We start from the raw sequence: 288,358 nt of genomic DNA on the forward strand, positions 1-288,358 counted from the left end.
ACAGGAACGGGAGCCGCGCCATCGGTCTCGGACTGGATCCTCTCTTCCTCTTTTGACCATGCGGTCGGAGAAAAGCAAGGATGTGTCTTGTCTCAGTCTCTGAGAACAAAAAGAGGAAGTTTCGTCAATGACGTCACGACGCGCTTCGGCTGACGTAGCAGGAATCCCTCCCGCGCGCGCTGCCATATGGGGAAGCCCAGCCGAATACAGCAGAAGCGCCTGTTGCTAAATGACACGACAGTTTTCCATTACGGCGTCCATTTACTTCGTGCCATAAACCGGATCACGAGCTTAATTACTTTTAAAATAAACTTTTTAGGCACTGATGAAAGGCAAACGAGCATCGAGGGATAGTTACAGTTCAATTATCTTACAGCTGCTGAGCTGTTGGCATATAGGTTGAGCTGAACTTGTCACGAGGGGCGGAATAGGAAAAAGACGACGAGGAAGTGGTCACAAGACCATGAGAAAAACATTGTGCTGACACGCAGAAAGCGATCAGATCGGAACAGGTGTTACGAGAAAAAAAGAGAGATAAAAGACAAAAAAACAAATAATAATACACCTTTCAAACAAGTAAGACAAAACTATCTCAGAACCCAACAGGACACGAAATAAACAACAATTTTGAAAACCACTCTTGGTCGTGACACGTTAGTCACCTTGACCTGTCTTACGTAAAATTAAACAGGGTTTTCTTGGAGGAAAAAGAGGCAATGCAAGTGGAGATTTTGGGTGCTGTACTTGTCTAGCATTTTATTTCAAAACTATGGGCATTATTAGGGGATCTGTCTGCCTAACCACTTCCACAGTCTGGCAAGACTTTCCATTATAGTTGTTGGAATACTGCTGTGGGGATTTGCACGCATTGAGATAGAAGGACATCAGTGAAGTCAGGCGCTGATGTTGGGTAATGTGTCTGGCTTGCTATCTGCATTCCCATTCATCCCAAAGGTGTTCAGTGGGGTTCAGGTTTGGCCTTTGTGGAAGTCAAGCCCTTCTGCATCAGCTCTTCCATTCTACTGAAAATGATTGTCTAAGATTATTTATTCAACTGTTATCATTGGGTGTAGAGGAAAAACCCAAAGCTTTTAATTAAGGGGTGTGCACATACCTTTAGCCATGTTGTGTATGTATCAAAAGAACTAATCGTTTCTTTCAGTTTAAATCTTTTTTTAACGGACAAAATATGTGAACTTTTTTTTTCTTTTTTTCTATACACTGTGCATATTTTTTTTCTTTTTTTTGTGTGTGAAAAGATTTCAAACAACGAAATGTCATCATTCTGTTGGATGTTTCAGATGTTGTGTCTTTACCATTTCACTTAGTAAATAAAAGTAATAAAATAAAACTTAAAAGAAACTGTTAAAATCACCTATTCCGTAGTGGCATTGCTTGGTCCTTTCAACAGAATGAGCATTTGCATTATCTGGAAATTATATATATATATTATTCAGCAGGGATTATATTGATCACACACATAATTTCACACTGTTACAAAAAAGAAAAAAGAAAAAACTATTTCAAATAAACTGTCCTTTTTAATTAAAAACAAAAATGTATTATGGTTTCCACAAAAAAAAAAAAAATAAATAAATAAATAAATGCAGCACAACACAGTAATTCACATAGTGACAAAAGTATTTTTTAACACTGAAAATATGAAAATTTTCTTGAGCAAATTAGCATAATAGAATGATTTCTGAAGAATCATATGACTCATGAGCATTTCCATGAAATTGATTATATAAGGAAAAGGAAAACAACTAGTTCTTTTTTTAGCTTGTGTCTATATCGTGGCAGTGTGCTGTTCTTTCAATCTTTTGATCATGAACCAGCTCTAAAGTGTTTTTGGACGTGCACATACCAATTCGTTATGCTCTACTGAACATCATGCACTGGTCATTTTCCCATATAGCATGTATACCTTACATTCCCTGTTGCTGGGTTCAGAGTCAGGCACCTGTTGTTAAACCAAAGTGATTTACGTACAGCTGTTCACTTTCAAGACAGAGCTAGCTCCCCCTGTCTGTATGTCAGTAACTGCATCATGTGGCTCTCCACGCTGCAGCCTGGCTTTTGAAACAGATCAAGTGCATATCATCCTTTGCTGTCTTGATTTATTTGTAGCTTAGCACACTATTTATGTAATGATATGCAAATGTGCCAAGATAAGGTCCCTTGACTTTGCCTGGATCTTGAACTTGACCTTGAGAGGATATTGCCCGCCAGCACAAGTCCCAAAAGGCTTAGGCCGAAGCCAGACAGCTGCCTTGTGCCTTCGAACTGAAGCTATCAAATGTAAACCACCAACTTGATCACTGTAGTTTCATTTCAACTTTTTAATGAGGACAAGTGATGCTGTTAAAGGGAAAGCTCACTGAAACATTCAGGCATAACCTGAATAACTGGACATGCTTTTCAATATATAGTGCTGCAATGATGCATATTTTATAGGCCAACCTGGAAGTTAACATAATCCTGGTTTTCTCAACACAAACCCAACAGGATTTTTCCATTTGCTTTTGCATTATTGCAGAAAAAAGGCCAACGTGACCAAAAGCTAACTGAACAATGTCACTGTCACATGACTCGAAACGTCATCACCATTAAGCCTACGACAACTCTTCCAGTCTTTATTTAAAAGCATTTTTGCTTAAAGTTTAAATTAGAATTATTTTTAAGAGCATGATTATAAAGATAATGAGGCTGTGAAAGCAGACTAGTGAGTTGAATTTACCTGTTTAGCATGATTATGTTTAAATATTCATAACACCTGTTGTCCCGTTTAGCCACTTGTTAGCAACCGCCTTTTTGGAGGCAAGTAAAAGCTGTAAAGAAATCACAAGTATGTATTTTTATTGTCAAATAAAGCATGAAAATATCTTGTTTTAACCACAAAACTTATTTCAGCCATTTAACCTAAAGCCAACTGACTTCAGGACGATGGAAATATAAGTGATAAGATGCTAACTCATTTCTGGGTTTTGGGACAACAAAAATGTAAAACCTGCATTCATTTTCTCTATCGAGAATGAGGACTGGGGACTGTCAAGCTAAAAAAAACCCCTATAAAAGTAGTCCATTTGACATTGTAAATCCAAGTCTACATTTTTTGAACAACATTCAGTATGTCTTTATTCACACAAGTCTTGACATCTGCACTAGCTCTGATTAGCATATTCATGAGAGAAATGACAGTGTCCAATTTGTAAAGGATTTTTTTTTTCATGACTCATTTGATCAAAATTGGTCTGGATGATTCTAATCTGGTTCTTGTGTTGAACTCACTCAAAGATCCATCAGCAACGTTTAACAACCCAATGAAGGGGACGATTACAAAGTAAAACTAGAAATTTGGTTTGTTCCTTACAGTTTTTTTTACCTTGTCTTTTAAAGTAATTTATAACACACAGGTCTTCTACACCACTTAGCTTTTTTGTGTATGTCTGCTCTCTAGTCTTAAAAGGTTAGTTCACCCAAAAATGAAAATTCTGTCTTTAATTACTCACCCTCATGTCGTTCCAATACCGTAAGACCTCCGTTCATCTGCAGAACACAAATTAAGATATTTTTGAGGAAATCTGAGAGCTCTCTGACCCTGCATAGAACTCAAATCAACTGAAATGTTCAAGGCCCATAAGGCATAATAATTACTCACCCCTTATAGGCCTATAAGATAAGGGTGAGTAATTAATGACAGAGTTTTCATTTCGGGGCGAACTATCCCTTTAATTAACTTCCATTCTATACAAAAGTATTCAGGATATTCTTCGAAAATGCACTATGAACTAGACCAGCATTATTGTGTTGGAATCCCAGTGCTTCCTAGAGTTCAGGCATTCCTCCAGCGGGCTTAAGTCACCATTCACCTTATCCAGTTCCACTTCTGGCGCACCAGTAAATAGATAGGAGGCCATATTTAAATATAGACTACATAAATTACAGCAGTGAGTTCGTTAGGGGACCACAAGATACTGAGTCTCAGCTGTGTAGTCCGCTGTGAATCCTACTGTGAATTCCTGTATTGCCTGAAGACACTATCATTGCCCATGAGGTACACAGATGATATAAGAAAAGCGGAGATGTTTGGGCGAAGGTGGCAGAGCAGAATGTTCCTTTAAAACATTCCCAAGTTTGTGATAGCTCACATCAAAATAAAAACATTTTATAAAATATTTAATGAAATATCCAGGATTGTATCTAGAAACATCAGTTTCTATTGGATCTATTGGAAGGTTTTACATAAACAAGGTTCTTTTGTACTTTTTAGGACATTTCTTAATAGTTTCACATTTAACTACTTTTATAGGACTCATAACAGAGGCATTATAGATCTCAGACGCCCTCTGCTGGTGACTTAAATGCAATAAGTTCATTAAAAGACAGTTTGGATCATCATCGATGTATTGTAGTGCTGTGACATTTGGTCTGTCATCAAGTGAAACAGTTCATAGATGCACAAACTCAATACTCACTCACTCAGATCTCAAATGAGAAGGATGTCTTTCCAAAGCATTTGACACTTGATTCGTGTGGACATTTAGCACATGGTTTAGTAGCGTTGGTGTGAATTCATAACCATATTAGACCCACTGCTGTGCCCTTGACGAAATCCTAGCACACAGAAAAACTTACTGGCAAAAAATAAATCAATAAAAACAGTCACAGATTAAATAAAAATGTTAAGCAGCACAACGGTTTTCAACATTTTTAATAATCAGAAATATTTATTGAGCAGCAAATCAGCATATTAGAAGGATTTCTGAAGGATCACGTGACATTGAAGACGAGTATTTTAAATTCCGAATATAATTTATAATATTACTGTTTTTACAGTTCTTAATCAAATAAAGTTAGCCTTGGCAAACACAGATATTAACGCTCTTTCTCTGTATTACTCCTACGTTAATTGATTATCCATTTATATGAGAATGATTGCTTAAAATAGCTTTGAGATAGTGATAACAGTCGAGAGCTTGGCTCTTAGTTAGGTAGTGTACAACTGGCTAAATTTGCCATAAACACCGGTTTATTTCGCTGTGTTGAATTTCTGCTCGGGACAGCAGAAGGTCAGGTGTCTGGGCTGTGTGAAGCTGTGGAAGACGAACCAGTCCTCAAGGTGCTAATACTCGCCTAGCAGCGCTTCTGGAAGCATCTGAGTGGAAAGATAAGGGCTGGAAACTGTACAAACACTAGAAACTGAACCATATTCAGCACACCGTCACATGATTTCACAGCGTGAATGCATAAACAAACAGCCAATATAGAGAAGCATTTTAGTTATGAGGAACTTTCCTTATCCATTCCGTGTGTTTTGAATCATTACTGTATATGCCTATGTTCTGAAATCAGACTTCACTTTTCTTCCTACCTATTTACATTCACGTTCGTTTACCAGCAAGAAACCATCCTTTAAAGGTAAAGTTCACTCAGAAATCAAAAAGTATATCCATTACTAATGCTGATCTCTCTGTAAACTTGTATGAACTTCTACTTTTTTGTCTGTGGAACACAAAAATAATGAGCTAGATCTGTCAGCCGCTTTGAAAATGTTGAAACTGGATGATTGATTTGATCCACTAGAGGGCAGTATCTGAACATGCGAATGAAATTCCCTCCTCAATTCTCTTAGTGCATGTTAAAATATGTATTGTAGGCCCTATTGATTCATGTGTATCATATCCATGACCTTATATCCTCTTTCTATCTTTGTTTACTTCTTTTAAAGTTCCTCATAGGCTAGTCTAACATGCAACATGCTTTACATTATGATTGCTGGCCAATGATGAATGAGTCCTAGAGAACATAGATCAACAGTTTCCCCTGTTGAAATGTGGAAATAAGCAAAGCCTCTCAACAAAATTGCTCATTGTTGAAGAGAAGGCCTGTGTGCCAGACTGCATTTCCCAAATACGTCACAAATTTAAAGACATCTTTAAGTTGAACATTTTAATAATACTTGGCCTTTTGTGTGTGATTTCAGTCTAAGATTTCATGATTCTCTCTGTGCCTGTTTTCCGTCTCTCACACAAACAGCATTGTCTCTCTGTGCCTATGGCCTCAGAAAGACCTCTTTTGATTGTGCCCACACTAACATTCTCTGGGCTGGTGAACCTCCCACTCTCTCAAACATGTGTGTAATGCTTGTCCAACTGTGTGAGATTTCATTCTGATCCCTAACTCTACCATATGAATTGAGTGGTGTCTCAGTGACAAAACAACGACTTCCATCTATAAAACCAAGCAAAACAAGTATCACTACATCACCATTACATCAAAACTGACATTTCTTATGTTTTCATGGAATATTGCAGTGCTTATTATAAAAGATGTATCAGAGCACCTAGTTTTTTATGCTAATACTTTATTTTAAGGTGTCCTTGTTACACATTATATATACTTATTAAAATGACAATAAATTATGCATTATACAGTACAAGTAGCTCAAACCCTAATCCTAACCCTGACCATATAGTAAGTACATGCAGTTAATGAATTAATAAATTACTCATGTACAGTACTTAAATGTATAATTACACTGTAAAAAGGGCACCTTAAAATAAAGTGTAATCTTTTTTATTACTGTGCCATTAAAATCTTCAATAAAAAACATTTGCAACATCATCTCTCCCCTCCATCAACCTTCCACTCACTTGAGAGAAGAATTCAATAAATTCCCGATGGATGAAATTAAGTAACATACATTCGTTCACTTCAGAGAAGCCCTTTGACATACAGTCACAATAGCGAAGAATAGACCATTACAATTTTCGTGTCATGTTCAAATTAACACTGGTGTATGATGCATTACTTTTTCAGTTTCTTTGCACTGCATAACCTGTGTTTTTTCTTATTAGTTTTAAAAATGTCTAATATTAATGCAATATTACTTTACAAAGTGATCAGCTTCATGATGTCAAGGACAAAAGAAAAAATAACAAAATTAAAACAGTCTTGTACTTAAGGGGCATGAGTCATTTATATCGGCCAGGAAAATACCAATGCACTAAAAATGACTCACAACACCTTATTAAGTGCATAGCAATGACCTGGTAACCAACCACATTACTCTACCAATGTGGAGGCTACTTACATCATACACATTTTCTTTATATTTAAATTTGACATGAGATTTTACTTAAACTTAGTTTAACCTTGTAAAGACCTCCCTCAGGAGGAAAAAACTCCACATCAGTTTCATTCAGAGGTCCAAACTTAGCAAGAATATGCCACAGCATATTCATAGGCCTATACAAAGTATAGATTTGTATAGAAGAGTTTTCATCAAAGTTTTGATTAAGGTGATAATTCTTATTTGTTTATCAAATGTGATACAGGAGGCTTTATAGGGTTGACTTTTAATATAGACACTGGGTGTCACTATGGACTTCTAAATGAGGGGAGGCAGTAAAGGGTGGGGGTGCATGTTGTTTGCATTCCCAGAGTTGAACAGGAAAACAGTCAGGAAGCTGTGCTGAGGCTCAAGCTAAGGGCTCAGCCAGGAAAAGGAGAGGCGGCAAGTGCTAAGAAGGACGCTGCCTCAGCCAACACCTCCACCATTGCATCTGATTCCACTCCAAAGCCAGGCCTAATGCCATATATGAATCATTCATGTAGATTCAAGCAGTCCTTTTTAATCCCTCTGTTTTTTTCTTGCATCGTCCAAAACTCATGTTGCTGTTCCAAGGTACAGCTCATAGACAGCACAACAGTAATACTGTCTCAGAGTTTCCTTGATTCACTCAGGATTGCTGTCGCCAAGATGATTTTAAAGGGATCTTATAATGTTGCTAAAAGGAACATTATTTTGTGTATTTGGTGTAATGAAATCTGTTTATGCCATAGACAGTAAAAGAAATGGACACAGCGACCCCATTGGAATCAACGTAGAAAAATGAAGTCAATTAGAAGCACGCACTTCCTGGGGGTCGGGCGTACTGCGCAGACTCAAACTGAGCTTGATGTCAGATACAAGGTAATGGAGCCTTTTATACATTTTCGTGTTTCTTTATAAATAATGAATGGACAAATGGAGTCTTCTCAGATGTAAAGTTATTCGCTGTAAAAGTGACGCCAAAATGAATGGCAGTCAATGGGATGCTAACAGCAGGTGGGGGTCCGCTAGCCAATGGCGGCGCCCAGGGGTGCTTCAAAAAAATACGACACCCTGCTCCCCTGGTTTATGCAGTTTAAAGTAAAAAAAAAAAAACATTATTGTTGCTCCTCTATGCCCCATCCTTTCTGAAACGCATCGATTTTTACAAAGTTCAACGTTCTGAAAAGCGAGGTGTATGCTGATTGGCCAGCTATCCAGTACGTTGTGATTGGCTGAATGTCTCAAGCGTGTTACAGAAATGCTACTCTCCTCACCATACTGTGATGCAGTAAACCTAAACGAAGCAGTTGTTGCATTCAGTGGGGACATAATTACTGATTACAATGACTTAAACTGTCTTTTTACACGTTTCATTGCGTATCGCGGCATGTTAACATAAAACCATGTCTGCAGTTGTGATCGGAGAAACAACAAACAACATGGGCTACTCTTACACTGCTCAAAACTCGCGTTTGAATAATCAGTGGCAAATTCTTTAAATATGTAAATGTAATTACAGGCTGTGAGTCAGAAGTGCCAGACTGTCCTTGCAAAGTTGGAATTGCCCCACTTTATAGAAACAGCCATTGTGCACTGTATTTGTAACATTGTAGGCTACTGGTTCAGGAACCCGGGTTTCCAGCATGGGAGGCAGAGGCATTAGCAAGGAATGGAATAGTTGAAAGGATCTGAATGTTTGGGTTGAACTGTTCTGGAACAGTGTTGTAAATAAAGCTTATCCACTGATTTCTAGTTGTGTCCTCTTTTGGAAAACCAAACAAAGTAGTTTAGCTTTCACAATGAAACACACAACAGTGTGGAGTGTCCACAACAATGGTGGCGGCAGCAACAAAACTACCGTGAGAATCAAAGTTACACCTTCTTTCTGTGTGTGAACATTTGGGTGGCGTTATGCAAATCTTCCCTCATCGTGACATAGATATGTGGGGGGCGTGTTTGGCAGTTTGGGAATGAGTGGTTGACTCTTAACTTTGATAAAGAATATCTCTTTGGATTTGAGCCTTTAGTTTTTGCAGCTTTACAGATCTTCTTTATGCACCAAGAGCTTGTAACACTCCAATGAAAAAGGAAAAATTTTAATTATATCATATGACCCCTTTAATAGTGAAAGAAGAAATGAGGGAGGGATGGGGAACTTATTCAATGTCTTTGTGTTTCATATGGGACTTTTATTTTCATGTATAAATTAAAGTCACACTGAATTCCAAAAAGTTTTAGCCTTATATACATTCAGAAGCACTCCCCCAGGCATCAAGACATCAGATGTCTTGAAATGAAACATCATGTACTGCTCATTCTGATGTAACTTACCAATGTAGAGGTGACAAACCACTCCATGTCTAAATCAGACTGGCTGCAGAGATCATGGAGATCATGCAAACGGAAAAACATGTGGCAGCCAATCAGAAACCACAGAACTTCCTTCTCGCTCCAGAGTACCTAACGCCCACATGGTTCCAGTGTGACGGCTGCCATTTAAATCCGTCCATCTGCCTCTTTCACTGTCGTCATTATTACTTTTTAAATTCACCATCATCTCTCATGTTTTTCATGTCTCACACTTTGACTAATAACATTGTCACTAATACATCACCAATGGCAGGAACGGGGGATTTTTTGGAGATTTTTCACTTTGTCAATTACAAAGGAACGTACTTGATGTTGTCTAATGTCTAATTTCTGATATTAGTAAACATCTTTTTTTTTTTTACCTTATATGACCTTATGCTCTTTCGATTTATACTGTATATGTATATATCCTGACTCAGAAGTCACTTATGTATATTTGTCTCTTATTAATAATGTATAACCCACATGTTTTTTTTATATATATTTTTTTTCGTGTCATATGATCATACAGGCTGCATTTATTTGATCAAAATACTGTTAAAACAATAATATTGGGAAACATTTATAATAACTGATATCTATTTTAAAGTACCCCTATTATAGGTGATGAAGTTTCATATTTTGGTTTTGGGAGTCCCCAACAGCAGTTGACATGTATGCAAGGTCAAAAAACACTTTCATTGTCTTATAATATGCATTTTTAAATTCCTTGCTCAACGACTCCAAAATAATTCGCTCAGCGATTCATTTTTCCAAACCCCTCCTTTGTGTGACGCTAATCTACGGTGATTGGTCTTATTTTCATTTCATCATGCCTGATAGAGCAGCATTTGTGAGCCAGAGCTGCTTTGTGTACAGCGTTACCGGGAAAACCGCTATTTTTACGTCCCAAAAGCTGCACCTAGTGGCAAAGAATGAATTCGCATTTTCATTCAGACCAATGCGAAAAGACCTATACAGGTCTTTTAGACTTTGATTAGGCCAAAGAAGCTTCTGTGCTAGTCTACTGCAGTCAATGCTGAAATTTTCTAAATAATAAAGTTGGAGCAAATCTTCAACTGCTTGTCAACTGCAGATAAAAAATGTGAAATGTGAAATCCCTTAACACGAACATTCAAAAAGCAGTCAACAAACATTTGACGTTTTTTGTATATTAATTTGTGATTTCTCTTATGTTACTGATTGCCTGATTGAAGCATCTCTTCATTAAGACTGGCTGACAGTGAGAGTTCAGTCAGAAAGAGAGAGAGAGCAGTGTGATTAGCAGCAGCTGGTCAGGATGACCTACTTCATCTGGAATTTACACTGGAAAACAGACAGGAACGACGTACAGTATCTCCAAGTTCCATGCTCTCTTCCTCTCGGTCTTGGAACGCAAGGATGGCTGGGTCTCTTGGAAAACCCTGATGAATCGACATCCGCACCTCATGATAAACATGCTCACCCGTCTTACAGAATGGACCTGCAGAGGCAAGCTGTTCAAACATACACACAAACACAACAACAACAGCAACATTCAGTTACTGAGACCTGGCTGGAAAATGTGTTCCACTTGTGCTCCAATGTTTTTCGTTCAATGGTAGTAGTGATACAAAGCACAAAAATCTCTCAGTGTATAGTTCAAAAATCCATTTGTGCAAGGAAAGGCCATTATTTAAATATCCTTTCTTATGTTTTACAGTGTACCTTAGTTTCGGCACACACCTGTCGTTTGAGTGTTAAGATGGAAAGTTTTCACTATACTAATGCATTTGCTTATTTCTTTTAATAAGTAAGTAGAGACACTACTATTCATTTTGCAGAAACAGACGTGCACATATACACAATATCTTCTCTCTGATCTCAGTGGGATGATATGCGTCTTTGATCTCTCTCTGATCTGATCTCAGAAAAAAAAAATGGGACACAACAGAGTCACCAAAATAAACCCTGCTCATGTGCAAAGTCTAACAGTATGTTATGACTTTTGAGGCCTTTCTATGGTATTTAATTTTGTTTTTAAAATTATGTTTGAAAATCTGATAATAACCCCAAAACTGTTCTGTTAACACTGAAAGCAACTAAATTTGCAGTTCTGAACAAGTTTTTGAACTGACCTCTTGCTTCAAAACAAAAACTTCAGCAACATGTACTTTTGTGCATTCGTTGAGGAAATGTTTAGTCATTTTATAAAAATGAACTTATCAGTGCTGGTTATGGCAAATAGCCTCACCAGCTTCCTGCAACAACCTGCTTTCCCTTCCTGCCTGTTTCTTTTGGGACTTTCTATAAAAAGCTTTAGGAATTGTAGCAAAATTCCCTTTTTCAGTCTATGCACCCAAGTGTTGATACACATATTTTCCACATAATTAGCCAGATAATTATTATACAACTACTGGTCAGAGATGGCTTTCCTGTCTCGAAGGCTTTCATGGAAATTGACCTTAAAATTACATTGGCAATCAATGTAATCTTTTAACCAGGAGCACACTGATTTACCAGCCCCAGACAAACATTTGCTATAAGATGAGAGGTAAAACGGTTGTAATGGCAGGCAGATGGTGTCCACTTGAGAACTGACGTCTTTTCTGAAAACCACTATCAAAGGTACTGTCATCATAAAACCGTTGAAAATGTGGAACTATCTCTGTGGCCGAAAAACAGGATGGAGTGTAATTAAGATAGTCTTCTGTTTAAATGCCTCACAACGGCCTCCATATCCTGGTTTCAGATATTCCACCTGCCCACACACACACACACACACACACAATCCTAATAATTGTACTGGCTCACAGCCACATGATTTAATGTGAATTGAAGAGTTTCCCATTTTGTTAGCAGGTCGCTCTTAACTCACCCCACTGAGATCAGCTGAAACACAGCTGTCTATACTACTCCAGTTCTTAATCTCTGCTATCAACAGACACGTTATAGTATGGCTGACTCTTTTGTTTAACTATTCCATAATGTTTATTAATGAACATTAATGCACCTGTTACAGTTGCACTAAAATGCATGTGTACTGTATATGTTGGGAACTGAATGCTTGCTAAGTGTATGAGAATTATTGTCAATCATTAAATAAAGAACATCACCTAAAATTTTAAAAACACAACATAATTATCTATTAATTAGTCAACAAATGGTGTATTCTTTATTGGCATAAAAAACAAAGCTACACAGATGCTTGTTTCCAGTGTGTGCACTTGATATGAGGCCATTATTTACTCACCTGCCACGGCAGGCAACGTCATATTAAACCCTGTAAACAGAAGGAATATTGTCTCAACTAGGCAATAAACTGGAAGTACTACTACCTCAGTGTGTGTGAATGGAAATAGTGAGTCGGTTCAGAACTTGGATAGTGGTTAGGAAAGCACTTTATGTTGTTTCTAAATCTGTCAAGCATGTTAGAGACCTTCAACATCATTTCCTTTAGAGATTAATAAGCTCAATGCGTTTCACAGACAAACACACGCTCACTTTTTCAGACTGATAATGCATTGTTTAGTATAATAACAATACATTTTTACATAAAATGTAACGAAAGTGACACTTGCCTTTTTCTCAAACCGGCCCCCCATATGTTTTGTTTGTATTGTAAAATCATTTATTAAACTGCATTAAATTATATTGCATTCCACTATAGATTTAAAAGCAAAAGATCCAACTAAAGGATCATCTTAGGTTAAGGTTAAAAGAAATTCCAATGGTATTGTTGGTAATTATTGTTGTAGAAAAAGAAAAAGAATTGAGTGATGCATTAACATTTATAGTTTCATTCAGGGAACTTTTCAGATGGAACAGGGATTTTACTTTGATTTCAATCTCGAAACATGTAAATAATGTCCGGTGAATCCCCTTCAAATGGGACTAAAAGATTACACAAAAACTTTTCTTTCTCTGGAAAGAGTTGTACAGTCTTTCTTTTCACCAGACAGCATTGCATTGTGATGCATTTCCTGCCCGATCTCTCTACCACATCCTGTCTACACATGTGACTTAAATCTGCACTCTCTCACAACCATGCTAACACTCTGTGATCATGCCAAGATGCCACATACCTCAATCCATTCAACTTCCTTAGCAACATGCACCGAAACTATTAATACCCCAGTGACATAAAATGTAATTTAGTTTCACCAGAATAATATAATGCATAGAGGAAGCTCGACTCATTTCAGCCTCTTCTTCTTCCTCAAGTTATTATATAACAAACTCTTATGAAAAACAAGCACAGAAACTGTTTTGTGTGAGGCTTGGAAACACAGAATTAGGGATGCAGTCAGAGCTCAGAAAACAGGAATATAGCATTGGCGCAGTCTCTCGAGTTTTGCATGTCAGTTGTAAAGTCTGGGGACAAAAGTCTTGTGCATGAACAGAGCTGATTTTCTCCAAAACACTGTCCTTGTTAAGTCAAATATATGTTGTCATTGCTGTCGGTGCAGGCCTAAGCCAAGATGACGTTTGGCACTGTATACTGACTCCGTTTTAGCAACCACAAACTCTGCAAACTGCTCTGCAGTGTAAAATAGATTTTCTGCAGACATGTGGCCTCATTTATTAATGACATATAATATGCATATGTGCACAGACTTTTGTTTTCGTGCACAATTTCCACCGGAATCACAACAGGTGCCTACGCACACACATTTGCTCATGCCCTCGATCGTCCAATGTTGATGGTGAGCTCTAAATGAGGGGGCGCGTGCCTGCAGGTATAGGATTTTGCATAGAACACGCCCAAACATCTCCTTAAAGGGGGGGTGAAATGCTCGTTTTCACTCAATATCCTGTTAATCTGGAGTACCTATAGAGTAGTACTGCATCCTTCATAACTCCAAAAAGTCTTTAGTTTTATTATATTCATAAGAGAAAGATAGTCTGTACCGATTTTTCCCGGAAAAACACGACCGTCTGGAGGCGTTACGTGTGGGCGGAGCTAAAGAATCACGAGCGCCAGTAGGCTTTTGCGTTGAGAGCATGTGGAAACTGTGATATTACCGTGAGGGAAAAACCATCGTCCAAAACAAACCATGGCTAACAGTCAGATTCAGCCGTTTATTTATGATCCAGAATCAGATCCAGAGGCTGAAACTGAACGAGAGCAGCAGCAGCAACGACTCGCTCCGAGCGGGGCTCGAACCCGGGTCTCCGATGGGAGGTGGACCCACTTACAAGGAGGCATAGATATTTTAAGCAGTTTTACTCACCGCCTGCGGTTCCAACACACGATCGTGACCCTTTTTCGTTGGGACTGCATTATCCTTAAGAAATAAACGATACGCAAATCCGTCGTCAAACTGGGCCTTGTTTGTAAAACAAGCATTTTCGAAATGCAGGGAACAAACACAAACACTTGCAGAACTACGTTGATGCTCTGTAAAATAAACTCCATCCACTGGTCCCGTAATGCTGTTTTTTCTTTGGTAATCTGTGCAGGGTTGTCTTGCCCTGGCAACCAAAACCACACTTCTTTTGTGACATTTCGCGATGCTCTCGCTCTGATCAGTGATTGTCTGTGCACGGCCTCTCTCTGCTCTGCTATACGGGAGAGCGCGCTCTTCCGGGAGAAGTGCCCTTAAGACCCATATAAGGAAATTCCGCTCCATCTAACGTCACACAGAGCCATACTCGAAAAAAACTTTCCGAAACTTGTGACAAACCGGAAGGAGTATTTTTGGAACAGAAATACTCCTTCAAACGTACAACTTAATTTTTGAAACTTTGTCCATGTTTAGCATGGGAATCCAACTCTTTAACAGTGTAAAAAACTTCACGCCCCCTTTAAGGGCTTTCCGCACAACTCCGTCGGCCACTCTCAGGCTTGTTTTCGCTCACGTTAAATTAAGTTCATTTCTAAATGTGTTTTAAACCCGAATTAGAATTCTAAAAACGTTCGCTCACAAATTTTTCGCAAATACGTGCGTACGCCCGATAGCCTACAATAACACGCAAAACCCATTTATATTTCCATCCAAAGTTACGAATTAAACTTATGCGCATAATGGCACTATTTCCATCTATAAAGTTGAAGAGAACAAAATCGTCACTTCCCAATTAACTTAAGCGAAATATTGTGAAGAAAATTATTTGCTTCAGCAGGAGAAGGCACTGTAGGCTACCGGTTTATAATAATTTTGAATGCAATAAAATACAGACGAAACGCGGCCACGCATCTTATTTTCGGAGTCTGCTGTTTGAGCGATACCGTGTGCTAATTTGCTCAAGCATTTTAGAATGACAAAACTATCATTTCAGATGGTGTGCAATGAGATCTGACCGTTAGTTGGTCCAGGTCATGGTCCAGGTAGGCCTATGCTGTCCCATCACAAAATCACGTCTTTTTTGATGAGCAAAATGCATTCGGTAAAAGTTTTTCCAGTTCATGCATGTTTCTTTTTTGGATAAGAAATTTAACCTATAGTCAGTTAAGCACATACGTTTTTTATGCGCATCTTGGTGTTTCCATTCAGCTTCTTAAAAATAGGTGGTGGATGCAGAACACCTGCGCATGCGCAGAACTGACGAGGGGACGGCTGAGGGGACGAAGGGTAATGACATAGTACTAAGTAAAAGTGTAAAAAAACAAACAAACAAACAACAACAAAAACTGAAAACCGTTTGCTGTCCATTCACGTATTTGTCCAGTGTAAAGTAGTACATGGATAGGCAACGTCGGTCCTGGAGTGCCGATGTCCTGCAGAGTGTAGCTCGAACCTTGAAAAAACAAACAAATAAACAAAAAACATTCACCTGCCTGTAGCCCTAGTAATTCTGAAGACCTGAATTGGTCTGTGTTTGATTAGGGTTGGAGCTAAACTCTTAAGGACAGCAGAACTCCAGGACCGACGTTGCCTATCCTTGCTATAGTAGCATCATATTAATGCTAGAAAACCTATGCATTTGGCAACTATATATTTTTAAATAAACCATTATATTTTATAATTAAAATCTACTTCACCCTCATCTTGGGTGAGGGGGCGACTCCCCCTGTGGCGCTGGCCCTGTGTGGATGGAAACATATCATCATGATATGCTAGATTGTGGGTGGTTGGTTCAGCATTGCAAAATAATGTGGTTGTTAAAGTGCTATAAATGGTTTTCAGCATGTCCTTTTGCTTTTGTTGAGCGGTTGCTTAGTGGGCCAAGAAAAGGAGTCAGCTCTCAAGTCTTTGACATTGATATTCTGGCTAACAGAAATGCTTAAAGTTGCTTCTTTGATGCAAATACTCCATGCATTTGAAGTATCAGTCCTTTTTAGAAATCAATCAAGTAATTGCATGCTAAGTTTAGTGTAGTGTAGCTCAAACCACAGTAAACTTACACATGAGCTCAACTGCAAAAATTTCACAGGGTAAAACAGGTCTATAACATTTTCACCTTCACACAAAACTCCCAATCACCTGTGAAATTTTGCCAAACAACAGTAAATGTGACTGAACCCAGTGTTGGGGTAACGCATTACAAGTAACGTGAGTTATGTGATCAGAGTGCTAAAGTAACTCAAAAGTAACCTAACGCATTACTTTCCATATAAAGTAACTCATTAACATAATTTGTTACTTTTATTTTTTTTGGGATTAACACAATATTGTAATACATTACTTTTAAAAGTAACTTGCCCCAACACTGACTGCACCTCAAGAGCAATAATTATACCCTTACGAAAATTAACCATGGTTTTCCTACAAATAAAACCAAGAAACCATGGCTGCCTTAGTTAAACTATGGCAACCACAAATTAACCATGTTTTTGCTACACTAACCGTAGATGAACTATGGTATTTGTGGTAAAACTGACAATACAAATGGTAATACACCAAAAAAACATGGTCACTACACTTCTATTATAATAAAACCATGGTTAATTTTGGTAAGGGTAGTAATGCTTACTTTAGCAAACATCATTAATAGAATATAAATATGCATATTAACAAACTTGAGTGCCCCATCTCTACCAAGCTCCCATCTCTCCTGCCATGCTAATTGCACTAACTCCACTGTTGGCCCATTGTTTTTCCCAAGCATTAAAAGGCCCATTCATGTTTTTTTCTTTGGGTCCTCTTGTCTCCTAACTAATTATGCATTCAGACTTCTTTCTTTTCAAACTATCGTCATGGCATGAAACGACTTCAGCCTTCGAAAACTGCTACAAAACCCAATTATGTCTTCAGCTGACAAGTTACACACACACCCGTCTCTGTAACCGAAGACAAAACAATAGCTAATCAAGACACAGGGAACTATGCAGTACTGACGCCAGCGACCATCCAAAGAGTTTCTGACGTAACGGGCACCGGCTGTGAAGGCAGACAAAAGGGAAACGACGTAGAGAGAGCAAGAGAAAATAGAGGGGGGAGTACTTAGTGACCTAGAAGGTCAGGCTGTACACTGGGGTGATGATGCGGTTCGTGTCTTGTCAAAGCACCATGGGGGAATGTGTTTGTGTGTGCAGGCAGAGGGCAAGGGTTCAGCTCTGACCTAAAGGAAGAGAATCGAAGCTTGTGGCCTGGAATCCTGGGGTCACTCTTTAAATGCACATTCCGATGCATATTCCTAACAGCAATCCGCACATTCCCTACAATGAATTGGTTTGACATCACTGAAGGTCTCTCAGAGTCCAGCATTAGAAGAATACAACCAGTCCCTTCTTACTACAATACACACAGTCTCTGCCCCATAGGACCATGTTGTTTTTGAGGTTAGGAAAGCACATTAGGGTGTAGTCTTTTGTATGAGCTGCCGGTATCATAAGTGCAAAGACAAATATTTTGGAAAGAAATCAAAAGACATCTGCACAATAAAAGCACTTGTGCTCAAATGGCAGGGAGTTTAGTCTGAAGTGGACTTTAGGGAAAATAACCCTAATGTATGAGTGTATGTATTCAGCATATAAAAAAAATAAAATAAAAAAAAGAGGAATTATGAGGGGGAAAATACCATCCTTTTATTTTCAATCGACATTTTCATCCAAAAAAAAAAAAAAAAAAAAAAGTTATTTACACATGCATGCCAAAAAGGTACTTATTAAATATCCTTCAGGACCAAAGTATTTTCAGATATGACCTTCAAATATTATCAAATAATAATAAAAATAATCCTTCATTTTGTACATCTTCAATTAACAAAATTACAAAAATGAATAGAAAAAAAAAACGATCACAGAAAATAAACATTAAATAAATAACTTAAACATTAACAAAATATGTACAAACATTTGCTTCCTGATTTAGGTGCAAAATGTGCACCAGGACATAAAGTTAGACAGAGTTTAATAAACTAGTTAAACGAGTTGACAAAGTGATTAATCCACATTTTTGGATCTGGTTAATGGTTATATTATTTTTTATGGAATTTTCAACAATATTCCAGCAACCAACAGAAATCCACATCTACTTCTCAGCATTTTAGATGAATCTGAATACTTCAAGTCTAAAACTAATATTTAAAGTCTAAAACTAATATTTAAAGTCGCCCAACCAATCTTTAGCTAATGATTTGTATTCAGATTCTTTTGGCACACTTTAATTTATTACCAACTTGACCAAACAGGCTTTTAATTTTTCTCAGAAAACAAGATGAAAACACTGTTTTATCATCACTGGATTCTTTGGTTTATCTTGGCATCCGCTTTTGGTCTTCAGTATCCTTTTTGCTCCTTTTAAACAGGGAGTCTTTGAATTCTCAGTTCGCTTTTGTTTCTCACAGTTTGCTTTCCTCCTCTTCCAGGGGTCGGTTTAGTCCGGGAATGAATTTCAACAGACTCCGCCTAAAGCTCTTCTGTTTGGGTTTGGGCTTGCGCTGCAGTGTGCTGAACCCTCCGCACTGCTGTTTCTCTCCGTTAGGCACCGAGGATGACGACGGCGGGGCCCTCATGTAACTGCGTGTGCTGGCGCTGCGGGTCAAGGTGGTCTTGGCAGTAGCGAAGAGCTCGCTGGCGGGTCGGATGAGGCGTGGACGGCTGTTTTGAGTCTTCTCTTGGTTTGAGTCGAGCTCGTCGTTGCTGGCGTTGTTGGAACACTCCCCTTGGAAGATGCAGGTTTGGTAGAGTGGGTCGTCCTCAGTTGTGGCGGCACTTAGATGGCTGACGCTGCTACTTGTGCTCCCGGTGCCACATAATGCACGCATGGCCGCGGGGCTTGGAGCTCCCAGACTCCCGTATAAACCGGCTGACTCCAGAGACTCGTACACAGCCACATCACTCATGACGATGCCTGTGGGATTGAAAACAGATCGCCAAATTAACCTCTGGAAAGGTTTTAAAGGAAAATTACTCCCCATTTTTTTACACCAAAAATCATTAGGATATTAAGTAAAGATCATTCTCCATGAAGATATTTTGTCAATTTCCTATGTTAATATAATGTAATTTTTCTCAATATTTATATTTTTTGCACTCTCAGATTTTCAACTAGTTTGGCTATATATCTTGGCCAAATAATGTCCTTTCCTAGCAAACAATACATCAATGGAAAGCTTATTTATTCAGCTTTCAGATGGCCCTTACAACTTACAGTCCCTTACAGTCCAAGGTCACATATTCTTTTCTTCATTTACCACTCTTGAATTCGTCTATCACAACTTTTTGCAAACAGGAAGTGTTTTGTGTGATAAAAATACATGCAGAAGTGTGCAACTGTCAGGCTGCCAACTTTTAAACGTTCCTGAAACAAGCTCATTCAAAGGCCTGGTGTAGTAAAGATGGCTATCATGTGCTAAAAACTCACCATGCACAAGCCGCTGCTCCTGCACCATTAGAGATCTATATTCATCCCATTTCTCATGCAAGGTTTGCTGGAGAGACAAAAAGACACAGTAAGACTCATTTCACGTGTCATTCTACTCATCTGTTCATTTACTTTTTCCCATCATCATCATCATAGAGAAGAGGGAAGTGTGTGGTCAGGGAGGTCAGACAGTTCTCAAGTTCTCTATTGCCACTTCTCCTATCAAACTCATTGCAGTGTCCTTTGTTGTGTGGGTAAATTTATTATCAACTTAAATCAACCTAGTATGATGAAAAGAACAAAAAGTTGCTTGGTCAGGATACTAATAAACAATTTTTGTATCTATTCTGGTATCTTCTGTTTTTATCCATTTTACTGAATCGCACAATAAAAAGGGATGCACCTATTTTACAATAAACCGATAGCAAAAAGCAGATTATTTTTATGTTATGGCGGACAACAGCTAAATTGACAGCATTAACATTTTATACCATTTCGTCTAAAATGAAAACTAAAACAAACTAAAATATATCGTTTTAAATTCTACAATGAAGTTTAGGCATCACAGCATTATAAGGATATTAATTTTAAGGTTTGCAAAAAATTTAATTTAGCAGTGTTGTTATTTAATTATATACAAACGATATATTTGTAGCAATAGCCAACAATGCACCGTATGGGTTAAAATGATACATTTTTCTTTTATGCCAATATATTCGTTATGTTTCACGAAGACATTTTGTAAATTTCCTACTGTAACTATATAAAAACAGAATTTTGGATAAGTAATATGCATTAAGCCTTTGTGCCAAAACGTATCTCTCAAATACCACAGAAGTGACAACCAAAACGAAACTTTTAACTTTATGGCCTAGGCATCTTCTTTCACATATGAGAATGTCACAAGGAAGGTAAAAATGTGCCTTGCTTCGTTTCGGACGGCGCTATGTCAGCTGTATGTGGTATGTGAGGATTAAGACTGGCCTGTCACTGGAACAGGTGGGTTTGTGAGAGGAAACAGTCGTGTTCGGCGCTAGTGCTCATGTTCCAGCTGGGCTAACATTACAAGGCTTGTAAACGTTTCCGTATGCTTGATTCAAGCATGTTGTGTACATGTAGTCCGAGAGATTTACCTTTAGATACTGCAGTCGGGCTTCCAATTCTGCTTTTCGTATCGAGTCACTATAGACGGTTTCTAGCCTAGACACAGGAACAAAACAAAGTCACTTCATATTGTGCGGTATTACAATTCAAAGCCTCAATCTATTAAACACAGCAATTTAACAAAGTCAAAGAGCTCTTTAAAACAGACTTAAGACCACAATGTGTCTGAATAGGAGCTTAGTGGTAATCTAAAACTCCCCTTCCCCCAAATGTATATCATTTCAGGACCGTCATTGGTGATCTGGATATGAAGTGGGAACCTCTTTTTAATGGGCTGCCGTAAACTTTCTCATTTACAGCATAACCCCACGCTTAAAAGTGGAAATTACTGGGTTAAAAGCCGTGGGGAGGGAAGGCATGAACTTCTTTGCATTCATGTGGTTCACATCACCAGTCTCAACACTTTATAAATGGAGGTTCATTTTCACTGGCCTTTTATCTTTTATTAAACAGGAAATAAAAGGGGGAAGGAGAGTGTGGTTCCAATCAAGTGATAGCAGATCTAATTTATCAAGCTAATCAAAAAAAAAGACCACATGTACACTTGGAACAATTTAGTTTTAATTTTAACTTTTAAAGCTTATATTCTACTTTGAGGAAAGAGTGACATTTTGGCTTATTTAGAAAACCAGACATGGTAGAACAGCAAGTATCTACATACCTAATGCTGTTGCCTGATGATTTAATGAGCTGGACGATTTCTTTATGACGAAAGCCTTCCACAGAAGTGTCATTCACGCTGGCAATCGTGTCTCCTACAAATCCAAGAAAAAGAGAGTGTTAAACTGAGAATAGATCTGACTGGAAATTGTATAAGCAACATTTTGTGTCATTTACTGTATTTTGAAACCGGACCCATTTTCTTCCAAGGAGCACAAAAGGAAACTTTTTCAGTGATCACATTCAATTTCATTCTGTTCGTCACAGAAACCTTTTAAACAGCTTCTGAACATTTGAAATATGATGCACTAACTGCATTGACTACTTTTATGGTGCTTTGCTTGGACCTTTTTTGAGCTTGGCATCCACTATCCACTTTCACCATACAGAAAAGAGCAGCGTGAACATTCTGCTAAACATCTCCGTTTATGTTCCACTGAAGACATGTTATACAGGTTTAACCATGAATGAACATGAAAAGTGATGGAACAACTTTTTCTCTCCATTATAAGACTCAACTTGGAGGATTTTGGGAAGACATTTCACTAAAGTGTTTTGGGACACTTCTGCTGTAGAGGGGCTGGACTGCGCACATCAATATGTAATGAAAATTCCTTTTCTCCTTGGAGAGATTTGGGTTTTCTTGTCTAAGAACGATGAGGTCATGTGTTTTTGAGAGATAGGCCAAAGACGACAATAGCGCAAAGCATGCAGGGAATGCAGGAAGCGAAACCAACTCCGAGTAGGAGTTCCTCTTTACCGCTGATCTGACATCAGTTTATCTAGGAGCTGTAGTTGTTATATTCTAGACTTTGGAGAAGATCAACTGATCTCAGAACAGAGAAACTGGTATTTTAGATGCAGGACTGTCTATTCTTTTTGAAATTGTAGAAAAGAATGCAGATTCTGCATATAAAAAAATATATGCCAAGTGGTAAGAATTCATAGAAGCCTGAATAGGGCATTATATGACAATGACAGATGCATTTTTAGGAAAGCATTTGTTCTACAAGTTTCTAAAGGACAAAAACTAGTAGAAAATGCTAATTCAAAATTTGTGGTCAGTAAGTTTTGTTTTTGAAAGAAAATAATAATAAAATTTTGAGCAAAGTATTAAAATGAACAACAATTGTCAAAATTAAAGAGAACAAACTGTTAGATTCTAAAACAGAAAATAGTTATTTTAAAATGTTATTTTACTGTATTTTGATCAAATAAATGCAGCCTTGGTGAGCATAAGCAACTTCTTTCAAAACAAATTATTATTATTACTTTTTTTTAGATATTCACAAGGGAACCCGTGGCTCAAAATTATCTTCTAGATTTTTAAATCTTAATGTAACAGCTCCTTTTCATTTATACCAAGTAAAATAATTGTCTCAAGTACAGCAAGAATTTGCTAAAACAAAAAGGAAACAATGTTCAGAAAAAACCCCCCACTGTGTATAAATATGCAGCCCACAAAAAAAAAGCCACAGTGTGACTTGGCAGTATCCGGTTTTACAGTTTGAAAGAGTAAAAATCCATGTACAGTCTACGTGGGTGCTGCTCTGTGATATTTGCTCTTGCTTAAACAGCAGGGCTGCCACTCAACTTTCATTGTGTTGACAGATTGATGAGATATCCAAGTGAGAAAGCAAGCCTTCTAAAATATTACTCCTATTCACACAGACTCATTTTAATACAAAACATGATATTCAAGAGCTAGATGAAGGAAACTGATCTTTAGGTTTTAAAATGCAGTAACACACTCCCTGTGACCCTAAGGACCACTCTGAATATTCTAGCCTCTGTGTCAAATGCCGGAATTACTGAGCAAACATAAAGGGTGGTGTTAATGTGAGCAAACTTACCGACTTTAAGGCCTGCAAGTTGTGCAGCACTGTCTTCGTGGACTTTGCAAATAAAGGTGCACATCTCCACTGAGTTCTCACTCTGGTGATGCAGCCCATATGTCTGTAGACAAACAATAAAAAAAAAAAAAAAACGGACTGTAAACAAAGATGTCTCGTCTGCAAGGGTTACATTATTTATAGATCTGTCACCAGATTATACTAAAGTAAACAAAATGAGTCATACGCTCGCAAGGTGTGCCATTTTCTTGTAAGCTGTGGCTTATTGTTCGACGCAGCATTGCTAAATTGGGTCTAAAAGTGTTTCCACAGTGGATTAACACCATAATGTGCTCAATGACTAGAATGTTGACTTCACAAAGACTGACTTACAGACTCAATGGCTTAAAGGATGCTGAACGTGAGGGATGGCTCCAGGTGGTTTACTCGCATGCAAACATCCTTGATAAACAAGCCACACCGAAACTGGGCCATTTTTGTTGTCGTTTCGACGTTTGAACTGTAAATGCAGTTCATCACCACTAAACCACACAAAGCCATCTGGATGAGGCACGCAAAAATGTGTGGCCATTAAGCAGTTTACATTTTCGCACCATTTCGGAGCGCTAGCAACAGCTACAGCCAGTTTACTTGGCGTCAAAACCAATTTGACTTCTGTAATGTGGCGGTTTTCAAATAAAAACAATATTCAGTTATTCAATTTAGCCAAAATATTATGTTTGTCAGAAGCAGATTACATTTAATGTATTATTTTATACAAGCTGGATGGATGGATGGATAATATCATACAGTATCAGTAACTCTACACGGGACAAGCGGTTTGCAAAATGGATAGATAATATAATAGATTACATTATAGGACTGAATCATGGATGATGGGTTATATAATACAGTGAAGATTAATACAAAATATCAGCTACTCTATACAAGCAGTTTGCAATATGGGTGGATAATATTACATTTAAATAGTCAATTAGGTAAATGAAAAGTAATTTTCATAGTAGCAATAAAAGCTAATCACGTCAGTAAAATCCTGTGCAGTTTCTCCACTTCACAATAAAACAACTCAAGTCAGCTGAAAGACTAGCAAATGGACTTCTGTGTAAACTGCTACGGATATAAAGAAGCTAGAACTAATCATAGTGGTTTAAGAGATTTCAGACAGTAAATTCTACAAGTTAAAAACACCGTGCACTTCTACACAGCAAGAGAAGTTTAAAACAGAACAGGAAGAGACTTCGTGAGACAGTCAAAATGCAAAACATCAGCTTCGGTTTCCATTCTAAATGTAATCAGTAGCTCATGTCGAAACGCACATGCTGATGATATACTAAAGCCATTTGCATGCTGGTGCCTTATCAGTGGTACGTTGGTTCATGGATGTGTGCAGATTCAAATGAGCATCTGACTTTGCTGTTAGTTTCCTGACGTGCGTGGAGCTTAAATGTTTGCTATGGCGCACCATGTTTTCATCAGTCACCACAGAAACATGCTGTGGCTCCAAGATGCTCTCACGATGTTCACTTTCACAATGAATGACAATTTCTTGAGTGTAACGTGTAGGAACATCTTATTTCAATAGCTTTGAGTGTGGCTGATGGTGCTGCTCACTTCCCATACAGAAACCCAAAGCCGTTGTTGAGGTTAACAGCTTCGTGAGCCGAGGATACTGTTAAACCTCATTCTGTCAAATAGAAAAGGTGAATCTGACGAAACTTTGGATGACTCTTCATAAATGTGGTCTTAATGGAATCGTTTACTCAAAAATTACTCATCATCTACCCCCTTTTGTTGTTACAAACCTCAATGACTGACATCATTCAGTAGAGCGCAAAAAGAGATGTTTCAAAGAACGATCACGCTGCTCTTTAACATTACAATGAAAGTGAATAGGGACTGGGGCTGTCAGCTGCCAAAAAAAAAGCACCAAAAAGCAGTTAATATTTCTTGTGTGCTGTATTGTAAACCTTCTAAAGCTATTCCTTCAGTCAATTTTTTTATGTGGGGAACATACAGCAATTTCAGTGGATATTTAATTAAAAATCTTGCTTGACAGCGAGTCGCCGTTCACTTTCATTGTATGGAAAATAGCAGCTCTGACATTCTCTTTAAATTCAACTAAAAAGAGAAAGTCATATGGTTTCAAGTATTATGAGGGTGAGAAAATGTTTAAACACTTTTTCGAGTTGACTGTCCTTTTAAGAAAAACCTCTATAGTGTTAAATACCCATTGCATTATTCAATGGCCTGAGCTCCCAATAAACACTCAAAGAGCAAACAAATTTACAAACATCTCTGAAACGTGAATATTTGTAAAACATAGTTTGGAATCATCTTCCTTCCTCTTCCCACACTCTAACCGCTTCTCAGACACGGAGCGCCTCAGGAGATGCAAAGTACAGACATATTTACATAGTAGATACGGCCAACCGTATCCCCGCTGCTAAGAGACTCTGAAAACAATGTTGTCTACAGCACGCCATCCTAGAAAACTATTTGTTTCTTGATATGTTGCCTCTCATGCGACAGAAACTTGATGTTATGTCCTGTACTAGAGGACAAGGCAGGAAAGGAGGGGTCTCCATCCTGCATCTGAACTATTATACATTACTAAATATAAACTAGCTATCTGGAACATGTGTCAAAACAAATGAAATACTGCTTTGAACAGGGATAAATAATTACAAATGCAGAGTTCATAATCGGTTCCACATTGAGGAACCAGACTTTGATAAAGTGTACACCGTGAACAACAAACTACAGAGAAAACGAGCAGGTTCTCATACTAAGAGGGATTTTTGATTCGGTCACAACTACAACTGGATTACACATGGATAAATCGTAGCTAATAATAGATTCTGTCAAAATTAGGTCAAATAAACACTGGTGTCATTGACTAAACATAACAGCGATTTAACCATGACTGGATCCTTCATCCAAAGTCTTACTTGGATTTAATTACGAGCGGCCCACCCACACGTACAGGCCACCTTAGAAAGATTTTACATTAGTTACCACCACTTCGAAAACCTTGAATGAACTCAGAGTTTTAAATCCCTCTTACCTGGATCTCAAAGCCAAAGGCCTCCTCCTCTTTCTTCATCAGGATCACCGTTTTCCTGAAAGGAAAAACCAAAATAGAAGGGATTCTGTTAATATGCTTCTGCACAGAGACGTCTTAGTAAAGTGTCGTTCTGAATGGTTTGGTCTCAATCTATGACCTTGACTGATGTTCAAAGCTTACAGGAACATGGATGATGAAAGACACAGAGGAAACGCATAATCAACCGCATGATACTGCTGTTTGGAGGATACGCCTGTGTGGCGTAATGGAAAAGGTTTCAAAAAAAGGACAAAAAAAAAAACAAACAAAAAAAAAAGATTCTGAGATCAGAACAGCTCATTTTCAAACTATATTTTCAGTGAACTTTCGGTTTCATACAGTTATACAGTCTGTGTTTTTACAGTTCTCAATTACATCAGCCTCAGGGCATGAATGACTATCACATAGGTGCATTTTGAACTGGAGATGACTTCTGTTGGGATTACAGTACTAGTTGTCTACAGTAGTCAATGGAGCAATCTCAGGATTCAAACATGTCCATTATGAATACCATGACATGACAAGAGTCCTGTGTTTCTGAAAGCACTCACACATCATTAAGCAATCATGAATTATGCATACGATTAAGAATAAAAAGATGCATACAGTGAAGAAAGAAAGATCGCATCTGACCATCTGGCCGATCCTAATCGAGCTCCCTTTTTATTCACAGACTCATTCAGGCCTCACTGCAATCATTCGGTCCTCCAAAAAGGCCATTCTATATAAATCTATAATTGTGGTTGTTTAAGGGTGGATATTTTTATTCCATGACACCTTGGAAAAAGCGTGAATGACTAGGGTCTGACGTTTTCATAACTGTCACAATAAATAGATGTGTTTTTTAAGGAAGTAACAATGACGCATTCAAACACCAATCAAATCAGTGTAGGCGGAGAACAAGTGGTGGCAATCTTACCTTTGTGGTTCTGGAGTGTGTGAAAGGGGCTTCCACTTTTGCAGCCCACCATTCTGTTTGATTGAGAGAGATGAAGGGAAAATAGAAAGACAACAAGAGAAGAAGAAGAAAATGAGTGTCTGAGACCTTTGGAATATCTGCTCTTGTGCACTTAGAAATCCCCTCCTGATCAACAGGTCTTTTCCCAAAGTCTGAGTTGTAAGCTGTGCAACGTTTTCATTTCATGATTTTTAACAGCTTGGACGACATTGCAGATATAACCTGAAATGCACGTCTGCCTGCCGGTTTCACTTAACATTTTCTATCACAGTTTTCTCTGGTTTGGATTCTGATCTTATTTTATCTCTAGACTAGGTATACTTATCTCTGAAATTACCAGAAGGAGATCTAAGATGCAGCCAGGATGGAGAAATACAAGTTCTGTCGTGCTACAACAGCACTGATGATCTGGCTGATTACATTGCAAATCCAACCCAAACATAAGAATTCATTCACGTTACACCCGCACTTACAGACGCCCATTCAATCGGGCTGTACCTCAACCCCAACAACTTCAGCTTCCCACAAAGTGCACTTTGTGCACGAACCCTCCAAAGCTAGTAAAACGTTGCCTTTCTTTATTTTCATACACTTTGAGAATTGTCGTAGGGTCTCCCTCAATGACTTCATTTATTTCCATGTAACTAGAGGGTCCCTCGGGGCCAGTTGGACGGGGTAGCAAAGTTCTTGGCCACACAATACCCTGTTGTGGCCTGGCATTCACGCAAAGTGTAGGAGTCCAGATACAGAGAGCTGTTCATAAACCTACCCTGCCCTACAATCCAAAAGCCTGCCGTGTAGTACTCCACTGCCAGCAAGCTTTGTTTATGACTAATTTCTGCAAATTAAAATACAACATTTAAATGCTGCAGGGTAGTTTTGCATAAACCAGCGGTCATGGAGCCATTGTGTTTGACCTTAAAATGGCAAAAATTGCAGTCATTCTGCCCCAATTCAAATAATTGTAATATTTTCCCCACCATCTAAAAGACCAATTTGTACACAGCAACATAGTCTTAAAGGGACAGTCCACCCAAAAATGAAAAGTGTCATCATTTAGCCTACTCACCCTAAGTGACAAAAAAATTGGATTTTATTGACTTTCAATGCAACATTAAACGAATACAGAAAACTGAATCTACAACAAAACAAAAAAACTAAAACTAAATACTAAAATTAAACTAAAACAAAACACACTAAAACAAAACACGGAGATAGAAGAAGAGTAAAGAGTAAATAAATTACAGTATTGTCATTTCTCGGTGAGCTATCACTTTAAGACTATCAGAGTCATAACACATCTTAGATTTTAGATGTATTGATTGCCACCAGACAGTTACCGGGAAATGGTGGGAAATGATATCATATCAGTCCTATTTGAATTTCAAAAGCCATTTCATTACGCAACTGAACTGACTGTAGTAAATTCAGTTTCGCACCACAAAAGTTATAGATAGACAATCTGGAGGGGGCTTTGCTGCCCTGGACACTTGGTCAGGATCCATAAAACAGCTAGGCTGGCCACACAGGAGGTGGACGGGAAAAGAGCAGGCCCAGGATTCAGCAGGGACACATTTGAGTGGTTTAGTTACTCCTGCGTGTGGGTGGTCCAAAGACAACAGGAAACAATTTACACCATGAGTGACCATGAAACACACTTCAGTGTGTCTAAACCCAAGGGCCAGAACTAAGCAGGCTCACATCTGTACGGTCAAAACCCAAGAGACACTGCTTTTGCCAAAGGGGAGTACATTTTAAAGTTGACCAGCATATTAATGCCTCTCTTTGGATTTGGAAAATCTTAGAAGTAACTTTAGACTACACTGTCTATACTATCCATGTCTATAAATAAATAAAAGAATTATTATTATTACTATTACTAAGAGCAAAAGAGCATTTTCAGAGGTACATAAGTTAATTAAAAAAGAAAAGTTTTTATAATTTATATGAAAATGCCTTTTCTATGTATTATTTGTTAATATAATTATAATAAATGTTTTTATAAAGTTCCTAATGTTATAATGTTAAAAATGTCTCTTCTGATAATGAATGGTTGCCAACTTGCTACTTAAAAGAAAAAAAAAAAAAAAAGTTGAGCATACAACCTTTGACCTTGTGAAAATGTAAACAATTAATATAATTAATTATTTTACCACTGAACAGTAGTAAAATTTGTAACAAATGGGTCAATCTCTACTTTTTGTGGCTTGATATTAATTATCGCCTGTGTTGCATGGAAAATAATGATTCAGAGTCATGCATACATGAACAAGTGTAGCCACTTCTAAATTTCTGCATGACTGCTCACACATATACAGTCAAATGAGCTTCTTCAGAGGAACTGTCACATGCTGATGGTCACAGATGCACACTGATGGACAGGTGTGAATAAGCGCAGGTCAAGAAATTCCTTACATGCCAAGCAAAGTGAGACAACTGCTTGAGCCATTCAATCAGGAACATCATCGTCGTCTAATTGACTACCTAACTGAGTCTAGCTACCTTAAACAAGTACCATGCAACAGTGGTTGTTAATCCTGGATTATTGCACATTTGGAATGTCTCATACCTGGTTCAGAGCATCAAACAATGAGCTGATGATATGGATCAGGTGTGTTAATAAAAGAAACATCCAAAATATCCAGTTCAAGGCTACTCCAAGACCAGGTTTGAGAAACACATAACAATAAAGTTACATCCAATAATGGTGGCATATAAAAGTTAATAAGAGAGCTCAGCTTGTGTGCCTTCAAACTAATCAAACTTGAGTGTTGCATGCAACTGCTGGTTCTAATCAAAGCAAACTCATCACAGGACTGTTATTTCTGTGCTTAATTAAGACCAGAAACACAAAACAATATATTCAAGATGTTGATGCACAGAGGGCAGATATAAAGGAGGTAAAAGTGTAATACATCTTTTAAAGCTTTGACTCCAGTAGCTGATATTAGAGTGATGAAGTGCGAGTTCAATTTTAACTCTGTAACATGCTGAGGAAATTACAGCTCAATCTTGCTGAAGAAAAAAACTAATGGTTGCTGGTCTTAAGATAGTATATGATTATTCAGGATCAGGATTTTCTAAACGAGTATGTGCATTCAACATCTTGCCATTGTGATAATTTGCCAGTATTGCTCTAAAAACAGCCTAAACCAGTCTAAGATGGTTTGTTGGTCTTATCTTTTTTTGAGATGGTCTCCCAACCTGACTATCTGAAAATTGCATTTAATACTATCCCAAACACCTTTTTGATCATGGATTGGTTGACTAAGACCAGTAAATCATCTTAGGATGGACTTAATTATTATTTTTTTTCTATAGAAGGGAATCAAAAGTAGATAAATATACTCACATGTTCTGAAAGTGTATAACTAAATATGTTTATTAATATTTCGCCATGGTATATGTAAACACAGTCATGAATCTCAGGCTTCAAATGAAATGAATCTAACCTTTTTGAAGTTCCTTGGTAGAGTCCCTCCAGAGTAAGCGAGGGTCTTATAACTATAAACCTCAGAGTTTGAGGGTCCACGATCCACAGTCCCACAGCTGTCCGATTTGGAGGACGTAAAGTAGATCTCCCCACTGTCATGACACAGGGACCCGCTGTCCGGTTCGTTTGAGTTCAGCTTCTTTACGCGTCGGAAAGTCATGTTTTTCATAGTCCGCGTGTCACTCAATATGAAAGCAACAGTATATGAAAGAAAGAAGAGCGAGAGATGAAAAGTACTGAGTGTGGGTGAAAAGTCACCCACTCGCCACCAGCCAGCACTCTGACTTAAACAATAATCCCCAGCTCTAGCTCAGTTTCAGCAGCAGCAGCATCTGCGGACAGACTCGTCGCGTTAGAAACGCACATGTGAAGGAAATACTTTAAAAGAGGGCGGGGCCACACAATTGGCGCTATGCGATTGGTCGTCATGCACAGAAGCGATGTTTTGGCAGGAACCAACGTTGAAGACAACTGAAACTGTTTTGCAGTTATAAATATACTTTTTTACGATCATACGTAGCATTATTTAGAAGTATTATCAGGGTTTAAATACAAAAGCGCTAAGCCTATAGTTGTATGTGTTCGACTGCCATGGTCAACAAAGTTTGTACCAGTGAGGGTAAGATTGACTCATTTCGGCGAATCGGTTCTTCAAAACAACAACGGCTTCGAAAATAAATTATTAACCATACGATGTATGACTTTTAAACATTTATTATTATTATTATTGTTGTTGTTGTTAGTATTAGTATTTGAGCTAATTTTAATTGCCACTAATAATAGTAAATCCTGAACTTTATTTAGTTTCTATATTGTGGATTGTTGAACATTAAATAAAATGCCAACTTATAGGTTTTGTATGTGAGCTGATAAAACCTGAATAAACATATTTCAGGTACATTCGCTATATTTCTAGTGTTTGGATATATTGTCAAACCATTTAGCGGTTCGCTGACTCAATGAATCAACATGTTGTCGTTTTGTGAACCGACTCTTTAAAAAGATTCTAAAGAACAATTCATCAACGATTCAGAATCTGACAACGTTAGCGCATGTCATGGTGAAAGTATACCGAATCTTGAGATTAAATCAGACATAATAAAGAATTAGACCACTATTCTCATATGCTGATGCAACTGTTGCAACATTTTATGTAAAACAATTGAGCTAAGTTTAATATTGATATGTATTATTAACCCTTTAACTGCCCCACCAAGAAAAAAGCATTTGAAAATTTTTTTGTTTGCATTTCTTATCTCCTTATGTCATTAGTTACCACACTCAATGTATTTTTTTTTCAACACGTCCCATAATTTTTAAAATATCGGCCTCTACCAAATGGTTGATATGTCACTTTATGGCAAAAGTACCGGAATTCATACACATACTATGGAAATCAGAAAATATGAACTATAATGAATGATCAGAAAGTTATATTTCTCAGCAAATAGTACATTCTGACAGCAGAAAGGATTATCTGAAAACATTAGCTTAGCTTTTCTACGTTTACCATAAAGTGACAAATCAGCCATTTGGTTGAGCATGCAGTTAAAGGGTTAATGACTAATATCTGGGTTATCATGAGTTATCACATACGAGTTTGGAAGAAAGTATATAAAAATTTATTATGATACACTAACTTGTAAAATAATTTCAGTAACCTAGAAATGGCATGAGAAAATGAATCTTGAACCCTACGTCTGAGCAGGCTCGTGTAAAATTAGTCAAACTGATAGCGCCCTCTAGTGCTTTTATGCTGTAAACGCCTTATGAGTTTTGATGCAAATTATAGCATTAAGAAACCTTTACGAAAAACAAAGAGATACACTGCAAATAATTTAACACTGAAATGTTTATTCAGACAAATTCACAAAATTAAGAGATCCTCCACATTCTCAGGAGCCACGTAAATTTATAAGCCTACCAGAGTGCCATAAATGCATTTCTCCAGTCTAAAACCTTTAGGATTTTACTCATCAAGTTATCTGGAAATACAATGGTTGAGTAAATGTATGAAATGTTGCAAAATCAGTTTAACACAACTGACTCGATAAATTCTTAATACAATGAAAATAACCTACGAAAAATAGTTAACATACTGTTGGTTTCATCTCGATATTTTATCTAAACATTACACCTACTATTTTAGGTGTTTACATTAACAGCAAATAAATTAGATATCTCATAAAGCTCTTCAGATTTTAATTTGCTAAAGCTAGTCATTGTTCTGGTAAAGATCACAGTGGCAACCTGTTTAGCCTGGAGTAATCTGACATTCATGATTAGGAAATTAGTGAAAGTAGCTCAGAAAAAATCTAAAGGAATAACTAAAAGCAGTGTGCAGATTTAGCGAACATCTATCTCTAATATTTAAACCACCTATACAGCAAAGTCACTGCACATCAAACCTTGATTCATAAACTGGATGCTTTGGAGTGATGCATATTTTTATGTATATCTACATAGCCTTAAAACAAATATCCAACCTATTTACTTGGAATGACCTGTGCACATGATATGTGTGTCACAGCAAAAATGCATGAGCTACTGTTTGAGAGCACTACATGTCTTTAAAGAGAGCATATTTGATGTTAAGATGGTCTAGCGAAGAGTTTGTACCTCACGTAAGGGGTAATCTCATAAAAACACACAAGGATTTATATAAGAGATAAAACCTTATTAAGCATTTGCTGCAAAATTAACATCCACTTTACACTGTCATTATCTTCAGAGTCCTTGTTAATGCACACAGAGTTTCGAAGCGAACTGAATCATCCTCGAGCGCAGGTAAACTCTATTTCAGGTTGAAAAAGCCAGATTTGACTTGAGGGCCCATCAGCATACTGGCTTGGTTTTTGTGCGTGATGTGAATCTGAGAAAGCACAATAAAAAAACAGAGAGATAAAACACCACATTAAGTTAAATCTCATTTAATGCAGACCTGTTTTCTAGTTAACACTGAAATAAAAGGAATTGTTCACTAAAAAATAAGTTTATATGAAAACTGTAGATGTGTTTGCTTCGAAACAGATTTGGAATAATTTAGAATTGTTTTTATCAGACTCTCATTCTGATGGCATCCATTCACACCAGTAATGCAAAAATTTCCCCAAATCTGTTCCGATGAACAAACTAAATCTACATCTTGGATGACATTTTATGGTTGAATTCATTTTTGAGCATATTTTTTTAACAAATCCTTATCATTCACTAAAAATTAGGCGATAAAATGTTGATGTTGACTTATGATATCTAAACACTGTTTATGGAGTTTAGAAGGAGATTTGTAAACACAAAGTGTAATAAGACTTGACTTGGTCAAATGATTCACTCACAAATGATGAACACACAAAGCTTTTGGCTTATTACTACTACAGTGTAACCAGCAGAAAGTGCAACTAAACAAATCAGTGTATAAATCTGAATCTTTTTAGTAAATAGATTCAAAAGAGTTACCTGGATGAATCAAAGTGAAATACGTTATGGTGGACACTTACAGTACAAGGTGGCTGCATCCACGGTTCTCCATCAATCTGCATGGGCAAAGGCTTCTTTGTCCTATAAATGAGTGTATGTTTTTGAATAAAACAATTAGGTACATTTTTAGGAACAAAAATAACCAGTGAATCATTTAATGGGCAATTGCTTGGGTGACTGACTAAGCACACGTTCACATTATTTGACTCAATAGTGGTTGACAGGGTGTTACAGACTAAACTGAACATCCCCATTTAATGACAAAAGAATTAATGAGATGTAATTTAAATATTTTATGTTTGAAAAAGAGAAACAGAAGAGTATGCAAATGCATGTATACTAGACCGTTGAACATGCCTGAGCATGTCATGACAGGTTTGTGCCTGTATGAGCTTGTTTAAGAACATAAGCGTCTGTCTCACCTGATGGTAATCTGAGAGGTTTTGGCCAGTCGGACTGCGCTCTTTAGCCCTGTGTATATCTGTCCCATCTCAATGGCTCCTTCCAATCCCACCAGCTCCACTCGTTTGTCGCTCATGTCTGTTTAGAGACAGTCTGTTGAGTGTTTCAGATAATCTTCATATTAAAAGTTTCTCCTTGCATTGAAGGAAACGTACCTTGTGGGCTCACTTTTAAGACTTCGGGGTCTACTATGACTTCAGGCAAGTCCTGCTCCACTCTGTCACTTTTTTTGGCTTCGCCCCACAGGTTAGAGCCGCCGTGCATGCTGGGAATGTTGAGGACGGCGATGCCTTCCAGAGAAAGATTACTGAGATCCAACTGGGTCCCGCAACACTGGATAAGGCCAGACAGAGGCTCTGGGGTCAGTTCTGTTATGTTTTTCATATTCGAAATCATTTCTAGCTGAATGCTTCTAACGTGCGTAAGCAGATTTTTAAGTAATGAATTGCATTTGCTTCATATTCTGAATGAATGCCCCTGATCTGGTAGATTGAAATGTTCCTGGCTTGAGCTCTGATACAGACGACTAATACCAGAAGCAGGTTAATAACAGGTGTTAGCACTCGAATGCCCTCACTGTGCTCATGCTTTTAAGCTGATGCCTTTTGATGGGCTTTCAACACGAGGAAAGAAGGAGCAAGGGTAGCTGGAATGATCAATAACCTCTTTGAACTTAGATGGGAGTGTGATCCTTTGTTGTAAGGTGTTTTTTCTTACCTCAATGGTTAGACACTCCTTGAGTTTTTTACAAGATGCGGAGATGGTCTCGGACGTGGCAAATTCAAAATACCACAGTTTGTTCTTCATTCTGTAAGAAAGTATGCATGCATGAAAACGAAGCCAGAAACCGGCTTGCAGATCATTTTCTTGATGGTGCGTATGATTTATGTTTTTGATAATTAAATTGAATGTTAGGCGTACAACAACAACAAAACTATTACATACATACACTATAGTTTGAAGTCAGTTAGATTTAAAAAAATAAAGTTTTTGAAAGAAGCTCACCAAGGCTGCAAATATTTGATAAAAAATACAGTGAAAACAGTAAAATTGTGAAATATCATTACAATGTTAAATAACCATTTTCAATTTGTATACGTTTTAAAATATAATGAATTCCTTTGATGCAAAGCTGAATTTTCTGCAGCCATTACTCCAGTCTTGATTGTCACATGATCCTTCACAAATCATTCTGATATGCTGATTTGATCCTCTGATAGCATTTCTTTTTATTATAATTTTTTTTTTGGCAGGATTCTTGATAAATTGAAAGATCAAAAAACAGTATTTGTCATTTGTTTGATTGAGGTATCTTTTGAAACAATGTACAATTTCCTGCTCTCACTTTCAATAAATTTTAATGGTGAATTAATTTAATAAAAAATTAATTAGATTAAAATAAATAAAAATGATAATAATAGTAATATTATGTTTGCGGTTATAATGATCTTTATTTCAGTTATAACTGAACCTTATAATTTTTTTTTTAAGAAAAGCACTCAATTTCATTTAAACAACCTACATTTATGATGGTTTTCATTTAAGTTTAAAAATAATTGTAATGAATAAATGAAAATTTATTGAATGTTTCCTACAAATAACTGACATCAAATCCACTGTTCTGCTGTGCATTGCAATGAACATTAGACATACACCCAGTTTATAAACATCACATAATTATAAAACATATATAATATTTATTTATTTAATTAATATATATTTTTTAATTGTAAATAAATACATATTGATCTTAGTTTGTAACATGCCCACCTGCTGTTAAACTTCTGAGGGTGTTTCTCTCTCATGGTGTGGAAGCGGTGAGCAATGGAGGCGTCCTGTTCCACAAACAATCAATACAGTGAGAATGATAAATATACTAGGAGTTAAATAACCAAGTTTTTCAAATAACATTATATTGGCAGAGACACTGAAAATGAGAAGATTGAAACTACATCAAAGTGAATATAATCGAGGTAATGTTTTAGATGAATGCAGTACTGAATGTGTCATACCACTCCAATGGAGAAGTAGTTGTTGATGATTTCGTAGGGCACAGGGTCACCTCTCTCCTTACTGTCCTCCAGGGTCACCTGTATGCTCCAGCGATCCATCGGAACCACGGAACTGCTCTCAATGTCCTTCAGGATCCGGCCCAGATCCATTCCATCATAACCTATAACATTATAACAGTGTAAAAGACTGGATATAAACAGAAAAACACATGTTCAAGTTTCAAGTTCAGTTTTTGTCCTCACCTCCTCCCCATCGAAGACAGCGTGCAAGATCATTTCCTGTGCCAAGAGGAAGCACGGCCACCGGGGGGCGCACTGGCAGGTTGGCTTTATCTTTATGAGGAATTGGAAAGAACGTTTGTGAAAGTGAAATAAGAGCTAACCATACATATACTCTTCGGCTTTTGCATTGAGCATAACACAATGTATGTTTGATTTAGTTTCCAACCTATAGCGTCAAGGATCCAGCCAACTGTGCCGTCACCTCCACAAACTAATATTCTATAGTCCGGCAGATCTCTGAAGAAACACAACCTGGTTTGGAAATAAAAGGCCATATGTTTTTTTTACAAGCTTCTGTTAAAGTATTAAACCCAATATATCACTACCCACATCTATGAAATGCAAAATGTGGATCATACACCATGTGTTTTTCAATCTTAATCCATTTTTAATAGAACTGTTGTCCACAAGTTCCGTCAAGTGGATCCAGGGCATGAAAAAGACATACAGATGCTGAAATGGTAGTGAAATCCTTACCCTGGTCCTGGTCCACCGTTTGAAAGGTTATAAACCTGCCGAGGATTCAACAAGTACTGGAATTTCCGAAGGATTCTGTAAGAATGTGAGTAAAAATTATGATTTATAGTCATATCTAAGACACAGGCAATTAGACAAAAGCTGATAGATGGACGGATGGATTGAAGGAAGTGTTCACACCTTTCCCCTTGTTTACCGCCACTTTTAGGATTCACAAACACCAAGAGAGGATGAGTGTCAGGGATTGGGTTTATCTGTTTGGGTACAGAAAGTTGTGTGTCAGTTTCATTCAGTATCTCTCGTCTCTGCCTGAGAAAGCTGAAACAGTCCAGGCTGTGTCTTACCTGTAGTACCTGTCCATCGGGTGTAGTGTTGTGGTCACTGTCGTCACTTGCAAATGAGCAGCCATTCTTTATGCAGTTCGTCCTCTCCTAGGTGAGGAAACAAAGAACAGAAGATATAATTCATCTGTGCTTTTGTCTTCTATATAAGCAGACCTCTAATCTTTCAACCATTTAAACCATCTAATCAAGTAGTTAATCCATGTCATAAACATCTTATATACAATTATTAAATATAAAATAATAAAAGTGTACATGTAAGCTTATATTTGAGTGTATTCTGCTGTATACTACAGATGCAAATCCTGAGACTTGAATAAATGGAATTAAGGAGGTCTTCCAAAGGGACTTTAATTTGCATTACCTTGATGACGGGATAAATGGCCCACGGTGGTAAGATATGATCTCTGAAAGGGCCACAATCACATTCAAAGGGTTCCTGGGTTGCACACTCATCATGTCTCTAAAATATGACGTAAAAAATCATGTAATGAAAATGACAAACTGACCTGCTTCATTTGTGATATTTGATAATTGCATTTCTTTTTCTTTTTTGTACTATATAAAGATTTTCAACAGCTGTAAATTGTAGCTTTTCAGAAAGTCTCAGTCTCACCATGGTGTGACACCAGACACATCGTTTCCCAGTGAGGCCATGCAAGCTCTTTATCTTCTTCTGACACCGGTCACACTTCCCAGAATCACAGTTTCCACTCACCCAGTCATGGGCTGCAATCTGCATGCAAACAAATTAGATTTCCAGTGTCCACTTAATGGCGGTACTAAAGAAAAAAGCTAATAGTAGATGCTTAAAGTGGGCTCTGTCCGCCCCGGGCCCAATAAGTCAAATATACAACAGAATATTGATATTTTTTAGTACATGTATACATTATAAAAAATATAAACATATAGAGGTAGCATTTAATAGCATTTCTTTTTACATTATTACACTTATTATGTCATGCAATTCTGGGATGGGATTTATCTGTATTGGTTTTAAATTTAATTAATAAAAAAAATAAAAAATAAAGGTTTTCTTACCCCTGTCTCTTTCTTTGACTTCACATATGTGCGGGTGCACGGAGCCGGGTTTTTATTTGCACACCGGCCGTGGACTGTGTATTTGCAGCCTGTGTATAATAGCAAATGATTGTGACACCTGAACCGAATCAGAACTAAACATACGGGTTTGCAAAGTTATGCATACCCATATAGCTAGGTAGGTAAACCACAATATATGTTAGCATTCTGGATTTCTGGAATAAATCTTGAAAAGTTTAGCTTCTTAATGGCTTAAATGAAACATTTCATTAGCATTTCTGGAAATTCTGATTACATTTGCAAAGCAATCTGTGTTCCTCTCGTGTAAATTACCCAGAATTCCACTCACAAGTGCAGCAGAGGCCCTGTTTGCGCAGCCCCAGAAGCATATTCTGACAGACGTTGCAGTACACAGGCTTGTTGAAATGTTTCATCCTCCACAGATGCTGGCCGTCTCTTTGGGTCATCTTGAGAAAGCAGTAAAAACATCATGTTAGAAAACATCTTTTTTTTCTTTAGAATCTGATTCTGTAAAATGTAACATCATTCAATATATGTTCCAATGAAGCCAATAATTACATTCCTGTAATCTGCCTCTAACCAGAGTGTTACATGAAGTAAAACAAAGTAAAAAAGGTAAAGAAACAGATATATAGCCTCATAACAAAAGAACACAAGTTCAGATTATTGTCTTAAAGTTCATAATTCACTCACTCTCATGCCAGGAACAATTTATTCCCACACGACTGGGAATTTCACATTAGGATTTAAGTAATCCAATTTTTTGCGAAGGGGTTCAGGTTATCCGTGTAAAAATGTGCATTGACAAACAAAAATCTCCTTTGTTTGTAAGTGACTTCTGTGTGTGCTGTGCTTCGTATATCACTATATGATCAACTATTTACACAATAAATTCTGCTAATGTGCTAATTCACCACAATTCATGAACGATGTGTGATTCATGAACAAATCAGTATGATTTTTCAAGTGGAACAAATTGTTCAATTAAAAGATTGGCTCATTCATTCACAGTTTTGGTTGGTAACTTCAACTCACTGACTCAGTTACAGTTTAATGGAGGGAAAGTTTAGCAGTGAATCATCACACAATGATATTGTATGACTTAAAATATATCAGCGGAATCACTTGAACCTTTGGGTGTTTTTTTTGCCATTTTTGAATCTTTAAAAAACTCTCCGGCCTCTGTTGTAATAGGGAAAAACATGCGTGAAGATTCAATGGTCCTGTGCTGCACACAACTAATAACAGCAAACGGGTTTGAAACAACATAATTTCTGACATAATTTTTCGTTTTGGACAAAGACCTTTAATATGTAAAATGAAATATACTCATCTGTTAAAGAAACAGATGACGACACCAGCGTAAATAAAATACTAATCAGTGGAAAGTGTTTTTGAACCACTCTTAGTGACTCACAAGAGTGTCGTTTTCTTGGTTATTTCACATTGCTTCTTTATCTTACACCTACTGGCCATTCTTTATGAATTCAGCGGCCGGCTGGAGGTGGTTAGGGTGGGGTGAGGACACTGACTCACGCAGTCACATCAGAGAATTAGTAATAATTCAGAATATTATTGGTTTGGATGACTCAGGCTGGAACTTCAGGGGGCCGAACAGGAGGTCAGAAACTGTAGCCCACACAGCCATGCTGTAACTGGGCCTGATGGCTCAGCATAGCCCCCTCGTGCCAGTTGGGCAGGTGGAAATAGCACACAGGGAAGTCCCTGGCTTTGATACATGGTTAAGCATAACCATGATACAAAACTCTGACTCACAAATGCAAGACATGAATGTAAGTTTAGGCTAAATTGAACTCATGTGATTAAAATAATCTACATTGACGGCACAAACTACATTTGCTGTAATAGACTGTGACCGCCGGTCGAAACAACAAACGTCTTGCAGTTGTAAATTCTGCACTAACTTTGCCTATGCGGTTTAACTGTGAACCATGCCTAATAGTGCTAAATGTACATTTCTTGTGTGAAAGTGGCACTGGCTCAGCATTTAAAGGTTGTAATTTGCTTTACATTATATGTAGCTGTAATTAGTCATGGAAAGAAGTTGCTGTTAACTCTGTGGCTTGTCTCCAGGTCATGCACTAGCACAGTTTGGACAGACACAAGAGTTTTAGGAGTTTAGATAGCTTATGTTCCCTCTCTGGAGGAGTGTGAACCCAGCTACTGCTCTAGTGTTACTTGCAGGATGCTAGCTTGAGGAAGCTGCCAAGTGGCTTGTGTGAACAGATGCATGTCAGGGATGTTCAGAACACATACCTTCTTCAGATGCATGCTTATTTTAATGAGATGTCATGTAAAGTAGATCTTATGCATGACGTGCTAATGAGATGCAAGGGATATATGGTTTGCAAAAATTCACAAGTCTATTTGCATCTTACTGCTGGTATATACATGCCTCCTGGTTGTGAACCACAACAGACACAAAATTTACAGTAATCGAATATCTATTTGGGTTTACCACTGAAAAAATTCTTAAAGTTTTGAATCTGGTTCACCCATCATGACTATACCCGCAAAAATGTGTGGACACTTGAGCACCACATCCATGTGTGCTTTTTAAAAATAAAAATGCAAAATAATACTAAAATAAAATGAAAATTAAACAAATAAAAATGTACATAAAGAATAATTATATATACATGTAATGAAATAAAATAATAATGTGAAATCATTTTTTTATGATGATAAAATAAAATTGTAAAATGCATCCAACGTAAAATTAAAATAAAACAATACGACAAAAAAATAATATATATATAAACACATAAATTCATTGATGAAACAAAATAGTACTATACTTTTGGTTGTACTTATAAGGATGTGTGTGCGTGCAAGTATGTGTTAGAAGTGTAACTGTTACTTGTGCTAGTGCAGAGTCAGCAGGCTTTTGGTATGCTATATCGAGGTTGAGCCAGAGGACAGAGCACAAAAATACATACATCTACTAAATTGTAACGTTTTCTTTTTGCTTCTGAGCAGTGTAATCTGAGGTACTGTCTTGTACGCTCCAAAAATAGCAGCTCTCTGACATTGCATCTGAAACTGAGAATCTATGCTTGTGTTTTCCTACCTTAAGTCCCAGTAAAACCAGCAGCGGGACGTTGTTCATCCCCCCTTCCACCCATTCCTGTAATGACACCGTTCCACTGCTATCTGCGTCAATCGCTGTCATCATATCCTTCAGCACCTGAGAACAAGCACATTGTGCCATGAGAAATGACATGCTTTTGTATTAATGTGTTTCTGTTGTAACCTGTATATAATGTAATTAAGTAATCACTTCATTTGAATCAGGAGGAGCAACATTATGCAAACAATCTTGTCAGATTCATTTTTTCCCTTTCTTATTTTATCCCATGGCAAGTTGATTCATGCTAAATGATGAGAAATGTCTTTTCAGAAAGGTGTGGTTAAGACGGAAAATAACTTGACAAACACATTTCGCATTTCGCGTCTTCCCTGCAAATATTACATGCACGCACGCACACACACACACGCACACACACAAACAAAACACAACTCACAGGCCTCAGTTCGGACACATCCCAACCGAGGTAATCTGCTGCATGCATCATCTGGGCAATAATGCGGTCCACTTCCTGTTTTTCAGAAACATTAATGGTTATAGATATTACCGAAAGATGTAATTTGAGTATGATGATTTAGTTGTTACATAATGAAGAATTGGAAGTAGATTATATTTCAGGCTAAGACCACCCACCGAACTGTCCAGGACACCATTGCCATCTCTGTCATAGAGCCTGAACGCAACTGTGAAGGGAAAAACATGGAGACATATTGCAAAGATGGCAACAATCATTACAGATATTTGAAGTGGCAAAAAATTTAGATTTACATTCAAGTTTGTCCCTGGGCTGCCCGTCTTCCAGAAGAGAGAAATAACAGGACACATCCTTCAGAAAGACTTCCCCTTAGAAAGAAAACAAACAAGTTTCATTGTTTGAAACATTGCTTTTTTATTTTTTTTAGTTATTTTAAAAGAATAAACCCTAACTTTGCAGGGTTTGTTGTTGTTGTTGTTGTTTTTAGTTAACTTTTATTGAACTAAAAAATTACCTTTAAAAAATAAAAATAAAATATTAATTAAAGGGTTCAAATAAATTTTGGAGTCAGTAATATGTTTAGATATTTCTAAAAGCAGTCTCTTGTCCAAAGCTACATTTATTTGGTCAAAAATACATCAAAAAAGGAAACATTATTTCAATCTAAAATAATTATTTTTAAAATGAATGTGGCGTAAGCCATAACACTTAACGACAGGATTCTTTCATGAACAGAAAGTTTAAAACAACAGCATTTATTTGCCATACAGTTAGACTTAGATCATTATAAATGTCAAAATATTGTTTTTGAATGGTAGTGCATGTATGTATGTGTATATACACATATACATATACAAGCATATACATGACCCACTGTTTTCATCTGATTTTGCTGACTCTGAGTTCTGGAAGGATCTGAACAGCCGCTTGCACAGAACCGTTGGGAAGTCCTCCACCTCCAAATATGTCTTCAGGAAGAGGCGGAAACCTTCCTCATCAATGCACTAAAGACAAACCATTTTGCTTTAAAGACTGCTACTCATTCAAGGAACACAAAATACACACACAAACAAACATATGGAATATATCATTGGGCTTTTTAATAACATCTATTTTGGTGATCATTCAGAAAGCACACATTACTGGAAACTAATAAAGTCATAAAATTATCTGGAACCTTCTCAAGGGGACGTAACAGAGATCCAATTAGATTCTGCACTATAAACCTAATCCTAGTTCTACTAACAGGGCCTGCTGTTCCTGTCCTAGTTTTTAAAAGAGTTAATAAGAGAAAAAAAGCCCAGCAAGTTGTATTCAAACTTCAAAAGCCTCAGGATACTGCCGTTCTATCTGGAGTAAAAAGAGGAAAACCGAGATATAAGAGATGTAACAGTCAAATACTCCCCCAATACTAACATCCATAAGACTTCCATGACATCATTTGTTGTTTATTTTGCTTTATGCACCCAACACAAGCAAAATATAAAGCATAGAGTGAGATAAACACAAAAATGACTGAAATACAACCCTTGAAGCGTTGATTTACAGTGTTTTAGAGCCAAGTCAGCACACAGTCAGCTGAAAAACTAGTGCACAGATCAGGTATACGGACTAAATCTTTGCAACATGAGCATGTCTGAATAGCAAATCTTTTAAGAGCTTCAATCCCACGACCTCAAAGCAATCTCTTTTCATTTTACACTGAAGTCCCTGTTGTTTGACTATTACAATAGTTTTTTTAATGGAACAGTTTATCAAAACTTACTGAAAGCTAATATATATCATTATAAATTTTAATATATATGTCAGTTGTATACGTATTTTATGTTTTGCATCATATTTAATACATCAGGCTTTTGTGATCGAATTCTGATTGTGATGTAAACCAATAAGATCTTTAAACAGTATAACAGACTACTGCATAAATATCAGTTGGGAAGAGCTTATTTATGTACAAAAAAACATTCTTCAAAAGCCTGTTGTATTATTTTTATATTTACATTTTAACATGATTTGTAAAACAATAAATAAATAGTGCTATTTTTATATTTTATTAACCTTATAAAAATCATCTCATGTGGACAGGCTTTTTACTTTTTGATAAAATATGAAATATTGTGCTGAAATATAAAATATAAACAGCATATATTCTCACTATTGACTGGTTGCTTATTATCATGCCTATTAATTACATATTGGCTTTTTATTAGTACTTAAAAAGCACATATTCTGCATTACCATTTTCTACATCCCTAATCTTCCCAACTACTTTACTAACTATTAATAGCATAAATTAGAATAAGCAGCAAATTAGGAGTGTATTGATGCAAAAGTCGTAGTTAATGATTTGTTGTAGACCTTAAAGTTTGACCAAAATATAAAATATAATACGGAAGGCATGTAGACGATTGTACACATTAGCTTTTCAGCAAAGTTTTGATAATTTTATGGGCCTTAGAAATTAATATCTCCAATTTGATAAAGTAGGCTTTATATGGTTAAATCATGCAGCTTGCTGAAGAAATGTGCTCTTAGACAATTTTTTCCTGCAAGATGATAAAAAAGGTTGAAAAAATAACTACTTGGGGACCAGCTGTTTTGGCACGGGTAACCAGAATACCCTAGTAGTAAATGTGTAGCAATGCTCTAAAAAAGCAGGAAAAAAATGTCCTGGCAACCACCCACTACAGCTTCACGTAATTGCAGTGAGTTTTTGTGTGGGACACACTGCTAAAATCGGTACATGGCACTCACTGACTAAGCAGGTACACGTTACATGAATCGTCCAGCGAATAAGCTCAGATATGCTTAACCAGACGTGAAGTGATTCACATTACAGAGATGGATGGATCTGTTCATGGGTAATTGGACTAAGATGCTGTAAAAGCAGAGTGCTGACAGTTGGCCCCTGGCAGTCTGTTCACTCACCTCTCCATGTCTGTACTTGGCTAACCTGCCATCTGCATTGAATTCCTTTAACACATCTTTTACTTTTAGACTGCAGTCTGCAAAGAAATAGACAGGGCGAGTGGGAGGAAGCAAAGAAAGAGAGAAAAAAAGACAAGATTACATTTTGGCAGAAAGAACCACAGTCATAACACCTTTTAATGAACTGTATGCATCTGCATCAACTCATAAAAACAGACTTGGCAAGAACTCCGTACACACTTAGGGCAAGCATTTACTATATCTTACTGTAAAAAACATCCAACAATCATGCATAAGACACATGGATGGAGCAACCAAGGGGTCAAGGTTTGGATGCTTAGCATGACCCTGCTGGTCAGATACTGCAATTACAGGAAGAGAAAAATATCTTTCTCCATTGATGGCCATTCAGAATAAGGGGACCATATATCCTCTTATTTGTGGACATGTCCTGGCTGGGATTTCTGAATTGCCTAAAATGTCCAGGTTTTGGCTTTGTTTTACTATTGATGTGCTCTCTCCAGTCCTCATATGTTACAAACCCGATTCCAAAAAAGTTGGGACACTGTAAAAATTTTTAAGTAAAAAAGGAATGGAATAATTTACTAATCTCATAAACGTATATTTTATTAACAATAGAATATAGATAACATAACTAATGTTGAAAGTGAGACATTTTAAAATGTCATGCCAAATATTGGCTCATTTTGGATTTCATGAGAGCTACAGATTCCCAAAAAGTTGGGACAGGTAGCAATAAGAGGCCAGAAAAGTTAAATGTACATATAAGGAACAGCTGGAGGACCAATTTGCAACTTGTTAGGTCACTTGGCAACATGATTGGGTATAAAAAGAGCCTCTCAGAGTGGCAGTGTCTTTCAGAAGTCAAGATGGGCAGAGGATCACCAATTCCCCCTATGCTGTGTCGAAAAATAGTGAAGCAATATCAGAAAGGAGTTTGATGTTATCATCATCTACAGTGCATAATATCATCCAAAGATTCAGAGAATCTGGAACAATCTCTGTGCATAAGGGTCAAGGCCGGAAAACCATACTGGATGCCCCTAATCTTCGGGCCCTTAGACGGCACTGCATCTCATACAGGAATGCTACTGTAATGGAAATCACAACATGGGCTCAGGAAATACTTCCAGAAAACACTTTTGGTGAACACAATCCTCCATGCAATTTTTAAGTTCTTTTTGTAAAACTGGTACGCCATGTCATCCGGACTAAAGAGGACGAGGTCAACCCAAGTTGTTATCAGTGCTCAGTTCAGAAGCCTGCATGAGAGCGTGTGGCATGGGCAGCTTACACATCTGGAAAAGCACCATCAATGCTGAAAGGTATATCCAAGTTCTAGAACAACATGTGCTCCTATCCAGACGTTGTCTCTTTCAGGGAAGACCTTGCATTTTCCAACATGACAATGTCAGACCACATACTGCATTAATTGCAACATCTTGGCTGCGTAGAAGGATCTGGGTACTGAAATGGCCAGCCTGCAGTCCAGATCTTTTACCCATAGAAAACATTTGCCGCATCATAAAGAGGAAGATGCGACAAAGAAGACCTAAGACAGTAGTGCAACTAGAAGAGTGTATTAGACAAGAATGGGACAACATTCCTATTCCTAAACCTGAGACACTTGTCTCCTCAGTCCCCAGACGTTTTCAGACTGTTATAAAAAGAAGAGGGGATTCCACACAGTGGTAAACATGGCCTTGTCCCAACTTTTTTGAGATGGTGTTGATGCCATGAAAATTTGAAATCAACTTATTTTTCCCTTAAAATGATACATTTTCTCAGTTTAAACTTTTTCTCAGTGTCCCAACTTTTTTGGAATTGGGTTTGTATAAGATTGCAGTTTTGCATTGCTTTGACTGTTTTCTGTAAATCCAACCTTCTTGCCATGATTGGCCAGTAATGAATAATGGCTGCATGATGTTGGTCAAACTGTTTTTCAGTTAATGTCTTCAGGAAGAATGACATTTTAAGCAATTTACAAATCCTAGCCAGGACATGGATTTATGATGGCCCTATGTATTTTGACAAACATTTTTTCAATTGCAAAAAAAAAGTGTATTTTTTTTTTTTAATACTTAATTTAAATCCTAAATATATTATAGTATACACTTTACCAGTGCACAATTCATTCTGAAGTGATTTTAAAGAATGAAATGGATCAATATCCATGAAGAAACACCTGGAATATTTTATTTACATTTACACTTAAGTATTTACCAGATAATGCTTTTATACAAATCGTTAAAGCATGTTTGCCCAAGATATATATTATATATATATATATGTATACACTGTGTACATGTTTTACTTTTGTGTGCAAAATTTGTGTTTTCTCTTGAACTGAACCCATGATCAAATGAAGCACAGAAAAACTTATTTCTAAAAAAGTGCTAGTTTTTCATTCTAAAAGCTTGTAATGTCGCTTAATATTATGCAAATATTTGTAATTTTAAAATTTGAAACATTTATATCAAACATTTAGAAAGAAATGCAACTAGTAGAAAAACAACCGGAACATTCTTGTAAGATGTTCTCCAATATTTTTTATTTATTTACATCAAATCCTTTCTTACAGTGAAGTAATAATGATCATTGTGCAATACTACTGAATAAGAGAGAATAAGAGTGATAACATGGTGTCCTTATTACACGCTACATGTACTAATATTATAGTAATAACAGTAAATTAAGCATAATTATATGCAAACAACCTTAAACCAAACCCTATTCCTACCCCTAAACCTATATTAAGTACATGTAGTTGATTAATATTAGTCAGTACTTAATTGTAAAATTACACAGTAACACCTTAAAATAAAGTGTAACCAGAAAAATACATTTTCATAATCACTTTCATAATCAGATCAATTTAGTGACATTATCAAAATCTAAATGAAATCAATCAGTCAGTCTTTCACAACACTAGCTGCCCGTGTATAAAATACTTCAGCAAATGCATGCATGTAAAACTAAGTAAACTGGGCTCACAGATGTCTTGGATGCACACGACTGGCATGTTTTTGAGACCCTGAGAATAAAGTGTCATTTTGCACTTTAAGGACTGAGAGTGAGTCATGGTTTGTAATGAGGCCGAGTGTTTAGTGAGAGTGGGAGGGATGTGTGGGCATCACAGACTTACAGTCAATGTACTGCTGAAGCTGGATGAAGTCTACCGGCCTCAGCTCTCTGTCATCCGACTCGCCCGGGCCTGACATCACGCCAGAGCCTCTGAATAACACTGAAAGAGGTTGGTGAGAGGAAAAAACACAAATGAAAGCCACATCCATCTTCACTTTTCATGCATTAAGATGTTTCCATGCACTTAAAGTGAAAGGAAAACCCCTAATATAACCAAATGCCATTAAGATACGGATGATGAGAGAAAAGCTTTAGGCCTAGACCCAATTATGCAAATACAAAGCATGTACATTGTTGTCATTCTCGTAAATGCTTTTAAATAACAGAAAAAATGAATCACTGTTGCATTTCTGTGTGAATATTCTAATACTATGTGATAATAAAACCTCCGCGGTTCTCCGCGGAGAACCATTTTATAAAAGAAACAAGTTATTTCTTTCCCTTTCTCATGTACAAAATGTTGTTTATTCTTTCAGGCTGAGCAAGGACAATGTGTCTGAATAATTTGCTATTCATGCATGAACAGAAAAATATGCCCAGTGTAGTCACACACCATACAAGAATTCTGCATATAGATAAAGAAAGAATTACAAATTCTGGATGCTGCACGGATTGAAATTACAGCATATATTTCTATACACTACTGTTGTAAAAAAAAAAAAAAAAATCACACACACACACACACACACAGTTTAGAGTCTGTAAGATTTACATTTGCGATTTACATTTGCATTACATTACAGTTGTTACATAATATTAATAATAGAATCAGTTTCAAATAAATGTTGTACTTTCTATTCACCAAAGAAATATGAAAAAGATGCATCATGGTTATTATATTGTAATAACAAGGAATGTTTCCTGAGCATCAATTCAGCATATTAGCACAATTTCTGAAGGATCAAGTGACACTAATGATGCTCGAAATTCAGCTTCGCATAACAGGAATACATTACATTCTAAAATATATTCAAATAGAAAACTGTTATTATAAATTTAAATAATATTACACAACATTACTGTTTTACCGTATTTTTTACCAAAACAAATGCAGCCTGGGTGAGCATAAGAGATTTCTTTCAAAAACGTTAAACATTTTTTATTGTTTTATTAAATATAATAATTTATTTACAATGTAAACGTTCTCAGTTCTGTATTAAAAATACAAAAACTGGTTAAGACACTATTATGTATGCCAATCTGGCTATGAAAACAGCATGTCACATCATCAATCATCCATCACAGACGTCACTGCAACTTACTGAAGAAACCAAAACTATGCTAGCATAAACCCCAACTCTGCCCATAGGTCACATGACTAAGAAAAAGGTTGGGTTTCCATTGAAAAGAATCATCTTGTGTTCTGTGTATGAGACACCGGTGGAAAGCTGATAAGAGACATATCTCATATTCACATATTTCTATTTTATTTGCTAAAAGAATACAACTATGCACAACATTAAAAAACATATTCACTGTCAGCTGACAAGATTGAGTATATGTGTGTGTGTGTGTGTTATATAGAATCTTCATGTTTCTGGGTCTCATCTGTAACGGAAAATGGATCAGCACTCTCATTAAGAAAAAGGCAGTCTAGGGAGATCAGTTTGCTTGTCCCAGGCTAAAGTTTTTGTTCCTGTGCACATTCTTTAAGGTATCTTCAAACTTTTTAACACAGCTTTGATGGAGAATAAATGGGTGACCTATTTAAAACAAGTCTAAGTCGTCTAAAGATCTATTTTTTTTAGCAACTAATAATAGTAGTAGAAGTAAAAGTTTCATAGCAGTGACCCCGTGAACATAGAAAACTAGCCACATATTTAAAACCAACAAACAAACATATGCAAATCTCTATTCTGAACAACAGGAGGAGTACAATAACCTAACCTCTTATGAAAGTTTGTTAGCATGAGAACTATGGTACAATCCACTTTAAAGGTATTTTATGTTCTTCCTCGAATGATAGAGCTCAGAAACTCTGATGCGATGGAAAAGGCAGTGAGAATGAAGTCCGTACACCCACTCCTCTCATGTGATGTGAGCTGACAAAGGGTCACACCGTTCTCAGTTAATTCCCTCAAAAGGTTAGTGTCGTTGCCTAGGAACTTTGTTTGTGTGGCCTATTATTCCGTGTATATGTGGGTGGGTGTTTGTGTGTGTGTGTGTGTGTGTGTGTGTGTGAGAAAGAGAGAGAGAAAGTTGGGAAAACCGAAGCTATACTTTTCTGTCAACACCGGAAGCTTTGACATGACTGCATGACAGACGATTTTAAACACACTGCAATCAGATCAATCAATTTGAAATGATAGAAGAAACATATGCTTTAAATGTCTCACTTATGCACTTTTAAATCAGGTCAAGGGAAAATTTGAGGTTCTCAAACAAATAATCATTTGACTAGCATGTTTGCAAATTGAACGACCATTGAGTCACATGTGAAATTAAACTACACATTTTTTAAATCAGATTTTTGCAGAATTATATTCAAATTGATTTATCTCATGGAGAAATGTCATGACTATTAATATACTGAGCTGAAAAAAATATGCATATATAATTATTAGTGTAAATTAGATTAAATAAGTACCCCCCACACACACACACACACAATTTTTTGGGACAAATATCATTCTAATTACTGTAATACAATAAAAAAAAATATTTCTGATAAGAAAACCATTAAGTAAAATCAGTATGAATTAAATTCTGTACCAATGTATTTTTGTGATGAACACTACTTATATAATTATATTTCAATATGCTATAGACAATTAGGAGATTAGTTTAATTGTCATGAAAATAATGTCACAATGCAAAATCTCTTAGTTGACCAGGCATTGTTTTCTTTATATGAAATATAATTATAATATGTAATATAATATATAACTATAAATATAATATGTATTTTTTGTAGGGCTGTAAATAGATTTTAAAAAATTAATCTGGATTAATCACACTGTTTTTGTCATGAAATTAAGCAGAACACAAGACAATTTGTCTTGTTTAACACTTCTTAATTATCTTGTTTTTTTTTTGTCTTACATGTTTGGCATCAATTCTGACAGTTTTTCATGATGTCCAACCAAGTGACCATAAGCATAAAACGAAGAGGATGGTCATATTTGATACTGCAGTCTTGCTTCACACCGGTTTTAACAGTCAGTTGCTGCTGACTGCAGGTCTTGGTCTCTCTCCCGCTTTCTGTCTCTGTCTTTGTGAAACTGAGTGTTTGGGTTGAGCACAGAAGCGTGGTAATTTGATTCTGGGCTTCCTCATCACTTATTTGCATGCACAGCTCTCTGTTTTATGGAGGGAGACAAATCTCTGCTTCACCAAACACTTAGTCCAGTAAAACACAGAGCTAAGGCTCTTTGTGGCTCAGCTCAAAGTACACCGTTTTTGAGACCATCCACAAAAACAAGATGCAAACCATAACATCACAGCTTCCTGTCATTTCTACAATAAAGATGCACATTCATTCATGCCAATGTGTCTATTAGCCCAGGTGGATCATTTGTTTTAGTTTTTTTCCATTATAGATGAGGATTCAAATGGATATCATTATTGATTACAGGTTTCTCAGGTTTTTTTTATTTTTTATAATGAATGCCCAGACAACCAATATTTAATAAATGTATATAAATAAACTCAAATGATGTCCTTTATTTAGCAGTATAACATGCTGTATAATGTACAGTCAGCTGCTCCTTATCACAAAATAAATATATGTGAAGCTGTATATTACTGTTTGCTCTACTATTCTAACATTAAACTTAACAGTCTCGACAAGTGCATGAGAGTCATGTGTATCTTTAGATGGTAATCTTTGTCATCCTAACCCATGCAGGTACAAATGTCAGCAGAATTACAGAAATGCCAGTAACATTAAGGAAGTAGTGGGTGTTTGTAGTAGTTAGTTTCATGTTGCTGAGAGATTCCACTGTTTTGTGCATTGTGGCATGCTTCTCTCTACCTGTATTTGTAACTTGTTAGCTGGCAGTGCACTTAAATAGTCCTGCAGTGTGACAGTGTTCAATTATTCCATGTACACTCCTTTTTAAAGAATTTAAAGAATGTTGTATAAATTAGCGCTGCAATCTCTGTTACAGGTAAAGTAACTACTAAAAAAACATGCAACATGACTGTTACATAAGGCCAACAAACTCAATTACCGCAGTAATCACCCAGCCGTTATCACTCTCACCTATTAAGTTGCATTTCCAACCCACTTGACTAGAAAAGCTGGACTTAGAACAACATTGAGTAGATAGAGGTGCGGTGAGTAATTTTCATCCAAGATAAAAAACTGAGGTTACAAGCCTGTTCTAGTGATCTAATATTAGCTGTTCACATATCGTTTGTCTTTACCTTTTGAAACTATTTTTAGGAACAATACTTTCTAAAGCTTTGTGTTGTTTGTACAAGCTGTCGCCTCGTGTCAAGTCAAACTGCCGCTTTTTATCTGCAAGAGTTTATATATTTAAGTGTTTTCCTCTTCCTTTTCCAGAGGAATATCTGACTGCTCAAAGTTTGCTAACTCGAGATACCTAATAAAGACCTTTCCAAAGTTTGCTAACTCGAGATACCTAATAAAGACCTTTCCTTGTAGTTTTCCATTCAAATATATATATATATATATATATATATATATATATATATATATATATATATATATATATATATATATATATATATATATATATATATATATATATATATATATATATATATATATATAGCTTATATTCATATAAATACAAATATTATATTAATAAATGAAAAAAATTAATATGAAAGAAAATATAGATTTTAGACATACTGAGAAGTTTGAAAAAGAAATTTTCAAGTCATTAGATTGCAAAAATAAGATGGTATAAAATAAATATTATTATTGTTGTATTTATAATCATTTGTATTGTTGTAGTTCAATGGTTTAGATATTATTGTCAAAATTATATATATATATATATATATATATATATATATATATATATATATATATATATATATATATATAGCTTATATTCATATAAATACAAATATTATATTAATAAATGAAAAAAATTAATATGAAAGAAAATATCGATTTTAGACATACAGAGAAGTTTGAAAAAGAAATTTTCAAGTCATTAGATTGCAAAAATAAGATGGTATAAAATAAATATTATTATTGTTGTATTTATAATCATTTGTATTGTTGTAGTTCAATGGTTTAGATATTATTGTCAAAATTATATATATATATACACACACACACACACACACACACATACACATATATATATATATATATATAAACTGACATCAGTATTGGTTGTGACCAAAAAATATAATTATATTTATTTCCATCATGGGTTCCCCTTCTGGCTCTGATGTAAAATGTTCATTTTGCTGGTTATGAGCTACCCTTAATTAGATTAAGTCAAATCAAATCAAATAATTTCAGCTTTTCTAAGGAAACACAATGTACATCTGGTCAGTAAGAAGGATTGTCAATCCTGGTGGCTCTGGAAAGAGTTTCCCCATCAGCTGTGCTGCCTCAGACCGTTGCCAGGGGTTACTGACAGGACTAGAATGAGGGAGGGAGGAGGGGAGAGACAGATGAAGTGGAGGAAACCCGGGCAGCAGTCGCGGGTCTTCCCCTGCTGGCCCGCTCCACCCACGCATGCTTCTCAGTACACACAACCTTCAAACAGACTGCTTTGCATTCCACCTGCTGATGTAAGGGTGAATCATTCACCTCAACAAAAGCAGATGATTTTTGTCTTTTTGGGGAGGAGTAGCATGCATTTATCCAACTCATACATCTCAGGCATGATATACTGTAAGCAACAACTGGAAAAGTGGAAATAATGGATTCCCGCCCCACCCGAGTGGCTCAAGGTCATTTTTGTGCACTAAATGAGAAAAAGACTCATTTAAACATTGCAAAACAAATGGCAGGCAAAGTTCAAGACATGCCATTAAAAAGGCCGCAAATTGTAAAGCAGTACGAGTCACACCTCATCTGAGAACAGCTGGGGCTTCGTGTCGCTCAGCTCCTTTCTTGTGTTGCATTTCAATGAAAATAAAAAAGCATCACTATGTAAGTTGTGGCAGGATGAGTTTTTTTTGTGAAAGCAAAGGGCCCTCAGTGGCGCGCAGGAAACCCTTTCAAAGTCACTCACTACCCGCAGGCATGCCTGTGCTTGCACAGCAGCCGTGCACGTCGTCCTCCTCCAGCCTGCTGCGCGGTCTGTGCAAAGGCACACGCTTGAGGAGACACATGTTAGAAACGTACTTACACCCACACGGAGAGAGCAGTACAGACAGCAGACTCACAGCAACTGTTGCGCTAGTCTCCTTCCTACACAGAGCAATATCAAGAGTCGAAGTCACGGACTAAGCCATTTAGATTTCATTACCGTGATCATCAGAGGGCATGAGAAATCATAGACAGTCTGCAGCTGAAATGGACATGTAATTATATCATTTATGGATATAATTGTTACATTTATGCAGCCTAAACTACACCGAAACACTTCACAAAAAACAACCACTAGAAAACTATTATCTCCACAAGAATCATTGCACATTGAACACGATCAGGGCTGAGATTTGATTGTTTTTCCCCTGATAAAAATAGCAATTTAAAATGCATTAAAAAAAATCTCCAGGTGTGGCAAGAAATGTTGTAATTATGACATCAAATATTATTACCAATTACACTTTTTTATTTAATTATTTTATTTAATGATCATAATAACAACAATAACAATTGTTATTATTATTAAATATTATATACAAATATTATTTAAAATAAGTTCACTAAAAATGGATTCCAGGGTTCACACTGCACGTGGTTGCGGACCGTCAATGCGTTCCATGAGCATTGAATAGAGGTTGCACCTTTCTTTGCATAAACATTTGAGCTGTGTTACGCAAATCTTCCACAGTGACGTAAATATGTGGGGGCGTGTTCAAATGTGGTGTTTTAGGAAGGTGTGGATGAGTCTTAACTTTTATAAATAATATCTCTGTAGGTTTGAGACTTCAGTCTTTTTTCATTTTTGAATCATTTTTAATTGTTAATTCATTAAAGAGCCAGTAAGATGAAAATTCTGAGCTTCCTATCACTGTTTATAAATCCTGTACATTAGGTTTAAATCCATCCAAGGTTAAAAAACATTGTCATTTTGTCAAAATATCATTTTAAAATTACCTCAATTCTCAGAGATCCCCAAACGGTTCGCGCGAAGCTGTTCAAAAGATTCAGTTTCCTTAAACCCCACCTTTCGGTAGCATACTGTGTTCTGATTGGTCAACTAACATTGGTAGCATACTGTGTTCTGATTGGTCAGTTTTGATTGGTTGTTCCGCACACACCTCCACTGTAAACTATGCGTTAGCATCTGTTTGGGGTGAATTATGTCTTATTCCTCTCATCGCGAAGCAAACAGTAAAATAAAATATTTGAACAGTCTCGCTGCTTTTTCTTCTGTGTGGGTGTATTCAAGCCGCACGCTTCAGTTTGAATCTGAATAGCGCGTTCAGCGCGGGGGCGTGGTCACAGATATAACGAAGGGAGACATGAAAAACAGACATCACGTTGTTTTCATATGGATTACTTTATCACAGAATATCTGTTTTCGGCAGCACTTGTTTAGTTTTAAAGTAGACATGTCAAGCTTTCTATAGATATCTCTCTCATGTCTCTTCGTTGAGTATTCACGGAGTTACACTTCATTTTACATGACGTGTTTGTACATGACGATCAGCGCAGAGAAAGGATGCAGACAGCACACATACTGATAAGACGCTCAGGAGACGCTCAGGGGGGGGCAGGTTAGAGTTCCGTTTGTCCCAACACGGTAGGCGGAGATTATTATGCAAAGTGTTCCTAGTGACATACATAGAGATGGGCAAAAGATTTGAAATCTATAACGACTCGTTTCAGCGATTCAGAGTCGACTCCTTACTTAAGAAGCCAATAACTTTATAAATCGTGCACTTTTTGGTTTAATTACTTTGCACATTGTTTACACTGATGGACAGCTACATCATACACTGTAATACAGGTAATTTTTGATTTCCCATCTGTGTGGCTCTTTAAATGACTAATTGACTGAACAATGAATCACTTTTTGTTATTGTAAAACAAAAGTGATTTTCATTAAGAAATAGGAACCAAAACTGTGATGTGCTTTTTTTATTAGTACATTTGTGAGACTTGATTTGATTTGGCTGTTTCATGTCCTCATTTTTTGTCTGCAGCCGTATTTTCTTATACATCTGTACCCTTCTGATTTACAACTATTCTGTAAAAGCCAAAGAAGACAGTGGTGTTTTACTGACCACTGAATTGAAATATGAGAATACACAAGCTGTTTGGATCAGCAATATCCAGTTTATGTTCTCTCAATCTTTTTAAAGATTAATAAGTCCTTACTATTTGCCTTGTTAAAAGTGAGGAAATCTGTGGTGAAGCGAATATTGACCCACATTCCATTCACAAAGCTATACCTTCATCTGTTTCTGTTGCATAAACATGGTTAGATCATGATCGACCTTTGGGAAATGTGGGCTTTTCTTGAGTCCAGTTTTCACTGCTTGGCTTGGAGTTATAAAAGCAGGAGATTACTGGGAAGACAGTAAACCAACCCTGTGATTTTCTAGCCAAGCCCATGAGGCTAGAGATTCCTCAGAGAATGAGTTACCATTATCAGGTAAGCTAAGCCAAGAGATCCAGAGAGAATGCGGGACTAAATTAGAACATTTAATTTCTTCAGGGACATCCACAAATTTAGTATAGGCTTTCAAATGAGTCATAGTTACAAAACCGCAAACTAAAATATAAGCATGTTGCACTGAGATGGATACGTTTTGTTCACGTCAGCAGAAACAAGAGTGGAAAAACAAGAACGACTATATAAGTAATATGGCAAAAAGGTGTAAATGCAGGGGAACTGAAAGAACACGTGAAAACCCTTTGCTTCAACTGTCTTGGCGCATGTCATGACCGGAACTATGTGACAAAATGCTTCCAGTCTGTTATAAATATGATGTCTGTCGAATTGGAAGAGTTGAAATCTCCTGGTGATGAAACATGATGAACTTAAATTACATAATCAGCTCACAGTAAACATAAGGATGCTGAAATGAATATTTACGTAAACTCTGTTTTACTAAAACAGTCTAGATCAATGCAGGCATTTAGACAGTCAGCAACCTAGAGAAGAGATAACAGTAAAATAAACAATTCAAGAGAAAGAATCCAAAGAATGCGACAAGTACTTAATCAGATGTGATAATTGTGTCAAATAGCACAATGATACATAAGAAGCAAAAAAGGTAGAAATATTCAGTATCATGGTACACTGCTGAATAAAACATCTTAAACCAGGTTTCTTTGACAGTTATGAGGTGATATGGGGAACCTTTTGAGAACCATGCCTTTGTATTATTAAACAGTGAAACACTTCCAAAAAACAACATTTATTTATTTTCTAGCATCTTTTAACTCACGATCCACAGTCTATGCAAATAGTTCAGTGAAAGAACAAAACATTTGACAACAACCCGAGTCAACAACTTCGAAATAAAGAGCAGAACCACGCTGTTAATGCAGTTAATTGCTACAATTCGGATGAGTTAACAAGCATTTATTTGTAACGGAATGCAAAAAACAACTCTACTGCACTATTCACCGCGATACTACTAGGCTACTGACTTAACAGTCTGAAACAAAAAGCAAACAGTAGTCCGATTCCCTAATAAATGAATCATGTGAGTCGGTTCCTTTTAATGAATCATAAACATACAGCGCGATTAATGCAGACTGCCTGTCAAAAGAATGAATCGTCTGAACCAATACTTTTAGTAAATCAAAAGCACTTACGAATCAGGAGCATTGTGCAGTACATTTAATGAACCGCAACTAAATGATTTCATCATCATGATGTGTTAAACATCACGATTTATTGACTGTTATGACAACTGATTTTGAGATACACATATTGAATTTATTTTATAAAAAATTAAGAACTCATTGAAATATGTTATTCATCACATTTTGTTGGTTTAGTATTTGTATTTAATATTTAGAGCCAGTTATCGGACTGTATTTTTGCTGGCTCTGGATAAGTCTGTGAAAAAAAAGCCATTAAAAGTCTACGTAACAATACCTTTCGAGATAATATTTTATTACATTTATTAAACACAGAAACCTGGGATCATCTTAGAATTTCCTAACAATTGTTGAGGGCAATAACTCTAATAAGGATCTTTAAAAAGACATTTCATCGTCAAAGTACTAAAAAAGAAAGGAATTCAAATTGGAACCGTTATGGAACCGAACTCGTGAAGATGAATCGAACTTAGAATCATTACATTTCAAACGATTCCCATCGTTAACTAGAATACATTCTGGGCATCGATACAAACGTTCGAACACGCTTTTTGGACCATCAGAGGTTTTGAGACACAACCGTATGTGTCTCTACCGTAAGAGGTCGTGCATAAAAACTAAATGCGACAGTACAAAATCACTGTTACTGTTTAAAGCGTTGACGTTAACTCACCTTAATATCTTGTGGTCTGCAGCACCCGGTTAGTGATTCTGTCTTATCTTTAAAACAGACGCCAAGAGCAAAATCGCCAGTGTCAGATGCACTTCGAAAACTGCTTCAGCACTTAGAAGATGAATAAATCGCGACGGGGCAGAACCAGCTTCGTCTGTGAGAAAGCGTTCCGCTGTGTTTGTCCGGTGGAGAACTGACAGTGAAGTGAACACGCCTAACTGTGAGTGACACTCCCATAGAGTCACAGCACCGCCCGCACTCATGTGTCTGAGCTGAGTGATGCACTTTGATCAGATGCTGTGTGCGTGTGTGTGTGTGTGAACTGCTTCTCATCGAGCACTAACTCTAGGGATAGATAGAGAGAGAGACAGACAGACAGACAGATAGATAGATAGATAGATAGTAGCCTATATGCACTTATTACATTTTAGTTACACGTGGACAATCAATAGGGTGGTGTGTCATATAAACTATTAAAAGTGTCATTGTCAGATGACATCATTTTCAGTATGATGTTTGGCATCTGAGTGATTGTATTTATATCTGTAATTTTAGATTGAGCAAAGGTTATCACATAATTAAACCGCAATATATTTGATTGCCAAATGCCTGATTAACTGATACAGGAATTTGTGGTTCGAGATTGTAAAAGGTCCAATCAAATCCTTACTTTTTTGAAAGGGATTAAGGACCATTTCCTTTATTAGGGAGACATGAATCAAAACTGTTTAACTGGTTTTTATCAGAATGAAATCCTAACTAGATGGATGGATGGATAGATAAAAAGAAGGAATGATGAGAAAACAGATACAGTATGTATAGATATACAGACAGGTCTGGAACTATTCAAGCACAGTTTTTGAGCTTTTTCTTTTATACACCACTACAATGAATTTTAAATAAAACAATCAAGATGTGGTTGAAGTGCTCAGAGGTTCCACAAAATTATGACATTTACCATTTAAGAGTTAAAGCCATTTTAAGCAAAGTTCCTCCATATTCAGGGGATCAATAGTATTTGGACAGTTGACTAAGAAGAGGTTAATTGACCAGGTGCCGTCCATTCCTCATTACTTCAAGACAAAATCAGCTGATAAAAGATATGAAGTCCAAGGAGATATCGATGAAAGTGAAGGAGGCCAAGCTTGAGAATTAATCCAAGATTAACTTGTACCAAACTGATGGGAAGTGAAAGGTATGGTGAAAGAAAAGAACAGCTCATGAACCGAAGCACACCACATCAAGTGTCAAACATGGGTATGCACGTATGGCTGCCAATGGAACGGTCTCACTGGTGTTTATAGATGATGGAACTGCTGACAGAAGTAGCAGAATGAATTCTGAGGTCTTTAAGGAGTTACTCTCTCTGCTCACATTCAGCCAAATGCTAAAAAACTGATAGGACACAGCTTCACAGTGCAGATGGATAATGACCCTACATACTGGGAAAGGAGCTCAAGACTATTTGAATAAAATTTATTTCAAATATTCTTCAATGGCCAAGTCTGTTGCTTGATCTCAATCCAATAGAGCAATGGTCTTCAAACTAATTCTACAAGTACCTCACATTTTATGTCTCCTTAATCAGACATACCCATTTCAGGTCTTGCGGTCTCTTTTAATGTGCTGATGAGTTGAAACCAAAATGTGCAGTGCTGGGGTTACTCGCTGGACCGGTTTGAAAACCACTGCGAATAGAGCTTCCCAAACCTGTCCGGGAGGCCCCTCTGCCCTGCACCTTTAGTATGTCTCCCTTATCTAACACACCTGATTCCCCTCATCAGCTCCTTAGTAGAGACTGCAAGAACTAAATTGGGTGTGTCTGATTAGGGAGATATACAAAATGTGCAGGACATGGGAACCACTGGAATAGAGCTTGCTTTTTTGTTACTGAAGACAAGACTGAAGGCAGAAAGACCCACAAACAAGCAGCAACTCAAGGTGGCTGCAGTGAAGACCGGGTAAAGCATCTCCAAGGAGGACATTTCAAATTTGGTGATGTCCATGGGCTCCAGACTACAGGCAGGCAGTCACTGACTGCAAAGGATTTTCATCCAAGTATTAGAATTGTGCTTACATTTACAATTGTCACTTTGTCCAAATACTGAGCCCCTGAAAATGGAGGTGCTTTGCCTAACATGGCTGTAAAATCCTTAATGGTAAAGGTCATCTTTGTGGAACCTCTTAAAATAAAGTTAAAAGTCTGCACTTTGATCACATCTTGATTGTTTTACTTCAAATCCATTGAAGTGGAAAACTCAAGTCAGTATCCGAATACCTCCAGACCTGCCTGTACTTACTGTATGAGCAATACACTAACCGTAATAAAATATTATTACCAACAGGGTGAGAAGTTAGTGTATTTCGTGTGGAGCAGGGGCTGGTAATGAGAGCTGCTGGAAAAACAATGTGACATTCCTATCCTCACTGGTACTATAATGGGTTGGATTAAAATGACTACATTGTCTGCATTAGTGGCTAGAGGCTTGTGAAAGAAAATACCAACAACAGGAGGATTATTCCTGCGTGCATGTGAATATGTATGCTGTTTGGCCTCAAAACATGCACGGAACAGAGATCAGCAGATAGAAGTGACTACATAGTCACCAAATAACAACAAAAACAGTTAATTCAGCTCAAAATGATGGTATATGGCAACAGAAATACTTTAAAACTCAAACGACTGCTCATTTTGACTGCAAGCTAAATTGCACTTTAGTGACATTCTGTGGTAGAAAAGAGGAAAAACAGCAAAAGCATGAGGAAGTAAGCTCTTTATTCTGGTTAGCATTGCATGCTTTTGCTGTCTAAAACAGCTGATGTAAACATGACCGACAAGATGTTCCTGCTACCATGTTAACACTAAAAACAAAGACACCAGTGTCGTATTGCAAAATCATTGATATTTATTCATATTCTGTCAGTAACCCACAGCACAAAAGCAAGAATAATAAAAAAAACAAAAAAACAAACAGAAGAATGCCACATCCACGGACAATGCTGCAGCAGGAAACACGAGCTCTTCGAACGTTTCATCCCTGTTATCAGATGATAAAACCTGAGAGTCAACAAAGTCTTGCGTGTCCAGTAAAAGATGACAAATGTGAACTTATATCTTTATGAATGATACGGAAGGTGATCAGATCCATCAGAACCAAGAAGTGAAACACACTGGGTCATGTTTCATCTCTCCAGCTTCAGGGTGTGATTGTGAGTCGATGTGCAGGGAAGCCATGTGACACATTACACAGCGATCATGCAGTGAAGCATCCAATGAAATGTGATAAGGCAAAGTTCACAGATATTTCTCCCCAATTCACACACAGACCTGGCTGAATATTGCAGAGTAAAACATTCTCGGTCCTTAGTTTTCAGCTCATTGAACAACATTTGCAAAAAAGCTACTGTAAACAACACAGTGAGCATTCAGTCTATGTAACACTGAAGCAGATGACACACAGTAGATCCGAAGGTACATTTCAGAATGGCTGAACTTACATTATTGGTGTCTGCGCAATGACAACAACAACAAAAAAAGCAAGCACGATGTGCATACAACACGATAAAAAACACTTTGGTTGCAGAGACAACTATCGTACAGCACAAATAAAACTGATTCTTAAATCAATTATATACAACGTAGGTACATAAAATACACAAAATAAATTCTTATCCACTTATCCAGGAGTCAACTGCACAATATACACAAACATTCAACCATTCCATCTCTCTTTATTATTTGAAATTCATTAAGAGGTACTGTGGAAAAATGATGGATATAAAAAAAAAAAAAAAAGGTTCTGATGTAAACCATTATGGTAAAAAGGTCCAGATAGGGTTGAGCATCTGCAGGAGATCCCACAGGCATCATGTTTTACATCAGGGGCTAGTTGGTCATTTTTCCTCAATGTTTTTATACTTCATATTGATTCATAAGCTTTTCATCCATCATTTATGGGTTGGCATATGGTTTAACTACTAGACTAAAAACCCTGATGTCATAAGCCCATCTTAAAGAAGAAAAATCTGGTTCTGATTTATAATAGTGTAATAGCCAGTAATGCCAGTAGAAAATTTAATAAAGAGTGGATTAAAAGTTATCAAATCTGCTGTTGATTTCTGTCATATATATCCTTTCATCACTCTCTCCAACAAACATCTTCACAAAACGAGATTCATGACATCTTGTTTTTCCAATCACCACACAGTGCAAACACCAAGCGGAGTTCTTCATCTAGCATACTTTAATCATACCTCTATTGAGAAAAGAAATAAAGATCGAGATCCATGGTAGTTAAAACACTCTACTCTAAATAGCAAACTGAGATGAAGACCAAAATGTCCACTACTCCATTAGAACAAAAACAGATAGCATATGTTGTCTAGATTTCTTTATCATCTGTATTTACAAGAATCTTCAATTGTCTTAAGCTGCGAGTAACACATTTGCTCTCAAGAGGGAAATAAATGTTAAAGGGGAAATTAGACATCACTTCAGATCCTTTTGATTTCATTGTTAAGGTTAAAACATACGTGTACCATCGTCCCTGATAATGTTTCAAGGTTTTTGTCATTAGGGTGCACTTTTTGAAAAATGTCTGTTTAAGGCAAAGAGAACAGGGAATGTTGGAGGTCCACATGCGGAGAGCTTTCTCTGCCTGTGTCTTTCCATAAAATTTGAGGTAACGACTGCTGAAGAGGTCTTGATATTTTAAGTGGGATGAATTTTTTTAGAGGGGGGAATCAATTCAGTCTCTGTAAACCCCTTTCTGCTTTTCATCACTGGCACCCACCTATGTACAGTCTATAAGATCTCCTCAACGCCATGAGCGAAGATCATAACCAACCCCGGCTCCAGAATCATATCTTCGCCCATGTGCTGGTTCTCACAGGCCATCACCACCACGGCCTGCTTGCCCGGAATGCGCTTGGCCACATAGTTTTCATAATATCGGCGGTTCATCTGCCGTGTCTCCAGCGTGGCCAAGCCTTGGGGCCAGTTACGCTCGTGGGCGTTCTCGATGAGGTCATTAACGATCGACAACGGGCATCCACTGTCTATGAGCGATCGTTTGATGACGGCTTGGAGGACGGCGTCGGGTGTGGAGATCATTCCTCCCCAGCGGGTCACGCGAGCGGGCTGGAGAGAGTTCACCCACCTGTGGCCAAACGAGAGTGGTTAGTTTGAGAGTCGTCACATTAGCAATTCAGCATTATTTACTTAAATGTATAAATATATACACACAAGAAGAACATTTCACTCACTCTAGGATCTCATTGTACTCTATGCTCTCCTCCAGGTTCTGTAAGTTAGGGTTAGCGCTTCGTATCGCTCGCATGTAAGCTTTCAGGAGCTGGATGTCACGTTTCTGAATAACAGAAATCATGAGAATATTAAAAGCAGTGTAGTGTGTGCTGATCAGAGAGGAGAAGCCAAGATGTGAATTTCCAATAAATTCAGGTGACATGATAAAACATCAAACACTCAGGTCAGACCTGTTCTGCAAGCTGGTGCTTGTGCTCAGCTGCGGTCTTCTCTAGATCTGCGATCTTGGTCTGCTGTTGCTGCACCACACTGCGAAGGTGCTTAATACAGTTGTGATTGGGCATCTCATCTTTGGGCATTTCTAGCCTAAAAAGAGTTTAAAAAAGCAATTGTGATTAACATGTCAAACAAACACTGGAAACAAGCTGTCGGTTCACACAGGATTTATTCTTGCATAAAAAACAAACAAAACAAAAAAAAAAACTGTGTGATGCAGAGCTAAAAAAGACACTGAGAAAGCAGTGATCCATGGAACTACAGTCAAACGCATCCATACAGCACACGAGTGGGTTAAGTGAGAACTAGATAAATAAGGTAGATACCCGCAGCCTTCTTCACACGTGACGGGTCGTTTAGGGTTGTGCTCACAGTCCTTGAGATGTGATTGCAGCTGGTCGAGCCGAAGGGTGGCCGTGCAGCCGAAGCCAGCGTTATCACAGGTGATCTGCAGCTTGGAAAGCATGTTACGCATGATTCGGGGAACGGGTCGAAGATGGGCAAGAGTCACCACGGTGCGGTCCACAGGGCAGATCTGCTGCTGTGCAAACCACTGTGTGATGCAGGCGTTACAGAAAGCATGCTCACAATGCGGGGCCTGAGAGAACAGACAGATTGATCAGGGTGGAACCTGAGCTCAGTGCCTACTGACTTTCTTGCTGAAGTGCATTTTTCAGACATTTTGCACTGTGTATTTCTTTTTTTAATTTTTTATAAAAAGACAAATACAGTAATTTATATATATATATATATATATATATATATATATATATATATATATATATATATATATATATATATATATATGTATATGTATATAAATTATAAAATAACTAACTTTTACTAGTATTAGTAACTAGTATTTCTATTGTTGTCATTTTTGACTATTAGTAATGTTATTATTAGTGCTGTCAAATGATTGATTGCAATTAAATTGCATACAAAATAAAAGTTTGCATAATATGTGCGTGTTCTCTGCATATTTATTATGTATATTTCCATACACATACAGTACAAATTTTCAAAATATTTACATGTATTTGCTTCTATATTCATATACTTAATATTCTAAATAAATATATTTAATAAGCATAACATTTTTCTGAGATGTATACATGCATGTGTCTGTATAAAATATATATACAAAGCACACACACATATATTATGTAAACAAAAACAAATTTATGCTATTAATCATTTGAAAGCACTATTTATTATTAATAACACTAATAATGTTATTAACAATTAATCAAATAACTGATTTAATATAATCATATTAATAAACAATTCTGCTATTTTTATTAATTAATAAAATAACTAATAAAGTATTGTTATTGTATTATTATTTTATTACTATTGTCATTGATTTTGATTGACTGATCATTTTGAACCCTTGTGAAACACATTCACACAATGATCTTGGAGCAATGAAATCTAATAACCACAAACTCAATGTTGTCTCTGTCCCTTTCTCAAGGTTCTCTAGGATTTTGCAGTTGAATGAAAATAAATATGGACCTGCACTGGCTCCTCCAGCACCCCGCTGCAGATGGGACATAACAGATCCTCGTCCACCTCTCCTTGGAACCTGGTGACGTCGTACCCCATGGCACATTACCAGAATCCTTTGATATCTGAAATGAAGCAGGCAGGAAGAGTGTTGTGAGAACTCAGCCGATACACTCAGCTGTAGCTAATTACCTCTGAGACAGATGCATGAGAAGAACTGGAAGTCCATCAGGATGAAACTAAAAACTTATAGCCTCTGTTGGCTTGTTTTTTTTTTTTTTTTTTTTTTACTTGAACACTAAAAGCAGCACAACAACAGAACAACTGTAAAAGCAGGCCTCATTTTAACCAATGTATCATCTGGGTTTCTTTGTGGTACTTGCTTTAAAATGTAGATTTCAGATTAAATATTAAAAAAAAAACGCACTTAGACGCACTTAAAGTAAACTGATAGAGGTTTACTGAACATGGCATTTTGTGCTGAACGTGGAGGCACTCAATGTCCTGCTATAATACAGACGTAACGTGATCGGATGTACAAAGGTGACCTTCATATTGTTCTTTGTAGAGCCACTAGGTCTACACACCTCTCTTAAGTGAAAAATGCAACATCTGTGTGTTTGTGTGTATGATGGTATGAGATTACTAATGTGCCATCAAAAAAAAACAAAAAACAGATCCACTGTAAAATGTGGCGGCCCACTTAGTAACCCAACATAATGGGAAACCATTTTGAGTGGCCTAGAAATTGCATTAATATTACCAATTTCACCACTTTACTGACTTCATTTGGAGAAACTGATAATGGAAGGCGAACATTAATCAGTTAGTGTCCAGAAGCAGGTGCAACAATTAATACGACAAGTAACAAAAAACATCACCTAAAATCATTTTTTTTTCCTATTCAGCTGTGACAATCAACAAGACACTTTGTCAGTCGATTTCTATTTTTCTATAATGAAATGCTACTGCTACAAAATCAGCTTCCATTTAGCTGTATATTTAACATTAAATACACCATGATTGCTTGTGACTATCACTTGGCACTTTGTAGCAAGTAAACAGAGAACAGAAGCAGATATTCACTATAATCACTAAATATAAAAAAAAAATCTACACACATTCTTGCCAATCATTCCATTTAATGAGACTGCTGCACCATTTTGAATATATTTGAATGTTTTCAGAAGGGCTGCAAGACAATTAATTGCATTCAAAATAAAAGTTATTGTTTACATCCTGTGTGTGTGTGTGTACTGTCTATATTTAGTATGTATATATCTAAATACACTCACATATGTTTATTATTTGTATGTATATATATTTATACTTGTATAATCTAAATTTTACACACACACACACACACACACACAGACACACATATATATATATATATATATATATATACATATATATATATATATATATATATATATATATATATATATATATATATATATATATATATATATATATATATATATATATATATATATATATAAATCCAATATATATTCCTTAACATATACATAAATAATATATATAAATATATATAAATATATATTTATATATACACATAATAAATATACACAATATACACACATATATTATGTAAACAAATACTTTTATTTTGGATGCGATTAATCGTGATTAATTGTTTGACAGCACTAAAACAAATGTTTTGCTAATTTATTATTTTGGTACCAGCTAAATATTAGCTAAATATATAGGATAAACATATTCCTAGATGACAAATAAGAACAGTTCTTAGCCAGAGTGCCAAAGTGGACCAGATTTTATGGCGGAAATCATTAAGTTATTAAAGCCCATAAAGAATTACAGAAAGCCGACCTTTTAGTACCACAGAGCACAAAAGATATAAACTGTATTAAAATGCATTTCTGATTAAATATGCATGATCCGAGAGATTATATAACACACAGTAGCATTAAAGGATTACATTTTCTTTGCAACTATATCGTGTGAAATATTTAAAAGAAATGTACATTCATACCTCACGAAAGCTTAGCCCTCATGATCCCTGTACAATGAGCGGTCCTCATGTGTCAGGTGGGCAAGGCGATCTTCCTTACGGTGAAAGACTGAACATCCCCCTTAAGAAAGAGAAAACAAGACATCCATTATGACGCAATCAATACACTGCTATTTATCTCAATGCAATTTAATTAAGATTTTAAAAGCCTGTTTGAAACATTTCCTGGACAAGTTTGGCGTATTTACGGTCAATTAGTCCATTCCTATTTCAATATGTTTTGTATACTAAGATCATTTAAGCTTATGGATGCATTTTCCTCCCTCTTTGTCTCTTAAGTGGAAATCCAAAACAATTAATGCCTTCGCAATCAAATTAAGGGCCAACTCATTCAAGAGGCTGATGGAGTATAGGTAAAAGCTACACATGCATGCAATCACAGGGCTGGATGGTATGACGTGTAATGAAATATATTCCTGTAATATATATAATGGGTAGCCATCAGTAGGAAGAGCTTCTAAAGCAATTAAGAAACCATGACTTAAATGTGGCTCATCTTATTAGAGTTTGCCTGTTAGGCCAAAAAAATTCCCATAGACTTAACACTGAGGCATATATATTAGGGACCAAATCATCATAGATGCTTATGGCTGGGCTGGAAGTAAGTAATCACCCAGAACACCCCAGCAAACACAAAGCAACACCCTAGTTACGATTTACCACACCCTAGCATTTTTCACAATAGCTTGTGTTTTTAGGTTGGTGTGTGCCAACATGATTTAGACGCCCGTCGCTTTCGCACAGCCTACTGAAACAAAACAAATGTAGTCAGCAAGGATTAGACGTGATGTAAAGCACTTATCCAGGAGCACAGCATTTTTCCTTTGGAATAAGTTATTAAACAAGAAGCAGAATGCTGGTTTTAGGACACATATCCATTCTCTTAACTTGGTAAAACAAATCCAAAGGGAATAAAGGGGCTGCATTATGTAGACACAGCATCTTTTCAGATTCATAACAGTTCTGGGAGGGGTGGTGTTGTGTCCCGGTAGGCTGGTGGTGACCTAATTTTAGCTTGTCTAAGCAGACAGTGTGGGAGAGTGTGGGTGGTTTGGCACACTCTCCCCTCAACCCCCATTTCAGCAATGGCGTTCCTCACTTTTATTCAGTAAAGATCTGGTTTAGTGGCATGGATGCAAGATAACCAAGAGCACATTTGGGAGTGCACAGCTACACTGGAACACATTTGCCATTGTTAAGTGTTTTGTTTCATCAAATAATTGTAAACTGCCTGAAATGCTGGATCGTGTATTGGATAATAGGTCTGACAAAACCCTAAATTCAAGTATGAGACGAGAGTAAATTATGATGTTTTGATGATGCAAAATGGTGGTATGTTTCTGCATCAAAAATCCATACACATGACAGTCCAGTCTCTCAGCTTATAAAAGCGGATACTGTACAGATGCAGCCATTTAAACAAGATGCATATTGATATGCATATTTACAGACAGCCATGAATATGAATGCAATGTCATGCTGGATTCAGACAGACAGGTTAACTGTACTTCTGCCAAAATACATACATATAGCAATGAACCAGACACGACAGATGCAAACATCTGTACAGCTGTTAAACCTCCTGGCGATGTAAAAAAAAAAAAAAAAAAAACTACTGCCACACGTCTGCTGATGTGTTTGAGCTAGTACGTTGATGTTAGGCGCTTAGCATTAGCCAGCTCGCTAACGGTGCTGTACAAAAACAACGAACATTATCATCACAACCACGGGGCTTCCTTGGTGTGTTAGTGTTTTTTTCCGTATAAAAGTGTATTAATGTCTTAAAAACCATTTTTCACAGTGAAATTGCATTTAAAGTGTATGCCTTGATGCTAAGGAGCTAGCTTGGCGATATAGCAAGAAATCCAACTAACGTAGGCTGACGCACGCCGAAAGAGCAGTTTTGGTCTAACATTAACTTACACCACACGACCTTAAATGACACATTACCAATAATAGCCATTACTAGAACCCCTGTAAATGTCATTTAAATACTGTTCTGATCAAATAACGTCTTGTTGTGTTCATGTTTCGTCACTGTATTGTCTCCAGTTTGAGCTATTATCCGGTAATTGTACAACTCGACATAAATAAAGCAGTGAAACTCACTCAGCAGGACTGGAATACCTGTTCCCGTAGATCGCGGTATTGCTCCCAGGCTTAATGTGGTTTCTGGATTTAGAGCCTGTGATATTTGCTCTAATCTGAGAGATGGCCGATTTCTCTTCCTGAGCCGAGCGGATGAAGTCCGACTGAATCTGCTGCTGCGCCTACAGGACAGAGTGTGTGTGGAGGAGCGATTATACCTGATTTACTCTTATATTACATGCATACTAATCTAATTTAGAGTGTGTGTGTGTGTGTGTATATATATACATGTCCTATGCTGGAATTATTTTAAAAATAATAATTATCTGTCTGCCTGTCTGCCTGTCTGTCTGTCTGTCTGACTGTCTGTCTGTCTGTCTGTCTGTCTGTCTGTCTGTCTGTCTGTCTGTCTATCTATCTATCTATCTATCTATCTATCTATCTATCTATCTATCTATCTATCTATCTATCTATCATGAAGTTACTACTTGAAAGTTACCTTGACATGTCAAAATAGGGGCTGCAGGGGGGCTATAGTTTAATGTAGTTGACAAGATGAGAGTGAGAATGTGTTGAATTTACATCACATAGTCATGAGGTAAACCAAGCTGATCAATGCCTTCCCGTTGTGTGATCTGCGATAGGCTTAAAGCTGACTCCTGGTGAAACATTAACCTCCTCTTCATAAAACAATGCGCCATGCTTCATGCTTAAACACATACTGAGAGGAGACTGGAGATCATGTAACGGGATTACGAGACTGCAAAAATAATGGGTGGACAGACAGTCTGGTAAAGAGTGAATCAGAGTTAAAGCATAAATTCTTTAAAATTGCATTTTGGAGTCTTTAAATACTTTGCTTGACTTTGGAATGTGCTTTCTGTATGCTTTCGATTTAAGAGTTTTTATTGCTATATATTGATAGAATGTTGCTCTTTTATAGCTCTGAATGTTTGTTACATGTTTTTGAAATACAGTGCAATACACTGCTAGATATGCCTCCTTTTGAATCCAGATCTTGGGAGCTTTGTTGAGATTTATTTTAAACTGCAGGAGAAACACATAAAAGTATTGTGACTATTTTCTCAAAGGAATAAGCTGAGAAGCAGGAAACTTGAGTAAAAGTCTCAATTTTGCCTCCCTTAAACCTCATGGATTTATTAATAAATGCCTATTGAATTATGCTTCTTTAATTAAAATTGTGTTATACTGAATGCTGAGGCCCACGTGCAGAAATAATTCATATTTATTGGTACTTTCCCTTAGGACGACTCTGAGCTTCAATCTTCTGCTCTACCACTGTATGATTTCTGTTATGGTACCAGACATACTTGTACAGGCAACACACCAGTTCGACAAGCTCAGAAAGTCAAATGAAAGCACACAAGTCAAATCTACACAGGAACACTTAGAGGAAGCTTTTGAAGAGCAGGTACGTTTGGATGATTATGTCAAATCATGATGTTTAAGTAAGCAATCATTGTTTTTGTAGCTTGTCTTTGAGAATTGACAGTGACTAATGAGATTTACCTTGAGGGATTTTTCAAAACATTAAGAGATCAAGTGCTTTTTGCTTGAGTGTTACACTGAGTGCAAAAAAATCTTATCAACAATGACTGATGCAATCACTCAAATTTAACTAGGTTAGAGTTGTGGTTCTAGTACGTATGTTGAAATTCATGGACTGGAGTTACGGTTGCAGACTAAGTTTATGACACCAAAGCACTATCATAAAGACATTGACATGTGTGAACCCTGAAAATGATGTCTGTTGGTATAATAGTCAGATTTAATCTTCTTCCAAGGGCTACTACTTGCAACGCCTGTTTCTTCAGTATGGGGACAATGGGACTTTGACCTATGAGGGTCTGCAGGAGTTGCTTGGCAGTTTAGGTCTTGGGGAAGTCAGTGTCCTGGACATCCGACATGGTGGAGTGAAGCATTCTTCTCAACCCCAATCCCATTCCCACTCACATGAAGACCATCACCATCCTCAAAGGACCACAAACTCACCTCCACTCAAAGAAAAGTAATATGGCTAAAGTATTATTGTAATATTCTCTACTCTTTCAATTTAGAATCTTTATATATATATATATATATATATATATATATATATATATATATATATATATATATATATACACTTACTGATGGTTATTGACTATAAAGTCATCTTTTTAAAATGTAACCTTTTATTATTCCCACAAAACCATAGTTTATTCCCTTTATTTGATCTGGTTATTGTTTATATAATTCAAATACAGTTTTGTGCTCATTCTAATGACTATTCCATTAAAATATTCTATCCTAGTCCCCACATTAAGTCAGTGCTCGGTGGATCTCCTGCAGAATGGGGTCAGTCAGATTATTTTCCACATCCTGGTCTAAGACACAAACTGGAAGAAAGTGTATCAGCGCTGTCAGACCATCCGACGGAGAAACACCTACATGGAAATGTGAGTATTTACTCCTAAACTTCCTGTTAGTGTGCTACAAATGGACAAAGTCTACCACTATCACATGACCAAAGGTCTGTTGATATCTTGAGGTGTGCAGACAGTAAAATTCAATTAATTGTTCCTGTTCTGTGTATGGTACACCAACTATTTTGGAGAGGGATAATCATGTAAGAGGTCACTGCTGAGAGGCTGGTTAAAGCTGGTTAGTGCTGGTCTAGACAGTGGGCCAGAATATGATATAATTCTGTATATCTGCAAAACTCTGGAAAAGGCTTGCAAAGATAGTTGACCATGATAAAACTTCTGGTGATGCTGGGTGATCAGATTATCCTGGTTAAACTACTCAAGAAGCCTTATAGGACTATACAAGCACACAACTGTGGATTAGCATCTACATCACAATATATGCAATATGTAAGCATGCAAGTATGGAAGTATGGAAGCCTTTTTCTTTGAAATTATGAGATACTAAATTGTAATTATGAGATAAAAGTCAAATTTATAAAACATCTAGTCATAATTCAAAAAGTTATTATTATTAGGTAATAGTCATAATTGTAACATTAAAAAGTCAAAAGTTATATAAAACATTAAAACTATGGTCTAAAATGTTATAATTACGAACTAAAGAGCCATAATTATTACATAGCACAGTTATGGGATAAAATCAAAAGTACGAGTTAAAATCCAAGTAATCGTTCTATTATTATAATCTAAAAGTCAAAATTACGTCAAAAAAGTAATGCTTTAAAACATCAAATTTATGAGTTAAAATATACATATATAATACATATAAAATATAGTCAGAAATACGACAGAAATATCTGCAATTGTGACAAAAAGTCAAAATTATGAGAAAAACTAGTTTGACAAGTTTGAAATCATGAAATAAAAATGATGACAAAGTTCTAACTTACATGATGAAAAGTCATAATTATGACCGCATGATAATTTTGCCATATAACGACTTTTTTGTAATAGTTTAGACATTTTAATCACGTAATTATGATATAGTATACCAAAATGTTAACTTTTTACCTCATGATTTCAACTTTTGTAGTAATGCAGTAAGTCAGGCCTCGTTACAGCAAAATAAATCTAAAGTATAATTTTGCTTGTATATTATTGAAAATGTTAAATAAGGAAATAAACAGTCCATTACATTGCACAAAAGTGACATGACCATTGCAATTACGACCGTTACAATAATATTAGTACTTTAAGTCCTCTGAGGTCATTTTTACTATGGCTGATAACTGATACACAACATGGCATCAGTTGTGTTTGTAGAAAACAAGAGATCGCGAGTCTGCATCTGATACGAGGGATATGGAAGTAGCACAAGCCTTGAATGACCAATCATAGTGGAGTATTTCACAGAGATGTGTAATAATGTTGAATCTGATTCTCATCTCATCTTTATTTTTTCCTTATTGCAGTGTCTAAATGTTACCCAGCTCCTGTGGAACTTCGGGTTGGGCCAAGCGTCCCATATCACTCCTGCCCATTTCACCTTCCTGTGTCCTGCCCTCTTGTACCAGATTGACAGCGGAGTGTGTCTGCAGCACACAGAGGAGCAGACCCAGGGAAGCAAAACCAGCGAGGGTTTCCTGAGAGGTGTGTGTGTGTACACGGTTTCTGTCAAGTGTGAAGTTTGAGAGATTCAGAATCAAGTTTGTTTTCATGATAGAGCTGGTTAAATAAAGTCATTGTATTTCAGCACTAGGATGGGCCTCCTTGGCACTCTTTGTTATCAGTTTGCCTTCCCTAGTTGCCCTGGGACTGGCACCCCTGCTTCAACCTTCCGTCCTTCAAATATTCCTCTGCCCGATGGCTGGCATGGCAGTGGGCACGTTATGCGGAGATGCCCTCCTGCACCTCCTGCCCCATGTAAGAAGCAAAATACACAATTAAACATAATTTCAAGAAACTATATAATTATTCTATAATACGTCATGTACTACAAATGTATATTATTTGTGATTTTAGGCAATCTTCAGTCAGCACACTGAACATCGGGATGCTGTTTTCAAGGGTCTGAGCGTGTTGGGAGGACTTTACTTTCTGTTTGTCTTTGAAAGCCTTCTGGGACTTAAACAGCATTTCAAGGTAACTTTCATCCAGTGGGATTTAAATTATTATTTATAGGAAAAGAGATCTGGAAATGTTTCCCCAATAATTGATTTTTTCCCCCTTTCTTCAAACAGAATTTAAAGAAAAGGAAACATGATGCTGAGTCTGGAAGGGAGCTGGACGCACTGCAATGTATGTTTATTTTCAGACAAGAGAAAGAGCATTAATTCATTTATAATTATGAAACATCTGAATTCATTTGAACTCTGTCGTAGGTACCTCATCAGCCAATCAGGATGAGAGTTCAGGGCATGGCCATTCTCATGTGCAGACTGGATCAGGGAAGAAGGGCATCAGAAGCATGGCATGGATGGTGGTCATGGGAGATGGGATACATAACCTCACAGATGGACTAGCCATTGGTACAGAAAAATTATTAGACATTAAAGGTGTATTAAGTAATAAGTAACCATTTTAAAATGGTTCAAAATTATGTACATGCATTCAATGAATAATTTAGCTAAATAATACTAGGAGTAGCCTATTGGTAGTAGGTTAGGCCCATAAGCAAACCCATCTGAGAAACACTTATATAGAAACCAATGAAATATAACGGTTAATTAGTGCACCTTTAAAGCAACTGTATGTAAGTTTTTCTGAGGTGCCCTTGAGCAAGGCACTGAACCCCGAGCTGCTCCCTGGGCGCCGCAGCATAAATGGCTTCCCACTGCTCAGGGTGTGTGTTCATGGTGTGTGTGTGCACTTTGGATGGGTTAAATGCAGAGCATGAATTGTGAGTATGGGTCACCAACTTGGCTGTGTCACATCAATCCCCCCCCCCCCCCCCATATATTTACAACAGTGAATTTCACTCACTTAACTGTAGGGGGCTTCAAAGTCACAAAAATACACAAAACTACGTATGGTTGCTTTCATTTGGGAATGAATAAATAAATAAATATATATATATATATATATATATATATATATATATATATATATATATATATTTTAAACAAATCTGACACTTTAATCTTAATAAATTTAACTTATGCATGTTCTTGTTCTCCTCCAGGTGTTGCATTTTCTCAGAGTCTGACAGGAGGACTCAGCACTACAATCGCTGTGTTCTGCCATGAGCTTCCTCATGAGTTAGGTATGACTGACTCATTTCTATTATGTTCATTATGAATTATGAGTATTGCATACATAGATTTCTTTGCTTGTGTCTGCAGGGGATTTGGCGGTGTTGTTGGCTGCAGGCTGGCCTGTACGCAGACTGGCTGTGTTTAGCCTTATCTCTGCTCTGCTGGGTTTTGTTGGCGTTTTCACAGGAACTGCACTGGGAAACCAGTGGGCGACACACTCACCTTGGATTCTCACCATCACTGCTGGGGTCTTCCTTTATGTTGCTCTTGCTGACATGGTAATAATCTTGATAGCCAAAATACAGTAATGTTAATTTATCTATGACTTAATTTTATTTTGAAAAGCTACTATAGCCATAATAATCACACTGAATACAGTGTCTTTATATAATTTCAAGTTTCTGTTTCTCTCTAGATGCCTGAAATGCTCCATGGAGATGCTGGATCTCTGAGCCCTTTGAAGCGTTTCCTCCTGCAGAGTCTGGGGCTGCTTATAGGGGGCGCCATCATGCTTTGCATCGCCCTTTTTGAGGACCATATTGCTGTTAGCCTGGGAGAAGTCTAAGGATATGAAAACTTTCTAAATGAAATCCTCAGGATGTCACTTCAGAATTTCCATCCAGGCAGTGGTATTATGTATTTACCTCATCCCGTAATGAACTACCGTGTCGCTAATGTGTGGATATTCTGAAGAAAGTGCACTGGATGGATTGCTATAAAGAGATACAGTGGGAGGAACTCGTATATATGGATCCTTAGGCAACTTCTTTTCAACCTAAGCTGAATTTTATTTAAGAAAATCTTCTTACTGAATGATGACATCTACAGAAAATTCTAGGGCTTTTCTATAAGAATGGTCTGATGAGAGTTTTTCAGGCCTGAATGAATTAAATGCTGTGTCGTAAGGACTTTTTTCATTTATCATATAACTGTTTCTCTGTTTCTGTTCTTGCAACTTTATACTATGCTTTAAAAAAAATTTTTTTAACCTTTATAACAACTATAATGAAATTGTTTCCAGAAAAAAAAGAGCATTTATGAAATTATAACCATAATGAAGTTATGGCTATTGGTTATAAATTTAGTTACAATTCCATAATTTTAACCTGAATGATTTCTAAAAACTATTGCAAATTAACATAGCAAAAACAACCTGCACTCAAAGAAGTTTGCTTGCCTCAAACTGGAACATAAATGCTGTTGCTTTGGCTTGAGAGTTTTTCATCAGGCTTGGAAAGCATGTCTGAGTCAATATAAAGTGCAGCTTTTGATACCAAACAATATTACCTAGTCGACTTGAACTGCTCTTTGGGATGACCGAGATTGCTCTGGATTGGTTCAAATCCTAATTTACGGATCATAGTAATTTTGTTTTTTTGGATGGTCACAGATCAGAGGCTGGTCCTGTTAGTACTGGTGTCCCTCAGGGCTCATTACTTAGTCCCCTTGCTTTTCAGCCTTTATATTTTTCCTCTTGGGCAACTGTTAAAATCTCTCAAACTTACCTACCATTTTTATGCTGACGATACGCAGATTTACATCATATATCATATTGATGAAAGGTTAATTCATTAATTTGTCTTTTCTTGTCTAGACTATTATAAAATCTTGTATTAAGAAATATGAGCATTCACAAGATTCAGCATCAAGCATTCTTTCAGGGCCAAGGTTGTTGATTATATAAGTCCTGTTTTGGAATTGTTGCACTGGCTCCTGGTTAGATTCCATATCGATTTTAAAGTTCTCATCATCTGGCTCCTCAGTACTTGGCTGAGCTTTTAATTCCCTATACACCTAGTCACAATTTGCGATCTTCTCAGAGAGGTCTTTAAATTGTTCCTAAAACATGGCTGTGTTCTGGGGATGATCAGACCTTTTCATCTTAAGCCCTTAAATTGTGGAATTCTCTCCCGGCTGACATCAGGGAAGCATAAAAAAAAAAAAAAACTACTTTATTTTCATCTTACTTTTAACTGATTGTTATTTTGTATTTTTATGTATTACTTTGGATTGTTTTGCTTGCTTGTGTTGTAAAGTGCTTTGAGAAAATACTCTTTTAAAGGTGCTATGCTAAATAATAGTTTTGTAAATTATTAAAACAACACATATAATTGCAAGAAAGTTAGGTTTGTCAGTGACAATTACCTTTTCCATTTTTTTTATTCTAGAAATAAACTAAAGGGAAAAGAAAAACACCAATTAAAATATTAGCAGGGCACGTATCAATCTGAACTACTGGCCAAATTTAGTCCTAAATTTAGTCTGTTTCAACATGGTAAACTTTTGTAGTGTTCAGAGCTACAAAAGAGAGACACACCACAACAACTTATATGTAGCAATAGCATTTTATTTCAACATTACCAATTCTAAGCCACGATACTGAATGACAAGATCTACTGGCTGCAGCAGTTCATGAACCTGACTAACAAAAACATATGGGATTTTTTTTTGTCTTTAAAGTCAGAGACCAATTCATTTTTAATAAGCTTAAATTAAAAATGATTATGTTCTTTCTTACTTAAATACATGTACAGAGTTTAACATCTGTTAGTAACAAGTCACCATTCACAAGCTCATAGTATGAATTAACAAGGCAAAGTGCTTTCAGGATTGCATTGTCACATAAGGAAATGAATGGCTTGAGGTCTTTTTATGGGGTTGAAAGGGTGAGGGTTCGCCTTCCTCAGGTCAAGGAGGGGGTCACGTGACCGTCCTGACAGATTCAGGCAGAATCCACCGAATTCGCCCCGCTCCCCCAGGTCCAAAATGGATATGTACAGAGGTACAAAGTTGGCAGGGTGGCATATAGCTAATGCGGATTAGTCAGTGACCGGAGTAGTGTTTTTGGAAGGGCGTAAGGCTAGGGAACTCTACATACCCCATATTTTAGTACAGAATGAATGTGCATAACTCAAACCAACCAACCCCCTTTCAAACCCCCAACACCAGTAGAAAATTGAGTTGTTGCTTCAGTACCAAAGTCATACAACCATCCACGCATTCTACTGAACTCGACCATATACACGTACATACCATGAAGAGCTGTAAACTTGAGTTCAGAGCGCTCACAGTGAACATTTAGAAGTGAGAGAAAGTTAAAGAGACAAAAAAACGGAAGGAAAAATGAGCACTAATGTAAATGCCAGCTAGTATAGGCTGATATTTTTCCCTGTTTTGTCAAAATAAAGCAAAGAAGGAGCGGCAGAGGCAAGACACATATGACATCATTTGAAATATAATCGGGAAAAAGCTGGATTCAAAGAAAAAAAATCATAATACAGTCTGGCTTCACATTCCAGTGGTACTCTGTTGTGTATACACTTATGTGTATCACACAAATATCATGTTACACATAGACAGACACACAGTCAAGTACGCTAACTGTCATCTTATATCACCTATTGTTGGTTATAAGTTATATATCTGTTCATATACATATAGATTTCCATTTGTCATCAACAATTGGTGGAGTTTTCAATGCATCAAGCTGTAACACAGAGGTAGGATAATGCTACTTAAAAATGCCTCACGTTTCGCTAATTCTAAACCATTGTATCGGCGATGGGTCAGGCTTGAAGCAGAGCGGCAGGTGTTTTACGCAAGCAAGTGGTGATCTTATTGGTTGATACGGAATCAGTGTGATGTCATAGACCCTGCAATGGTCCCAGGCTTCTGCTGGTGATGGTATCTCCTACACGTTCAACTTAAAGACAGGATAAGAATATTTGCAGATATGTCGATGAGGTATACAGGGTTGATATGACCCCTGTTTGTCGCACTCACACACACACACACACACAACACATACACACTGGGTGCTGCCCTACACGATTGCCTGCTATGTTTCCATTGTCGAAACAGTTAGCGGAGAACGGCTTGGATTTCAATACTCAAGTATATAATGCAGTTTTGTGTTTTGATTTTTTTTTTAAGTCAGGGTCAGATTTTCTTCATGTCGTAATGCTTTTCAAAAACTTGGCATGTTCAAGCAGTGCTTGGAAGCATTGACAGTAACCCTTTTTTAGCAGGAATCCATCTCGACAGATTGATTCTGCATTTCGGCAATGGAAACACAGCCACAGTGTAGTACTTTAGATTTTTTTTTTTTTTCATAACAGCAATCTTTTGGAAAGTCTTAAAGACGGCGGGTCCTAGTGAAACTGGATTCAAACACGGGATGCAGGAGATCCGCTCGATTAAAGCCAGTCGCTTCAAAATGGCCAAATCCTGCAAGCATCCAATTCACATTCAGTTTGAGTGAAATAAGGCTCTCTCAGCACTGAAATCTCTTATGTTGGATTCAGTTACAAGAAGAGGGTGTTAACCTAAGGTGCCACAGATTACATGGCCAGGCCAAAAGCAGCCAGAGCCAACAAATCTTTAGAAATATACAATTGTCTCTTGATACTTGTATTGCTTGTTCTTGAATGAAATCAAGTGGCCATCTCTACAGAGACATACATTGGTCCTATGTTGTGTGAAATACTAGATTACTTTATTCAGTGTGCTCCCTGTGATATGAAATACGAAAGCATTGATTGTTTGAAGCCAAAATGAAGGACCTTGTTGGTCATTCGGGTTTTCTGAAGATAATTATTTGACTTCTGGTATTGGTTGTCAACAGTACTTCTGTTTTATACAATGAAATTCAAAAAGGAATGTTTTTTTTTATGACACAGGATTATTTTTTTAAAACTTCCGAAGACATTTAATGACAAATATTGGGATCTTGATGTCAGACAAAAAAAAAAAAAAAAAAAAAGATCCGAAGATAAGCAACGAAACGTTCTTTGGTACCGCAAAACATATGGCCCAAAGTTCAAATGTTGTGTGGGGAGAAATAAAACCCTGCATACTTCACTGCTGACAACAACGACATTCAAGGTACCATTTCCAAATAGAACCTTCAAATCTCTAATCCAAAAAAAGAACTGTAATTCTAGGCAATGCGCTTTGATTTTGGTATCAAATCAATTGATTAGTGGTAAATGAACAAGTCTAAACACCCACCAACACACACACACAAATGCTTAACATGCCACGAAAGCAGACACTGACTTTAAGTGGCACTGGAGAAGGTACATGGAAAACTGCACTCTTTGACCTATCAACCAATGAGCAAACAGAAATGCCATCTTTCCAGTAAGCAAGAAGTATTGATAAGGCTTTGACACCCATCACAGTTTCCACCAAGTCCATTGTACATTCCACAAGAAAGTGCCACTTATGGAGGCAAAGCAGGAAGGAGTTCAAATTTGTACATTCCAAAAAAATAAATAAGTGAAATAAAATACCCTGCTTAAAAAAATAAAAATAAAATTGATGTAAGAGGGCATTTTCCTCCATTAAGGATACTATGGCGCACAAAAAAAGTTATTGCACTTCAGTCCATTTCAGGTGGATACTTTGACGTCGATACAACATAGAGAAAAGGAGTCATGCCAACATTCTACAATACACTGGGTTACAATAAATCTCCAATGCATTACCACACAAAACGACACAGCACATCTACTTCACTAGAGTTCACACATTGTTAAACTAAACACGATTTTTCCATACAGAGTTTGAACAGGTCACTAGCTAGAACCGATCAAATGTTTTGCCGTTATGGTTTCATTCAGTTTACAAAAGTTAATTATTCATCTGCGGTGTCGTGACAAATTTTATCGCAAGTTTTGATGGCTCAAAACGCAACCACGTGGATGGTGGCTATTTTTTTTTTTCATTGTTGTTCATTCATAAGGCTCACTAAAGGTGTTAATGGAAGACCATACCCTGTGGCATGTACTTGATAACAAAAGGCACAATCCCACATACTCATCACAAAGTGTAGTACTTTAAAGAGATGATGATGCTTACAGACTCCAAAGAAATAGCAGCATGCCACGCAAAGCAGTCATTTTCTCAACTGAAGCCAACAAGCATTTAAGCTCAGTGTTAGATTTACAGATGAACGTCTGAAGATCTGTGATCGGTCAATGAACTATGCAACTCTGCGAGATAAAAGGAAGTATTCCTGCATAGCTACTTTTTTTTTTAAATATGAAAATGTTTTTTAAAGGGATCCCTACGTGCCTTGTCAGATCAGCCATTCAGTCAGGCTCCGCTGGTCTTCTAACTAGCCTTATGAAAACTTGCTGCTGGCGAGAACAACAATAAGCAGCTATTCGAGATTAGATCATTCGCTTGCAGTTTTACAATTTGAACTATTAGCGCTTACGGAGTAGAAACATGAAGTAACACTAAGCCAGGGTGAAGGACATCATCAAGTTCAAGAGCACCCCTTGAGAACGCCAATGTTTTCCAATTCAAGGCCTCGGAACGTGAACCTTAGGATTCCAGTTGAACGGAGCATGCGTAGCTAAAAGCCCACCCAAATTTCATGTACCAGTATATATTTATAGCATGATAGATTTTAAGGACAGCTAGTTTATGAGGTAAGATTGCCACGTCAAGGCAATTCTGACCACACTTCTTGAGGAATTATGTACAGCACATCTTCTTGTGCTCTTGTTATTTACCTTGTTAGAAATATTTGCATTTATAACAGCACACAAGTATTCACTACCTAAATGTTTCAACTAAGACAGAAAAATGGGGAGAAAATGTATCTACTCGTTCTTGTATAAACTAATTTAGCATTGGATAATACATTCTAAGATGTATTCCCAGATCGTTTACCATTCAATACCAGTGTTCCCATACTGATTTTTTTCTGCAAATTGGTGTTTTTATAAATCAGTACTTTAAATGCTTCATCTAGTAGAACCTAAACCCAACATTAGCAGATTTTTGCTTAATGAGTAAAGTTGGTCAAACATTATCTGTTCCAGATAAATTTTACAGCTAAAGATTTGAAACATGTATAAAAAAAAAAAAATCCCTCTGTTCTAGTGCAAAAACTTCTAATAAATTCCATGAAAATTATTATTTTTAGGCCAGAAGCCATTATGGTACATCTTTCAGCAAAACAACCTATAGAACAGTGTGCTTCTTATGAATCTCATCGAAACGAGATCCCAGGTTAACGACAAAATCTCTCAAGTCCTGCGACTGCTGAACTATAACGTTTCCTCTTAAGGCAAAAAGTTGGGAGATAGACGTAGGTTAAATGAAACAGGTGTTTTGAGTATTGCCTTAAATGGATGTGTCTTCAAGTAGTAGGGACGTTGAGGTCCACTGAGGTAAAACAGACATTCTATCAGCCATTAATACCTTTGCAAGAAAAAAAAAGATACTGATACAAAAATGCGAGGATGGACATACAATAAGGACACTGAGTTAGCTACAATAAATTTGCTTTTCAACAGTATGGTTACAATTATTAGACTACTCTAGTCTCCAGCTGCCTGCATGTAATTGCAACCATTATAAATTAATCAACAGGAAATGAAAGCTGGCCCTTCATAGCAAAGTTATGTAAAAAAAAAAACAAGCTCACAATTTCTGATCAAGAATAAAACATGAAAAGCTATGGAAATGTCAAATTTGCCCTTCGGTTTATAATGAAATTAAGGCATTTCATAATTCCATTGCTTAAAAATAAACCTCAAATTATCAATGGTAGGTGGGAGCGATCGATTTTTATGGAACATTTATAAAATATAATTTCTGAAGGAGCCATTGACTGAATGACTCAAATCCGGCTACTCAATTTATCTGGGCAAATGCTAAGTTATAGCTTAGCCATGAAATCTTTCAGATGGAGGTGATCTCCACCAAAGTATAGCTCAGTTACCAATATACTGGCATTTTTAGACCGTCTGTATGTGAACGTACTGGCATTTTTAATAAATAACGCACTAAGTGGATCTTCAAAAAAAATATAATGGGCACAGTAGCTTATATTAGCTTGGACTTTGTTGGGTTTTTTTTTTTGGTAATGGTCTTGACGCACACTCAAAAACTGAACCCAAAGAACCATTCATTCAAATTTTTACAAACGTCTCAAAATGAGAAAGGAAATATAAAAGTTATGGCACTAAATGATTTAGGGAGGAAACCTCCCCTTATCAGTACTCTACCCTACAAAAAAAAAGTCTTGCCACTTTGTGACCGGTTCCCTTATTGTTCATACAAAGGACACCTAATGCACCAACTCAGCCTATTAAAAGTTCTGAAAGGGTTCAGTTCCAAAGTTCCTGTTGTCAAGCTAATTGTTTAATCGCTAACTACTGCATACAAGTTTTTCACCAACATCGAAGCAAGCTGCTACCATCATGGCATACATTTGACAAAATTAAAAGAATTAAGTGCAATGCCAATAAGACAATTAGAAATTGGAGGAAATTAAAACAAGTACGGCTTAGTTTGTTTTGGCTGGATAAGAATTATTTTCATTAATAAATTTAAAAGGATCCCCTCACAAAAAAAAATAAGCTCCAAGATACAATCGAAAGCAGCACTTTTTCTTGCACCAAAATGAAATGTTTAATTAATCACAGGCTCCACGGGCACTTGTTCTTAAAACTCAACTACATGTGGTACGATTAGCTAGACTAAATTTTTAAATATTTTTTTTAAATTTTTTTCTTTTGTACAACTACAAGCAGTGAGTAAAGTTGGTCAAACATTAGCTGTTCCAAATAAATTGTACAGCTAAAGATTTGAAACAAATGGCAGTGCAAATTACTTCAAGCTCATCAACTTGCACTTCATTATCGTACCTTGTGCTGTCTACACACGCACTGATTCCCTCCACCAAACTGCAGCAAAAAGTTATTACATGATAAAGTCAAGCTCAATTACAGGTAAATAAGCTCCCAAGAGGGACTTCCTCTAAGTCATGTAACACACTCAAAACAATTTCCCAGGCAAAACGCTGTGATATAACTTGACGAATCCGATTTGCACACATGCAAATTTGTACTCTTGCAAGTAGAGGTCAGATATTTGCCCATTTACAGCTTGTGACAGAGGCAAAAGTGTATTTTATCATCCTTTGTTACTGAATAAGCAAGTGCTTTCTATCAGGTCTGCGTGGAGTGGAGAAACTGGTTAAAGCAGCCAAAATCTGTCATTACAAAGACGAAGAGGTCATTTCGTGAATCAGTATAAATATGCTCTCCACACAGCCTTTAAACATCTAACATAAGTTTCCTTTGTCTACACACTTTCATTCACCCATAAAATATCAGTTAATGTTACAATACTTCAAAGCTACTCTAAATCACTAAAATCCTGATATACTGTAATGAAAGCAATAGTATTGGTATAATTGAGAACAAGTCCACATTTCACACCTGAAAGCCTGCATGAATTCTTGAATTAAGAGATATAGATTTGTATAGCTCTTCCTAATTGAAAAAAAAAATAAAAATGTATGCTTTTGTGTGTTTATGAAAAATGAAATCTATGGCAAAATTAAAAGCCCTTTCAACTGATTGTCTCATTACTGACTGAGCATATATTGCCTGTTTGTGGTGAAAAAAACAAACAAAAAATATGTTTTAAACACTCATTCACAATGTTCTTATTTTGTGTGTTTAGGTGCAAAAAACCTAATGGAAGCACAATCTTAACTTTGTTAATTAATCTACCTTTGGCAATAAGGAAGCATTTTAAAAAGAGCAGGGGTGAATGCTAAGTACTTCAATTGAAAAGATAATGCCGTTTTGGATATCTATTGGTTTCTATTAAAATAGTAATTAGAAATTGCTCGACTTTGGTCATACCCACGACTGCTCCTCAACACCATAAACAAATGTAAAAAAGGTCCAGTCAGCGTATACACTCCCCAAAGTCTATAACAACCCAAGTGGGTTCTGATATATGAATCACACGTTCATCTATTCGGGTGATCAATTCATAACGGATTTTTAGTGAAATACTCGTTTCACTGGTCGAAGCACCATTTCGACGACTTTAAGGGAGCGCATATGGTGTGTTTAACTGGACCCTAGGTAGACAAAACTAAATTCAGTAGGCACTGTGAAAGCAACTCCACACTAAGCAGTAGATTTAATTGAAGAAATTTGATGAGGCCCAAAATGCAAATAAAATAAAACCAAAGGTCCCAAGGAGCAAGTACTGTGTAGGACGTTTGCATCTGTAATGATGTTTGTGCTTTCTATACTTTCTAAAATGTTGTTTAAACGGCCAAAATCATGACACTTTTAAATCCTCTTTCTTTTGCCCACCTATAAACAGTGATCTGGACTACCTAATACCTTCATTGTAATCATCCTAATATTAATTTTCAACCTCAAAAACCATCCAAACACTATCCCTTTTCTCTCTAACAAGTAAACACGCATTATATATCAGAGCCCTCTCTCTCAGGGGGTCATTGGTCTTTTGGCTTAAGGTAGTATGGTTTCCCTTCTGTCAAAATGATTCTGTTGTTGTTTGTTTTTCCTGATCTGTGCTAAATCAGATTGCACCTCACATAAAAACCTTGAAACGTAATAATCAAGTATGGGATGAAAAACTTGGACTGTTGCGCAAAAGTGGATGTCACACATACACGTGCACGCACACACACACACACACACACACAAGACCACCATCAAATACATGGTCCCGCAAATTCATGCAAACCTAGTGTAACCCGTTTAAATTGTTCCTCAGGGCAGGCTGTAAATTCCTATGCAAGGCCACAGCATCACGCAAATAGGAGGCATGATATGGAAACCCATCCACTATCACTGTAAGCATGGAGACACACAGCTGCATAATTCTAACGCGAACCAAGTCGAATCGATTGCAAATGGAGAAGAAATAAAGGACTGACTCGCCAGTGATGGATACTGGTTCGAATAAGATGGCTTAGGTTCAAATTTGAGACTTGTACTGAATGGACAGCATCTAAAATGGGAGTCAGGGGGTGGGCGGAAAATGAAAGCAGGGGAAAATAAATAGAAAATAAATAGCTAAATTCGTCCTCTCGTTCGCTCTCTACTGACATGTGAAGAAAAGCTTTGATACTGGCACAGGAGGGATGTGAGCCTGTAATTGCATATAGGTTTATCTAGGTGTGTAGAGAGGACCAAACCATGTGACCACGCATTCTTTTTTTTCTTTTAGCGAGTAAGGACGCCTTACTCGGTCAAGCAGCCATCTAAGCCAATAGTAGCACCATGGTGATCTTTGCCGTAACCATGGCGAAGGCCTCCATTGGGCAGAGGGGGACAGGCGGCGGTGATGCCACAGTGCTTGAGCAGGTTGAGGCTGGGAGACGACGGTGAGGACGAGGAGGGCGTGGAGGAGGAAGGCTTCATGGTTGACAGAATGAGAGCTAGGCAGTCGGCAACAGCTTTATTGGATGCACAAGCCAGGGCTGGCGTGTGACCTGTGACGGGACAAAAACACAAAAGGCATCTTAGCTGAGGAGGAACTCATTTAAATGTAGCAGTTACATGATTAATGCAGCGGTTGTTCAAGGGAAAATACCCAAAAATGAATGTGTATCAATGGTGCATGCCTTTTTTTTTCTTTGCACACAGAATGTGTTCTCACAGCTTCCTAAAATTACAGTTTTAATGACGTCCTTACTATGTTTCCGTGCCTTAACCATGGTAGAATCTTTGAGGTCATAAAAAAAATCTTAATTTCTTAAGGTCTTACAGGTTTGAAAAGACATGAAGGTGAGTAATTCATGAAAGAATATTAATTTGGGGTGGACTGTCCCTTTAAGATGGAGCACTGTGCAAATGTACCGTATTTTCCAGAAAGTCGTTTTTTTGTTAACATCTGAAATGTGCTGCGATTTATGTAATGTAATATCAGTTCTAACATGGCTAACTTGACATCAGCCTATTCATGAAAGCTAAAATGCAGTCAACCAAACCTAAAGTTACACTGTTCAAATTCTCATGTTTTTGTGATTTAAAATGCAATTCAACTTTTTTTTCTCTCTCCACAGTGAAATTTTTACCTGCTCTAGTTTTCAATTCCCGGAAAAATACTTCCGTGTACATACATATATATTTATTATGTATAAATAAGCAAATCTGGCCCATCTACAATGGGTATAATTAACAGATTTGTCACGTTCAGAACAGTAAATTACTAGTATGCTAACTTCATCAGTATTAATATAGCATTTCTAATAACTATCCCATGGAAACAATTGCACAATATACTTTTTACCCCTAATAGTAGTCCTTGCAGAAAATTCATGTTACCGTGAACAGATTCTTCCCAAAAATGCAAAACATGAATTTGTCTGTATTGTATTGCAAATTCACCTAGAAAGAGAGCAGCAAAGCCCATCTTACCTTCCTCATCCACTGCCAGCACTGTGGCTCCACGGTTCAGCAAGGCCTGAACCACGGTGGCCAAACCATTCCTGGCGGCAATGTGGAGGGGCCTGAAATATAAAGAATTTGTAGTTGAGAAGGATTTTAAAATGTTTGTCCACTTTATTCTGACTGAGCTACAAGCGTGTAGTTTCTGTGCCAGCCTGTGCTAGCCAGGATGCTCAAAAAAGAGAGCAATCTTATGATATTGCTACAGAGCCATGAATAATTACTTGCTTCTTGCATTTGCAAACTAGGACAAAGAAACTCACATCTGAAGCATACTGTTGGTTGCATTTATGAGGATAGGGTTGTGGATCTCCTTCAAGATCAGCATGGCACACATTTCATGAGCCTTCAAACACAAATACAGTTTGCAATATGCACAACATTTGAGTCATCTGATCAAGAGAAAATTAGTGTTAAGTTTAAACAGAGCGCAGTTTGTTACCTTGCTGCAGGCCAGGTGCAGGGCAGTGTTCTTGTTCACATCCAGGAGGGACAGGTCTGCTTTGGCTCTGTGCAGCAGCAGGGCTGCATACGGCAATAACAAAAAAAATCTGAAATTACTAAACTCTCTATAAAGACATGAGACTTACAATGTCTGAGGGTCTTGGATTATTTAAATCACACATGGTGCAACTCTTACCCACAGCACCGCTTTGGCCATTGTCGGCAGCCACCATCAGTGCAGAACGCCCTGAGTGGTCTACGGCGTTGATGTCAGCTCCGTGCCGCAGAACCAGCTGCAGCCCAGCCACGTCCTCGGCAACTGCGGCCGCGTGAAGCGGGGTCCTGAGTACAAGACATCAGAACATAGTCATTTAGATAGTTGAGAACTCGTAAAATGGTTTTAAATTTCACACATTTTTTTAATTATTAATATATGCTTAACTGTATTTTAAATTACTACTTGCACCAACCTTCCTTTGGCATCCCTGATGTTTACCAGCGAATTACAAACACTGGATTCCAACAGCAGCTCTGCAGAACCACTATGGCCATTAATGCTGCAATGAGATGACAAGAACATGCAGCACGGCAATTAGGAAACATATACCATACATTATTTATTCAATAGATTTTATGTAAATACTCTTTGCATATCAAAAACTTAATATATGGGTTTACAATGCAGAAAAGTTTCAATAGCTAGTTTTGGTTGCTGTAAAAAATTTATTCCAACAAGTACACCGCTATCCAAAAGTATGGCGTTGGTAAGATTTTTAAATGACTTTTAAAAAAAGGTTCTTATGCTCACCAAGGATGCATTGCATTTATTTGATAACAAAACTGTAAAAACAGAAATATTGTGAAATATTATTGCAATTTAGTTTTCTCTTTTACTATATTTTAAAACGCTAATTCTTTATGTTTATATGCTTAATGTTTAATGCTCAAGAAACATTTATTATCATCAATGTTGAAAACTGTTGTGCTGCATAATATTTTTGCAATATTTTCAGTAGGGATGCACGATATTGGATTTTGGCCGATATTCGATATGCCGATATTTTCAAAATAATTTTGTCCGATGCCGATACCGATATATATACAAATATATACTGATATATTTAAACTTTAATTTTACTGAAGAGAAATCCATGTATCTCTTCTGTACTGATTCTACCATAAATTTATTATTTTACAAATGTAGACAGACATTCACATCTGAAAAACAGGTCAATTATTTCACTTGGACAATATCGGTTTGGCTCATCGGCAGAAATATTCATATCGGCCGATACCGATAATGGTCATTTTAAGCTTTTATCGGCCGATACCGATATTGTGCCGATATTATCGTGCATCCCTAATTTTCAGGATTCTTTTGATACATGGGACACTCAATTGCATTTAAAAAAAAAATTGTTTTAAATTTTAATGCATCCTTACCATATACAATATTATCCGTTTTTTTTTTTTTTTATCTTATGGTCCCCACGCTTTTGAATGGTTGTGTACACTGGGATGGAACCAATTTAAAATTAGGGAGGATTTTGTTTTTTACACCATTACAACTAATATTGATTTGTATTTCAAGTAATCTGGGCACAAACTGCAAAGATGATGAACACAAAATAAGAGTGGATAATTACTATGTCCATGAATTCTTGACATTTAATTAACTTTTCAGTTCAGTTTCTACTGTCCCAAGAATAACAGAAAAAAAAACAGGAATAACTAAAAAAGAAAAAGTCAATACTCACAGAGCACAGTGCAGTGGGGTGAAGGGGTTTCCCTCCTGGATACTACATGGTTTAAGTTCAAGTAAAACATCCAAACAGTCTTCATGACCTGTTTCACAAATAGCACAGGTCACCTATTTAGCTTATGACAGTTTTAGCAATGCTGCTCAAAAGGTCTGAGCTCTTACCGTGATAGGCTGCCCAGTGAGCGGGTGTGTAGCCGTGGCGGTCTGTGATTGGGTCGTGGGGATGGGAGTGGTCAGCAGCAGAAAGAAGATTGGAGAGAATGTCAGCATGGCCACAAGAGGCAGCCAGATGGACCGCGGTTCGCCCCTGACAATCTCTGCTGAGGACTGAGACACTGTGAGACAGCAGAGCGGTTATACAGTCCTCCCGACCCATCACCGCCTACAAAGAAAGACCAGGTTAGAAACCTCCCATTATGAGGCCTATAGCAAAAGCATTACTAAAGATTTCAGAATCTCACTCCTCTGTGTAAGGCTGTTCTTCCTCTCCTGTCTCTCATATCAGGGCAAGCTCCTCTCTCCAGCAGAAGATGCACACAGTCAGTGTGTCCCCCCAGCACTGCCAGCATTAGTGGAGTCCTATCAAGAGATAACAGAGAAACAGTGAGAATGATATCAACAACTGTGAGCTGAAAATTAACACCGTTATGATTATTTTTCAGCATTGTTTGGGCACATTTTAATAGCAATTACTTTTATATGAATTTATATGAAGATCTCATCAAAAATGCAAGTGCTATGCATGACTTGTTTTATTTTTGTTTATCTGAAACTGATTTTTTGTGTGTTTGAACTGTTATGTGAATTACACATTCTGACACTTAATTGTCATACCAATAACTGAGATTACCAAATTGTCTTTTTTTTGTTTACATCTCTGAAATTTATATATAGAAAATAACTTATGTAAAAAGAAATAACACTGCACAGGTTGTGACATGAACAGCATTTATCTAAAATATTTATTAAATGCTAAAATATCTCTTTTTGTTTCTGCGTATTTCAGTCTTGTCACAGATCATAATTGTTACTACTATTAGGAATAATATTAGTATATTTGCAAACAATAATTAATTTCACTACAGTATGGTCCAGTAACAAGCGCAAGACTTCATTGCACATGAAGACCTTGTGTGTTTAAATTCTTATAGTTTTATAACTATTTTAATATGATAACTATGTTAACATAAATCAATATAACTATAAATACATTATAAAAATGTAAATACAATGATTATAAATATAAAAAATTACAAATGAATACAACACTCTTAAAATGCTGTTTTTATTTTTATTTTTTATTTTTTACCAAATTGCTGTTAACGGTAGTTTATCTGTTAGTAACCAGCTGGGTTTTACCCAATCGCTTGGTTGAAATAACCCAACATGTATTCTGACTAATATATACCCAGCACTGGGTTGTCAAATAACCCAAGTTGGGTTGTTTTTAACCCAGCTTTTAAGAGTGAAATTATTGTACATCATTTAATTAAATCAGATTATGCAAGATGCATTACCTGTCAAGTGTTACCTTGTTTACTTTAAATGAATGCTGCGAACATGAGCAAAATAATAAAAAGCACTGAAAAGATAAAGTAAAAGAGCCATTAGCTCATACATACTGTCCCTCTGCATCTGTAACATTAACCAGATCGGATCCCCTCTCGCTACAGAGCAGCATCCGCAGACATTCGGAGTGGCCGTTGGCAGCTGTCAACAAAAACACACAGCAACTTGTCAAAATCCTACAGAAAGATAAGATCCACAAGCCAATTTACACATAAGAGCTCTCTGTACCTGCAACATGAAGAGGGCCCCATTTGCTGCGCTGCTCTGCGAGCAGGCAAGATGCTGATTGGCAGAGCAGCAGCTCTACACAGCGTGCATGTCCTCTTTGAGAGGCCACATACAGCACAGAGCGCCCCACCGGGTCACAGGCATCCACAAACGCTCCAGACTCAATTAACACGGTCACACATTCCCAGTGACCCGACTCCACCTGACAGCAAAAGGAGAGTAGAAAAGTAATTTCTTTAAATATTATCTCATTATATATACACATCTATTTTTGGTCCAACAGGGGTAGTTCTCAGCAGAATTACAGAATATCTGTTGATCTATAATCCTGCCGATTTTTGTCTTGTCATTTTGTACGTACCGCCAAGTGTAGTGGGCTGACAGACCCGTTGCTCTCCTTGTCTACTAGCGTGTTGAAGCACATCTCCAAAAGCTACAGAATCAAAAACAAAACATAAAGCATGTATCAATGTTTTAATGTACGGAAATGTTAAAAATCACAGTGGACGATATTAAAGTGAAGATCAATCTCACCAGCTCCAGGTTTTGTTTGTTGCCATGGGCCGCAGCATAATGCACAGCACTGTATCCTTTAGTGTTGCACAGAGACGGATCAGCGCCATTATCCAACAAATGCTCCACACACCTGAAAGCATCAAAAGGCATGGGACTCAAAGACCGAAACTCAAAACAACTTTCCTCATAGTTACACTAACATTCAACAGTTTGGAGGATGTAAGATTTTTATGTTTTTAAAAGTCGTCTCTTATGATCACCGAGGCAGCATTTATTTAGTTAAAATAAAGTTAAACCAATAATTTGTATAAATGTGATTTAAAATAACTTTTTTCTATTTTAATACATTATAATTTATTACTTCAGAACAGAATCTTTTGTAACAATATATAGTATAGTTAAAGAATAATCCTTGCTAAATAAATAGTTTGTTTCAGAATTATTTTCTACAGTTTTTTTCTTAACTATTGTGCTAACCCCAGGGAGACATTTGAAACACTGCAGTACATTAATGATTCCACTCCAGATGGTCATGTTACTCACATGTAACAAGTTTAAAGCACATATAATGTAATTATTATTCAAATAATTGAAGTGGAAAACACACGCTGCTAAGATTAGGTACAGAACTTCATTTACAAACAAAAAAACTAAACTTACAGGAAGGATTCCTTCTCCCCATCCTCTTGGTTCTGATGGGTGCTGGCATGGGGTCGGTCCGTTCTGAGAAAGACACCAGAAATCAGTAATGCTGTGTACACCATGCACTATTATATGCAATAGATGCAAGGTGATGTGTGGGTGTGTGTGTGCATTTTACCTGCAGAACGCAGTTGATGCAGCTGAATAGTGTAGAGGAGTACAGCCAGAGCGGTCACGCTCGTTGACCTCTGCCCCCGCTCCTACCAGAACCACCACACACTGATACCTCCCGTTTGCAGCCGCATAGTGCAAAGGAGTCCTGGTGGAGACACACACATTTAAACCCTCAGCATAATGGCAAATCTCCACAAAAAAAATAGTCCTATATTAAAAAGTAGAAATTACACAGAATGCATTGAAACCAAAGACAATTTATTATGCAAGTAAAAGTTGATATAAAAAAAAAACTGTATATTTGAGTGTTGATTATTAAATGTGATAACATTTTTTGCAAAGCATCACTACTTGGCATAAGGAACATTTACATAATGCACACTTCAGATATGATCATGACAGAAATTGTGAGCATTCCATTATATCAAAGAAAAAAAGATTGGTACCTTCCAAACTTGTCCTTCTTATTCATGTCAGCTCCACTGCTTAAGAGCAGGTTGAGACATTCAACATTCCTGATGAAGAGAATAAAGGATATGCATAAATACTTTAAACATGATTTTCAATTACATTCAGATGCTGGCTGTTGAGTCAGAATCAGCAAAACGACCTTGGTTGGCATTTGTGCGCATGAAACGCCGTTATATGGGACACTTGACAAAGTGGGCCAGTGGCTTTTTAAATAGCCCATTCTAAATAGAGCTGCAGTCTCACCCTCCAGAGGCAGCAGCGTGCAGACAGGTCCTCCCAAAGTTGTCTGGGGTGTTGATGTCAAATCCGGCCGAGAGCACGTGTTCTTTACTCATTGATAACACAATGCTGTAGAGCTGACCTGCAAAAGTCAATGCAGTGTTATTTAGAGGAAAACACTGTCACTTTGGCTGGCAGGAAATCGGTCATTAATCAGTTAATGGACCGCTTTTAGACTTCAGTCTAATGAAGCAGCATATACAATACAGTCTAGGGACAAATCCATGTTCATTTGACCCTTGCTGTAATTGGTCACTGTATAGGGAGAAATTGTACATACCTGAGGAAAGTAGCTTACGACAACAGTCAGAGGACCCGTAGAGCACAGCTAAATGTAGAGGAAACATCCCATGAATCCCTTGTCTGTACAAAGAGGACAAATAAGCAAATTATTTCATTACACATGCCGCAAGCAGATAACATGCAAACTCAGGAGATTAGAATCAGTTTCCTTGTAAATGCAAATTCGTTTTGCATTTACAAGGAAGAGGGGTAGACTGTGCCATTTTTACCTAAACTGCCAGAAATACAAGAAATTAGATGCACATGAAACAAATACACCTAATTGAATAAGCAAGGAAATTCAGAATTTATGAATGTAGTGATGCAATCTTCATCATTTTGCAATGATTATTTTTTAGTTTTGCTCTTTCTTGCTATTTATTGAGACACACTTTAGCCCAGTGTTGATGTTATTAACTAAAACTAAATCATATGATAAAATGTGCAATTTTGTATGTACAATAAATCTAAAATATAAATAGTACATCAAAAACTGAAATTTATAAAAACTAAAATGTAGTCTTGGCAACTAACTGAAAAAATATAAGTACTCTCTAAAGATCACTAAACTTTTTGCAGAATTATTGAAAAAAAAATAGCACATACAATTACTTGAACAAATTAAAATAAAATCAATTAACCTGATAACTGTCACTCACGTTTTTGAAGATAGACTTGAATGTGCATGATACAAACCTAAATTTTTATATTTCATGACTGAAAACATTTTGTAACATGATTTTGATGTGCCATTTACATGGTAATGCAATGTCTGATTTTAAAATGGGTTTTGAAGGATGAATTTTGAGATTTTATGTTTTCAAGTGATATATAACTTCTGATGATTTCTAAAATGTAATAGAGAAAAAGGCAACGAGGAAGTCTTTTTTTTAAACAAAGGTCAAAGCTCCTTTTGTAATGTAGATTTCTGAGGGTGCACTCTTGTCATAAATTGATCTATTACTTTTCCTACATAATTTTTAACAAAAAATATTGGTATAATATATATTTGGGAGTCTTAGACCTTTCCAACGATATATAGTTTGTCAAGATTAGATAAAATTTGATTGTAATATAGTATAGTCAACGTAGGTGTCCCGTATACGGGACGGGGTGACATTTAACAGGTTAAAGAAAACAAAATTGAATATACTAATACTTAATTTATAATACTAAAATAACACAGCTTCACCCTAACATACTATTTTGCATAGATGTAATTCATGAACATAAACCACAGAATTTGCTTAAGATTGTATGATAAAGATATTTTACAATATAACTATTGCATAATGACTTTACTCCACTCACTACAAAAAAACAAAAACAACAACACATAAAACAAGTCTCACTTAACAAACATGTTTTACCTGGCTGTGTCAGCACCGTTTGTCATTAAGGTGCTGATAAGCAGCTCGTGGCCGTACTTAGCAGCAACATGAAGAGGAGTATTGCCATATCTGTCCACACAATCTATCTCCCCACCTGAGGAGACAACAAGCGGGGGTTAAATACTACAAAAGGAATAGGAAATTGAGTGAAAAAGGAAAGTAACTAACCATTTTGAATGAGGATCTGAGAGCGAGTGAAACGTCCATGAATGGCTGCCATGTGCAAAGGGCTTTTCCCTTCTTTACTCTGTGGAAAATAAAATAAAGGAATGTCTTTGCTAAAGCTTAAAAACATTGAGAAAGGACACAAAAAGTCAAGTCAAATACATTTAGATCATCCAATCAGAGCAATGTATTAATAAACCATTCCCGTTTCCATATCCAGACCTGCATATTGACATCAGCACCGTTGTTGACCAGCAGCTCCAGGCAGAGAGCCCCGTTAGTGGACACGGCAGCCAGGTGCAGGGGTGTGTAGCCGCGGTGGTTGGGCTGGTTGACGTTGGCCCCACGGTTGACCAGCTCATTGGCTACGGCCTCCTGTCCCGTGTAGCAGGCCACATGGAGAGCAGTGTTTCCAAAGGCATTAGGCTCATCAATCTGAGAAACAGACCGCATAGAATAAAATATCTGTAAAACAAGGATCAACATCTTTCTTTACCAGGAAATTAGACCAAAAATACTGATGACTCATTCTAACACAAAATCATGGGTCAAGGCTATGACATAACTAATACTGATCCTCTTTTTTTTTTTTTTAATCAACATGTCATTCAAATACCTGCCCCAATAAAATTGCATTAAAATTATATGACGACAACATTTCAAATATTCACATGAGGTGGGTTTCAGAACCAAATTATCATCATTCAAGTAGACCATATCCAGGAACATCCAATTCACTTATTGGGCTAAAATGTGTTCTTTTACATGATTCATGTGTAAAAATATCACTTTACATTGCAATCGTTTTTGAACCATGGCCAAGTGACGAATATCCGCTGAGAAACATTTATCTGGGTAAGAAAAGGTCATGTTATCCAAATGCATCACGTTTGAATACGGCTTCATATTTCTGATACCTTATCACATATTGCCAATATTTTTGGTCTATCAAAGACAAACAGTTAAAATGATTTAGGAACCAGACACTTAATCTTTGAAGAAAAAAGAAAAAGAGGCACTGACCTCGGCTCCATTGCGTAACAGGTACTTGACCACATCGACGTGGCCACTGGCAGCAGCAGCGTGGAGAGGGGTGTATCCTCGCTTATCCTTACAGCTCTTATCTGAGCCCTGAGACACCAGCAGCTTAACCACCTCCAGATGTCCTGAAAGAAAACAGTATTAGGTAAGTATTACTACTACTTCCAGGAATCACTACTAAGTAGCTAAAGGTGATGAAACCAATCAGTTGCTATTTAGCTTCAGAAAACCCCTACAACACTTCAGAAAGATAGCATATACTTACCAAGGTAAGCAGCCCAATGAATGGGCTGCCTGTCCTTCTTGTCACTGGCACTCAGATTGGCTCCCCTGTTCAGCAGCAATTTAACCATCTAGTTGGCAGCAAAAGCACAATCACGTTTTATACATTTATTAAAACCATCTGTGCATTAGAGGCACCCATGAGAACTTCAAAATAGCAGTGTCACATTTCTGACCTATACAGGCATGTAAAATCAAAGTGGCACTAAGAATGTTACAAGGACTGGTATTTCAGTACCAACCAAGTTCACTGCTTTTTTTTTTTTTTGTAAAAATATTTAAATGTTTTTTGTGCCATATTAAAGCACTTAAAGCAATATCAGCCTGGGATCACAAAAAAACTATGGATAACTATTTTATCTACAGTGTAGCCATATTTAATACACAAATAAATTATTCATATTCAATCCTGTGTAAATCTTGACAATTATATTTAAATTAATATTTATTTAAATTTAAATAAAGTTTAATATATTCCATATTAAAATATCAATATTAAATATCAATAATATTCCATATTAAAATATAATATTCAATATTATAAAGGTACATAATATAAAATACATTTTGTGACTGTGCACAAAATGTTATCTCAAATATTTCTAATATAAAATATATAAAAAAATAATAATATAAAATTTAAATGACTGTGGGCATTTTTCTTAAATATTTAAAATATAAAAAATACAAACATTAAATATTTAATTACTGTGACTGCACAAAATGTGTAATCGCACATATTTTATATTAGTTATAAAATAAAATACACCAATATTATATACTATTTCAATTATTATATTATATAATGTACTTGTGACAACTATACAAACAGTTCCAAATAAAGATTACAAAGGAAGTAGCTGTACTAACTCTAATGGCAATTTGCACTTTCACAATCTTGCGGAGAGCTAAAACAAAGATGCTGAGGGCCCACCCTGTCGTTTAATTCACCCGAGTGCATTAGAGGAGTAATTCCAGCCTACCTCCTGGAATCCACTCTGAGCAGCATGATGCAGGGGCGCTCTGCCCGTGCGGTCAGCCATATTCAGGCTGCTCACATGGGGCAGCAGGGCCTCCACGCAACGAGTGGCTCGGTTTGCCGCTGCAATGTGCAGTGGTGTCTGCCAGAACTTATCCCGCGCGGTAACATCAGCTCCCTTCCTTAGCAGCAACCCCACAGCCCTCTGGGTAAAAAAAAAAATATGCATGAATCATATTAAATGGCTAAAAATGCTAAACAATGGCATGAGTAAGCTGTTACTCAGATTGAGCCTCCACTCAGGCATATAAATCACACAGGCTGCTTACCTCGTTTCTGGAAGCTGCTGCTCTGTGCAATGGTGTTAGCCACACATGGTCCTTTGCATTGACATTCGCACCTATACAGTTAGGTGTACCAAAAAAAGGAAGTATAACAGATTTAAAGAATGAAGTTAATAAATAACTAACCCTTAAGTAGTAAAGTAAAACAAGCCATTCTACATTGTGAATTAATTTGTGGCTAAAGGGCGTTGTTAGGCAAGTCACGCAGCAGAGCTTCTCATACCAAAATGCTTTTATATGACAGTTAATAAATAATAAAACCATTACGGACACTTTTTTTTAATTAAAACACTTTAATCTAAGCTGAAGCGTGTAATTTCTGTGCCATAAGTGTCAGCAAATTGTAAAAATAATGATTGTTTCCAAACAGGTCACATATTCACGCTCATGTTTGAGCCAAAATTGACATTTAATTCTACACTCATTTTTTTTTTTCCTAGCAGACATTCTACTGAGACCTTAGCATTGTAGTCACTACATATTTGCTTGCTTATCCTCTAAAACAAGGGATTTAAATTTGGTTCTTTAGATGTGCAGCGTCATAGACCAGCAGTGCTAAACCTTTAGTGGTCAGCCAAATAGATAGAAAATATTTACTTGGAGTTCTGCATAAATAAATAAATGGGTGTGACATGACATAAATCTGTCTATTTTATGCAGTTTAGCAAGGCTAGAATGCTGTATCGTCCAATCAGCTTTTGATGCCAGAACTAACTGTTTTATGAATAAAAACATCACTGCATATGGTGGCAGCAATGCTGTTTAAGGTCATACCAGCGTTGATGACAAGCTCCATTATATGAACGTCCCCGAGCCAGGCAGCAGCATGAAGAGGTGTACGGCGCTCTTGGTCCTGACACAAGAAAGTAGGAAGTAAAAAAAAAAAAAAAAAGTTAATAGATTTCTTATTTCCTTCCACACTGGCAAGTTTCATTAAAGGGCCCACACCGCCCATGTGTACAATCAGCCGGACAATCTGTCCATAATTATTACATCACATATGCAGATGAGACACATAATTCACACTCACACTAAAATACGCCATTTGGAACATACCAGTGCATTGACTTCATCTTTCTTGTGCAAAAATAACTTCACTTCATCCACATTTCGGTTAAATATGGCCTGGACCAGAGGCGGCTGGAGGAGGGGGAAAAAGGGTGGATGTTATGATAATGCTATGAAACATGACAACATATTTAAACCTTTTGTTTGAGCAACGTCTGATTACGGTGTAAAACATTAAGTGTCAATTGTGAGGCGCATAACTGTATGATTATAAATCAAATATCATGATCACGGAGTATCACAAGAAAGCTGCAACAAAACAACACACGCTGCAATGGTAGCTACGTAGATATTAAACCTTTGCATACAATATTGTTATAAAAAAGGGATTACTTAACAAAAGCCAGAGTGTTTGTTAAATAGATTAATAAACCTGTGCGTTTTTAAAACATAAACACACAATAGATGTTTTCCTATGCGGCTGGCTGACACCCAGCTCATTAGGCTAGCAGGCTGGCTAACGTCTGGGCGTAATAAAAGGGTTATTTTTATTTTCTATCGCTTCTTGGGTAGCTCTACCCTTAATATACAATAAAAACGTGACGTTTACATCTAAATGCATGAAAAAAACACAAGTTTTGATGCCAGAACTATAAGGGAAATGTCATAATCCATCGTCAGGGAGCAAGCTAACATATCGGGCTCTGCATACAAGCGCAGAGAGCGAACGACAGACTGCTAGGTTTTCGCTACTCTTGGGGTTTTAGTACTCCTCACCTGGTCTGAAATATTGTGTACCCCCATCTCCCTGCGTCAGTCGGGCCGAAAGTCCCTCATCAGTAAGGAATCGAGGCTGGGAAACCAAGACAACAATCTTGTGTTGCGATTATAGACGTGATGAGTGAGTCTTTAGCTGGTGAGGCAGTTGAAAATAGCGACACCAGCGTGATGGCCGCCTGCTTCAACAACTTTCACAATAAATGCCCGTGAACTAAACCTTGCGCTGCAAAAAGGGTTTATATATATATATATATATATATATATATATATATATATATATATATATATATATATATCCAGACATTTACGATATAATGCCTGTTAAAATAGCAGTGGAAATGCATGCATGCAATGCTGAGCATCAAACAGTGCATTTAAAGATGCATAAGAAGCTCTTTTGTGCCACCTTTGCTGGTGTAAATTTTGGCAATTTTGAGAATATATATAAACATGTAAAGAAAAACGAGAAAGTTAAGCATTTTTTTTTTACAATGTATACTTTTTCAATGCAACTTAACTGTGAAAAACTGTTCTGAAAACATAATGTAATATAAGCAGGGTATCATGATTTCTAGTCTTTACAAAGCAGAATGACCCTCTAAATAAAATTATGTAAATGTTAACTTTTTCCTACTTTTTTTAAGTTGGTCTTGATGATAACTAAACAAAATTGTATTTAATAAATAATGAATGTAAGCATTTATATAGTAGATGTTGAAGGATGGTTTAATTGTTTTTCTTTTTTTATCCAACAGGAGGACATGAATGGAGGAGAAAAGCTTCATTCAAACAAACTGATATATTTTGATGCAGTTTGTAAACGCTAATCTACATGTTTAGCTTTTTTTTTGTATTTCAATATTGTTTAAATGTATAAATCTGTAAGTTTTTTTTTTTTACTTTTATTTTGAAAACTCACCGAAAACAGCAATCTTCCGGTGGCCCTGTAGGAAATTTTGATAGGGTTGCCATTTTCACCAAATATAAAATCACCCAATACAGTTATTGGGCAATGCAGAACACACAATGAGTTTATTTGCGAGTGCTAAACACCAGAGGAAAAACAACTAGAGTTAAAAAATGGCAGATTCTGTAGTGATGGGGAGCGGATCTTTAAACTCCGGAAGCGTAAATATCTCCTTTCATTTCTGTTACCTACAGTCTACTAGCTTAGCCAAACAACACTAACGTTAAGAGCTTGTTTAAAAATATGGGCACATTTAAGGGCAGAATTCCCATATATTTAAAAAAATAGACACTTTTTTATATGCAAACACAGTCTTTTTATTATGTAATGCGTAAATATATAATAACCAAACAATTAATGTAGTGAAGCTCTCTAGAAACAATTCAGTGTCTGTCAGAATAAAATCTCAAACCAATTTGGCTTGCCTACATTAACATATTTTTTTGGCTATCATATGCCCAGTCATGCTGCTGGAACAAACTTAAGATGTCCAAAAATGCTTATTAGCCACCACTATCCCTGAAAAAGGTCTTAGCTGATTTAAACTGGTCTCCCAGTCTTGAAGACCAGCAAAACATTTATGCTTGAATAATCTTTTTGATTATATCCATAAATAGCAGCAATCAAAGCTTGGTTTTGAGAGAGTCAGACATTTGCAATTGGACATCCTGATATTTAATACTCTGTTCTTTTGATTAATAATTGCAGCGCTCGGGGAGCAGTAAGACCAGCACAAGTCCAACAGAGAACTATCAGCTGGCTCGGAGACGCACGCTGCAGGTGGTGGTCAGCTCTCTGCTGACAGAGTGTGGCTTCGAGAGCGCTGAGAAAGCAGCGATGGAGACACTCACTGAGATGATGCAGAGCTGTAAGTCCTTCACTTATCTCATTCAAGTCACCTGTAAGATATTATATACCTGTATGAAGTGGAATGCACAGACCTCTGGAGAGGCAGGGGTGAAATGGCGTTACGAGGAGGGCACAATCTTGGGGATGGGGGGCTTTGGTGGGTGATGTGACATTCAGCCAAGTATGGTGACCCATACTCAGAATTCAGGCTCTGAATTTTAACCCATCCAAAGTGCACACACACAGAGCAGTGAACACACCCGGAGCAGTGGGCAGCCATTTATGCTGCGGCGCCCGGGGAACAGTTGGGGGTTTGATGCCTTGCTCAAGGACACCTAAGTCATGTTATTGCGGCCCGAGATTCGAACCCACAACCCTAGGGTTAGGAGTCAAACTCTCTAACCATTATTGGGTGTATTGGTTTGTTTGGGTGGGTGATATGGCAAAAATGTAAAAAATTATATACTTTTTTTAATATCATGATTTTATCACGATTCTTTGTCTCTTACAATAATGTGTTTTTCAAGCTCTTTAATGATCAGATCAGATGTGAAACAATTAAATAATTATACTGTTTTCTCTGTGAAAATTCCAAAAAGGCTATGTGAAAATGTATTCTCATAATATTTCGACTTTATTCTAAGTAAAATTTCGACTTAAAAAAAAACAAAAAAAAACAGCAATAATGTTACCACTGCAATATGTCTTGCAATTATGTGCCTGCAAAGGTTCTGTGCGACCCTTTTGTTCAATATTCTCTGTGTCTTAATCCAGCTCAAATTGAAATGCCATTTTGATGCCTTCCTTAACTAAACTGGAGCAGACAGAGGAACTTGCTGTTTTGGCAAGGGGCAGGGCATTATTGAAACACTGTCTAAACAGTTCGCCAACCACAACTCACTGGGATATAGATAACCAATAACAACAGATTTCGTTTTTTGGAAGGCGGGCTTTCATCAAACCTGAACTAATTGAGCTGTTTGTGCCAGGATGGGGAGAAAGGTATTGTAATAATGTAAATTATGTAAAAAATAATGCATTTTTCGAACCTGCAAGCATGTTCTAGTACACCACCAAAACAAATTCAAGACATTGTAAAAGAGCATAATAGGATTCCTTTAAATAATCAGTAAGGCTTTGAAGCAGATGAAAAATTTACTTTTGTAAATAAGTGCAGTGTCCCCTTAGAGTAACTCTACTGCCGAGTTAACACTGTGCACGCCGCTGCAAGTGTAGGTTTATAAAAATGTCATATTTATGTAATTGTTTTTATTTTGATTCCAGAACAAACATGTTTCATTGTATGTGTTTTCTATATCAAGAGTCTGATTATCTTTTGATAGATATAACTGAGGTTGGACGATGTGCGAAGGCAACCTGTGAGCACACGGCTAGAAGCTCCCCTACACTCTCTGATGTGGTCATCACACTGGTCGAAATGGGTTGGTTGCCCTTTTATCAATATATTTTATCTTAAGTAATACAAATTTCACTTCTTTATGTGGTTGAATCACATTTATCTGTCAATGAGATTTTAACTAATAATGGTTTAAGGTTTACTTTTTCTACAATCGTAGGTTTTAATGTGGATACTCTTCCAGTGTATGCCAAAAGATCCCAAAGGATGGTCATAACTGCACGTAGGTTTACCACTTTTTACGAATTCATCTGTCTATCCTATATATTCTATTTATTTCTTTTTAAATGTAATCTTCTGTGTTTAACAGCTCCAATAACAAATGTGCCAGTCGTCCCAAAAGCCCTCATTGCCGGACAGAAGCGCACTCATCCAACATACATCCCCAGCCACTTCCCAGAATTCCCAGATCCTCATACATACATCAAAACGCCAGTGAGTTATTCTGCTCTCCTGATGCCATTGTGTGACTTTCAGCTTAACAACCAGTTGAAGAACATGCATTTTGCTTCAATATATTATCTCACATTTGTGTTTTAGACCTTTCGAGAGCCTGTGTCAGATTATCAGGTGGTGAGAGAGAAGGCGGCATCGCAGAGGAGAGATGTGGAACGTGCGCTCACACGCTTCATGGCCAAGACAGGAGAGACGCAAAGCCTTTTTAAGGATGACATCAGTACATTCCCTTGTGAGTTTTTCTGCCCCAGATACTGCCAGTGTCCTATTATACTTTGACTACCCTTTTGACTTTTTGGTGTTTTTTTATTCATCTGTCTGTGTGTAACAAGTGATCGCAGCAAAGCCGAGTGCCATCCCTTACCTGAGTGCCCTGCTGCCCTCTGAACTAGAGCTTCAGACAATGGAGGAGACAGATTCATCTGAGCAGGATGACCAGACAGACACTGAGAACAACTCCAGTAACGTCAGTCAGGCAAGCATGAAGCATTTTTTTCTTGTCAAAACGTTTAAGCAAAAACTGGTCTGTCAAAAAACATGTCTGTTGTTTTTTCAATTATTTTTTTCCTGTAGGTTAAGTCGTGTGTGTGTGTATGTATTTGAAGTACAAAATACTATTTTTCAAAAAGTATTTTTTTTCCAATGCATGTATTTGAAATACTGCCCCCCCCCTCTCTCTCTCTATATATATATATATATATACATACATTTATTTATGTATGTATATAAATTTATGTATGTATGTGTGTTTGTGTGCAGTAACAAAATTTTGTATTTTGTTTTAATCATTTTATTTTAATAATGACCTTTTTAATATAATTATTATTATGATTATTATTATTTTAATAATCATAATTAAGTTTTTTTCTTTATTTCTTTTTTTTTTCTAGGATGACCATAGTGCAGATAAGGAGAATGTAGTGCTGCCGCCTGGTGGTGGTGTGCCTTCAGGGAAGGCCAATGAGGAAAACATGATTGACAACCCATATCTTCGGCCAGTAAAAAAGCCCAAAGTGAGAAGGAAAAAATGAAAATTTATATATTGACTCGGCTACTTCTATCAGCTGATTAGGATGGATGATGACTTAGAACGCGCTAATCACATTGTGCCCCTTGAAGTTACAGCTACAGTGGTCCATCACGTTACTGATGTTTGATTCATGTAGAAGGACAGACTGTTCTGTACATCTGAAAAATATTAGATGGAATTCAAGCAGGCAACTTCTCTAAAGTGTAACAGAGCTTACAGTTGTTTTTTGGTAGTTTGTTTTGATAACCCTTCCCTTGAAATATCATTTAGTTTTTACGGTTCTAAACAACACATCAGAAACATAACATTCTCTTTTGATTTGTGTGCACTTGTTACTCATTTGTGAGTGATGGTAGTAAATGTCTATCATTGTTTATTTTAAGGCATCGTTTTAAAATAATTTAAAAATTAAACCAAAATGTGGAAACATCTCCATTATGAGCATGTGTCTTGTGTTCTGTTATTCTACTCACTACTGCATTAGTTTAATTTTAAGTAATGAACCTCAAAAATAAGGTTTCACACTGGACAGAAATAGGAAAACTTCTTTTATAAAGCTTTAATGTTTGTATGCATTGACAATCAAACTGAAATTTTAGTGGTAGCATTTTAGTGTCATCAGTAAAACAAGCTTAGATATGCCACCCTGTTCTTCTGTTTCCTAAACTCTTTGTCATGGTAGAGCTGCATGGACACAAAACACATCAAGTTAAAAATGGGGGAAAAAATAAATTTATCAGCGAACATATCAACTAAGGAAAAAAACGTCACACTCAACAAACAGGCTGATGTGTTTATACTTTTTTGTTTTGTTTGTTTCTTTCACTTATAACCTGAAGAAGAGTGTAAGATATATCTGTACCTCTGTACGCAGTGCTCTTCTCTCCAGCGATGGCACTTTTGACCAATCTGGAGAGCCGAATTTCATAGGCCACAACACCTTCCTGCTTTGGATGTTATCTTGAACATATGCCCCTGGACTAAAAAAAAAAAAAAAGAATATACGTTAAATATCTGAAATTCTTTTAATCTTATTTTTTTTGTTCTCATATCATGCTAACAAGTAAACCATCAGGTTTTACACAAGCTTGTGTTTTCAAGATGGACAATCCAAATACCTAGACATTCTGAAATTCATGCTGATTTTTCAGTTCAGCTTACACTTTGATTGTTATTCTGGTAATATTTGTTTTTTTAAAGCAAAACAATTACAAAAAAGCATTTTGGACCCCATTATTTCTCTTTATTGCTTTAGTTGTGCTTTGCCTAAAAAAACAGTATATAATTCAAAAATTATGTGGGAAAATAAATTCTAGATGAGTGGAACTCAACCAAGGGCTCAGGGAACGCAAATTAATAACATATAAAAACTTTATAGACATTTTTATAATTAATATACATTTTCCAAGTATACATTTACCAAGCTCTAAAATATTTTATCAGGTTGAAAATAAGAGTGAAATATTCTTCAAAATCCCTAATCTTTTTTCAGTAACACAAACAACTGCAAAAGTCAAGGGGCACAGCCTTCAGTTATTGTTAGTGCGGGCCCTGCAGTAAAAAAAGTCATACCCAGGGCTGGAATTTGTATTTGAATATCTAATAATTCTTGCAGTGGTACTATTGAATGGTGCTTTTCCAGGAGGACACACTTTAGACCAAGTCCAGTCCTGCTGATATTTCTGTGGTGAAGGGGTGGCCGTCTATAAAAACATGCGATACATAAAAAAATATATACAATTTATTTAAAACAAACTAAATGGTTGTTACCTTGACAATTCATACCTTAATTTGAGGCAGAAAGCGCGGTGCAGTGCGCGCTCCTAGCACATATCCCTTCTTACTCTCAGGTCTGTGTTGGAGCTCATATGTAAGAGTACCCACCTGGGAACTGCTAAGTTAGGTGAAAGGAATAACACATTCCATAACTTTTAAGTTATTAACTGTTGTGGCTTCCTGCATACTCACCGTGTGGTTGTCGTAACATCCGGGTCCTAGTTCCTGGGAGCCGCAGAGCGCGAGCATTTCATTGCCCATGCGATCAGGCGCAAAATGTGTGGGAAACATCAGGCGTTTCTGGCAGCTACCGAACGCGACCCGTGGAGCTGGAAGACAGGGGCGGAGCCAGAAGATGTAAACATTCGGGGCTTAGCCTAAACCTAGGGGGCTGCAGGGGTGTACTCCGCAGGGAAGATTTTTTTTCCCCCATTTATGTCAGCTAAATGCACTATTATTCAGGCTGTTTGAGATAACAGAATGCCTAAAAATCTATACACTATCTGGGAAAATGATGGTTACTCTGAAAAAAAAAAAAAAATTCACCCAGTAGAGCCTACAAACTATTTTGTATTTAATTGTTCTCCAGCTATATTTCTCAATTAATCTATCTTCTTATCCCACTAATGTGCCGAGAACAGTTGTAAAACATGCCCTGAAATAACTTAGCATTTGATACATTGTGATATATTGCTTTTGAATCTCTCTCTGGCCGGTGAGGTTTGCTGTTACGAGTTCCTTTAAAAAAAAATTATGTCCATAATGTTAATTTCAGGCGGTTAGTCAGTGAGCTCGCTACGACGGCGGTGAAATAAAAAGCCCACCAGCCCCTAATGACAACGACGAAGAAGATGATTTATATTCTTCGTTAGTTTTTATCGGCAGTTGGCAAACAAGCGAAGTGATGCGTGATGCTTTACCGTCCGCCACAACGCACAGTAATAGAGCTTTTGTTTCTTTTCTTTTTTTGACGCTCCAGTCTGAGAGACTGAGAGGAAATGAAACAAAGTTGAAGTTATTTAAAAAAATCTAAAAGATTCGGGGCTTTTGACAAAACATTCGGGGCTTAAGCCCCATTAGCCACCCCCCCGCTCCGCCCCTGCTGGAAGATTGATAAAACAAATGATAAAATTCCTTTTTTCAAGCAAACGATGCAGTTTATCCCGGTTATGGATAATTTACCTGCGCCCCGTGTCGTCATTGCGTACTGGTGTTTACTGGTTACCATGGTATCCAGGTGCAAACGAATGCTGATGATGTGGATCAAATGGAATTCCGATGTATGCAGAAGCGGTGTAAGAAGAATCGCGGTTCAATCAAGCAAACAATGCATTTCACGTGAAATTAAATCCATGTAAAAGTGATCAATTAATGATTATGTTTGTTTTTGATTTTACCGAAACATTGGTACAGTAAGTTTAGTAAAGAAAAGGATGCCTCATAAATAATGTGTCGGGAACAGAGACAGAAAAATAACTAACGTTAGCGAGGTAACATGCCTATAGCAGGGCCTATGGGTTTTACAGTAGTATTTATAGTATTTACAGTCTCCAAAATCATTTGGTAAGTTACTCTTCAAATGAATGAAAGTCATTTTATTAAGTAACAACAGTACTATAAATCCAAATACATGATCTTGTAAAATGACTAAATTTTGAAAAATGAATAGTTTTATCATTTAAACCTAACAAAACCATTTTTTTGGATGCTAATTGTTTAAGTGTGACTATTTCTTTAAAATGAATTCTACTTGGTTTAATATAATGCTGTGATGTGTACACCTATTTAAGTATATGGCTGTAGTGGAGATACATGAACAACCAATGATAAAAAATAAATACTGTAAAATGGGAACACAGTTTGTACAGTTAAAGTGTGATCGCTTGTATATAAAATTCAGACTGACAACTGCTAAAACTATAGAAATAACTTTGTCTGAAACAAACCGCTACACGAAGAAACATCTGAGGTAAGATCTCACCCAGCTTTTCAGATTAAGATGTCTGCCAATCTTAAAACTTCACATTCACATGATATATCATATTTTAGCAATCACCAGATGACACAACTGCCTTTCACAACCATATATCATGTCAGCATGTGAGAAAATGCTGGGTTTGTGAGTAAAAACATTTATTGTTATTATTGATTTACTAGGAATTATATTAAACACACACACACACACTCATCACAGTTTTCAATAAATTAAAACAATTATTTTCTCCAAGGGTTGGATTGATTTTCAACATCTTTATAAAGTTGATTCATTACATGATTCACAACTTTCACTTAGAGATCTTAATGAAATCTATAAAGCTGCAATGTTTGATCTCTGTCACAGAGCATGATCTGCATCAGTCGGTGATGAAACAGCCTTTTCTTTAGCATGCTATTTCTGTTTCTCTTTACTTTAAAGCTGCTTTGAAACAGTTTTTTACCCCCCCCACCCAAAAAAAGCTTAATCTAAATAATGCAGTTAAAAATAAATCTGCCTCTCCTCCTTCACACACACTGATGTCCTTTGAACAATCATATAACATGACACAGCTTATTACAGTAACATTTAATGGGTTGAAATAAATCTATAATCAAATATATTGTTGATTAGAACTATATAAAAATGCCCAGTTATATGTTTTATAGGAAAATAAATATAATATGTACAGAAGTATATAAAATACTATAAAAGCTCTTGTCAGTTGTAATTTGGGCAGTTTATTGATCTTCACTGAGCAGGTGTTTTTGTCATTGTATTGCTAATCAAAATGGTAAAAGTACAATATATGGTCAAAACATGCAGATAAATATTCTGAAATGCTCAATACTCATAGTATATAAAGGCCATAGTATTTGAGATTTCCGGGTTAAAAAAAACACTTTTATGACCAATCAAAGATCACAAAACTTTATCTACTGATAAAAAGGCCAGGCATAAGGAAGTAAAATTTATTATTTATTTTATATATTTATTATAACAGAGCAGATGGTAACAGGAAACACATATAAAATGTGGTTTCTTGTGTCTCCTATACTAATTTTTTTTTTTTTTTGGGGGGGGGGGGTTCATGTATGTGCAGCAAACAGCATGTCTGTGGCTATAATGGCAGTAACAAGTCTCTGTACTTGTAGATCTATTCTGCCAAGACCAAATACTGTACATCGCTCTTGCTTTGTCCATTACAATGCAAATCTCTTCATGACAGAATTGTGTTGGTGTAACTCCAGAAACCAGATCAGAAACACTTTACTTGGGATGACCACAGAACATGGTCTGGGAAAGCTCTACGAGTGTGAACGTGTAAAATCATACAATTCCACAACAAGAACAACTTCTGGAATTTGTTTGGAGTCTCAGTTGGGTCTTAAAGGTGATTGAACATATGATCATAAACAGTAAAATGGGACAATATAGAATCATAAAACATCTGCAATTTACAATCAAACAGGTTAACAATCAACAAAAGATTTGTTATCTGTTTTTTACAGATGATAATGGATCTGTGTGTATTATAAATACAATGTGCACACACCTCTTCTTTTCAGTTTTCCGCCAGTTTCCTTCTGTTCACAAATTCAACATGCTGGTGCAAAAGCTAATCTGGATCATTTGTAAGTATTCATTTATGATATAAAAGGTTACTTCACTTCCAGAATGTTAATTTCCTTCTTTTCTGGAAGTGGAGTAATCCTTTAACTTCAATGATTTCAGATGTTCAATTTAGTGTTTCAATTGGTTTCTTGTGATTTTGACTTTCAGTGCTGCTCTTTATGTGTCAGCAAGGTAAGAATGCTAGTTTACTATATATGGTACAAACTTTCAAGTACAGAACAAAATTAAGTAATTGTATTATCTTCTTGCATGTTTCCTCCCTGCAGGAGTAGAAGCAAAAAGAGCAGTGGTCTGTGAAGGAAAATCTATGCGCCTCAGCTGTGGTGAGTAATCCAGTAATTTCTAAGTTATATATTTGGTCTTTTGTGCCTAAATAGGACCATACGAGAGAACCCGGAAGGAATTGATTGATTAATTATTATAATATATTTTTTTGTGTCAGTTTTGGGACTAATAAAGGTCATTAAAGCCAACTATGGGCGGACTGATCGCACAACATGCACTCGGGGGATGTCAGATGTTCACACCTCAAATATGAACTGCTTCCAAAGATCATCCCTGCATATAATGTCTTATCGGTATGATTAACAAATAGCAGAGAAAATAGTTTGTTTGCAATTTAATTTTATGCATACTTTTACCAAGAGCAAGAAAAATATAATTCTCATATCAATGGAATATGAAAGTTATTCTGAAGTACTTGTCATTGTCTGTCCAGATGTGATGCAAGAAAGAGATGTTCTGTTCCTGCAGTGAACTCAGTTTTCTCTGATCCTTGTGCTTGGACTTATAAATACCTGGATGTGCAATATGTCTGTGTCTAAAAGATACATTTTGAAGTTGATTATTAATCATAACATTATTTAGCTTGAGACATACTATGTAGATGATAACAAATACTAATCCAAATAAGTGCTACTGATCCTGGAAGTGATGTATTTGTATAATTTAGTGACTACACTGTCACATAAATGTATTCTATACAGTATGTTTTGTATGAAAAGAAAACTTTTTTTTTCTTTCTTATAAAGTTATAAAGATATAGGAATAGTTGTTGCTAATCTTGTTTTTAGTTTAGGAAATATTAATTCAATATAATAATATTATATATATATATATATATATATATATATATATATATATATATATATATATATATAAACATATAGATTCAGATTTGTTTATTAACCAAGTTATTATCCAAAAAGGCTTCATTTTCTATACGTGTAGTACAATTTCATTTAAATTTTCTTTTTGTTTTTGAGGTGTTTTTTGTGTGTGGAATTCTCTCTGTTAGATTATCTGTGTCTCTTTTAGATAAATCTGTCAGACACACTTTTGTGTAAATGTAACTAATGCAGTTGAACATCAAACTGTATAAAAAGAAATAAAACGCTCTCTACTCTGAACTGAAACTCAGTACCAACAAACCCCATTGAGAACAATCAAGAGATCTGGAGGGAGAACAACTCAAATTCTTGTAGAAGAATACAAAACATAATAGTTTATTATTTAATTTTGTATTTCTTTTAAAACAGTGTTGTAACAATTTGTCTGTAAAAAGCACAATAAAAATAAGTTTTGTGCACTAAAACAATTCTGTCTGACTTAGCTAAGTTTTATTGACAGCCTGGAATCAGGGCCGGATTGTAACGACTGGTGAAAAGAGTGGCAGGAAGCAAGTGCGAGATAATGAATATTTAACTATAAGAATGACACAGTACATGAAGATGTAAACACAGATGATACTTGGCCGGGGATACACAGTCCAGGAAGAGGTAGGTGAGTGGAGGATCCGAAGTGCGGTGAAGAGTTGGCAGCAGGAGAGGGTGACATAGGAACTGCGGGGAAGCGAGCCAAGAGGTAAGTGATGATCCGATGGTGTGATGCAAAGAGTGGACGGGGTTCCGGGGAGACACGGACATCCAAAACGCAGAAACACACAAGAGAGCAAAACATCTGACGAGTAACAGGGAACAACGCTCTGACAAACACAAGACACTAGACAGGAAAATATAGGGATGAGTAATGAGTGACAGCTATTTCTGATGACAATTAGCGGAGACGCCCACATGAAACAATCAGTGCTGACGCGTAACACACAGACTTCACCCACATAGTGAAAAACCCCGAGATCACGGTTTACCAACCGTGACACAGATTAAGGTGGCTGCAGCAGGCCCATTCCTGAAATAGGCCCAGATGAAAATAGACAAGAATTTTCCGGAAGCTGAACAGTTTTTCTTTGCTATATTAACCTCAAAATAATTCTTCATTTGGAGTCCGACTTTCGGACGCATATATACTGCGATACTTGAATTTGAATTTTGAATTATTTTTTTTATTTGATCAGGGACAATGCACAGAAAAAACATTAGTCTAAAAAAGAAGAGATGCCATGTGCCAGGTTATAGCAAAAAATGCAAATTTCCACCCACAGTGCCTGGACAGGTAGATGTTATAGGCCCTATGTACAAGTTCATAAAATATATACAGAATAATACATAAAATCATTACTTCACTCACATCATAAAAACACACTCCACTTCAGGAATCACTCACTCACTCACTCACTCACTCACTCACTCACTCACTCACTCAGAATTTACATTGTTCATATCACAGTCAATTCAGTGCGTACAGGTTTGCTTTAATAATAACCACTGTTTGGTCAGGCGTGTAAATGTACTATAGTTTGGAAGAATATTCCAAAGGTTCGCTGCTTTATAAAAAAAATATTGTTGACCATATGTGGTTCTACGTTTTGGAACGCTGCACTCTACTCTGACTGTCGACCGTGTGGCTCTAGAAATTCTCTCCGAATTTAATGTGACAAATTTTCTCAAAGGGGGAGCAGCGATGTTATGGATAATTTTAAACATTTAATAACTTATTAGTTATCATCAGTGTTCGAATTGCATGGGGGTCTGGGACATCAAGAACCACCCCCATAGGGCCCCAAAAATGACCCTAAGGGGGGTCCCTTGGTTTTTCATTAAAACTAAAATAGAAACAATACTTGACATAGCCTTATCAATTTTTTTTTATCAAAGTATCGCACTGCCTGTTTGCACCATGAGAAGATGATGGCTGCTTCAAAGCTCCAAAACAAAAGAATAGTAAAGTATGTTAACATAAATATATGACAAAGATTTTTGGTACATATTATTTTTAAGGTGTCTAGTATTAATATATGAATTCACAATTATTCTGTTTTGTTGAGTGTGGACACAGAATAAGTAAACATGTTGATAGAAACAATAGTGACACGTGGGATAACACTTTTTTGTATCTTAATGTGTGTGTGTGTGTGTATAAGATTTTTTGACGACTGCAGAAATAATTTAAGTTCAGTATACACTATCTCTGTGGTCACAATTGTGACCAGACATAAAACACACTTTTCCATAAAAAATACAAATAAAAAAAGTAACTATTGATTATTTCCAGGGGTTACTAATAACACATTATTTTTATGTTTTCAAAGGTTTGGGATTAAATGGGTAAAGTCACACTTCACGTGAATGAAAGTTATTTTATCAAATATCAACATATAAATCCAAATACATGATCAGGTCAGAAGACTTCATATATAGTCTTAAGGGGACTTTGGTCTGGTGTCAAGGTGATTTTAATGGATGTATAAAGTCCTCAAAAGTATACATGTTCTAACATGAAATTTTGAAAAATATATATGAATATTTGTATAAATAAATTAAAATCTAAGAGCAATTTTTTTTTTAAATCATTTGTTTATAAAGTGCCATAGCATATTTCTTTAAATTCCAGGTACAATATCTAATGCAATGGTATTCACACATCTTTTAAAGAGCCAGTAAGATGAAAATTCTAAGCTTCCTATCCCTGTTTATAAGTCCTGTACAACAGGTTTAAATCCATCCAAGGTTAAAAAACATTGTCATTTTGTCAAAATATCATTTTAAAATTACCTCAATTCTCAGAGATCCCCAAACGGTTCGCACGAAGCTGTTCAAAAGATTCAGTTTCCTTAAACCCCACCTTTCGGTAGCATACTGTGTTCTGATTGGTCAACTTACATAAGCAGTTTGAATTGGTTGTTCCGTACACACCTCCAAGGTAAACTATGCGTTAGCATCTGTTTGGGGTGAATTATGTCTTATTCCTCTCACCGCGAAGCAAACAGTAAAATAAAAAACTTGAACAGTCTCGCTGCTTTTTCTTCTGTGTGGGTGTATTCAAACCGCACGCTTTCAGCTTGAATCTGAATAGCGCATTCAGCGCGGGGGCGTGGTCACATTAGAAGGGAGACATGAAAAACAGACATTGCGTTGTTTTCATATGGATTACTTTATCACAGAATATCTGTTTTCAGCAGCACTTGTTTAGTTTTAAAGTAGACATGTCAAGCTTTCTATAGATATCTCTCTCATGTTTCTTCGATGAGTATTCACGGAGTTACACTTCATTTTAATGACGTGTTTGTACATGACGATCAGCGCAGACAGGCTGCAGACAGCACACATACTGATAAGACGCTCTGGAGAAAACAAACACATAACTTCATAATCATACTTCGCGTTGTGATTCGGAGATGCTCGTTGTTCTAAATTAAGTTGGTAATGAACCCTCTTTTATGGCCAAACGCTTTGAAAAATCCCGCTGTACTCGCCGAGATTAGAAAACCAGTCATCAGTGAAATGTTGTGAACACAACAAGGATTTGTTGTACTGCTCTGGTATTGTGGTGAAAATGAATTTTAGCCATTGGTTCTCCTGATCTTCATTCTTTGGCAGTGAAAATAAAACAAATGGTCTCCTCGACATGATGCTTTCACACCAACCAGAGCGTCTGTGTGGGGGGTGGGGCAGCTCAGAGTTCCGTTTCTCCCAACACGGTAGGCGGAGATTATTATGCAAAGTGCTCCTAGTGACGTACATAGAGATGGGCAAAAGATTTGAAATCTATAACGACTTGTTTCAGCGATTCAGAGTCGACTCTTTACTTTAGAAGCCAATAACTTTATAAATCGTGTACTTTTTGGTTTAATTACTTTGCACATTGTTTACACAGATGGACAGCTACATCATACACTGTAATACAGGTAATTTTTGATTTCCCATCGTGTGGCTCTTTAAGTGTGTCTGTAGATGCATGAACCATCAATGATACAAATGTCTGTGTTTGTGTTCTACACATAAAGGAAAAATAAATAAATACTGCATGAACACCGTTTATACAGTTAAAATGTGATCGCTTAGACATAAAATTTACATTAAGAAAGCTAGAAGTAACTTTGTCTGAAACTAACAACTAGAGGAAGAAACATCTGTGGTCAAAGTATGAATGCGTATGATCTCAGTATAAGCTTTCAGAGGAAGATGCCAGCCAAACTCAAAATTTCTACACATGGCATTGGCTTATCATTTTTTAACATTCACCAAAAGATGACACAACTCAGGGAAACATGCCTGGGTAACTTTAATTTCCTCTTTTCTAATCAGTTGTCAACAGAGGGTGATAGATCCTCTGGGTTTGTTATAAATACCATCTGCACATGAATGGTAAATGGACTGCATTTATATAGCACTTTCAACAGACCCCATGGCCATCCAAAGCACTTCACAACTTGCCTCACATTCACCCATCAGCAGTGTCAGCCATTCAAGGCACCATCCAGCTTGTCGGGAGCAGCTGAGGTTAGGTGTCTTGCTCAAGGACACTTCAACACTTGGTCAGATGGAGCGAGGGATTGAACCACCAACCTTCTGGTTTGTAGACAACCTACATGAACCACTGAGCCACTGCCGCCTTGAATGTAACTTTGAAGCCCAGATTTTTTTCTTTAATTCAGTTTGTTATTTCATAACCATATGGTTTTGCTTTATTTTGATGACCCCTTCTACATCCTGTTGACTAAGTAATGTTTACATCCATCAAAACATGTTCCCAAAAACATGTGTTTCCCAAAGGATATTTATAAAAATAAGCAAAGCATTGTTTTTTTCCCGTTTTTTATTTTATTTTTAGAAATTAATCTTTGGGAGCAGTAGTGGCAGTGTGCCAATTCTCATTAATAAGCAAACTGTGTGTGTGAATGTAACAGCACACTAAAAAACTTAGTGATCATTTTCACTTGGAAATAGCTAGTAAGTTTCACAAATAATACAAAAAAACAAAAAACAAAAACAAAGCAAGTAACACGTTAATTAAATGTAAAACTTTGAAATACATTGACTGAAACTGTATTTTTTTTTTGTAAAGCATATTTTGCATATTAGTTAGTTATCAATTGTGAAATTATCATCAACGTTTTTCTGTTTCAGTGAAGGGTGTTATTTCTGTTCATAATGCCAGGGATCATGTAACCTGCCCTCATAAATTAGCAACTACAACACACTGTTACTTTGATCAGACTGCCTGTATGCATTCCAGGTACAGCAGAAACATGATCAGACTACAGTCACTTAAAAATCAAACAATGGAAAATGTACAAAAAATGAAAGTGCAATAAGATTTTTTTTTTTTTGTAAGGTGCAAGGGAAAGAAGTCTTGTCGTACTAGCTTCAAATTTGGAGTTATCTGATCCGTGTGTAGGCGTCTATAAGTACCTGGAAGTGACGTACTCTTGCAAAATCGTTTGTGAGTAAAAAAGTATTCTTATTACTGATGTTTATTTATTTTTCTATTTTCACATAAGAGTAGTGGGGAATAAATAAAAAATGACGTGGCATTGATTAGTTTTAACAGTTTTTGTTTCTCTGAGGGTTCGATTGATTTTCAGCATCTTTATAAAGTTGGTTCATTGTATACTTTGACTCAGAATCTAAGTGAAAACTATAATGCTGCAAGGCTTGATTTGTCTAAATGTCACAGAGCATGATCTTGCTGATGCATCAGTTGGTGAGTAAACAGTATTATTTCTGTTTCTCTTTTCTTTAAAAATGCTTTGAAACTGAATACATTTGAATACAATGAATGGGATTCCATGCTGTTTCATGCTGCATTCAAAGCTTCAAAACGAATGAAAAAACACCAAACACATAATAAAAGTAGCCAAAACAACTGGCACAGTTGTCCAAATTATACAATAGATTTGTTTAATGAATGAACCAAACTTTAAGTGAAAAAGAGTTTCAAAAGAATCGCTGAGTAATTGACTTTAACTTCAAAATTGAATTTAACTAGACAAAAAAAAAAAAAAAAAAAAAAAAAAGACATCGGCTGAACTTTACTGTGGACAAATCAGCATGATCAGCAAAAACTAGTAGCATATCTGGATGTAACGATTCAATAAACTTACAATGTCATCTAAACCCCTCTCAGATGGAGTCAGGTTTTTACAGCCGATATTTTGCTGTGCCAAAAAAAAAAAAAAAAAGATGGCGGCTCATGACCCAGTTTGGATTTACGCCATTTAAATCTTGCACTCAGGACAGTCAAATTCAAGATGTTTACAGTAAAATCTATTCTGTCTCAGATTCAACCAAACTATTGATTTGTCACGATCGATCTTAAGGATGTATACTTTCATATTCAGATCATCAAGAGACACAGGAAGTACCTCAGATTCGCTTTAGAGGGCAAAGCGTATCAATTCCATGTACTTTCCTTCAGTTTAGCCCTTGCCCCTAACACTTTGCATACTTTCTAAAACCAGTGGTAAAAAAAAGTGGTAAGTGTGCATGCAAGACTCTGCGCACTTTCTGAATGTGTCACGCTGCCAGTCTTTGTTTTCCTGGGTGTTCCCTAGTGAGCTCACTTCCCCTTAGGCACTTCACCATAGGCACTTTAATTCCGCTAGTCTGGTTGTGTCTTCACAGTAATTGCACTCCAATTAGAATCGCACAGGTGTTGACAATTCTCTGTCATTAGTTTCCCTATATAGAGCTGTCTTTCTCTGTTGTCTTGATGGAGTCCTTACCCTATGTGTCTCATGCTCTCGTTCCCTGAGACTTCCTCTACCTTCTTGTTCTTCTGAGTTCCCCGTTTCATCCGGTTCCCTCTTTTGGTTTTTGTTTGTCTCTCATGACTGTTTATTTTGTATTTACCCTTCCGTTTAAATAAATCCCTTACCTGCACTTGGATCCACCCTCTCTTTGTGTTTCATCTAAACCCTACCGTGACAGAAGGACTCCATCCTCAAGGATCCAGCGGTATGTCTGCTGCCATGTACTCATCAGCCAGCAAGCGTAATGGTTTTGAGGGCTCTCGCCTAGTGGTGTTCCGGGGGACCAGGGGAGGTCGCTCCGGAGCAAGCGGTCGAGAGGAGGTCCGGCAGCGATCGCCACTGTGGCCTCCCATCGATCCGAGATTCGGATGGGGGCGGCCATTTCCCCAAGATGTCCCGAGAGGAGAGGGGAAATGCAGATCGGCTGAGCCAGCGCCGTGGTACCAGATGGCCGCCAGTCCTGTACAGCGGCACCAAATGGCCGCCAGCTCAGCGCCACAGCACAAGATGGCCGCCAGCTCAGTCCCACAGCACAAGATTGCTGCCAACTCAGCCCCACAGCACAAGATGGCCGCCAGCCTAGCGCCACAGCCTAAGATGGCCGCCAGCCTAGCGCCACAGCCCAAGATGGCCGCCAGCCTAGCGCCACAGCCTAAGATGGCCGCCAGCCTAGCGCCACAGCCCAAGGTGGCTGCCAGCCTAGCGCCACAGCCCAAGATGGCCGCCAGCCTAGCGCCACAGCCCAAGATGGCCGCCAGCCTAGCGACACAGCCCAGGATGGCCGCCAGCCTAGCGCCACAGCCCAAGATGGCCGCCAGCCTAGCGCCACAGCCCAGGATGGCTGCCAGCCCAGCACCACAGCACAAGATGGCCGACTCAACGCCACCGACTCTCCATCGTAGAGGGCGGAGGAGGAGACAGGCAGCTACTGTTCCTCAGGACCCGGAGAACGTTCCCGAGCGGGCCGCTGCCATCCATGAGGCCATTCCCGATGCGGTGCCCGCTGCTGTTTCGGAGGCGGTGGCTGAGGCTGTTCCCGATGCGGTGCCCGCTGCGGTTCTGGAGGCCGATGCAGTTCCCGTTGCTGTTCCGGAGGCCGGGGCGGTGGCCGAGGTCGTTCCCGATGCGGTGCCCGCTGCTGCTCCGGAGGCCGAGGCTGTTCCCGAGGCGGTGCTCGATGCTGTTCCCGAGGCGGTGCCCGATGCGGTGCCCGAGGCTGTTCCCGAGGAGGTGCCCGATGCTGTTCCCGAGGCGGTGCTCGATGTTGTTCCCGAGGCGGTGCCCGATGCAGTTCCCGAGGCGGTGCCCGATGCAGTTCCCGAGGCGGTGCCCGATGCAGTTCCCGAGGCGGTGCCCGATGCAGTTCCCGAGGCGGTGCCCGATGCAGTTCCCGAGGCTGTTCCCGATGCTGTTCCCGAGGCGGTGCCCGATGCTGTTCCCGAGGCGGTGCCCGATGCAGTTCCCGAGGCGGTGCTCGATGCAGCTCCCGAGGCTGTTCCCGAGGAGGTGCCCGATGCTGTTCCCGAGGCGGTGCCCGATGCTGTTCCCGAGGCGGTGCCCGATGCTGTTCCCGAGGCGGTGCCCGATGCAGTTCCCGAGGCGGTGCCCGATGCAGTTCCCGAGGCGGTGCCCGATGCTGTTCCCGAGGCGGTGCCCGATGCTGTTCCCGAGGCGGTGCCCGATGCAGTTCCCGAGGCGGTGCTCGATGCAGTTCCCGAGGCGGTGCCCGATGCAGTTCCCGAGGCGGTGCCCGATGCTGTTCCCGAGGCGGTGCCCGATGCTGTTCCCGAGGCGGTGCCCGATGCGGTGCCCGAGGCTGTTCCCGAGGAGGTGCCCGATGCTGTTCCCGAGGCGGTGCCCGATGCTGTTCCCGAGGCGGTGCCCGATGCTGTTCCCGAGGCGGTGCCCGATGCTGTTCCCGAGGCGGTGCCCGATGCTGTTCCCGAGGCGGTGCCCGATGCAGTTCCCGAGGCGGTGCCCGAGGCGGTGCCCGAGGCGGTGCCCGAGGCGGTGCCCGAGGCGGTGCCCGAGGCGGTGCCCGAGGCGGTTCCCGAGGCGGTGCCCGATGCGGTGCCCGAGGCGGTGCCCGAGGCGGTGCCCGAGGCTGTTCCCGAGGCGGTGCCCGAGGCTGTTCCCGAGGCGGTGCCTGATACAGTTCCCGAGGCGGTGACCACAAGGCCGTGGTGGTCTTCTGCTCCGCCCTGGGGGACTCTGGCGGTGACCACGAGGACGTGATGGTCGTCCGCTCCGCCCTGGGGGACTCTGGCTGTGACCACGAGGACGTGGTGGTCGTCCGCTCCGCTCTGGGGGACTCTGGCGGTGACCATGAGGACGTGGTGGTCTTCTGCTCCGCCCTGGTGGACTCCGGCCTCGACCACTAGGACGTGGTGGTCTTCCGCTCCGCCCGGGAGGGCTTTGACTTTGACCACAAGGCCGTGGTGGTCTTCCGCTCCGCCCTGGAGGGCTCTGGCCTTGACCACACGGCTGTGGTGGTCATCTGCTCCGTCCTGGTGGACGCCTCAACATGTCCTTCATGGACTTATGTTTTGTGTTTTTTGAGTTCTGTTTCTGTCTGTTCCTTTTAGTTTAGTCTGGCCCTCCTTCCCTCCCCCTGAGCCTCCACCTGTCCGCCTCCCTCCTGGACTCCTTGTTTTGGGTTGCACCTTTCCATTTCTCCTGGTTGCTCCTGTCCCTGTTTTCTGTCCCTCCGTCCCTCCCCCTGGTCCGCCGCCGTTCCACCTCCCTCCTGCCTCTTTTTCTGTTGGGGTTTTCCTGGGTTTAGGTGGAGCATCTGGTAGCTGCTCCGTAGGGGAGGGGGTAATGTCACGCTGCCAGTCTTTGTTTTCCTGGGTGTTCCCTAGTGAGCTCACTTCCCCTTAGGCACTTCACCATAGGCACTTTAATTCCGCTAGTCTGGTTGTGTCTTCACAGTAATTGCACTCCAATTAGAATCGCACAGGTGTTGACAATTCTCTGTCATTAGTTTCCCTATATAGAGCTGTCTTTCTCTGTTGTCTTGATGGAGTCCTTACCCTATGTGTCTCATGCTCTCGTTCCCCGAGACTTCCTCTACCTTCTTGTTCTTCTGAGTTCCCCGTTTCATCCGGTTCCCTCTTTTGGTTTTTGTTTGTCTCTCATGACTGTTTATTTTGTATTTACCCTTCCGTTTAAATAAATCCCTTACCTGCACTTGGATCCACCCTCTCTTTGTGTTTCATCTAAACCCTACCGTGACAGAATGGAAACCTGTATGGAAAGGGTGGACAGAAAGCTTATACAACACAGGCAGGCAGTTCTCCCAACTCCTGAAATGCTTCTCAAAGGGCAAGACCAAATGTTATATTATACAATATTGTGAGAACTTCAAAATCCCTTGCCCAGCCCTTAAAGGGACCACTACCTTTTTCTTGCCTCAGTAATAATAAAGCATGATATGTGAAAATTATGATTAATAAGCCACACTGTAAAAAATAAGTGTAATTTTAACTGTAAAATTTTGTAAAAACGCTACGGAAAAAAACTGATAATAGGTTAACAGTAAGTTCCCGTACTATATACAGGGAAAAACTGTAAAAGATCTAACAAAGCATTTAATGTAAATTTACAGTAAAATTCTGTTAATTATACAGCTTTTAGAAGTAAAAAAAGAACAATTCAATGTATAATTTACAGTCTAAAACTGTAAACTGATATTCCCAGAATTCCCTGCGTGACACTCCACGTTTGAAAGTATTTTGTTTAAATAATCATGTTTTTAAATAGTTCTTGTTATCAGTTATGTACATTTGAGCTTTATGTTACATCTTCTGTTGCTTAATGAAAGTTTTTTGCATTATTTAAGTATCACGTGTGTTACCATGATGGTGTTTTGTGTTTCCATAAATGTGCACCTTCTATATGTTAATATATACTTCTGCTTGTGGTGAAGCTATACTTTTGATGAGCTTTGATACTTCATGTGGCTTTCTCTTATACAGTACCATCTTTATTATTATGGTGGTTGTCAGTATTTTCAAGGTACAAAACAGATTTAATTTTGTGTGTTGTTGAATTTACTGGTTTATATTCACATTTTCTTGTTTGTAAATTACAGCTTTATATTGTAAAATTAACAGTTTTTGATGTAAATGTGTTTACAGTTTTCTGTATTTTTACAAAATTATTCTGGCAACCACAGCTGCCAAAAAGTTTTTGTAAAAACAACAAGAAATTTTTTACAGTGCAACAAGTGCTCCTCTGCTGCCCAGTCATGCTGCTGGAACACACTTATGATGTCCAAAAATGCTTATTAGCCATCACTATCCCTGAAAAAGGTCTTAGCTGATTTAAACTGGTCTCCCAGTCTTGAAGACCAGCAAAACATTTATGCTTGTATAATCTTTTTGATTAGATCCCTAAATAGCAGCAACCAAAGCTTGGTTTTGAGGGAGTCAAACATTTGCAATTGGACATCCTGATATTTAATACTCTGTTCTTTTGATTAATAATTGCAGCGCTCGGGGAGCAGTAAGACCAGCACAAGTCCAACAGAGAACTATCAGCTGGCTCGGAGACGCACGCTGCAGGTGGTGGTCAGCTCTCTGCTGACAGAGTGTGGCTTCGAGAGCGCTGAGAAAGCAGCGATGGAGACACTCACTGAGATGATGCAGAGCTGTAAGTCCTTCACTTATCTCATGCAAGTCACCTGTAAGATATTATATACTATTATATACACGTATATGTGTTTATATAAATGTCATATTTAAGTAATTGTTTTTATTTTGAATACATAACAAACATGTTTCATTGTATGTGTTTTCTATATCAAGAGTCTGATTATCTTTTGATAGATAACTGAGGTTGAAAGTTGTGCGAAGGCAACCTGTGAGCACACGGCTAGAAGTTCCCCTACACTCTCTGATGTGGTCATCACACTGGTCGAAATGGGTTGGGGTATGTGTGTGTGTGTGTGTGTGTATGTGCTTTATTTTATTTTAATAATTACCTTTTTAATAGAATTACTTATTATGATTATTATTTTTAATAATAATCATAATTAATGTTTTTTTTTCCTTTATAGGATGACCAAAGTGCAGATAAGTAGAATGTATTGCTGCTGCCTGGTGGTGTTGTGCCTTCAGGGAAGGCCCATGAGGAAAACATGGTTTGACAACCCTTATCTTCGGCCAGTTAAAAAGCCCAAAGTGAGAAGCAAAAAAAAATAAAATTGACTCGGCTACTTCTACATCAGCTGATTAGGATGGATGATGACTTTTTAGCACGCGATAATCACATTGTGCCCCTTGAAGTTACAGCTACAGTGCTCCATCACGTTACTAATATTTGATTCATGTAGAAGAACAGACTGTTTTGCACATCTGAAAAATATGGTAGAAATATGCAAATGAATAAAATATAAAATCTTTATAGACATTTTTCTTATCAATATACATTTACCAAGCTCTAAAATATTTTATCAGGTAGAAAATGAGGGTAAAATATTCAAAATCCTTATCTCTAATCTTTATTCAGTAACATAAACAACTGCAAAAGTCAAGGGGCCCAGTCTTCAATTATCGTTAGTGTGGGCCCTGCAGCCAAAAAGTCTGAGAACTACTAGAGTAGCTGCTTTTCATTACTAGAACACACATTTATTACAAGATACACTTATAGTCAAATCTTAAAAATAATCATACCCAGAACTGGAATCTGTATTTGAATGTCTAATTGTTGCAGTGGTACTAATGAATGGTGCTTTTCCAGGAGGACACACTTTAGACCAAGTCCAGTCCTGCTGGTATTTCTGTGGTGAAGGGGTGGCCGTCTATTAAAACAGGCAAAGAATAAATAATAATAATAATAAGTAGTGCCCACCTGGGGAATAACTTGTTCTATAACTTATTAACTGCTGTGCCTTTCTGCATACTCATCGTGTGGTTGTTGTAACTTACGGGTCCTAGTTCCTTGAAACGATGCAGTTTAGCCCAGTTATGGATAAATTACCAGCGCCCCATGTTGTCATTGCATCCTGAGGTTATCTGGTTACCATGGTATCCGGGTATAAACTAATGCTGATGATGTGGATCAAATGAAATTCTGATGAAAGCATTATGGTTCAATCAAGCAAATAATGCATTTCACTTGAAATCCATGTAAAAGCGATCAATTGATAATTTTTTTAGTTTTTGATTTTACTGAAATTTTTGCACAGCAAGTATAGCAAAGAAAATGTTTCCTCAATTAGTAAGTATTAGATTATATTTTGAAAAATTTATTATTTTATACCTAACACAATTATTGGGGGGGGTGAGGTTTACACATTTTTAAGTATATGGCTGTGGATACATGAAAAACCAGTGATAAAAATTAATATTGCAAAATGGGAATAGAGTTTGTGATCGCATAAATAAAGTGTGAATAAAGTCTGATTGCTTAGATATAAAATTCAGACTGACAACTGCTAAAACTAAAAGTAACTTTGTCTGAAACAAACCGCTACATGAAGAAACATCTGAGGTAAGATCTCACCCAGATTTCAGATTAAGATGTCTGCTAATCTTAAAATTTCACATACACATGATATTTCATATTTTAACATTCACCAGAAGATGACACAACTGCCTTTCACAACCATATATCATGTCAGCATGTGTGAAAATGCTGTTTTCCTGCATGTTGGTTTATGAGTAAAAACATTTATTCTTATAATTGATTTACTAATTAGAGTAGTAGGAATTATAATTACACACACAACAGTTTTTGAGGCAAGCTTAAATTTACAAACCTCTGTCAAGGGGAGCACTACCTGAGACAGCATATACAAGAAGATTCTTGCAAATGTCACCTCTGCTTCCCGCTCGATGCGTCTGCAAGAAGGGCTATCCAGGTGACCAGGAAGCCCCTCAGGGTGACCTGGCCGGACATCCAGGAAATTCTTTGCAGTGCTTTGTCGGGCCTGATGATCAAGAAGTCTCCCACAGAAACCCATGACCTGGCCACATGATACCGGAAGCATGAAGCCAGAATCAGGTCTATTATAGCGGCTGGACATAATATCGATGAGTGTTTAGTAAACGCTGCAATTGAGCACTGCAAAGAAAACTCACAGAGGATTACTATATACATAACCACCAGTAATTTAATACATATTAACACATTAGCGATGAAAATGCTGAGTAAAGAAAGCCAAAGTGGTGTTAGCTTTAGCTTAGCTCTTTGACCTCTGCCCCTCCCCCGCCTTTATTTACGATCTTGACGCCGCACTTCCGACCAGCCAGGTAGAGTGCATAGCCTCGGGTTTTCTGGAGATCTCAGGGATGAGTCGAGGATTGGTGATAAACCTGTTGGAAAAGTGAACACCAATATCCAAAAGCTCCTGTCGGTCGTACGATGTTAAGACAAAGCTGTTTCAGTATGAACAGACCCGAGATGAGCAGGACAAATACTGCAAAATTGCACAAACCGGAGAGACTCTGAGCCTCGTTATGTGTATGCGCTGCCATCTTGGTCTTTTGCTACCCAATCAGTGCTACCTCCGGTAGTTTATCTGTTTATCAGTCACATATATCTTCATATCAGGTTTTTTTGCCTATTAAAGGTACAGAACGCCACACAGCAACTTGCTGGCACTGCACCAAGCAAAATTCAAATGGAATCATAAAAGTAAAGATCAAGCGCCTAACAAGATCTTTGCACGTTAAAACAAAAGTTTGTTTTTCCCTGTGGCATAAACGGTTATCACGTGTTTGTGGGAGTTCCCAGCAATGCCGAACAGGTCTTTGTATTTATGCCAATGTATTTTTGTATGTCATCATTTGTACCAGACCTCAAAAGTTGCCCAGGCCTGGGCGGCCCCCCAGCTTCCACGATCCCTGACTGTTCATCACAGTCAGGTACAAGGGCGAAGGGAGAAGTAAAATTGTCTCTTCAGGTTCAGGTATGAATTTTTGAAACCATCTAGACCTCTACTCGCTCTGCCCACCACTAGGGAAACTAGAAACACAGAAACTAAGAAACATTCAATAACCAGCGATGTGTGTAGTGTGTGTATGCCTTTCTTATAGTGGGAGACTGATGAGGTGATGAGAGAAAGGTGATTGCAATTGATGATGTGTCCAGGCAAAATATTAACATTCTTTATCAACCTTGTGTGATACAGTTGCAAATTAAACAAAAGTTTGCGTTTTTTCAAGGCATTTTATGACTTTTCTTACTCCATACAAGAAAAAAGTGCAAAACTCACAAAATTGATGTGATGGAACAGTTTAAAATGATATAATAACTGGGCTGAGATGTTTAAAATAATTTAATTTCAGTATACATTATCCCATTGTGACTGGCCATAAAACACACACTTTTCCATAAAATAATAATAATAATACACATAATTAAATAAATAAATTATTGATTATTTCCAGGGGTTACTATAACACATAATTTTGATATTTTCATGTCTGAGAAAATTTTGGGATAAAATGGGTTAAGTCACATTTTAAATGAATGAAAGTTATTGTATAAAATAACAACATATCAATCCAAATACATGATCAGGTCAGAAGACTTTAGATATAGTCTTAAAGGGACTTTGATCTGGTGTCAAAGTGATTTTAGTGGCTGTATAAAGTCCTCACAAAGTATATATGTCCTAACATGAAATTCTGAAAAATATATATGAATAGTTTTATAAATAACTTAAAATCTAACAAATACATGTTTTTTTGTGAATCGTTTGCTTATGCCATAGCCTATTTCTTTAAATTCCAGGTTTAATATCTAATGCAATGATATTCACACATATTGTAAGTGTGGCTGTAGATGCATGAACCATCAATGATACAAATGTGTGTGTTTATGTTTATGTTTACACATAAAGAAAAAAAAATACTGCAAAATAGGAACAGTTAAAGTGTGATCGCTTAGATCTAAAACTCAGATTAAGAAATGCAAGAAGTAACTTTGTCTGAGACAAACCACTAGAAGAAGAAACATCTGTGGTCAAAGTATGAATGCGTATGATCTCAGCAAGCTTTCAGAGGAAGATGCCAGCCAAACTAAAAATTTCTACACATGGCATAGGCTTATCATTTTTTTTACATTCACCAAAAGATGACATGACTCAGGGAAACATGGCTTTCACAACTGTATATTATGTAAGATCATGTGAGAATTAGCTGTTTATCAAGTGAATACAATTCAACCTGGATGTTTACCGTGTAGTTTTCGTAATGCAGTTGATGGGTTAAATATTTTCCATAATATCGTAGAACAATATGACTGAATACCACTCTTTTCTGAACACCAGCTCCAGACACTTTCAAGTACTTTAAAGAGAAGTGGGAACCCTTTTATGAAAACGTTTAAATCAAGATTATGAAGTGTAATTGTAATTTCCTCTTTTGTTATCAGTTGTCAACAGATGGTGATAGATCCGCTGGGTTTGTTTTAAATACCATCCGCACATGAATGTAACTTTGAAGAACAGATTTTCTTTTTGTTCACATGTACCAATCTACCATGCTGATGCAAAAGCTAAGCGGAGTCACTTGTATGCATTGTTCTTTTCTTTCTTTAATTCAATTTGTTAGTTTTTTTTCTGTCTAGTTTTTCCATTTATTTCTGTTTGATTTTACAGTGCTGCTGTTGCTGTGTCAACATGGTAAGATGCCCCATTAATGTACAAAGAAGGCCCAATTTTCAGTAACGGACAAAATGTCATGATTTATTTGGAGTAATTTTACTTTGCTATTTCTTTTCACCTAAACAGCATGTTTCCTCTCTGCAAGTGGCAATGCAAAACAATCAGTGACCTGTGAAGGACGATCTGCATCCCTCAGTTGTGGTGAGTAATTTCTCATATAATGTGTTTAAACTTTACAATGATTCTCATGTTTTTTTTTTTTATGTGTGTAAGAATCTGGACACATACATGTCCTTGGTGCCAACTATGGACGGACTGATGGCAAAACATGCTCTGATGGGAAACCACCTGGGCAGCTCTCAAATGTTAAATGCTCCTCAAAAACAACCCTCAAAAAGATGACAGTTCGGTAATTAATTAATTGATAGCAGATTTTAATACTTTGCAAGAGTGGGAATAACAGCAATACTTCTGTGTCTTTATTGTAAAGTACTTGTGATTATCTGTCCATGAATCAGGTGTAATGGGAAAAAAAGCTGTTCTGTTCAAGCAGTGAACTCAGTTTTCTCTGATCCTTGTGTTGGGACCTATAAATACCTGCAAGTGTCTTATGAGTGTCACACACCTAGTAAGTCAATGGATTGATATACATAATTTCCTAATTTCATAATGTGGTAAAACCTTTTGTTGACCCTGATCATTACTGACCCTTGTTCCTATTTTCCACCTAAATAATTCTAGAGCAGCACATAACTTGTGAAGGTAGCAAGAGTAACATTACCTGTGGTAAGAATCATCTCAAAGTTTTTTTTTTTTTTTCATGTGTGTGTTTTAAATCTTCTTTATACAAATGTTGAATCTTTAGGGGTCAAGTTGTGAATGTGGTTGTCACTTTCGTTAATATATATATATATATATATATATATAATGATTTTGCTTTACTTTGATGGCCCTGTTAACATCCTGCTGACTAATGTTTACATTGATGTTTACTTGCAAAGTTACTTACAGTCAGTAGAATGTCTTTTGGGAGACTATCACAAAATAGAGTTAGCAAATATTATGCAGACAGTCTACTAACTCTCCAATGAGAGTTAATATGAGTTGGCATGTAAATGCAATATTATTTAATCAACAATGTTCAAAATGTACCAAAAATATATGCGCACATCCAAAAACTTTAGGTGCTCAATCAAATGAAGCACTTCACTATAATTACACAAGAATCAACGCATTGCCACTTAGTCTCCCAAAGATTATTTAAATAAGCAAAGCATTGTTTTTTGTTTATTTTTAATAAATTGATCTTTGGGAGCAGTGGTGGCAGTGTGCCGACTCTCATTAATAACCAAACTGTGTGTGTGAATGAAACAACACACTAAAAAAACGTAGTGATAATTTTCATTTGGAAATAGCTAGTAAGTTTCACAAATAATTACAAAAAACAGCAAGTAACACGTTTAATGAAATGTGAAACTTTGGAATACAAAGACTGAAAAGTTTTTTTTTTTTTTAAAGCATATTTTGCATGGTAGTTAGCCATCACTTCACTGTAAACCCTAATAAGTTCACAGAACTGAAAAAAAAAAAAATAATAATAATATAATAACAAAAACATGTAAGTGATGTTTTTAAATGTTTTAAGTTTACATAAAATTTAAAATTACATTTCCAGTTGCCTTAATTTATTTAAATGTTATCTTAAACAATTATATTTCTTTACTTATAATTAGGGAGTAATTCACTCAAAATTGTACCTTCTTTTTAACTCCTATAATGTGGGAAATCCACACAAATTTAGTCTTTTGTTGTCCATCCTCAGCTTAACCACAGGCACTACTCTTCTCGACAACAGTAACACTACAAAACCAACATAACAGAAACCTTGGTAAATTCTAATATAACACAACATTTAAGTACTAACTTATGTCCCTCTATGTTAATCTTGTGTAAAAACACACAAATAAAACACTTAATTTCTACATTTATTTTCCTTGTTTTCTGATGCAAAGCATGCTGGGAACTAGAAAACGCAATCATTTTAAGTTCACCTTACTACAAATTCTTTTTGAGTTTACAGAACTTATTCAAATTAAGTCCAGTGAACTTTCATTATTTTTGAGTGTAATCAACTAATTTCATTTGATTAATTTCACTGTTCGTTTTACAGTGTTGTGAAATTATCATCAAGGTTAGTTTTTCTGTTTCAGAGAAGGGTGTTATTTCTGTTCATCATGCCAACTATGGACGGCGGAATCTTTTAACCTGTCCTCATGAATCAGCAACTACAACACACTGTAACTCTGATCAGACTGCCCGTTTGCGTGCCAGGTACAGCCGAAACAATATTCAAACTAGAGTCTCTTAAAAAATCAAACAATGGAAATGAAAGTGCAATAAGAATTTTTTTTCTTTGTAAGGTGCAACGGAAAGAAGTCTTGTCATGTTGAAGCTTCAAATTTGGCGTTGCATGCTGATCCATGTAAAAAAGTCCATAAGTACCTGGAAGTGATGTACTTTTGCAAAATCGCTTGTGAGTAAAAAGTTTTTTCTTATTACTGATGTTGATTTATTTTTCTATTTACAAATAAGAGTAGTGGGAAATAAATTAAACAGATGGTAGTTTTTTTTGTTATGAATGTTATTTTCGGGTTAGATTGATTTTCAGCACCTTTATAAAGTTGGTTCATTGTATACTTTGACTCAGAAACTCAATGAAAAGAATAATGCTGCAATGCTTGATTTGTCTAAATGTTACAGAGCATGATCTGCTTCAGTCGGTGAGGAAACAGCCTGGAAGAGCAGAAGCAGCACATCCTTTTCTTTAGCACTATTTTATCTGTTTCTCTTTCCTCGAAATCTGCTTTGAAACTGTTTATTTCAAAAAGCTTCAGACAAATAAATGGCAGTTGAAATGAAATCTGCCTCCCCTCCTTCATACACACACACACACACACACACACACACACACACACTTGTTTGTTTTTGTGAAAAGTGGGGACTCTCCATAGGCGTAATGGTTTTTATATTTTTATATTCTATGGCCCTACACCTAATCCTAACCCTCACAGGAAACTTTGTGCATTTCTACTTTCTCAAAAAAAAAAAAAAAAAAAAAAACTTTTGAGCGTTTTGAAAAATAGGGACAAGGGTTACGTCCTCACAAGTGACCCTCTCCTTGTAATACCTGTGTCATACTCATGTCATTATACAGTTATATTATATATAGGATTGTGTCCTGATATAGCACAAAAACAAGAACACACACACACTGGTGTCCTTTGAACAGTCATATGACATGACATAGTTTATAATAAAACTAATAAAAAATAAAATAAAATGCATTAGGTCTATACAGCCAATTTTACCCTTCATGACAACTTTGAGCGGGGTTAATTTTTTTAATAACTCATCCATTTAAATTATATTAGGCATAAAAGTTCTTCATAATGAAGGCCGTGGCCTTCAAGTGAGACAAGTGCATTGCTGCTGCTGTCACTGCTTGTAGAGCATGATTTCAGCAAACAGCTGTCACCGTGTCTGGTCTGTGTTTCCCTGGGTCTCCACTAGTGGTCTCACTTCCCCAAAGGCACCTCACCGCAGGCACTACAATTCCCACAAGGCCTTGTCCCTTCATCACAGTAATTTCACTCAGGTGTCTTCACTTCATTACCCTGCCTATTTAAACCGGTCTGTTTCTGTTTGTTTCATGGAGTCCTTACTTTCTTGGTTTCCTCACGGTCCTTGTATTTTCAACTATTTCCTGTTCCTGTTCGTTTGTTTTTGGACTGATTTTTGGATATGACCCCATGCTTGTTTGATTCAGATTTTTGGATTACCCAATAAACTTCACTGCTCTTGGATCTCTCTTCTCCTGTGTCCCAGTCGTTACAACAGCTCCCACCTTTTTGCCCCGCCTACTTTTGGTTTCAAAAACACTTTTCGGAAACCTAAGGGTGACGTCACGGACACTACATCCATGTTTTATACAATCTATGATTTTTCCCCATTCAAAACTATAGGAGTGACACTCTTGGGTCGTTGCTGATAAAGCAGCTTTTCTGACAGTGCTGCTTTGTATACAGCATTACAGAGGAAACCACTATTTTTACCGCTCCAAAAGCAGCACCTTAGTTTTATCGTGGCCATGACATAATAACTTGTGGGAATGTGATAATTTGTCGTGGCCATGAGATATTAATTTGTGGGTGAGACGGAAAGAAGTCTTGTCATGTTGTAGCTTCAAATTTGGCGTTCCATGCTGATCCATGTAAAAACGTCCATAAGTACCTGGAAGTGATGTACTCTTGCAAAATCGCTTGTGAGTAAAAAGTGTTTTTTATTACTGATGTTTATTTATTTTTCTATTTACAAATAAGAGTAGTGGGGAATAAATTAAACATATGGTAGTTTTTTATTAGTTTTGAATGTTATTTTCGGGTTAGATTGATTTTCAGCACCTTTATAAAGTTGGTTCATTTTATACTTTGACTCAGAAACTCAATGAAAAGAATAATGCACTACAGAACGTCATATTAACTCGTGGGAACGTCATATAATGTCGTGGCCACAAGATCATTTTGTCAAGGTAACGACATCCTTATGTCGTGGCCTCGAGATGCTATGTTGAGGGAACGACATGTTTTTCTCGTGGCCAAGAGTTTAATACGTAAACAAACCTGCATGCCCATAGCAACCCAGGATCATCTGAGATGGATTCATTCATATTATATTTTTAATTAAGAAATTATTATATTATTTATACATATAAAATGTATGCATTAACATTTTATGCATTTATGACATTTTATGTTAATGTCGAGCATTTACAGTATGCTATTATTTACAAAAGTATTCAGAATGTTAAGTAAAGAGATCGAAATTGAAGCAAAAAAGGAATATAAAGAAATTAAAAAATATAACCAATAATAATAGGCTAATAATAATAATAATGTACACATATTACATGGAAAATACTATCAGTTATTGGACTTACAAGACTGTAGGATGGATAAAAAAAGTTTCTATATTTTATTATGCACTTTATGTCATTATTTATTTATGATAAACTTCATTTGAATGCTGACAAACGTATGTAATACAGCCCGGTAGCCAAATCATATGGTTAATATAATAATTACTGAATTAAAAATATAATATGAATGAATCCATCTCAGATGATCCTGGGTTGCTATGGACACGCAGGTTTGTTTATGCATTAAACTCTTGGCCACGAGAAATGGATGTTGTTCCCTCAACATAGCATCTTGAGGCCACGACATAAGGATGTGGTTACCTCGACAAAATGATCTCGATGAAGATGAACACGAAATTCACAGCTAGGAGGGGGTAGTGATGCTGGGTGTAACTAAAAAGGTGCCATTGTCCGGTGAGTCTCATATCATATAATCGTATTAACTGTTTATCTCCTGAACTGCAACTTTCTTTACCACGCTATTCAGCGCCAATCCCGCCATTCAGACAATTTCACTGGTTAAGGTAAGGTGTGAGGTAGGTTTAGGGGTTAGCATTGTTTGTTGCATATTAAAGAAACACTTTAACTGACACAACTCATAAAAACTTCAGAATCAGCTGTGGGGCAGAGTTTGCACTGAAGTGGATTGGAGGGGAAATTATGCATCTTTCAATGGGAGGAAGCCACGGCCTATTTTGGAGCCACCCCCCCTCCCTGTATTTTGGATCAAATAAATAAAAATAAAAAAACATTAAAAATCTTGCTGTTCAAAAACTTTTGACCGGTAGTGTATGTTTAACAAAAGAGATGTTCCAACTATCATAAAGTCTGAGCAGTTGAATGAACACCAATTTTGGGGATTGCATATTTCTGTTATGATGGTTTTTACCATTTTATAATTATAATTTGATGAACACAAGCTTTTGAAAAGAAAAAGAAAGAAATGTAATATTTGAAGTTTAATGACAGTTTAATTCTCTTTAGTCCGTTTGTTTCCCCCAGAGAATCAGATCGATTGTAAATGAATGCTATTCCTGTTTGTTCGCCAGCTTTAATACATTAAAAGATTAGCTGCAAAACTTTTCAGACAAGTATTACTTAAAGTTAATAAAAATGTCTGGTGAAATGTGAAAGTTTAACGAAATCATTAGAATTAAGCTAGAAAAGCCGCACAGACCATTTATCGAATCGGACCAGTGTATGAAGCTGCTCGAGCTTCATACACTGCTGGTATGTTCATTTTATTTAAAAGTCGCAACATTTGCCAAGTGTGGTAACCCATACTCAGAATTGGTGTTCTGCATTTAACTTGTTATGGGGGTGTCCCCACCAAAGCTGAGACCAAACCTACGCCCATGCTTGTACATTTAAATAAAATATTTTAAAATATATTTGTAAATGTGTTATTTGCATATTAAAATAAAATATGTGATTTACCACCAAAGTAGTTTCAAAATATGGTTTTATTAAGTAATACTGATGTTAATTAATATAAATAATGAACTCAACTGTTGGGTAAATTTTAACCCAACAGGACTTTAACCCACACTAGAAAGTCCACACATTCTTAAATGATTCGGCACAAGGAGCAGTAATGTGCCATTTATCCTTTAATTACAATTTCTGAAAAATGTCTTATGATTTAGATAGAAAACATCTTGGGAATTTCATAATGATATAAAATTTGATGTATCATTTAGGCTCATATGGAAATATGATGCACGAGTCATAATGGCTAAAAGTGTCCCACATTATAATCCAGCCATGTGCATCTCATCAGTAAAGACGGTTCTGTAATCAGAGGCAGATCTCCATCACCTGGGAGCTTTCACATGGAGCAGCACACAGAGCCGTTGTTCACTGAATGCTGCGCAAAAACCACTATCATATTTGGCGCACTTTGCGCATTGATCAAAGGCTATGTTTAGTAAATGGTGCTCCATGTGAAGCGCCCAGGTGATTGAGATTCACTGCTGATTACAGAACCTGCCTTCCTGATGAGATGCACATTAAATATCACATGCGATTTGTTGTGCAGCATTTCTGCACAAGTCCAGATTTGTTTTTGTTCAAATGTTCCAATCTACCATGCTGGTGCAAAAGCTAAGCGGAATCACTTGTATGTATTGTTGTTGTTTTTTCCTTTAATACAATTTGTTACTTTTTTGTCACACTTTTTTTTTTCTATTTGACTTTACAGTACTACTGTTGCTGTGTCAACATGGTAAGGTGTGCTGTGGATTGTACAAAGAAGCCCCAATTTCCAGTAATGGACAAAATGTAGTGTGTTTTCCTATTTAAAGTAATTTTTTTTTTTTGCGAGCAGCATGTTTCCTCTCTGCAAGTGGCAATGCAAAACGATCAGTGACCTGTGAAGGAGACTCTGCATCCCTCAGCTGTGGTGAGTAATTTCCCCATATACCGTGTGTTTTAAGCTTCACAATGATTCTCATGGTTTTCTTATGTGTGCAAGGCTCTAGATTCATAAATGTCCTTCGTGCCAACTATGGACGGACTGATGGCAGAACTTGCTCTGCTGGGAAACCTCCTGGGCAGTTCTCAAATGTTCACTGCTCCTCAGAAACATCCCTCCAAACGATGGCCACACAGTAATTAATTGATGGCAGATTTTAATACTTTGCAAGAGTGGGAAAAACTGTAACACTTGTGTCTGTATTTGTGATTCTGTCCATGAATCAGGTGTAATGGAAAAAAAAGCTGTTCTGTTCAAGCAGTGAACTCCGTTTTCAATGATCCCTGTTTTGGGACCTATAAATACCTGGAAGTATCTTATGAATGTCTCAAACCTAGTAAGTCAATGGACTGATACACGCAATTTTCTAATTTCATAATTTGGTCAATGCTTTTTGCTGTTACTACTGACCCTTGTTCCTATTTTCCACCTAAATAAATCTAGAGCAGCACATAACTTGTGAAGGTTTCAGAGCTGACATTACCTGTGGTAAGAATCACTCCCCCACCCCCCCCCCCTCTTATTTTTTTATAAATTGATCTTTAGGAACCGCAGTGGCAGTCTGCCAACTCCCATTAATAATCAAACTGTGTGTTGTGAATGCAACCGAACACACACACACACACACACACAAAAAAACCCAGCAAGTAACCCATTTAATGACATGTAAATTGTTGCAATATGAATTTTTTTTTTTTTTTTTTTTTTTTTTCATGTGATGGTTTGCTATCACTTGACATTATCAAGTCAGTTTTTCTGTTTTAGGGAAAGGTGTTATTTCCGTTTATTATGCCAATTATGGACGGCGGAATCTTGCAACCTGTCCTCATAAATTCGCAACTTCAACCCACTGTAACTCTGATCAGACTGCGCGTATGCGTTCCAGGTACAACCGAAACAATATTCACGCTAGAGTCCCTTAAATCAAACAATTGAATATTTTACACTAAGTATTTTATTTTTATTTTTTTTAAGGTGCAATGGAAAGCAGTCTTGTCATGTACAAGCTTCAAATTCGGAGTTTTCTGATCCATGTGTAGGGATCTATAAGTACCTGGAAGTGACGTATTCCTGCATACGAGTTTGTGAGTAAAACTTTCTTATTGAGATTTACCCTATTCTTAAGAGTAGTTGGGAATAAATTCAGCAAATGGCAGGTTTTTTTTTTTTTTTTTTTACTTCTGAGGGTAAGCTTTTCAGCACCTTTTTTTAAAAAAAAAAGTTGGTTCATTGTATACTTGGACTCCATCTCAGTGAAAAACTATAATGCTGGATTTGTCTGACTGTTACAGAGCATGATCTGCATCAGAAGGTGATTGAAATGGCCTGGAAGAGCAGAAGCAGCGTCCTTTTCTTTAGCACACGATTTCTGTTTCTCTCTTAAATCTGCTTTGAAATGGTTTCTTTCAAAAAGACTCCTACAAATAAACTGCTGTTGACCTGAAACCTGCCTCCCCTCCTTCACACTCACACACGGGTATCCTTTGAACAATCATACAGGTGCTGGTCATAATTATATCAAAGTTGATTTCACTAGTTCCGTCGAATTTGTATACTATATTTATTACATACTTGTAAATTTCAAGTGTTTTTCTCCCCCAATTTTGTTTATAACCGACAATTAAGAATCCCAAATGCAGCATCTCAGAAAATTTGAATATTGTGAAAAGGTTAAATTTTGAAGACATCTGATGCCACACTCTAATCAGCTAATTAACTCAAAACCCCTGCAAAGGCCTTTAAATGTTCTTTAGCAACTCCAACACAATCCCCTCTTTACCTGGAGAGGATTGTGAAACAAAACTCATTCAAAAATGTGGGGGAAATTCACAAAGAGTGGACTGAAGCTGGAGTCGGTATTTCAGGAACCATTACACACAGATGTATGCAAAACATGGGTTTCAGCTGTCTCATTCCTTATGTCAAGCCACTCTTGAACAACAGATAGCGTTAAAGACAAAAAGGACTGGACTGCTGCTGAGTGGTCCAAAGTTATGCTCTTATAGTAAATTTTGCATTTCCTTTGGAAATCAGAGTCTGGAGGAAGAGAGGAGAGGCACGCAATCTGCGTTGCTTGTGGTCCAGTGTAAAGTTTCCACAGTCAGTGATGGCTTGGGGGCCCATTTGCCATCCAAATTCAATTCATGCTAACAAATTAAATCATCAGGTTTTACACAAGCTTGTGTTTTCAAGATGGATAATTCAAATAGACTTTCTGTAATTCATGCTGATTTTTCAGTTCATCTTACACTTTGATTGTTATTCTGGTAATATGATTTTTTTTATGCAAAACAATTACAAAAAAGCATTTTGGACCCCATTATTTCTCTTTATTGCTTTAGTTGTGCTCTGCCTCAATCCTGTATATAATTACAAAAAATAATGTGGGAGAATAAATTTTATATGAGTTGCACACAACAAAGGGCTCAGGGAATGCAACTGAATAAAATATAAAACATTTATAGACATTTTTAGAATTAATATACATTTTCCAAGTATATATTTTCCGAGCTCTAAAATATTTTATCAGGATTTAAATGAGAGAGAAATATGCTTCAAAATCCCTAATCTTTGTTCAGTAACACAAACAACTGCAAAAGTCAAGGGGCCCAGCTTTCAATGATTGTTATTGTGGACCCTACAGCCAAAAAGTTTGAGAACTACTAGAGTAGCTGCATGCTTTTCATTACCAGAACACACATTTATTATCAGATAAACGTATAGTCAAATGTTAAAAAAAAATCATACCTAGGGCTGGAATCTGTATTTGAATGTCTAATGTCTAAAATTGTATTTAACATTCCATAAAACAAGACATCAAACAAACAAACAAACTGTAGGCCTAATAAATCAAGCAAACATGGGTATGCACATTTAACCAGGAGTATAAAATCTGAAGTTGACTTTGTAAAAAGAATTGACTATTTACAAGCCAAAACATAGTGTCCCAGATTTGAGCTTGAGCTGTCCCACACTAGAAAGTCCACAAATTCTTAAAAGATTTGGCACAAGGAGCAGTAATGTTCCATTTACCCTTTAATTACAATTTCTGAAAGATTTTTATGATTTAGTTAGAGAAAATACTGGGCATTTCATAATGATATAAAATTTGATGTATCATTTAGGCTCATATGGAATTATGATGCACAAGTCAAAATGGCTAAAAGTGTCCCACATTATAATCCAGCCATGTGCATCTCATCAGTAAAGACGGTTCTGTTATCAGAGGCAGATCTCCTGGGCGCTTTCACATGGATTCAGCCGTTGTTCACTGAATGCTGCGCAAAACCACTATCATAATTGGCTCACGTTGCGCATTGATCAAAGGCTCTGTGTAGTAAATGCTGCTCCATGTGAAGCGCCCAGGTGATTGAGATTCACTGCTGATTACAGAACCTGCCTTTCTGATGAGATGCACATTAAATATCGCATGCAATTTATCGTCCAGCATGTCTGCACACGAATGAAACCAAGAAGTCCAGATTTGTTTGTGTTCAAATGTTCCAATCTACCATGCTGGTGCAAAAGCTAAGCGGAATCACTTGTATGTATTTTTTTTTTCTTTAATACAATTTGTTACCTTTTTGTCACACTTTTTTTCTGTTTGATTTTACAGTATTGCTGTTGCTGTGTCAACATGGTAAGGTGTGCTGTTAATGTACAAAGAAACCCCAACTTCCAATAATGGACAAAATGTAGTGTGGTCTTTTTTTTTTTTTTCTCAAACAGCATGTTTCCTCTCTGCAAGTGGCAATGCAAAACGATCAGTGACCTGTGAAGGAGACTCTGCATCCCTCAGCTGTGGTGAGTAATTTCCCCATATACCGTGTGTTTTAAACTTTACAATGATTCTCATGGTTTTCTTATGTGTGCAAGGCTCTAGATTCATAAATGTCCTTCGTGCCAACTATGGACGGACTGATGGCAGAACTTGCTCTGCTGGGAAACCTCCTGGGCAGTTCTCAAATGTTCACTGCTCCTCAGAAACATCCCTCCAAACGATGGCCACACAGTAATTAATTGATGGCAGATTTTAATACTTTGCAAGAGTGGGAAAAACTGTAACACTTGTGTCTGTATTTGTGACTCTGTCCATGAATCAGGTGTAATGGAAAAAAAAGCTGTTCTGTTCAAGCAGTGAACTCCGTTTTCAATGATCCCTGTTTTGGGACCTATAAATACCTGGAAGTATCTTATGAATGTCTCAAACCTAGTAAGTCAATGGACTGATACACGCAATTTTTCTAACTTCATAATTTGGTCAATGCTTTTTGCTGTTACTACTGACCCTTGTTCCTATTTTCCACCTAAATGATTCTAGAGCAGCACATAACTTGTGAAGGTTTCAGAGCTGACATTACCTGTGGTAAGAATCACACCCCCCCCCCCCCCCCCTTATTTTTTTTTTTTATAAATTGATCTTTAGGAACCGCAGTGGCAGTCTGCCTACTCCCATTAATGATCAAACGGTGTGTTGTGAATGCAACCGAACACACACACAAAAAGACCCAGCAAGTAACCCATTTAATGACATGTAAATTGTTGCAATATGAAGCTGGGTTTTTTTTTTTTTTTTTTCTCCATGTGATTTGGTTTGCTATCACTTGAAATTATCAATGTCTATTTTAGGGAAAGGTGTTATTTCCGTTTATTATGCCAATTATGGACGGCGGAATCTTGCAACCTGTCCTCATAAATTCGCAACTTCAACCCACTGTAACTCTGATCAGACTGCGCGTATGCGTTCCAGGTACAACCGAAACAATATTCACGCTAGAGTCCCTTAAATCAAACAATTGAATATTTTACACTAAGTATTTTATTTTTATTTTTTTTAAGGTGCAATGGAAAGAAGTCTTGTCATGTACAAGCTTCAAATTCGGAGTTCTCTGATCCATGTGTAGGGATCTATAAGTACCTGGAAGTGACGTATTCCTGCATACGAGTTTGTGAGTAAAACTTTCTTATTGAGCTTTACCCTATTTTCAAATGAGAGTAGTGGGGAATAAACTCCAACAAATGGCAGGGTTTTCTCTTTCTCTGAGGGTAAGCTTTTCAGCACCTCTTTTAAAAAGTTGGTTCATTGTATACTTGGACTCCATCTCAGTGAAAAACTATAATGCTGGATTTGTCTGACTGTTACAGAGCATGATCTGCATCAGAAGGTGATTGAAATGGCCTGGAAGAGCAGAAGCAGCGTCCTTTTCTTTAGCACACGTTTTCTGTTTCTCTCTTAAATCTGCTTTGAAATGGTTTCTTTCAAAAAGACTCCTACAAATAAACTGCTGTTGACCTGAAACCTGCCTCCCCTCCTTCACACTCACACACACATGGGTATCCTTTGAACAATCATACAGGTGCTGGTCATAATTATATCAAAGTTGATTTCACTAGTTCCATCAAATTTGTATACTATTTATTACAGACTTGTTTTTTTTCTATAATATTGTGAAAAGGTTCAATATTTAAGACACCTGATGCCACACTCTAATCAGCTAATTAACTCAAAACCTCTGCAAAAGCCTTTAAATGGTCTCTAGCAACTCCAACACAATCCCCTCTTTACCTGGAGAGGATTGTGACACAAAACCCATTCAAAATGTGGGGGAATTTCACAAAGAGTGGACTGCAGTTGGAGTCAGTAATTCAGGAACCATTACACACAGACGTATGCAAGACATGAGTTTAAGCTGTCGCATTCCTTACGTCAAACCTCTTGAACAACAGATAGCGTCAGAAGCGTTAAAGACAAAAAGGACTGGACTGCTGCTGAGTGGTCCTAAGTTATGTTCTCAGAGTAAATTTTGCATTTCCTTTGGAAATCAGGGTTCCAGAGTCTGGAGGAAGAGATCTGTGTACAAGGACTTTTTAGGGCACTTCATGCATCCTGCTGCTGACCAACTTTATGGAACTGCAGATTTAATTTCCCAACAGGACTTGACACCTGCACACAGTGACAAAGCTACCAGTACCTGGTTTAAGGACCATGGTATCCCTGTTCTTAACCCTTTAACTGCCCCAGCAAGAAATTTGAAATTTTTGTTTGCATTTCTTGTTCATGTTGCTAGTTATCACACTCAACGTATTTTTTTTCCATCACATCCCATAATTTTTTTTTTTATATCAGCCTCTACCAAATGGTTGATATGTCACTTAATGGTAAAAATACCGGAATTCATAGACATACTGTAAAGATCAGAAAATAAACTATAATACTAATTTATAAAAAACAAAGCAAAATAATATAGTTTTGTATATTGAATATTCTTTATTTATTAAAGTATGGCATGAAATATTTCAGGTTTTTCAGATAAAAATGTGAATGTCTTATGTCATATTTACATAATATTTTACATTATCTGTGCTTTTTGAGGTGTCACGGTTATGGTTACGGTTAAACTCATGTTAATTTGTTATCTTATTTTTCGCGGTTAAACTGAATGTACGTTAGTCTCCTAAAGAAAGCATCTCGGTTACGTATGTAACCTTGGTTCCCTGAATAGGGAACGAGATGCTGCGGTGACATCACCACGTATGGGAACACCTCCGGTGTGACGAATGTCTGAAGCCCTATACCATCCCGCCAATCCTATTGGCCAAATGGCGCATAGCACCACCCTACGCATGCGCACGCATGATATACCTGGGTGCAGCACACCATTTCGCTCAGATTTCATGACTGAAGATGAAGAAATTATCAAGGTACGGAACGGCCAGAACCGCAGCATCTCGTTCCCTATTCAGGGAACCAAGGTTACATACGTAACCGAGATGTTCCCTATCATAGGTCACTTCGATGCTGAGGTGACGTCACCACGTATGGGAACGATATACCAAAACGTCTGACGTACCTGAAAACTGAGATCCGAGGAAGCATCTGCTCAAGCGGAGAGAACCCGGGAGCCAGGAGCCATCCTCACATCCAGACTGTAGGACTTGATAAAAGTGCTCGGTGAGGACCATCCTGCCGCAGCACAGATATCATCCATAGAAGATCCACTGAGAAAAGCTTGAGAAGAAGCCACAGCTCGAGTGGAATGAGCCTTAATTCCTAAGGGCGAAGCGAGTCCGCGCGCCTCATAGGCCAAAGAAATTGCCTCCACCAGCCAATGGGACATGCGCTGCTTTGTAACCGCATGGCCCTTACTTTTATGTCCAAAACAGACAAACAGCTGGTCAGATTCACGCCAAGGGGCTGTACGATCCACATAAGTCTTTAAAGCTCTCACAGGGCAAAGACTTAGATCTCCTGACCCAGCCTCAGCAGGTGAAAAAGCTTCCAGGACCACTTGCTGAAAGCGAAAGGGGTTAGATGCGACCTTAGGAACATAGTTAGGCCTGGGCCGCAGCAGCACCTTCACAGAGCCCGGTGCAAATTCCATGCATGAGGGTGAAACAGAAAGAGCCTGTAAATCCCCAACTCTCTTGAGGGAGGATAAAGCCATGAGAAGAAGTGTCTTCAGTGTCAGGAATTTATCCGATACGGTCTCCAAGGGCTCAAACGGATGCCCTGATAAACCTAGCAACACAATGGATAAATCCCATGAAGGAACTCGCACAGAGCGGAAAGGCATCAGCCGTCGCGCACCCTGTATGAAACGAGAAACTAGTGGATGACGCCCCACAGAGGCACCGCCTATGTATTCGTGGTAAGCTGAAATGGCTGCCACGTAAACCTTTAAAGTGGCTGGTGTAACGCCATCCGAAAAACGCTCCTGGAGGAACTCCAGCACTGAAGCCACTGGGCAGTAAACTGGATCCACATTATGATTGCCACACCAGGCTGTAAACAGTCTCCACTTGAAAGCATATAAGCGTCTCGTAGAAGCTGCTCTAGAATTCAATATAGTCTCAGTGGTTTCAACAGAAAGACCGGGACATACTAATGCACTCCGCTCAATGGCCACGCCCACAGTTTCCACAGATCTGGCCTCGGGTGCCAAATCAGCCCCTGTGCTTGTGATAACAAATCCTGTCTGAGGGGAATCTCCCACGGAGAGCCCGCTAGCAGACTGATCAGATCCGCAAACCACGGCTGCGTGTGCCATCGCGGAGCCACCAGCAGCAGCTGTTCCACTCTGTCCCGCCGTATTCTGCATAATACCGCTGGGATCAAACGAATCGGAGGAAAAGCATACAGACTGGTCCTGGGCCAGCTGTGAGCTAACGCATCCACGCCCAGAGGCGATGGGGAGCGTAGGGAGAACCATAGCGGGCAATGCGTAGTCATGCTCGACGCGAATAAATCCACTTTCGCTTTGCCGAATACCCGCCATAAAAGATCCACCGTCTGGGGGTGTAATCGCCATTCTCCCTGTTCCAGAGCCTGTCTGGATAGCAAGTCCGCTCCGAAATTCAATCGTCCGGGGACATGAACGGCCCGGATCGACAGAAATTTGTCCCGAGACCACAGAAGAACATGCCTCGCCAGCCTGCACAGGGGGCGAGAGTGCAATCCTCCTTGATGGTTCAGATAAGACACAACCGCTGTGTTGTCTGATCTGAGCAGCACATGACGACCAATCAGCAGATCCGTGAAATACTGGAGAGCCAGAAAAACTGCCCGTAATTCCAGTCTGTTTATGTGCCAGCCGCGCTGAGCCGCCCTCGACACACAGCTCCCCAACCAGTCAAAGACGCGTCCGTCGTGACAGTCTCTCGGAAAGCATAAATTCCCAGTCGAACTCCTGACAGGAGAAATTCGGTTGACATCCAAAATTTTAGCGACATCACACACCGCCGTGTCACCGAAATCGTGCGATGCGGAAGACAACGGGGTGAAATATTCCGCCTTTTTGTCCACCACTGAAATACCGCTGGGATCAAACGAATCGGAGGAAAAGCATACAGACTGGTCCTGGGCCAGCTGTGAGCTAACGCATCCACGCCCAGAGGCGATGGGGAGCGTAGGGAGAACCATAGCGGGCAATGCGTAGTCATGCTCGACGCGAATAAATCCACTTTCGCTTTGCCGAATACCCGCCATAAAAGATCCACCGTCTGGGGGTGTAATCGCCATTCTCCCTGTTCCAGAGCCTGTCTGGATAGCAAGTCCGCTCCGAAATTCAATCGTCCGGGGACATGAACGGCCCGGATCGACAGAAATTTGTCCCGAGACCACAGAAGAACATGCCTCGCCAGCCTGCACAGGGGGCGAGAGTGCAATCCTCCTTGATGGTTCAGATAAGAAACAACCGCTGTGTTGTCTGATCTGAGCAGCACATGACGACCAATTAGCAGATCCGTGAAATACTGGAGAGCCAGAAAAACTGCCCGTAATTCCAGTCTGTTTATGTGCCAGCCGCGCTGAGCCGCCCTCGACACACAGCTCCCCAACCAGTCAAAGACGCGTCCGTCGTGACAGTCTCTCGGAAAGCATAAATTCCCAGTCGAACTCCTGACAGGAGAAATTCGGTTGACATCCAAAATTTTAGCGACATCACACACCGCCGTGTCACCGAAATCGTGCGATGCGGAAGACAACGGGGTGAAATATTCCGCCTTTTTGTCCACCACTGAAAGGGGCGCATTTGAAGCAATCCCAGACGAATCACGGGGGATGCTGCTGCCATTAGACCCAAGAGCCTGAGGCACAATCTCACTGTCACCGTGCGACCCGCTTTGAAGTGCCGCACGCATGACGCAATCGACTGAGCGCGCGGGAGAGAAAGCTTCGCTGTCATCGCGCGAGAGTCCAGATCTATTCCCAGAAAAGTTATCCGTCGAGAGGGAGTTAAAACACTTTTCTTGAAATTTGTGCGTAAGCCCAGGCTGTTTAAATGATTCAGCACAAGATCTCGGTGAGAGTGTGCTTGAGTCCGCGATTGCGCTAGCACCAGCCAATCGTCCAAATAATTCAACACACGAACGCCCTGGAGCCGCAACGGGGCCAGAGCTGCGTCCATGCATTTTGAGAAAGTACGGGGCGCTAAAGCCAAGCCAAAGGGAAGAACGCGGTACTGATACGCTTTGCCCTCTAAAGCGAATCTGAGGAACTTCCTGTGTCTCTTGACGATCTGAATATGGAAATACGCATCCTTCAGATCGATCGTAATAAACCAATCGTTTGGTCGGATCTGAGACAGAATAGATTTCACCGTCAACATCTTGAATTTGCTCGGCCTGAGTGCAAGATTCAGACGGCGTAAATCCAGAATGGGCCGTAGTGCCCCCCCTTTTTTTTTCGGTACCACGAAATAACGGCTGTAAAAACCTGTCTCCATCTGAGAGGGGTGTACTTCTTCTATAGCCCCTTTGCTCAGCAGAGCTGACATTTCCTGTCGCAGCACCGCCATTTCCGTAGACTTCACCGTAGTGGAAAGAATTCCGCGGAAAGGAGGCAGGCCTTTCCGAAACTGAATGGTGTATCCGTGACAAACCGTGCATAACACCCATTGAGAAATGCTGGGCAAGCGTTCCCACGCGGCCCGAAACAATATTAGCGGTTTCAAAACTTCCGCTCCCTGCAACGCTGTCATACGCGTTAAAACGACCGGACACGAAAAACCTGTGGTGTTCGTGCACCGGGGAAGCATATGCGCAAGAGTCGTTGCGTCCCGTTGAGTATAATCCTGAAACGTGTCCACGGCAAGAATTAGGCCAACAGATGGAACATCGGGCTCTGCCGCTAACGAAAAAGCGGCGGCTGCGCGAGCCGTCATAAACGGGCCGTTTGTGTAGGGTCCTTGAGTCGTCCCTCGAACTCCAAAAGCAGGATTGCGCAGAGTGTCTGAGGGAGCGTCTGTCATTACAGCTCGATCCAATGCTGCTCGAGGCGCTGTTTGCGGCGAGACAGTCAATGTTTGAGCATGGGGACTGCAATGAGAGTGTAGGATGCGCGAAAGCGGTCCGACAGCGCTCTCTAGCGGAGGGCACAGTCCCTGGCAAGCAGCAAAAAGATCAGGAGCTGCTATTCGGTACCCGAGAACGAGAGGCTTTTGCCGTCGAGGTCAGGTTCAATCTTTTACGTTGACGCTGGCGTGCCGGAGGAAAAACCCTAGGGACCCAGTCCTTACGAGGAGGCGCCATAGGTGTGGGCTCCTCTCGAGAGGCTGCTCGCTGACGGTGAGAGGAGGTTGAGCGAGAACGCGCGGGCGCTTGCCGGCGTTCAACCTCCCTGGTTCTGCGGGGAATCAGCTGGCGGAAAGCGGCTGATTGCTGTTTCGCTGCCCTGAACTTCTCCACTACTGACGTGACAGCCTCACCGAACAACCCATCCCTGGAGACAGGGGCATCCATAAGGAAAGATTTATCCTTCTCCTTAATATCGGTGAGATTAAGCCAGAGGTGGCGCTCAACCGAAATCAAACCGGCCATAGTACGGCCCACTGCACGAGCGGTATGTTTGGTAGCACGTAGCGCCAAATCCGTAGCTCTGCGCAGTTCTTTCGCTGCCTCCGGTGTGATGCCTTCACCTTCATCCAATTCCTTCAATAACTCCGCTTGGTAGGCCTGAAGGACCACCATAGAGTGGAGTGAAGCAGCCGCTTGACCAGCCGCCATGTAGGATTTACCCACCAAACTAGACGTGACTCGACACGCCTTCGAAGGAAGAAGGGGGCGAGACTTCCATGCCGCGGCCGAACTAGGCGCAAGGTGTTCGGCGAGAGTCTCTTCCACCGGGGGCATCATAGTGTAGCCATGGTTCGCCATATCAGAAACGGTGGCAAAATCCGCGGCCGCAGCATTAGTGATCCGCGCCGAAAACGGCTGTTTCCAGGACCTCGAAACCTCCTGGTGGAGGTCCGGGAAAAAAGGTAAAGGCCTCCGGGGCTGTGTAGGTGTCCGACTAGTTAGAAAACGGTCGTCCAGCTTAGAAGAAGGTTGGGCCTCGGCCTTGTCAACCTCCCAGTCTAGCCCCAATTTACCCACCGCACGAGAAACCACGTCCAACAGCTCACTGTAGGAGGGGGAAACACGCCTCTCCTGTCCGCTAGGAGGAAGAGGGCTAGTGTTGGTCGCGAAGTCCTCAGACCCCGAGGCCGCGGTGGATAAAACGTTGTCGTCATAGCGTCCACAACCGAGAATACTTCCACCCTAGAGCGCAGTACTCTGAGCCGCAGGCCATCACATTGGGGACAGGAAGAAAGGCCGCTAAGCGCCGCCTGTGCGTGATGTAGACCAAGACATACTACGCACCTGTCATGAGTGTCCCCCGCCGTGATGTACCTGGTACATGGCTCCTTGCATTTGCGAAAACTCATCGCGTCCGCTAAGAGGAGTTAACACTGCTCGAAGAGATCGCTGGAGAACGCGAGATGATTGGGCACAGATGATTCGCTATTCCTGAAGGAATGAAATCTGAGCGAAATGGCGCGCTGCACCCAGGTATATCATGCGTGCGAATGCGTAGGGTGGTGCTATGCGCCATTTGGCCAATAGGATTGGCGGGATGGTATAGGGCTTCAGACATTCGTCACACCGGAGGTGTTCCCATACGTGGTGACGTCACCGCAGCATCGAAGTGACCTATGATAGGGAACCGCATTGTGTAGTAAAGACTAGCATAATTATTTTGAGGCTGTTTAAGTGGTAATTGTTAAAAGTATGTTTTGCATGTAATATTTCAGACTTGTTGAGCTCGTGTCTTCACTGTGTCCACGTCGAGAGTTAAAGACACAGAAGCTGTTTGTGTGAGAGTCACAGACCTGTGTGAGCAGGAGGTGTTCTTCAGAGGGAAAGACGGGTTTAAGTAACGTAAACTTCAGAATTCTATCAAGTTATCTTTATTTTTACTAAGACTAAAATAATGTTTTTGTAGATGTTGAAATCCAGAGACAAGATAACTTCATTCTTTTGAGACTGATGTGAGTTATTTTTTTTTTGGAAAATTAATGTTTCTGTTGTGTCCTGCCTGTTTACTTCACATTTTGAACAGTGTGATCACATGTTCATATTATATTGAAACCATTGATGTCCCTCTTTGGAGAACTCAAACTAACTTTGGAGTTAAGGACATACAAGTCTGCTTCTTTGGAAGAGAGAAAAAGAGTTTAAGGCAAGTAAACTTCACAATTTCATGTTATCAGTTGTAGTTTTTTTTTTTTTTTTTTACTAAGAGTAAAATAATGTTTGTTTTTGTAGATGTTAAAAGCCGGAGACATGGGAGAGCTTCATTCTTTTGAAATTTTATGTAAGTTATTTTTAGAAAATAAATGTTTTTGTTGTCTCCTGCTGGTTTACTTCACATTTTGATGCAAAAAAAAAAAACACGTGTGATTACGTGCTCATTTCATTAAAACCATTGATGTTTTTCCTTTGACCATCTGTGTTTTTCACTGCAGAACTCAAACCAACTATGGAGTTGTAGGATTTGGAAAGTCATCATTCTTGGTCTTCCCTCTTAAAGGTAAAGTTCACACAAAAAATAATTGAATTGCCCTCATGTCATTCCAAACCTATAAGACTTTTGTAATTGTGTCTTTACAAAACAAATGAATATATTTTACATTTTCTCATAATTTTTTAATCCATTTATAGCCTAGATAATCAGTATTTTCAAGCCTCATAAATACAGAGTTATTGTAGAAGTAATTAATTCTGATATTTATATATGAATACATTTTAAATTATATGATAGCAAACATGTTTGTTCATTTTTATTATTTGGTGAACTAACCCTTAGAAGAGCAGCCCTCCACGTACATGAACATTTGTGAGGTATGTGAATGCCATGTCTGTTTTAATGTTTCAGTAAAGTAGCTTTCAGAAAGCAATATTTATTCAAACAATATCACATGCCCTCTCACTAGTGATGCCATTATAGCTTTCAGGAGCACTGTGGTGGCATTAAACAACCACACAAAGTGTTGAAAATTTAAAACCGATTATTTACCTATACTTACAGATGTGAATACACCTCTATTTGAAAATGGATAGAGTTTAATTAAATGTTTTATTTTTTCAAATGTTTTTCTCTTTCTAGGCCACTGATGAAGAGCAGGTGGTGATTGGGATGAATGCTGGTCAAAGAAGAGAACTTCCTTTCCCCTAAACTGATGCAGCAGTTTTTTTTAAAGGGGGACGCGTCTTCATGACTACATCATTTATGAAATCATGAAATTGACATTGATGCATGATCTGTATTCATGGACTATGAAACCAACTGTATAATTTGTAAAAACAATGTTAAATGCTTTTTCTGTGTGGTTTAGTAAAAGAGTCATTCATACACATGCTCACATTCACACACGTCTGTTAAATGTTATAATATCAATGTTAATGTGTGGTTTATTTTTGTACTGTCATGCCAGAATAGTTGGTAAAGAACCTAACTAATTGTACATTTATTGTATAATAGTGTTTTAGTATATTTTTATACAATATATACAATTGAACAAAGTCCAATTTGAGCTTAAGTTATATTCAACAAATGTTTAATGCTTTATTTATGAACTCTGTAGCTGTTAATGCCATACTTTTCTGTATTTCTTCTTACGTTACTTTTTGACTTTTCACTTCTTTTAAAAATTTCCTTTTTGATAATTATTATTTATGTGTAAAAGGGATATTTAAAATTAACTATATTTGTACGTTTAATACCTAGCTCAATTTGGGTTCATTTTAACGTAGCAATGCTTTGTTTCCCACATCCTTGAACTCTATTGGTGGCGGCACTCCGCAAGTTTTTTTCTTCTAGCAGGAGGCGCTAAGAGGGAGAGCGGTATGTTTCTCCGGTAACGGCTGCCTTAGCAAGCATTACATGCGAAATAAATGTGAACATTTTCTAACTACAGTAGTTTTCCTTCTGAAATACAGTGATAAAAAAACACCGGCTCTGGCTTTTGAAACCCTGCAATGTAGTCATTTTAAACCACAAAAAAAAAAAAAAAAAACATGATAATCCAACTGGTTGGGTTAAAATAATCCAGTGCTGGGTTCTTCCCTTTTTGACCCAGCGCTGGGTTGCCAAAATAACCCAAATCTAGTTTTAGAGTGAAGTTTTCCGGGGTTTTTGGATATATATAAAAGAAACCAAACCAAAGGCATTACATTATTTCTGTATTCAAAAAATTTAAAAAAAAAAAAAAGCAAAAGATAGTAATACAATGGCATTTAAGCTTTTATGATTCAAGAAACACGTTGTCAAGTGTGGAAGTGCAACAGGATTTTATTTATTTCTTTTGCAGATAAATGAACACTTCTTTGTAAACAGCAATACTGTGCAGTGTAAGTCTTGAGCCAGGGGAATCCTCTGGCTCCTTCAAGGAAACTGTTTTTAGGGTGTTTGCCTTTTCTTCTTTTCTAGCATGGAAGTTTAGTAGAGGATGTGCTTGTGGCAGCATCTTCTTCACCCAGGGACTCAAAAGAACTGTCTCCAGCTATCTCTTATTGGAAGGGGTGATAATCCAGATTATGTCAGATGTTCTCAAACTTCTCCATAAAGTACCCCCAGCACTGCACGTTTTGTGTGTCTCCCTATTTCCGACACACATCCACTTCAGGTCTTGCCGTCTCCACTAATGAGTTGATGAGTTGAATCAGGGGTATGAGATGAAGGAGACATTAAAAATGTGCAGGACTGGGGGCACTCCAGGACAGGTTTGAGAACTTTATTGTGTCATCAACATAGCTGAGATCAGAATCAGAGTCCTTGGGTTTTCTGGTACATGGGCCTGAAGTACCATAGAAACTGTTGAAATCCATCTAGTAATTGTAAAGAAAACAACAACAAACAAATAAATAACAATCTTTTACATTTTTAGTAATGTAAGTACATCAGCATAACTGTCTCTTATAATTAGGATTTCCACACATTAATTCTATTAATTCATATTTACTCCAAAAATATCTAAAAGTGGCAAAAAAAACCCCACACATTTAAGAATTTATCTCAGTATTTTAATGAAGAAATAACTAGACCTGTGACATTTTCATAGCTATGAATAATCAGAAGTTTATTTTTTTTTTTAGCAAATTGTACATTTTGACTGCAGATCTGAAAACATTGGCATAGTTTTTCTATGTTTACCATAAAGTGACGAATCAATTTTTTTCATGGCACCAAGTAACATAATTTTGTAAAGTTAGGGCTCTTACAGTGTAAAATGTAAAAAAAATATGCTTACCTTGCAAAATTTCACCAAGGGCTGACATGGAAGGTGTGATTTCTTTGTTTCTTTTGTTTCATCCATGTTAGAAGAAGTGTTGTGACAAGTGCTGTTGATTGACACTCTGACATCTAGAGATTTTTTTCTTGGCATAACATACCAGATGGATCAGCTTGAGTGAAGTTAGGTACTCCTCTCAAAAAATATATAGTGTCTCAAAATGTGCTCAACCATTTGGGTTTGGCCAGCAAACTCGCCTGACCTAAACCCCATAGAAAATCTCCAGCTGAATTTCATAGGCCACGACACCTTCTTGCTTTGGATGTTATCATGAACATATGTCCCTGGACTAAAAAAAAGGGATATACGTTAAAAATCTGGGATTCATTTAATTTAAGTTTTAGTTCTCAAATCATGCTAACAAGTGAAACCATCAGGTTTTACACAAGCTTGTGTTTTCAAGATGGAGAATCCAAATACCTAGACTTTCTGTAATTCATGCTGATTTTTCAGTTCAGCTTACACTTTGATTGTTATTCAGAGCACACATTTATTATCAGATACACGTATAGTCAAATGTTAAAAATAATCATACCCAGGGCTGGAATCTGTATTTGAATTTCTAATTCTTGCAGTAAATATTGGTGCTTTTCCAGGAGGACATACTTTAGACCAAGTCCAGTCCTGCTGGTATCTCTGTGGTGAAGGGGTGGCCGTGTATAAAAACATGTATTAGTAGTCCTATATAGATTAAACCAAGTTAAGCATTTTAGAAAAATGATAGCCTGAATGCACTGTAAGTCGCTTTGGATAAAAGTGTCTGCTAAATGCATACATTTAATTTTACATTTTAATTTAAATGCATTGTTTGCTTGATCGAACCGCAATGCTTCTTAAACAGCTTCTGCATACATTGGAATTACATCTGATCCACATCATCAGCATTCGTTTGCACCTGGATACCATGGTAAACAGTAAACATCAGGATATCCATAACCAGGCTAAACTGCATCGTTTTTTTTGCATCTGTTGTATACATTTTCTATCTCCACAGGTTGAGTTCGGTACAACATTTGATGTTTCCAACACATTTTGCGCTTGATCACATGTTACGACAACCACACGGGACATTCTAAAATGCTTAACTTGGTTTAATAATAATGTACTGTACTAATAATGTACTAATACTAATCTTAATACACATATTTCATATTTTAACATTCACCAGAAGATGACACAACTGCCTTTCACATCCATATATCATATCAACATGTGAGAAAATACTGTTTTCCTGCATGTGGGTTTATGAGTAAAAACATTTATTCTTATTATTTATTTACTAATTAGAGAATGGGAATTATGTCACACACACACACAGCATATGATAGCAAGTTTTTAATCAATGGGATTAAACTCATAATTTCATTTAGAATACGCTTCGTTATTTATGCAACATAACATTAATATTAAGACTTAGGCTCTCTGCAAAAAGACGCAGAATGGACATGAACATATCTGTGGGGCTCTGAATGTGGACTCCTTTTATGGACACGTTCTTCACGAAACAAATGAGCAGAAGCATGGCAGCTAAACTCTAAATATTCACAGTGTTTAATTATAATGGTGTTCTCATTATAATGGTATGGGTGTGACAGTCCAGTCATAGTTAGCAATATTCTGCTTTGTAGTTTGACCTGCTCGTGCTGCGAGCTGAAGAGATATCACCGTTGTTCTACAATGAAGTGCTTGACTCAAAACCAGATGCATCTTAAATCAGGTAAATAATATATCCACGATATACACCGGCTGAAATGTTATGAAATCACTTGTAGCCTACCTGTTCGAACAAAATCCAGTCTCTGTCTGTGTCAGTTTGAGTCTTGGTAAAGTTTTAAATGCCTGCCACCAAGATGCTCCTCCGTCAGTCACGGATTATGGAAAGTGAAACATAAATCTTTAAGGGTGGTTGGAGGTATTCACGCACTTTATAATATTAATTTAAAGCTTCTTTTTTTTCAGATTCTTACAGCTTTATCATAATAGGCTGCATATTAACTTATTTGGAGAAAACTGCAAGTTCTATGTGAAATCAGATATTGGAGCGCTTGCATATAGTCAGAATGGCCCATGAATATTCGAAGAGATTGGTAGTCGAATCAGGCTCCTCGAATTGAAGCATCGAATTGTCGACTATTTTGGGGTCACCCCTACTTATGACCATGTGATTATTTCAGGTTTTTTTTTTTTTTTTTTTTTTATAAATGTGCAAAAATGTCAACAATTCTGTGTTTTTCTGTCAATATGGGTTTCTGTGTGTACATTAAGGAGGAAAAAAACTGAACAAATGATTTTAGCAAATGGCTGCAATATAACAAAGAGTGAAAAATTTAAGGGGGTCTGAATACTTTCTGTACCCAATGTACACACACACACCATCACTTTAACCTGTTCAATTGATTGGTAACACAAATTGCTAATCAGACAATCACATGGTAACAACTCAATGCATTTAGGCATCTAGATGTGGTGAAGACGACTTGCTGAAGTTCAACCCAAGCATCAGAATGGAGAAGAAAAGGACTTTAAGTGACTTTGAACGCGGAATGTTTGTTGCAAATTGTCACATGACCAGAGCAGTTAATTTTCTGTTTGCACCATGAGAAGATGATGGCTGCTTCAAAGCTCCAAAACAAAAGCCTAATATGTTAACAAATATGACAAAGATTTTTGGTACATATTATTTTTAAGGCGTCTAGTATTAATATATGAAAGTCAAAATTACTCTGTTTTGTCGAGTGTGGACACATGTACCTACTAGGGGTGCTCCCCTAGTACCTACCTACCTTTCCGAAAAATAATTTTATGCATGCTATTAGTATACGTCTTTTAAACTAAAAATAAGAAAGTATTGGCTACTTGTAGTGTACTTTTTTATGCACTTCTCAGAAATCTGCTCTATGTACTTATCAGAAATTAAAATCACATTTAAGTAAACATGTCATATAATTAGAAGAAGTCTAAATTTAGGTTATTTGAGATATACTTGTGCTCCAAGAATGTTTTCATTGTTATAAGGTAGGTGGGGCTATTACACATCTTCTGTATAGAACTTCCAAAACACAAGTGAAGAAGAAACTGAAACATTACAAATGCTTCCAGTCCACCCACATGTGATGATCAGACATAAAACAGCGTGAAATCGGTGTAACATTATGGAATAAAATGTTGTCCCATGAAGATTGTCAAGTTTTGGGGTGATGATCGACATGTATGTTCTGAGGCTTCATATTGAAATATGATGCACAAGTCAAAATGGCTAAAAGTGTCCCACATTACCCTAATCCAGGGGTTTTCAAACTGTGGGTCGCACAAAGTCACTTGGCTGCAGCTAAATTTGCGTTTCAACAATACACACACTCACACAGTTCAGTCTAGTGCTGCCCGAACGGGACGAGTGGGGCGGGGCCGAGAGCCGTGGGAACACCGGTCTCGAGATCCACGGAGGAGATCGGAAGGATACAAAAGAGCAGCGTCCGTATCCCCGGCAACTCACTCCAGCCCACCGCCTCGAGCATCCCCGGCAGCAGACTCCCTGCTCGATGGCACCGCGGATTTACCCCAGCGGCGAGGGATCTTCGGCAGTGCGTCCCTCCTTCCTCTCTGGCTTCGGCACCAGTGTGACACATTAAAAACTTCACAATCACGGGAAGGAGGAGGCGGGAACCGGGAACCCACTCGTTACAACGATATAGCCCACCAACATTGATTACGAACTGCAATATGTGATTTTCGAATTGCAATTATAGGGTTAGTTCGCCCAAAAATGAAAATTATGTAATTAATAATTCACCCTAACACTCTAAAAAATATTGTGTAGTTCAAACAAAAAAAATCAACACAACAGTTTGCATCAATATATTTGCGTTATGACAACTTCTAATAACATTAAGTTCAGCCAACAAACAATATTGAGTTAGACAAATTACCTTTTACTCTTTAGACAGAGGTATTTTCAAGTAGCATAAACTCTATTTTTTATGTTGAGTACTTGAAAAAATTAAGTTGTTTCGACTATTTTTTTTTACATAAATTTGAAAATAAATTCAGTGTTATGTACTTAATTATTATAATTATAAATGCAAGTTTTCAAGTTCACAACCTATAAAAAATTAAGTTGCTTTAATTGTTTAGCTTTTTTCTTCATATTTTTGTTCATTCATTTAGTTTCTTGTAAGAAATTAATTAATTCAACAACAATTTTGTTAGTTAACTTTTTATTTTTATTTTGGACTGCAGTTTCAAAATTTGAGTTTCAAAATTTTGCACTTAGCACAATTTACAAAACAAAAATGTGTGCTCTCCACAAATTACAAACTGGCCCTACAGATTTGCCTTTAAAACATTTGTATGCATACAGTTATTCAATCACAGTGAATTAATTCCAACACAGCAAAGATATTGGCATTTGCATATATTTCCACAGTGTCAAACAATCTGAAAACTTTACATTTTAAAACTATTTCTTCACAGTAAACCCCATTTTTAAAACATCTAAGATTGCTACTGTCACAAACAAGCATATATAAATGCTACTGAAATTCATATATTAACCTCAGTATGAAATATAACACAAAGATCAGCCTACAGGAAAAAAAAATCTTCTGGAACAAGTAGACATCTCAGAAAATACTGTTCTTCAGACACATTACTTTTGCACTGGGTTTCAGTCCATCAAGTTCAAGAAACAGCTTCTGAAACACTTCACATGTATATTTAAGTTCCTTGGGGTAACTCATATATTCTACCCATCAGCAGAGGATAGCACCTTGAGATATCCATTCCATTCAGGATTTTGATGCCCTCAACCACAATGGTTGCCGTGGTCAAATCCTGAAGTAGGTTGATCACCGATGATGGCAATTGTCGTCACTTGCCTTTCAATGTCTTCCTCAAACCCGTGTGTGCCCTTGTAAATCAAGAGAAAATATAGATAGCATGTTAGAGCTAATGAATTGGATTATTGATTTTTTTTAAGTAAATCAATTAATTTAATCACTGGAAACTTTCTTCTATTTTAACTTTAACTCTATTTTTATTATTTTTATTTTATTTTAATGACCATGCACCTAGTTACTCAAATGGCCAAAATAAGTTGCATCAATAAGTAACCATCAAAAATATTTTATCATAAAAATAATAGTAAGTTTCATGAAATAATTCAAATGGTTAAGTGAAAAGCAACAGCCATACACATTTTTACAAATCTTTTTTTCCATAAATCTTTTTATTAAACTAAATAGCCCATCGTTATGATATTACTGACCTGGGTAGACCCAGTGTGTGGCCAGTGTCATATACCAAAAATTTGAACTGAAAGAGAGCAGTGCAGGAGCACATTGTTGACCTGTATTTACACTTTGCCAAGTGAAGATTTAATTTTATTTTCAAGATGTTGTACTCACAGCAAACTCCTTGAAAAGGTCCTGTTCTTACTCTCCAAGATAGACAAGACAGCGGATAGCTACATCTCTCCATACTTCAATTGTTTTGTGCTATTTAATAAAAATGAAAAAAGAATAAAGAGAAAGTGCCAACACTAAATAAATATACTTTAATCTGAACAGGTGAATGACAACAACTTGACAAATCTAAATGATTCTAGTGTGATAGTCTAAATAAATAACAAACTGCCTACATTAAAACTTGAATGCTATCTGTGTGAATGACGACAGATTTTTTAAAAATGTGCATCAAGATATTTTCCTATTTACAGCATAAATGAAATTTTCTCTCTGGCTGAGAATATTTTTCAATGAAACCGTTTTTACATTCTTATCCATTGCTATTCTGGTCAAATTACACTGCTAACATCAATTGTATTACCAGGTGTAGGTAAACCTTTAGTTAAATGGAGATAATTTATTTGTAAATGAAATAAAACTCAGATTACTCACCTTGAAACGTCCTTCATGTCCTACTGGTCAGCCTAAAACATGTCTGAACTTGCTACTTGCTCGTTAAGTGGGGGAGGAGCTTTGAAATCCTGAACTCAAATGGTGTGGAAAAATTAAGTTATCAAGCCAATTGCATTGGGTTGCTACAACATAAATATTGGTTTAAACTACTCAACACATATATTTATGTTTAAATTACATACATTATTAAGTTGATGTAATTATCAACATTATTCTGTCATGACAACTCATTAAAATAATGCTGGCAACTTAAAAGGTTTAATCAAATTAACAATTTAGAATTTTTCATTTACAACAATGTATTAAATTATGTAGTGGTAACAGATCCCTTGAATTATTTTTTAGAGTGTATGCTGTTCCAAACATGTAAGACCTCCTTTTATCTTCAGAACACAGTTTAATATATTTTAGATAGTCCGAGAGCTAGTCCCTCCATTGAAGCTGTGTGTCCATGTCCAGAAAGGTAAGAAAAACATCATCAAAGTAGTCCATGTGACATCAGAGGGTACGTTGAAATTTTTTGAAGCATCGAAAATACATTTTGGTCCAAAAATAGCAAAAAGGACGACTTCATTCAGCATTGTCTTCTCTTCATGTACTCAAACAATACATTGACTGAACTGCTTTGAAGAGAGAACTGAAGATGAACACCGAGCCAGATAACGAACAAAACATTGACTCGTTCACGAGTGAAGAACCGTTTCTGTCAGACGCGTCCGATTCGTGAACCGAGGAACTGATGATGCTGCGCATGTGTAATTCAGCGTGAAGCAGACCGACACACAGAGCGACACACAGGGTTTTGAAGCGCGGGCGCGCACGAGTTGTAATAACAGTGAAGGTCTTAGAGCAATGCCATTAAAAGGTTCAATCGGTCCACATTATTAAAAGAGAAAAAACTTGCTCACTTCAATACACTATATTATGCATGATATTGCATACACCAGAACATTCAAATGTTCATCAAACTTTTAAGTAAGATTAGGCTTAAAGTAATATCAACCGTTTTTTTCCCCCTCAAATATTTTGGTGGGCCATGAAATAGATTACACTTGTCTAGGTGGGTCTTGGAATGGAAAAGTTTGGGGACCACTGCCCTAATCCACCCATGTGCATCTCGTCAGTAGGCTACAGCCAGTTCTGTAATCAGATTTAAATCTCCATCACCTGGGCCCTTTCACATGGAGCTGCTCACAGAGCCAAGGTTCACTGACAAGATGCGCAGACCACTATCATATTTTGCGCACGTTGCGCATTGATCAACGGCTCTGTGTAGTAAATGCTGCTCCATGTGAAACGCGCAGGTGATTGAGATTCACTGCTGATTACAGAACCTGCCTTCCTGATGAGATGCACATTAAATATCGTACAGCATGTCTGCGCATGAATGAAACTTAGAAGTCCAGATTTGTTTTCGTTTGAATGTTCCCATCTACCATGCTGGTGCAAAAGCTAAGTGGAGTCACATGTATTGTTCTCTTTTTTTTCTTTAACTCAAATTGTTAGTTTTTTTTTTTTTTTACGAATTGTTTAATTGTTTGTGTTTGATTTTACAGTGCTGCTGTTGCTGTGTCAACATGGTAAGATGCCCCCGTAATAAGTCCCAATTCCCCGTAACGGACAAAATGTCATGATTTGTTTCAAGTAATTTTACTTGGCTATTTCTTTATTTTCTCCCCCAAACAGCATGTTTTCTCTCTGCATGTGACGATGCAAAACAATCAGTGACCTGTGAAGGAGACTCTGCATCCCTCAGCTGTGGTGAGTAACTTCCCATTTACTGTGTGTTTTAAACTTCACAATGATTCTCATGGTTTTCTTATGTGTGCAAGGCTCTGGATTCATAATTGTCCTTTGTGCCAACTATGGACGGACTGATGGCGAAACTTGCTCTGCTGGGAAACCTCCTGGGCAGCTCTCAAATGTTCACTGCTCCTCAGAAACATCCCTCCAAACGATGGCTACTCGGTAATTAATTGATGGCAGATTTTATTTTGCAAGAGTATGAACAACTGTGATACTTGTCTGTATTTTAAGTAACTGTGACTCTGTCCATGAATCAGGTGTAATGGAAGAGAAAGCTGTTCTGTTCCAGCGGTGAACTCTGTTTTCAATGATCCCTGTTTTGGGACCTATAAATACCTGGACGTAGCTTATGAGTGTCTCCAATCTAGTAAGTCAATGGCTTGATCCCAAATCTTTTAATTTCATAATTTGGTCAATGCTTTTTGCTGTTATTACTGACCTTGTTCCTATTTTCCACCTAAATAATTCTAGAGCAGCACATAACTTGCGAAGGTTTCAGAGGTGATATTACCTGTGGTAAGCTATTTTAAATCTTTGGGAGTGGCAATATATATATATAATATAATATAATATAATATAATATAATATAATATAATATAATATAATATAATATAATATAATATAATATAATAAAAAAAACAACTGATCACTTTCATGTAAGTTTCACAAAGGAAAAGGAAACCCAGCAAGTAAACCATTTAATGAAATGTTGGAATACGAAGACTGAATTGTGTTTTTTTTTTTTTTTTTTTTTTTTTTTTTCTTTTCAGAGGAGGGTGTCATTTCTGTTCATTATGCCAATTATGGACGGCGGAATCTTGCAACATGCCCTCATGAATTGGCAACTACAGCACACTGTTACTCTAATCGGACTGACCGTATGCGTTCCAGGTACAGCCGAAACAATCAGACTAGAGTCACTTAAAAAAAAAATCAAACAATGGAACATAAGAAGGTTTTTTTTTTTTTTTTTTTTTTTTTAAAGGTGCAATGGAAAGAAGTCTTGTCATGTGCTAGCTTCAAATTCGGAGTTCTCTGATCCATGTGTAGGAGTCTATAAGTACCTGGAAGTGACGTATTGCTGCGTATGAGTTTAGTGAGTAAAAAGTTGAGCTTATTTGAAAATAAGAGTAGTGGGGAATAAATTAAGTGGCAGTTTGATCTTTTAGTGGGGTTTCCTTTTTCATTCTCTCTGAGGGTAAGCTTTGAGAACTCTTTTAAAAATTGTTTAATCGTATACTTTGACTCAGAATCTCAGTGAAAACTATAATGCTGCAATGCATGATTTGTCTAAATGTTACAGAGCATGATCCGCATCAGAAGGTGAGGAAACCGCCTGGAAGAGCAGAAGCGGCACATCCTTTTTGGCATACTCTTTCTGTTTCTCTCGAATCTGCTTTGAAATGGTTTTTCAAAAAGCTTCATTCAAATATATTGCTGTTGAAATAATCTGCCTCCAATCTTTTTTTTTTTTTTTTGGAGGGTGGTGGGGGTGTTCAGTGTTTTGGGTTGTTTTTGTCACTCCCATCCTGGGCCAGCCTTAACCCAGTGGTTGAGTTAGCTATTTAACGCAGGGATTTGCTTCTCTTCTGGAGAGAGCAGTTCTTAGTGCCATCGACTTGACGCTTTCTTCGGTAAAATACAGGCTTGTATACACTATGTATAAAATCATTGCGGTGCTTAATATCGTTCAGTTTTATGCGGAGCAGCGTATGGTATGAATCACCTTTTAACGAGTGTTGAGTCTTTTCGAGTGATTGGAAAGGCCTGCTTTGCATGAAACAAACTATTTTATTCATAAAGATATAGAATACAAATATTCCCTCAGAGCTGTTTACTGTTTGTTTTTGGGCAGGTTATAAAGGCAATCGCGGTATATTTTGGCTGTATGAGTGAAAGGGGAGAACTTACATGTGCGTAAACGTCAAGTCAATAAGAGACTTTCGCATACACCTGCATATCCTCACACCTAGCCTCCTCATGGTGCAATTCGAGAATTGAGATGTCCTTCAAGATGCAGTGGCGAAGCCAGGATGTTTTTATAGGGGTGGCCAGGGAAGGGCCAGCAACCAGTCCGGGGTGGCACAGAAATCTTAATTATTTTATATAAAAAAAGTGTTTGACTATAATGTAGGCATAATGGGCTATTTTAGTGCCTTAAACATAACTGAGTACAATTAATTTCTACTTAACTGAATTGAGATTGCAATTTACGACTTAGATCAAGTAACACTGGGTGAATATAACAATTTGTTTTTATTATTCCTCACCTCCAGGTATTTTAAAAAAGGGGCTCACTTTAGTTTTATTGCTCATTCAGCTTCTCAAAACTCGTAAATGCTTGTTCTCCAACATTAATCATGGATGAGGCGTGCAATGATTTAAAAAAAATGTGAAAAGGGCCAGAAATCAACAAAAGTAGAATTTGTTTATGCATTTAAATGGTTTAATTTTTGCATATTTTATAATATAAGTGCACTGTACTATACAATTAAATTACTAATAAAAAAAATACAAATCGACTTACGTCTGATATTGTGACCTCGAATTGCAGGATAGGCTATATTTCATTTGAACATGAATTTGTGAGATGTGGTTTGCTGCTTATACACGCACAGTTTGCAGCTTTAATCGCCTTTTCTGTGATTTCATGACTTCGATGTAGACATCTTCAAGACTAAAAGACTTTAAACAGCCATTTAATCACAGAGCAATTAAATAAGTCAAAGCTTGTTCTTGTGTTATAGTTACTTAAATCTAGGCTGTCACACTATATTTCACACACTGGTAGGCCAAAAATATAACCTTAGCTCTACTGAACACACACATCTGCAAAAAACACCCTCAGTCTTCAGTCCAGAAAATAGCTTTTCATGGTGCAGCAGTTGATTCTGTTCCCCTCTGGAACTTTTGTTTCCCCTCGGGTTGCAAGGTCTGTGTAATAAACCCAACCAAATAGTTTATCAAACATTGCCCTAAAGTAGACTAAATTGTGCCGCATGCAAATACACCAAACACACCTGGATGTAAGGAAAGCAAAAAGGGACAAATCTCTTGCTACACTGCAGCATAGTAAAATGATTCTCACACTCCAGTTAATGTTCTATTATTATTTTTCTTCATCTTGCAGTTGTTCCTTTTTTTTTTGTCTTATGTCCGAGTTTTTGCAGTTTAATTTTTCCATTGCAAATTAGTGTAATCTGTCCATGCTGATGTCCGAATGCTGACGTTTCAGTATAGAGCAACAATACATTTTAACTAATATTCTATGATTAATCTGTTTACCTTCTGACTGATACAGTGGAATATAATTCATATAGATCAAACCTATATGAGGAAATTCTAAATAACAAAACTCAAGGTATTTATCCATGTCTTAAAAAAAAGAGCAGAAATATTTAACTTGCATATGTCCTCCAATTTCCAAGTTAATGGTAAGCAACTTCTCTACACTAACACATTTTTTCATAGTAAAGTGAGTATAATGATACACCAACACTTTATAATAACAAAAAGTCAGTGCTTGTCAAGAAACTATACTTAACTGACTTAAAGCAACTAGCACATGGACAATGACCTGTTTTCTAATTTCGGTTTATATAGGCATATTCCTTCAGTTAGGCCTTTAGAACCTCATTGCAGGTTATTTGTTTAGATTTTAACAATAAAGCTATTTCAATAGATGGCAAACTTAATCACATCTCCTCAGAAAACAATGTAAAGTTTAGAAGAATAGTGGCTGCTGGACAAAAAGAGGCCAGACAATTTTTCTTTTAGAATTAGAAAAAACAAGGAATTGATAAATGGTTAAAAAGGCTACTAAATATTTTCCTTTTCAACACTGCTTTGAGACATATAAACTGATTATGTTATGTTAACAGCTAGGATTAATTTAGTGGGGAAAGTCACAAATGCATGTTCAGGACCAAAAATTTAAATAAGTACATTTATTGACCATTACACAAAATAGCCTATGCTATTCTGACTAAATATGAAGCAGTTGTGTACTGCATTACTTTATTTCACAGGTTTGGGGCAACAAAGATAATTCTTTCTGACCAAGGCACAGAGTCTGTTTACCAGGTTTATAGTTTATTGAATAAGGGGGGGGGGGGGGGGGTCACTATGAATTAAAGTTGTCATGTGTGCATATGGTTCTGATTTATACACAACTTTTATGGTTCATTGTATACTTATTCTCAGTGGTGTCAAAAGTACTGGCATTCATTACTCAAGTAGAAGTATAGATACTAGGGTTTAAAAAGACTTTTGTAGAAGTTGAAGTATCAACTCAAGTTTTTTTACTCAAGTAAAAGTGTAAAAGTACTGGTTTAAAAAACTACTTAAAGTATAAAAGTAAAAGTAATGTAAGGGGGAAAAAATGCCATTAAGAACAAAAGCTTAGGCCGCACCACAAGGGCCTATTGTGTACTACCCCACCGCCTCAAAAAACATTTTTCTAAAGGCAATAGGCCATAATGACTATAATGTTATATTCAAATTTTCATGTTGAAAAATTTGGGATGCACTAGGCTTCCTGTTTCATCCGCATATATGAAAATACAAAAATGGTGTGCACATCCCAAACATCCAATTAGGACGCAGGTGCAAGACAACTGAATGATATAGACAAATAAAGAAGTGAAGTCTGAACACTGAAAACTACTGCTCCAGAGGAATTTAATCAAGCAACGTTTCGACCTTCAGGTCTTCCTCAGCCGCATATATGCCCATTTAAAATGAACGCACTTTAGTACAATGCAAATACATTAAAGGACTAGAGATATGATGACTAGTTGCCAATAAGTATTGTTATGGTGCAAAAAGTCAAACTTCAGAGGCATGTCATCAATAACTTTTAATGGAATGTAAATGTACATCCAAGCTTAGCTGCAGGACTCTGTGAGGGCAATGGACAAGAACATTGGTGCAGGCTTAGTAACAATTACACTTGTATGGTTGTCTATATACAATAAACATTATAGTGCTGTCAAAATGAATGATTACTCCAAGTGATTAATCAAAAACTAAAAATGAAAAAGAAATCATAATCCTGATACTTTCTTGATTGATAGCTTCTTGTATTTGGTACATACGTCTGCTATGTCCAGTGTTCGGGGGGGTAACGAGTTACAAAGTTGGTATAGCCTACTTATCACAACATTGTCAATCGCATCGTCAATCGAAAACGCTAATTTATTAAAACGTCTCGCCACCGAACTACCTACAGTAGTTTAATTTGTGGAGGACGAAGAAAAAGCACTCATTTGGTAAATGAGCCAGTGAGAAATAATAACTTTTAAGTAGGGTCCAGTGCCTTTTCAATACTTTTAAAACGGTACCGGCTCCTAAACGGTGCCTGAACCGATACTTTAAAAAAAAGAACAACAAAAAAAACTATGGATAACTTTAAAGAACATTACAAATATTTAAAATAAATCCATAGCTTGTTGTGCAAATTGTGCTTCCCTTAATCTAAGGCTAATAAATGTATTTCACAATCTGGGTCATTATTTAATACAAAAGCACACATAATGTTTCTACTGTATCTCTGTCACTCACTCTGATATTTAGTTAAGATGAGTGCTGTCTGTCACTGTCTTAAATCAGTTCCATGAATTACTGTATGCTCAGTCTTTATAAAGTAGCAACAGTGTCGTTTTTAAAATACAGTACTGCTCAAAAGTCTTATGGAAAAATTAGTATTTTCTCCCCAAAAAGGGTTTTAAGCCAGTTATTTATATCTTTTGCTGTAGTGTGTCAATAGGAAATATCAGTTTGCCATTAATTTTAATAATAATCTAGTGCGATTTTGAATGCACAAGCAGTCTGACAACGGCAAAATTAATGTTTGGAAATGTAAACTGATATTTTATACTGACACACTACAGCAAAATATATAAATAACTGTCCGAACACCATTCTTTTAAGTGAAAATACTAAAGTGTCTAAGACTTTTGCACAGTAGTGTATGTATAAAGTACGTATGATTAAATTAAGTATATTTAAGTAAGTGCAATCAAAGTATGTGTTCGTTCATATGTGTTAAGGGCTAGATTTTCGCTGGAGGAAACGGCTGTGGTGTGATGAGCGAAAACTTTATAGATGAGAAACCGACTGCTATCTCGTGACTTTTGGTAAACTGTATTTATGACAAAGAACTGCACAGATATGGATATTCTAACAATCTATCGATAAACACATACCTTGTGTCCTCTGTTTGTTTAAGTGCGCATGCGCTGCTCCGTTCGCGGTCTTTGCCTCTGTGGATTGAAGAGCGCGCTGAAAGACGGGAGGAGACCGGTCTGACGCTGGTTTCATGTGGAATTTAAGCGGACTGACTCTGAGGCGATCGGATACCGGTTCCATACCCAACCCTACTTTTAAGAAATATATTTTTTGATAAACGAACCCAAAACTGTCCTGGCTGGACTGTGATGTGATTTGTGTCACGTGCAGGTGCGATGGATCGCGTACAGACCAATAGGGTGTCGGAATATATTTGTTTATACTTCTCATCCAACCACAATCAAATTCCCTCCATCCGGATGGTGCGATTTGTCTGGATAGGTTTTTTTTTTTTTTTTTTTTTTTAATGATGACAAGCCGGAATGGAAACAAGCCGAAATGAAATAGCAGTAACGAAGCTATTTTTAAAATGTAAGGAGTAGAAAGTACAGATACTTGCCTCAAAATGTAAGGAGTAGAAGTAAAAAGTCGGCTGAAAAATAATCACTCAAGTAAAGTATAGATACCCCAAATTTCTACTTAAGTACAGTAACGAAGTATTTGTACTTCGTTACTTGACACCTCTGCTTATTCTAGTGAATGTTTTGCATACACACCACACACAGATTTTTTTAAGCTTTCAGTGCATACATAAATACAACAACAGCAAGGCATATAATACAAAAATAAAATAAATGAGCATAAATGAATAAGTATAAGACAGTATAAAACAAAATAGACAAAGCCTCAAGCATCACACTGAAATCGGTAATAAATCTGTTAAAAAAAAAAAAGGAAATAATTTTTGAGATGTAAAACCCCTCGTCTTAAAACTATTTTCAAGTTTGGATTTAGGACGGTATTTTGAACCATTTGACTTGCCGTACATGCAGTCTCGCTTCTTGTGCACGCTAGTTCTGATCGTACTCGGCAACTGAACTGAGATGATGACATCACTGAATCAAAGATGAACTGCCTTTAACTGTCATTCGCATTATTGACACACTGTTTTCCTAATTAATGTTGTTCAGTTGCTTTGACGCAATCCTTCTTGTTAAAAGCGCAATATAAATAAAGGTGACTTGACTATGTTTGCGTAAAGGGAAACAGACATTTCGAGGGGAACAGACAGACTGCTGCTGCACCGGTGGTATTCAATGCTTAACTTAGTTTGCAGGCTACTAAGCTAGCCAGTGCAGTGTAGTTCGACTTTAAGCTGCTACTTAGTGCTAGATACATTTTTCCTACACATTCAGAGAGAACTACGATATAACTAAACATTGATTTACCATACATCTCAATCGATTGATTCCAGCGTTTTTGTCGTTGCTACTCTGTGTGACCGTCCTCCTGTGTTTCACGGACCAGCAGCAGTAGGTGCAGCGCGCGCGCTCATCTCACGGGTCACCTGACCTGAATGGCCAAACGTCCGCTGAGCAGAAATCAGCTCTCAGTCTCCGTACGACCGTTACTGCGTTAGTTAAAAATGTAAAACTGGCCCTTAATCAGTTGATCAGCTGTCATCATTGATTGACAGCAGTTCTCCTTTCTTGTGTTGACGAACTTGACCAACTAGCTATCAGATCTGGGGTGGCCAATGAGCTTTCAGGCCACCCCCTAGAATCGCCATTGCTTCCAGATGCTGGCTTTTACAAGTCAGATCTTCCAGGAACCATTTTAATGTTAACAGAGCTTACAGTAACCCTTTCTTAAAATGTGAGTTCCTCCAGGAACCTCCAGAGCACCTTGAGGTCTCTGTGTAATGAAAGGGTGACTCCAGAACCTCAGAACTGGGAACAAATTGCTTCGAGGATCCCATGAGTTCCTACATGAACTGCAAAGACTACAATGGTTCCTCCAGGAACCATATTATGAGAAAAAGAGCTTTGATGCACTTAAAATACATTTTAAGGTTCCTGTAGTACTCAAAAGGATACCTGAGGCACCTTTAGTTTTTACAGTGGAATAATTAAATGTCAGAAGAATATTAATTAAAAAGGCATACAACCAATTTGGATTTCAACCTAAATTCGAGGTCATACTAAAATGGAGTCAGATTAAATAATAACACAATGGAGTCAGATTAAATGATAAAATGGAGTCAGAATTGAGGTTAACCTAAATTGAATTAACTCAATGCGCTGAAAGACCGAACACGCAGGAAACCTTCATCCAGCACCAGATACCTTCCTTGGGCTGGGTGCCTGGACCTTACACTCAGATACAGATCCTTTGCTTCTTCGTGTGGTTTTGTCAATATCCGCTTTGCCGTTTGCACCATTTTCTCAGCAAGTCCATTACTCTGGGCATTGTATGGTCTTGTTGTTGTGTGTACAAAGTCCCACTGTTTCGCAAACACATAAAACTCCTTTGAACTGTTTTGCGGACCATTATCTGACACAACATTTTCTGGCACTGAATGACGAGCAAACATTGCTTTGAGCTTTCGAATTACAGCAGCGGTGGAAGTCGAATGTAGTTTTTCTACCTCAAAGAAATGGCTGTAATAGTAAACAGCAATGATGTAATTCTCGCCCTGCCATGCGAAGATGTTGGTAGCGACCGCTTGCCATGGGCACTTTGGAGTTGGGTGCGCAATCATCGGTTCGAGTTACAATGCACAAGACAAATGGTGCAGTTTTGTACAATTTCAGCTATTTGTTTGCTCATGCACGACCAGAATATGACATCCCTTGCTCGCTGCTTACTTTTTTCCTCACCCATGTGGCCTGTGTGTATCTTTTCTAGCATGCTAGGTTTCAGACTGTGTGGTACAAAGATTTTTTCACCTTTTAGCAAAATGCCATCTGCGAATGAAAGCTCGCCCTATGATTCCAATATTTTATAACCAGCAGTGGGCAGCTTCTCCACATCTCTGGCCATCATGCTTGAATTACCAGTCTTAAGGCTGCAAGCTGTAGATCCTGTTTCGTCACCTCACGCAGATCCGCAAGCTCCCGCATGCACCTAGGCCTCCATTGCTTCGTTTAATAATGTGTTGTGGTAAGCAACAGATTTCCTAGACAGGGTGTCGACAACGGGTATTTTTTTTCCTGGTTTGTGGATCAATGTGAAGTTGTATTTCTGCAACTGTACACTCATGCGCTGTAGACATGGTGGAGCGGCAGAGATCGGTTTCTTGAGACTTGCACTCCAAAGACTTGTGGTCCGATTCTACAGCAAATTCTTTCCCATATAGGTATTGGTGCACTGTAAAACCGAACAGTGAAATTAATCAAATTAAATTAGTTAATTGCACTCAAATAATAACGAAAGTTCATTGGACTTAATTTAAATATGTTCTGTTAACTCAAAAAATTGTTGTAGTGAGGTGAACTTAAAATGATTGTGTTTTCTAGTTCCCAGCATGCTTTGCTTCAGAAAACAAGGAAAATAAATTTAGAAATTAAGTGTTATTTTGTGTGTTTTTACACAAGATTAACATAGAGGGACATAAGTTAATACATAAATGTTGTGTTATATTAGATTTTACAAAAGTTTATGTTATGTTGGATTTGTAGTGTTACCGTTGTGGTGAAGAGTAGAGCCTGTGGTTAGACTGAGGATGGACAGCAAAAGCCTAATTTTGAGTGTATTTCCCACATTATAGGAGTTGAAAAATAGATAAAATTATAAGTGAATTACTCCCTAATTATAAGTTCAGAAATATAATTATTTAAGATAACTCTGAGATAATTTAAGGCAACTGGAATTAAATTTTTAAGTTTATGTAAACTTAAAACATTTAAAAACATCACTTAAATGTTTTTGTGTAATCTGTTACAAAATATTTTTTGAGTTCTGTGAACTTATCAGGGTTCACAGTGTGAAACACTTTACATCCAAACAGAACAGCATAAAGTTCTTCTTCTATTTGTGCATAATTTTGCTCCGTTTCCATGAGCGATCTCGATGCATAAATGATCGGTTTTCCTTTTTGCAAAAGAACTGCACCCTAGTTGTTTTTAGACACGTCTACCTGCAGTTGCAGTGCTCCAGTGGGTTGTAGTCAGGGGCGTCGGACTGGGGGTAAAACCAGTACTGATTACCAAGGTCCCAAAAGAAGAGAGGGCCCTTGAAAAGTCTGGAATATATATTTTCAAGGGGAGGGGTGCCCATTAGGACTGCCTATGCATAGGGCCCGGGATCTTGTGCAGCGCCCCTGGTTGTGGTATGCCAGTACAGGCCCTGGCTCTCTAGTGATCAAGTCTTTGATCTGTTGGAAGGCAGCGCTGTGCGTTTCATCCCATGTAAACTCGTTGCCTTGTTTCAGCATCTGGCACAACGATGCGTTTAACTCTGCCAGTCTTGAGGCGAATCGGGACAGATAATTGATGATAACCAGTATGGTTTCTAGCTCTGATTTGTTATGTGGTGGTTCCATGCGTTTTTGGTTGGAATTCTATGAAGAATCATAGTATTACCTGGTCTCCCCTGTTTATTGTTGCAGCTCTTTACAATACAGCGAACACCCATGATTGTACACTATAAATTTACTATCTCGTAATTTCTGACTCTATTACTCAAACTCTTGAGCGAACACTCTGCTCCTCACCATGGCGCGTCTCGGCTGCTGCGCTAATCACTCCGCCCAAGTAGCAACTCCACCCAAGTAACATTAGCTGTGCTCCTACGCCTAGTGAGAATATAGTTCCCAGTATTTATACGATTAAAAATGGTCTCTATCTCATATAGCCTTGTTATTTGTACACGCTGTGACTATACAGATCACAACATGTAAATAGGAAAATGTTTGCATTATTTTGTCACTTATTGGGATTACTATGTTACCATTATCCATTTACATCCAGTCTTTGTGGTAAGCTATGCTAGCGTTGGGTGCGTCAAATAACACTTACAGAACGCACAGAAATGAAAAAGGCATGTATGGACTTATCTAACTCTGGGGGATACTGTGAATAAGCTAAAGTCCCAAAAAGTCGGAGTGTTCCTTTAAGATATTTCTGAGAAGTACATAAAGCACATTTCTGAGAAGTACATAAAAAGAGCAGCTAAAAGTAGCCTATACTTTGCTATTTTTAGTTTCAAAAAAATATATTCTAATAGCATGAATAAACTTCTTTTTCGTAAGGATAGGTATGTGATTCAGGAAATGATTGCTTTTTGTTAGTGCATGTAATGCCAGTAACTAGTTTTATACAGGATAATTTTAGAACTAATAATAAATTGTTGGCTAAGTACAGTCAGTGGTCAAATTGTACAAATAATAATAATAATAGTAATTCAAGGGGTATGGTCGAGCGGTGTGTGTGTGTGTGTGTGGGGGGGGGGGGGGGGGGGGGGGTTATGAGATTACAAATTATTACAAAGCTTTATTAAATTAGCTATGGTTTATGGTTTATATATAAAACAGAGACTGAGGGACAGATTGTCTAGAGAATGCCACAAGTAATTAATAATTATATTTTATATTTGATGACTGATGAAATGATATTTGATCTATAATATTATTATAAATGGACACCGTGACAGGATCAGAGTGGACAGAATCTGATGCAGTTATTTGTTTTTTTCCGTGATGCATCTTAAACAGATAAAAACAAAGATTATTATTTGTTATCATCTAAATAGCACGTCTGAAGATGAAGTATTTTATGATTGATTATCAGCTTTAAAAATGTACCTTTTTTGACACCGAGGTAATACACCTACAGGTGCATGTTGAATGTGTGAAAGAAGAAAAACTCTGGTATTTATAATTATGACAGATCAGTTATCATCTGTGAATAACAGTTTAACTTGGTTGATTGTACATAGCAAATGTTTTGTGATTCAATATTAACCCATTTTACAGCTTTATTGATCATATGTTCAATCAACTTTAAAGGGTTAGTTCCCAACAGGCCTGCACCTCACACCGTGGAAGGCCTCGGTGTAGAACTGCCTCTCTCTTCAGGAGCCGCTCGCAGGGAGGGGGCTCTGTCATGAATCTGGCCTCTTTGGCCCTTCCTGAACACCATCGGAGGGATCCTTCTCCTGAGTATTTGTTTAAACTACATTTCCCACAATACACCCGGCACATGAGACTGATAGCCTGCACAGGTGTTTCCCATTTCAGTGACCCATTTAAGCAGTATCCAAACTCTCAGTCATTGCGAAGTCTTGTTTTGCCCCGGCTACATTATTGAGCATTTCACTCCTGATTCCCTGTGTACTACATTGGACTAATATTGGGATTCTCTGCTAGCTGCCCTGACCTCTGCCTGGTAAACCTGTTCATGATTTTGGATTTTCATTCTGACACTTCTGTTTTTGTTGTAACCTGATCTCCGTTTATCTTGAATAAAGCTTCAGATTGATCTCTGAACCCTCATTACAAGCTCAGTGTTTTTCAAATGTGCATCCCGAAAGATACATTTAATATTATTAGTAAATGCACTTATTAAAAGAAAACAATAGTCATTTTATGTTTACTTTTTCTCATCGGTGGTGTCACTGCTTTAAAATGTCTAGAGCCCAGCCTTAAAAGGAAAATGGTCTAAGAGCCATGCCAAAGTCATGCATATTACATTTGTATACGTATCACATGATAAGACAGTCTAACTGTCAGCTGCATGACCAGCCCAGATGAGTGGAACCAATCCAACCGTGCAAAACATGCAAACCTGTAACATTATTTATTTTAGCATTATCTCCAAGGTGTAAATGTGCATGCATTTTTCTGTTCAGAAGCCTCTTGGTTGTTGTGACTAATGGATTCCTGGCTGTCAATAAAACTTAAGTCAGACAAAATTGTTTTAGTACATAAAATGTATTTTTATTTCTGCTTTTACAAGACAAATTGTAACAAGATAACTTGCAAGATAACTTTCAAAAATGAAATACTGAGCTATTGTGTTTTGTATTCTACTACAAGAATTTGAGTTGTTCTCTCTCCAGATCTCTTGATTGTTCTCAATTAATGAGGTTTGTTGGTGCTGATATTCCTTACAGAGTAGATGGTGTTTTATTAATTTTTTTGACAGTTTTATATTAAACAGCATTATAGTTACCTACATTTACACAAAAAAGTGTGCCTGATAGATTTATCTAACAGCGAGACAGATAGTCTAACAGAGAATCTCACAAAAATCACCTCAAAAACTAAAATTAAATGAATTATACTACAAGTATAGAATTTGAAGCCATTTCAGGATAATAATTTATAGTTTTCTGTATTTTTTATATGCAACATATATATATGTATATACATACATAGACTCAGGAGTTAATTAATATTTCTCAAACCAGAAACAAGATTAGCAACATCTATACCTATACCTTTATAACTTTATCTATAATAATGTTTTCTTTTTAACACCGAGCATTCTGTATAGAATACATTTATGTGAAAGTGTAGTCACTAAATTATACAAATACATCACTTCCAGGATCAGAGTAGGCAGTAGCACTTATTTGGTTTCTTTTCAATGCACCAAATGGAAAAGTCAAACATTATTAGTTGTGATCATCTACATAGCATTTCTGAAGCTAAGTAATTTTAATAATCAACTGCAAAATGTACCTTTTAGACACATATAAAATCTACATCCAGGTATTTATAAGTCCAAGCACAAGGATCAGAGAAAACTGTGTTCGCTACATGAACAGAACATCGCTTTCTTGCATTACACCTGGAAAGACAATAACAAGTACTTTAAAATATATTTAATATAACATTGACATAAGAATTATGTTTTTCTTGCTCTTGTAAATTATGCGTAAAATTTAATTGCAAACAAACTATTTTTTCTCTGCCGTTTGTTAATCGTACCGATGGGACATTATACGGAGGGATGATCTTTGGAAGCAGTTCATATTTGAGGTGTGAACATCTAATATCCCCCGAGTGCATGTTGTGCGATCAGTCCGCCCATAGTTGGCTTTATTGATCTTTATTACTCCGGAAACTGACACATGTAAAAACAACAACAAAAAATGTATAATCAATTAATTTATTAATTTAAAAGTATAATGAGAATAGTGGTAAATCTTCCATTGCTTCCTGTCACTCTCAAACTGTCCTATTTGGGCACAAAAGGCCGAAAAATATAAATTAGAAATGACTGAATTACTCACGACAGCGGAGTTTCATAAACCCTCCTTCACAGACCACTGCTCTTTTTGCTTCTACTCCTGCAGGGAGGAAACATGCCAGAAAATAATACAATTATTTAATTTTATTCTGTACTTAAATCTTTTTTATTTAATGACTTTGTACCTTATATCTATAGTCAACTAGCATTCTTACCTTGCCGACACAGAAAGAGCAGCACTGAAAGTCAAAATCACAAGAGACCAATTGAAACACTGAACTGAACATTTGAAATCATTGAAGTTAAACTATTACTCCACTTCCAGAATGAAAATGTCCCTTATTTCCCATCCAAGATGAAAGAAGAAATTAAGTTTTTTTGGTCCATATAGTGGACTTTGGTGCTCAACAGATTGAAGGTTAAAAATGGAGTTTCAGTGCAGCTTCAAAGGGCTCTACACGATTCCAGCGAGGAATAAGGGTCTTATCTAATGAAACGATCCTTTTGAAGCTGCATTGAAACTGCATTTTTAACTTTGAGTCTGTTAAGTGCCATTGCAGTCCACCATATGGAAAAAAATCCTGGAATGTTTTCCACAAATTTTTTTTATTTGTGACAAAAAAAAGAAGAAAAGAAAAACATGAACATCTTGAATGACATGCGGGTAAGTAAATTATCAAGAAATTTTAATTCAGTAAGTGGAGCAATCTTTAAATTCTAAATGAATACTTACAAATGATCCAGATTAGCTTTTGCACCAGCATGTTGAATGTGTGAACAGAAGGAAAACTATAGTATTCTCACAAGAAAACACACGTGCACATTGTATTTATAATACACACAGATCCATCATAATCTGGAAATAACAGATAACAAATCTTTTTGACTTGGTTGATTGTACATTGCAAATGTTTTATGATTCGATATTATCCAGTTTTACTGTTTATTGATCATATGTTTAGTCAGAACCAACTGAGACATTTTCCAGGAAAATTGTAATAATAAATGTTACTTCCTTATGCTGGGCCTTTTTATTAGTAGATAAAGTTTTGTGATCTTTGGTTTGTCATAAAAGTGTTTGTTTTTTTTTAACCAGGAAATCTCAAATACTATGGCCTTTATACTGTTCTTGAGCACTGAGAATTCTTGGTTATTTATCTGCATGCTTTGACCATGCATTGGACTTTTACCATTTTGGCATGCTTAGAAATACAATGATAAAAATACCTCCTGCATCTGATAAGATCAATGAACTGCCCAAATTACAAGTGAGAAGAAAATATAAGCTTCTATCAGTGTTTAATTTACTGTACATATTCTTTTCCTATAAAACATATAACTGGCCATCTGTTTCAAATAGTTCTAATCAATAATATTTTTATTTATATATTTTTTTTCAACCCATTAAATGCTACTGTAATAGGCTGTGCCATGTTATATGATTTTTCAAAGACATCAGTGTGTGTGAAGGAGGGAAGGCATATTTAATTTCAACTGAAAAATTATATAAAGTTTATTTTTGGTTTGAGATTTTATTGAATTTATTTAATAAACAAGTTTCACAATTTCAGTTGAATTACAAAACCCCTGACACACGCAAAAAAAAAAACATTCACTCATATACATAAGACACCTTTAACACTATCAATGATCACAGTATCCTTCACAGTACCTTGTTTGAGCAACCACATCATTTCACTATGTCTTGCTGGATAACTCTGTTTATGTCACAAATTATATTTGTATCCGAGCCCTAAAGGTCCATGGCATGTTTTTGAGAATAATCTATCAGAGCAAGAAATCTTTCTGTTATGTATGTATATTTTTAACTGTTTATCTGATCATTCAACTGTTTGCCAGAGGTGGGCCATGTGTGGCAATGACGGCACGGCGGGGATTCCGGCAAAATAACATGAGGGCTGATTGTTGGGGGGAGGAGTGTGGCAGCATATTATCTGGCAGCATATTATGTGACCCATGCTAAACAAGATAAATACAGTATTGCATGATAATGATTAAATGATCACAGACATTTAAATAAAGTGTAGTATTGTTAAAATGTAGTCTTTGAAATGGCAAGTCAAAACAGAATGAAACATTATCATTTAAAAATTAAGCAAATCAGTCAAGTGCATTAAACTGCACTTAATTAGAATTTTATTACATTTTATATTATTATTCCTGGTACAAATAATCTTAGAATCCTTATGGGCCACACACTGATCTATAATAGTATCCATGTAATGCTTGGTGTGAGGACCAGATCCAAATTCAAACCGCATTCATTGGCGATATGGATCTCTTTCCTCTGTAGCTACTGTTTAAAAATGTGCCATTAAGAAGTTTTACAAGTTTTATGGCAGTGATATCAAATGCTCATTGGCTGTCGCCGGTTTCGTCACAGATTACGACATGTCGTGTTTCAGGTGATGCATGTTTTGAATGAGAATTGAGATGTAACCTATCGCTGGGCTAACTATGATTAGCAATGTGTATTATTTTAAGAGACCATTCAAAGGATGGCACACACATCTATAGCTGTATGTTTGTTTAACATTTAAACTGGCTAGTGCGCTGAAGGTTGGCGACTTTTCACCTATAAAAATTAAACTTGCTGATTTACTAGATAAAACCAACACACCAGTTCATAGATAATTTGACCTGATATGAAGTGTGCACTGCAAACACGAGCATTATTTATTATCATTTCCGTCCAGTCTGTACTCCGTATTGCATTCAACCAAAATTGTCTTCTTGATTTCTGTGAAGGAATGTCTGGCGGGATCCGGTGAAACTTTAGTTTTGAAAGGAAAGTGCTGTTCATTCTATTCTGGCAGCCAAAAACCCAACAAGAAGACATTTTAAAGTCAAAACCTCAAACTTTTAGCGCACCTGCTATGAGTTTTGCCTGTTTTGCCTCCAGCTAGAGTGGTGACATCACAGTGATGTGACGATTAAGGGGTCTATATATAAGGTAATATGAAATATTAATATTCCCAGACAGCAATATAGTGTTGGGCCATATCCAGCCCACATGAAATCCATTCAGGCCGAAACTGCTTGCTATCTGGATTGGGTCTGGGCTATATAAGGCTCAGGTGTGGCTCAGATTTGGGGATTCTGGTTTACTTAAGAATTGACACCAATCATAAAACCTGTTTTGGCCCAGTTCAGGCCAGCTGAGGTTGAGGTCTTTTATCCAGTTCTCGGCCACTTCAGGGCCGTCATTCTTTACAGTGCTTCCCTCCTCCATCCTATGACCCGGAAACCAATCGAGCACAGCCATCTTGAAGGACATCTCAATTCTCTAATTGCACCATGAGGAGGCTAGGATCGAGGAGTGAGGATACGCAGGTGTATGGGAAAGTCTTTTATTGACTTGACATTTACGCACATATAAATTCTCCCCTTTCACTCATACAGCCAAAATATACTGCGATTGCCTTTATAACCTGCCCAAAAACAAACAGTAAACAGCTCTGAGGGAACATTTGTATTCTATATCTTTATGAATAAAATGGTTTGTTTCATGCAAAGCAGGCCTTTCCAATCACTCGAAAAGACGCAACACTCGTTAAAGGTGATTCATCCGCATAAAACTGAACGATATTCAGCACCGCAATGATTTTATAGATAGTCTATAAAAACCTGTATTTTACGGAAGAAAGCGTTAATTCGATGGCGCTAAGAACTGCTCTTTCCAGAAGAGAAGCAAATCCCCGCGTTAAATAGCTAACTCAACCACTGGGTTAAGGCTGGCCCAAGATCGGAGTAACAAAAAAACTACCCAAAACACTGAACCCCCCCCAAAAGTGTGAATGTGTGTGAAAGTTTGGTGGCAGATTTCATTTCAACCAGCGATTTATTTGAATGAAGCTTTTTAAAAAAAACATTTCAAAGCAGATTCGAGAGAAACAGAAAGAGTATGCCAAAAAGGATGTGCCGCTTCTGCTCTTCCAGGCGGTTTCCTCACCTTCTGATGCGGATCATGCTCTGTAACATTTAGACAAATCATGTATTGCAGCATTATGGTTTTCACTAAGATTCTGAGTCAAAGTATACGATTAACCAATTTAAAAAAAGGTGTGCAAAGCTTACCCTCCGAGAGAAAGAAAGGAAACCCCACTAAAATCAAACTGCCCCTTAATTTATTCCCCACTACTCTTATTTGAAAATAAGATAAACTTTTTTACTCCCTAAACTCATACGCAGCAATACGTCACTTCCAGGTACTTATAGACTCCTACACATGCTTCGATTCGAGGAGCCTGATTCGACTACCAATCTCTTCGAATATTCATGGGCCATTCTGACTATATGCAAGCGCTCCAATATCTGATTTCACATAGAACTTGCAGTTTTCTCCAAATAAGTTAATATGCAGCCTATTATGATAAAGCTGTAAGAATCTGAAAAGAAAGAAGCTTTAAATTAATATTATAAAGTGCGTGAATACCTCCAACCACCCTTAGAGATTTATGTTTCACTTTCCATAATCCGTGACTGACAGAGGAGCATCTTGGTGGCAGGCATTTAAAACTTTACCAAGACTCAAACTGACACAGACAGAGACTGGATTTTGTTCGAACAGGTAGGGTACAAGTGATTTCATAACATTTCAGCCGGTGTATATCGTGGATAAATTATTTACCTGATTTAAGATGCATCTGGTTTTGAGTCAAGCACTTCATTGTAGAACAATGGTGATATCTCTTCAGCTCGCAGCACGAGCAGGTCAAACTACAAAGCAGAATATTACTAACTATGACTGGACTGTCACACCCATACCATTATAATGAGAACACCATTATAATTAAACACTGAATATTTAGAGTTTAGCTGCCATGCTTCTGCTCATTTGTTTCGTGAAGAACGCGTCCACAAAAGGAGTCCACATTCAGAGCCCCACAGATATGTTCATGTCCATTCTGCGTCTTTTTGCAGAGAGCCTAAGTCTTAATATTAATGTTATGTTGCATAAATAACGAAGCGTATTCTAAATGAAATTATGAGTTTAATCCCATTGATTAAAAATTTGCTATCATATGCTGTGTGTGTGTGTGTGTGTGTGTGTGTGACATAATTCCCATACTCTAATTAGTAAATAAATAATAAGAATAAATGTTTTTACTCATAAACCCACATGCAGGAAAACAGCATTTTCTCACATGTTGATATGATATATGGATGTGAAAGGCAGTTGTGTCATCTTCTGGTGAATGTTAAAATATGAAATATGTGTATTAAGATTAGTATTAGTACATTATTAGTACATTACATTATTATTAAACCAAGTTAAGCATTTTAGAATGTCCCGCGTGGTTGTCGTAACATGTGATCAAGCGCAAAATGTGTTGGAAACATCAAATGTTGTACCGAACTCGACCTGTGGAGATAGAAAATGTATACAACAGATGCAAGAAAAACGATGCAGTTTAGCCTGGTTATGGATATCCTGATGTTTACTGTTTACCATGGTATCCACACTTTAAAAAATGACTCTGATTTTAACAATAAAGAACTGTGAAAATGCTACAATACAAACCTGTTTACTGGTTAATGGTAGTTTCCTGTAAACTTTACAGGGAAAAACCGTAAACTTACGTTCCCAGAATCCTCTGCGTTGCATTTCAAATTTTGTTTGAATTTGATGTTTTTTCTTTGAAATAACTATGTTTCTTCTTATTTTTTCTCATCTGTTATGTTTATTAGGTTTGTATGTTACATAACATGTTGTTAAATTAATGTTTATTGCATATTTCAGTTTAATGAGTCTCACCATGATGGTGTTTAGTGCTTGTGTGAATGACACCGTGCACCTTCTATTTACCTTATTATTTAAAAGCTGCTTGTGATGGGATTTGTTTCACCACGTGACTTTCTCATCATCACCTGCTTTTGATGGTTACCAGTGTAATACAAAGGTACAAAACAGATTTCAGTACTTCAGTAAGTTTGTATATTAATATTATATCAGTTAAATTATGTTATTAAACTGTAAATATAAAGTAAAACCGTTAAACCTACTACAGTGTAACTGTATTTTGTGCGGTATAAAACCGTTAAACCAAAAATGGTTTTACCATATTTTTTACTGTATAATTCTGGCCACCAAAGCTGCCGGTTTTTTACCGTATATTTTACGGAAGCATTGCACACTACACTACAGTGCACTACACCGACTGATAATTGATTACCAGGTCAGGTCGTAGAGTTAAGCAAAGACAAATATTGGATCTTTAAATTGTCATGAGCTTATGTTGTGTAAGTAGCCAACATGTTTAATGACTATGTTAGACTGAGGTTGAATTTCATAGTGCAAATGAGCCTTGTAAGTTAAACTATTTAATTTGCAATTGATTTGGCAGTCACTGTAGTGAATGTTTGTGTGTTTAAAAAAAAAAAATGGGGATGTAATGATTGGTATCATCGTCATATGTGAAACTGCATTACCCATAAAAGCGGAGGGTCACAGGAAGTGACGTGTGGAGAATGTTAATAAAGAGCCCGCAATGGTTACACATACCGCATGGTTTCTCTGAATTGTGATTGATTTAATAATATTTCATGATAGAGTGAACAAAAAGCATTAAAGTAATCTTCAGAATACTGAAGTATTCAGAATACTTAATGCTTTTTGTTCATGATAGAGTGAACAAAAAGCATTAAAGTAATCTTCAGAATTAAAACAAACAAACAATAAACTCTTGAAATATTTCAGTTTGTGTGCAGTGATTCTTGAATATAAGAAAGTTTGCTTTTTTGAATTAAATTACAAAAAAATAATCATACCCAGGACTGGAATCTGTATTTGAATATCTAATAATTCTTGCAGTGGTACTATTGAAAGGTGCTTTTCCAGGAGGACACACTTTAGACCAAGTCTGCTGGTATTTCTGTGGTGAAGGGGTGGCCGTCTATTAAAACATGCGATACATATATATATATATATATATATATATATATATATATATATATATATATATATATATATATATATATATATATATATATGTATGTATATGTATATAAAATTTAATTAAAACAAATTAATGGTTGTTACTTAGAAACCTTAATTGGAGGCAGAAGACATGGTGCAGTGTGCTCTCCTAACACATATCCCTTCTTACTCTCAGGTCTGTGTTGGAGCTCATATGTAAGTGTACCCACCTGGGAACTGCTTAGTTAGGTGAAAGGAATAACACATTCTATATTATAGATCAGTGGCGCCACCCCGTGTTGTCATTGCGTCCTGATGTTTACTGGTTACCATGGTATCCAGGTGCAAACGAATGCTGATGAATGCAAGAGCTGTTTAAAACAAGCCTCGCGGTCACTGATCTGTAATAGAAATATATATAGAGGAGTGATTGCGGTTTAAGCGAACAATGTATTTCATGAAACGTGAAAATCCATGTAAACGTGATCAATTAATGATTTTTTTATTTTTTTTTATTTTACAAAAACATTGATATAGTAAGTATGCTATACTAAAGAAAATGAGTCCTCAAATATTGTGTCATGAACAGAGACAGAAAAAGAACTAGTGAGGTAACATGCCTGTAAGTTAATAATAGGGCCTATTTGCAGTATTTACAGTATTTATAATATTTACAATCTCCAGAAATCATTTGGCAAGTCTGGCCTATAAATCCAAATACATGATCTGGTCAAAAGACTTTAAAGATAGTCTTAAAGGAAAATTGATCTGGTGTCAAGGTGATTTAAATGGATGTTTAAAGACAGTTTCAGCTAAGTGTACACATTTCTCAACATTACATTTTGAAAATGTAATAGTTTTATAATTTAAAACCTAACAAAACCGGTTTGGGGGGAATTGTTTAAGTGTGATTAGCCTATTTTAAACAAATTGCTACATGAAGAAACATCTGAGGTAAGATCTCACCCAGCTTTCAGATTAAGATGCCTGCCAATCTTAAAACTTCCCATGCACATGATGTAACCTATTTTAACATTCACCAGAAGATGACACAGCTGCCTTGCACAACCATATATCATGTAAGCATGTGAGAATATGCTGTTCTCCTATGTGTGGGTTATGAGTAAAAACATTTTTTCTTAGTTTTGATTGACTAATTAGCGTGGTAGTAATTATATAACACACACACACACACAACTGTTTTGATACATTTTAAACACTATTTTCTCCAAGAGTTGGATTGATTTTCAACATCTTAATAAAGTTGGTTCATTGTTACAGAGCCCCGCACATGACATGTGAGAAAAAATTTTGTGCGCATGATTTAGCAAATCGAGGGAGCGCAATAGTAATCGTGTGCACGTTTTAGTACAGTGAGGGAACGAATTAGAAAATCATGCACACAATTTATTTATTTTTTCTTGCATGTCATGCGGGGCTCCGTTCATTGTGTACTTTAGCTCAGAATCTCAATAAAATCTGTAATACTGCAATGTTCTGCATGATCTGTATCAGTTGGTGAGGAAACATCCTTTTCTTTAGAACTGCTATTTTTGTTTCTGTTTTTTTAAAGCTGCTCTGAAAAAAACTAAAATTAAAAGCTTTATAAAAATATAAAAATTTATGAAATCTTCCCTCCTTCACACACACTGATGTTCTTTGAACAATCATAAGCAAATATGAATAAGTATAATACATACAGAAGTATATAAAACACTGATAGAAGCTTATACGTTCTTCTAAGTTATAATTCAGTCAGTTCATTGATTTTATCAGAATGTAGCAGGTGTTTTTGTCACTGTATTTTTAATCATGCCAAAATGGTAAGAGTACAATATATGGTCAATGCATGCAGATAAATAACCAAGAATACTTAGTACTCAAGATCAGTATATAAAGACCATAGTATTTGAGATTTCCTGGTTCAAAAAACACTTTTATGACCAACCAAAGATCACAAAACGATATCTACTGCTAAAATGGCCCAGCATAAGGAAGTACCATTTATTATTACAACTTTTCTGGAAATTGTCTGTCTCAGTTGTGTCTTAAAGGTGATTGAACATATGATCAATAAACAGTAAAATGGGATAATATCGAATCATAAACATTTGCAATGTACAATCAACCAAGTATACAATCTGTTATTTCCAGATGAAGGATCTGCGTGTGTTGTAAATATCATGTGCACATGTGTCTAGAGTTTTTTTTCTGTTCACACATTCAACATGTTGTTGCAAAAGCTAAGCGTGATCATTTGTAAGTATTCGTTTAGAATTTAAAAGATTACTTCACTTCAAGAATAAAACATTCCTGATAATTTACTCACCCACTGTAAAAAAAAAAAAGTTTTACAAAATAAGTTTGGCAGCTGTAGTTTCCAGAATAATTTTGTAAAACAATAGGAAAAAAAAGAGAAAGACTGCCAACACATGTCAGGACAGATAAGGACCCAAGAGTGGATGAGGCTGAAAAATATTTTTCTTAACAGAAGACAGACGATGGCCTAAAGTCCCAAAAAACAAAAATAAACACTACTTAGTTCTGAAAAAATGTCTCCGTCTTTAACTTCCAACTGCATAGCGTACAGGCAATGTAAAAAATTTAGCTGAAACAAAAAATAACAATAAACAAAAAGAACAAAAAGAAAAGAAGAAAGAGAAAAAAGGACAGATCACACCCAAGTCCTGACAGCAAACTGTGAGTGAAAATGTTAAATTATTCTATATTTAGAGTATAAAACTCTAAGAAAATTGGATTGTAAACCAGTAAATTGAAAAGTAAAAGAAAGCCACATGAAGAATCAAAACTCATGACAAGCAGCTTTGTCACAAGCAGAAGTATATACTAACATATAGAAGGTGACATATAGAGTCATTCATGCAAACACAAAACACCATCATGGTAACACACATGATACTTAAATAATGCAATAAACTTTCATTAAACGACAGAAGATGCAACAAGTATTTCTATGGCTTGAGTGGAAATCTCCAACATGTCCCGAGCCCTTGAGGTGGGATGATTGGTTTCTCGAGGTGACTCGTGCTTGTTTTCAGTGCCCTATTACAGTGCCTTTTGTCCTGGAAGCGCACAGATGAGCTCACCAGGTTGTGGATGGCACCTTTTACTGCCTCCCCGTGTCTTCACGAAAGTTGTGGAGATGGCTCTTGTTCCCCTCAGAGGGCAGTGTGTTCGCATTCTGGACTATCTAGATGATTGGCGGACACTAGCACAATCTCAGGATCGTGATTGTTATGTGACCGTTATGTGAGCACAGGGACCTGGAGCTCCAGCATGTCAGCCTTTTGGGCCTTGGGGTCAACTAGGAAAAGAGTGGTTTACACGGAAGCCTCTATCACCAGCTGGGGGACCACGTACAATGGGCATGCAGTCTCAGGGGTTTGGACAGGCCCGCAGCTGCATTGTCACATCAATTGCCTAGAGTTGTTAGTAGTATGCTTTGCTCTGAACCGCCTCAAATGTTGCTTACGAGGAAAGCATGTGCTGCTGACCTCTCACTGACAGTTGATCTACTCCTTGACCAAGGGGACACTCGGCATGGATGCACTGGCACACAGCTGGAAACAGGGCCTATGCAAATATGCATTTCCCCAAGTGAGCATTCTTGCACAGACACTGTGCAAAGTCAAGGAAGATGAGGAGCAAGTCTTTCTAGTGGCGCGAATTGGCCTACTCGGACCTGTTTCCCCCGAACTAGTGCTCCTCGTGACAGCCCCTTTTTGGTCGATTCCTCTGAGGAAGGATCTACTGACTCAGAGATGGGGCAAGGTTTGGCACCCACATCCAGACCTTTGCAAACTTTATGTCTGGTCCCTGGACAGGAAGTGGAGGTTCTAGGTGCCTTCCATTCTGCTGCAAGGGCTGGAGCGAAAGCTGTCTCCCTCACCCTCAAAGTCCATGTTGCAATTTTTACTGCGAACCATGACCCCATGATTGGGAAGTCTTTAGGTAAGCATGACCTCATCATCAAGTTCCTTAGCAGGACCAGGAGGTTAAATCCTTCCTGGCCTCCCTCCATACTCTCTTGGGACCTGACTCTACTGCTAGAATCACTACAGCAGGGCCCATTCGATACTTTTTATTCAGTTGAGCTAAAGTTTCTTTCATTGAAAACTCTGCTCCAGCTTGCATTAGCCTCCATCAAGAGGGTAGGGGACCTGCATGCATTTTCGGCTGACAATTTTTTGCCTAGTGTTTGGGCCGGCTGATTCCCAGGTAATCCTAAATTCCCGGCCCAGCTACGTGCCCAATGTCCCACTACACCCTTCAAAGACCAAGTGTGTACCTGCAAGCACTGCCCCTGGAGGAGGCAGACCCAGTCCTGGGACACGTAGACCGGACCCAAAGCTTCAGGACTTCAGACCAGCTCTTTGTCTTTTATGGAGGCCAGCAGAAGGGAAATGGCATCTCTAAGCAGAGGATGGCCCACTGGATTATGGATGCCATAACCCTGGCTTATCAGACATAGGGTGAGCCCTGCCTGTTCAGGTTGTGAGCTCACTCAACTAGAACTGTTGCATCCTCCTGGGTGCTGGCTTGTGGCACCTCGCTGACAGATATTTGTGGAGTTGCAGGCTGGGCAACCCCTATCCCCTAACACGTTTGCTAGGTTCTATAGCCTTTGTATAGAGCCAGTATCCTCCTGTGTTCTCGCCTCAAACAGCTAGAAAATTGCTCCAGAATGTCCATACTGTAGACCCTGTTGAGATCCTCCATCACCCTAGGGAGCTGGACGTAGCAGAACATCCGGTACCAGGCCTTCATGATGAATCCCTGAGAACCGTGGAAAGCTGGGTTCCATGTTGAGACCTATGTGGCACTCGTATTTGTATAGTCCACAGTATAGCCTTAGAGCCTGTGTTTCCCTGTCAGACTTCTGCCTTACCAAGAGAGTTTTAATCACCTCAAATTTCTCAATACACACCTAAACGGATGCTATATGTGTATTTGCTTCTGGAAATTCATTTTGAGTAGGTTTGGGCTTCCGCAGCATCCCTATTCCAAGGGAAAATGGTACATTTTCCCAGTGTTATCCAGTCTCACCCAGTGAGGTACTGCTTTGACAATGGTGACTGGAACTACTTGTTCCGAGCCCCGGCCTACACCTAATATGGGTGCAGGCAGCTTGCACAGGGCACTGAAAGGGGTAGCACCCATGGCGCTTTGGTAGTGATCAACGGCAGCTGGATGCAATAATTGCAAGCCAATGTGCATTGGCTCATTTAGTTTACAGTCAACAAGTAGATTGGTCTATCGAAGTGATATTACAATTAGTCAGTTAGTGACACAACATCTCCATTACCTCCTTCATGAAACGAGGGTTACCATACTTAACAAAGACGTTATCTGTGGCGCTTTAAACTTTCCTAAATCTCTCTTGGAAGTTAGAAAGTGCTCAACTCTTTGCATTTATGTTCTGAAGGATGATATTGCACAGGCTGTTCAACACAAGAACCCAAATGTGAAGGAAGTTTCTTTGACTTAAAATGTAATCTATAATGCATTTAACTACAGACTTGTAATGATCCTTCCATACGGCTCAATTGAAGAAATGCCTGCCTTCACCGAAACATCCAGATGGTGGTTTTCAAAAAGGAGTTGGTCTTCATTGTTCGAAAACTAGGTTCTTGGTACATGGAACACTTCAGAACCTATTAACTTGAAACCTCACCTTCAAAGGAGATTGAAGTTGTGGAACCAAATTCATTCAAAATGTGGATTCTTTCAGAAAATGAACATTACTGTGTTGCTCACAGAGTCACAACAATCCTGCTGTGGCTTTATAGATTATATTTTTGTTGGCAAAACGTAGCAAAAACAGACAATACTGTGTTTAAAATACAATATTAACTTATTTACTGAACTGTTGTGTAAAATCACATTTGCACTCAAACAGCACTTGTGTGTTGCTCTCGCTGCTGGTGTGATATGTTTTATAATGCGATATAAGTATGAGACAAAAAACTCATACAGGAGCATTTATGAATTATTTGGAAAAATATAAAATAAAATAATAACTGCATTTATGGATTTATGTTAAATGTAAGGTGACGTACAGGTCTCGGGGCAAGGCCAGTGTGTTAAAATATTTTAATTGCATTATTTTTTCATAACTATTACGATTACATAATGCATTAAACTGAAAGCCCTAATATATATTCATATTCATTCAGGATTGTCAAAGTGTATTGGATTTGATTAATGATTCTTGAATTTTTTTTATCCCTCTAACATGAATTTTCATTTGTGTAATATAAAGCTATTATTTGTTCATAGGACCCAGTCATCATTCAACCCATCCATCCATCCATCCATCATCTTCCGCTTATCCGGGGCCGGGTCGCGTGGGCAACAGTCTAAGCAGAGACGCCCAGACTTCCCTCTCCCTAGCCACTTCTTCCAGCTCTTCCGGGGGGACCCCGAGGCGTTCCCAGGCCAGCCGGGAGACATAGTCCCTCCAGCGTGTCCTAGGTCTTCCCCGGGGCCTCCTCCCGGTGAGACGTGCCTGGAACACCTCCCTGGGAAGGCGTCCAGGAGGCATCCGAAATAGATGCCCGAGCCACCTCAGCTGGCTCCTCTCGATGTGGAGGAGCAACGGCTCTACTCTGAGCTCCTCCCGAGTGACCGAGCTTCTCATCCTATCTCTAAGGGAGCGCCCAGCCTCCCGACGGAGAAAGCTCATTTCGGCCGCCTGTATCCGGGATCTTGTCCTTTCGGTCATGACCCACAGCTCATGACCATAGGTGAGAGTAGGAACGTAGATTGACCGGTAAATCGAGAGCTTTGCCTTACAGCTCAGCTCCTTCTTCACCACGACAGACCGGTACAGCGACCGCATTACTGCAGAAGCTGCACCGATCCGTCTGTCAATCTCACGTTCCATCCTTCCCTCACTCGTGAACAAGACTCCAAGATACCTGAACTCCTCCACTTGTGGCAGGAACTCTCCACCAACCTGAAGTGGGCAATCCACCCTTTTCCGACTGAGAACCATGGCCTCGGACTTGGAGGTGCTGATTCTCATCCCAGCCGATTCACACTCGGCAGCAAACCGTCCCAATGCACACTGAAGGTCCTGGTCTGAGGATGCCAACACGACAACATCATCCGCAAAAAGCAGCGACGAAATCGTATGGTCCCCAAACCGGACACTCTCCGGCCCTTGGCTGCGCCTAGAAATTCTGTCCATAAAAATTATGAACAGAACCGGTGACAAAGGGCAGCCCTGCCGGAGTCCAACATGCACCGGGAACAGGTCTGACTTACTGCCGGCAATGCGAACCAAGCTCTTGCTCCGCTCGTACAGGGACCGAACAGCCCTAAGTAGGGAGCCGCCGACCCCATACTCCCGGAGCACCCTCCACAGGATGTCGCGAGGAACACGGTCGAATGCCTTCTCCAAGTCCACAAAACACATGTGGACTGGTTGGGCAAACTCCCATGAACCCTCCAGCACCCTGGAAAGGGTATAGAGCTGGTCCAGTGTTCCACATCATTCAACCATGAAAAATAATTACTTATGGACATTTCTCTTTTCTTTCTCTCTTTTCCTTCAACTCAGAGGATCTCAAAGCATGGTGGGCATCACACGGCTCCTGGTTATTTTAGAAAAGGACAGCCGCATTAAGTTGGACCTTCCAAATGGCATCCCATCCTCTGTTGACGAAGTAATCCAGGAAATAAACAACTAACAACTGAAATACGATTTCAATACAACAATGCTGATTTTGGCACTTGGGTTAACTTAACTTCAACCTCATAAAACAAGGATCTTTGCACTTATTATTGCAGTTATTCATGTAGAAACCTCTGTGACTTTATTCTTGGAGCCAGCTGACAAAAGAATTTCAAATCACATGAGCCAATAATTTTTTTTCACAATAGGACGTAGATAATGCATGTTTAAACTGAGAAACTTTACAATTTTATGAACAAAATGGGCTCATTTCAAATTTGATGTATGCTACAGATCTCAAAATAGTTGGGACGAGGGCATGTTTACCATGGTATAGCATCTCCTCTTCGTTTGAAGATGTCTGGGCATTGAGATTATAACTTTGTTAGAGTTTTAGTGTTGGAATTTGGTTCCATTCTTGCCTGACATAGGTTTCCAGCTGCCGAAGAGTTTGTGGTTATCTTTGACATATTGTTGGTTTAATGATGCACCACATGTTCACTATAGGTGAAAGATCTAGACACGAGGGGAAACTAGATCAAACAGGGAAGACTAAGACTACGGGTGTTTTCACACCTAGTTCGTTTGAGCCCTGCAAACACTTCTTACTGGGAATGTTTTTTGCGACAGTGAAGTTAGTCGTTTACCAACAAGGAATTTTGCAGGTGTCTGTGGCTGCGGCTCATCAGCCACATTGTGGACAAAGGTAAGGGGTCTGGAATTCAATTTGGATTCTACTTTTGTGAGGACTGTAGTCATTTTTTCAAAAGTGAGCGATGCTCTTCACCTTTCTCAGGCACGTCTTTACAGACCTCACTAGCCTCTCCCCAAAATCTGGCCCACCAGGCCACTCCCTCTACTGTGATCTACAATAAATCTTTTGAAAACAGTACATTTTTACAGGATACTTTTTACAGGTTGTCTTCCTCGCAAAATCCAGTGTCTATTTCTGATTTGTACAAGAGTGTTTCGTAGACCAGAATGCATGGTACCTTCATGTGTTAGAATATGTGAAAATAATCCAAGTGCAACAATGGAGTTTGATGCTTTGGGTTATTTTGCTTTCAGTTTATTGCCCGAAACTATACAGTCAAATGCCTTGAAAATGAAGACAGTGATGGACAGGGTCACTCTGAATACATATCCATTGAAAGAATGAGCTAACCTATAAAGGAATTTCTTTTATGAGTGTTTATATATACGGAAATAAACCAAGTGCAACAAAGGAGTTTGGTGTTTTGTGAATTTGCCTTTAGTTTTCTCTAAATCTATACAGTAAAATGTCTTTAAAATTAATCAAGTGATAGCCAGGGTCACCCTGAATACATATGAATTGAAAGAATGAGCTAACCTATAAAAGGACACTTTTTATGAGTGTTGGAATATGTGGAAATAAGTGCAACAGTGGAGTTCGATGTTTTTTCCAAATCTATACAGTAAAAAGCCTTTGAAAAAGTATATAGGAATAGTCAGGATTACTCTGAATGCATATCAATTGAAAGATTGAGCTAACCTATAAAGGGACATGAGTGTTGGAATATGGGACACAGCGCAAATGTCAGGACACATGTTGTTGTTTTGGGTGATTTTGCTATTAGTTTTCTCCAAATCTATACAGTAAAATGCCTTGAAAATGAATAGAGTGAAAATCTTTTTACACATTTTTTTATAAGTGTTTGAATATACAGAAATAATCAAAGTGCAACAATGGAGTTTGATGTTTGGGATGATTTTCCTTTTAGTTTTCTCCAAAACTATTCATTAAATAGCTTGAAAATGAGTGACACTGGGTCACTCTTAATACATACTGTATCTATTGAAAGAATTGGCTAACCTATAAAGGAATACACACACACACACACACACACACACACACACACATATATATAGTAAACATTAAACATATTTGTTAACATTTAACATATATAACATTACATTCAGAAAACATATATGAATAGTTTTATGAATCATTTAAAATCCAACAAAGCCTTTTTTTGTGATTTTAAAATAGAAAGTTCCAGGTTTAATATCTAATGCAATGATATTCATACATCTTATTCATACATTTAAGTGTTACAGTAGATGCATAAACCACCAATGATATAAATTTGTGCATTTATGTTCTACACAAAAAGAAAAATAAATAAATAAATACTGCATAATAAGAACACAGTTTATACAGTTAAAGTGTAATCACTTATAATTGAGAAATTAATTAGATTAAGAAATGCTATAAGTTTTTGCCTGAAACAAACTGCTAGAAGAAGAAACATCTGTGGTCAAAGAATGAATGTGCATGATCTCAGCCAATCAGGCATGGGAACATTTTTATGATAACATTTAAATCAAGATTATGAAGTGTAATTGTAATTTCTTCTTTTGTTATCAGTTGTCAACAGATGGTGATAGATCCGCTGGGTTTGTTTTAAATACCATCTGCACATGAATGTAACTTTGAAGAACAGATTTTCTTTTTGTTCACATGTACCAATCTACCATGCTGATGCAAAAGCTAAGCGGAGTCACTTGTATGTATTGTTTTTTTTTTCTTTAGTTCAATTTGTTAGTTGTTTTTCTCTGTCTAGTTTTTTCAATTTATTTTTGTTTGATTTTGCAGTGCTGCTGTTGCTGTGTCAACATGGTAAGATGCCCCATTAATGTAAAAAGCAGTTAAATCCAAAAAAGCCCCAATTATCAGTAAGGGACACAATTTAATGATTCATTTCAAGTAATTTTACTTTGCTATTTCTTCTCACCTAAACAGCATCTTTCCTCTCTGCAAGTGAAAATGCAAAACAATCAGTGACCTGTGAAGGAGACTCTGGATCCCTCAGTTGTGGTGAGTAATTTCTCATATAACGTGTTTAAACTTTACAATGATTTTCATGGTCTTCTTGTGTGTGTAAGAATCTGGATACATAAATGTCCTTGGTGCCAACTATGGAAGGACTGATGGCAAAACATGCTCGGATGGGAAACCACCTGGGAAGCTCTCAAATGTTAAATGCTCCTCAAAAACAACCCTCAAAAAGATGACAGTTCGGTAATTAATTAAGTGATAGCAGATGTTATTGCTTTTCAAGACTGGGAACAACCGCGATACTTTGGTGTCTTTATTGTAAAGTACTTGTGATTATCTGTCCATGAATCAGGTGTAATGGAAGACAAAGCTGTTCTGTTTCTGCAGTGGACTCAGTTTTCTCTGATCCTTGTAAAGGGACTTATAAATACCTGCAAGTGTCTTATGAGTGTCTCCCAATTAGTAAGTCAATGGATTGATACACATTATTTCCTAATTTCATAATGTGGTAAATCCTTTTGTTGACCCTGATCATTACTGACCCTTGTTCCTATTTTCCACCTAAATAATTCTAGAGAAGCGCATAACTTGTGAAGGTAGCAAGAATAACATTACCTGTGGTAAGTTATATCAGTTATAAGTTATATGTGGTAAGTTTTTTTATTGACTTTTTATTAATTGTATTTATACAAATGTTTAATCCTTAGGGGTCAAGCTGTGAATATGGTGGTCACTCTCGTTAATAATATATATAACCGACTGGTTGAGGCCAGCCTAACGGACAGCGACACTGAACCGAGCTCTCTTCTGCGAAGTTCTCCTCAAAGTCCCTCCTGCACAGGAACGAACAAATACAAATCGCAGTTTGAACAAACAAAAAGATGTGCAAGAGCCCAATTCAGTGCTCGCGGTGTTCAGGGCTCACACAGAGAAAGGCGTCTCGAGACGCTAAAAATAAGCGTTTTCAAGTGTTTTGATCAAAACACTTGGACATCGAATTTGCCTATTTTTGTTCTTGTGTCGACAAATACATACAAAATATGTCAAAATATCCACCTTGGAAATTATGCTCGAAAAAACTGTCAGTTATTTCTTAAGTGTAGGTAAACAGTTGAGGAAAAAAATGGGATGTGTATTATATTGGATGCGTTAATCGTCTCTTAAAGGGACCGCGCCCAATTTAGCTAATGGCTGCTGTAATGTTAATCCAAGAAAATGAAAATGAAAATCACTCACTGCTCTTGACTACTTTGTAGTTTTAACAGTCAAACCAAAAATTATTCAGACACCAGATATATTTTTTTATATATATAGCAAAACTGTAATAATGTGAGAAATGTTGAAGGTGTCTGAATAAATGTACACTGATAAAAACAACTTGTAGGATTTACTTGATAAAATCATTGTAACAATTTGCACTCAATTTTTCTTAGTAAATTTTACTGCTGTAATATCAAGTACAACTTACTTGCCAGTATCAAGTGAAATTTACTTAACTCTAAATGTAACATTTGTGAAGACATTAAGTAAATGTTACTTAATTATATTTAACTTAGCAGGTTCTATTTATTAAAAGTAATTAAGTAAATTTAATTTTAAAATGTGAAAATATCAAGTAAATTTTATAAATCTGTTATATTTACTGTTATGAATTAATTAAGTAGATTTTAGACTGTCCATTTAACATTTTGAATTACTTAGTTTAATGAATTTTTATTACTCACTATTATTATGTAACTGTTACATAATTTGTTTCAGTGTTACCAAATAAATGTAGTTATTTTCTCTGCATCAAATACTTTTCTCACAAATCACAAATAAATTCAATAAAGTTTAACAGTTTATTATGTCAACATTCACATATTCACATCAACTGATAAGTAGTTAAGGTACATTCAGTAACCTCTCGGATCATTTACAATAAGAATTAACCAACAATTTCCCCTAAAGAAAAGGAAATTCCATTTTACTCCATCCAACACATATCTGGGATTATATTTTCTCAAATAGGTGAAGGGATAGTTCACACAAAAATCTAAATTTATGTAATTAATAACTCACCCTCATGTCGTTCCAAACAAGTCCAAACCGTTTATTATGGGAACACAGTTTAAGATATTTTAGATTTAGTCCGAGAGCTCTCAGTCCCTCCATTGAAGCTGTGTGTATGGTATACTGTCCATGTCCAGAAAGGTAAGAAAACATCATCAAACTAGTCCATGTGACATCAGAGGGTCAGTTAGAATATTTTGAAGCATCGAAAATACATTTTGGTCCAAAAATAGCAAAAACTACCACTTTATTTAGCATTGTCTTCTCTTCCGTGTCTGTTGTGAGAGAGAGTTCAAAACAAAGCAGTTTGTGATATCCAGTTCATGAACGAATCATTCGATGTAACTAGATCTTTTTGAACCAGTTCACCAAATCGAACTGAATCGTTTTAAACGGTTCGCGTCTCCAAAATGCATTAATCCACAAATGACTTAAGCTGTTCACTTTTTTAATGTGGCTGACATTCCCTCTGAGTTCAAACAAACCAATATCCCGGAGTAATTCATTTACTCAAACAGTACACTGACTGAACTGCTGTGAAGAGAGAACTGAAGATTAACACCAAGCCAAGCCAGATAACAAACAGAAGACTGACTCATCAGTTAACAGCTTAAGTCATTTGATTTCATTTGGATTAATGTGTATTGGAGATGCGAACCATTTCAAACGATTCAGTTCGATTTGGTGAACTGGTTCAAAAAGATCCAGTTACATCGAATTGATTCGTTCGCGAACCGGATATCACAAACTGCTTTGTTTTGAACTCTCTCAAAACAGACACGGAAGAGAAGACAATGATGAATAAAGTCCTAGTCTGAGAGCGGACTAAATCTAAAATATTTTAAACTGTGTTCTGAAGATAAATGGAGGTCTTACAGGTTTGGAACAACATGAGGGTAAGTTATTAATGACCTAATTTTGATTTTTGGGTGAACTAACCCTTTAATGCAATAACAACATTCAAACCGATACTAAGTGCTCCTTATGCTCTTAAAACCTTAACACATTAAAACATTTCAAGAAGTAAAAATTAGTCAAGATTTTGTAAAAAATATTTGAGCTGGAGATGTAACTTGGAGTCTACCAACAGCTTCGATTGTACAGCATGTACCATGTTGATAGCATTTAAGAGAGCAACTTCAACTATAAAGATTGCACTTTTGGGGACATCTTAACACCATCCAGGTCCAGGAAATGTTTCTGGAACACCTCAAAGGTGTAGCAGTGTTGGGGTGTATGCCAGGTTGAGGGCATAAATAAGCCCCATCAGCAGTGTGCAAGCTTTAGCAGTACTGCCGCATGATGGACACATCGACTGGATCCTCTTGATCAGCACCATGGATGACCAGTATCTTAAGGGTGTGTTCAGCGGCATCACTACAAGTGTCCTCCTGCATACAGTTTATAAAAAAGAAAGAACACAATTCTATTGAGACACAAATACAAAAGAGATTCATTATCAATGCAGAACGAACATGCTCGCTAAAAATTACTTAACATAACTCACATTGTTAAATTCAGTATAATGTGTTTTACCTTGAGTCAACATAAGTAAAAAAGTTAGTAGAACATTGCGCAAGACAGATGCAATTCACAGATTGTACCCATAAAATGAATGTTGTGCGAAACCATACATTGTGTGACTCTGTACCTTTACAGTGCCAGGAAACCCTTTTTAATATCCAGACTACGTTTAAGTTGTGACTGCACATAATTTGGACCATTGCTGAGTGGAAAATCTTCATGTTTGTGTCTTACTTTTTCACTTGCGCTTAAAAATGATTTTTATGACAAAAAAAAAATCATGCTTTACCAGGCAATCTTCAAAAAGCTCTTCTTCTTTCTCACTGATGTACAGGATAAGGCTGCGGTTGACAGTTTCACGTCTGCTTTGGTACTGTGAACAGATTGATAATGTGTCAATACATATATATATATATTCCAATCCATTACAGTTTTATGACCTGTTAAAAACATGCATTTACTTATCTATTTGTCACATTTTTATATATTTGTTAGACATTTTTTGAAAAGATTCCTTGGTGTGTAAGTTTGAGAAATAAGAACAGCAATATTATAGTATTATTACAAATATTTCTACTTGCCTGTATGAGAATGTAACCGTGTCAGACCAGATAGATATCGCACGCACTCCTGTACTGTTCTTTTACCTGTTGAGAGAAACTAATTGTGTAATTGAGATCTCATTTACATTTTGTTTTAATTGGTTTTAATACAGCAATGAACTTGTTACGAGTTTGTGCCTGAAAATGAATTGGCATGGCAACGAGGCGGAGACGCTTGCCGCCCATTGCGTTCAAAGATAACGGTTCTTCTTGCTTCATCTCCTAGACGGAGATTCACATGGATGAAGCTACTGATGCTAACCTCCCTCACTTAAGCCGTGAAAGGCTGTGGTCTAACGTTAGGATTTGATGACCGTACCTTCATACCGCTAGCTTATTAAAATAAAATGACTGAATTCATACAAGCACTTGCTGCTACACATCAATGTTTAACGTAATTAGTAGCCAAGTTCACCTGCCATGGTAACGTTACTGCATTTTTCCAAACGTTCCTTCTTTGATGCAGACTTTGATAAGCTACTTGCTGCGAAATTTTCAGTGGATTTAAAACGTCTAACGTTAACGTAACGTTAAATAAGGCTAACATTAGGACACACACAGGCAGTCAGCACGTTACATCGATTTCCATACATAACGCATGACAGTTTGAATTTAATCACGGCCAGCTAACATTAAATTACTCTGAAGTTAACCAGACTTGGTGACTTTTTCTACAAGAACGCGGCTAACTACATTTAGTTTTGACTAACCATCAGTCTCAACTTTATAGAAGTGGATAATGGCGTGATTAAAACTTACGTTCAGATAATTTTGAACCGTAACGTCTATGCAATAATCAAACCATGAAAATGAACACATAGTTGTTATCACAAATCTAAAGTAGAAAAGTCAAAACTTACCGAAGATAAGTCAGCCAAAAGTGACCGCCCAAACCAAACCAACCGTCTCTGCCACTGCCAGAAGGATCTTGTTTAAAAAAAAAAAAAAAGCGCGCGGATTCAAACGCACTTAGCTTTTCAGATTAACATTTACTTAGTATTTTTAGGTGAATGTGCTGTGACCATAAAACATTAAATAGTACTTGTAAATATATAATACAATTTACTCTTTCTTCTCAGTTATGTTATTACATGAATAAATAGTGTAATTTTTACTTAAGATATTATAGTTCCAACTTGATCTTGATTTTACAATGTATAAATTACATTAATTAATGTAATAGATTTTACCACACCACAAAGTCATTATTTTCAGTGTAGGTTTGAAACAGGGCCCACTGGTACAACCTTCACCGGGTCCCCGCTTGTGCAATGTGGAATTAGTTTACAGTTTTTTCAAGCAGTTTGTGATGCATTTTGGAAACAGGAGATGTACATTTCTAATGCACCATCTAGCTTGATAAACCCCTTCTCAAAGACTTACTGTTCGTATTTTATTTGGGTAACAAACACATTCTGAATGCCGTCGGCAGAATTCAAATGAGCCATTTTAATCTAGATTAATCTAGATTAATTTCAAGATCACAGTGAGATTAATCTAGATTAAAAAAATTAATCTATGCCCACCTCGAATATATATATATATATATATATATATATATATATATATATATATATATATATATATATATATATATATATATATATATATATATATATATATATATTCGAGGTGGGCATAGATTAATTTTCTCGAATATATATATATATATATATATATATATATATATATATATATATATATATATATATATGTGTGTGTGTGTGTGTGTGTGTGTGTGTATGTATGTATGTATGTATGTATGTATGTATGTATGTATATATATATATATATATATATATATATATATATATATAGGTTTTGCTTTACTTTTATGGCCCCGTTAACATCCTGTGGACTAAGTAATGTTTACTTTGTATACTTGCAAAGTTACTTACAGTCAGTAGAATGTCTTTTGGGAGACTATCACAAAATAGAGTGAGCAGATATTACGCAGACAGTCTACTTACTCTCTGAATGAGAGCACTGCCACTGCATTTCCCAAAGGTTATAGAATAATTAAAGCATGTTTTTTTTTTTTATAAATTAATCTTTGGGAGCAGTAGAGGCAGTGTGCCGACTCTCATTAATAACCACTCTGTGTGTGAATGAAACAGAACACTAAAAAAACTTAGTGATAATTTTCACTTGGAAATAGCTAGTAGGTTTCACAAATAATTACAAAAAACAGCAAGTAACACATTTAATGAAATGTGAAACTTTGAAACACAAAGACTGAAAATAATTTTTTTTCTTTTCTTTTTTTGGTAAAGCATATTTTTCATGTGATAGTTACTTGTGGAATTATCATCAACGTCAGTTTTTCTGTTTCAGAGAAGGGTGTTATTTCGGTTCATTATGCCAATTATGGACGGCGGAATCTTGCAACCTGCCTTAATGAATTAGCAACTAACCCAGACTGTTACTTTGATCAGACTGCCCGTTTCAGTTCCAGGTACAGCCGAGACATTATTCAGACTACAGTCACTTAAAAATCAAACAATGGAATATTTACAAAAAATTTAAGTGCAATAAGATTTTGTTTCTCCTTTTAAGGTGCAATGGAAAGAAGTCTTGTCTTCTAGAGGCTTCAAGTTTGGTGTTATCTGATCCGTGTAAAGGCGTCTATAAGTACCTGGAAGTGACATTCTCCTGCAAAATCGCTTGTGAGTAAGAAAGTATTCTTATTATTGATGTTTATTTATTTTTCTATTTAAAAATATGAGTAGTGGGGAATAAATCTAATCAGTTTTTGATTAGTTTTGAATGTTATTTTCTCTGAGGGTTAGATTGATTTTCAGCACCTTTATAAAGTTGGTTCATTGTATACATTGACTCAGAAACTCAATGAAAACTATAATTCTGAAATGCTTGATTTGTCTAAATGTTACAGAGCATGATCTGCATCAGTCGGTGAGGAAACTTCCTGTAAGAGCAGAAGCAGAACATCCTTTTCTTTAGCACTGGCATTTCGGTTTCTCTTCTTATTCTCTTTTCTTTAAATCAGCTTTGAAACAGTTTATTTCAAAAAGTTTCATACAAATAAATTGCAGTTGAAATTAAATCTGCCTCCCCTCCTTCACACACACACACACTGGTGTCCTTTGAACAATCATATGAGATGGCACAGGTTATCAGAGTAGCATTTATTAAACAAATGTTGCTATAACATATTATGGATTAGAACAAGAAATAGATGGCCAGCTATATGTTTCATAGGAAAAGCATAATATGTAAAGAAAACTCTAAAAAAGGATGGTTCTTTTAGTAAGTACATTTTATTTATATAGCACATTTAAACATAGCTAAGCTACTCAAGGAGCTGAACAATGTAAAATAAAATTAAAAGAGAAAATAAAAGAAAACCCATAAAAGAAGCAAACAAGACAGACAATAATACAACAATGAAGTGAAATAAATATACTAAGGAGAAAATATATGTTTAGACAAAATTGGTTCCTCACATGGGGTGCAGCAGAGCCATATAGAGTGAGAGTTGCGAAAACTCCATTGACTCCAATGGAACGCTTTTTTTACAGCAATGGCGGCTCGTGGAGTCTCTCAATAGTTCCCGGAAGTAGCAGCAAACCGTTGCCGTGCCGTAGAGATGCAGCAGAACAAACCGTTCGCGACGCACTTTTAACAGGTAAGACGTTTAATTAATAAGATTGAATTTTATCAGTACATCTTATAACAATAAATTGCAAATTAAAACCTTCTAGTAGATTATCACTCATTAAATGAGTAGATTTAAGGTTTGTTATCAGATAACTAACAGATTAGGCTAATCTGATAGAGGTAGAATACATGGTTTTGCTAATTTTAAATATTGTAAATATCACATCACTTTACTTCAACTAGTACGAGTTTGTACTTATTATATATGAATCACCTGAAATAACATAGCTGTAATCAGCAGCCATTTCTTGTATGTTCACAGGTCTAGGGGTGCATCGTGGAGCAGGGCCCTCCTCTTTTTGACCACAGGACGATGTACAAAGATTGTGGGAATAGCATCTGGTCTCAGCCTACTCTTGAATTTTTTGGTCATGACAAATTGCCTTGCCGCAATTTGTCTGCATACTGACTTCAGTTTAGTTTCCACACACACCTTTTTTTTTGTCTACCCACATACAGTACATAACACATGGTGGTTAAATGCACAGTTATAGGTAACACTGATGACTCCCTGCAATGTCTCACCCTGAGTCTCAGCTCCCTGGGTTTTGCAAGGCTTTGCTTGTTCCTTATTTCTAGTAAAACATTGTCAATGTAAAAAAGTGCAAATAAATTTAAGTATAATTACCTAACAATTTTTTGTTGTTGTAATTTTTATTTGTATTTAGATTGCTCCTGCTGACTTGAGCCAACCATTATTTTCTCCTCTCTATGTCAGCGGGGAAGCCATACATTCGCACACCTTTCTCTGACCGAGTGGAGCATCCCCATGCAGCACAGTAAACCACGGTGGAGACTATGCAAGGACAACATTAAAGAAAGGACACATACAAAATGCTTGTCATGCTATTAAATTTATTAGAAATGTATTCATGAATTGCTGTAAATAGTTAATTGTATAATTACAATTTAAAATAACTGTTTTCTATTTTAAAATGGAATATACTCCTGTGATGCCAACCTGAATTTTCAGCATCATTACTATTGAATGGCAGTGAACATGTTTATATACGAGTATGCTTAAGTTGTTTTAAACCTGAATATATTGTGTACATGAATAAGTATTGTAAGAATTATGCTAGATATAATAGGTATATTATTTATAATACATAATTATATTACTATATGTAAATTGTAAGAATTATAAACAGTAAGCTTCATTTTACATTTATTTAACATGCTAATTACTGCTGCTAACAGTTAATTGACCCATAGTGCGGTGCGAGCTGAAAATCACCTGTCACCAGCCTGTCTCTCTACTACCTGAAAGTCGTCAATATGACATGAGTTAACATGAGATAAGTGGAAAAAAAGGACAATATGTAACGTAAAAAGGCAACAGCAACCCGTGTTTATACAACTTAACGTTAGCATGAAATAAGTTTTTAAAATAACGGCACTTGAACACATCCTCAGATATTTTATAAACATCATTGCTGTAACTATATACTCATTCTTCATACATATGTCGGTGTGTTGTATAAATATATAAAATAAATGCATTTATTGACTCCTTATTACCAGAAATCGCAGTTCTGTCACTCTACTCTATCAGTTTGAATGGCCGCCAATGCACTTCCTGGAACTATTTGAAGTCTACACGAATCACGTGACAAACAAACATTTCGAACTTCCGTTGTCGCAACTCTCTCTCTATATGGCTCTGGGGTGCAGTGACTGAAACAGCTCTGTCACCCTACGTTTTCATATGGGAATGAGGGATAGATAAAAGAGACCTGTCAGCGGATCTTAAAAGTCTGGTACAAGGGATAATAAGATCTTTAAGATAAACTGGAGCTTGATTGTTAATAGCTTTAAAAACAAACAACATAATCTTAAGCTGAACTCTTAAATGGACCAGAAGCCATTGAAGTGAAGCTAAAATTGTGTTCATAAAGAGTGACATGGTCATACTTCTTTGCCCCAGTCAGCAGCTGCAGTTTGTATCAACTGGAGGTGAGAAAGCGATGACTGAGGAAGACGGGAGTACAGTGAATTACAGTAATCTAAACGTGAGGTAATAAAAGTATGAATAACATTCTCAGAACGTGTTTTAATGTCTGTGATAATATCACCACCTGTAAGGAGGATTTAGGCCGTGTAGAATCCATAAGCGGGTCTTTATTAAATGGTCTGCTGAACAAATCCGAATGGTAATCACAACTCGTAGTCAGGTCACAGGTCAAAATACAGGCAAAACAGTCCAATGGCAAACAAATCCAAAACAGTAATCCAAAAACGTGAGTCAAAAAGGAAAAAGCAATGGTCATGACAATAATCAGCAAAGGAGACATGAAAAATGCTTAGTAGTTTAGTAACAGCAATAGGTGGCTCACATTTGATTGTAGGAATGTTCAACTGCTTAACTAAATCTTGATGGATCACATTTGCAGCAGCTCCAGAATCTATTAACGCTGAAAAATGATGGTTTTCATTAGCAACTGACAAAATGATGGGAAGTGACAAGCATAAACTGATTTGTAAAGTATTCAACATGTGACTCTCTCGATAACTTGAATAGGGGTTTGCAGCAGGTTTAACAGGACAGTTGGAACAGCGATGTCCTGATTCACCACAGTAGAAACAGAGTTGATTGAGTAATCTTCTTCTCCGTTCATCAGGTGTTATGTGAGTTCGTCCAATTTGCATGGCTTCAGAGGGAACAGACTGACATGGTGTTTGCGCAGTAATAGTAGGCACATAAGCGAAGTTAGACTTGGGACTTGGTAGAGTTCGTAAAAGATTGTCAATCTTGATAGCAAGGGTAACAAACTGAGAGAAGTCAAGGGAGTCATCTTTGCATAGTAATTCTGCTTGAAGCTTAGCAGACAGACTTGAACGAAAAAGGTGCTTCAAAGCCACATCATTAAAACCACTTTGTGCTGCAAGAGTGCGAAATTGGATAGCATAATCAGAAGCAGGTCTGTTACCTTGACGTAACTGGGTCAGTTGAGTTGCTAAATCCATGCCTCCAGCAGGATATTGAAAGACATCACGAATTAGTTGGGTGAAGTAATTGTAAGATTGCTGGGCATGTGTATCATGATCCCAAACAGCTGTAGCCCACTCTAAAGCCTTCCCGGTAAGCAAAGTCATGATAAAAGAGCACTTTGTATGGTCTTGGCGATATGTTTCAGGTTGGTTTGAAAAATAGATAGAACATTGACGTAGAAAACCAGTGCAGTTATCTGGAGAGCCATCAAATTGATCAGGTAAAGCAAATCTTACCGGGTCAGGTCTTGGGGCAGGAAGAGACTGAATGTACTGTGTTAAATGCTCGTTGCTGGCTTGCAGTGTCAGTAGCTGGTGTTGAAAACCATTCAGCAGATCCTTTTGATACTCAATGGTAGAAAGGAGTTGAGAGACATCCGCTGGATCCGCGCCGGGCGAAGTATTCTGTAAGGAGGATTTAGGCCGTGTAGAATCCATAAGCGGGTCTTTATTAAATGGTCTGCTGAACAAATCCGAATGGTAATCACAACTCGTAGTCAGGTCACAGGCTTTGGTCAAAATACAGGCAAAACAGTCCAATGGCAAACAAATCCAAAACAGTAATCCAAAAACGTGAGTCAAAAAGGAAAAAGCAATGGTCATGACAATAATCAGCAAAGGAGACATGAAAAACGCTTAGTAAGGCAGAGAACCGGCAATACTTCGCAAAATGGCAGTGCAAACAAATGACTTATATACAAGGTGACAGGAAATGATGTGGCAGGAACAGGAAATGGCAGAGTTCAATATTCAGGTGAAGGCTCCCTCTGGTGGACTGGAGCCTGATCAAACGTTACGCCACCACATCTGCCTTAATATTCTCTGAGTTTACATGTTCCCTTCCGAAAATTACCATAATTTTACTATGAATGGTTACTACAAATTAACCATGGCTTTGATACTTCAAATGAAAAAGTGAAAAGTATTCATTTTGTGGTGATTGACATTACATAGGCTATTATTACAAATGCTTGCAAAGGGCGCAAGAGGCCTGATAGTTGCTGTTGTAACACTTACAGGATGATCAAATCCTTGTTTAATATTGACCAAACATTTAATTAAAATATCCACTTAATCTTTAGTTTTTCGACACCTTGTGATAGAAATGCTAGCCTCTATCATTTCTTCTTCTTATTGAAGTACATATTTTTTTTTGTATTAGTAAAATCATAGCCATAGGCATCTGTCTAGCTACAATTGTAATTTGTAAATAATACAATTTAATTTCAAGTTAGTTATTTAGTTTTATATTTTATTAAGTTCTATTTTGACCCCATAGTAGGCTTTTTTTTTTTACTTACAAAATTATAATTTGGGGAGGGGGCACAACAATACAATTCTGCTTAGGGCACCCATGCTGCCAGCAGCAGCCCTGCATACATTAACATCCCCAGTGTCCCTCTCATGGGACGCTACACTTATTTACAAAAGTAAAATTATTTTGCATTTGCTTAAATTTTATTTCTGTCATTGTTTATTCACTCACATGTGGTCCCAAACCTACATTATATAAATTTATTTCTTGTGCTGTACACAAAAGAAGATATTTTGACGAGTCTGGATAACCATACAGTTGCTGGTCCACACTGACTTTGAAAGGGGAAAAAATACTCTGGATGTCACTGTGGACCAGCAACTGTTTGGTTTTCAACCTTCTTTCAAAATAGAGTTTATATTTATATATAGTGTTCCTGTAGCTCAATTGGTAGAGCATTGCGTCGATTCCCCGGGAACACATGATACAGGTAGGTAAAAATTGATAGCCTGAATGCACTGTAAGTCGCTTTGGATAAAAGGGTCTGCTAAATGTATAAATTTAATTTAATACATTTAATTTAATACATTTAATATTTAGCAGAAGAAGGAAACTCATTCAGGTTTAAAACTACTTTTGAGTGGGTACACGAAGGTATAAATAACACAACACTAACCTATTTTAATTTTTGGGTGAATTATTCCTTTAATGAAAAGAAAACTGTCTAGATAATAATACTATAGATAGTTATATATAATTATAGATAATTTGTGGGGTTCTGTCTGTTAGACTCTCTGTTAGATATATGTAAGACACACTTTTATCTGCATAAATGTATGTAACTATAATGTTGTTGAACATCAAAGTAGGGCTGCAACTAACGATTATTTTGATAATCGATTAATCTGTCGATTATTTTTACGATTAATCGATTAATCGGTTTATGTACTTATATTTTAGTTTTTTCCATTTTTTCCCCAAGTAAATTATTAATAAAGGGTCTTTATCATTCAGCATAGCTTTTTAAGAGATTTTAACCATTTTGCATTGTCATATCCTCATCAAAAATATACCTGGAGTTGTTTTATTATGTTAGTAATCCTTTGTCGAACTCTTCTGCAATCAAAACACTGACCCATACTCTAGCAAAATTCACAAGGAGATTTCAAATATTGTTTTCACCATGGCAGTCCTTAGAGCTCCTAAAGTAGTTTAACATCCCAAACAAAGCTTAAGGAATCTTTGAGAACATATTTTCACGAAGTATAAGGATAAAACAGAATAAAATTGTAGTGCATTGTATTTTATTATTTACTGGGAAAAAGCTTTATAGCTTATGCTGTGAAATTGTAAACAATCCTTCGAAAAAAAGTGCCAATGGCATGAAACCTGAATGGAACTCACAATTTAAAGTAAAATCCATCAGAAGGTTGTCCAGAAAAAAAAAATTGGGACACACACAAAAAACCTGCTGTGTGAAAAAGAGCAGTGAATACTTAGAAAAGAAGTGCATTTTAAATATACTCAAACATTTACCTTTCTCATTCAGTCATAATTAGGCTGCAAGTCTGAATTATGAACTGGTAAACGACAAACTGATCACATAACATGTTTGTAAAGCTTTAAATGTTAACTGTTAAAAAGCAATGTTATCAGCTTTTACGACTAAACATTTGCAAACAACCTTGTACTGGAGAACCTGCACAAATAAAATTCTTAGGGGCCGTTCACATATCGCACCTAAAAACGCGTGGAAAACGCTAGTCGCGCCGCTTTCTCCTTCTTTCCAAAGCGCTCGGGCAGAAGCGCCCCTGAGGCGTCTGCCTTTGCTAAGCATCCATGACGTGCCCTCTCCATGAAGACCCGGAAATTTCAGCAAAGGATAAATGGATGCGGTGTGGACGCGCCTGGAAAAACGGGCGCATCGCACCGCGTGCGTGTCGCGACCGCGTCGCTTCCATTATGAGAGTGCATACTGCGCGCCTACATAGGAAATAACGAACTTGAGCACGCAAAAGACACGATATGTGAACGGCCCCTTAAACAGTTCAGTAGTGCAGAATTTACAGGTTACTCTTCATTTTGAAGGCTCAAAGTAAAGTACTCCCACTCATAGACAGTAAAAGAAATGGACACAGCGACCCCATTGGAACTCAATTGAGACAAATGAAGCCCAGTTTTAGCGTTTTTTAGCACTTCCGTTTCTGACGCGCAGACTCAAACTAAGCTTGACGACGTCAGCAACCTGTCTGACAGATGTAAATCTTCTAGTAGCTGTGCGTGCAAACTGCCATCGTTAAACTTGCAGAGACGGCGAGCTTGAGCGGGGAGTTCTTTGTCGTGAGTGACCAGGAGTAAGTATTCTGATTAATTATTTTGTATAGTATTTTAAAATGTAACGCCACTACGCCATATTAAGTTAATTGCCTGCGAGCTTCTCCTCCTGTCTATACGGTAATGCGACAGAGAGCCGAGTGGTTATGACGCAATCGTTAGCCTATTTTTTACAAAAACTGTTTATACGGGACCATAATGTAACATAGAAGGTAATGGAGCCCTTTATACATTGTCGTGTATCTTTAGAAATAAATAATGGACAAACAGAGTCTTTAAACGCCTCAGATGAAAAGTTATTCGCTGTCAAAGTGACGCCAAAATGAATGGGAGTCAATGGGAATGCTAACGCAAGTGAAGTTCTGCTAAAAGATGGCAGCCCCCACCCGACTTCAACTTCCGGTCGAGTTCCTTGCCCCTTGCTCCCACTTCCCGCTGAATGCTGCAGAGACGCTGTTCGGGAAGCACGTGACATAAAACGAGGCCAGCTATTGGCTATTCGCTACTTCACCTGCTGTACTGGCTGAGTAAAACCTCCGGTGGCTCATTACTGCCACACTTTGAGTGAAGTGACATTCAGCCAAGTATGGTGACCCATACTCAGAATTTGTGCTCTGCATTTAACCCATCCGAAATGCACACACACAGAGCAGTGAACACACACACACTGTGAGCACACACCCGGAGCAGTGGGCAGCCATTTATGCTGCGGCGCCCGGGGAGCAGTTGGGGTTCGGTGCCTTGCTCAAGGGCACCTAAGTCATGGTATTGAAGGTGGAGAGAGAGCTGTTCGTGCACTCCCCCCACCCACAATTCCGTCCGGCCCGAGACTAGAACCCACAACCCTTCGATTGGGAGTCCAACCCTCTAACCATTAGGCCACGACCTTTGGTCACCGCAGATTTGAAATATGCACGAAATGAGCCGCTTATGGCAAATAAAATTTATTTAGCGACGAATCGATTACTAAATTAGTTGACAACTATTTTAATAATCGATTTTAATCGATTAAATCGATTCGTTGTTTCAGCTCTACATCAAAGTGTATAAAAAATAAAACAACATCTGAAAGGAAACTCAGCATCAACAGACCCCATTATTTGAGAACAATTAAGAGATTTGGTGAAAGAACAACTCAAATTCTCTAGCCAATGTTTCAAACGCAATTTCTGACATTCTTTAAAAATAAGACAACATAATAAGGTATGGTTTTTTATTGATTAGAGTTTAAAGACATTCTCCTGATATAAAGATATAACTTAAGCCTACACCAGCACAAAAACATACTCTATTATTGAAAACTTTGCAGGACAGTCGATCGCTAGGAGCAGTGTTGGGCATCCCTGGTCTATAGGCTATACTTGTGCTCCAAGAATATTTTCATTGTTATATGCTAGGGAGGCGTTATTACACATCTTATGTATGGAATTTTCAAAACACAAATGAAGGATAAACTGAAAAATAAAAGATGCTTTCAGTCCACATGTAATCTAACATGATCAACGAACATAAAACAGCATCAAACTGTTTAACATTATGAAATGAAATGTTGACCCATGAAGAGGTAATAATGATTGTCAAGCTTTTGGGGTATTGATCGACTCCATCTATGTTTTTATTATCATTCTGAATTCAATCCATGTTTTTCATTTTTTTTTCAGCTTTTTGTTTAAAATTTTGTTTATTTATTTTTTACATTTTATTAATGGCACTAAGCCAAATTTAAGTGTTTTAGAAAAGAAAAAAGAATGCCTGAAGCTAGAATAAAATGTTACTTTATAAAAACAGATTCCCTGTTCTTTTTTTGGATGTTTTGTGTATTCATATTTTCATCAAAAAAACAAAAACAAACAACAACAACAGCTGAATTAGTAGTTTAGTTTATTTAGTTTTTGTATATTAAGGTAAGGTCTTACAAAACTCCTCATCTTATAAAAAAGTGCTACATTTCTCATGCAGTGACATTAATAGATTTTATGGCTGTAGACAAACATAATATGAACAACTAATGATTACCGGTAAAAAGTAAGGAGTTGAACTTACTTGGAAAACCTGTGGAAACTGATTATCTTAAATTTCTCAAGTAAGCTGTACTCAAAACATATTATAAGCACAACAATAGAGCATTTATTTGTTTAATAAAACAATGTTACGTCAAGTCATTATTTTTAAGGCATGCTATTAAATCAACAATTTTAAAATATAAGTCAGCTGATCATCAATCATAACTCCAAGGCTTCTAGCTGTTTTTTAAGGAGTTATGGTTGATTTGCCTAACTTGATGGTGAAATTGTGATGAAATGATGGGTTTTCTGGAGTCACAAGCACTTCTGTCTTGGCAAGGTTGAGTTGAAGGTGATGGTCCATCATCCAGTAATAAATGTCTGTTAGACAAGCTGAAATGTGAATAGTTAACGTCAGATCATAAGGATTGAATGAGAGGTAGAGTTGAGTGTCATCAGCATAGCAGTGGTATGAAAAGCCATGTTCCTGAATGACAGAACCTAATGATGTCATGTAGGCAGATGAGAGAAGTGGTCCAAGAACTGAGCCCTGAGGCACCCCTGTTGTGACTTGGACACTTCACCTCTCCAAGATACTTTGAAGGACCTATCTGATAAGTAAGACTCAAACCATTGAAGTGTGGTTCCTGAGATGCCTTTTAGGAGTAGGGTTGATAGGAGGATCTGGTGGTTAACAGTGTCAACAGATCAAGCAGTTTAAGTACTGAAGATGACTTCTGAAGCCAGATTGGTTGCTGTCAAGGAGGTTGTTGTGTGTGAGAAATGTAGAGACTTGGTTGAACACAGTTCGTTCAAGTGTTTTTGCAATGAAAGGAAGAGGGAAACTGGTCTGTAGTTCTCTAAAAGATATGGGTTGAGGGTTGGTTTCTTAAGTAGTGGAGTTATACGAGCCTGTCTAAATGATGAGGGAAAAACACCAGTGTGGAGGGATGTGTTTATGATGTGAGTGAGTGCAGGTACGACTGTAGGAGAAATGGCTTGAAGGAGATGAGATGGAATAGGATCAAGCGGGCAAGTAGTAGGGTGATTAGAAAGGATGAGTTTTGAGACTTCTGCCTCAGAGAGTGAAGAGAAGGATGTATGTTTGCTGGTGATATGAGCTTGACTGATTGTGGTGTGGAAAATTGTGCACTGATGTGTTTAATTTAATTAATGAAAAACATGGCAAAGTCGTCAGCTATTAGAGATGAAGCAGGAGGCGGAGGAGGAGGACAAAAAAGTGAGGAAAATGTTTTAAAAAGCATGCAAGAGTTGGACAAATTGTTAATTTTGTTATGGTAGTATGTCATTTTAGCAGTGGAGAGATTAGCAGATAAGGAAGATAGGACTGACTGATACACGTTAAGGTCAGTGGTATTTTTATATTTGCGCCACACCCTTTCAGCAGCTCTAAGCTTAGAACTGTGTTTGTGTAGAACATCAGATAACCAAGGGATAATGATAGAAGCTTATACTTTCTTTCCAGTTGTAATTTGGACAGTTCATTGATCTTATAATATGCAGCGGGTACTGGTGTAACTCTAGAAAAATATAGACTTAATCCATTTCCTACCCCTAGACTAACCCTACCCAGAATTTATTCCTAGAATCAATGTGAAATTATAGACGGTTTCATCGGGCGCACGTGCCTGGCCCTAAGTTAACTTTTTGTAAGAATAAAACAGATATTTCCTGAGAAGTTATTGGTTGTTAGGAATGTTGTTCCAGGATCAACAAGTATGTTGATCCATTCCAGGAACATGTTGTACTTTGTGAAATCACCATCATATAATGATAAAAACTTATACTTTATTTTCAGTTGTAATTGAACAGTTAATTTATGTTATAATATGCAGCAGGTGCTGGTGTAACTCCAGAAACCAGACTGAGAAACACTCACAACACATGGTCTGTAAAAGCTCAGGGAGTGTGAATGCAAAAAAATCATACAATACCACAACATAAACAACATTTCTGGATATTATTATGAGTCTTAGTTGGGTCTTAAAGGTGATTGAACATATGATCAATAAAGCAGTAAAATGGGTTAATATTGAATCAAAAAACATTTGCTATGTACAATCAAACAAGTTAACAATCAACAAAAGATTTGTTATCTGTTAGTTACAGATGATAACAGATCTGTCTTTATTATAAATACCATGTGCACATGTGTCTTCTTAAGAGAATTCTAGAGTTTTTCTCCTGTTCACACATTCAACATGCTGGTGCAAAAGTTAAGCTGGATCATTTGTAAGTTTTCATTTAGAATTGAATTTCAAGGATTTCAAATGTTCTTATCGGTGTTTCAATTAATTTATTTTCATTTTGACTTTCAGTGCTGCTCTTCCTGTGTCAACATGGTAAGAACTGCATAATATATAATGTACAAACTCATTAAATAATAAAGATTTTCAAGTACAGAACAAAATTATTTAAGTACTTTTATCATTAATTGTATTATTAGGGTCTATTATGAATTTTATCTTCGTACATGTTTCCTCCCTGCAGGAGCAGAAGCCAAAAGAACAGTGGCCTGCGAGGGACAATCTTTGCGCCTCAGCTGTGGTGAGTAATCCAATCATTTCGAAGTTATATTTTTGGTCTTTTGTGCCAAAATTGCACCGAATGAGAGACAGGAAGCAATTAAGAGAAAAGAGAAGAACAGGAGGAGACCTGAAACCCTAATTGTACTACAATTCACATGATATTTTTAAATAAATAAATAGATTAATGATTATTTTTTGCCTGTGTCAGTTTGGGGATTAATAAAGGTCATTAAAGCCAACTATGGGAGGACTGATCGCACAACATGCACTTATGGCAAACCAGCTCATCAAACCTCAAATATGCGCTGCTTCCGAGGAACATCCCTCCATACGATGTCCATTCGGTAGGATCAACACATAAAGCAGAGAATATATATATATATATATATATATATATATATATATATATATATATTAGGGGTGTAACGGTTCACAAAATTCACGGTTCGGTTCGGTTCAATACACTGATGTCACGGTTCGGTTCGGTACGGTTCGGTACGTTTTAGATACAGCAAAAAGAAAAAATTGGCAGATAAATTTCCTTGATTTTTTTAAAAATGTTTTATTTATTAAAACTAACAAAGTATGTGTTTTTTTTACATTGAACAATGATGGAGCTATTCTTTACCCATCTTCTATGGTGTTTTCTTAGCAGCATACTGTATAAAACAAAAATAGCTCCTTATAAATTTTTTTAAAAAAATTAAATGTAATATTGTTGTAGTGGTTATGAACAAATACAAAGATGTAACTCTTTTTATATGGAACTCTATAACTCTTTATATTTAGTGTGTTTTTACTCAATTGGTTCTCTATTTGGGCTTATGTTTTTTGGAACAAAGCAGGAATTACGGTCTGTCTGAAATGGGCTCGTGAAGGAATATTGTAATGGGGCTCAATTACATTAAGCATGTTCTTAAAACCTGCGTTTTCCACTACAGAGTAAGGTCTCATATCCGCGGCTATAACGTAAATGCACCATTCGCTGCGGTGATGTCCGTATACGGAGCCCGGGACGTCACCTGTAGGAGAAAAAAAAGCAATCCGTGGCGACGGTTTTGCAATCCGTCCCCTCAGTTTATAAACCGTACTCACGAATTCATAAACTGTTCACTCGATTTAACAAATCGTGCCCACGGATTAACAAACCGTGCCCACGAATTTCCAATCCGTGCACTTAGATTTTGTAAACCGTACCCTCGGTTTTTGAATCCGTACCCACGAATTCATAATCCGTGCGCACGCTTTCGCAATCCGTTCCCTCGGATTTGTAAACCGTACTCACGGATTCATGCAGCAAACTCCTACGTGTTAACATACAGTTTTATTGAATATTATTATGTGGAATAGGTTTACAGCAAAGTGTCTTAAGTGATTCTCTATCAAGTGTAGTACGAGGTGGAATACAAAGATTTAATAAGAAAGATGCGCATTAAAATCTTGTTCAATTGCTGATAATCTATAATAGCACTTGATTATTATTGTGCAATAAACCTGGCATTGTGACTGACTCTGGAGTAATTTTTTCCTCTTTTGTAAGTTATTTTGGATAAAAGATTCTTATGCATAACCTGTTTAATAATATATAATAATGATACAAATAAAAATAAAGTTATTTTTTATAATTTTAATTTGTAGGCTAAATAAATGAGTACAAGACAGTAAAAATATTTGTCATAAAATAATTTGTGAATTGCTTTATTTTTAAATAACCTTTGGACAGTTTTGGAAATGCTTGTGTACAATTCTTTCTTAACATGAAGACTTATTTTTGTGATTTTATTATACTAAGCTCCACCCACCTCACCCCACCTGCCGGAGTTAGATGCATGTTTCACTGTTAAGTGTAAAATGCGTGTCAGTTTTCAAATCCGAGGGAACGGATTGCGAAAGCGTGCGCACGGATTATGAATTCGTGGGTACGGATTCAAAAACCGAGGGTACGGTTTACACAATCTAAACGCACGGACTGGGAATTCGTGGGCACGGTTTGTTAATCCTGGGTACGATTTGTTAAACCGAGTGAACAGTTTATTAATTCATGAGCACGGTTTATAAACTGAGGGGACGGATTGCAAAACCGTCGCCACGGATTGATGTTTTTTCTCTCCTACAGGTGACGTCCCGGGCTCCGTACCGAGCCTTCAGCGTGTACTGAGTGAGCGAGCGCCTGACTGAGTAGCCTAACATAAACATATAAGTTGGTGTTTTTTTTTCTTCGGGGGTGTCAGGGGCATTGCCTGTTACGTCGTTTGGGTTATTGGGCTACCTTGTTGAACGCATAACATTATATTTCACACACCTTTTTTATTTTCCAAATTTAATTAATTAGTCCAACGAACCGTTCGGTACATAATGCGTACCGCGTACCGAACCGAAAGCCTCGTACCGAACGGTTCAATACGAATACGCGTATCGTTACACCCCTAATATATATATATATATATATATTTATATATTTTTTTTTGCAATTTAAATTTATGCTTAATTTTACAAGAGCAAGAAAAATATAATGCTTATGACAATGGAATATTAAAACTCTGCTTAAGTACTTGTCATTGTCTGTCCAGGTGTGATGGAAGAAAGAGCTGTTCTGTTCCAGCAGTGAACTCCGTTTTCTCTGATCCTTGTGTTGGCACCTATAAATACCTGGATGTGCATTACGTCTGTGTCAAAAAAGGTACATTTTGAAGTTGATAATCATAAAATTATTTAGCGTCAGACATCCTATGTAGATGACAACAAAAATAATATATTTTTTTATTCGTTTAAGATGCATTGCGAGGAAACCAAATAGGTGCATCAGATTCTGTCCACTCTGATCCTGTCACAGTGTCCAAAAGTACCTGGAAGTGATGTACAGCTGTATAATTTAGTGACCCTGTCATGCTAATGTATTTTATGTTTTTTTAGTGAAAAGAAAATTGTCTATATAATAATACTATAGATAGTTATATATAATTATGGATAATTTGTGGGGTTCTGTCTGTTAGACTCTCTGTTAGATATATGTAAGACACACTTTTATCTGCATAACTGTATATAACTATAATGTTGTTGAACATCAAAGTGTATAAATAAATAAATAAAACAACATCTGAAAGGAAACTCAGCATCAACAAACCTCATTATTTGAGAACAATTAAGAGATCTGGTGAAAGAACAACTCAAATTCTCTAACCAATGTTTCAAACGCAATTTCTGACATTCTTTAAAAAGAAGACAACATAATAAGGTATGGTGTTTTATTGATTAGAGTTTAAAGACATTCTCCTGATATAAAGATATAACTTAAGCCCACACGCCCTCGTCCTGAAAGCCCCTCAACTTGCACGTGTCAGTGTGTATGAATAGATTAAATGAAACGGGACACATTTAATCTTGACAAACTGTGTGTCATTATAAAGATCTAAGCCTCAAGCATCGACGACAGATCGCTGTTTTGCAATGGAAAGCTTATAAAGACTGTATTTGCTACATTTGTGTAAGCAGTACACATGTAAAACATGAACATTAGAAATGCTGTACATACCAGATCCGTCGTAATAACGAGTCATAAACACATCCACAGCTGTAAATCCCGGTTTAGTTAGAAAGTTAAGGGTCCACTGAACGACATCTCATGAAGCACGTTTAGTCCAACGAAGCAATAACGTTGTAATATGGGTCATAATTCCTTTGTTTACGTTTAAGTTCTTCAACGACAGAACTGTTTGCTTCCGTTATAGAATAACTCACGGTCGGAAACTGCGTCTTGTTAGTAAAACTGCGTCTTGTTAGTAAAAACACAGCATGGTTTTGCAGCGTACAGTGTCACAAACAGAATGAGACGATCCACTGGAAAAAAGAATGAATGAAAGATAGGCGAAAGATAGTAGTATATTTGAATTTTGTCACCAGTCACCAGTCAGCTGATGGAGGCGGAACTTATAGCAATCGTCTTTTTCTTTGTTTGTTTTATTTTTCAACAGTTTTTATATATGTGAGAGTGTGTTTTATGTTGAATGTGAATGTATCTGCATGATAACCATCTGTTTGAGTGCAAATCAGCCCTAATCAGCTCCCTATTACTGTACTCATGAGACATGACTTTCAACACATTACTTTTCTATTGCTCCAGGACTCATTTCATGTATTTTTATGTCAAATAAAAAATATTGAAGTGTGGTAAAAAAAAATCAAGGCGCTTCAGTGTCTATAACTTTTAATATGTTTGAGCATGATCAAATCTGGTTAATAAAAAGTAAAGCACAAAGGGTCTTCTTTCCAAAGACACCAAAATTATGTTTGTAACACACTGAAGTAGGAAACTGTTACAATTATAAGTTAGGTAGAGCACTTTCAGCTGTGAGTCCCATAATGGGGGGTGCTGGCTAACATGTTAAAATTACAGTGCCATGTGTAGTCAAGTCACCTTTATTTATTTTGTATAAGACACACGTTGTACAATACAAATCGTTCCAAGAAGATATTTGGGGGGAAAAATGATGACAGAAATTTCATTTCTGGGTGGATTATCACTTTAACCAATTTAAATTTGCTATAGCTTTTAACTCATTTAAATTCACTCATTTGTAAAGTGAGTGAATCAATGAAATATCATTACAGTGCATGTTAACTGAACCTTTTTTTTTTTTTTAGTCTTTTAAGGTTGGCACTAATTAGTGATGTACATGAATCACGAGACAAGCCAGAATCCACATGTCCAGGTGCTTGGTGACAAGGAAAACTCTTCCCAAGTTTTTATTATTTTAAACAGGGAGGCGATGGAACAAGAGATGATACTACAAGCAGTTGATCTGTGTTTCAAACTTTTCTTTGTATATGACATCTACTACCTAAAGCCCTCTGCTCCCATTTGAGAGTTTTTGGAACACACAGTCTTTAATAGTTTCTACCTTTTTTATTTTATTGATGTTATGTTCATTTTATTTGGAAGTCGTAACATTTGCCAAGTGTGGTAACCCATATTCGGAATTGGTGCTCTGCATTTAACCCATCCAAGTGCGCGCACACACACACACAGCAGTGAAAAGTGAACACACAGTGAACACACACCAGGAGCAGTGGGCAGCCATATCCAGCTCCCGGGGAGCAACTGTGGCCTCAGTGCCTTGCTCAAGGGCACTTCAGCCATGGGTATTGAGGGTGGAAGAAAGCGCTGTTCATTCACTCCCTCCACCAAAGTAGTTTCAAAATATGGTTGTATTAAGTAATTTTTTTATAAAAATACTGATGTTAATTAATATAAATAATTAACTCAACTGTTGGGTAACTTTTAACCCAACAGGATTTTAACCCAATGGGTTGGGTTGAAATAACCCACAGATGGAAAGGTGCTATACCAACACATAGTTGGGTTACAGGTTGGGTTATTTTTAACCCAACATTTTTTGGTGTGTAGAAACCAGACTGAGAAACATTCACAGCACATGGTTTGCTCTGGGAGTGTGAATGCACAAAATCATACAATACCACAACATAAACAACATTTCTGGATATAATTGTGAGTCTTAGTTGGGTCTTAAAGGTGATTGAACATATGATCAATAAAGCAGTAAAATTGGTTAATACTGAATCACAAAACATTTGCTATGTACAATCAAACAAGTTAACAATCAACAAAAGATTTCTTATCTGTTATTTACAGATGATAGCGGATCTGTCTTTATTATACCATGTGCACATGGTCAAAAGTAAATTTTGCATTTCCTTTGGAAATCTGGATACCAGAGTCTTGAGGAAGAGAGGAGAGGCACAAAATCCATGTTGCTTGAGGTCCAGTGTAAAGTTTCCACAGTCATTGATGGTTTGGGGTGCCATGTCATCTGCTGGTGTTGGTCCACTGTGTTTTCTGGTGCCAAATTACTGCAGCAATGCGGCGTGGCATGGAGTCGATCAGTCTGTGGCACTGCTCAGGTGTTATGAGAGCTCAGGTTGCTCTGATAGTGGCCTTCAGCTCTTCTGCATTGTTGGGTCTGGCATACTGCATCTTCCTCTTCACAATACCCCATAGATTTCCTATGGGGTTAAGGTCAGGTGAGTTTGTTGGTATTGGCACTGTGTGCAGGTGCCAAGTCCTGTTGGAAAAGGAAATCTGCATCTCCATAAAGTTGGTCAGCAGCAGGAAGCATGAAGTTCTCTAAAACTTCCTGGTATATGGCTGCATTAACCTTGGACCTCAGAAAACACAGTGGACCAACACCACCAGATGACATGGCACTCCAAACCATCACTGACTGTGGAAACTTTACACTGGATCTCAAGTAACATGGATTGTGTGCCTCTCCTCTCTTCCTCCAGACTCTGGTAACCTGATTTCCAAACGAAATGCAAGATTTACTTTCGTTAAAGAACATAACTTTGGACCACTCAGCAGCAGTCCAGTCCTTTTTTTCTTAAGACACTTCTGACACGGTCTGTTGTTCAAGAGTGGCTTGACACAAGGAATGCGACAGCTGAAACCCATGTCTTGCATACATCTGTGCGTAGTGGTTCTTGAAGCACTGACTCCAGCTGCAGTTTTGATTCACAATCTTCTCCAGGGTGCGGTTATCCCTCTTGCTTGTACACTTTTTTCTTCCACAACTTTTCCTTCCCTTCGCCTCTCTATTAATGTGCTTGGACACTGAGCTCTGTGAACAGCCAGCCTCTTTTGCAATGTCATTTGTGTCTTGCCCTCTTTGTGCGAGGTGTCAATGGTCAAATTTGGAACTGTTTGATGATATTCTAATTATATGACCAGCACCTGTATTGTCCAAAAATATAGACTTAACCCATTCCCTACCCCTAGACCATCCCAGAATTTATTCCTAGAATCAGTGTGAAATGATAGCTGATTAACAAGAGTGTAGAAGCGCCTAACCCTGATTGTAAGAGTAAAACAGATATTTCCTGAAAAGTTATATCTCAATTCTGATTGGTTGTTGTTAGGAATGTTTTTTCCAGAATCAACAAGTATCTTGATCCAGGAACATGTTGTACTTTGTGGAATCACCATCATATAATGATAAAAACATATACATTTTTTTTTCAGTTGTAATTGGACAGTTCATTTATCGTATAATATGCAGCGGGTACTGGTGTAACTCCAGAAACCAGACTGAGAAACACTCACAACACATGGTCTGTAAAAGCTCAGGGAGTGTGAATGCAAAAAAATCATACAATACCATAATATAAACAACATTTCTGGATATTATTATGAGTCTTAGTTGGGTCTTAAAGGTGATTGAACATATGATCAATAAAGCAGTAAAATGGGTTAATATTGAATCAAAAAACATTTGCTATGTACAATCAAACAAGTTAACAATCAACAAAAGATTTGTTATCTGTTAGTTACAGATGATAACAGATCTGTCTTTATTATAAATACCATGTGCACATGTGTCTTCTTAAGAGAATTCTAGAGTTTTTCTCCTGTTCACACATTCAACATGCTGGTGCAAAAGTTAAGCTGGATCATTTGTAAGTTTTCATTTAGAATTGAATTTCAAGGATTTCAAATGTTCTTATCGGTGTTTCAATTAATTTATTTTCATTTTGACTTTCAGTGCTGCTCTTCCTGTGTCAACATGGTAAGAATTGCATAATATATAATGTACAAACTCATTAAATAAAAAAGATTTTCAAGTACAGAACAAAATTATTTAAGTACTTTTATCATTAATTGTATTATTAGGGTCTATTATGAATTTTATCTTCGTACATGTTTCCTCCCTGCAGGAGCAGAAGCCAAAAGAACAGTGGCCTGCGAGGGACAATCTTTGCGCCTCAGCTGTGGTGAGTAATCCAATCATTTCGAAGTTATATTTTTGGTCTTTCGTGCCAAAATTGCACCGAATGAGAGACAGGAAGCAATTAAGAGAAAAGAGAAGAACAGGAGGAGACCTGAACCCGTAATTGTACTACAATTCACATTATATTTTTAAATAAATAAATAGATTAATGATTATTTTTTGCCTGTGTCAGTTTGGGGATTAATAAAGGTCATTAAAGCCAACTATGGGAGGACTGATCGCACAACATGCACTTATGGCAAACCAGCTCATCAAACCTCAAATATGCGCTGCTTCCGAGGAACATCCCTCCATACGATGTCCATTCGGTAGGATCAACACATAAAGCAGAGAAAGAATGAATGAATAAATAAATAAATAAATATATATATATATATTTATTTATTATTATTTATTTTTTTGCAATTTAAATTTATGCTTAATTTTACAAGAGCAAGAAAAATATAATGCTTATGACAATGGAATATTAAAACTCTGCTTAACTTGTCATTGTCTGTCCAGGTGTGATGGAAGAAAGAGCTGTTCTGTTCCAGCAGTGAACTCCGTTTTCTCTGATCCTTGTGTTGGCACCTATAAATACCTGGATGTGCATTACGTCTGTGTCAAAAAAGGTACGTTTTGAAGTTGATAATCATAAAATTATTTAGCTTCAAACATGCTATGTAGATGACAACAAATAATAATCATTTTTTTTATTTATTCGTTTAAGATGCATTGCGAGGAAACCAAATAGGTGCATCAGATTCTGTCCACTCTGATCCTGTCACAGTGTCCAAAAGTACCTGGAAGTGATGTACAGCTGTATAATTTAGTGACCCTGTCATGCTAATGTATTTTATGTTTTTTTTTTGTGAAAAGAAAATTGACTATATAATAATACTATAGTTAGATATATGTAATTAAAGATAATTTGTGGAGTGTTCTCTGTTAGATATATGTAAGACACACTTTTATCTGCATAAATGTATATAACGATAATGTTGTTGAACATCAAAGTGTATAAATAAATAAATAAAACAACATCTGAAAGGAAACTCAGCATCAACAAACCTCATTATTTGAGAACAATTAAGAGATCTGGTGAAAGAACAACTCAAATTCTCTAGCCAATGTTTCAAACGCAATTTCTGACATTCTTTAAAAAGAAGACAACATAATAAGGTATGGTGTTTTATTGATTAGAGTTTAAAAGACATTCTCCTGACATAAAGATATAACTTAAGCCCACACGCCCTCGTCCTGAAAGCCCCTCAACTTGCACGTGTCAGTGTGTATGAATAGATTAAATGAAACGGGACACATTTAATCTTGACAAACTATGTGTCATTATAAAGATCTAAGCCTCAAGCATCGACGACAGATCGCTGTTTTGCAATGGAAAGCTTATAAAGACTGTATTTGCTACATTTGTGTAAGCAGTACACATGTAAAACATGAACATTAGAAATGCTGTACATACCAGATCCGTCGTAATAACGAGTCATAAACATCCACAGCTGTAAATCCCGGTTTAGTTAGAAAGTTAAGGGTCCACTGAACGACATCTCATGAAGCACGTTTAGTCCAACGAAGCAATAACGTTGTAATATGGGTCATAATTCCTTTGTTTACGTTTAAGTTCTTCAACGACAGAACTGTTTGCTTCCGTTATAGAATAACTCATGGTCGGAAACTGCGTCTTGTTAGTAAAACTGCGTCTTGTTAGTAAAAAACACGGCATGGTTTTGCATCGTACAGTGTCACAAACAGAATGAGACGATCCACTGGAAAAAAGAATGAATGAAAGATAGGCGAAAGATAGTAGTATATTTGAATTTTGTCACCAGTCACCAGTCAGCTGATGGAGGCGGAACTTATAGCAATCGTCTTTTTCTTTGTTTGTTTTATTTTTCAACAGTTTTTATATATGTGAGAGTGTGTTTTATGTTGAATGTGAATGTATCTGCATGATAACCATCTGTTTGAGTGCAAATCAGCCCTAATCAGCTCGCTATTACTGTACTCATGAGACATGACTTTCAACACATTACTTTTCTATTGCTCCAGGACTCATTTCATGTATTTTTATGTCAAATAAAAAATATTTAATTGTGGTAAAAAAAATCAAGGCGCTTCAGTGTCTATAACTTTTAATATGTTTGAGCATTATCAAATCTGGTTAATAAAAAGTAAAGCACAAAGGGTCTTCTTTCCAAAGACACCAAAATTATGTTTGTAACACACTGAAGTAGGAAACTGTTACAATTATAAGTTAGGTAGAGCACTTTCAGCTGTGAGTCCCATAATGGGGGGTGCTGGCTAACATGTTAAAATTACAGTGCCATGTGTAGTCAAGTCACCTTTATTTATTTTGTATAAGACACACGTTGTACAATACAAATCGTTCCAAGAAGATATTTGGGGGGAAAAATGATGACAGAAATTTCATTTCTGGGTGGATTATCACTTTAACCAATTTAAATTTGCTATAGCTTTTAACTCATTTAAATTCACTCATTTGTAAAGTGAGTGAATCAATGAAATATCATTACAGTGCATGTTAACTGAACCTTTTTTTTTTTTTTAGTCTTTTAAGGTTGGCACTAATTAGTGATGTACATGAATCACGAGACAAGCCAGAATCCACATGTCCAGGTGCTTGGTGACAAGGAAAACTCTTCCCAAGTTTTTATTATTTTAAACAGGGAGGCGATGGAACAAGAGATGATACTACAAGCAGTTGATCTGTGTTTCAAACATTTCTTTGTATATGACATCTACTACCTAAAGCCCTCTGCTCCCATTTGAGAGTTTTTGGAACACACAGTCTTTAATAGTTTCTACCTTTTTTATTTTATTGATGTTATGTTCATTTTATTTGGAAGTCGTAACATTTGCCAAGTGTGGTAACCCATATTCGGAATTGGTGCTCTGCATTTAACCCATCCAAGTGCGCGCACACACACACACAGCAGTGAAAAGTGAACACACAGTGAACACACACCAGGAGCAGTGGGCAGCCATATCCAGCTCCCGGGGAGCAACTGTGGGCTCAGTGCCTTGCTCAAGGGCACTTCAGCCATGGGTATTGAGGGTGGAAGAAAGCGCTGTTCATTCACTCCCTCCACCAAAGTAGTTTCAAAATATGGTTGTATTAAGTAATTTTTTTTATAAAAATACTGATGTTAATTAATATAAATAATTAACTCAACTGTTGGGTAACTTTTAACCCAACAGGATTTTAACCCAATGGGTTGGGTTGAAATAACCCACAGATGGAAAGGTGCTATACCAACACATAGTTGGGTTACAGGTTGGGTTATTTTTAACCCAACATTTTTTGGTGTGTAGAAACCAGACTGAGAAACATTCACAGCACATGGTTTGCTCTGGGAGTGTGAATGCACAAAATCATACAACACTCTAAAAATGGCTGGGTTAAAAATAACCCAATTGGCAACCCAGCACTGGGTAAATATTGGACAGAACACGTGCTGGGTTAAAGTAACCCAGCATGCTGGTTTACACATTTTAACCCAGCATGCTGGGTTATTGAGAAAACCCAAGATAGAGTCATTTTTACCATATGTGTGTTTGCATTTTTATAGTTCTGAGTTATTCTTGCTGGGTTATTCTCATAATTTAACTTTTGCTTAACAAAGCAATCATGGATTAATAAATAATGAAGAATACAGCTTATTTAGACTGTTAAAAAATAATTTTAATGCCATCTCACATTCACAAATTGTACCAATGACAAACAACATGCAATTTTCCCTTTTTTTGTTTCCAGCAAATGCAAATGATAATAATAATAATAATAAAATAAAAAAAAATAAAATCACAGAAATACAGTTGCAATGAATAAGGACATTATTTCTGAATGACCTGTGTCTAGCTGTTTAACTATTACATTTTGACATGTTTAGCTATTTAAATACACAGTGAAATGACATTGACAATTAACATTTTTTTTTCATTTAAATGTAAAATCATTTAAAGATGTCCTAAAATTTATATCAAGTATATAAAGACTCCTATGTAGGTAGATGTGCACTGCTTAGGGTAGTTCAACATATAGTTCACCCAAAAATAAAAATTCTGTCATTTGCTAACCTTATGTTACAAACCCGTAAGACCTTCATTCATCTTCAGAACACAAGTTAAGATATTTTCAATGAAATTCGAGAGCTTTCAGACCAGGGTGAATAATTAATGACAATTTTCATTTTTAGGTGAACTATTGTCAAACACTTAAGCTCTGAAGCAAAGATCTACAGCTGAGAGCAGTGTACTCTGCTATAAAGCCCGTCTATGGAAGGACAATTTTCAGGAATTGCAAATTATATTTTCAAAAGCGTTGTCCACATGTGACAAATTGTGACATAATCCAAACACAATTGCAAATCTTGTTCAAAAGCACTGAACAAAAATGACTGTTTCAGTTTTCATGAATGCAGTGACTGCCAAATTTCAAATGGAAAAGCAAAGTCCATTTGCAGCTGTATTTTCCATGTATTTTGAGTAATAAGCCTGTCATATTGAACAAATACTGCATCATAGCAGCTTTTACAGTATTAAATAGGAAAATAGTGTGTAATAATGCAAAGGGACAAAAGTAAACACTCAGTTTTCAGTCAAAGTCAGTTCATCATTGATTCAGTGATGTATCGTCCCTCTGTGCAATCAAGTCGATGATATCTCTTGATATTAATTGTCCCCAACTAAGGAAAACCAAGGAACCGAAACTCCATCGGTGACAGAATGTAGAAAAAAACCTTGGGAGAAACCAGGCTCAGTTGGGGGGCCAGTTCTCCTCTGACCAGACGAAACCAGTAGTTCAATTCCAGGCTGCAGCAAAGTCAGATTGTGCAGAAGAATCATCTGTGTCCTGTGGTCTTGTCCTGGTGCTCCTCTGAGACAAGGTCTTTACAGGGGATCTGTATCTGGGGCTCTAGTTGTCCTGGTCTCCGCTGTCTTTCAGGGATGTAGAGGTCCTTTCTAGGTGTTGATCCACCATCTGGTCTGGATACGTACTGGATATGGGTGGCTACGGTGACCTCGGAATAAGAGAAAAACAGACTAATGTTAGCATAGAGCATCATAAGAACAAGTACATGAGGTGTTATTAATTACCATGTCTGTTTTTTCACTGTGTCGCACGTTACCTGCCAAAACTCAAATGGAATTGGAATTACTTTAGCATCTGAATTTCCAATGCCTCACATTGAAAGTTGTCAAATTTTTGTCAGAGGTGGGACCACACTATGGAGAGTGTTTGTATTGGGAGGTGATGTCACTCAAAGACAATTGTGCCAAATGCTTTGAACAATGGAGGTTAAGGCACTACTAAAAGCTGCTGCCGCTCCAGAGATGCGTGTTAAAGAACAAACAGGCAACCCGTATCTCCCTATATTCTTGGCACCTCACACAATAAATAATTCTGTCATTTTTACCCCAAATGCAGCTACTATCCCCTGCTAACAGTTAGAGCCACATGGTACTATTGGTCAATATTCACCATTAACCAAATGCTTTTCACCTGAGGAATAAAATATAGGGTAAGATGCAAATAGGTAAATAAGAGTAGAACTGCAATGTTGTTTTGTTGACGTGCATCAGAGTGCAAACAGTGAGAGATTTGGGGTAAAAAAAAAAAAAAATATCTCCCAATAGAAACATGCCCCATAGTATAGTCCCACCCTTGACACAAATTGACAGCTTTCTGTGTAAGGCATTTGAAATTCAAATGCGTTTCAATTGTGTTTGGACTATGTCACAATATATGCGTCCACATGTGGAAAAATGCAATTAAATATACAATTTGCATTTCCTTTTGAAAATGGTCTAGAATATCCTTACCTGTCCTTTAATTATGATCAATGCCTGAGAGATCTGCTGGCATTTTTAAATCGCCACGACAATTGGATGGGGTTTTGTGGACTCTGCTCAGTTAAGGAATTCCATGTTTGTTCCAACCTTTAAAATAAAGTAAAAAAAAAATACAAATTGTTTTAATTTGTTAACTGTTACTAACAGTGATTCAGTTCAATTAACTGTGTGAAGTTCATCATGAAATTGAGTCCATCATGTTTATGAGTTAAATTCACCTATGAGTTGGTCTACAGAAGCAGAATATGCTCCAGTGATTGGCTGAAAGGTGTGCTTTCAAACTGTCTAATCAATGGGATGTTCCAGTCATTATAAATCACAGTTTTATGTTAATATGCTGGCTTTATCAAACACACAGTCACTGACACAGATAAGGGAGATCACACTGAATGCGCGCACGCAGACATTTCTATGACAAGTCACGTAGGTAAGTTACTGGGTTACTCCGCAGCTTTAAAACAGTCCATATACACTTATAGGTGTACCAAAGTGATAAGGACAAGTCAAAAACACGATCTGGAAAACGTTATATGATGTTTACGCTCATAAATTATTTACATTCTGAACACAAAGTTACATAGTGCAGCTTTAACTAATAGCACGAAATAAAAATAAATGTGCGTTTAAGTTACGTGAGGGTTAACGTTAACGTTAGTTGATTATCACAGACAAACAATTATGTAAAATTATTAATAAACATGAACTTACCGTTAGACTGCACTCGACGAGTTTGTCTCTCACAAATGTATCCATGTGCTTTTCTGACAGGAAAAAAACAACATTTTGAATTATAAATTGTATGTAAAAAGACTTTATAAACCACACAAGCATCAAATCACCTCACTAACGCGGCCCTCGCTGTGCGTGCGCGCACTTTGAAATGCCCTGAGACGTCGATTCTTTACCGGGAATCACTTTGTTCGAGAATAACTGAACCGGATCGTCGGTTCTTTCAGAGCTACGGTCCGACTAACGTTATATTGTACGTAATTTGTATGATTTACATGTCGATATGGACAAACGCAGGCGTTTAACGTACATTAGAGCAGAAAGTCGTATTCATTTATTTTAACTCATTTGACTCACTTAAAGGTTAAATTCGCTTTTCAGTGTCAGAAACTACCTTTTCCTATATTTTCACAGATATTCGCATATTTCAGCCATCTGTCTGAAACTTAATAAAACTGTATTAATCTGTCGTCTCAGATACCTTAACACGATTATGCGAGTCACGTAACATAGGTTGCCCGTTTGAGGTAAACTGTTCATCATTTAACGTAAATAATGTTGGCCTGTAGAAGTTTAACAATATTAAAATAATTATTAAAGAAAAAATTTAATAAACTTACCTTAAAACAGTTGAAAGCCGTGGCTTTGCCCCGTTGTTCTTCCAAAATGACAGTTGGGGAGCGATTTAAACGTCTTCAAGGCGCGTTAAATAACCCAGCGCTGGCCTGAAACAACCCAGTGATGCAACCCAGCAGGTTTAACCCAACACCTGGTAAACTGAAACTACCCAAAAGTGTTTAAAAATAAATAAAATAACCCAACAAAATGACCCAACAGACTCAACCCAGCATTTTGGGTTAAAAAATAACCCAGCCGTTTTTAGAGTGAATACCACAACATAAACAACATTTCTGGATATAATTGTGAGTCTTAGTTGGGTCTTAAAGGTGATTGAACATATGATCAATAAAGCAGTAAAATTGGTTAATACTGAATCACAAAACATTTGCTATGTACAATCAAACAAGTTAACAATCAACAAAAGATTTCTTATCTGTTATTTACAGATGATAGCGGATCTGTCTTTATTATACCATGTGCACATGGTCAAAAGTAAATTTAGCATTTCCTTTGGAAATCTGGATACCAGAGTCTTGAGGAAGAGAGGAGAGGCACACAATCCATGTTGCTTGAGGTCCAGTGAAAAGTTTCCACAGTCAGTGATGGTTTGGGGTGCCATGTCATCTGCTGGTGTTGGTCCACTGTGTTTTCTGGTGCCAAATTACTGCAGCAATGCGGCGTGGCATGGAGTCGATCAGTCTGTGGCACTGCTCATGTGTTATGAGAGCTCAGGTTGCTCTGATAGTGGCCTTCAGCTCTTCTGCATTGTTGGGTCTGGCATACTGCATCTTCCTCTTCACAATACCCCATAGATTTCCTATGGGGTTAAGGTCAGGTGAGTTTGTTGGTATTGGCACTGTGTGCAGGTGCCAAGTCCTGTTGGAAAAGGAAATCTGCATCTCCATAAAGTTGGTCAGCAGCAGGAAGCATTAAGTGCTCTAAAACTTCCTGGTATATGGCTGCATTGACCTTGGACCTCAGAAAACACAGTGGACCAACACCAGCAGATGACATGGCCCCCCAAACCATCACTGACTGTGGAAACTTTACACTGGACCTCAAGTAACATGGATTGTGTGCCTCTCCTCTCTTCCTCCAGACTCTGGTAACCTGATTTCCAAACGAAATGCAAGATTTACTTTCGTCAGAGAACATAACTTTGGACCACTCAACAGCAGTCCAGTCCTTTTTTTCTTAAGACACTTCTGACACGGTCTGTTGTTCAAGAGTGGCTTGACACAAGGAATGCGACAGCTGAAACCCATGTCTTGCATACATCTGTGCGTAGTGGTTCTTGAAGCACTGACTCCAGCTGCAGTTTTGATTGACAATCTTCTCCAGGGTGCGGTTATCCCTCTTGCTTGTACACTTTTTTTCTTCCACAACTTTTCCTTCCCTTCGCCTCTCTGTTAATGTGCTTGGACACTGAGCTCTGTGAACATCCAGCCTCTTTTGCAATGTCATTTGTGTCTTGCCCTCTTTGTGCGAGGTGTCAATGGTCAAATTTTGGAACTTTTTGATGATATTCTAATTATATGACCAGCACCTGTATTGTCCAAAAATATAGACTTAACCCATTCCCTACCCCTAGACTAACCCAGAATTTATTCCTAGAATCAGTGTGAAATGATAGCTGATTAACAAGAGTGTAGAAGTGCCTAACCCTGATTGTAAGAGTAAAACAGATATTTCCTGAAAAGTTATATCTCAATTCTGATTGGTTGTTGTTAGGAATGTTTTTTCCAGAATCAACAATTATCTTGATCCAGGAACATGTTGTACTTTGTGGAATCACCATCATATAATGATAAAAACATATACATTTTTTTTTTAGTTGTAATTGGACAGTTCATTTATCGTATAATATGCAGCGGGTACTGGTGTAACTCCAGAAACCAGACTGAGAAACACTCACAACACATGGTCTGTAAAAGCTCAGGGAGTGTGAATGCAAAAAAATCATACAATACCATAATATAAACAACATTTCTGGATATTATTATGAGTCTTAGTTGGGTCTTAAAGGTGATTGAACATATGATCAATAAAGCAGTAAAATGGGTTAATACTGAATCACAAAACATTTGCTATGTACAATCAAACAAGTTAACAATCAACAAAAGATTTGTTATCTGTTAGTTACAGATGATAACAGATCTGTCTTTATTATAAATACCATGTGCACATGTGTCTTCTTAAGAGAATTCTAGAGTTTTTCTCCTGTTCACACATTCAACATGCTGGTGCAAAAGTTAAGCTGGATCATTTGTAAGTTTTCATTTAGAATTGAATTTCAAGGATTTCAAATGTTCTTATCGGTGTTTCAATTAATTTATTTTCATTTTGACTTTCAGTGCTGCTCTTCCTGTGTCAACATGGTAAGAATTGCATAATATATAATGTACAAACTCATTAAATAAAAAAGATTTTCAAGTACAGAACAAAATTATTTAAGTACTTTTATCATTAATTGTATTATTAGGGTCTATAATGAATTTTATCTTCGTACATGTTTCCTCCCTGCAGGAGCAGAAGCCAAAAGAACAGTGGCCTGCGAGGGACAATCTTTGCGCCTCAGCTGTGGTGAGTAATCCAATCATTTCGAAGTTATATTTTTGGTCTTTCGTGCCAAAATTGCACCGAATGAGAGACAGGAAGCAATTAAGAGAAAACAGAAGAACAGGAGGAGACCTGAACCCCTAATTGTACTACAATTCACATGATATTTTTAAATAAATAAATAGATTAATGATTATTTTTTGCCTGTGTCAGTTTGGGGATTAATAAAGGTCATTAAAGCCAACTATGGGAGGACTGATCGCACAACATGCACTTATGGCAAACCAGCTCATCAAACCTCAAATATGCGCTGCTTCCGAGGAACATCCCTCCATACGATGTCCATTCGGTAGGATCAACACATAAAGCAGAGAAAGAATGAATAAATAAATAAATAAATAAATAAATAAATAAATAAATAAATATATATATATATATATATATATATATATATATATATATATATATATATATATATATATATTATTTATTTTTTTTGCAATTTAAATTTATGCTTAATTTTACAAGAGCAAGAAAAATATAATGCTTATGACAATGGAATATTAAAACTCTGCTTAAGTACTTGTCATTGTCTGTCCAGGTGTGATGGAAGAAAGAGCTGTTCTGTTCCAGCAGTGAACTCCGTTTTCTCTGATCCTTGTGTTGGCACCTATAAATACCTGGATGTGCATTACGTCTGTGTCAAAAAAGGTACGTTTTGAAGTTGATAATCATAAAATTATTTAGCTTCAAACATGCTATGTAGATGACAACAAATAATAATCTTTTTTTTTATTTATTCGTTTAAGATGCATTGCGAGGAAACCAAATAGGTGCATCAGATTCTGTCCACTCTGATCCTGTCACAGTGTCCAAAAGTACCTGGAAGTGATGCACAGCTGTATAATTTAGTGACCCTGTCATGCTAATGTATTTTATGTTTTTTTTTTTGTGAAAAGAAAATTGACTATATAATAATACTATAGATAGATATATGTAATTAAAGATAATTTGTGGAGTGTTCTCTGTTAGATATATGTAAGACACACTTTTATCTGCATAAATGTATATAACTATAATGTTGTTGAACATCAAAGTGTATAAATAAATAAATAAAACAACATCTGAAAGGAAACTCAGCATCAACAAACCTCATTATTTGAGAACAATTAAGAGATCTGGTGAAAGAACAACTCAAATTCTCTAACCAATGTTTCAAACGCAATTTCTGACATTCTTTAAAAAGAAGACAACATAATAAGGTATGGTGTTTTATTGATTAGAGTTTAAAAGACATTCTCCTGATATAAAGATATAACTTAAGCCCACACGCCCTCGTCCTGAAAGCCCCTCAACTTGCACGTGTCAGTGTGTATGAATAGATTAAATGAAACGGGACACATTTAATCTTGACAAACTATGTGTCATTATAAAGATCTAAGCCTCAAGCATCGACGACAGATCGCTGTTTTGCAATGGAAAGCTTATAAAGACTGTATTTGCTACATTTGTGTAAGCAGTACACATGAAAAACATTAACATTAGAAACGCTGTACATACCAGATGCGTCGTAATAACGAGTCATAAACATCCACAGCTGTAAATCCCGGTTTAGTTAGAAAGGTAAGGGTCCTCTGAACGACATCTCATGAAGCACGTTTAGTCCAATGAAGCAATAATGTTGTAATATGGGTCATAATTCCTTGTTTACTTTTAAGTTCTTCAGCGACAGAACTGTTTGCTTCCGTTATGGAATAACTCACGGTCGGAAACTGCGTCTTGTTAGTAAAAACACAGCATGGTTTTGCAGCGTACAGTGTCACAAACAGAATGAGACGATCCACTGGAAAAAAAAGAATGAATGAAAGATAGGCGAAAGATAGTAGTATATTTGAGTTTTGGCGCCCCCTCGTGACGCGCTCTGACGCACCAGTCAGCTGATGGAGGCGGAACTTATAGCAATCGTCTTTTTCTTTGTTTGTTTTATTTTTCAAGTTTTTATATACGTGAGAGTGTGTTTTATGTTGAATGTGAATGTATCTGCATGATAGCCATCTGTTTGAGTGCAAATCAGCCCTAATCAGCTCCCTATTACTGTACTCATGAGACATGACTTTCAACACATTACTTTTCTATTGCTCCTGGACTCATTAATGTATTTTTATGTCAAATAAAAAATATTTAAGTGTGGTAAAAAAAATTCAAGGCGCTTCAGTGTCTATAACTTTTAATATATTTGAGCATTATCAAATCTGGTTAATAAAAAGTAAAGCCCAAAGGGTCTTCTTTCCAAAGACACCAAAATTATGTTTGTAACACACTGAAGTAGGAAACTGTTACAATTATAAGTTAGGTAGAGCACTTTCAGCTGTGAGTCCCATAATGGGGGGTGCTGTCTAACAGGTTAAAATTACAGTGCCATGTGTAGTCAAGTCACCTTTATTTATTTTGAATAAGACACACGTTGAACATATATAGACAAATCGTTCCAAGAAGATATTTGGGGGGGGGGGAATGATGACAGAAATTTCATTTTTGGGTGGATTATCACTTTAACCAATTTAAATTCGCTATAGCTTTTAACTCATTTAAATTCACTCATTTGTAAAGTGAGTGAATCAATGAAATATCATTACAGTGCATGTTAACTGAACCTTTTTTTTTTTATATTCTTTTAAAGTTGGCACTAATTAGTGCTGTACATGAATCACGAGACAAGCCAGAATCCACATGTCCTGGTGCTTGGTGACAAGGAAAACTCTTCCCAAGTTTTTATTATTTTAAACAGGGAGGCGATTGAACAGGAGATGATACTACAAGCAGTTGATCTGTGTTTCAAACTTTTCTTTGTATGTGACATCTACTACCTAAAGCCCTCTGCTCCCATTTGAGAGTTTTTGGAACACACAGTCTTTAATAGTTTCTACCTTTTTTATTTTATTGATGTTATGTTCATTTTATTTGGAAGTCGTAACATTTGCCAAGTGCGGTAACCCATATTCGGAATTGGTGCTCTGCATTTAACCCATCCAACTGCGCTCGCACACACACACACACACACACAGCAGTGAGAAGTGAACACACAGTGAACACACACCAGGAGCAGTGGGCAGCCATATCCAGAGAGGCGTGGGAACGAGGAGTGAGGCCAGGTGTAGTGATTGGAGATGAGCTACACCTGAGCCCCACCGCTAGTATCGAGTCCCACGTAGGAGATGGAAGGATATAAAACTGGAGTGACGACCGTGGAGGACGAGAGAGGACCAGGCCTGGGACGTTATTTTAATGTGTGTGCTTTTTATTTATGCGCACCAGTCGGCCGTGAGGGGCTGGTGTGCCGTTTTGTATTTATTTTGGATATTAAAATGATTTTGATTGTGCGCCGGTTCCCGCCTCCTTCTTCCCAATGAATAGGAAGTTTAAATATCGTTACACATACAATACCACAACATAAACAACATTTCTGGATATAATTGTGAGTCTTAGTTGGGTCTTAAAGGTGATTGAACATATGATCAATAAAGCAGTAAAATTGGTTAATACTGAATCACAAAACATTTGCTATGTACAATCAAACAAGTTAACAATCAACAAAAGATTTCTTATCTGTTATTTACAGATAGCGGATCTGTCTTTATTATACCATGTGCACATGGTCAAAAGTAAATTTTGCATTTCCTTTGGAAATCAGGATACCAGAGTCTTGAGGAAGAGAGGAGAGGCACACAATCCATGTTGCTTGAGGTCCAGTGAAAAGTTTCCACAGTCAGTGATGGTTTGGGGTGCCATGTCATCTGCTGGTGTTGGTCCACTGTGTTTTCTGGTGCCAAATTACTGCAGCAATGCGGCGTGGCATGGAGTCGATCAGTCTGTGGCACTGCTCAGGTGTTATGAGAGCTCAGGTTACTCTGATGGCATTCAGCTCTTCTGCATTGTTGGGTCTGGCATACTGCATCTTTCTCTTCACAATACCCCATAGATTTCCTATGGGGTTAAGGTCAGGTGAGTTTGTTGGTAGCTTTGTCACTGTGTGCAGGTGCCAAGTCCTGTTGGAAAAGGAAATCTGCATCTCCATAAAGTTGGTCAGCAGCAGGAAGCATGTAGTGCTCTAAAACTTCCTGGTATATGGCTGTGTTGACCTTGGACCTCAGAGAACACAGTGGACCAACACCAGCAGATCATATGGCACCCCAAACCATCACTGCCTGTGGAAACTTTACACTGGACCTCAAGCAACATGGATTGTGTGCCTCTCCTCTCTTCCTCCAGACTCTGGTAACCTGATTTCCAAAGGAAATGCTAAATTTACTTCCGTTAGAGAACATAACTTTGGACCACTCAGCAGCAGTCCAGTCCTTTTTGTCTTAAGACACTTCTGACATGGTCTGTTGTTCAAGAGTGGCTTGACACAAGGAATGCGAGAGGTGAAACCCATGTCTTGCATACATCTGTGCGTAGTGGTTCTTGAAGCACTGACTCCAGCTGCAGTCTTCTCCAGGGTGTGGTTATCCCTTTTGCTTGTACACTTTTTTTCTTCCATAACTTTTCCTTCCCTTCGCCTCTCTGTTAATGTGCTTGGACACTGAGCTCTGTGAACAGCCAGCCTCTTTTGCAATGTTATTTGTGTCTTGCCCTCCGTGTGCAAAGTGTCAATGGTCAAATTTTGGAACTTTTGATGATATTCTAATTATATGACCAGCACCTGTATTGTCCAAAAATATAGACTTAACCCATTCCCTACCCCTAGACTAACCCAGAATTTATTCCTAGAATCAGTGTGAAATGATAGCTGATTAACAAGAGTGTAGAAGTGCCTAACCCTGATTGTAAGAGTAAAACAGAAAGTTATATCTCAATTCTGATTGGTTGTTAGGAATGTTTTTCCAGGATCAACAAGTATGTTGATGCAGGAACTTGTTGTACTCTGTGAAATCACCATCATATAATGATAAAAACGTATACTTTCTTTTCAGTTGTAATTGGACAGTTCATTTATGGTATAATATGCAGCGGGTACTGGTGTAACTCCAGAAACCAGACTGAGAAACACTCACAACACATGGTCTGTAAAAGCTCTGGGAGTGTGAATGCAAAAAAATCATACAATACCACAACATAAACAACATTCCTGGATATTATTATGAGTCTTAGTTGGGTCTTAAAACGTGATTGAACATATGATCAATAAAGCAGTAAAATGGGTTAATATTGAATAACAAAACATTTGCTATGTACAATCAAACAAGATAACAATCAACAAAAGATTTGTTATCTGTTATTTACAGATGATAACGGATCTGTCTTTATTATAAATACCATGTGCACATGTGTCTTCTTAAGAGAATTCTAGAGTTTTTCTCCTGTTCACACATTCAACATGCTGGTGCAAAAGTTAAGCTGGATCATTTGTAAGTTTTCATTTAGAATTGAATTTCAATGATTTCAAATGTTCTTATCGGTGTTTCAATTAATTTATTTTCATTTTGACTTTCAGTGCTGCTCTTCCTGTGTCAACATGGTAAGAACTGCATAATATATAATGTACAAACTCATTAAATAAAAAAGATTTTCCAGTACAGAACAAAATTATTTAAGTACTTTTATCATTAATTGTATTATTAGGGTCTATTATGAATTTTATCTTCTTACATGTCTCCTCCCTGCAGGAGCAGAAGCCAAAAGAACAGTGGCCTGCGAGGGAAAATCTTTGCGCCTCAGCTGTGGTGAGTAATCCAATCATTTCGAAGTTATATTTTTGGTTTTTCGTGCCAAAATTGCACCGAATGAGAGACAGGAAGCAATTAAGAGAAAAGAGAAGAACAGGAGGAGACCTGAACCCCTAATTGTACTACAATTCACATGATATTTTTAAATAAATAAATAGATTAATGATTATTTTTTTTTGCCTGTGTCAGTTTGGGGATTAATAAAGGTCATTAAAGCCAACTATGGGAGGACTGATCCCACAACATGCACTTATGGCAAACCAGCTCATCAAACCTCAAATATGCGCTGCTTCCGAGGAACATCCCTCCATACGATGTCCATTCGGTAGGATCAATATATTTATTTTTTTATTTTTTGCAATTTAAATTTATGCCTAATTTTACAAGAGCAAGAAAAATAGAATTCTTATGACAATGGAATATTAAAACTCTGCTTAACTTGTCATTGTCTGTCCAGGTGTGATGGAAGAAAGAGCTGTTCTGTTCCAGCAGTGAACTCCGTTTTCTCTGATCCTTGTGTTGGTACCTATAAATACCTGGATGTGCATTACGTCTGTGTCAAAAAAGGTACATTTTGAAGTTGATAATCATAAAATTATTTAGCTTCAAACATGCTATGTAGATGACAACAAATAATAATCTTTTTTTTTTTATTTGTTTAAGATGCATTGCGAGGAAACCAAATAGGTGCATCAGATTCTGTCCACTCTGATCCTGTCACAGTGTCCAAAAGTACCTGGAAGTGATGAACAACTGTATAATTTAGTGACCCTGTCATGCTCATGTAGCTATTTTATTTTATTTTTTTTGTGAAAAGAAAATTGACTATATAATAATACTATAGATAGATATATGTAATTAAAGATAATGTGTGGGGTATTCTCTGTTAGATATATGTAAGACACACTTTTATCTGCATAAATGTATATAACTATAATGTTGTTGAACATCAAAGTGTATAAAAAAAATAATAAAACAACATCTGAAAGGAAACTCAGCATCAACAAACCTCATTATCTGAGAACAATTAAGAGATCTGGTGAAAGAACAACTCAAATTCTCTAGCCAATGTTTCGAACGCAATTTCTGACATTCTTTAAAAACAAGACCGCATAATAAGGTATGGCTTTTTATTGATTAGAGTTTAAAGACATTCTCCTGATATAAAGATATAACTTAAGCCTACACCAGCAGACTGTTGGTATAATCTTTTTTATGCTAGTTGCAATAACCTGAGTATTTCCATTTTGATGTGTTTGAAATATGTTTTAAAAGGGAAAGTGAAACAGTACATTATTGGCTTAGGCCTGTAATTGACTGATTATTGTGTTTATATAGGAGTAATAAGCCTGTGTGAAATACTTAATGTTATATTACTGTTTAAAATGTTGAATTAGAGTTGATAGTTTGTATAGTTATGTACTATTTGTATAGTTAAATAATTTGCTAGTGACTAACAGGCAACAAAAATGTCAGAGTAGAACTTACATTGTGGCTTTTTAAATAATTCTTTGCAAGTGGTAGATCTTGGTTTACATTTGGAGTTTGGATGTGATCTTAGGCTCGAAAAGGTTGGTGACCACTGCTCTATATCCTCGAGCCCCAGGCAGCCAAACAAACATTACTTGAGAGTTCAGCACGCTACTGTTGCCACACCCACCCCTCAGTTGAACTGCTGACTAGATTGTCAACCCAGTCTCACGGCAGTTCGTCATTGAGGACACGAAATTTAATCTATTGAATCGTCTTTATGGACACGAATTTCCCTTTTTTTTCGTGTCATACAGAACGACCTTCAATCTAATGTATTTCAATGGGACGTTTTTTTTTCGCGGCTGCACCTCGTTTTTCTTTCGAGAGCACAGTATTGTTTTTTTCTCAATTGTTATTAATTTTGCAAACTTTAAGGGCTACACTACCCAACATTTAATCAGGAGATTTTAAGCCTTTTTGTATTGCTTTATATTCGATAGGCCACTCAAAATGAATATATTTATTCGTGTCCATGGGGACGTCTTTCAATCTAATCTATTTGATGCACCTCGTTTTTCTTTTGAGAGTAACGTACATTATTGTTGTTTTTTTTTCTCATTTGATATTCATTTTGCAAACTTTAAGGGCTACATTAATCTACATTTATTAAAGAGATTTTAATCCTTTTATTGCTTTATAATCTGTAGGTTACTCAACATTGTAAACCATCGTCAGTGCTCCTAACAGTCAAAATATAATAAATATATTTTTCCTGGATGCGACTGCAGAGCTTGAGTTACGGCTATCGCTGGTTTCTTTATAGAAATACCGGGTTTCCATCGGTTTAATGTGTCAAATCTTAGAGTAGCCTAACTACATTTCCCATGAGCCTTATCGACCGTTACAATGCTGAAGACGACAGATGAAACTGCGGACGCGCCGCCGATCCTCTTTTAATGATATCCTCATCTTTTTTCAACACAAACGCAAAATTGTGCTTGATAATTCAACAATACTATGTTATGGCCATCAGTTTTATTTGTTTCCAGCATTACCCATGATCATCAGCTTCCGTTGCTATGGAGACGGAGCCAGCCCGCTTTGCAATTGGGTGATTTCTTTGGTGATTTCTCATTGCGCTCAAACCACTTTCCAGGTAAGTTAAGTTATGAGGCTCCTAGATTCATATGACGTAACGATTAAGTTTTGCTTAAATGCTATACAAATTGTTGTCTTTCTTTGCCATTATAGATTCACATTGTTTACACGTTAGGGCAACGAATTAAAGCCCGTCCATGGTTTCCTCATTATCAGAAAAGAAACCTGTGAAATTAGGCTTGCTAAATGGCTAGCCAACTTTAACATAAGATAACAATTCCAGTTATCTAGATGATGTCATTTTATTTCGATCATCGTGGTTCACACACAACGTCACTGTAATGTGTCAGTAATAAAAATATTATAACTTGATCTAACGTTATACAGCACATAACGCTGCCTTTAAATCTTGGATGACGAACTCCAGACACATGTTAGGGGCTTTACAAATTACGCGCCTTTTTTTTTATTACGCGCCTTTTCACCGTCGCAAAGGAAATAGGAACAACGTGAATATGTATCCATTTATCTTAAGTATTTATTATAAAATGAGAATCACTCACTATTAGGGTACACTTTTTAAATGATTATATCAACATAATACTACATAATTAACATTTTCTGTTGTTCTCCCTGCAGATCCTGTCAAACTCATCACCTGTCCTATAGCTACACCTGATTTTTAAAACCCAACGGCACTTTTAAGAGCCAACCTCTATCTCTTTATTTTCTATATCTTACATCCTCTCTGTTCTTAATATCTATATTTCTGTCCATCTCTTCAAACTTTATCTGTCTCACATCTATTGCTCTTTCTTTTCTCCCGGTCTGTCTTTGTCTACCTGTCTTACCCATCTTTGTCAGTCTGTCTGTCTGTCTGTCTGTCTGTCTTCTGTCTGTCTGTATCAGTTTGTTATAATGCCAGGGGGGTCTATAAAAAAGATCTGCCCCTTTTGTCAGGGGATTTTATATTGTGCACAAAAGGTCTGCTCACATTGCAAAAAGGAGCAGCCTCTGAAGCAGCGCCTCAAGAAGAAGCTTCAGAGGTTTGATGAGAAGCGAGAGGAATGGGTGGTTGGTCGTAAGAAAAACCACAACTCTGCATCCATCAAGGATGAAGCCAATGTCATGGTACGTACAATTTCATACATGACAGTAAACTGACCAGATCCTCTAGGTACATTCAGTGGTACCATTTGTTATTAAGTGAGCATGCCAGCGCAGGGTCAGAAAGGTATTGTTTTTTGCCAGTATAGATCCTATATGTCCTCCCTGCGTCATCAGAAACACTTTAAAAGTATAATTTAACTATTAACTTTGAAGGCACACTTACCGTAATTGTGATTTCTATTTGTTATTTTAGTGGTGGTAATGCAACCATAAAGTTATCACATCTTCACCGTAATACATCACATACCTAAATGATCTACCAGAGCAAAATTTGAATACACAGCAAATATAATTTAAACTCAGGAATTATTGAGTTCATAACATATACAGGCATGCATTATGACAGAATTACAGGGGCCATTTAATAATCAAACTTTCTTATCAAGTGGATGAGAAATTTCACATGAACTGCATTCATGCTGTACTACTCAAAGCACTTTAAATTGTGAATGCGTCAACTATAAATATGTGCAGCATTCACCCGTCATAAGGTTCTGCCTTTATTTTTAATAAATCTTTAGATTGTCATTGTCCAGTTGCACAATGGTTACATAATCTTATCAATGTAGGTGCAAAACCCGAGCTACTGATGTTACAAAAAGTAATATTTATATAAAGTTATATAAAGGTGTCAGATTCATCTTTTTGCTGTTGTTTATGTAGAGTTGTTTTTTCCTTCTAATGTATGAGCCTTTCCTGTTTGCACATAAAGCTAAACTCAACATTAGGTTAAAAATTCTGAATGGCAGTAACCTGGATGCTGTCATTTAATAATGTTATATTTTTTTAATTAATATTCTTAGTTATTTTTTATGTTGTTTTTCTATTTAAACAGCAAATACACAATTTTGTCATTGCAGCTTGAGAAACTCCATGCCATTGGCTACAAGCCAGTTCTGCTACTAGGAAAGGCAAACAGAAAAAAGGAAATTAAGTGTGAAATATTAACGCCTCGCTGCACACTCTCCACCTTTGCCCAGGACTACCTACAGAAGATAGGTTCATTTTATGAATACCTTTGTGAAGGTGAGATGCATGCACTGTATCTTAAAGTCACAGTTCATAACTTGTGTTAAATCTTAAAGGAATGGCTCACCCCTTCAAACTTAAATTCAGTCATTCTTTTTTTTTTCTGCTGCTGAATGCTTGTATGATCATAGTCTACTCTATGTGAAGTCTCTACCAACACATTTAATGTAGACGCAAATGGGTCGAAAAACATAAAAAATTCACACCTGGCAATTGATTATGGGAATTGAAGTAAACTGTTTTAAAACAGTAGTTTCCTGCAACTGCAGTTGTTGACATATAGATTCTAAGTGTATTGAGCCCTGTTTGAATTAATAGCATGCAGCACACTGGTCTACAATGGGATTTGAGCTACAATAAGCCATATTTCATTTCTGTTTTCAGCCCATATACAACCATATTTTTAATGTTTAGGCACACTGACCACAGCAATTTTTGTAGGGACATACTAATTGAACGCATTACATTTGCAAAGACCAGTTTTGGTCACTGGTTCAATGAATCAAATGATAATGAATCTATATATACTTAATGAAACAATATCAAGGACAGTGCTAAAATGTAGGTCATTAACTGAAATAACACAATGAAAAAGAAAACCATCAAATGTTTGCTGGATACAACACAAACTTACACTGCTACTAACTTTGAGGAATAAAGCCCAAAGTTTTTTAGCGTACACAGTACAGTCTTAACTGAATAGTTTGACCCAGACTGTAAACAAACATTATACTTGTCATTTTTTGAGTAGATATTATGAGCACTCTAGGTTTTATTTTCCTGACTTAAAGATAAATTGTATTGGTTATCGTCATAGAAAATTAATTACAGATATATTACATATATCTATTACAGTATATTACAATATATTATAGATATCTAATACATCCAGTAGACTCTCAATAGTTCTCCTGGAAAATTTGGTATATTATTCAAACACATTTACCTAACAGTTAAAACAGGTACAGATCAAGCTTATGGTTAACCTCTATGTTTTAAATAAGCAAAACACAACACTTGTTTAACCTGCACAGGATGGACCCAGGATTCCAGTGGTAATGAGGATCAGCTGATTACTCTGCAGCTCACACCCTGCGAGACGAGTCCCATGGAGGGGCAGGTGGAGCAGGCTGAACCCACGGGGGGGCAGGTGGAGCAGGCTGAACCCACGGGGGGGGCAGGTGGAGCAGGCTGAACCCACGGGGGGGCAGGTGGAGCAGGCGAGCCACACAGAGGGGCAAGGTAATTAGAACAAATTTAAAGAGTTACAGTTTATATTTATAAAGGCCAAAAGTGTTTGACCCATGGGTTACCTTAACTTTACTTGGCTTCCAGTCTTTTTCCCCCATAGAGCTTTATGCAGGTTAGGGCTCTTTTCAGCATCAACATTGCAATGTGCGCATGTGAAATAGTCACAATGCAGGATTGATGATGTCAAGTAGGGGAAATGAACTCAAACACACCATACTATAACTTTTTTGCTGATTGATAAAGTAAAACTCACAGGGTTCTCATTTTTGATCGATAATTTGCTAGAAAAGTCAATCTGAACAAGTTAGTGCAGGATCAGCGCTTGTTGAAACAAATTAGGATTATCACAAACAGGATGGACATAAGCAAGAAATTGAAACACGAGGAGTTAATGGAGCAACCTTAATTAAATCGCAATAAGAATGCATGCACTTTACACCTATTAATACATGTACTGCCACACTTGTACAATGTTGTGATCTTCAAGTATTTAAAAATAATCAGTTAAAGATTTATTTGGTATATGAGTAATTTTCTTTCTCCAAACCCACAGCTGTCTTCACAGGGTCAGCCAGGGACACAGTCGCAAGTCGCAAAAAGAAAAAGTCAGGTATGTAAATAATGTTTGTTCGTCCTTTGGATGAGACGTTAAACCGAGGTCCTGACTCTCTGTGTTCATTAAAAATCCCAGGATGTCCTTCGAAAAAGAGTAGGGGAGTAACCCCGGCATCCTGGCCAAATTTGCCCCTTGGCCTCTGTCCGTCATGTCCTCCTAATCATCCCCATATACTGATTGGCTTCAACACTCTGTCTCCTCTCCACCAGTAAGCTGGTGTGTGTGTGTGGTGGGCTTTCTGGCGCAATATGGCTGTCGTCGCATCATCCAAGTGGATGCTGCACATTGGAGGTGGTTGAGGAGATTCCCCCTTCCATATGTGAAGCGCTTTGAGTACCCAGAAAAGCACTATATAAATGTAATGAATTATTATTATTATTATGCTAATTATTAGTGGTTCTGATAACTGTTACCATAGCTCATTAGTCAAGCAGATTCTCTTATAAGTAAATTAATTACTTAAATAGAATTTAAAGGGGACCTATTATGCTAATTTCCAGTTCTATATTTTTATTCTGATACTCCACTAGAGTAGCTTTGCATGATCCTTAAAAAATTCCTTATTTATCTTAAACTGGTCCTTTATGCAGACCCTGTCTGAAACAGGTAATTTTAGATGAAGTATTCTAAAAGCCTTCTATGATTACTATTCTAATGAGCCTGCACATTATGTAAAATGTGGAGCCAAATTAAACAGCGTGTTTGCACACACATTAACTGAAGAGGATGGTCTTTTCACATAGTTCAGGGGTGTCTAGACACACCAGGGACACATATTTATATTGAAAAGACATTACAAAGTTCATTTTGTCTAATTATTGTAAATGTGTTTTGTTTTTTTCTGAGTGGATATATGACTGGACTGTAATCTTATATTCCACAGGGGGACCAAGGCATATGCCTGAAAGGAAAAGGCAACAAAAGAGTAAGTGCATGTAAATGCAATGATTAATACTTTGTTAAACATTGCAACTTAACCCCTGTTAATTTGATTTATTTCAATTGCTTATTTTTTTTTTAACTACTACAACAGACAATTACCGGTAGTCACAATTTTATTTATTTAATTAATTATTTAGCAAACGTTTTTATCCAAAGCGACTTACAAATAAATACAATATTTACAATACAAGCAGTCAAATCAACAACAGGGCAACAATATTAAAATGTCGTGACCAGTCCAGCTAGTCTAGCGTAGCACACACACCCATGATTATTAATAATAGATATAGAATAGGAATGATTACTATTATTGAAATTAGTGCAATTGACAACCTATAAAATCCAACAGGCTTAATTAGTCAAAATTGACCAAAATGCATTGCCAATTAGTAGTAGCAGCAGTGGAGTATTCTTAGTTGTGAGCTGTGGCTTAGCAGTAGTATGGTTATTCAAGCAAGCATACCACATTGGAACCGAGAGTAATTTGATTCCATGATACATGTTTTGATTAGTGATAAACATCACTTGCCATCCTGTTCTGTTCTGTTCTGTTCATCCTGTTGTCTGTTCACTACTTAAGTATTCATAGTTGTGTTTATTTTGTTCATAACTATTTAAGAAATATTTGAAATGTGTTTTTGATGTTCACAGATTGCTCCTACCACACTCGCCTAGAGGTTTTCCCCATCAGGAGTGTATTAAGAGAAAGAGTGAGAAAGGTTAGACAGTCATAAAGGAACTGCAGAGTTTAGGCAGTATGCAGAGTGTAATATAGGATTTAGAAACTTCCTTGTGTGTTGTCAAATACATATTATACATACCATAATTGTTAGGTAGATACTTTTTGTGTTCAGTCTTTTTGAATTACAGTTTATGAAGGAGTGTCTACTGAAAATCAATGAAACTCAATGCCTATAACCAGACATAATAGCCTTATGCTAAGAATGGATTTTTTTGTTGTTGTATTTTCTTACATTAGGGCAAAGCAGAAATGCTGGTTGACTGGGAGCCTTGTCCAGTATGGTATGTATTATTCTGTTCTTCTGCTTTATGAATTAATGCATTCATTATTTATTTACTTAAACTTTTTTTTTTTTTTTGCTACAATTATTTATTATTAAAGGTGCATTCAGCGATCTCACTTATTTTTTAGGCCAAAACATTTTGTTTCACCTACCGCAAACATCTCGTCAGTATCCGCTAGCTGCCTGTCCCCTGAACACACTGTAAAGAAACGCGATCTCTGTAGATAGCCTAGTCTCCACAAACGCAGGTCAAACAAACTGAGCAACAAACAGATCAACCCATATCACGAAACATAACAGACTGTTCCACCTAATCACCGACAATAATGATTTGGGGGGTTATTGCGCTGATGAGGAGGAGGGGAGGGTCTAGCTAGCCTCCGTTTTGTTTGATAATAATTTCAAACATCAACAAGAGGTTAGGCCAACTGGGATCGTTGAATGCACCTTTAATCTGTTCTGTTTTAGATTAAACAAGCCTTTTAAACAAGTGAAAAAAAAAGCACACATCATTACCGAACATGTCTTTTATAAGTATAACAGTTTTATTTTCCATGCATAAAGGTGGTGGTCCTTCATAGATGGAAAATAAAACTTATACTTATAAAAGACATGTTCGGTAATGTTGTAAGTTTATTGGAAACCCCAACCAGTAACAGAAAAAAAATCCCTTCTGTTTTTAGTGGTGAGCAGTGGGCCCATTCCTGGCAGCCAAAGGATTCACTCCAAAATAATGAAAATAAATAAAATGTATGTTTAGAACTCTAAACATTTTGGTTTCAGCCTATTTATTAAACTGTTTCTATGCTGCATTTGAAGTCATATCTCATCTTTCTGTAGTAGTGAAAAGGGGAACATCTCCAAGATTGTGACCTGGAGTTTAATCTCAAAAGGGAATGTACTAGAAATTTACTCAATCCAACTCAATTTTCTTTTTCAGATGATATTCAAAATCATGCTTTTTATATTTCATGATTATAAATTGCACTGTTATTTTATTACAGTTGACATGTAATTTGATTTCATTCAGTTCTGTTTTCTGTGCTTTTCAAGTTCACTTAACCTCACAGTCCACTGTTAAGAAATACAACCTTATGGCTTGTTTGACATGAAGCTTAAATATGAAGTTTCAACAAATAAGACTGACCTTCTTTATACTCACACATTATATCATATATTTTACATTGTCTCTCTCACTCTCTTCTACTTCAAACTTATCAGCTGACTGGGTGTTTTATGTATTAAACAAAATGTATTTTCATCTCAACCCTCTTGAGCCAATCGTGTCATACAGTAGGTCCCTCCACCGTGGTCATCAGGAGAAGAGCTCTACATTCATCTAGATCTCAACATCTACCCACCCCTTCACCACCACCAGTGTCGGCTCCATGTAGGGGATATCCCTTTTTCATATCATGCATTTATTTTAAAAGAATGATGTCTTGATGTGGTCCAATTGCCAAAGACTTTATAGTTTCAATTTGTTATGTCAATAAATACCTTGTCAATAAATTTGTTTGATCACTCTTTAAGCCTCTAGTGAGTAATTAAGCAATAAATAAGCATTTGGCGTATTTTCACTTACATTTTTGTGAAAGATCACAAATACACTACAATAACATTTGCAAAAAATGATCATTTTAGTTTTTTACTTTTCCATACATAAATTTAATTCAAAACAATATGAGGATGAAGTGGTTTCTGACAAAAGAAACAGGCTACATTGAGCATATTTATATGTGGATTTTTGGATTTCTGGAGGAGCCAGTCAAATATTTGAAAATGGCCCCAAGTTTTGGTTGCAGTTCAATTTTATCTATTATTCTTGACCAGCACGAATTATAACAATTGGTAAATCTGATAAACAGACTAATTCATCCAAATAAAATAAATGATTTTAGCTTCTAGAATTGAACAGTTTTTGTCTCTAATTAAAATACAAATATATATTTATTGTGAAGGTCTTGATCTGGAGAGTAGCCTATATCACACATTTTGGAAATCTTTAATATTAGGATATTGTTTGCATACTTACTGCACCTAATGCTGACATATTTATAAGGGGCAGTTTATTACATTCATCAGGTGGTAAATCAAACATTTGCCGGCCATAATTAAATATACATAATGTTAAATAAACATATATAAATATAGCATAATGTATGTTTAATCTGTATAATGTGTTTCTTAATATAGAATAGTAAACACACATTTTTATAATCCTATTGCTGGTCAGGAAACCAGAAGAACTACAAGAATGGTGATTGATTTATACACCTTGTAAGAAGTTCAATGGTGCGTCTCTTGTGGGAATTGTAGTTGTGTGCAGTTTTGGAAAAGTTTTGAAAAAAGGTGAAATAGTTTTGAAAATGTGTGCAAGCAGTTGGAAAAAAAAACTGTAAATATTGTACATTGTAGACGGCCCTGATGGTTGTTCTACAACTACAATGACAGTCAAATATACTCAATGACCTGATAGCCTCGTGATTTTTTTTATCTTGATCATTTAAATATAGTATAATGTATGTTTCAACTGTAGGAGATTGTTGATGTACACTCACCTAAAGGATTATTAGGAACACCTGTTCAATTTCTCATTTATGCAATTATCTAATCAACCAATCACATGGCAGTTGTTTCAATGCATTGATTTAGGGTTGTGATCCTGGTCAAGACAATCTCCTGATCTCCAAACTGAATGTCAGAATGGGAAAGAAAGGTGATTTAAGCAATTTTGAGCGTTGCATAGATGTCCATCCCTTTATGACCACCATGTACCCATCCTAGTTCCAGCAAGATAATGCACCATGTCACAAAGCTCGAATCATTTCAAATTGGTTTCTTGAACATGACAATGAGTTCACTGTACTAAAATGCCCCCCACAGTCACCAGATCTATACCCAATAGAGCATCTTTGGGATGTGGTGGAACGGGAGCTTCGTGTCCTGGATGTGCATCCCACAAATCTCCATCAACTGCAAGATGCTCTCCTATTAATATGGGCCAACATTTCTAAAGAATGCTTTCAGCACCTTGTTGAATCAATGCCACGTACAATTAAGGCAGTTTTGAAGGCGAAAGATGGTCAAACACAGTATTAGTATGGTGTTCCTAATAATCCTTTAGGTGAGTGTATATAGTAAAGCTACATTTTTATAACCCTAAAACTAACCCTACTCTGGAAACTGGAAGAACTTCAAGTATGGATGCTGATTTGTAAGCTTAGTAACAAGTTCAATGGCACGTCTCTACAGGGAGGAACGTGCCTATGTTCCCACAGAGGGTTAGGGTTACCCTGACCCTAACCCTAACTAGCTGTAGTAGTGTAGAATAGCTGTTGAAATTATAGGGAAATGTATGAACACAATACTCTATTTTGAAAATGTCCTAGAAATGTGGGATCATAGAGATCCTGACAGATTTCTCCCGACCTTTTGGTGAGTTGGCACTTCCTGCTTAACTTTTTTTGGGGGACAGGGGAGTGTTAAATGCGGTATAAAAATTACTTGGCTTAGCATTTTATTTTGAGAAAAATATTTGAAATTAGAAAAATATTGAGAGAACGTAGGGCTGTGGGAACATATGGTTGTGGTAACATAGAACCTATTTTCAAAATTTTCAGTAAAAAGAAATGTGGCAACATAGGGCAGAGGGAACATAGAGCTGTGGGAACAGAGGGATGACGCTGGCACAAATCTCATCTGAGACTGCTAGTCTCTTTGCCCTTCCCCTTTCTCCTCCCCCTCTCATCTTATCCCTTTCATCGATCTGTTGAAGGTTCTGATTGCTGTGTGATCAGTTTTGTGTAGTGCTTTCTAAATTACAACATTGTGTAGACAATGATAAATGGATATGTGTGTAAAGATTTGCAGTGTAAGTTTAACAAATCTGACTCGTGTCAAAACTGGGGAGTAGTGTTTATTGTTCGGGGAAAAGGGTGTGCTTTTTGATAAACGTTGTGGTTTTGAAATTTTTGTTCAAATCCATAGTTATAGTATTTCAGCAATTGCGAAAAACTGTAACATATACACCTTAGATACACATTACTTACTATGATAGATCTTAGATATGCATTAAAGTAATTAATTAAGAATGCATTTTGATGTTAAACAGAGATAGTCTTCATCAACTATAAAAATATAAAATATTGTTTTTCAATAACAAAGTATGAAAAAGTAAAAAAATAAAATAGTAATCTTTGGAAATACTTTATTTCTTGTCTTTCATAACAATACCAGTGAAAATACACCAAATACATATTTGTCAAACAAGCCATAAGGCTGTATTTAAAAATATTGGACTGTGAGGTTAAGTTCACTTGAAAAGCTCCAGCAGAAAAAAGAATTAAGTCATCTGTCAACTGTAATAATATACAATATAAAGTATAATCGTAAAATAAAAAACTGTATTTTTCTGTTACATACTATAATGCATCTTTGCAGTAATATAAAGTAACACAACAGTTATATAATACACTCAATCAAGTAGTGATCCATAGGCAGCCTCCTCTGGGGAAAAACAAAATGTCATAGACTGACACGGCACCACAGAATAAGTGAATATTGAGAAATGCAATCAAGAATGAGTTTTTACATTAAGGCCTAAATGTGATGATAGAGGAATTGTCATGAGGTCACCAAAGTCATCATGTGCTTACAAGATTTCATGGCAATCTACCCAATTAGACAATATTCAATTTTACATTCTGGTCTAATGATTGTGCTACAGGGAATGTCATAAGGTCAACATGACGTGATTCATTGCTCAGAAAATTACAGAAATCGGTTCATAACATTTGTTGTGTGCAGGTCAAGAGTTTGGCAACGTTGGTGGCAACGTTGGTGCAAAAGGAAAGGTTACAGGGTCACCACAATCAAGGGGAGTCTCTCTTTTAGAAGAGTGTACACTACCCAAATATCATGAGCACAGTAATTACATCTGGTAATATCATACATGCAAAGTTGACATTTTTGGCTAAGATTGGTGGCCCTATAATGAGATGTTTGTGCATTTTCAATGAACTCTGCAATGTGCTTACTAAATTGCTTGGAAAATCTAAAGACACAGTTTGAATTTTCAACAAGATTTTGATGTGGTTAATTAATCAGCATTCTAAAAATACACAGATATAGGGCAAGTCCATTTCCTTCCACATAGTCCTTCGTGCAGCTTCCATCTGGGGAAATAAAGAATTAGGATAAGAGGGTGAATTTCAACTGTTTTAGAATAAGTAAGGTGTGTAAAAATAAATTATTAAGAATAACAGCAACAGGGGGTTATTCCAAAAACAAACAAACAAACATACATAATAATAAATAAATGACCTAAATTGTGTTTTCCTCTTCATCCTCACTGGTGTCTGGACTACTGAGGTCACTTTGATCTTCCTCTTCAACATGTAGAAGGACAGAGGCCTCAGGACCTAAGGCAGTCTTGTACTGTTGGAGGACCATTTGGAACCTTTCTGACACCTCTGACAGTCTTCTTCTTAAGAGACAGCAAAATCCCTCATTTCCCTGGTCTACGTCTCAAAATACAAACGAGATTACATTAAAGACAAACTATATTAAGACTGTTTCTTAAGGCAAAAGAACTTAAATGGAGTAAAAAGATATCACCTATTCAAATCTACATAGCAGGATGATTGGCATTTTTACGTATATCGCTGACATGGGACCAGGCTAGCTTCTGTATAAAACAACTTAAGGCAACATGGCTCACTGAGGTGACTTTATGGAGGGAGGCCCAAAGCAGCATATATATATGATATCTGATAGCTGTTTTAAGTTAACAGTTTTCTTCTTCACTACAGTTGTGCTGAAATAAGACATTTTGTTACTTGCTGACCAGCAAGGTTTTCTATGTTGACTGGAGGAGATGATAATAATAAGATTAATCTTGATGTTATTCTAACCACGTGTAACACATCAGGACACAAATTTCAATGTTCAAATTACTTTGTTAATTTATGCTTTCAAGTAACAGAAATACTACAACAAATCTGCACATCTTTCAAGCAAATGTGAATCTTTATAGCCTTACTGACTTGTTAACATAGCTACAGTAACAACTTTAATCCCCATTTTATGTACGTGTTAAAGGACCTCGGCAAAGAGAGCAATAACCGTTCTACTCCATCAAGTTCTGTGACTGATGTGTTTTTTTTTGTGTGTGTGTTAGATGGACAGGGTTTTAATTAAACTTACCCTCTTCAGCCAACTTGTTCTTGAGAACCATTGCCAAGCTCTGCAACCATGTGCAGTGTTGTGCCATCTCCAAAACCAAAACTCTTGTTTCCTCATGCAGTCGCCTTGTTAACATCACTTGGTCGTGCACTCGTTTCTTGATTGAAATGTTTGCTAAGAATCAATAACAGTTATATGTATACATGAGACAATCTTGCATAATCACTACAAACATTTACTTTTTTATCAAATTGATACATAAGAAAACTGAAAATACACCAATAAACTAAATTAATATTACAATACTCAATATGTAACATGCATGCCTTAGTTCAGTATACTCTATAAAGCAGAACTGAAAATAAATTCCTGTGAAGCATCTAAAAACAGACATACCACTGCCATGAACCTCCCACGGCCAAATTTGAGACACAGTATTCTCTCCAGTTAGGGAATGCTCCACCACAGCTATGTCAATGGTTGTTGCCGATTCTAGTACAAGATCATTGTATTTCTGTATCTCCTGAAGAAGGAGTTTTTTGTCTTCTGCCAGCTTCCTTCGAAGGCGATGGCGAAACTTGCTGCTGTCTAGAAAGACATGAAGTACAGAGGCAGAGGTTTTTGACAGCACTCTTAAGCAAGAAAGATATTATAGCACCAAAAACTTACAAAAAAAAAAAGTTGTTGAAGTACGTGAAAATTATAATGTAGACTGACATGGGAAACAAAGGTCCAGTGTGTAAAATTTTGGGGGGAATCTATTTGCAGGAATAACACACACACACACTTTTCATGATTGCCTGAAAATAATAATTGTGCATTAATTACTTTAGAATGGGCAGTTTTTTTTTTTATCTAAATACATTCCCCTTTCATGGAGGCCGCTATGTTGCACCTCCATGTTCCTACAGTAGCCCACAACGGACAAACAAACACTGGGTTTAGATATTACCTCACACATTTTCTTGTCGGCTACTGTAGCTTGGAAAGATAAGAGGTGAGGGAAGCTGGTTGCAATCATCAAATCTCAATGATCGATACCACTAAATCCTACAGACTTATCATTTAAAGAACAGAATTCAATGATTGAGCTGAACTGTGCTACTACATTATTTGCTAATTCCATGTTGGTGGAGTAGGATGCATACAGTAGCTTGAATTTATCAGCCTATTATATTGTAGAGTTATACCATTCTGACGGTAGAGGGTTCGCTTCCGGTGCCTCACACTAAGGTAGAGCCCCTCAATTGACTGCTGAATTTCTTTGTGTGTTGTGCCTTGACTGACACGAGATGTACCAGGTGTCTCTGTAGAAGAAATAGTGAGAGCAAATTCACTGTTAAAACAACACAGAACCGTTTCTCTGTTTGAATTTTATGTTAAACCTTTTAATCAAACTTATTTAAAGTTAGTATGTGCACTTCCTGCAAGGAACTGGAATATTCTAATAAACCTGACATAAATGTGGCATCACATTAGATGATGATCCGCCTACTATTTTTTCTGCTCTTTAATATCAAACATAAAATGTAGATGGTAGAAAGGAATGTTTGTTGTTTCTTTTATCTGGTCATGCTTACCACCAGCTGCCCATTCCTGGACACACAAAACAATTAATAAGAGACTTACCTTCACATATCTTGTGGAAAGTGCCTGATGTAAAGAGAGATTTTTTTTCTCGTTCCACCCCATTGCATGCAATGTAAGCATGTCCACCCGTGCTGTTTAAAGCAAATAATGAGGTTATGATGATCAATCTAAAAAAAAAGTATACACGAATTTTGCAAACTCCGATCACCTGCTTTTGACATGTATTTGGTCGTCAGGGCACAACGTGAAAGGTAACTGTTCACTTGCTCCACCTCCTCACCAGCGGTTGTCCCTGCTCCTTCCTGGTTCCTGCCACTCCAATTAATCTGTTAGTAAAGGGTGAAAGAAACTAAATTAAATTAAATTAAATTTATATAGGACAATATCACAAAACACAATCTGCATCAAAGGGCATTACAATCCATGCAAGAAATGGTATTAATGTGCTTGTTAATATTACAAATGTACATATGATGCTAAAATATTATACACACCTCACACTTAGTAGCATGGGCTCGAGCATGCATTACACTGAGAAAGGGTTTCATAGTGGTCAGCTCCTGAAGAGCAGGAAGGACACTAGCAACTTTCTCCAGGTATGGCCAGTATTTGCATGCCACATCCATTGCGAAGAATTGTGCCTTGGCTGGCATGAGCTCCTTTTGAAGGTACAGAGGGTAGGCAAATATCTCTCCCCTGTACATATTAAGGGCTTTCAAAAGGAACCCATGACGACACACAGCAACCTCCATCCCCTCTTCGTCCAATTTTGAAGCCCTCCTTGAAGATTCCCTCGCTGCTGTCCATTGGGAGTCCCCACATGTGCCTCTTCCCTGTGTCTATGACACACAAAACAAACATGACAAATCAAATAAAAGCAAAGATGTCATTCAATATATGGCATTTATTCTCTCAATTTGATTTTGGAATTGGTAGGCAGAAGTAATTGAAGTTGGGGTTACGGTTATTATTGTAAAAACTATTTTGTCAACTTGCATTTTTCACTGCTTTCTGTATGGTGTCGACAAATCTAGACACCACACTGTCTTCAGCCACAAAGAGCCCCTCAAAAAAGCCAGGATCATCAGAGCTAAGGAAGAAAGAAAAATAAAAAATCCATTCAAGAAATATATGAAGGAAGAAAATAAATCAATAAAAAGACTGGAAGAAAGATCACCTTCCGTTTCGGCGAAAGCGATATAGCTTTCTATTTCCATCTGCTGAAACAGCCAACATTTCTGGTGTGCAGGCTGGGCAGGTGAAAGGAGCACCACAGCAGAGCTGGTCTTCCTCAAATGATGCATACGAAAGCTCTAAAAAGCTGCGCTGCAGTGCATCGCCGTTGATAGGTCCAGACTGGAAAATATATAGAATGAAATATTATTTGTGATGTGGTCTTATAGATTATTTTTTTTTATTTTTTTTTATAAAATGGTAATAACATTTACACTTACTCTTCCTCCACACTTAGTCCGATGCTCCAGCAGCTTTGCGAAGGCTTGTCTGGAGAATCCCGGAGATATGATCTTGAGTTCCTGAAGGGAGCTCAAGAGGTCCAGGGTATAAAGTGTGGAATTGGTGATGGAGGCTGGCCAATATCCACTTCTTAGGAGGTCTTTAAAGTCAGGGGTCCATTGCTGCTGGCATGTTTGACATTCATACAGTGGCTGATGCAAGTCAAAACGCCCTTGGAACAAAAAATTTATTAAAAATATAATACACATTTACCACATACTTAATTTTACAACACTTAGTTAATTCTGCACATTGTGAATGGTTGAGAGATATTGCACAAGTTCCTATAATCCCACATTATATTATTATTATAATTTTATAATATATACATATTTTCTAATTCACTAAATTCCACACTGCTGTGGCGATTGGACATCATGCTGGAAAGATGGTTATATGTTTTTTCTTTGTGAAGGACAAAAATAAAATAAAAATCTGTCTTTGTTTCAGTTAATAACAATATCATGTGCTATTCCATATGTTTTGACACTTCTGCAATTGTAAGCACAATGCCACAGCACACTAGTGTGAAAAACATCAAATCTACAAATAAAAATTGTAATATATATATATATATATATATATATATATATTTTTTTTTTTTTTACCATTGATGGTAATTAAAATCACTGGTTTGCCTGGTAAGACAGTGAAGTTTGTGCCTCCACAGGAGCAGTCTGGCATCTTCACAGTTGGCAAAATGCAAGCTGGCAAAAAGAAGGAAAACCAATAATTTAGATTATCTGTAACTGTCTGCAGACACACATTGAACAGCAAAATTAAAGCTTTCGTGAGAACGTACCTTGCTCATGGGTGCAAAATCCAGCTTCCCCTTTGATGATGCATGTGGTTGGAGGAATGGCTTCAAAAAAACCACGAATCACGCATTCCCTGTTGTGGAGTGGCTGTTTTTTGTGATGCAATACATCACAGTCCCCACAGAACCACTCCTCAGGAAGACACTCTCTGCACCTAGGGAGAAAAGAAAACAATATTATAATATAATACATTATTTCAGGTGAATAACTCATATAAAGTACTGTACAGTATATTTAAGCTACTTCACTTTTACTAGGTTTGATTTTATTGTATAGGATTGAATAGTGCCTCAATGTTTAGCACTGTCACCTCACAGCAAGAAGGTCCTAGATTTACTTTTCTCATTAATGTGTTTTTCATCTGGGTATCTAAGTCTTCTCCCATCCCAAAAGACATGTCACCTACCCTGGGCAATTAAAGTTTGGTATTAATGAAAACCAACCTAATAACAGCAGGCTTGTTGCAAAGGCCACACAGGGGATGACCAACAGCCTCTTTTGAAATAAGGCATTTTAGGTGGTATGGTCTTGCTTCTTTCCAGCGCTCTGAGGCTTTCTGTTGCCGAAAAGACCATGATGATGCAGAGCTACTTTGAGGCTGACCAGCAGAAGGACATGACGCCAAAATGTCAGAGAGCCTCTCCATATTTTTTTCTGTAAAGAAAATACAAAAATAAAGCGGTAAGGGATAATTTACTGTAGATAAGAAACAATTAAAAGTCAACTGATCAGTATTAGAATTAACATTTTTTTTATTTACTGTACTTGCATAAATTAATCACTGTGAATTACCAAATTCCTCTTGAGGATTTAGTTTAGTTGAGGTTGCAGTAAAAGGAACCTCAACACTGGATGAAAGGGAGCACTCAAACGTGGGATATGTGGCTGTAAAACAAGACATAGAAGAATAAGAACAAGTTAGGCTATCACACTCCATTCTTGTTCTTCTTTTCAACCTATATACTAAACAATTTATGAAATCAGACATATGTTTGTTAAGTACTTGGCAGTGTCTTCTACAATAGTGTCACTGAAAGGTTTATCTACTTTTTAATGTCTTTTTAGATATTTGAATTTTTTAACTCTCAATAAACAATTACATTGTTCTAATTTGAGTTGGTCATAGTAAATTCCTACAAATGTCAAATAATTAAAATATAACCTGTAGCGGAGGCATGGCGTCGCCCTCCTCGCCTTCCCCTCGGCTTACCACGTCCTACAGAGTCCCTTTTAGAGGTGTGTGGAGGGTCTCGTACACGTTTTCTCTCATCAGCTGCTCTCTGTGTATTGGAGTGAATATTTCTTGTAAGACTGATGTTTTTAAAAGGACTGTAACCAAAAGGCAGGTAACTAGTGAAAGGAAAACACAACATAGTGTGTTAGTAAGGTGTTGAACAGCTTAAATGAGCCTTGGAATAGATTCTCCAAGTCTCTGTGGGGAATGGAACTGCATATACTATTATTATTATTATATTCCCTTATTAACAGAGCATGGTAGGATGCATCATGCAATATACCTGTATTAAATCTTCTGCACTCATCATTCTTACACATTCCTCATCATGTTTTACTTTAATTTGTTATGTTCAAGTATAAAATGATTGAGGTGTACAAAAACTCTAACCTTGGCTTCAGCTAAAATGTGTTCATGTTTCAGCTCCAGAGCCATGCGTCTCCCCTCTTTGTAGTGGGGATCCTTTGAATCAAGTTTATGCTTGGTGGCCATTGCAATGCAGTCAGATACAGACAGACAGACAGACAGACAGACAGACTGACAAAGATGGGTAAGACAGGTAGACAAAGACAGACCGGGAGAAAAGAAAGAGCAATAGATGTGAGACAGATAAAGTTTGAAGAGATGGACAGAAATATAGATATTAAGAACAGAGAGGATGTAAGATATAGAAAATAAAGAGATAGAGGTTGGCTCTTAAAAGTGCCGTTGGGTTTTAAAAATCAGGTGTAGCTATAGGACAGGTGATGAGTTTGACAGGATCTGCAAGGAGAACAACAGAAAATGTTAATTATGTAGTATTATGTTGATATAATCATTTAAAAAGTGTACCCTAATAGTGAGTGATTCTCATTTTATAATAAATACTTAAGATAAATGGATACATATTCACGTTGTTCCTATTTCCTTTGCGACGGTGAAAAGGCGCGTAATAAAAAAAGGCGCGTAATTTGTAAAGCCCCTAACATGTGTCTGGAGTTCGTCATCCAAGATTTAAAGGCAGCGTTATGTGCTGTATAACGTTAGATCAAGTTATAATATTTTTATTACTGACACATTACAGTGACGTTGTGTGTGAACCACGATGATCGAAATAAAATGACATCATCTAGATAACTGGAATTGTTATCTTATGTTAAAGTTGGCTAGCCATTTAGCAAGCCTAATTTCACAGGTTTCTTTTCTGATAATGAGGAAACCATGGACGGGCTTTAATTCGTTGCCCTAACGTGTAAACAATGTGAATCTATAATGGCAAAGAAAGACAACAATTTGTATAGCATTTAAGCAAAACTTAATCGTTACGTCATATGAATCTAGGAGCCTCATAACTTAACTTACCTGGAAAGTGGTTTGAGCGCAATGAGAAATCACCAAAGAAATCACCCAATTGCAAAGCGGGCTGGCTCCGTCTCCATAGCAACGGAAGCTGATGATCATGGGTAATGCTGGAAACAAATAAAACTGATGGCCATAACATAGTATTGTTGAATTATCAAGCACAATTTTGCGTTTGTGTTGAAAAAAGATGAGGATATCATTAAAAGAGGATCGGCGGCGCGTCCGCAGTTTCATCTGTCGTCTTCAGCATTGTAACGGTCGATAAGGCTCATGGGAAATGTAGTTAGGCTACTCTAAGATTTGACACATTAAACCGATGGAAACCCGGTATTTCTATAAAGAAACCAGCGATAGCCGTAACTCAAGCTCTGCAGTCGCATCCAGGAAAAATATATTTATTATATTTTGACTGTTAGGAGCACTGACGATGGTTTACAATGTTGAGTAACCTACAGATTATAAAGCAATAAAAGGATTAAAATCTCTTTAATAAATGTAGATTAATGTAGCCCTTAAAGTTTGCAAAATGAATATCAAATGAGAAAAAAAAACAACAATAATGTACGTTACTCTCAAAAGAAAAACGAGGTGCATCAAATAGATTAGATTGAAAGACGTCCCCATGGACACGAATAAATATATTCATTTTGAGTGGCCTATCGAATATAAAGCAATACAAAAAGGCTTAAAATCTCCTGATTAAATGTTGGGTAGTGTAGCCCTTAAAGTTTGCTAAATTAATAACAATTGAGAAAAAAAACAATACTGTGCTCTCGAAAGAAAAACGAGGTGCAGCCGCGAAAAAAAACGTCCCATTGAAATACATTAGATTGAAGGTCGTTCTGTATGACACGAAAAAAAAAGGGAAATTCGTGTCCATAAAGACGATTCAATAGATTAAATTTCGTGTCCTCAATGACGAACTGCCGTGAGACTGGGTTGAGATTGTCGTGACAGCGCACGCACGTGCATACCAGACACACTGGGAAGGAACTTTTAGATGCACGCTTTCCAATTCGAAAAATGGAGAAAGAGATTCTGAGGCACCGCCATCATCAATTAAAAAAGAGAAGGTGTGTCCTGTTTCAAACTGTTTTTTTTCTTCTTCATGCGCCTGCCTTTACTAACATGCAAGTTCACCATCCTTTCTCCCCCTTCTCGTTTCGTGACCCTCTGGAGTTGTGAGTTTAGACTGTTCCTGTGGTATTGAGCAACTACAATTCATTTTAATCCTATAATTTTATTTTATAATTTATTTAAAGTGAATCAATTGTAATGAAAAATAAATTAAATTAAATAGCTAAAGTAAATCGTAAGTGGAAGTGGATTTGTCGATTCTGTCATGAGCATACATCAGCAATTACACATGTTTAGGGGAAAAGGGCATTATTAATATACCATGTAAGGTGGTATGTGCTAGAAATGGGTAAACCACTATCAGTGAGTCTGCCAATGGGGTGGGGGCACCACCGCGCAAGGCAGTGTCCCACATTGTCCCTCAGAAACATACCCCCTGTCCCCCCTTGGGCTTATTAGCAGGTGGTCACCCTAACTGAAACATTTTCCAGAGATTGCATTCTATGGTCAGCTATTGAATGAAATCAAAGGTTTCCTTCAATACTGGAGGATACTATAATTTTATAGCATAAATGATTCCAAATAGCAAGCATATGTCTTGGGGAGGATTTTCCAGATAATCCAATACAACTGTACCTTCCAAAATTATAGCAGTAGATGTGGCATCAAATGCAGTGTGTTAGGTATGGCTCTAGAGTCCTCAGCTCAGGAATCACATCTCTTCTTCATCATAGTCCTAGAAACAGGAGAACAATATGACTAAAATAAGTGCATTTTAAGAGTACATATCCAGGTAAAAAAAATGCTAACAAATGAATATCCGTGTATTATATTAAGATACAAGAGAGATGAAAAAAAGGAAAAAGAAAATACATTCAATCTGGTGTACAAATAGACAAAACAAACCGAAAGGTATGACAGCTATATTATTATCTATTACGAAATTGCTGCATTGACACTAGAAAATTTTTTTTTTTTTTTTTTTTATCAGCATTTTGGTTAAACGCTGAAATATATATTCTCTTTTGTGTGATTTCTTAAGACTGACCAAAAAACCATGATCAAGAGAGTCCCCTCATAGCACATATCTTAAAGGGAAACTCCACCCCGAAATGAAAATGTTGTCATTAATCACTTACCACCATGTTGTTCCAAACCTGTTCCAAACCTGTCTTCGGAACACAATTAAATATATTTTGGATGAAAACCAGAAGGCTTGTGACTGTCCCATAGACTGCCAAGTAAAATACACTATCAAGGTCCAGGAAAGTATAAAAAGCATTGTCAGAATAGTCCATCTGTCATCAGTGGCTCAACCGTAACATTATGAAGTGAAGAGAACACTTTTTGTATGCAAAGAAAACTAAAATAATGACTTTATTTAACAAGTCGTCTCCTCTGTCTCTCCCTACATCACTGTCTGTGATTGGATCTGGTGTCTTCTGTATTTATATATTTTTTTTTATTATTATTGTGAAAAGGGGTCTTTAGTTTTTTTTTTTTATGTTCTTCACACACACACACACACACACACACACACACACACACACACACACACACACACACACACAGAAACTTTGGTCTGAGAATATTCACTTCCCTGTGATTTGCTGGTAAACCATGCTGCAAAATGCAAACAACCTTAAAACTGTGATGGAAAGAAGATGGGAAGAAGCCTTTTTGTCTTTGTTCAAACATAATTCACACAAAATAATTACTATATTTGCACAAATTAATGTTTGAAAATCTAAATTTTTTACTTATACTCAGTATCACAGTACTTACAAGGTATAATAATACAGCAGAAACATACTAATAAAAAGTGTGCGTCTGTTTTTTTTGATTAGGGTGTTTTTATCATCAAGCCCAAACAGTAAGTGTTTAAAGTAAATGATCAAAACATATGCAGATAAATAATCAAGATTGCTCAATACTCATCACAAGGACATCAAATCTGAGGTCACTGGGTCATACAACATTTCAAATGTATGGCCAAACAAATATCTACAGTAAATTAGCACGAGGTAATAGCACACTTCCTAGGTCAACTTAATAACACCAGACTTTTTTTTTTCAGAAATACAAAATAACACGTTTTGATTTGGACTTTGACAGTGAGCTTGACACACATAAGTGGAATGTTGTTAATTTTTATACTCCTAATCTCTATAATAATGAGGTTACTTCCTTGTGTCCAAGCTTGGTTCAAACGTATCAACATGCTGCCACAAAACCTAAACTGGATCTCCTGTAAGTCAGTTTATTTAATTTGTATATATAATTGACTTGCAATGAGAATTTGACATATTTGAAAATGTTATATACAAATGTTTAAAATGTTTCTCTTTGATTTTGCAGTGATAATTCTACTGTGTCGACAAGGTAAGGCCTTATGTAGTTGTTTTGCTAAACAATTTTAGCATATATGAAACACATTTAAATCCAAAACAATCCCTAAAACATTGCTTTTTAATAAGTAGCTGTACTTTTTGTCATCCTAAACAGTTTTCTTTCTCCAGGTGTTGACACAAAAAGATATTTCTCGTGTGAAGGTGGCTCTGTTCCACTCAGCTGTGGTGAGTAATCAACATTCACACAGACTGTCAAAATTCACAGCGATTTTTATGATAAGTTGTTTCATGTGTCAGATTGGGGATACATAAAGGTGATTACAGCCAACTATGGGCGAACCGATCACACAACATGCTCCACTGGAAGATCACTTCATCAGCTCTCAAACGTCGACTGCTTCCAAGAGACATCCGTCCATGTGATGTCCAAACGGTAATCACTTCTTTAAGAGCAACTGAAACAACAGTACATGTATTAAACAGCAGTTCTTCTCAAAACCGTATTGTGTGTGTTCATATACAGATGTGATGGAAGAAAGAGCTGTTCTGTTCCTGCAGTGAACTCTGTTTTCTATGACCCTTGTGTTGGGACTTATAAATACCTGGATGTCTCCTATTTGTGTCTCCCATTTAGTAAGTCAATAATTGATACACACTATCGTTTAAATATTGGGGTGGGATTAATATTTTTGATGGGTAAGATGTTTTTGATAGAAGTCTCTTTTGCTCTCCAAGGCTTTTGTTACAGAAAAATGGTGATATTGTGAAAATCCACAATTTAGTCCTGTGATGGCTTTCCTTCAGAAATCATTGTAATATGCTTATTCGCTGCTCACAAAACATTTCTTATAACTATTAATGTAAAAACGTTGTTCTGCTTAATATTTTTGTGGAAATTATTTTGGAATGAATGTGTACTGGCTAAATAAAGTACTAAACTATACATTATTAAATTTCTTTTGTTTCTCCAACATAATTCTAGGAAAAAGTGTCACATGTGAAGGCAAGCGAACTCTCATTGACTGTGGTAAGATACATGTGTTCATTTCTGTTATCAATCCAGACAAATTTGGGCATAGCAATCATGTTTTCTTTGGGCCTGCTTTCCTTCCACAAGTGCTTTATGAAGCTTTAGTGCATTGTCGGCACACAATTCACTTAAAAAAAAATTTTTCTTCCTGTGTTTACCTATCTCTGCCAAAACAGGACATGACCTAAATGTCTGCTAATAAACCTTAATGTCACACACCCATTTTTTTATGTGTCTAAAGGTAATGGTGTGATTTGGATACATCATGCGAATTACGGACGACGGGATCTTGTAACCTGTCCTCATAAATTAGCAACATCACCAGACTGTTACTCTCCTCAGACCCGCAGCCTGCGTTCCAGGTACTACAGATACACAAATATTAAACTTCAAACTTATCCATTTTTGAACCAGTACACCAAATAATAAGGGATAATGTACATTAAGCTCATCATTATACCACTAATTAAAACAGCTACTTAAATATACATAATAAAATGATTGATTTGTGATTAGACATTTAATTATGAGAAAAAAAAAATACTGTAGAGTGATAAAAGATAAACAATCGGTACAATTGAGCAATATCAGCACAATAAATAATAAAACATCAGCATAAAGTAAACACGTAATTAAAATCTGTCTTTTACCTTATCAGCTGCAATGGGAAGAATTATTGTCAATTAAATGCCTCAAAGACTTCATTGCTCTCTGATCCATGTCCGGATGTCCATAAATACTTAGAAGTGATGTACAGCTGTATATAATATTGTGAGTATCCTGCTAAATAAATCTTTTATATATGCTTTATATGTATTTTCTAAATGAAAACATGTCAAATCGTCCCCTTGGAATTATAAGGTTCTATCCGACATTTTTGTCAAAATTGAGTTATTCACATATTCTTATTCTGTGACAATTTATTTACATTATGTGATGATTTATTTTAAGTTGTGTACATTTTGGGATTTTTTATTGAAAAAACAAAAAGGTTCTATCTACAGAAGTCTATGAAACACAAAAACTTTGAAGCTCAATATCTCAAAACTACTCAGAACGCAGATAGAACCTTATAATTCCAAGGGGACGAAATGCTGCAAGAGAGTTGACTTTCTTGATAGAGCTGTTTAGGTTTTTGTAAAGATGTGATGCATGAAAAAAAAAAAACAGATCAATGCAAACAAGATTGAAATGATATCACCTACTGTATTCAGATGCTATAGTTTCAGCTAATTCTCCAATGTAAGAGTTTGACCACAACATATAAACAAGCATGCCATCTAGTGGTACTTTATGGTACTGTAACAAGTTATCACCTGTCTAACTTCACTCAAAGATGCTGTGTAATATTTACAACGATCTATTTACATAAATGCAATATAATATACATAACTTTGTTTTCAGATGTGTATGAAGACAGTTCTTAATGAACCGTTATGTTTATATTACCTTAGCTTAGATTGAGCAATTTCTATCTACATAAAACGTGGGTCCCTCACATGGAAGCCGCCATCATGTTTGTACATTAGCCCTAACGGGACAAACTGCTCTCTACAGAGCGCGTTTCGTCGCTTTGTTGTTCTTGCGAATAAAACACTGACACAATGATGAACAAGTACATTAACATGTGTTATAACATCAATTTATTGAATAATTAGGCAAATATAATTCCTTGATTTACTTTTGTAAAGAAATCTCATTGCTGTCTGCTGTATTTAGCTACGATATCTTTACCTGTGTCGGCCACCGTAGCTCCTGTAAAGGGAGGTGTGAGCGGGGGACTGAGCCGGTGGTTGCAATTCGCAACCTCACCGCTAGATGCCGCTAAAATTTACACACTGCACCTTAAAGGACTTGTCACTTTTAGTTTTTACCTGTAAAGTTTGTTGCATAACTTTATCAAGTGTTGTAAATAATTGTAGAAGAATGGTAATTTTTTACATTGTACATTTTTAATAAAATGTTTTGAAATTGTTATCTTGCTGACTCAATATTTGGACACCATGAAATGACTTCTGTGTTCCAGCGTCGTCATCTGTCCTTCATTGTAACCGATTTCAAATGGTGCTAGAAACCCCAAAAGACTCTGAACACCAAAAGAAATCGGTCAACCTTGGTTACAGGACATGTCTTGAAGTCGATCATAAGCTGTGTTTAGTATGAATGTTGTCAGTTTGTCCAGTTATAAAGTGCTGCATTTCCCACCCCAAGAACACTGATTTCAAATGGTGCTAGATTCATTTCATCAGCACTCTAAGACACCACTTGAAACCAGCTTCCAGGAGGAGACACGGGCAACCTTTGACGTCAGAAACACAACTCAGCGTCACTCCTCGGATGGCAGGGCTTTAGACAAAAGGATAGAAAACACAATATTAGGTCACATATTGTTTTCATTTTGACCTCAGGCAGTACACAGTGCAGAAATCAATGTTGAATGAAACGTCTTCCACTTCTGCATTAATATACCACACTGCTGGGAAATACAGCTTTGGGATTTAGCAGAGCTGTCACTGGATCATGAGGCTGGAAACCAAAACAACAAAATGCTAAGGTTTTCTGAGCGCTAAATGCTATGTTTTAATCCTCTGAAGCTGGAGGAAAATAATATCCTGACAATGCTGACTGGCCGAAGACGCCACAAGAACAAGCTCTTCACTAGCGACTATCCTGCTAAGGAGCATTAAAAAAGGCAAAGGTTTTAAGAACCTTAAATTTAAATGAAATGCAACTTCAACTGCTTGTAAATCATACAAGCTTGCAAATCATATTTTGATACAACAGTTAGATCATGCAACCTTCATCAGGCATTATTTTGGGGATGTTTAAGAACCTCAAAAACATGAATATTCACTAATAATATTCATATAAAATGAACACTATTTAATAAAATATGAAAATTTAATGATAATGTTTATAATAAGTGTAATAATATTTAATACAATCAAATAATATTATTGGTAATAAATGTTTATAATAAATGTAATAATGTGTAATAAAATAAAATACTGATTGTAATAAAAAAAAAATACTTACAGTATATTTAATAATAGTTAGATGCCAAGTCATAAACAAAACCACAGGATCGCTTGCATACAAGAATTTATAAAACAATATCTTAATATTGAATCATAAATTTAATTCTATTCATAATTATTTATGGTAACACTTTATTTTAAGGAGTCTTTGTTATACATTTACGTACTGAGTGACATAATTAATTACCTACAAGTACTTAATGTATGGTTAAGTTTAGGATGAGGGTTTGGTTTAGGGTTAGTTGCATGTCATTTTGCATAATGTGTTGTTATTATAATAGTAAGTACATGTTACATAACAAGAACACCCAAAAAAGTGTTACTTTACACATTTATTAAAGATATGATAATTAACAAAACAATATATTAATATTTAATAATATTTTTAAGCTATATGTAATAAATGTAACTACAGTAGATTTAATCAAATAAAAGTGCTATAATTAAATAACTATAATATATAGTAAAGCTATAACTATAAAAAGTTATACAATAAATAAATATTTCCAATTTGCCGAAGAATTTCCTTCTGAATGGCTGTCAACGTTAACCAGCTAATCTCTATTAACTCTGTACTCTGAGCTTTTATTACAGAGCAGCAAATCAAAACTCAATCCTCGTGACAGATTCACACCTCAAACCTCAAAGAAAACAAAACAAGACGAGAAAGCCCACACCTCCAATTCTGGCAGGAAACCCAACGCGGCTAGACTTCTTTCTCAGAGGATAATAAAGATTATTAGTCTACTCTGCAAACCTACAAAACACAATCAGGAAGAGCACACACAGACTGCTTCCATCTTATACACCTTCTTCCACTTGGTTGCTCGCTTTAAACATTAAACGTGCAGAAGGAAACGTTAAGTGTAACGTTAAACAATATAATTTGAAGGAATATCGATCGGAGGATAAAAGATCGTGTGGTTTCATAAGCCCTAGATACGCCACTCATAACAAGCAAATGCAGTGGCATAGTGCCAGTGAATAATTATACACCAGACAATGCTGATTTGCAATCTGACTAAGCAAATTTGGCATGGATGAAAAACTGTGAACAGCCTGTGTTTGTGGGCTCTAAGTGGAAAATTGCGAGCATACAGAAAGTATGTATAGTTTCAAACCCAAAGGAGACCAGTCCCTGCCTCCGTCTCCACAGCTACAGCCACTTTACAAACTCAAACATATTGTTATTTCTTGTGTTAATCTATAACTACACGAAGCAAATGAGAAATCTAACTTGAATATTGATATCTGACGTTTGCAAATAGCTCTCTTTTAGTGCTCTAGTACAGTGATTCTATATATATATATATAGAATACATTTTTTTAGTTTACTTTCATATTAGCAGGTTGTAACTCTTATGTCCAGACGTGAAAGCAGTCGAGCTCCACGGCTCTAGAGAACGCCCTGCATGCTGAGAGCAGTTCATCTGTCACTCAGCGGCAGGGAATGTGAAGCAGTACCTACGCAGGAAACCAGAAAGGATTCAAGAGAAAACGCAGGTCAAAATATATGAGCAAAGCTCACTGCATTCAACCTAGCGTGTCAAAATGCCATTCTTTTGGCTTTTACAACTGATAGAAAGACATTGAATCAATTACATTTGAATCAAATAAAAATTTCGATGAGGAGTACTCACTAGACCTGTGGCATATAAAGTCGAGCGTGTGCGGAGAGGTTGATTTAGGTTGTTCTGACTCTGTTTTGCTGCCTCCTCCGTCGCGGTCTCTCAGTAATGGAGAAGTCTGGAAGGGAGATTCCTGATGCCAGCACTCGGCGAGGGTGTGGTGGCAGGTACGGCCCTGACGTCTTGCCAAGGTTTTTTGTTCTTTACATATCGGTGTTCTCAGAGCCAAAGTCTCAGAGCCGATAACCTGACATATAGGCCTATACTTAAATTTATTACACCTTCTTCCTAAATCTTTTTATTTTTCGTAAATCCTATATTTTTAAATGTCCATTCCTGCAGCAATTCATGCCTGTAAAATGATATTTTCTGCCTTCTTAAGTTTGCTCAAGGGCTGCGCTGCGTGTTTGTTTTAAACTGTACAGCAGAGCTGAAACATGCCCCAGGAGCTCGGTAACCCTTATCTGACTGATAGGACAGAACTCATGGGAGTTTCCCGGTAGAGAGGAGAGAAGCATGGCGACAGTTGCTGTTTAGAGGTGTCTGGTTGCTCCTCTCACTTTCTTCTGGCTGTTTGTTCGCCACTGGCCTGTTGTGCAATATTTATAAAATACTTTAAGGGGGCAGCTTTGTTTTTCTGGTGACAAAAAAAAATTATAAATACAATGAAACAAGCAAATAAATAATTAATAAAATCTAATTAAAAGACAAATGAGTTTATCAAAATGAAGTGTTTATTTTTTAGTTAATAATTAAATTATTAAATAAATATATGTCCCCAAACTAATGTGGAAATAATTAAAAATGATTGATTAGATAAATAAATAAATGAATAAATCCCCCAAAATATTTGCACACTTTAATTACTTTTAAAAAATGATGAAATTTCAATGCATTAAACATAATTTTCCCTTTATTTGATATAAATGTGTACATTTATTAAATTCAATTAAAAGCTATTTATATATTTACATTTATTTTATTTTATTTGTACTTTGTACATTTGTAAGTGTCCAAATACTTTTTGGGCCCACTACATAGACATTATGTTGTACAGTAATCAATCAATCAAACAAATGAATAATAATTCTATACATACATCCTATATATTGAACAGCTTTCAAAAAGAAAATGGCCTACACTGATATCAATATCACGGGGAGCTAAAAAACCATGCTGAATATCAGGGAAAAATAGCATGAGTTACAATCTGCGTCACAGCCCATTCCTCGGCCCAGACGCCGGTAGGTTAATTCCGCCATGTTGCGAGCTTCATCCACCAAAAAACGCCCCTCCCACGTGATAGGGATGATGAGGTAGACAGGGATGCAATCCCCTCTGGCCCTCTGGTGCTACCAACGTTTGCCAGAGCTCCGGTCTGTGGCGTCTAATGCAGCATTAACAGCTGCAGTGCAGGCCTCTGCCTCTCTCTCTCACACACACACACACACACACCCTCGGACGTAACCTGGGGACAACACCGCTCAACACGCAACAGGTTTTAGGACAGGACCGTCTCCCTAATAGAACAAATCGCATGCACGTAACAAACTTACCATGGCACTGTTTGACACTGATTGTGATCAAATCAGAATTGTTAAGAAAAGACAAAATCAAACAAACAACAACAACAACAACAACAAAAGAAGACAATTCTAATCAAACAACCATTTGATGTAAAAAAACATCAAATGCCAATGAAAGTCAATGGGAACCGAAACTATTTGGAACGACAATATGGGGAATAAATAATGACACATATCCTTTTAAACTGCATTAAAATAATTTTCCCATCCTCATGTTTTAAACAACAACAACTAAATTGGACCCCATTGACTTTCAGTGTATGGACAACACAGACATTCTACAAAATATCTCCTTTTGTGTTCCACAGAAGAAAAATGGCACAGTGGTGCGAGTGAATAAACGAGAACGGATTATTCATTTTTGGGTGGATTATCCCTTTGAATAACATTTTTCCATAGTGAGGTTCTACCAAGTAACAGCTCTCTAAAACAACAACACTCTACCATAACAAGAGTACTCACGAATGATTATATTACCTTGCAGCCAATCGGATTAATCCCTCCAGCTGCTTCCCAGGGCTAATCCAATGGGATTTGGAGCTGCGAAAAAGTCGGAAGCACCAGCCGGCGCCTGATAGGAGCAGAGCTCCATCACTCCTCTCTCTGATGCAGCTGCATTAGGAAGTCTAGCGCATTTGAACTGGACGCCTGCCAGTGCACAGTCACCAAGAGAGCAAGGTAAACAATTTTGCTCTCTCTCTCCCTCTCATTCTAGTACTTTCCCCGGTTCCCTCCCATGACATTTATACCCTTTTCATCAACATAACCCTCCTCAGGACACAATTTAACCCCTGTATTGAAAGTAAGACACAGGGAGAGAAGTTCAAATAATGTGTCACGCACTGAAAAGTAAGTGCTCCAAATATTTGCAAGTATTTCTAGTAAACTACAGAAACGAATGTTGTTGAGGGAAATGCGACATCTGCCCCCGTCTCTGCCAAAAGATCACAAATTTAGCCGAGGCACCTGCTCTTCTACTCATCCATCCTTATATAAGGGACATAAAATGCCATAAAGTAACATCTAAGTAGCCTCTCCTGATGTCTTAATAATCCAGAGATTGATCTCAGGTCAGACTTACAGTGACTAGCCTGCTGTATTTGACTTACCTGTTAAGAGAAGCCAGAAAAGATGTAACGTATATATATATCGGTATCAGTATCAACCGTAAGTATGCGTGTTGCGATTACGGTACGAACCCTTGCGGTATCCGATGTGGTTCGAATAACAGGCTAAAACTGTTATTTACATGAACTATTTCTCACAAGAACCTTCGAAAGCAGCATTTGTTTTGTTATCGTTTTTTGATAACTGTTTTTTTTGCGGACCTCGCGATACCGTCACATGCCCAGCAAACGTCGACAAACACCGAACCTCTGCGCACACAATCCGAGGAAACTCTATCACGTTCTCAGCATCCATGTTGGAGCTGCGACTGTGGAGAAATGGACTAAAACGTGAAATCAGAGAGAGCGTAAGTGGGAGAGAAAAAGAGGAGGATGAAAGGCGGACGAGCAGACGAAAGGACTGGGATACACTCACAGGTAGGAGAAAAGCACACATGTCCGAATCCTCTCCTCATAGCTGCTGTTTTCCTCTCGACGTGAACAAGTGACGTAGCAACTAATCCAAAATCTCTCTCTCTCTCTCTCTCACTTCCTCCCTCTCTCCACCAGACCTCCACCCTCTCCTGCTCGCTCTATTTTCATCTTGTTGCAACAGCAGAATCACTGCTGTTTTTTTCAGACAGACACATGTCTACATAAATAGATCGCTAATAGACGCATACAAACACGCTCATTGCGATCACCCAGACAGATAGTTGCCGCAAACGCTCCAACAGTCCCTCAATGTCTCCTTCTCTCTCAGTTTGCCTCTCTCGCTCATTGTGACGCAGCACTTAATTCTTGGGTCTTTTTCACTCTGTGTTATGAGCACACAAACACAGCATCTCGAAACCAACATAACGAGTGGAGAAGTGAGAGACGGAGAGCCAGAGACACTTTGATAATAGTTGGCTTCTTTCTTTTCCTGTCTATCTGGTGACCTCCTCTCCCCTCTGTCCTCCTATAACTGTTTCTCTAGCCGTCAGCTACCCTCTTTTATATCTTCGGCGTCTCATCTGCGTCTCTGAGAGACGCGCTGGTGTCTCGGTGAACTGAGATGACGGTGCCCCTGTGATCACCTGACAGCCTGCAGCTTTTAAAGGCACATCGCAGAGCTCGGCTTCAGTTATGTAACAACTGGGCTGTTTTGTTTCTCGTGTTTTTAATCTCGGCCTGTTTAAAATATCCAGGCTGTCGGGGGACAGCTAAGTCAGATAATATGGGCAGGGACGGAAAGAATCTTGAATCTGTGGACATCACAAATGACGTGACTAATAGGGTAACATCATACCAGTGTTCAGACAGATTAGAGAATGGACGCGCAGGGTAAGATATGATAAAGGACTTTTATGATTAAAAGAAAACAAGAGGGACTGTAGAATCATGGGAAGGCGCATCAGTGGCCCATAGACTTCCTCTTCCTGTTTTGTGACTACAGATCTGTAACCATGGAGACAGACGGCAGAACAACATGGATTATGTCACCATATTCAAAACTGAAGTGATGCATGAGGAAAAAGGGAGGGTAAACCCTGAAAATCACATTAGGAAAAAAAAAATACACTTATTTAAATATAAACAAAATTATAAAAATAATAATATATAAATACATTATTAAAATGTAAAATTTATTATAAAATTATAAAATTTTATAAAATGCTAAATAGAATAAAAATATTATAATACACAAAATGTATTAACTTATTAATTAATGAATAAATAGCTAAATAAAATAAAAAGAATTAAACAAAATGCAGACAGGAGGTCAAACTGATTTATAAATTTATAAATTCTAATAAAAATATAAAATTAATCTCTTTCAGAAAACTGGACACAGAAGAACTGCTTCTCTTAATATCTTCATACATATACAAACGATAACATATAACAAGACATGGCTAAAATTACCCTATCCTCAGAGTAGCCTGACACACTTTAACACGGACCACAATTCCCAGCATGCTCCTCTGTATGACATCTCAATCGAAGCGGGGAAGTGAGGTAGGTCAGCTGGCAGGGTGCAGTCTAATGATACACCACCAGCCAATGATAATCCTCCTCTCTGCTCCAGTTTATCTTAGATTGGGAGATGAACGCAGTATGAAAAGCTACACTATGAAGCATGATGTTACTTTGATTTATCTTTAATAACATCAGGCTTTAAGTAAACAAATATCTGCTTCACGCCTTGAAGGCAGTGCTTCTATGTCTCTAAAGGCTTTCTGAACCACCTCTCATCGCATTACAACTTGGCATCGGAACATTGTCAACTGTGTATTGATTAAGGAAAAATAAGTATGCAAGAAGATACAGACCTATGCAAAATAGATTCTACAATATACAAGAACCAACTGTTTTTTTGATCCATCCCTTTGCTGGATTGCTTTTCTAAACACAAATTAAACCAAGCCACAATTCACAGTGCATTTTACCCAAGCTGTGCTTCAATCTATTTGTGTCTGGGTATATCAGGACAGCTATTATGCAACATTTACAGTTTTGAGGGCATCTGTTGAGCTGATGGCTGGGACGACTTCCTCAGTATTTATCAATTCGATGTGAACCATTATAAATATCATGAAGCAGTAAATGCAGAGATGCATTGCATTAATTCAGGCAGTAAATAATCCCAGAAATGGGGTATATTTTATTTCTGTCAGAATCAATAAAAGGAACTATATTTTCCTAATCTGTTCCTACATTGCACATTATGCCAGCTAAATGTAATTGAAAAAAAGGAGTAAAAGGAAGTAACTGAAGGTCAAACTGTTTAATAAATTACTAAATCCTAATAAAAATATTATATTAACCTGTTAATATTTTGTTAGAAGAACAACTTCTCTGCTGACTAGATTTGTAGGTCTACACATCAAATTATCAGCTAAATGTGTCATTGAAGAAAATAGAAATTTGTGGTATTAATAAAATGACCTCTTACACCAACGATGGGTCATGACAAAGAAGACATGACAAAAAAAAAGTTATAAAGAATCTTAGGTAACACTTTATTTGAAGCTTTATGTAGAATGCATTATAAAGGTTTATTAGAGGGTATAATGCATTAGAATTATTCATAATGTGCATTTTAATACATTATAACTTATCATAAATTATAACAATTAATAATGCATAGTGTAACAATAGACTGAAAAGTGTTATAATTTATTAGCATAGTTACACAACTATTCATGAAATTGTAAAATGCATTATAAAGTGCATTACAAGGCACAATTAAAGCATTCAAACTACTTTTATAATGCATTATACATAAAGGCTTTAAGGAAAGTGTTACAGAATCTTATAACTTGTCGGTGCTAACAGCCTCATGGGAAGTGCGCTGACAGTATTAAATACTGTCCTGTCACAATAAAGGCAAAATTGCTAAAAAAAAAGAAAAAAAAAAAAGAGAGAAAAAGTTATAACTGGCCGTGACTACAACAAACATTTGACATTAGACTGTGGACCTTTTTCCTGCGAAACTCTCACTGAATCTATTTATCAATTCAACATTACGTCTTTCTGACCTTTAATGCCTGATATAGCACCATGTTTGCCTCTTTACCATGTCAAACAGGTTATTCAGCAACAGTGCATGCTAACTAGCATCCTTCCTGTCTGACTATTAATGCAGTCGTCACTAGCAGCAAGCGGGTTAATTTTAGCAGTGTCATCTCAACATAGTAGTCTGGTTCCTGTAGGCTTAATCTATAACAGGAGAGGAGCCTGGCCGACTGACTACACGTTGACCCTGAATGACGCACTTTCAATAGCTGCCAAAGTGTTCACTCAGATAAAACCTTGGCGAATCAGAGAAATGAGATGAAGAGCTTGGCATATGTGCCAGTAAAGGGAGCTGATGCTAATGCCATCAAGGAGTGTATGGGGTTTTAATACATTATGAAAGTGAATACCCATTAGAAAAATGGCAATATGGCTAGTGTTGTTCTGCTTATTTAGATTGGATGGATGAAACTGCAGATTCCAACTGTGAACGCCACAATGGTACCACACCCAAGAAGTTAATGCACATTCATTGTCATTTAACTTATATATAAATTATCTCAATATGCATGCCAATGTGTACACATACCTTTGCAGTGTTGTAGTTCCTCGTCATCCCAGATTCCCTAAAAAACAAAAATAAACATAAAAGACATTGGTAAAAATGGCATTATAGAGATTTCATCACTATTCACAGGGAATGTACATTACAACATATTTTAAACAATGGTGAATACAAGCATTCCTTAGACATGTTTGAGTTTGTCTGATGAATAAATACAATTCATCATCCAATCTCGAATCATTCTGGCATCGGATCATTCCTGGGACCACTTAGAGCCAGATGTATTCTTAACAATGATTCTACAATAATGTTACATTACTCTAAAACATGACTTCCCGTTGGTGTGCTCAATTGTCCTACTCTATAGCATAGTATCTGTAATTATTGTACTGATTTGTCATATATGCCACATTTGTGACCCTTGAGCACAAAACCAGTCATAAGTAGCATGGGTATATTTGTAGCAATAGCCAACAATACATTGCATTGATCAAAATGAAAATTTTTTATTTTATGCCAAAAATCATTAAGACATTACGGTAAGTAAGATCATGTTTCATGAAGATATTTTGTAAATTTCCTACCATAAATATATCAAAGCTTTATTTTTAATTGGTTATATGCAATGCTAACGACTATTAATCATTATGTGGATTTGGATTAATTTGGATTTTTTCAATATTTATATATATATTTTTTGCAGCTTCAGATTCCAGATTTTAAATAGTTGTATCTTGGCCAAATAATGCTCTATCCTACCAAATCATATATATCAATGGAAAGCTTATTTATTTATACATTTTCCCTTATGACTGGTTTTGTGGTCCAGAGTCACATATATGTGTTCCCTATAAAGTAATCTGAGATTAGGTGCCTTTAATCAGTGGCAGAACCTACAGCCATTCAGTCGTCAGTCTGGTTTTAAAGTCAATGCTTTCTAGTAGTAAATGATTTTCTGTGAACTGTAAATAAATATCTAAAATAAAATTATTTAATGATTTAAACATAATAAATATGAAAAGTTTTGATTTATTAAAAAAATGCATTTAATTGAGGGAAGTTACGTGTTAACTTCCTTTTTATTTTCTTGGTTTTATGTTAAATAAATAAAACTATTATTTTATATATATAAAAACAGGGTAATAAACACAAATAGCGCCGCCTACTGGCAGAGGAAAATAAATGCCAGCTTTGTTTACATCAGAAATAAAAGGTGCGCACTTGACTAAAAACATCATTAGCTAATAAAGAAATGGCCGATAGTGGGTGTAAACCTCATGTGTTTACCAAACGAAACATCTAGAAATGCAAATAAGGTCCGCGGAATCAATAGGTTACATAAACCCAGTCATATAATATCATGCATAGACATTATCAGCTAAGACTGAACGTGCCTTACATGCAAATCTGAGTTTATTTGTATGCTCAGGACAGCAGCTATTTTGGTTAATCGACTGATGTCTGTGCGCAAACTTTATATGCTTTAATCAGTGGGGAAAAAAACAACCGAGCTCACCTGTTAGACGCCATTCTGACTGATCGAGATGAAAACATTCCATGGGTCAGGGCAAAGCACACTGGGTTGTAAATAAGAACTGCGTAACATCCTTTCTTTGCCACGCCAAGCAGTCTAGGCCAACCACACACGCACGCACACCTTTGTCGCAGCAGAAAACCCTCCTCCTTCCCTGCAATCCCACCTTGATTTTTCTTCTTTCTGAGAATCAGCTGTACGTTATATTTAACTAAGGACAATATTATGAGACGATAACTAGTCTAGGTATTTCTAGAGCATCTCAATAAGAATGACTGACAGCATCATAAAGAATCAAACGGACATGACGAGAGACTGGCTAAATGGGTTCGATACCAACATATATGGCATATTTCAAGTAATAAATACATCAATCTCGTTCATGTCAAAGTTCATAAAAGTTAATCGATCTGTCCCACATCAGAAAACAGCATTTTTTTTTTCTTGGCGATGGATTATTTAGAATAACGCAACGCCCAATGTGAAGGACCTAACAACTTTACTTAATAGAAAACACTCCTACTAACCTGAACAAACCTGTCTCAGTTCTCTCTGTTGGCGATGTCAAACGCTGGATGCTATCGGCTTGAACTTCGTTTTTCAATTCTAAAACGTCTGGATGCCGCGCACATCGAATTTTCCACAGCGCAACAGCTAGGCCCCGCCCAGGGCACACACCCCCGTGTCCTGATTGGCTGTCCTTCTTGAGCGCAGTATGTCGTCAGCAGAATCACATGCTTTTGACGCATGTTTACAAACACTCGAGCGAATCACATGTCGCAGAGCTCTATTGACATGTTTCGCGACTGCTTGATAATAAGGCATTTCCCTTTGCGCTACATTTTATCTGACACGTACAGTTAAGAAATGTTCGACACATTTGAGTGTTCTGTCACCGAATGTAACCACACTATGCTCCCTGCTGGAAAAAGGCATTTCCACTTTGTTGGTGAAAGTCTACGGAGCGGAAACGTGACGAACGTGTTTTTAATTTATATTTTTTCTCATTTGAGAGACATAATATAAAACAGAAAGTGTTTTCTTTATAATTGTATTATACGAATAATTTTATTATATCTTTGTATTTAATATTTATATGTGAATATTAATATAAAATCAATAATATTAATGTTATTAGATATTTTTAACCTTTTTCATTTAAAGGGCATGTGCCAATCATGTTAACATTAACATTTATAATTTATCTTTGATAACTTGAGAGAAAGAGGCATGTCCATATATGTGGGGGTATGTATGTCTACAATGTAATTATGTATATATATGTTTCATTTATTTTATTAAAATGTGCTGATCATGTTTTCATTGACATTCCTTAATTTTATATTAATATTTAGATAGAAAGAGATGTAGGGTTGTAGTATTTGGGTCAATGTATCACTGGGACTATGAAAATATATTTTATCATAAAAATGCACAATTTGTGTACTTTTAATGTAAAATCCAATCAAATGAATCGAGAAGAGCAAAGAAAAGAAAAGAAAGATTCACTGTCTTTCTAGCTGCATTTACTCTCAAATGTAGTAAAGAACCTGTCAAAGATATAGGTACAGCGTACAGTCATTATTATTACAGCAGAGGGCGACATTTCTCCAAGAAAAACAACCTAGACGATCACATGGATCAGTTAACATTCTTAATCCATGATGCAAGTGTTAAAATAGTTTACACCATGTTGGCTTGCACTTCATTCTGGGCCCAGTACACAACATGAGAAGGACTATACACATTTTGCATAAGTTGCTTTTATTGTATTTAGTTTTTAATAAATTTTTAAGCCTTTATGGCTAAAGTCTTAGCTAGTTTATAAAAAAATCCATAGGTAAACTGTGCTTACAACACACACACACACACACACACACACACACACACACACACACACACACACACACACACACACATATTTAATAATAAATATAGTGTCAATATATAGAGAAACAAACAGTTGTAGTATGATTACAATAGACTGGAATGTTCAGTGTTGAGCTGAGATGACGCTTGACTTGGGAGCATTTAGGAGAACAGGAAATGAAATCACTTAAGTCTGCATTGCATCATTGTGGAAAGAAAGAGACATGTTTTCCTGATTTTGCATGGTCTTCATCAGAGACTATGGCCTTGAAAAGACAATGACGATTCCCTTGTGAAGAAAGTTAACACATCCCACAGAGAACAATGGCTGTATTCATTGTATTTACATCTGCTGTCCTGATCCTTCTTATGAAACCAGTGTTTTTTTTTTTTTTTTTTTTTTTTTTTTTTTTAATGTAATGATGGCCATTTTTAAATGTTTTTAGTGCTCTTTGTATTCCATACAATAGCATCTTGGGCACATATGAATTTAACCAGCAACATAATTAATTTGATGTTAATAAGATAAAGTATGTTAACTTGTATAAAAAAAGTGATGTTTAAAGTAAAAATGCAGGCGATGTATCTGCAATTGAATTTTTTTAAAAGTAAAAATAAGTAAAAAAAAAAAGAAAGAAAAAAAAACAACAAAAAAGAAAAACAAATTATATATATATATATATATATATATATATATATATATAATTTGATTTTTTATTAAATAGATTTTATCGACTTTTTATTAAATCACAGACATTAACTTTAGAAAATCCACTGTTCTATAAATACAGAAGCATTCTCATTTACTTCTTCTGATTATGGTCATGTAATTATGCTGTGTTGATCTGTCATGCATGTTCCAAACAACAGGTGCAGACTTTGCACATGTGGGAAAATGTGATAGCATGCTTGACCCTCAGAGCTGCAATAAAATGTTATGATCCAGTAATATTCTTAAACCAGAGGACTGTCACACTGTCATATGGCTGGGCTATACAGGTCTGTTCACACCCAGGCTCCCCAAACCCCTCGTCACAGGCTCCTTGAAATGACCTCCATCAGGCTGGGTTGGGAAGAACTTCACCAGGCACTTATAGCTGCTGATTGTATACTTAGGAATAAAGGACTGCTTGTGAAAGTGTGGCTTCCAGAGTTGGCAACTTGACACAGCGACCGTCCACAGCGTATATCTGTTGTTTTTGTATATGTGTCCTTGCATCGATAATAAAACTTAGCAGGATCATATTTTACACATGATGAAATTAAATCCCCCAGGCGCGGCCACCAGGTGTCAGGGTGTGTGTGTGTGTGTGTGTGTGTGTGTGGAGAGATCACTGGCTTGGACGGCTTGGTATGTGCTTATGTGTGTGTAGTTTAAAATTTGTTATGTGGACACTCCCTTTAGGTCAGACTTAGAAGCAGCACATGGCTGTGTCAAACTCTCACGCAAAGATGGATGGAAATGTACACACGCCTTACATGCGTAAGCAGTGTTATCCTGTGCTGTGTGTTTATATCATGTATGTTCTCACATAAAGGAACATTTTACTGCACAGAGGTTGCTCTTTCATTGTTTAAAGGAATATTCTGTGTTCGGTACAAACTGAGCTTAACTGACAGCATTTGCGATGTTGATTAATTACTGCAAAAATGAATTTCCACTTGTTTTCTCTTTTTAAAAAGCAAAAATCTGGTTTACAGCTTCCATATTTTAAAATATGAATGTCCAAAAGTATATTTGCTAGAATATATTTGCTGCAGCCAAACACATAAACATATTTTTGGCCATTTGTGTTTATTTTTGAAAATATATTATGTAAGATGTAAATGTGTTTATTGAAAAGTCCTTGAAAAAAATATAGTACAGTTTGAAATATATTTTGTAATATGAAGGTTTAAACTAAAATTTTCAATTTTAAAAATGTAGTTCACTGAGCTTTACAGTTCACAACATTTATTATCATATATTTAGCATATATTTAGTAATACTCTATAAAAAAATGTTAAAATACTGTTTTAATATTTTTGCCACATTGTAAATAGTATGCATGTTAAAATGATTTTAGTTTTAAAAAGGTTACTGACTTTACTGTCAACACAGCATAACCACTTAAAACATTGACTAAAACTCAAATAATGCTCACATTTTCGCAGAAGAACTAATGTGAGTGCTTTTATAAAATTGTAATCTTCACATTTCAGCTTTTAAATCCTCCAAAAATTATAAATATATGTGAATTTTTTGATGAATATATAAAATATATTAATCTCAATTCATGGGAACCAAAATAAAAGTTTTTGTTTACATAATATATGTGATGTGTGTATATTTATTATGTATATATACAGTACACACACACACACACACACACACACATGCATGTATATACTTAATAAAAATCTATGTTAATATATTTATATATTTATATATGGTATAATGTGTATGAATATTAATATATAATTAAATATTTTCAAAATATATGCTGTATGTGAGTGTCTTAATACATACAGAATAAATATACATGCTACAAACACATATACTATGTAAACAAAAATATATGCAATTAATCATTTGACAGCACTATATATATTTGACTATATTTCACTATATATATCTGTTGCATAGAAGTAAGCTTAAACTTTATTTGAGATGTTTCTCCTTGAGTTCTTATAGTAGACAGTAGACTTATCTTTCCCAGAAACAGTTAATACTGAATAGTTATTACTTTTTGTACTTTAAAAAAAAAAAAATTATTTATGCAAATCTTTTCCTTGGATTTCCTGCTGTGATGTTTTGTATTTTTCTTCTCCTTCCAAGTTTTTTGTTTTGTTTGTTTTTTACAGTGAAATCTGGAGCACGTCCAGCAGCCATCTGTGACCCCTCCCTGTAAGGACACTCTCTGACTGCCGTCAGTCACATATAGCAGTGGATTATGTGTCCTCTATATTATCTGTGCACACTCTCTCACTGCCATAAGACATAGATGACAGTCTATGTGTATTAATAACTGTCTAGTTTGTGACTGGAGGTGTGGGGACAAGGGAATGAGGCGAGGACTTTGAGATGGAGAGATGGATTACTCTGAAAGGCTAAACAGTCATGGAGTTCCAGGCAAAATGAAGCCCTCTAGAGGACCCTGCAGTAATAAAAGACTCAACATTCTATTCTGTTGCTTAGCTGGCCTTGAATGACATGATGCTGATGTTCATTCCTTTTCCAGTCAGTGATGAAAATGCAGTTGCTCTTCTTGTAACAGACATCTTTCCGTCGTTTAGGAGTGGATTTTGTGGTTAAACAGTTTATATGAATATGTTTTGAAAGCTAATAACTCATTGTGATGTTTCAGAGTTAGATAAATGTGCATTTGTCCAGCATATATAGCTAATTCTTCAATGGACACATCTGTGTCTCATTGAATTTTATGTATAATCAACTTTTTTTTTCATTATATCTTTAAGTCACATGAAAAGAGCATTGGAAATGTTTTATCATGCCTTCATCATTTACTTTTCCTGCTTTTCAAATGAATTTAATTGTTTCACCCTGTGAACCCAGACTTACAACCTTATTAAAAGTCCATTATAAAACATAAATAATATTATATTAAAAGCTGATGATCTAAACAATAAATAATATAATTATTGCAATGTTAATTGTGTGAAAAGTGTTTGTATAAATGTGAACACAAATTACAGCTGTGCCTCACTTGTGGTCTCATTTCCATCATGGCCAATAATATTGGTACCAAAAACATTTTTTCTATTACAAGGAAAACAACACGGTCAACGAAGAGCTTAAAAAAGGAGTGGAAACAAGAGACGTGTGATGTCTGGAGAGATTTCAAGATAAATATAATTTATGTGTGTCATTTCCAATCAAGCTGCAATTTTGTCAAATTATATCAGATTAAACATGTGTGTATTATATAAACAGTGTGTATGTAGGATATGACAAGAAACTAAATGTTAATATGCATTTCACTACAGAAATTACGCTATTAAACACAATTTAATACCACAATTTTCCTACGGTGTATTTTTATACATGGTTGGACATTGTTAATAGACCAATTTAACCACTGAGAGTGTGAAATGTGTGTATTTAGGGGAGTTGAAGTGTGTACACCTTTGTTTTAAGACTCTTTGGTCGATATAAATTCTGATTAGAATTGTATTTGGCTTTATGGTCTGAATGCCTCTGGCACACACTGAACAATGCCTAAATCACATCGACCAATCGGATAGATAAGATTAGAGCAGTTTGTATCATATTTTATTGTAGTTAATGTGAAAAGTTATGTTGAAGTCATTGTGTGTGTGTGTGTGTGTGTGTGTGTGTGAATACAAATGTGTGATTTTTTTGTGTAACAAGTACCAGCCAAAGACACTACTATAGGATTTGTCCCTTTCTGAAAGGGGGAAGCTGTCCGTTCAATACACTTCCTGGTCAGATCTAGGGACCAGATGTTTTCCTACACTGAGAGATAAGGACCATGTCACCATACAGCAGTCAAAATGCTCACAAGAAGCAGGAAGTTGGTAAACATTCTTAAGCTCACTTCTTCCTAACAGAAACCTCCTGAGGGTTCAGCTTCTATAATGGGGGCATCATGGTCACATGAAATGGCTTTCTTTAGATAAGAGCACATGATCGCTTTTAGTCATGTTTACTTTGATTAGGATGCATTAACTTCTACTTTACCTGCAGACACCTCTATTAGATTATTGAGATTAATGGATCATTAACCATTGAATGGAATTATGAACCAAACATCTCAAAATATAATAACATGCATAGCAATAAAATGAATGCAATTAAATCACAATGCAGTGCAACGTTTGTATATATTATAATCAAAACTATTTAATAAAAAATACAATTATTTAATATATAAATCATTAAAACAGAACTTATAATTAAAACACTGTGCAATGAAAAATGCGAGGTGGTCTTCAATCAGTACAGGAAGTTGTATGTTATAGGAGTAACATGAACCCGGGTTCCCTTGTGTGATATTTATGTTCATTTCAAGTGTCCTAGCCTAAACATATGAGGTAGAAGTGCGCTTGGCACCCTTCATCTCTTCTCTATCTTTCTCTTTTGGTGACGACAACAGACTCTCCTGGGATTCTCCAGCCTCCCCTCCCTTGCCCGGTGTGGCCTGAACCTTGACACAAAACATACTTGTTCTTCTCTGACTCTATCCCTCAGCCCGGCTATCTTACCAAAGAAGTGAGGCGAGGGAAACCTCAATGAACCTCACAGCTGCGACAACACTCGCCTTCACATGGCTGACAAGAGAAAACACCCTGCTGCTTTGGGTGGGAGTGTGGATATATGTATGTGTGTTTAATCTCTGACTCTTCATGTCACACACTCTCACACAAAGAAAAAATAAAACATATTTTCTACTAGAAAACTGTTAAGTCCAGGATTTATCTTCTTGGCCAAACATATGTTTTGATTATCAGCAAACAGAGGTCAGGTCAAAAAAAGAAAAGAAAGAAAAGCCCATTGTATTAGCATTTGGTCAACTGTTATCATTGGAAGAAATGCCATCATATGTGACTATGGATGTGTGAATCTTAAATGTGATTGTATAACAAGCCATGGCATTTTCATCTGATATCATTACTTCACCATAGTTAAAGGGATAGTTCACCCAAGAATGAAAATTCTGTCACTCATTACTTACTCTCATGCCGTTCTTAACCTGTAAGACCTTTGTTCATCTTTTACGGAGCCACGCACATGACATGCAAGAAAAAATAAATAAATTGTGTGCACGATTTACTAACTTGTTCCCTCAATGTACTAAAACGTGCACACGATTACTATTGCGTTCCCTCCATTTACTATTGCGTTCACTCGATTTGCTAAATAATAGAGGGGAATATAAAAATAGAGGGAATTAATTAGTAAATTGTGTGCATTATTTTATAAATCGAGTGAACGAAATAGTAAATCGAGGTAGTAATCATGTGCACGTTTTAGTACACTGAGGGAACAAATTAGTAAATCATGCACACGATTTTGTCTTATATTTTTTCCTGCATGTCATGTGCGTTGTTCCATAATCTTTGGACCACAAATTACGATTTTTTTTTTCTTTCTGACCCTGCATAGAGATTAACACATTCAAGGGCCAAAAAGGTAGTAAGGACTTACTGTGATATACTGTAAGTGGTTCAACCGTAATATTCTGAAGCTATGAGAATACATTTTGTGCGCATTCAGAAGAATACCATGATGTATGCATGTGCATTACTCTGAAAACAAGGCACAGATCATCCGGGTTCTACATGCTGAATGCTGGCTTCTGCATCTACAGCATTTCACTCTTGCGTCAAGTAAACACATGGTGAAGACTGACATGGAAGAGAAAAAATTGTTGAATAAAGTAGTTATTTTTGCTTTCTTTGCACACAAAAAGTATTTTCATAGATTCATAAAATAACAGTTACCTTGCTGTCTATGCAGGATCAGAGAGCTCTCAGATTTCATCAAAAATATCTTAATTTGTGTTCCAGAGATGAAGAAAGGTCTTACAGTCTCGAAACAGCATGAGTGTGAGTTATTAATTAAATAATTTTCGGTCCCACTTCATATTAGGTGGCCTTAACTACTATGTACTTACATACAGAAATAAGAACAATGTACTTATTGTGTTCATATTGTATTGTAAAAAAACGTTTGCTGCTATTGAAGTGGGATAGGGGTAAGGTTAGGGAGAGGGTTGGAGGTATGGGTAAGTTTAAGGGTGGGTTAAGGTGTAAAGTATGGGTCAACAGTGTAATTATAAATGTAATTACAGAAATTAAATACAGATGTCATTACATGTAGTTTTTTTTTTATATAAGTACAATGTGAAAACATGTATGTACACAATAAGTACATTGTACTAAATTATTAATTAAAATGTAAGTACATAGTAGTTAAGGCCACTTAATATAAAGTGGGTCCTAATTTTCTTTTTTTCTTAAATATCCCTTTAACAGTGCCATTTGTAAAGTAGGAGTTATATATCTGTAGCCCTGTCACAAAAATTGCTTTATGAAAGGTGAAAGTGAAAGTCATGACATTTGCCAAGTATGGTAATGGTGTTCTTCATTTAACCCATCCAAGTGCACACACACAGCAGTGAGAAGTGAACAATCATGAACACACACTCAGATCAGTGGGCAGCTATACATCCAGCACCCAGGAAGCAACTGTTGGTTCAGTGGCTTGCTCAAGGGCACTCCAACCACTTCAACTTGCCAGCACCGAGACTCGAACCTGCAACCTTTGGTTTACAAGTACAACTCTCTTACCATTAGGACACAGCTGCCCTGTTTATTGAAGTCTATTGACAGTTAGAGACTTCATTCCTGTCTGTAAATGGTTTTGCATCACATGTGGTGATCAATATGACAAAAAACAAAACAAAAACAAAAACAAAACATGGCTACTACATTTTCAGTAAAATAAAACCATGGTTAATGTACCTGGATTTTTATGTGTCGAACAAACTGTTCCTCGTTTGGTAATGCCGAGTCTTAGTAAAATTGTACTGAAAAATCCTCTTAGGAGGTTTTATTAGGCTGCCATAAACCTTTTGGAAAAACTTTTTGTTTTAAATTTTTTTTAAATAAATCAAGTCGCATGTTTGTATTCCCTATGTGCTGTTTTGGAATGCTTTTTTCACAAATAAAGAACTCATTTGAGTCGGTTCTTTGCAATGAATCGGTCCAATCACTTGAATCGGTTTGTGATTCAGTTTGTATCATTCGAACAGTTCACTCACCCGCTGAATAGTTTTCAGCGGGTTTCTCGCTTACTGATGCAAAACAGGAACTGGAGAACAAAACAATTTAGAATACTATGAACGAAAATACTTTACTTACAATAAACTGGACTAATCCCACAAATCCATCCAATCGCCAAAGATGAAGATGCTGTTTGTGGAGATCAACACCTGCATGCGCAACTTCTGAACAACTATACAGGTAAAAACATTTAATTAAAACTCTAATTTAACAAAAAAGTACAATGGCATTACCATGTTTTTTAAATGTACTATGGTGTACAGTTGGAGTAGGCCCACTGTGTCTATTTTATGGAACTGTAAATGCTTTGGCATGGAATGGTGTTACATGAAGGGTTATATTAAGAAACTGTCATAGTCGTTCTTGTCAGAGATAAGGCATGATATATATGGATTTATTTTTGCCTTAAGGAAGGCTGTTCTTAGTTTGTTTGACTCATTTGTTCTTGTTCTATTTATGTTTTGGGTTGTACTGTGAGGTTATAGTCAGGGTGATTCCTGATTTGTAGAACATATTTATCATGGTTTATGAAAAACAAGAGCATCCTGAGAAGATTAAGTGTGACGTCATAAGGCTCACCATTCAAAATATGTGAGATGATATTAACTGTCCCCAGGCAGGAAAATGTAAAAAAAATCAAGTTTTCATGTTTTCTCACATGTTGGTGACATGGTGATGTTTTTATCAATATTTGCTAAATATTGATAAAAATTTGTTGTGGTGTTGGTTTTGAGACCCCTTAAGACTGCATAAAGACAGATTTGGTCTGGATCTGGGCCTGGATTATGGTTTCAGACCGCAGTCTGACTTCCAACACTCTGTGTGGTATCTCATGATGACCCCACAGTTCCCCCCCCCCCACCGTTTACCCTGTTCAATGTGATTTTATTGGCAATGGCTGTTTACACATATTGAAATGCAGAACGGTGTAAATTTGTTCTTATTTTTAGGAAGATTGAAAACATTGACAGAATGGAAAAAAAGTTATTCATGCCATAAAATCTTTCTAAAAATGCATTTCTAGTATATTAAGCAAGTCTTTTTTTCAGTAGATGTCTTGAATAATTTTTCATACCCACATTGTTTTTCTGGTATTATAGGTAAGCAGAAGTCTAACAAAAATAGAAAAGTTCCTTGTCATAAATTATATACTGTAGCTATGGAAACTTTTTCTTTTTTTATATATTATATGTGATGTATTATTTGGTAGAAATACTGTATTAGAGGTAAAATAATAATAACAATAATAAGAATACTTATTATTATTATTATTAATTATAATAGTAATATTAGCAGCCTATTATATAATTTAATATAATTCTATATAATAGTATAGAATAGTTTATAATACTATAATAATATATTATATTGTATTATGATATTTCTATGAGATTTTATTTGTAATATCATCATTATCCCATTTACCGCTTTGAGGGCGTGAGAAAGCAGTAAGTAACACATAAACACTGACTTGTTTCATCTTAAAGTGATGAGGGTCCACTGAAACCCACCCTGCTCTCTGCTCTCTGATGTCATCACCCTCTCTTATGCAAACCAGCTGTTTGCTTAATGGCTTTTAGATGCCAGCCAAATTACTGCATGTGTGTTGAGGAATGAGGGAGAGATGGAGAGAGAACATATGTGTGCATTTGATATCAGACACAAAATTCTTGAGTAAACAGCCTAGCCGCCATATAAATGAAAAATTAGATCATATAGATCCAAGGCACACAAAGACGAAGTCTCACAGGGGTAAAGTAGAAATGAATAGTGAGCACATCAATTTATTTTTCAAAACTTTATTCCTATCACAAACATACATCAGTTTAACACAATGCTAGTACACCGATCCAAAATATGACGGAATATCGGAATGATAAAACAAATGTCATAGTTGAAATAAAGGAAATTGTATTCATATGTATCTACATTTAAAACATAATTCCTTACTGGTTTATTTTAAGAGATACAGTCACTCTCCAGCACCAAATTTTGACCCCAAGTTAAGTCAGTCTTGTGTCAGAAATTTTGTGAAGAAGTGTAAAACATTAAAAAAATAGATATGAGTTTAAAAGTAGTGTCTTTATGTCTGCACATGTTTTTTTATCGTATTGGAGTGAATTGACTAAAACTAAAAACGATGGTCCAGGGTTTCATAGCTGCACCCAATTACATCCTTTTTTTTTGTTGCCTAATGACTTTGTGTACAGTGTAGTAGCAAATGCAGAGACAAAATAAAATGCACCCACCCACCCAAGAAACTTCTAGTAATTAAGGCAGGTAACTGAAATGATTAAGTCAGTCATTCAATCCATAAACACTAGTTCTAAATGTCTGGAATAAAAATATTACAAAAAGAGCATAATACTGGTTTACAAAGTACGGCAAAGCTGTAACACAATCCAGAAATGTCAGATAACAATTAGCTGTCACCCTGAGCACTAACAGGCTTTGCAGCATATCTAATTGGTTGAATTTTACGGTACGTTAACGGTTGTTTGCAGCAATGAAATGGAGTTGATGGATTGACGCTTGAACTGATTTCTCATGCTCAGCAACTCCAGGAATCATTACTTTGTCATGCAGTGATATTAACAAAATTATACAAGACTATTTACTAGTCGAATCATACTATACACAAAGACGAACATTTGGAACATTTCATACAGTCTCGAAACACAGAAACAATCCATCACAAACAAAAACACAACTCACGTCCATTGGATTCTGAATGTTTCTTTATAGCATCATGTGATTTACTCTCAGCTGGAAGCTGTGGAGCGCTGGGACAGGAGCAAGGATCCTCCCGGCGTTCCGTTCCAGCCCTGGCTGCTCGTTTGGAAGCCAGCAATGATTCATGAGAAAGGTCCCCCACCCCACAGCAGTACTGTATTATACTGAAAGGGTTAAGCTCTTGAACTAAAATGTGTTTTTTTTCATATTTTGATTGAATTTATATAATGTTCTTGTTTAAATCATCACTGTCGTAACTGGCACTTACAACTGCTTTCTGAACGTACAGCAATCTTTCATACAGTACTGAAATGTGTACATTTATTTTAACATATCGGGAGGAGGATTACTTAACCAGTTTGCCTCAAAAGTTGTTCTGTGTGAACTTAAATTGAACATTTAGCATTTTGCAGTGGGAATTTGAGTCTTTGGCACCCGTGTGCCTTATGGCCAAGATCAGTGCAGTAGATTGAGCTGGGTTTAAGAAGCAGGGACTAAGCCTTCCGCCCAGACCCTCGGTGGCAGGTTGGCTTGCTCACAGCTCAGTGTCTGCTGTTTTGGTGGTAGAGTGGCCGTTGGTGGCAGCAGGAGGAGTTTGGGCTTTAACGGCCTCTTGTGACTCTCCGTTAAGACTAGGCTTTTCCTGGGGCTCAGGCTGGTTTAGAGGGTCCACAGACACCAGAGTGTTGCCCTGGTTCTCCTCGTCAGCCATGTAAGACTCCTCAGCCTGTGAAAAAAAAAAAAAAAAAAAAGATTTTATTTTTATTTTTTATATAAAATTTTAACATTTTATATTACATTTTTATATTACAATTTATTATATATTATTATGTTTTTACTACTTATAAAACTGTATTGCTCAAATTTACAAATTCAGATTGAGATTCAAGATTTATAACTTATAACTTTGTGTTTTTAGGAGAATAAGGAGATGGTTTTTCTAAAATTTCTTGGGATGAATGATATTAGACACAAATGAGACAATGATTAATCACGTGGATCATGGAAGAATTTGAAAAAATAATAATAATTACAGAGTTCATATCAAGATTCTATCAAATTTGATCCACTGACCGCATTAAAATATTAAAATTAAGATTTTCATTTTTTTTGTCAGTATTTTTGTAAATCAGCACTGATGAGCAAGACCCTTGAACAACGGGGAGGGTGTTCTTTGAGCAGAACATGTAAACTTTCATAAAATAATTTTTGTTTGATGTAAGATTTTTCCTGACACATCTTCAAAGCTAAAGCATTTATATTGTGCAGCATATGGCTTATGAAATGCTGCCCTATGAATGTACAGTATGTATTTTTTCATTGTAAGACTCTTTCTTAGGTCTGCCGAGAGTGCACTTTGCTTCACTTTCATCATTTCTCATCGTTTATCAGAGAAGGAAAACAACTTAGAACTATTGGCAGGGAGATGAAACGGTGTTTCACGAGCATGTGTTGTGTTTCTGAGCATTCGATGGGGCGTGTGCTTGAGGAAATGCGTTGCACTGATATGCTGCCAATTGTTTTCCTCTTAATTATGAGCTTGGCATCAGTTCGCTTCCAAATACGCTGAACTTTGCAATTAAAATACATGCATAACACATTCAAAATGGAAATCTGATTGGGAACACTCAGCGATGGAGATACTGTCAGTGAAATTATCAGATTGAGGGTTTAGTCAGCAGGAAGTGAATGAATGTGTAATTTTACTTCAAAGGTTTGTTTACTGTTGATTTAGAGCATGCGATCGCATCCTCAAGAAAGCCCATTACAATTCATGGGGTGTTTTTCTGACACTCACCAGTTTCATGCCTCTGGCGTTGTTTCGGCGATGGCACTTAAAGTAGTATATGCCGATAATTATTGCAGCAAGCAGTAAGCCAATCACCAGCAAAGACACAAAAACAGCAGAAGAAGATCCAGAGTCTCCATGGGAGGATCCAGAGGAAGATCCAGAGGGAGATCGAGGGGAAGATCCAAGGGAAGATTCAGGGGAAGATTCAGGGGAAGATTCAGGGGAAGATCTCTTTTCTTCCTGTTTGTCCAGATAGAGAAACACACACACACACACACACACACACACACAAAAAACGTTGAACAAAAACAGGGATTAAATATCGGAGAGCTTCATATTCTATAGATATATAATCAAGTGATGTTGATTTAGTTTGGGTGTCCCTTAACAGCATGCAGGAATGTTTTGTCATAGATCTATTGTGATAAAACAATCTAAATCTAAATAAAAGAAATCACCAATATTGGTAGATAATGTCGGGTTTAGGAAAATGTAAGCTAAATTGGCCAATTTAACTAAAATTAAAATTAAATTCTTCAGTAAAGTTCACCCAAAAAACGTATCTGTATTAACCAACAAAAAGAGGAAGTAAACCGGAAGTTGCCTTTGTGGTTTAGCACCTCTCCCTGCCTTTCACAAAGCATGTCTGTGCTCCATTTTATCCCAGAGTGTCATGCCAGAATAACCAACGCCTATCATGATGAAAAAAAAAGAAAATTTGAGATCCTGCGTCAGACTGGCCTATCGCTTCTATCATCTCACCCATAGTACTTTCACCGGTCTCAGATCTGTTCTTGCCAACAATGGATGCTCATCATCCACCCCCCCCCCCCCCAATTCTTCTCTCTAACCTCTTTACTAGGTTCATAACCGCATGGCAGCACAGAGGAAGCACTGAGAGGAAGCCCCTCTTCTCTCCCACTCATTCATCTTTTGTGTGGAAGGATTATTTATAACGAATGACGAAGCAGGATCTCCCTAATCTGAGCTCACAGGCATCAACAGCTCAAACTGCCCTGCGAAACTATATCCTCACAGACACAAAAGCTTCCTTCCTTTCTAATGTACACAGACGTCCATTGGTCTGGGTTGGCAAAGTAGAGCTACTTGAGAAGTCTTGTAGAGGTCCTTTATAGTTGAGTTTAGATTGTTTTAAGCTCTTCTGATGACCTTTTGGAGTAAATATGGGAAATGTGCATTGGTATGATGCTGATATGGCCTTACTGAAACGTATGAACGTGTAAACAAAAATATAAATGCAGTTGCAAAATGTCCCTTTGCC

The 288,358-nt window shown here is 37.1% G+C and overlaps 17 protein-coding genes, 3 long non-coding RNA genes and 1 pseudogene across 23 annotated transcripts in view; 10 read left to right on the plus strand and 11 right to left on the minus strand.

Annotated features, from left to right (window-relative positions):
- Positions 1-18,594: 18,594 nt before the first annotated feature.
- tamalin (trafficking regulator and scaffold protein tamalin) lies at positions 18,595-31,774 on the minus strand. The gene is made up of 8 exons (XM_052594618.1): positions 31,369-31,774; positions 27,878-27,930; positions 26,920-26,974; positions 23,856-23,958; positions 22,004-22,097; positions 21,312-21,378; positions 20,179-20,245; positions 18,595-19,665 (listed from the first exon to the last, which is right to left on the minus strand). Exons 1-8 carry the CDS (start codon positions 31,576-31,578, stop codon positions 19,154-19,156), a joined length of 1,161 nt encoding a protein of 386 aa, XP_052450578.1. The 5' UTR covers positions 31,579-31,774; the 3' UTR covers positions 18,595-19,153.
- Positions 31,775-33,243: 1,469 nt separating this feature from the next.
- Positions 33,244-59,980, minus strand: dgkaa (diacylglycerol kinase, alpha a). Its single transcript, XM_052594587.1, has 24 exons — positions 59,759-59,980; positions 49,201-49,299; positions 46,035-46,111; positions 43,981-44,110; positions 43,400-43,474; positions 43,265-43,314; positions 43,068-43,142; positions 42,614-42,730; positions 39,851-39,968; positions 39,502-39,590; positions 39,077-39,196; positions 38,825-38,923; positions 38,464-38,550; positions 38,300-38,373; positions 38,120-38,194; positions 37,809-37,894; positions 37,604-37,693; positions 37,361-37,521; positions 37,119-37,183; positions 36,066-36,156; positions 35,504-35,681; positions 35,309-35,426; positions 34,907-34,967; positions 33,244-34,281 (listed from the first exon to the last, which is right to left on the minus strand). The coding sequence occupies exons 2-24, from the start codon at positions 49,274-49,276 to the stop codon at positions 34,204-34,206; spliced, it is 2,190 nt and encodes a 729-aa protein (XP_052450547.1). The 5' UTR covers positions 49,277-49,299; positions 59,759-59,980; the 3' UTR covers positions 33,244-34,203.
- A 2,661-nt stretch (positions 59,981-62,641) lies between these two features.
- rnf41 (ring finger protein 41) lies at positions 62,642-71,155 on the minus strand. Of its 2 annotated transcripts, none has more exons than XM_052594629.1 (7): positions 70,990-71,155; positions 68,824-68,923; positions 66,819-66,934; positions 65,627-65,898; positions 65,255-65,390; positions 65,024-65,127; positions 62,642-64,917 (listed from the first exon to the last, which is right to left on the minus strand). In XM_052594629.1, the coding sequence occupies exons 3-7, from the start codon at positions 66,906-66,908 to the stop codon at positions 64,563-64,565; spliced, it is 957 nt and encodes a 318-aa protein (XP_052450589.1). In that variant the 5' UTR covers positions 66,909-66,934; positions 68,824-68,923; positions 70,990-71,155; the 3' UTR covers positions 62,642-64,562. The 2 variants fall into 2 exon arrangements, with proteins under 2 accessions (XP_052450589.1, XP_052450588.1); XM_052594628.1 differs by having other exon boundaries at positions 70,972-71,147.
- Positions 71,156-71,621: 466 nt separating this feature from the next.
- Positions 71,622-84,071, plus strand: slc39a5 (solute carrier family 39 member 5). 2 transcript variants are annotated; one of them, XM_052594605.1, is made up of 12 exons: positions 71,622-71,741; positions 72,217-72,382; positions 72,756-72,979; positions 73,265-73,409; positions 74,852-75,029; positions 75,133-75,302; positions 75,402-75,521; positions 75,620-75,677; positions 75,761-75,907; positions 76,561-76,641; positions 76,721-76,911; positions 77,049-84,071. In XM_052594605.1, the coding sequence occupies exons 1-12, from the start codon at positions 71,722-71,724 to the stop codon at positions 77,196-77,198; spliced, it is 1,650 nt and encodes a 549-aa protein (XP_052450565.1). In that variant the 5' UTR covers positions 71,622-71,721; the 3' UTR covers positions 77,199-84,071. The 2 variants fall into 2 exon arrangements, with proteins under 2 accessions (XP_052450565.1, XP_052450566.1); XM_052594606.1 differs by lacking the exon at positions 75,761-75,907.
- On the minus strand, positions 78,960-101,454 carry ankrd52a (ankyrin repeat domain 52a). The gene is made up of 28 exons (XM_052594579.1): positions 101,239-101,454; positions 100,510-100,593; positions 100,228-100,306; positions 99,439-99,509; positions 99,114-99,314; positions 98,114-98,201; positions 97,831-97,973; positions 97,030-97,242; positions 96,811-96,889; positions 96,622-96,736; positions 95,250-95,332; positions 94,934-95,051; positions 94,666-94,734; positions 94,224-94,364; positions 94,064-94,126; positions 93,422-93,533; positions 93,249-93,320; positions 92,888-93,089; positions 92,713-92,800; positions 91,552-91,669; positions 91,253-91,472; positions 91,086-91,173; positions 89,799-89,885; positions 89,525-89,670; positions 89,327-89,409; positions 89,148-89,230; positions 88,855-88,946; positions 78,960-87,926 (listed from the first exon to the last, which is right to left on the minus strand). Exons 1-28 carry the CDS (start codon positions 101,263-101,265, stop codon positions 87,676-87,678), a joined length of 3,216 nt encoding a protein of 1,071 aa, XP_052450539.1. The 5' UTR covers positions 101,266-101,454; the 3' UTR covers positions 78,960-87,675.
- A 713-nt stretch (positions 101,455-102,167) lies between these two features.
- LOC128011864 (transcription initiation factor TFIID subunit 8) lies at positions 102,168-106,401 on the plus strand. Its single transcript, XM_052594630.1, has 8 exons — positions 102,168-102,369; positions 102,917-103,076; positions 104,401-104,499; positions 104,635-104,697; positions 104,785-104,909; positions 105,015-105,162; positions 105,263-105,405; positions 105,821-106,401. The coding sequence occupies exons 1-8, from the start codon at positions 102,322-102,324 to the stop codon at positions 105,959-105,961; spliced, it is 927 nt and encodes a 308-aa protein (XP_052450590.1). The 5' UTR covers positions 102,168-102,321; the 3' UTR covers positions 105,962-106,401.
- A 53-nt stretch (positions 106,402-106,454) lies between these two features.
- Positions 106,455-109,067, minus strand: si:ch211-66i15.4 (uncharacterized protein LOC560315 homolog). Its single transcript, XM_052594643.1, has 6 exons — positions 108,919-109,067; positions 107,929-108,065; positions 107,746-107,844; positions 107,533-107,663; positions 106,823-106,940; positions 106,455-106,644 (listed from the first exon to the last, which is right to left on the minus strand). The coding sequence occupies exons 1-6, from the start codon at positions 108,962-108,964 to the stop codon at positions 106,579-106,581; spliced, it is 597 nt and encodes a 198-aa protein (XP_052450603.1). The 5' UTR covers positions 108,965-109,067; the 3' UTR covers positions 106,455-106,578.
- Positions 109,068-110,989: 1,922 nt separating this feature from the next.
- Positions 110,990-124,425, plus strand: LOC128011670 (L-rhamnose-binding lectin CSL3-like; annotated as a pseudogene).
- Positions 124,426-128,675: 4,250 nt separating this feature from the next.
- Positions 128,676-131,812, plus strand: LOC128011869 (L-rhamnose-binding lectin CSL2-like). Its single transcript, XM_052594638.1, has 9 exons — positions 128,676-128,799; positions 128,887-128,910; positions 129,019-129,093; positions 129,166-129,301; positions 129,411-129,520; positions 129,634-129,678; positions 131,103-131,223; positions 131,313-131,425; positions 131,653-131,812. Coding segments are annotated over exons 1-9 (672 nt in total). The 5' UTR covers positions 128,676-128,753; the 3' UTR covers positions 131,655-131,812.
- Positions 131,813-135,839: 4,027 nt separating this feature from the next.
- Positions 135,840-137,786, plus strand: LOC128011870 (L-rhamnose-binding lectin CSL3-like). Its single transcript, XM_052594641.1, has 9 exons — positions 135,840-135,986; positions 136,068-136,091; positions 136,194-136,268; positions 136,341-136,476; positions 136,568-136,677; positions 136,785-136,829; positions 137,106-137,226; positions 137,316-137,425; positions 137,633-137,786. Coding segments are annotated over exons 1-9 (669 nt in total). The 5' UTR covers positions 135,840-135,940; the 3' UTR covers positions 137,635-137,786.
- Positions 137,787-139,739: 1,953 nt separating this feature from the next.
- LOC128011671 (rhamnose-binding lectin) lies at positions 139,740-161,619 on the plus strand. Its single transcript, XM_052594346.1, has 17 exons — positions 139,740-139,884; positions 139,957-139,980; positions 140,070-140,144; positions 140,217-140,352; positions 140,444-140,553; positions 140,662-140,706; positions 140,970-141,090; positions 141,180-141,289; positions 159,788-159,832; positions 159,921-159,944; positions 160,051-160,125; positions 160,197-160,332; positions 160,428-160,537; positions 160,642-160,686; positions 160,941-161,061; positions 161,156-161,266; positions 161,474-161,619. Exons 1-16 carry the CDS (start codon positions 139,839-139,841, stop codon positions 161,259-161,261), a joined length of 1,329 nt encoding a protein of 442 aa, XP_052450306.1. The 5' UTR covers positions 139,740-139,838; the 3' UTR covers positions 161,262-161,266; positions 161,474-161,619.
- On the minus strand, positions 156,647-158,951 carry LOC128011887 (uncharacterized). Its single transcript, XR_008182664.1, has 2 exons — positions 157,852-158,951; positions 156,647-157,355 (listed from the first exon to the last, which is right to left on the minus strand). It is a non-coding gene; the product is annotated as an uncharacterized LOC128011887 (long non-coding RNA).
- An 11,570-nt stretch (positions 161,620-173,189) lies between the features above and the next one.
- Positions 173,190-175,220, minus strand: LOC128011883 (L-rhamnose-binding lectin CSL3-like). Its single transcript, XM_052594656.1, has 5 exons — positions 175,168-175,220; positions 174,650-174,673; positions 174,478-174,534; positions 174,173-174,308; positions 173,190-174,032 (listed from the first exon to the last, which is right to left on the minus strand). Exons 1-5 carry the CDS (start codon positions 175,196-175,198, stop codon positions 173,927-173,929), a joined length of 354 nt encoding a protein of 117 aa, XP_052450616.1. The 5' UTR covers positions 175,199-175,220; the 3' UTR covers positions 173,190-173,926.
- A 16,241-nt stretch (positions 175,221-191,461) lies between these two features.
- On the plus strand, positions 191,462-199,115 carry LOC128011871 (L-rhamnose-binding lectin CSL2-like). Its single transcript, XM_052594642.1, has 9 exons — positions 191,462-191,601; positions 191,691-191,714; positions 191,838-191,912; positions 191,981-192,116; positions 192,226-192,335; positions 192,449-192,493; positions 198,386-198,506; positions 198,608-198,717; positions 198,945-199,115. Coding segments are annotated over exons 1-9 (669 nt in total). The 5' UTR covers positions 191,462-191,555; the 3' UTR covers positions 198,947-199,115.
- Positions 199,116-210,513: 11,398 nt separating this feature from the next.
- Positions 210,514-213,963, plus strand: LOC128011880 (rhamnose-binding lectin-like). Its single transcript, XM_052594654.1, has 6 exons — positions 210,514-210,565; positions 210,652-210,675; positions 210,824-210,880; positions 211,070-211,205; positions 213,432-213,541; positions 213,635-213,963. The coding sequence occupies exons 1-6, from the start codon at positions 210,535-210,537 to the stop codon at positions 213,715-213,717; spliced, it is 441 nt and encodes a 146-aa protein (XP_052450614.1). The 5' UTR covers positions 210,514-210,534; the 3' UTR covers positions 213,718-213,963.
- A 4,316-nt stretch (positions 213,964-218,279) lies between these two features.
- Positions 218,280-234,915, plus strand: LOC128011672 (L-rhamnose-binding lectin CSL2-like). The gene is made up of 12 exons (XM_052594347.1): positions 218,280-218,331; positions 218,418-218,441; positions 218,590-218,646; positions 218,836-218,971; positions 219,165-219,274; positions 219,373-219,431; positions 228,095-228,152; positions 228,239-228,262; positions 228,411-228,467; positions 228,657-228,792; positions 229,045-229,154; positions 234,833-234,915. The coding sequence occupies exons 1-12, from the start codon at positions 218,301-218,303 to the stop codon at positions 234,913-234,915; spliced, it is 885 nt and encodes a 294-aa protein (XP_052450307.1). The 5' UTR covers positions 218,280-218,300.
- A 12,171-nt stretch (positions 234,916-247,086) lies between these two features.
- LOC128011888 (uncharacterized) lies at positions 247,087-249,198 on the minus strand. Its single transcript, XR_008182665.1, has 3 exons — positions 248,981-249,198; positions 248,099-248,295; positions 247,087-247,950 (listed from the first exon to the last, which is right to left on the minus strand). It is a non-coding gene; the product is annotated as an uncharacterized LOC128011888 (long non-coding RNA).
- A 1,255-nt stretch (positions 249,199-250,453) lies between these two features.
- On the minus strand, positions 250,454-254,975 carry LOC128011674 (uncharacterized). Its single transcript, XM_052594348.1, has 12 exons — positions 254,507-254,975; positions 254,045-254,162; positions 253,675-253,767; positions 253,326-253,536; positions 252,867-253,036; positions 252,673-252,771; positions 252,004-252,236; positions 251,727-251,905; positions 251,546-251,639; positions 251,044-251,388; positions 250,758-250,875; positions 250,454-250,680 (listed from the first exon to the last, which is right to left on the minus strand). Exons 1-12 carry the CDS (start codon positions 254,606-254,608, stop codon positions 250,454-250,456), a joined length of 1,989 nt encoding a protein of 662 aa, XP_052450308.1. The 5' UTR covers positions 254,609-254,975.
- A 3,733-nt stretch (positions 254,976-258,708) lies between these two features.
- On the plus strand, positions 258,709-260,682 carry LOC128011676 (L-rhamnose-binding lectin CSL3-like). The gene is made up of 7 exons (XM_052594352.1): positions 258,709-258,784; positions 258,893-258,916; positions 259,054-259,110; positions 259,183-259,318; positions 259,409-259,518; positions 260,157-260,277; positions 260,574-260,682. Exons 1-7 carry the CDS (start codon positions 258,709-258,711, stop codon positions 260,680-260,682), a joined length of 633 nt encoding a protein of 210 aa, XP_052450312.1.
- An 8,355-nt stretch (positions 260,683-269,037) lies between these two features.
- Positions 269,038-273,280, minus strand: LOC128011889 (uncharacterized). Its single transcript, XR_008182666.1, has 3 exons — positions 272,856-273,280; positions 271,364-271,400; positions 269,038-269,349 (listed from the first exon to the last, which is right to left on the minus strand). It is a non-coding gene; the product is annotated as an uncharacterized LOC128011889 (long non-coding RNA).
- An 11,054-nt stretch (positions 273,281-284,334) lies between these two features.
- Positions 284,335-288,358, minus strand: part of LOC128011675 (translocated actin-recruiting phosphoprotein) — a 15,276-nt gene continuing 11,252 nt past the window's right edge. The window contains exons 4-6 of one of the 2 annotated variants that reach the window (XM_052594350.1): positions 287,296-287,316; positions 287,083-287,247; positions 284,335-286,011 (exon numbers count right to left, since the gene is read on the minus strand). In XM_052594350.1, coding sequence (XP_052450310.1) covers positions 285,820-286,011; positions 287,083-287,247; positions 287,296-287,316 — 378 coding nt within the window. In that variant the 3' untranslated portion in view covers positions 284,335-285,819. Of the gene's footprint in view, positions 286,012-287,082; positions 287,317-288,358 lie in introns of both variants that reach the window. The other variant, XM_052594349.1, reaches the window with a different exon arrangement.

Source organism: Carassius gibelio, chromosome B23, assembly GCF_023724105.1.
Source record: "Carassius gibelio isolate Cgi1373 ecotype wild population from Czech Republic chromosome B23, carGib1.2-hapl.c, whole genome shotgun sequence".
Lineage (NCBI taxonomy): Eukaryota > Metazoa > Chordata > Actinopteri > Cypriniformes > Cyprinidae > Carassius > Carassius gibelio.

Bases quoted from the DNA above. Each gene is read 5' to 3' on its own strand.
- tamalin (XM_052594618.1), bottom strand. From the start codon at position 31,578: ATGAAAAACATGACTTTCCGACGCGTAAAGAAGCTGAACTCAAACGAA. The intron at 27,931-31,368 runs GTTAGATTCATT...TCAATCAAACAG, and splicing joins TACCAAGGAACTTCAAAAAG to AATGGTGGGCTGCAAAAGTG. The intron at 23,959-26,919 runs GTAAGAGGGATT...GTTTGTCTACAG, and splicing joins CCTTTGGCTTTGAGATCCAG to ACATATGGGCTGCATCACCA.
- dgkaa (XM_052594587.1), bottom strand. From the start codon at position 49,276: ATGTCAGGCCCGGGCGAGTCGGATGACAGAGAGCTGAGGCCGGTAGAC. The intron at 39,591-39,850 runs GTGAGTGGAATT...TATTATACACAG, and splicing joins ACAGGGCCTCTGCTGCACTT to GCTGCAAATACACAGTCCAC. The intron at 38,924-39,076 runs GTGAGACTGAGA...GTCATATTTTAG, and splicing joins GTGTCTGGTGTCACACCATG to AGACATGATGAGTGTGCAAC.
- rnf41 (XM_052594629.1), bottom strand. From the start codon at position 66,908: ATGGGGTACGACGTCACCAGGTTCCAAGGAGAGGTGGACGAGGATCTG. The intron at 65,899-66,818 runs GTCCATATTTAT...CTGTTCTCTCAG, and splicing joins TGCTGGAGGAGCCAGTGCAG to GCCCCGCATTGTGAGCATGC. The intron at 65,391-65,626 runs GTATCTACCTTA...AACTCTTTTTAG, and splicing joins ACGTGTGAAGAAGGCTGCGG to GCTAGAAATGCCCAAAGATG.
- slc39a5 (XM_052594605.1), top strand. From the start codon at position 71,722: ATGGGTGGACAGACAGTCTG. The intron at 75,303-75,401 runs GTAAGAAGCAAA...TTGTGATTTTAG, and splicing joins TCCTGCACCTCCTGCCCCAT to GCAATCTTCAGTCAGCACAC. The intron at 75,522-75,619 runs GTAACTTTCATC...TTCTTCAAACAG, and splicing joins GACTTAAACAGCATTTCAAG to AATTTAAAGAAAAGGAAACA.
- ankrd52a (XM_052594579.1), bottom strand. From the start codon at position 101,265: ATGGGGGTACACAATATTTCAGACCAG. The intron at 92,801-92,887 runs GTACAGAGAGCT...TTTTGTTGACAG, and splicing joins GGGCCCTCTTCATGTTGCAG to CTGCCAACGGCCACTCCGAA. The intron at 88,947-89,147 runs GTGAGTTTCTTT...TTTATATTTCAG, and splicing joins ACCAACAGTATGCTTCAGAT to GCCCCTCCACATTGCCGCCA.
- LOC128011864 (XM_052594630.1), top strand. From the start codon at position 102,322: ATGGCAGATTCTGTAGTGATGGGGAGCGGATCTTTAAACTCCGGAAGC. The intron at 104,500-104,634 runs GTTGGTTGCCCT...CTACAATCGTAG, and splicing joins CATCACACTGGTCGAAATGG to GTTTTAATGTGGATACTCTT. The intron at 105,406-105,820 runs GCAAGCATGAAG...TTTTTTTTCTAG, and splicing joins ACTCCAGTAACGTCAGTCAG to GATGACCATAGTGCAGATAA.
- si:ch211-66i15.4 (XM_052594643.1), bottom strand. From the start codon at position 108,964: ATGGTAACCAGTAAACACCAGTACGCAATGACGACACGGGGCGCAG. The intron at 108,066-108,918 runs GTAAATTATCCA...CCTGTCTTCCAG, and splicing joins AATGACGACACGGGGCGCAG to CTCCACGGGTCGCGTTCGGT. The intron at 106,941-107,532 runs GTATGACTTTTT...TTTTTTTTTTAG, and splicing joins AATACAAATTCCAGCCCTGG to TCCAGGGGCATATGTTCAAG.
- LOC128011869 (XM_052594638.1), top strand. From the start codon at position 128,754: ATGTACCAATCTACCATGCTGATGCAAAAGCTAAGCGGAGTCACTT. The intron at 129,679-131,102 runs GTAAGAATCATC...TTTCTGTTTCAG, and splicing joins CAAGAGTAACATTACCTGTG to AGAAGGGTGTTATTTCTGTT. The intron at 131,224-131,312 runs GTACAGCCGAAA...TTTCTTTGTAAG, and splicing joins ACTGCCCGTTTGCGTGCCAG to GTGCAACGGAAAGAAGTCTT.
- LOC128011870 (XM_052594641.1), top strand. From the start codon at position 135,941: ATGTTCCAATCTACCATGCTGGTGCAAAAGCTAAGCGGAATCACTT. The intron at 136,269-136,340 runs GTGAGTAATTTC...TATGTGTGCAAG, and splicing joins CTCTGCATCCCTCAGCTGTG to GCTCTAGATTCATAAATGTC. The intron at 136,830-137,105 runs GTAAGAATCACT...TTTCTGTTTTAG, and splicing joins CAGAGCTGACATTACCTGTG to GGAAAGGTGTTATTTCCGTT.
- LOC128011671 (XM_052594346.1), top strand. From the start codon at position 139,839: ATGTTCCAATCTACCATGCTGGTGCAAAAGCTAAGCGGAATCACTT. The intron at 141,290-159,787 runs GTGAGTAAAACT...TTTTCGTTTGAA, and splicing joins GTATTCCTGCATACGAGTTT to TGTTCCCATCTACCATGCTG. The intron at 159,945-160,050 runs GTAAGATGCCCC...TCCCCCAAACAG, and splicing joins GCTGTTGCTGTGTCAACATG to CATGTTTTCTCTCTGCATGT.
- LOC128011883 (XM_052594656.1), bottom strand. From the start codon at position 175,198: ATGCTGGTGCAAAAGCTAATCTGGATCATTT. The intron at 174,309-174,477 runs GTGAGTAATTCA...TACATGTGTCAG, and splicing joins GTTTATGAAACTCCGCTGTC to TTTCCGGAGTAATAAAGATC. The intron at 174,033-174,172 runs GTACGATTAACA...TTGTCTTTCCAG, and splicing joins CTCCGTATAATGTCCCATCG to GTGTAATGCAAGAAAGCGAT.
- LOC128011871 (XM_052594642.1), top strand. From the start codon at position 191,556: ATGTACCAATCTACCATGCTGATGCAAAAGCTAAGCGGAGTCACTT. The intron at 192,117-192,225 runs GTAATTAATTAA...TCCATGAATCAG, and splicing joins CTCAAAAAGATGACAGTTCG to GTGTAATGGAAGACAAAGCT. The intron at 192,336-192,448 runs GTAAGTCAATGG...AAATAATTCTAG, and splicing joins TTATGAGTGTCTCCCAATTA to AGAAGCGCATAACTTGTGAA.
- LOC128011880 (XM_052594654.1), top strand. From the start codon at position 210,535: ATGCTGGTGCAAAAGTTAAGCTGGATCATTT. The intron at 210,566-210,651 runs GTAAGTTTTCAT...TTTGACTTTCAG, and splicing joins AAAGTTAAGCTGGATCATTT to TGCTGCTCTTCCTGTGTCAA. The intron at 213,542-213,634 runs GTACATTTTGAA...TATTCGTTTAAG, and splicing joins TTACGTCTGTGTCAAAAAAG to ATGCATTGCGAGGAAACCAA.
- LOC128011672 (XM_052594347.1), top strand. From the start codon at position 218,301: ATGCTGGTGCAAAAGTTAAGCTGGATCATTT. The intron at 219,275-219,372 runs GTACGTTTTGAA...TATTCGTTTAAG, and splicing joins TTACGTCTGTGTCAAAAAAG to ATGCATTGCGAGGAAACCAA. The intron at 228,793-229,044 runs GTAGGATCAACA...TTGTCTGTCCAG, and splicing joins CTCCATACGATGTCCATTCG to GTGTGATGGAAGAAAGAGCT.
- LOC128011674 (XM_052594348.1), bottom strand. From the start codon at position 254,608: ATGGCCACCAAGCATAAACTTGATTCAAAGGATCCCCACTACAAAGAG. The intron at 254,163-254,506 runs GTTAGAGTTTTT...TCCAATACACAG, and splicing joins ACATTTTAGCTGAAGCCAAG to AGAGCAGCTGATGAGAGAAA. The intron at 250,681-250,757 runs GTGATCGGAGTT...TGCTTTAAACAG, and splicing joins CAAATACATGTCAAAAGCAG to CACGGGTGGACATGCTTACA.
- LOC128011676 (XM_052594352.1), top strand. From the start codon at position 258,709: ATGAGGTTACTTCCTTGTGTCCAAGCTTGGTTCAAACGTATCAACATG. The intron at 258,785-258,892 runs GTAAGTCAGTTT...TTGATTTTGCAG, and splicing joins AAACCTAAACTGGATCTCCT to TGATAATTCTACTGTGTCGA. The intron at 259,519-260,156 runs GTAAGTCAATAA...ATGTGTCTAAAG, and splicing joins CTATTTGTGTCTCCCATTTA to GTAATGGTGTGATTTGGATA.